The 287,714-nt window shown below is 45.8% G+C and overlaps 3 protein-coding genes across 6 annotated transcripts; all 3 read right to left on the bottom strand.

The window, feature by feature from the left end:
* Positions 1-48,335: 48,335 nt before the first annotated feature.
* On the bottom strand, positions 48,336-97,232 carry TLK2 (tousled like kinase 2). 4 transcript variants are annotated; one of them, XM_048517423.1, is made up of 22 exons: positions 96,805-97,232; positions 92,128-92,213; positions 87,951-88,022; positions 87,222-87,291; positions 85,362-85,408; positions 84,951-85,046; positions 79,160-79,327; positions 77,827-77,922; positions 76,673-76,765; positions 76,166-76,276; positions 75,077-75,213; positions 72,516-72,668; positions 71,636-71,702; positions 68,966-69,063; positions 65,584-65,665; positions 63,945-64,036; positions 62,723-62,812; positions 61,005-61,174; positions 56,589-56,727; positions 54,892-55,003; positions 54,047-54,154; positions 48,336-51,332 (listed from the first exon to the last, which is right to left on the bottom strand). In XM_048517423.1, exons 2-22 carry the CDS (start codon positions 92,206-92,208, stop codon positions 51,159-51,161), a joined length of 2,256 nt encoding a protein of 751 aa, XP_048373380.1. In that variant the 5' UTR covers positions 92,209-92,213; positions 96,805-97,232; the 3' UTR covers positions 48,336-51,158. The 4 variants fall into 4 exon arrangements, with proteins under 4 accessions (XP_048373380.1, XP_048373382.1, XP_048373381.1 ...); XM_048517425.1 differs by having other exon boundaries at positions 92,128-92,210; XM_048517424.1 differs by lacking the exon at positions 96,805-97,232 and adding an exon at positions 96,520-96,729.
* A 22,336-nt stretch (positions 97,233-119,568) lies between these two features.
* On the bottom strand, positions 119,569-170,094 carry EFCAB3 (EF-hand calcium binding domain 3). The gene is made up of 29 exons (XM_048517815.1): positions 170,016-170,094; positions 169,580-169,651; positions 168,031-168,135; positions 167,536-167,604; positions 166,684-166,788; positions 166,258-166,329; positions 165,386-165,490; positions 164,913-164,981; positions 163,798-163,902; positions 162,997-163,068; positions 160,963-161,067; positions 160,466-160,534; positions 157,074-157,166; positions 155,400-155,504; positions 154,428-154,487; positions 153,834-153,938; positions 152,260-152,322; positions 148,053-148,157; positions 145,265-145,336; positions 143,632-143,826; positions 138,147-138,222; positions 134,850-134,926; positions 132,007-132,150; positions 131,213-131,284; positions 128,612-128,729; positions 127,269-127,462; positions 125,212-125,396; positions 123,637-123,741; positions 119,569-119,996 (listed from the first exon to the last, which is right to left on the bottom strand). Exons 1-29 carry the CDS (start codon positions 170,074-170,076, stop codon positions 119,703-119,705), a joined length of 3,072 nt encoding a protein of 1,023 aa, XP_048373772.1. The 5' UTR covers positions 170,077-170,094; the 3' UTR covers positions 119,569-119,702.
* Positions 170,095-175,146: 5,052 nt separating this feature from the next.
* On the bottom strand, positions 175,147-224,563 carry EFCAB13 (EF-hand calcium binding domain 13). The gene is made up of 22 exons (XM_048517650.1): positions 224,435-224,563; positions 222,763-222,834; positions 221,843-221,986; positions 219,854-219,997; positions 215,652-215,723; positions 214,640-214,783; positions 210,825-210,896; positions 208,030-208,173; positions 205,502-205,573; positions 203,996-204,139; positions 201,873-201,944; positions 197,619-197,762; positions 196,164-196,235; positions 195,915-196,058; positions 193,060-193,131; positions 190,610-190,714; positions 188,806-188,877; positions 187,482-187,595; positions 177,421-177,492; positions 176,944-177,048; positions 176,206-176,273; positions 175,147-175,194 (listed from the first exon to the last, which is right to left on the bottom strand). The coding sequence occupies exons 1-22, from the start codon at positions 224,508-224,510 to the stop codon at positions 175,147-175,149; spliced, it is 2,172 nt and encodes a 723-aa protein (XP_048373607.1). The 5' UTR covers positions 224,511-224,563.
* Positions 224,564-287,714: the final 63,151 nt, after the last annotated feature.

Here is a 287,714-nt window from a genome sequence, read left to right as displayed (position 1 = left end):
CTCTTTCTCAATACCAGGGTTGAGATGGAACATGGAAAACCTGCAGATGAGCTGTGCCCGAGTCAATCCCTGCCTGGGTCTCTCTCTCTCTCTCTCTCTCTCTCTCTCACACACACACACACACACACACACACACACACCGTTCCTCCAAATCTTCTCCAGCCAACTGCACTTTCTAGAATTGACAGGCATCCATAACTCAAACCAGTACAACGTTCCAGATGTAGGTGTGCCATCTCCCCTAAATTCATCAGCTGTTTCTCGCCAGGCTGTGGCACTCCTCCCTACATCCACAATTTCTGCACCACTCCCCCTGCTCCAAAAAACATCCAATATTAGGTTTAAAATGACTCGTGTACATTAAATAATGTAACACAAATGGTTTTTCCCTCTCCTTACATGAATAAACAATTTTTGTTCTGGGGAATTTATCAAACACAAAAGAGAATTCACCCAAGACTTTAAATGTTTGTGGAACATTTTTAAAAAGCAAAGCTGTGCCTAGGCAGAAACATTCTAAATCTATCACCTTTTTCTTTCTGGATAAGTAAAGCAACACAGAGCATGGCTTGACAGTCTTGTGACAGCTAAGGTATGAGATCCATTAGAGCATCTGTAATTATTTATAGAGGAAGAAAACGTATTGCATTGATTTTAAAAAGAAATCACATTGCGCAGCAAAGGAACACTCCTAGTTTTCAGGGGAGGGAGGGGGGATGGAATTAATTACAACCACGAGCAGAATACTTCTTCGCTTCCTTGCTGGTGTACTTAATTGTACTTCAGTGCTGTTCAATAAACTCTGAAGTACTTAAAACAAAACCACCAAAATGTCAAATAAAGAAGAAGAGTTTGGACTTATACCCAGCCTTTCTTTCCTGTAAGGAATTTTAAAGTGGCTTACAAACTATTTCCCTTCCTCCCACCACAACAGACACCTTGTGAGGTAGGAGAGGCTGAGAGAGTTCTCAGAGAACTGTGACTAGCCCAAAGTCACAGGCTTTATGTGCAAGAGTGGGGAAACAAACCCCTTTCGCCAGATTAGGGTCTGCCACTCATGTGGAGGAGTGGGCAATCAAAACAGTTCTCCAGATTAAATTCCGCTGCTCTTAACCACACTAGCAATAAAAATCATTTGTAATACCTACTGCTAGCAGGGGAGCCAGATACCCTTTGGCTGTTGGCAGGGGGTGGGAGGGTAGAGTTGCCATTTCCAGGTTGGGAAAGTCCTGGAGATTTGGGATGGAGCCTGGGGAAGACAGGGACTTCAGTGGGGTAGAATGTCACAGAGTCTACTCTCCAAAGCAGCCATTTTCTTCAGGGGAATCGAACTCTGTAGTCTGGAGATCAATTGTAATTCCAGGTGATCCCCAGGTCCTACCTGGAGGCTGGCATCCCTGTGATCCCAGAAACCCCTCCCTCTTCAGTAACATGGAGAGTGGAGACCCCCACACTGCAGCCCACTAATCTCCATGAAACCAAGGAATGGCATGGGCGGGGGGGGGGGGGGAAGGGTCTGTAGTGGAATGGGGGAGTTGGTGAAAATCACCAGTTTAATCTGGGTCCAAAACAAGGAGGGCAGTTGGGATTGAGGGAAACTATAGCTTTAAATGAAAGACCGGGGGAGATGGCTTCCTGGTCTGATCTAGCAGCGCCCTTGCAGGATTCTTATGAAAATGATGCCCATCTGCAATGGACGCAGCCAAGACGAGGGATGTCCGAATCAACTTTGTATCAGTGGAACAATAGGAGGGAGAGAGAGCATGTGAGTCAACGTCCAGACAGCAGAAGCCTGGCAGGAGGAGAAAAGTGCTGGTCAAATAGACGATCCTTTGACAGGAGGATTTAGCAGTGAGTCTTTTAGGGCTCAGACCCTGCAGATGCAATTGTCCTGAAGAATCTGTGAACTTCTTTCTGCATACTATTATGTGGAGGCAGTGGAGAAATGTAAAATGTTTTAAAAGTGAGGACTGCAAGTTTGAAGGTAACAATGAAAAGCATGTGAGGATGCAAGTCCAAAGGACTCAGTTCGTAGAAGCAGGCATGAAGAGTTTTCTAGCAGTATTCTGAACTGAATGCAAAGGAGAATTATTGCTTCCCAGAACAAAGTACAGCCTGGGGTGCTGTGTGGTTTCCGGGCTGTATGGCCATATTCTAGTAGCATTTTCTCCTGACGTTTCGCCTGCACCTGAATGATGGCTGGCATCTTCAGAAGATATGATGGTAGTAAAGCAAGTGGAGCCACAGATGTAGGTGAAACATCAGGAGAAAATGCTACTAGAATATGGTCATACAGCCTGGAAACCACACAACACTCCAGTGATTCCGGCCATGAAAGTCTTTGACAATACAAAGTACAGCCTCCTCTCCTGCTGGCTCATTGCACACTCCCTTGTGAGATATCACATGCCATCTCCCTGGGTTGGCCTAGTTCTTTCACCAGCTCCATCTCTTCTCCTTGACATTCAATTAGCAACAATGTCATCTTGTTTTTGCTTTGCAGAATCTTCTGTTGATAACGAAACTCTTGCAGCATCCTGAATGGCAGGGGTCAGGCAGCCATTGCTGAAGGGGGCTGCAAGGCGAAGAGGGTTGCCAGTCACCAGGTGGCAGCTGGAGATCTCCCACTGTTGCAATTGATCTCCAGGTGACAAAGATCAGTTCTCCTGGTGAAAGTGGCCACTTTGGAAGGTGGAATCTATGGCATTATACCCCATTGAAATCCCTCCCCTCACTCCACCCTAATCAGGCTCCAGCTCCCAAATCTCCAGGTGTTTCCCAAGGCAGAATTAGCAACCCTAAATAAGGACTCCAAGGTTCACAAACAGGACCCCTTTCTTTGTACCCTTGGGGAAAGCAGAGGACCTGCTATGGAAATGTGAGAGGTGGCTGCCTGGAATTACCCCTCTCAGACTGTGGTCAGGGACATATCTAGGGGACCAGGAGGGTAGATGCCCTGGCACTCCTTGAGGGGTGGCACTAGGCAGCCCCAGCGGCATAGCACCAACGGGGCAGTGGGGGGTTTCCAGAGCATGGGTGTGCACCCCAGTGGGGGCTTTCCAGAGCATGGGCAGGGCGGGTGGGTGGGCTGTGGCAGGAGCGTAGGGCACACGTGTGCCCCAGGTGCAGTTCCCCCTTGCTCCAGGGTGGGGGGTGGATAGAGGAGGACCCACTATCAAGCTGCCTCCGCACCTTCAAAACTCCACATGGAGACTGAGGTGGGGAACATTGTTCAAGGCTGGGTTTGGCCAGGTCCCGATTTAAACTACGGCCCCCACCTTAAAGCCCAGTTTAAAGCTGGATCTGGCCAGGTGGAGGAATGTTGACCATCAAGGCCATGGCAGATTCCCCTACACCCCTGCCAAATAAAGCATATTTCTGGGTCAGAATTTTTAGATGGTGGCCAATAGCTTCTACAGATGTTGCTACCTGATGTTGAAGCTCCGTGGGGCCTTCCATTTTTCTCCCCACCCAAACTGAGTTAACCAGTGCCCATTCTTGGGAAAGACCCTCTGGGATGAGGCATTCTTGGAATTAGATGGGTGGCTATCATTCCATTTTTGGGCAAAGTGGTTGACCAGGTAGTGGCCGGCATTTTCAGGCAAACTTGGAGGAGACAGGTGGTCTAGATGTTTGCAAAGGGGGCTGTTGTGGCCCAAGCCCATCTGCTGCCAGTCAAGTAACCAGACATTTCTGGGCTTGGTCAGTAAACTCACATTGCTTAAAAAGCAAAATAAGAGTTTTACTGAGAAAATTAGAGACGTTTAAAATTGAACAGAATTACAGCTTGGCAAGAATAGGTATACAGAAAATAACTCTATAAAATAACTTACTGACGTCCTACTCAGCATAGCTTTTTTCTTGAGACGGTAGGTTTCAAAACATAAAGCCAAATTCTCTCTGGCAGCTAAAGGAGTGGGTGGGCGGGGGAATCCCAACTGTTCCATTGGAGACTCTTTATGGAAGATGCTGGCCATAGTCTCAACCAATCCTGAAGTTGCCCTCATCAAACCTTCCAGGCTCTCTCGAACTGCAAGTTTCTCAGCTGCATCAAATGTTCTAATTGGGGCTTGTCTGGGAACTTGTCCTTGAAGACTGGCAGTAACCAACAAACACTCTGTACCTGGCTGGGCTCGCGGCTAGCTAAACCTGACATGCATTCAGGGATATTTAAGGTGACAGTCTTGTTCCTTCAATCCTGCTACCAATGATCTCTAATGCTGTCTCTTCAAGGGCTGCTTTACACCTTTTAAAAAAGGGTACAACCTAACATTGTAATTTGCAAATGTGTCTTAATATATGCTTTCAGATGGGTGCTGCGCTCACAGGATCATGGTCAACTACTCCTTCTCTTAGTGACAAACCTGGATTAACTGCAACATAGTGTGTGAATTTTGCCGCCTCTGCTATTCAAGGTGGCTTTCTTTACATCTGGCAATTCCTTGGGCTCTGATAAAGTATATTCTTGGTGTACAAAAGACTTAAATAGCAGCTTATCAGTACTAGATGATCCCACCAGGTGTAGATGCAATTATTTGCAGATGTTAATTTTATTGTTTTAGGAGACTCCTGCCAAGATACAGGCTATTAAGCATGGTGTGGGTATATTTGGACAGCTTTCTTTAATTAGGTTCCAACTTGGTGAGGAGATTAAGAGGGGAGAACAGGACTGGAGTGGATATAGTAGTGGCACAAACAGAAGCAGAACTGAATGGAGAAGATTCCAAGCCCCAACGAGAGGTGGATTGATGCATTCCCCAATCTAGTCCTTTGGCAAGTCAATTCAGCATACTTTAAAAAGAAAGGGTGAGCGTGTGCATTTGCAGCCTGTTTTTCTAAACCATAAGGAGTCTCAAAGTGGCTCACAAACTCCTTCCCTTTCTCTCTCCACAACAGACAGCTTGTTAGGGAGGTGGGTCTGAGAGCGTTTGGAGAGAACTGTGACTAGTCCAAGGTCACCCAGCAGGCTTCATGTGGAGGAGTGGGGATGCCAACCTGATTCACCAGTTAAGAGTCTGCCCTAATGCGGAGGAGTGGGGAATCAAATCTGGTTCTCAAGACTAGAGTCCTAACCACTTCACTACTCTGGCTGTCAAAGGGCCTTTGATTCTCGAAAGCTTACTCCCCAAAAGTCTTGTTTGCTCCAATCTGTGTTGTTTGCATGCACCCTCAAAAAAGAGAAGTCAACAAGCAGAAGAACGACAACTACTTGTGAGGGACAATGCTGCTGTCCCTCCTGAAAATGCTCTCTCATAGTAGGGGCAGTGGCTACTGAGTTTCTGGAAATCTCGTTGTGTGCCCTGGCCCATTTATACCCCTGACGAAGGGCCTTGGATTTCGTCCTGCACTCCATGGCAGACCAGTTTTAGCCTGTTGCTGTCATCTCAGATGGGTTTTGCTCAAAAACCTTGATATTCCTATGCTTGCTGCCTAAAACTTCCCGTACCTGGGTGCTCTCCCCAAATTGCAAGGAGGTTGAGGGTCTTCCGCTCCCTCCAGAAAACTCCATGTACACTGGTTGCCTTGCAGGCGGTTGCCATGATGTTCAGGGGAAGGTGAGCAGTCGAGGAGAAATGCACTGGAGATTCTTGCTAGTGAAATGGCAGCAGCGAAGAACAGCACTGGGTATTCCTTGCAAAATTCCCACCTTCAGCCAGCTGACACCCCACAGAGTGCCCGCCCTCCAGGGAATGTCACCCCATTAGCTCGAGCAACCAGAGAGCCTCCAGATTGGTGGAGGGGGGTCCCCTTGAGGATTCTCAGTCGTGCTGTTTTCCCCCATTGGTCAGGGGTGTAGGGTGAAGGCGAGCAGTGACTTTTTGGTGTGAGGCATGCTGATGTGCCCCCAACATGGCATGAAACAATGGCCATTGCCCCTGCAGCCATAGAGTTGTCCTGTTTGGAATATCTATAGAGACACTAACTTGTCCCCAAAACTAAATGAGCAACATGCTACCCCCCATTTCTCTTTACAGAGCCCCCCTCCTTGTCACCTCTGCGGTGCATGGGGGGAATTCCCATGCACAAGCAGGGGAGTGAGTGCAGGGCTGACTACATTGGGTGTGTGGTGGGAAAAACAGACCTGGAGATCAAGCAAACCCCAAGCGATAAAAGGTTCGCTGTTATTTTAATATTGAAAGAACAATATGATTGATGCAGTTCAGTTAAGCTTGTGTGGTTGAATTTCTTTTTTGCCTTCCACTGGCTGGTTACCAAAAGCTGCCTTGCTTTGTGATGGGGAAAAAAAGAGATGGCTGTCTACCCAGTGACCACATAGAAGCCAACTTGAAGGGGGTCGGGGTGAGGGCAGTAAAAAGGCAGGGCAAAAGCAATCGGGCAGAATGAGGAGGAAGTAGGGAGGAGTCGGTCACAGGGAGGAGGGAGTGGGAGGGATGAAGGTAGGTAAGCTGGGGCTGGATGGGTGGGTAGCAGGTTCTCCAGATTAGAGTCTGCTGGTCTTAACCACTGTACCACGCTGGCTCCTAGTATATGTATACATCAGAGAGCTTCCAGAGCCAATGGTCCTTTATGCATGCAGAACTTACCCCAAGGCTGTTTGCTGTGCAGTGGGGTCTCCCTGTGTTCGTCATTTACATGCAGGGAAGAGCCCCGCTGATTCCTCCAAGACAAACCGCCATTTTGCCTGCCCCCACTTCTGGGTCAGGAAGTTGTTTGCCATCTTTTTAGGGGGGAGGGATGTTTTAATCATCTAGCACTCCTGCAATAAGTCCCAAGTGTTATTTTTTTTTTAAAAAAGAAGCCCCATTGATCTTCCAGAAATGCCCCCTAAGGATTGGACTCTTGTGTGGACAAGGAAGGCAGGGAGGAGTGAGAAACATTAAAGAAGCTGAACACATACTTGTCTGCTTTGCTTTCCCTGCTCAGGCAGGGGGAAAGTCACACTTTGCTCACTTTTATAGATTGCAAGGATTATCTGATCTGTGGCACTGTTAGTTCAAGAGGGGGGGAAATGAGTGCAAACAGAAATCTGACCTGAAGGGAACCATATGTTCATTGTGGGGCAGACCCTAAATACATAAATGGCCAGTATATAACTTCAGGCTATGCTTGGAAGGAGCTGCCTTATCCTTGCCAGTTCTAACTCCCAAGGTCATGGCCTGCCTACGCCCCCCCCCCCCCCAATCAGTTCTTGAAAGAAGCAGCAACCTCCCCCATCAGAATGTGGACCTTACCAACCGGCTCAAGACAGCTGCTTTCCTAGTTCTGCATCTGCTGCTAAGCCTCTAATTGCTTGTTGAGTCATATATTTTGCTGAAAGTTACAGCTGTCGGGGACTTAATAACCTCTGCAATTTCTGTAAAAATAGGAAAAGCTTTAAATCCATCACAATTTCAAATCTGGATTAACGGGGAGGGAGAGGGGAGAGCAATGGTAACGCCCATAAATTCGCAGGTAGATAAATTAGAGCACCTTGACTTATTTTGGTGCCCAAACAAACATTACCAAAAAGGGGGCCTCTGCTGGGCAGCATTTTTTCAGGGCTGTGAAGCAGAGGACGATTTGGTCACTGCTGGAAGGAGGGACAGTTTATCAATAGCTGGGTTTTAAAACCTGGTTTTATTACACGCACTCATGCATATACATGTTGTGTCTGACTCAAGAGGCTGATGGAACTTCATTTTCCATACTAGATGGTGGATAAAAAAATCTATACAGAAGTTTGTTACTCAATTAAAGAAACATGAATTAAACATGAACAGTGTAATAAAGGTATTTGTCAATTAAACCTGCAACACACACATTTACATGTGCACATAGTCATAGGTCTAAAGGAAAATAAAACATTGGGATACATGAGTCAGTTGTACACATGCCTTCTCCGGAAGGAGATTCTCTCCCTGAGAGAAAGGGAATGAAACGCCCCTCTTCTAAGACAGGGCCTGCCAACAGCAGTTGTTGAATTGAAATGCTTTAAATGCTTTAAATGCATGCTTTAAAAACTCTGGCTCATTCCGCACTTGCAGGATAATGCTTGGAAGGAGCTGCCTTATCCTTGCCAGTGCTTTCAGTGCTCTTTGAAACTGCTTTCAGTTCTCTTTGAAGCTGTGCGGAATGGCAAAATCAGAAACAGTTGTGAAAGTGGTTTGAAAACGCATTATTTTGCATGTGTGGAAGGGGCCTCTGTTTTCTAGTGAAGTCAGGGCGCTGTTTAAAAAGCTGATCAGTAAATGTTTAACTAATTGGCTTTTGTGAGTTTTTCAGGCTGTGTGGCCATGGTCTGATAGGTCCTAACGTTTCGCCCACATCTATGGCTGCCCTCTTCAGAGGCATGAGATGTGTTTCTCTCCATGGCACGGTGTGGAGTGGCTGCATGTTGTATTTTTTTTTTGTCCACCTCACAGGGGGGTGAGGCACATTTGTGTGTGTCTGAGCGGAATTCATTTACAGTTGTATTTGCTGTTGCATTTGAAATACCAATGAAGATGCCAGCCATAGATGTGGGTGAAACATTAGGAGCACCAACTACCAAACCGCAGACCCGAAAACCCAAAACAGTCAGTTGATTCAAGCCTTTACCAAAACCTTCAACTAATTAGTCAGTTAAATGTTGTTGTCTTATTGATACAGCATGCCATGCATCAAAAAAGAGGGAAGGATTTAATTGTGATGCCCCCCTCCCGAAATATCTGTAACTTTCAGTCTCTACACCAGGGGTCAGCAATCTTTCATAATTAAAGAGCCAAACTATATTGACAATCAGAGCAAGAGGTAAACAAAGAATCAGTTTACAAAAGCATAACTAAAAAAAGAAAAGTTAACATTAATGATATTTGACGTGCTGATCCATAAAGTTTTGGCATTCAAAATAAATGTGTAAATAGGTCTCAGAATAAGTAATAAATACACACAGGAGAACTCTGCATAATTGTTTTTGTGCCCTAGCACAGATCTATGCATGGTTTGCCTTTGGTTTAGCGGCAGCTGCTCACCACCATCACTTCTGGTTCTGGAAAGCATCTCCAAGATGCTCTTGATTCCCATTAAAATCTGCTTGCCATTCCCTTCACAGTCTGGTTATTTGAGCTCTTGGTCACCAATCTCTACAGGAAGCACCAGAAATAGTTGTTTCCATCAAAGGAGGACACTGGGTTGCAACTTCCCAATATTCTGTGATTGGACCTGTTATCCATGGCAGCCGTTTTGTGATGGTGCCTGCACTCCTTATTTTCAGAACTCCCAAGTGCCAAGATTGGGAACCAAGGCCTCAAGTTTAGAATGATACTTTGGGATTTTCTTGGTCTCTACGGCCAACAGAATTGCCAGTCCATCCTGAAAACCAGCCCAGGATGGTGGGATCGGTCTGGCAAATTCAGGTTAGGAAACACCTGGAGATTTGAGGATGCTGCTTGAGGACGAGGACCTCAGTGGAGTTCAACGCCATAGAGTCCACCCTTTTCTCCAGGGAAACCGATCTCTGTAGATGCCAGAGGATCCCCAGGAAGGCTGGCATCTCTGACCCAACAACCACAAAGAAAACAGAACTGGTCTCTCATTTTGACACATGGCATGGGGAATTTGTAGCAATCTCTAGAAATTCTTGTAAGACTTGCAAGAATTGTTCTCCTCTTAGAACCAGGGGCTCTTGAAGGGCCGTGGGTGCATGTTCTGCCTCTGCAGAGAGGCCATCAAGAGCACCTCCCTCTGGATAGTTAGATTTTGACATCTTTCCAGTTCCACCAGAGGCACGATGCAGAGGCCTGAGATAATACCCCAGGCCAAGCGCTGAGCTCCAAGGGGCCGTTGCCATTGGCAGCATGGCTCTGACTGAGCCCCTTTTGCTCTGCTGTTCTGTTCTCCACCTACACACGTTGGAGACAGGCCTGTTGCAGAGGCTCGCCCTGTCGCTCGAGTGGGCGTATGTTTTTGTGAAAGTGAATGCCGTCTCGCTGCTAAAGTGGTTGTCCCTGGAGAACAGGTTTTTGAGGCAGGTGATTTGCTGACAGCCTTTTTCTGCAGAGCAAGATTGGATCAAGATGCTGAGCGAATTCTTAACGACGAACATTTATTTACCCATGCAGCATCTCCAACATACATGACCACAGCAGGAGTGAGAAAGCCAGGCCTCTGCCTTGAGAAACTCCCAGATTACAGTTAAGTGGGGAGGGGCAGATAACAGGGAACATCAGAGAAGGTAGCATGGGAGGCAGGGCTGGTTCCAGGTTTGTGTGGGCCTTGGGCAACAGACAGGGTAGCCAACATCCAGGTGGTAGCTAGAGATCTTCCGTTGTTACAACTGATCTCCAGGTGATAGAGATCAGTTCTCTTGAAGAACATGGCTGCTTTGAAAGGTGGATGTTATAGCATTATACCCCATTGAAGTCCCTTCCCTCCCCAAAACCTGCCTTCCTTAGGCTCCACCCCCCAAATTTCCAGGTATTTCCTAATCTGGAGCTGGCAACTCTAGCAACAGAGTATAAGTATTTGGGTGCTGTGTGGTTTCCGGGCTGTATGGCCGTGTTCTAGCAGCATTCTCTCCTGACGTTTTGCCTGCATCTGTGGCTGGCATCTTCAGAGGATCTGATGTTGGGAAAGCAAGTGGAGTATATTTACCTGTTGGAGTGTCCAGGGTGGGTGAAGGAACATTGTCTGTGAGTAACAAAGAAGACAGCCAGGTCAATAGGTGAGGGCATCTGAATAGAAGTATGAGTAACAATGTTTGTGCGGAGCTGGTTCAAGGGAACCACTGATCGCATAGGAAAACTGATGAAGAAGCATAACCTACAAACAATCTACAGACCCACTAAGAAAATTCAACAGATGCTACGTTCAGCAAAGGATAAGAGGGGTCCTCTAGCTACTGCAGGAGTCTACTGCATACCATTCAGCTGTGGACAAGTCTACATAGGAACCACTAAACGCAGCGCTCAGACACGTATCAAAGAACACGAAAGGCACTGCAGACTATTTCAGCCAGAAAAATCAGCAATAGCGGAACACATGATAAACCAACCTGGACATAGAATATTATTTGAAAACACAGAAATTCTGGACCACTCTGACAACCACTTGACGGCCAGACTACACAGAGAAGCCATTGGAATCCACAAGCTAATACGGACAATTTTAACAGAAAGGAAGAAACCATGAAAATGAACAGAACTTGGCTGCCAGTGTTGAAAAATACTAGAGTCAAGACAATGTCTAACCAGCTCCACACAAACACAGGATGACTATTGACAAAGGAAACAAAGGCCAGGATACTTCTATTCAGACCTTGCTATCTCCATTGTTACTCCCATGCTATAGACTTCATTGTTACTCATACTTCAGATGCCCTCACTGATTGACCTGGCTGTCGTCTTTGTTACTCACAGACAATGTTCCTTCACCCACCCTGGACACTCCAACAGGTATATATACTCTACTTGCTTTCCCAACATCAGATCCTCTGAAGATGCCAGCCACAGATGCAGGCGAAACGTCAGGAGAGAATGCTGCTAGAACACGACCATACAGCCTGGAAACCACACAACACCCAAGTGATTCTGGCCGTGAAAGCCTTCGACATTACAGAGTATAAGTACCTCTTTGGTACATCCCCTTTGCCTCTGATCACATCCCTTACATTTGATCCCTAATCCTTCAGCTCTACCTTTCTTCTTTTATCTCTCCCCTTTTCATTTTAATTTGCTTACTCTGATCGTACAAACTTTTGATTTCTTAGTTGTTTTATTATTTTGGCTGATTCTGCACCGGCCAACAAACATTTTTTTTGGGGGGGGGGAGGTCTTCACACAGGTCCTACCTCCCAAACCAGTAGAACAGACTGCAGCAACACAAAATTCCAGTTGTGGGGACACTAAGGTACAATGGACGGCTGAGGAAAACCCCCCACACACACAATGGTTTTCACTTAGACACAAATATTAAGACACCAACAACTTTTCTATAATCCTGTTTTACATAATGCTTGCAGTCCCCTTTCCTGTTGTATCCACAGCATGCAGAAATTCCCGAAAACCCTCTTTGATGTCCTCTGATTTGCTGTTAACAAAGAGAGGAGGACGGTCATGTGCTATTAGAATGGGCAAATTGTCTCTTGGCACCATAGAATCCTTGTCTCATGGCACCATAAAGCAATAAAGCTGCCATGCTTCACTTTATTATGATGTGAAGTTTGTTGTGTGGAAAAAGCCCCACAGTTATTTCCAAGCAGGGGTGGATCTTGGCATGAGCCCAGATCCGATCACTGCTGATGCTGGTGCTTATGGGAGGAGTTGTCTGTACATATTGAGACATTGGCTTTTGCGTGGAAGAAAGGAGAAGAAGCTGAGCCAGTGCCGTCTGGAATAGCTGGACCTGCCCAAAATATTTAACCTTCCCATTTAGTCACTTCATGTGTAAGCAGCCAGGGACCCAAAGGAAGCAATTTACATTATTCTCCTTCCATTTTATCCTCACAACAATCCTGTGAGGTAGGTTAGGCCAAGAACCTGTGGCTGATTCAAGGTCCCCCAGCAAGTTTCCAGAGCACAGTGGAGATTCAAGCCTGGGTCACCCAGATTATTGTCCGAGGCAAGACTACACCACACTTCCAGAAAAACAGCCCTGGACCCCATCTCGCTGGCTAATATGTTGAAGCCGTCCCTCACCTCCTCTCCGCACAGGAAAATCCAGTTGCCAATTATTGCTGTGGGTGGATGCAGCCTAAGATGTAAACCAGAGGTAAGCTGGTTGTAGGGATGCCAGCCTCCAGGTGGAACCTGGAGATCCCCTGGAATTATAGCTCATCTCCAGACTGCAGAGATTAGTTCCCCTGGAGAAAACGGCTGCTCTGAAAGGTAGATAGATAACCTTTAATGGCATCAGTTACAGAGGTTAAAATGAAATACAGAGATTTAAAGGATAAAATACAGAGCAAAAATTAAGATTGTTTATGATCGTGCATAAAAACCTGGCCGTTTGCTCTAGAGCATCCCTGGATTCATTGTATAACAGGTAAACAGTCTTCTGGTCTGTCCAGCACTCTAAGCCCATCAATAAGGTTGAGAGGAGCTTCGTTCTGGCCCCATTATGAAGGGGGCAATAATACAGAACATGATGTGCAGCTTCTGCGGTTTTCAACGTGCAGATGCAGAAACATTCACTATGGGGCGTATTGGAACCTCTTCCATCCCTCAAAGTGGAAGGAAGCACATTGCATCTGGCCAAAGTGACGGCACGTCGGTGCTCTGAATTGGAAAGAGCAAACAGCTATACCTGACCGCGCCTAAGCAGCCATAAGAAGAGATACCAAGGGAGAGGGGAGAGCAGAACTTTTTTTCATGGGCCATCAATTCCTGATGTTCTAATTCAAAAAGTCTAGATTTTATAGTGGAGAACATCTCATTGGGGTGGGTGGGGGAGCATGGCTATATCATCTGGAGGGCAGAGTCTATGACCTTGCACCCCACTTAAGTCCCTGTCCCCGCCAGATTCCATCCCAAAATATTCAGGAGTTTTCTAACCTGGATCTGGCAATGCTACCCACCCCCATCCCCTGCTGGTGGGCAGGGGAAACCTGGCAACCCTAATTCATTGCATCAAACAAAAGTTAAAGGCATTTTTTTAAATTGCTGATTTAGTCTTGATGAGCACATCAACTTGATCTCTATTTTTGTTAATGGAAGGGCCACTGTTAGTTTCTTTTCCACTGCCCTCTATCTTAAAGAGCGCCTTCAATGTTCTGGAAAGTATTAAAGTAGATCTGAACCGCTCCTGGAGTGCCCATTGGTTCTTGACCCCCTTTAGCTTTGGTGCTTTTCTGCACTTGAACACAAACTAACAATCCCCAAACAGCTTCCTTAACAACTCCTCTGCCGGTGCCACCTTCTTTTTCATATCCTGCCTGCAGAAGCACTCTGTGAAACTCTAAACTTTTCTCGCTATTTTGTGACTTTGTTGCTCTTTGCAGTTTCCTTTGGTGGGCCAAACTAATTGTCTGCCATTTTTCTGTCCTTTTGGTAGCTGCTTTTATAGGGTGGTATTTTGGGGACAAAAGTTTCTTTGAGCCATTCTGTTTTTTTTAAAACACAGACGCTTTGCTGTGGGAACAGACCCTCCATACATACTCTGAGCCTGGGAAGCATCACTCTTCTACCTTCTCAGAGATGCTCTACCCACAGTGCTGGTATTTTGGATTGCACCCCACCAGCTCCCCAGAGGCCAGCTGACGATGCTGGGAGTGAAAATGATCAGCAAGCCCCCTGCAGAAGTGCCTGACATCTTTGCTGGACACAAAATCCTGTTTTCCTAGAGAGTTGGGAACAGTCTGTTGTTTTCATTGAAAGTCGTGAGGAGGACATTTCTCCAGGTCTGAGGGAGCTTGCTTGGAAATGGATGGCCCTGGAAGGAGATTTAGACAGGGGCAGATAATTTTCTCTTTTTTGAGGCATAAATGAGGCACGCTGAGTCAGAGATCTGCTTTTAGCAGTCCTAAAAGCCTCTGGAAAGTGACAACCACAGTTCAAAGAACAATCACCCCCACCCCACTTTGCATAATTTCCGTGGTCTCATGGATGACAGTCTGCTGGACAAAATGACCATTTGATGCACAGAAATTAGCTTTGAATAAGAGAGGAGATATCCTCTGCCCAACAGCGCAGACCGGAAGTATCAACACTGGAAAATAAAAAGTGCTGGAGCTCATGTTTTTCATCCAGAACCCCTTCTTCCTAAAGATGCAATAAAACAATGGTAGTTTCTCAGCAATAGGAAGAAAGGTAGATGTTCTGGAACCTCATTCTTTATTCTTAATTCATCTGAATTTAGATTTAAAGGCAAAGAAGGAAGAGCAAAAAATATGTCACCTCCACACAGAGGGATCTCTCAGATTCCACATGCAAAGGCAGCGTACAATAGTATTGTCATTAAAGAGTGATTTGGATAGCTTCTGTGCTTGCTAGTTGGTTGGGAACGTCCTCATTTTTTCATTAAAGGCAATGGTTGCATTCCACAGGTTTCCTTCTTGTTCTCCTGTCTTTTTCCCAGACATATGGTGATTTGTTTTTCCTTGAAATGCAATTGTATAGCCAGGCTGGTTTCCCAGAGTTAACTCTCTTTTAAAGGGTTACTCTTCCCTTTGGGTAATTATGTCCTGTCCCTTCACTGTCCCAGCCATCAACCCAGATATGGATTCTTGTATAACCATTCACAGGTCTAGCCTTCTTGTCCAGACAAAAGCCATATTCCCCACACCTAAATAGCTGCCAGTTACCACCTCGCCTGTCCATCTCTCCAAACAATTATTTGGTACTGTGTTTACTCACTATCTGCCTTTGTGTGGTATATTATTGAGGGCAGTGGGAGCCAGGAAAAGTGTCAGCTGGGTTTTAAAAAGGGAACAAAAGGGGGCGGGGGAAACACAAGCAGATTTGCCATATTTTTGGATATTTCCAAATAGGGTTGCCAGCTCTTCTTCTTCTTGGACTGTATTCCCCTTGAGGGGGTTAGACCGGCAAAAATCTGACCCCCACCTCCAACTGGTGCTGGCTGGAAAACCAACCAATGGGGGCAACGGTCTTCAGCGACAGGTGGTACGACACGCCGGCTGAAGTATTTACTGAAGTATTTACTGGTTGTATCAAATTAAACGTTGCATATCAATGCTGCAATTACATTATTTTATATATTTTATATATTGTGTGAACAATATATAACATTATTTTATGTATTGTGTGAACAATACACTCTATATAACAGTATCCTATATTACAACACAAGTGCAACAATGTAACATCAAAGCATACACAAGTGACAACAATACTCTACATTAAGATAATATCTTTGTTTCTCAACCAAGGTTCTTTACAATTGGTAGTAATCAAAATGTGTCTTTTTGTTACTCTGTAGATAGTCATTTTTTGAAATAGCCATCAGGGGAACGTTTTGCCATTGATTTGGAATATAGTCCCGTTTTGGCTAACTAATATATATATATATTAATATATATATATATATGGAGGATGTCTTCACTGAAGAAAAATTCTCAAAAGCACAAATAAACATGTGCTGCCTTTTGATATTTGAAATTGCCGTTTTCATCTTGCTAGCGATGGCATCGGACATTCCCAAAGAAGACCTCAGTTTCATGTGCAGCCAATTACATTTTGCGGTTGCAGTCGTCTGGAAGCCTTTAATTAGCCTCTTTGGCTTGAAACGTACATTCTTTTGAAACCTATTCATTTGGCCATTCATCTTTCTTTTGTAGTATCACACCTTTACTGGGTTCAAATTATTATTAACCTGGTTCTTTACCATCAACAGTCTATCTACAGAATAACAAAAAGACATATTTTGATTACTACCAATTGTAAAGAACCTTGGTTGAGAAACAAAGATATTATCTTAATGTAGAGTATTGCTGTCACTTGTGTATGCTTTGATGTTACATTGTTGCACTTGTGGTGTTGTAAGATAGGATACTGTCATATAAACGCCAATTAGACTCAATAGACTCAAAGGGTTGCTAGCTCTGAGTGGGGAAATACCTGGAGATTTTGGGGATGGAGTCTAGGGAGCAACCTCAGTAGGGTACAATGCCATGGAATCCATTCTCCAAAGCAGCCTATCATGAGCCAGCCCCTGGGTACTTACCAGGATACACTCTAATGCAGAACCTGACAACATGGTGAAACCAGAATTGACTGCTTCTGAGGAAGACCAGGCAGCAGAGCCAACTCCCAGCCCTTCCCTGCCTGATGACGTGCAGGTGGAGGAGCCTGCAGATCCTCCTAGGGAACACAGTAATGAGTCAGCTGTGCACAGGAGGCAGAAGCAGAGGCAGCTGCTGCAGAAGCAAAGGAGGAGTGCTCCTATTGCAGCAAGATATGGGAAGACAGAAGTGTCTGCAGTGGATGAGGATTAACTCTTTGCAGAATCCCAACCCCTTGGACAAGGCTCTCTATAAAGCCTTGATGTGAGCTTGCTTCTGCCTGAGTGCAACAAGTGTGTTACCTGTCGCTGCTGTGTGCCTGGTTCATCGCTGTTTATAGATTCTCCTGTACCATGACCTGTGGACTGTGATCTGACTATGTTTTGCCTGTCACCTGCCTTGGCGCATTGGCTTATTATTGGACTACGCTTTTGCCTGCCACCCGTTCAGCCCCGTTCGGCTGGACCTGACCACACCCTGCCTGCTGACAGCACACAGCCATTTCCTCAATCTGTCATCTGGAGATAAGTTGCAATGGCAGGGCATCTCCTGGGCCCCACCTGGAGCTTGGCAACCTTATTTCCAAAGTATTTTGCATCCCTCCTGCTACAAAGGTAAACTGGAAGCACATTCCTTTGTCAAACAAGTAAAGATAAATTACAAAAAGGGAAGCTGATCAGGGAAGCTTGATGTCGGGATGAAGCTGCCGCACCTCCCAATTATGGATGAAAGCTCACAGGCTGTGCAAAGACGGAACTCAAAATCTCCATTAATTATACATAACTTATCTACACTTCTCATTATCAAAATGAAAATTCTGGATAAGCTTTACATTTGGAAGAACACTGACTGTATAAATATTTATGCAAACACAGCCTCACTTATGCTATGTAGCGAGCCAGCAAAAGAACTGCCAGTTTGGTCTTCAGAGGGTTTCCCTAGGTTTAATTTTGCAAAGTCAGAACTGCAGGAGCATAAGTCTGCGCAATGCCCAATTCCTCCACAACAGCCAGATGAAGTGATGAAGAGTATAATTTCTGCATATCCTCAGGACCCTTCTTCAACCCGTTTGCGGGCAAAAATTAAAAATCTTTTTGATGAATACATTATTATACCATGGGAGACTCTGATTCCATGCCTGAGAATATTTTGATTTTCATCAGGGAAGTGGGGAAGCCCTACCTTGTCTAGGCTGGAAACTGGTTGGAGAACCGCACCCAAAGCATAATTGTCAATGACATGTCAATGACCAGCGGGTCATCACAGGGCACGTTTCTGGTACTTTTCAATATTGTCATAAATGATCTGGATGAGGGGGTGGAGGGATTATTCATTAGCCTTCTAGATCTGGGTAACAAAAACGTGAAGCATGAATATACTGGATGGGGAACACGCTTCTGAGTAACACTGTGTGTGGATAAGATCGAGGGGTATGGGTGGATTGTAAGCTGAATATGAGCAGCCAGTGGTGGATTATGTACAATCTGTTTGCAGCGTGGTGGGGGCAAATGTCTGTTGCAGCAAGATTTCTTATACGGATGTATTTAAGTCCCGCTTTCACTTTTCATTCTCCCTGTGCCAAGACCGCTTATAGCATGATTTTTAATTTTGCTTCACTGCTAGAGCGGAGAAATTTGTCCTGAGATCTTCTCTCCACCACAGGCAGTTGTTTTGCACCCCTTCTCCCTCGCCCCCTCTCCGTGCATCTGGCTCTTCCTGTTTCTCTAAGTGCTAATACTGAGAGATTAAACTCTTTTGCAATGTCCCCCACGCACAAGGGACTGAAACTTCTTCCCAAGCTTGGTTTTGCCAGCTCCAATACAAGACCCCCTTCACACACCCCCGCCTCCCAGCAGGAGAGCCAGACACTTTCCTGTCTACAGAGATAGTCTGGAAAAATGACTGCTTTGGAGAGTGGACTCTGTAGCATTGTTCCCCACTGAGATTTCTGCCCTCCCCAGGCTCTACCCCCATATCTCCAGGAGGTCTCAAATTGGAGGTGGCAACCAGAGCCAGTGAGACCTGGCAAGTCTAAGGTCTGCTCAGAAATAAGCTCACATTGATTCATGGACTTTACTCCCAGGCAAATGTTCTTAGGACTGCAGCAACGGTGTTCCAAGTGGGAGTGTCTGATAAACTTCTGTAATGGAATTGTGAGATGTACAGTATTCTTTTTTTCACACTGAACTAGCCTGTTTCACAGTGTTGTTCTCCCTTAGATTTCTGCTATGACTGCAAGATGTTTCCAGGGCAGATACAGTGAAGTTTGTTTTCAGGAGCCTTTATGTGAAGACATACCCTCTTGCATATCAGACCCATTCTGTTCAGTCTTGAGCACCAAATAATAGGTTTCTCACCCTCCAAGTGACACCTGAAGATCTCCCACTATTACAGTTGACTAAAGACATAGATTTATAAAATGCATCTGAGGTTCATCCTGGGCAGTGACCCCCCCCCCACAGCTGTGCCACAGCTGAGACCAGCTAGAAGTAGGGGTGGGGCTCACCCACCCTGATCTCCACATGGAACTTGGCTTACCGCGCTGCCTCAATTTTCACATGGAATTGGGAAGTGGGCCAACCAACTCACTCTGTCCCAATCTCCACGTGGAGTGTGGGCCACTTGATGCTGGCATCAGCTCACCCGGGGCCAACTTTAAACTTCAGGCTTCCACCCAGCAGTTCAAAGCTTGAGCCAAGCCTCACTGAGGCCAGGATCAAACTGAGTTTTGGGGACGGGCTGGCTGTAGCTTTATATTGGCTCTGCCCCCAAACTTCACCTCTGGTGGAGCTGGACCTTTGTGAGCTGAAGTCAGCATTAAACAGGCCCTGCTACTCCTGAGCTCCACCTGGACATGGGGGGAGGCAGGGTAAGCAGGCTGGCCCCACTTCTCATGTGGAGATAAGGGCAGGGGGAACCCCACTTGCCACCATTCAACTGTGCCCCTGCCCCAAATTCCATGGGGAGTTCAGGGCCAGGGCACAGTTGCGAGGGCATGTGGCCCTGCAATGCACCCCAAGATGAAATGGCACCCGGGGCTCCAGCCACCCCTGTGCTCCCTTGCTACGCCACTGCAATTGACCTCCAGGCAAAGGACCAAGATCAGTGTCAGGCTGGAGCCTGGCAACCAGTAGAGAGGCACCAGCAGGAGGGGGAGCTCCACATGTATCTATCTACCAATAAAGGCTTCTTAACCTTCCAGTTACAGAGTCTGATTTGGATCATAGGTGCAGGGTTCGACAATCAGTTGGAATAAATGGCTGCTTTGAAAAGGCAGGTGAAATGGCATTATTGTACCCTGCTGAGGTCCCCTTCTCCCACCCTCCTCAGGATTCGTCCCCCAAATCTCTAGGGATTTTTCTACCAACTGCTGGCCATTCTACCAAAGACAGATCTGTGTTGATGCAATTAGGATGTTGTAGAGTGGACTGCAGAGCAATTCATTCTCCCTAGGCTAAGAACACAGGGCACCCAGAAGTATACCCCTTATCCTACAAGTTGGGCCATGTGGTCAGAAAGCAAATGTCATATGTTTATTCAAAAGTCAACATTTCAGAATAAACGTTTTTTAAAATGCCATTGGTTGGTTGCTTTTGACATTCAGTTTTGTGTGGTTCTTAAAACTATATCTTAAACATAATGTATTGACTCCTAGGCATGTCTGAACGACAACAAACACATCCGTAATTTCTTATTGATTAAAATCTTCCCAACTCACCTTTCTCATCATGTCTCCAGACAGCTTGCAGACCACCACAACCTAATTACCCTGTTATGCAAACAGTCTACTAATTATGCAAATCAAGCACATTAATTATCCAGTTGTTTGGCATTGTTTCCTGTTAACAACCACAACAGAGTCATACAAACTGTCCCTCTCCCTGATCCTTTCTGGGGCTCTTCTCTGTTTTGCAGAACTTCTTCCCCCCTCCCCTATTTACAAGCAGGGAGAACAGGAAAATCCACTGTGGACAGATTTCCAGGCTCTCCTTCCAAAGCTCTCTGGCACCTTTTTCACCTCCTCAGCAAAAAAACCGTTATCAGGGAGATGCAGAGCAGAGAGGCAAGCTTAACGTCTCTCCCTGATACAATCGATAATGCCAAAAGACTTCATTACCACTGATCTCCATCCTCCCCTGTCCAATCTAATTCCAATCCTGCGTGCTACTAGCTGACTGCAAAGTAGGCAAGCCTGTTTATGGGTGAGCATTTCTTTCTTTGGACATTGCCTCATTTCAGATTTCTGTGACTTTAACAGAAGATCAGCTTCATGCAGATGCTTGCAAGAGTATGTTTAGAAAGCAGAGGAGAGATCTCCTACAGGTAAGCCTGTATTCACCTTGACCTGGATGACCCAGCCAGGCTAGCCCAATTTCTGAAGCTAAGCTGCATCAGCCCTGGATGGAAGATCACCAAGGAAGCTGGCATCACCATGCAGAGGCTAGCAACGTCAAGCCCTCTAGGAACATCTCTTGCTTAATCATGGCTTTCTGGTATATGACAGAGCCTGCAAGCTTTTCACAGGACACTTCATCAGACACAATATTTCAAGCACAGAATAGCAGCTCTTTGCATGCTCAGAAGTACCATCTGTGCTATTTATTGAGGCATTTTTGCCACTGTTCTCCCCAAAATAACCTCGAGTGGCAGACAGAAAAACTCTAAACAATAATTTAAGGTCTTGATCCACTGGACTTGCTAATACAGACCCCAGACTAAGAACTGAGAGAAGGGGAACCCATCGGCTCTTGCCCTTCAGCTCATATTTCTGGCTACAGCAGAGGAGAAACAAACTACAACCCTGATGTTACTTAGTGGCTGCTATCTATACTCTTTCTCACCAAAAGATGACAGGAGATTTGTGAATTCATCTGTCGTTTTCTGACTGTCTTTGTTCTAGAATGCTCCATTGGATTCTGGTGCCTACCTAATTCTGTCCCCAAGGCACTAGGAGCTGAGTGGAACATTCTAGAAGAGAGACGGTCCAGGAAATGGCGGATTAATTCACAAATCTCCTGTCATCTTTTGGTGAAAAAGAGTATAGCCAGCAGCATCTGGCTATGATTGGCTATCCTCCTTGCCAGTATATGATTTTGTCCTAAACATTCCAGGCCACAGCTCCAGTTTTAAAGCCAGTTTTGGGAACCGGGTCCTGGCTTGAGCCCCCACTTTGTGCCCGTGGCCCTATCCAACATCCGAATCATCCCTGCTTTCTATCTTTCTTTTATCTCTCAAGAATCAGGGGAAGCCAATCAAGTCGGCAGGAGAGTGCTAAGTTCTCCTGAAAACAGGATCTGAAAGCCATCTGGAAGTGCCCCCTACCCAATTTTCTGAATTGTATCCCCAACATATAAAGACAAAACTACAGGTGATGCTGGAGACTGGAACTCCAGATGTAATGTATTGTCGAAGGCTTTCACGGCCGGAATCACTTGGGTGCTGTGTGGTTTCCGGGCTGTATGGCCGTGTTCTAGCAGCATTCTCTCCTGACGTTTCGCCTGCATCTGTGGCTGGCATCTTCAGAGGATCTGATGTTGGGAAAGCAAGTGGAGTATATATACTCCACTTGCTTTCTATCGTCAACGCTGGCTTTAGCCCAGCATCAGCGGCTCCAGCACCTAATGAATGTTGGGTCCTCTCAAGTAGCTACAAGGTGTGTGTGTGGTTTAGGGCCACAGTTCTGCACAGATCCTCCCTTGTTTGTGGCCATGCCCACCATGATGGATCAGAATTCCAAAGATGCCTGCAGGCCAGTGGCGTAATGCCCAGGGGGGTCTTGCACTGGGAGCGCACCATGCAGCGGGGGGGGGGGGCATTCCTGGGTATTCCAGGGGGGGTAGGCGGTGGCGGTGAGGGGTATGACTTGGCGGTTGCAGGTACACACAGCACCCTGAAGCGCCAGTTCCCCCTTTTGCAGGCTCAAAAAGGTTGGGGAGCCCTGATTGTGAAGGAAAGAGTTAAAAGTCATACCCTTTTGCCAGCATCCACTGGTACATGGTTACAGTTTCCAACCTCCAGGTGCCACCTGGAAATCTCCCTCTATTACAACTGATCTCCAGACAACCAAGATCAGTTCCCCTGGAGATAATGGCTGCTTTGGAGGGTTAACTCTTTGGCATTATAGCCTGATGAAGTAGGTCTTTTCCCTCCCCAAATCTCACCCCCCAAATCTCCAGGTATTTCCCAAACCAGAGCCGCCAACCCTACGTGTGGTGAAAGGGGTTGTGGCCTGGAACCCTGAAAGCAGCAAACCACCTATACAAAGAGAAGGGGGGGCAAAATCCCAGTTGGCAGCAAACCGGTTATTCTGACAGCACCCGTTCCAGAGGCTTCTGTTTTCTTGCCTGCTCAGATCCACTGCTGGTAGGGCAAAACACAGCTCTCAATTTCCTGAAGGTTACCTCTGCCTTCAGGGCTCAGAAAACAAAAAGGGAAAAAAAGTCAGGCAGGGGTAATCCAATGACTGCTCCAGAAATAACTGTATACCCTGCAGAATAAACCTCATTTACTTTTACATTATAACTTTTAACATCCATGCATCAAAGACTTTCCCTTCATCCTTCTCAAGATGCTAAAATGGAAATCTAGGTGTTCCCTTGAAATGGGCAGGTCCAGGGAATGAGAAATCCTATGTGAGAAATTCTCTTAGATCACACGAAATTAAAAAGTGGGGGTTTGCACCTAACACTCCCCCCAACATCTGGCACTGTTGGCCAAGTTGGTCTGGTCTGTTCCTTTAATTGTTGGGGGGAATTAGCTGGAGACAGACATGCAATACCATACCACACAAGGTTCATTCTGAAAATGGGACTGGATGGTACCTGTTTGCCCATTATTTTACTAATTTTTTAAAAAAATAGTACTATTGTACAAGTTGAAGATGGTAGGTGAACCTTGGACTTTTCTGCATGCCAGGCAGATGCTCTACCACTGAGCTAGATCTCTTCCCCAGACCAGCAATACAAGAGGCGGGTAGGAGATCTCCACCTGTGTTCATAGAGATCTGTTCCACAAGAGAATCGCTGAAAACCAAGGTTGTAGTAAAAGAGACCACAATTTTATTATGAAATCAAAAATAATAAAGATACACATGCATACAGATGTAAAAAAAAAAGGGGTGAGCAGTAGTGGGAATAGGTGAGGGAATTGGGAGGGCCGTAGTTACAATTCCAGAAGTGAAGAGGCCGGAGGCAAGAGCCAAGGGCCAAGAGCCAGAGAAATACTGGATTTCTTACAGAAAGTGATGTCCAGCACAAGGAGAAATTCCATGTGGAAAGAACTATGGATTTTGCGGGCTCTAGTTATAAAAACAATTGACCCTCTGGACATGATAAGAGTGGTGTCCCCCAAGGATCCGTTTTGGGACCAGTGCTCTTTAACCTATTCATAAATGACCTACCTGGAAGTAAGGAGTTGGGTAGCGTGGTGTAGGATTTTGCAGATGATACCAAATTATGTAGGGTGGTGAGAACCACGAAGGATTGCGAAGAGCTCCAAGTGGACCTTGATAAATTAGGTGAGTGGGCTAAGAAATGGCAAATGCAGTTCAATGTAGCAAAATGTCACAGGGGCAAAAATCCAAACTTCACATACACGCTACAGGGGTCAGTGCTATCAGTCACAGACCAGGAAAGGAATTTAGGCGTCTTAGTTTATAGTTCCATGGGAGAATGTCAGCTCAATGCATGGCAGCTGTGAAAAAAAGGCAAACTCTATGCTGGGGATCGTTAGAAAGAATTGACAAATAAAACTGCAAAGATTGTCATGCCCTTATATAAAAGCAACAGTGGTGCTGACGCGCGGAGTACTGTGTCCAGTTCTGGTGCGCCCGCATCTCAAAATATTGAGGGGAATAGAAAAAAGTGCAGAAGGGCAACAAGGATGATTGAGGGACTGGAGCACCTCCCTATGAGGGGAGGCTGCAGCGTTTGGGACTTAGTTTTGGAGAGAGGCTGAGGGGGGATATGATTGAAGTCTACAAAATTATGCATGGGGTGAAAATGTTTGACAGAGAGGCGTTTTTCTCTTTCTCACAATACTAGAACAGGGACATTCGTGAAAATGCTGGAAGAGTAGGACTAATAAAAGGGAAACACTTCTTCCATAGCGATGTGGTGGTGTTTGGAATATGCTGCAGGGTGGTGATGGCCTAACCTTTATAGCTTTAAAAGGGGCTTGGACAGATTTATGGAGGAGAATCCGTTTATGGCTACCAATCTTGATCTCTTTGATCTGAGATTGCAATGCCTTAACAGACCAGGTGATGGGGGGCAGCAGCAGCAGGAGACATTGCTTTCACATCTACATGTGACTCCCAAAAGGCACCTGGTGAACCCTACGGTAACGCAGAAGCTGGACTAGATGGACTTTGGTCTGATCCAGCTGGCTTGTTCTTATGTTCTTATGTTCTTATGATGATTTCTTGGGACAATGCCCAATCATTCCCAAGCATGGACAATGCTGCTGAAAAAGATTGTAAGATGTTAAACCTGGGAGCGCCCCAGTCTTGATGAATTTTGAGCAGTGCTGAAGAAGTTAAAAGGAAGTTGAGGAGCAGGATGATCCTTAATAGCTGGCTAGGAGGTTTCTGTGATTCAGTTAATGTTGGGAGAAAAAGTACAGGGGAGCGTAGCGGGCTTGCTGATGAGTTTAGGATATGGACATTTGCAAGTTCATTGCAGAACTGGAGTTAGGTGTGCTTTCTCAAGGATAGGCTATTGTTAGCCAGATGTGAGTGCCTGTGCTCTTAGGAGGGGCGTTGTCTGAGGTTCTGCATTCCTAATTTGTGTGTCAGGTGGATCCTCTTGATCGCAGATCCTGGAATTAAGATTGGCACCCATCTTCCGCTTGCTCTGCTCCATGAAGTTGGGCTCTGAATGATGTCAAGGTTATTCTTGATAGGGCACTGTCGCTGATCCCAGCATAAACACCCCCCTCTCCACAATTTGACAATATGTCTGCCTGCTATCAGCCCAGTCTGACAGGTTTTTTTCTCTGATGAGCATAAAAGCTGAATTGTTTTAAAATGTTTTCCGTAGCCTTGCCACAAGCTTGAAGAAAACAATTTTCAGTCCCTTTAACAAAGACTCCCCCTGCCCTTTTCTTGCCATAGAGTCACAGCCCTGTAGGGTTTTCAAGGCAAGAGAGGTTCAGAGGTGGTTTGACATTGCCTGCCTTCATGTCAGGCTGCTGGTATCCCTTGGAGGCAGAGGTGGAGCAAGGAGAAACTGTGCCCGGGGTGCATGCGTGCCCTGCCCCCCTGCCACTGCACCACCCACCCTGGAATGCCCTGCCACACCCTCTCTGTGGCCCAGTCACGCCTCCACCGCAGCTCCGCCCAGGGCATCGCAACCACCCACCTATCCTGTGGCCGCTACGCCACTGCTTGGAGGTCTCCCATCTAAATACTTGCTAGGGCCAGGGCTGAGAGTGTCCCCTCAAGTTTTTACAGCAGAGTTGGGATTCCAACCTGGGTTTCTCAGATCCTAGTTCAAAACCTTAACCACTACAGTATGCTGGCTCTCTTAACAGATGCTTACCTGATTGCTATTTACTTCAATTTTGTGAAAAAAAAAACCCTTTACCTGCTATTTCTGTACACTTAGCCTCCATTAAAGACAGCACATTTTTTCTCCAAGTTGATGGCAACCCCAGGGAGCAGCAAAACTTGGGGGCCAGACATGGGAAGTTGGGGTAAATGAATCAAAATGCTGGCTCCACCCCTATAGCAAAGGTTTTTTTTAATTAAGTCAGAGGAAGAAACGTTAGTACAATACTGGGCAGGTAAGCATATTAACCCACCCATTGTCTTCATGGAATATGACGCCTTTTCCAGGGGGGGTGGGGAGGCGTGTCACTAGGCTGTGGGTGTTCTGGGGGGGGGGGGGCATGGCAGAGGTGGCAGAACGGCGTGTGTTCTATACGACCCTGGGGTCCAGAACCGGGGAACTATCTCCAGTGTGAAAGAAGCGGGGACGCAGCAATTCTCAGCTTACAAAATGATATCTGCGTGAATCACTGCCTTCGTGCAAAGAAAAACATAAGGTCTCAACTAATTTTACTGGAGACCCAAATATGAGGTTACAAGGGTAACTAGAGGGAACAACAACTACTTGAAAGATGACCAAGTCTGGCATACATGGTGCAAACTGCAACCACCAAGCTAGAATGGGTTAGGTCAGCGAAGAGAAACAGAAATGGTACCTTAAAGGTACAGTCACACTATTTTCAGCACAATTTTTACACCACGATTCAAAAGTCAAAGCAAATGTGACAGGGGATGCTACACATTTTGATTTCAAAACACACAGCACCAGGCGGTAGCTGTTCGTTGCGAAAGAAATATGCTCCTCACATCCTCAGAGGCAATCTGTTCCTGCTATTTATGTTATGGTCCACCAAAGAAAAAACGATATTTCATTGCAAAACCCCAACAAACGTTCAGGCCTGAAACATGCAAAAAGGAAGCAGGATGGGGCAACAGAGTTAAAGTCAGGTCACGGGGGGTGGGGGGGTGGGGTGGAGATGGATTCTATCCACCTGTGCTCCTGGGGCCCTTCTGGCTGACTGGCGCCACCGGCTCAGCTGAGATATTGCAGTGGGGGTCACCTTTGGTAGCCGGCTGCTGCGTACCCCATGCTCGGGTGACTGGGAACAGTATCTCATTTCTCCCTCAATTAGCTCCTGATTAGCGCCATCCCTCGGCCCTCGGCCAACCTCCATTTAATGCACCATTAATAATTCATTGGTCAGATTGCAGGAATCCAGGGAGAGAAGGGAACTGGCGAGGAACCCACTCCAGGGCCAGAACGAGAAAAGCACACGGTGCAGGGGAAAGGAAGGTTGCAGGGTGGGGGTGGTGCATGCCAGGGGAAAGGGGTGGTTCGATCCCACCACTAAACGCCCAGCTTCCAGTTTTGGAAAACCAGAGGAAGGGAGGTTTTTGGAGGATGGTTGTGACCTTGCCAAAGTCATGGAGGAAATTGGTGGCAGGTGGGATTGTCAGGTTGCCCCTGGCCACAAGCAAAGGATGCGGGGCAGGCAGGGTGACTAGATCCAGGTTGGGAAACAGCTGGAGATTTTGGGGTGAAACCTGGGAAGGACAGGGAGCTCAGTGGGGTACAGTCCCACAGAGTCCTCCCTGTTGTATTTCTTCTGTTGTTCACTGCTCTGAGCCCTTCGGGGGAGCGTGGTTTAAAAATTCAAAATATAAATAAATAAAAACATTCCTTTTCTCCAAGGGAACTGATCTCTATTATCTAAAGATGAAGTGTAAATCCACCTGGAAGTGGGCACTCCAGTGACAAAGATGGAAGGGACAGAGTGTGCCCATTTCCATTCAGCCACCACACAACTGGTGAGGCGCTCAGTTAGCAAACGTATGTTGGGATGGGGGCAATGCCAGCAACTCTTTTTTTAAATTTGGTTTTTATTATTCAGTACACAAATACATTGTTATAGATTAAGAATGAAATTACAGAAATCTTATAATTATTTTGACAAAAAAAGGAAAGGTTTTTTAGGAAAGTTAAGAGAGAACAATATTGGAAACGTGAATAAGAAGTAAAGAAGGAAGAAGAGGAGAAGGAAAGAAGGAAGGAAAGAAAAGGAGAGGAAAGCAGAGTATAGGGGAAGGAAGAAGGAATATAAATATAAGAGATGACCTTCTTAGCTTTGAAATTTAACAAATAAACCTTATTTCCTTAATTTGTATATTACTTTCATCTATCTATCAACATTGCAAATATGAAGACAATTTCATCATTTATATTCATCATTTACTTGTAGAAATTTGACTGGAAATGCCAGCAACTCACAGCCGACTTACGGCAACCCTGTAGGGTTTTCGAGGCAACAGACAAGATGAGTTGGTTTGCCTTTGCCTGCCTCTGGCTCATTCCGCACATACAGAATAATGCACTTTCAAACTGCTTTCGATGCTCTTTGAAGCTGTGCGGAATGGCAAAATCCACTTGCAAACAGTTGTGAATGTGGTTTGAAAACGCAATATTTTGCATGTGTGGAAGGGGCCAAGCTAGCAACCGTGGACTTCCTTGGTGCTCTCCCATCCAAAGTACTAACCAGGGAAAGTGCAGAATGCCACTTTGCTTCCTAGAGCTGATTAGATTTGGCCAGAGGTGTACCATCTATAGGGAAATGGGGTTGTTGCTTGGGTTGCTGCTTACTTTCTTCAGTCTTTTTAGATGGATAAGGAGTGTGGCTTACAAATTCCTTACCCTTCCTTTCCTCACAAGTCTGTTGTGTGAGGTAGGGGTGGGGCTTGAAGAGTTCAGGAGAAGAGGTGACTGGCAAGGTCTCCCACCAGGCTTCATGTGTGTGGTTGAGAACAAATCTCGGTTAGATCAGATTGAACACGGGTGATTGTGACTATGGCACTCAGATGTCTCATGGACCTCACAATTCCACCCTTGGCCATGCTGGCAGGGGCTGGATGGAGATTGTGGTCTATGAACATCTCCTGCCATAGCTCCAACTACGATCTGCACAAGAGTCTTCCGCGTCACGGAGGAGTGATCAAACCCAGTTCTCTACATTAGAGAACTGCTAGTTAAGCAGCTAAACTGTGGATCGGGAAATCCCACCCACCCTGTGAATCTCACTTCTGCCATGAATTCAAGCCCCTCCCTCTCTTTCTGCCTCTGGCTTTCTTGCATCTACGTCAGATGGACATTTTCACCCACCTTAAAGAAACTCTCTGAATAAATGCCAGATAAATGTGACTATTCACAAAGGAAGCTAACGAAAGTATACCACACTGTTATTTTGTTAGCAGAGGTGGGAGGTTTTGGAACTCGCTGTAAACTGTCTCACCTTGGAAACAGACAGCAATTTTGCATCACTGTAGGTAATAGTGAAAAAATGGACTTTGCTTTTTTAATGTAAAAGGGGTGTGTGGATGAATATACAACTATGCTTTTCACCATTCTGAATTATCTGACATCAGTTTTCAGCAAAAAACAACAACCCCTTTTTATGTGCAGCTGTCTGGAAGGCTTATATAAATGCACTAAATAAATGTGTTAAGTGACATCAAGTCACTACCAATTAACGCGTGACTGGTGTTTGGAATATGTTGCCACAGGAGGTGGTGATGGTCACTAACCTGGATAGCTTTAAAAGGGGCTTGGATAGATGTATGAAGTCGATCTTTGGCTACCAATCTTGATCCTCATTGATCTCAGACTGCAAATGCCTTAGCAGACCAGGTGCTCGGGAGCAACAGCAACAGAAGAACTGCTTTCACCTCCCTGCCATTGAGCTCCCTAAAGGCACTCCTTGGTGAACCCACTGCAGTGCAACACAACAACCTCCTTGTTTTCACTCTATCTGGATGATACTTTGGTGGTGAGGTTCGCCAAACTTGACGATCGCTTCTGTTTACCCCCCCAGTTCCAGATTATTTATGAACAAATTAAATAGTGCCAATCCCCACACCAGTCCTTGTTGGTCCCCACTGTTGCTTTCCCTCCATGGAGAGAACTGTCTATTTATTCTTACTCTTTGCTTCCTGACATTTAATTAATTTTTAATCCTCTCCTCATGTCCCTGGCTGGTAAGCCTATTCAGGAGTGTTTTGTGAGGGATTTTGTCAAAAGGAAATCAGAAGAGATGCATGTTGGAGTTTCTGGAATTAGATGTGAATAATGTTGGTTTACACCTGTTGTGCCCTGTGATTATAGCCTCAATTGAAAAACTCAAAATTGGAACATGAAATTCTTTATTGCAGATCTATAGCAGGATATTGGCATAGCAGGAAACCATAGACCAGGGGTGGCCAACCTATGGCACTCCAGATGTTCATGGACTACAATTCCCATCAGCCCCTGAATTGCAGTCCATGAACATCTGGAGTGCCATAGGTTGGCCACCCCTGCCATAGACAGATCTGAAAATGCATCACAAGCTAACCATTGCTGTACACATAAGAGCCCCCCCCTTCCCAGTTCCAGGTAGAACCAGTTCATGCAGACATTATAATATAATTGGATGTTTACATAGTGGCAAAGCTGGGTTCTCAGCGCAAAGCAAGCTGGGTTATCCTTACACCCAGCAAAAGGTATGTGACCAAACAGTTTCCCCACAAACAGGCCCAGAGTGAGATAAGGAGGTAAGAGTGCAAAAGAGCAGGCAAGCACACCGCACACCCCCTCCCCCACACACATAGATACCAAGACCCGTTCCCAAACTCCCGGCAGGAACATCAGCAGAGCAAAGATTCCCAGACCTCTGGTAGATGAGGAAAGCAGCAATATGGCAGGACCATCAGGGTCATGACAAAACCTTCCAGAAGACCGACGTGGCAGGAATTCTCTTTTCAGGTTTGTTTTGCATTTTATGGAATAGTTCCTACCATATCCCCCGGTTTTGATCAAAATATAAGAATTAACATTAACTTTTTAAACTCCATGGGGTGGGTTGGCCTCTTAATTTCCCTAATGTCCACACTGACTGTTCCTGAGCAAATGATGAGAGGAACTCCCCAAAAGACAGACAAGAAGTTCAGATTTGGGCATAATAAGTTCAAGATGAGACATCTGAGCAGAAATACCAGACCAGCAGTTGGCATTGTGGGGTTGGGGAGAGGGAGAAAGCTCTAGACCACAGAGGTAGGCCCAAGTTGTTTTTTTCAATTTTTAAGGTGGTACTGAAAGGTCTAAGAAGTGATGAGGTTGCCCAGGGACAGCATGTATATATACAAAACAGAATTAGGCACTAATCCCTCTGGGATGCTGAAGGAGAGCTTAGAAGCAGAGGAAGAACGTCTCCCTGTGGAAATGTTGAATGTGAGAATGCTAAGGCACAAAAAGAGCAAGTTAAAGGCAGAGGTGAAAACTAAGGGCATGAAGGAAGTTAAGCAAGACACAGGCCGGAGCCTGGGCACTTATGATTTCTAAACAGACAGCCCAGCTCAGTCTGCATGACCTGTAAAATGGAAATGAAGAAGGTTGAGCAAAACATAATGGCCTGTTACAGCACCTCAGCTCAGCGAGGAAAACAATTTTGTGTTCAAAGAACACAGACAATGAATCACTTCGGGCAAATGGTGCCCTTTCAAAGAGCACGTCTGTGTTGCAAATAGACTCCCCTTTTAACAGCCATAGTTTTCATACAAGAAAACTTGGGGATCAGAGTTCTCTGAACAGCAAGGGCTATCCAAAACACAATTCCCAGCGTCTTCCCAACATGGCTACAATTATCAAAGTAATTAAGGGGAAAGCATGAAGCATTAAAGATAGTACACCTGTGCTGGACACCCGTTTTGTTCCTCTCGTGACCCTCTTTCCCCACCTCTTGTCAAACAGGCACTACAAGTTTTTGAAGTACTACAAAAGCCTGCAAAACGCAATCAACAGGGATACATATCTTGCACCATGACCAGTGATGCCTACATCCTTCCCAACTCTGACTCAATGGAAGAAACCCCATGCAGGTCTCCAGACTAATCAGCCTCAATATGCTTCGCTTTCTGTACTGTGAGTGTGTGAGAGAGAGACAAACAGAGACAGACCACCAATCAGCCTGCTCTGTAATATTTCAGATCATCCCTTACTGTGCAACATCTGGTTCAACCTGTTTGTAAAAGAAGCATTTGCTATTAGAACATCTGGAAAGTAGATCTGTATGCAGGAAGCCTGCTTCCTCCCTTCTCTCTCCACTTTCACAGCCAGGAGGGGAAGAAAATGAACATAACATTCCCTGTTGCACTGACGGATCTGTCTCCTGGTTGACCTAATCCCTTGGCTTTTCTGCGTCTTACGTAACCTTTTCACGCAAGCTAAAGTGCTTTGCCATGCCAGGCGGTGCTCTGCATACCATATATTCCTGTGTTCCTTTCGATGAGCGGTCTGCCCTATCCCGACAGTGCCAGACAGGGGGATGCTATTCACTGAAAAGCACAGCCTTCCCCAGTTTCAGGGGATTTTTCTTGACAGGGTTGGTGGGGTTCCGGAGGTTGGGGTTGAGAGAGACTTGAATTCATGTTTTTAAAAGGACACATCGTACTGTCATTATGTTGATGGATGGGCAGAGGCAAAAAGAACATAGCTGGCCCAACACAGACAAATCCCCAGATTTGCAACGTATCTATTGTCTGTCTGTTCCTTAGGGTTGCCAAGTCCCCCTTGCCACAGGTGGGCAACGTGGGCTGCCAGATCCAGGTTGGGAAACTCCTAGAGATTTAGGGATGAAGCCTGGGGGACCTCAGTAGGGTCATACAGTTCGCCCTACAAAACATCAATTTTTTCTCCAGGAAACTGATCTCTGGAGGTTGGTATTTCTATGGGGGCTACAAGCATGAATGCCTTTAAAAACCACCTTGAACTGGACAAATAGGTTACCAGTGAGAGAAATATTAGGAGCAAGAAGGAGCCCAGCTCTACAGAAGAAGAAGGAAAAAAAACCCTGCTTTCGTTCTATTCATTGCCGTCCTCATTTCTTGCCACTCTGCTCAGCAAAGTTGGAATTGGAAGTTTTCCTTCAGGGGAAAAAAACTCACCCACCCCAAAAGTCAACAGGAAGCTGACAAAAATGGACTCGATCCAATCAAAAGCAACGTCCATGTCAGTCCTATGAGAAAAAAAAATTATGGGAAGAAATGGGAAATGAAGGGTTAGTTTCCCCCCACAGCTGTGAAGAGGTTAGATTTCGCTTCTGTTTCCTTCCTTAAAGTTATATGTTTTATTTGACTGCTTTTCCAAAGTCAACACATGTTGCTTAAAACGGTGCTACTGCTCAGACCCATCTAGCCTGCTTTTCCCCCAGCCTCTTTCTGCAGATATTTAACCTGAGAGGGGTGGAGCCAGTTCTGGGGTGGAGTCTGGAGAGGTCTTCATTAGGGTGCAATGCAATCATTTTCTCCAAGGAAAGTGATCTCGGTAGTTGTAAAAGCAGGTCTCCAGACCCCACCTGGAGGCTGGCAATCGCTGGGTGCCAGATACACTTGTCCTTAGGCAAGAGTTAAAGGGCTTTTGCACCTTCATCTGAGATCTGTGATAATCAGCTTGGTGGACCTGGATTTGAAGTTGGGGATTTTTTTTTTTCATTTTTGTAAGTTGCTTTGGGTACCTCTTGGGAGAAAAGTGGCATTAAAACATTTGTTAAACAAAGAAAGAATAAAACAAGCAAGCAATCACTTGCAAAGGAGCAGCAGTGGTGTAGGAGGTTAAGAGCTCGTGTATCTAATCTGGAGGAACCGGGTTTGATTCCCAGCTCTGCCGCCTGAGCTGTGGAGGCTTATCTGGGGAATTCAGATTAGCCTGTACACTCCCACACACGCCAGCTGGGTGACCTTGGGCCTAATCCCACAGCTTCTCGAGAGCCTCTCTCAGCCCCACCTACCTCACAGGGTGTTTGTTGTGAGGGGGGAAGGGCAAGGAGATTGTAAGCCCCTTTGAGTCTCCTGCAGGAGAGAAAGGGGGGATATAAATCCAAACTCCTCCTCCTCCTCCTCCTCCTTCTCTTCTTCTTCTTCTTCTTCTTCTTCTTCTTCTTCTTCTTCTTCTTCTTCTTCTTCTTCTTCTTCTTCTTCTTCATTTTGGTAGGGGAACCTGAGTTTACAACATCTGGTGACTCTATATCTACCTCTGAATTTTTTAAAGGAAAGGAGCCGCAGTTGCCAATGAGGGATGCCACCCTCCAGGTGGGACCTGGGGATCCTGCAGAATTATAGCTCTTGTCCAGACTACAAAGGGCTGCTTTGGAGGGTGGACTTAAGTAGCATTGTGCCTTGCTGAGGTTGGGTCCTCCCCCCATTCTCCCCCCAAATCTCCGGGAGTTTCCCAACCTAAAACATTGTTGGAAAAAAGCTTGGGAAAACAATGGAGGAGAAATGAAAGGAAAACATTTCTGGAACCAAATGGAGGAAAACATGTGTGAAATTAAAAGGAAAAATGTAGCATTTGGCGGCAAGATATACTGTAAACAACTCATGTGGAAAAGGCCCTAGATCTAGCAACCCTAGCCCCATTCTATGCCAGTGGCCAGGGTGGAACCCGGCAACCCTAAAGGGAGAGGAGGGCAGCACAGGCTGAAGGACACCCATTCCCCCTTCCACTCAATAATTTGTCCCAATGCCCTGTAAGTTTCCATCCTTTGCCCGTCCCCATTAAACGGCAGCAGCGAACGCTCGAGCGGTGCCCATGCAAAGTATGATTTCGAAGAATTTCACACTGCAGCAGCAGCAGCTCCCCAATCCTCTTGCACCGTCCCTGGCTGGCAGGCAGGCAGGATGCTGATTGCTTTGTGCCACCAGCCACTTAGCACCATGGCAACCCAATTGGGCAGGGTGGGGGGCTGACAGCACACAATGGAGAATTTTCAGCTGTACTCAAGTGCTGAGACCAGTCAGGCGAGAGCTGCCAAATATTGGTGAAAATGAAGTGGGAAGGGAAAAAAGGTGAGGGAGAGAGGGGGGAAATGGGGGCACAGAGGGTCCATGTTTCTGCCACCAGTAATCTCTCTGAAGAGCAGCACTCAAGCGCTGGAAGGAGGACGCAGGTTCTTGGGGCTATCGGCAAATGCCAGGGAGGGCACATGGGCTCAGCCAGCTAAAAGAGGTATTGACAAGCCTGACCATTTTTTTTAAAAAAGGATAATTTCAGTGTTCACCTCGCATGCCCCCATGCCTTACAGTAGCAAACCACCCAGTCCCAGCCAATGGCACAGCCTTTGTGGGCTGTTGGAAAAAGAAGGCATTTATGAGCCTTTCATAACAGCAAGGCTACTGACTACCTTTCAGTGCAAAGTACCAAGACATACAGGCGGGAAGGAAGCCATGCCCAACACCCCAACACAGCCACAAAGTCCATTCAGCACCAGCCGACCGCAAAAACTTTCCCTGGAGAGCGGACAGCTGCCCTGGTTGTTAAATTATTTGAATCCCACCACTGCCCCTATGTGACCTGGACAGGCTTGCTAGTAAACAGGCATGCCTGGTCTTTGTCCTAAGTGAAAGACTGGCGCTCTGCCTGAGCCACACCAGTGATTGTTTGGGGCAGCACAGTCGGGGGGCACTGAAGCCCCCAACCCTACTGGTCCGTGGCATTGGCAGCCCCTGGTAGATGTGCTTGTGCCTGCACCAGGGTTTGCCAACCTCTAGGAAAATCTCCAGCTATTACAGTTGATCTCCAGATGACCAAGTTCCGTTCCCCTGGAGATATTGGCAGCTTTGGAAAGGGGACCATATGGCATAATCACCTGCTAAGGCCCCTCCCCTTTCCAAACCCCATCCTCTCCAGGTTGTCCCCTCCCCCGCCCAAATCTCTAGATATTTCCCAACCCAGAGCTGGTGACCCTACCCTGAGCTGCTACTCCAGCTTCAAGAAGATGGGTCTGCAAGGGGACCTTGCTTGGAGTGACAAAATACCTTGAGTTGGTGGTGCCGTTCTTGGGCCAGCCAGATGTTTTGAGGGTAAATGAGGAATGGACACTCCTGGGTTTGTTTTGCAACTGGTTTAGGTGAAACTCTTGCTTGTATGTTCTGGACAGCTACAGCAAAGTCAGGACTGAGAGGACAGAACTTCGTGTCCGGGAGGGTAAGGATCAGGACCACCTCAGGGGTGAGAGGTGGTCACCAGCTCTGGGTTGGGAAACACCTAGAGATCATCTGCAGCTCCCAAAGCTAAATGGTCGACCCTGCGGTGGAAAAGCTGCCCAGAATCTGGTGTAATGCCCATTGGGCAAGGTGGGCAGCTGCCCAGGGCATCAGATCTATCTGCCAAAAGGGAAAAAAAAAAGAATCCACCACAAATTACAAATTAGCTGATTATAAATAATAAAAAGTGCGATTCATCCTCCAGGTGTCACTATTATTTAAAAGGGGGAGGGAGACAGAGAAGAAAATCAATGCACCAAATTGGCACATCATGTCCAACTAAGCTCTTAAATGGAAAAGAAGAAACGGAGAAATAAACCCCGTATGAGTCACGAGGCCAGTCAGTGGTCCAGCTTACACATCCCATTATCTTCTTTACAGATTATAAAATGCTGCACAGCACCTTGCACTTTGCTTGGGATTCTATAATAATAAACAGCATCAGTTTTGGTAATGGGAACTCTGCAGAGCCGGTCTGCCACAAATGTGGGAATTCAAGTCTACCAATTTCAATCAGTACCAGCACTTTCCCACTAATTCAGCTTTGTAAAGCTTCCGGCTAAGGGCATCTCAAGTATCCCAACTAGCCCTTACATAGAAACATAGAGTTGGACTGCACCTCAGAGGTCATCTGGTTGAACCTGCTGCACCATGCAGGGAATTTTCAACTACTTTCCCCCTCACATCCCCAAATGATCCCTGCTCTATGCCCAGAGGAAGGCAAAAAACCTCCAGGATCCCTGGCCAATCTGGAGGAGTGTTGTGAATTCCCTGTGTAGTTCAGGGGGTTGGTCTAGATGACCATTGAGGGCAAAGAAATATTTATGTTTCTATGGCTGATTGCCCACTGCAGCTGTTCCCCACCTTCGCCCCATTCTGGCACGAAAAGTCATGCCAGGAGTGCTCTCGCTTTCCACATGGAAAGCAAGAAGCACAAGCAGGCAAGAGGAAGCGCACTGGGGCAAGAAATCTTGCCCCAACGTGCCTCCTCCCATGATGCATTGCAAAGAGGAAGCACGCGGAGACAAGATTTTTGCCCCAATGCGCCTCCTCTTTGCGGAACATTTCTTGTCCCAGTGCGCTTCCTCTTGCCCCACATGTGCTTCTGGCTTTCCGCAGGGAAATCCCGCAGTGGATTACCTCCATGCTACGAAAAGCGTCAACTACCCAGTTCCACACATCAAGCCTCTAGTAAAAGAACAAGATAGAGTAGTTGTCCAAACTAGTCGGCAATGCTTTATATGTGGTCCTGTTATCTTCCGCCTCTTATCCTGTTTTCTCCACAAAGTGGAGTTCAGGATAACCTGAAAATTCCCCCTCCCCTGATCAAAGGTTGTTTCAATTATTCTGCAGTTTTGCTTTGCCAGGATCGCTATGAGAATAATCAGAGGCGGAGCTACAAGGGGGCCGAGGGGTGTGCATTGCACTGGGTGCGCACCTGGGGGGGGGGGCAGCAAAAATTTCAGGTTTGTTTTTTTGTATTTTTAGCATTTTTCAGTTTTTGGCCTGCAGAGGGCGCAGATTTTAGGCTAGCAGCATCAAAATTTCAGGGAGTTTTCAGGGGACTCTCCTGATGATACCATCCAAGTTAGGTGAGGTTTGGTTCAGGGGGTCCAAAGTTATGGAATCCCAAAGGGGGTGCCCCATCCGCATTGTTTCCAATAGAAGCTAGTAGATGGGGGCTACACCTTTGAGAGTCCATAACTTTGGACCCCCTGAACCAAACTTCACCAAACCTGACTGGCATTATCAGGATAGTCTCCTAAAGATATTTCGATGCTGCTAGCCTAAAAACTGTGCCCCCTGCAAGCCAAAAACTGAAAAAACCCCACTAAAATATACAAAAACCACAAACGAACATGGGGGGGGGGGCTGCAAAACTCAGGTTTTGCACCGGGCTCCATTTTCCCCAGCTACGCCTCTGAGAATAATTGCCTTTCAAAAAGCATTTCCTCCTTCGTGAACAAAGCAACCACATTTTCCTCTGTGGCTTGGATTCTGGCAGCGGATGGCTGGGGATGCTGCAACTGGCAACGGCATTAAACTGCAAAATAAAATATGAGTGGATATCTGATCTGCTGGGTTAGGCGAGGTGGATGATTTAATCACCACCTCAGAAACCAGCCAGCCTGCCGGAGACCAGAGTCCTGCGGTTCTCTCCAATCCAATCCAATCCAATCCAATCCAGTCCAAGACTTTTATTAGCATCTAGGTTATAAAGTATTACATAATATACAAAAATTTAAATATACAGAGATTTAAAATAGATAAAAGACATCATACATTGCGATTGCATGGGGTTACAAATGAAAGAGTTAATATAATTGGGAAAATCAGCACCCTTAATGGCTTCCTGCAGAAATTTAACTCCACTCTTGCGCCATTTTTAAGTTGGGGCTATTTCGTAGAAAGATCAGCTTGGAACTATCTGGAACCATCGACCCTCTGTCTTAAAATGGGGTCTATAAACTTGGCTTGAATTTCATTGTAGAACAGGCAATAGAAGACACTGTACTGTACAGTTTTGGGGCAGTCCTGCTTACAGGGGCAGAGTCTTTCTACAAAAGCAACATTTTGGAATCTTCCATAGAGGAGAGCAGATGGCCAGGCACTGAATCTGGCCAGGGAAAAGGCCCTTCGGTGACTTGGATTTTGAAGAAAGTAAAGATTGTAGGGATGCATCAGTAGGACCCAGTAGAGCCTCAGAAAGTGCACAGGAATGCCTGCGCCATCTGTGCCCTCCTGGGCTTCCACGTATGCACATCACAAGACCCCCATGACTCACAGGTCACAAGATGCCTGAGTCATGGGTCACAAGACCCCCAGATGTGGAATTGACCCAGACGGAGACATTTCTTCCTGCACGTACACTGCCCCTGCAGGCCATGAATTGCGCAACATTCTCCCGCTCTCCCGCCTCCCAACCCGCCTCCCAAAAACCCTAATAAAAGGTGCCAGGGACCAGAGTACGGCAGATTAGCCGCTGCCTTCTCTCCACCAGACCATGATATCGCAGTGTCTTGCCTATTCCTCGCGTCACACGTAACGACTTCAAAAGATAATAAGCTGTTTGACCAAGTTTAATTGGGATCCCCAAGCCCAATAGAGAACAGAATTTAAAACTGGGCATATCTCAATGGAACTCCTTCAAGCCATATGGGGTTGGCTTTGGGGTTGGGGTCTACTGCATACTTCCATCCTGCATGCGCAACAGCAAACAGTAATCCAGACACCTCCTGGAAGGTGGGAGGCTGGGTCTTCCTGTGCTTTCTTTCCCCCACAGACAACACGTCCTGGCTCAACAGCAGGCTGATGAGACAGCCACCTGGGGTGGAACCAAGTACAGGGGCACCTGTCTCAGCCAGCGTTGCCCAGTGGTTAGAGTGCTCAGCTAGGGCCTGAGAGACTCCGGTTCAAGTTCCCATTTTGCCACAAAGCTTGTTATGTGACTTTGGGTCAGTTATTGTCTCAGCCTACAGGAATGCAGTGAGGGCCAAGAGAACGGCAGATCAGCGTGCATTTCGCCCTGAGCTAGCTGGAGGCAGGGTGAGGTAACCATGGTGCTAGGAGTGCCAGCTCCAGACTGAGAAATTCCTGGAGATTTGGAGGTGCAATCTGGGGCGGGTGCAGTTTGGAGAGACCTCAGTGGAGTAAAATGCCACATAGTCTACCCTGCAAAGCAGGCATTTTTTCCAGGGGAAGTGATCTCTGCAGCCTGGAATTCTGGGAGATCTCAATCCCCATCCAGAGGTTGGTGCTCTTGATATATGAATACAAAATGATTGAAGAGGAAGTAATTCCTCCTCTGGTAGGAGAGATCCCAGAGGACATGTCTGGGGAGAGGGTCTCTGGCTGCCCAGGATTTGTATGTCTAAAGTGCAGTCCAGTTGCAGCCACCTTATGGTGATCCTGTAGGATTCTCAAGGCAAGAAACTTACAGAGGTGATTTCCCATTGCCTTCTTCTGCATAGCGACCCTGGTGTAGGCCCTATTGCAAAGGATAGGGAATCAAAAGGCAAATACTGAAAGATGAGGGATGCATGAGTATTTCCAATCAATGTCCCAGATGGCGTCTGGGAAGTTTGGTAGTAATACTAGTCTAGACTCACTAATGTGGACTACAATCATGTGACAGTCAAATTACCAGAGTTAAAAATAAAACATGAAGAACTCCAGCCAACGGCTGTGCACTTTTCATGCCCCGCTGTTCAAGAAATCACACACAAAAGAGGAAGAGGAGTTTAAACCTGCCAAGCAGCCAAAATCCTATGAGTGGGCAGTTACTCCTAAAGGGGTCCATGTTTAACCAAGCTGTCTCCCTGGTTTACTGGAGAGTCAGTGGTGATGAAGCAGGGAGGGCCACGGCTAGAGTGATGATGGTGGAAAACTTAGAGTGAGACTGATTGAATGCAGCATGAGAGCCTAGTCTGTGGCAGTGATGGTGCCCAAAAGATATTTCTCCACCACTGTTGTATTTGCTAGCGTTAGTGTGGTATATAGTGGTTATGAACGGCAGATGCTAATCTGGAGAATTGAGTTCAATGCCTCACTCCTTCCACATGAAGCCTGCTGGGGGACCTTGGGCAAGTCATTGTTCCTTTTGAACTCTCTTAACAAATAGTCTCTCTAATCACAGGCGCATCCATGGGGGAGGGGCAGGAGGTCATCTGACCAGGCGCCATGCTGTGATTGGAAAAGTCTTGCGCAGAGATGCAGTGTAGGGCTGCCAAATCAAAGCTGATCTGAGCACAATAACATATAATGGTTAATATTACTATAACTTGCTAATTATATAATTTTGCAAAAATGTTCTTAAAGACTATTTAAACAGACAATTCTTTTTTACCTAATTTGCAATAAATGCTTATAATCCTCAACAGCTTTGATAAATAGAAATTGATTGTTAAAACATGGGCCAAAACTCCTTAACCTTACTAACCAGGCATATATGCATTTGGTTGTGCTCCTTCTATTTTTTTTCTTTAGACCCATTTGGAAGTTGGCAACCCTAGGACAGAGGATCCCTTAAGAAAAAGTGATGAGTCCAACAACATCAAACTGATATTTATCCTTCTTATTAAGGGGAACACACTTCGTTCTGGTTGTAAGTCCTTCCTTAGAAATGATCTACCTGTAACTTGTGTTGCAGGGAATATGGCAGCCGGCAGCACTGGCAAGCAGATTTTGCTGAATCTTGAGTCACGTGGCGACCACAAGATGAACTGCTGCCCTGGCTCAGAACATTTTCAGGCCTATGTGGCCTATTCCAGCATCAGCTGGCACAGAAGTACTTTAAGCCCTTTCCAAAAAATAATCTATCTGGAGCAGGGTTGTCAGACTCTGGGTGGAGTCTGGAGAGCTGATCTCTGTAGTCTGGAGATGAATTGTAAATCCGGGAGACTGCCAGCCCCCACCTGGAAGGCATTCCCTTGAGGGGCTGGGGCAGCTAGAGCAGTAGTGGACCAACAGCTATGGCTGCCTGGGCCATGTGCAGTCTTGTCCTGTCCTGTTGGCATGGGGCTCAGAAAGGACCTCGTTGCACAAGATGCTCGGTGACTACTCATGGATGCAGAATCGGTTCTAGAGCCAAATCACCCAAGCCTGAGGTGGTACCGTGAAGATGGCACTGAAGAGCTTGCCAGGCTGTCAGCCAACAGAGGCACAGAAGATGTCTGGCATCCCTGTCTAGGCATGAGCTACCACCAAGCAAGATCAGGGGTTGCCACTGGTAGAGGATGAGGGGTCAGGTGGCCAGATCCAGGTTAGGAAATGCCTGGGGATTTGAGGGTGCAGCCAACAGAGGGCAGGGACCTCAGTTGACCATGAAGTCCACCCCACAAAAGTGTCTACTTTTTCCAAGGGAACTGATCTCAGTAGTCTGGAGATGAGCTTTAATTCCAGTGGATCCCCAGGTCCCACCTGGAGGCCCCCACTTGGAGGGATGCTCCGGCCTAGTGTTCAGGCCAAGTGTTGAGGCTGCAGTTTCAACCCAGCCAAATCCCACATAACTTTCCATTGGCCAAAACAACATTCACCTTTGATTGAAAACTACTTCACATACGTTTGACCAGTCTGTGGCTGGTCAGAAGGTCTCCCTTTACATCCCCTTGCTGTAAGCCATGGTTAAAAATGACATCTGGGCCTTGCAGGATCTTTCTGGATTTGGTAGAGCTTATAAGACAGAATCCTTCTGCCATACAATGCTGTTGAGGATGTCCGAGGCCAATTTTCTGTCTTATCAGCAGTGCTGCCTGACTTTGATAGCAGTCTGGTATGTAGGTAGCTGAATGCTAACCAGGGGCATATTGGCCACGGGGACATGGGGTATTCCATGTCCCCGGGCCCAGCCCATTCAGTCACGTGGAGGGCGCAAAATTGCCCCCACACCCCCTCCTTCCCCCAGCTGTGCCCAACCCCCCTGGCCCCAGCCCTCCTCCTGTGTGCTGCCTGCTGCCGAGGCCCCTGCATGCTGATGGCCATGGTCTCCTGTGGCCCCTGCCTCCCCTGCTGTCTTCCTGACCTCCCTCGGGCTGCACCGGGGTTCCCCTCAGGCAGCTGCGAGGCGCTGCGGCTGGGGAAGGGCCTTGGTGGGTGGGCGGCGGCCTGTGGGGTGGAGTGAGGTGATGACGGGGGACCCTCCTAGAGGCTGGCTGCTCCCTCAATGCTCGTTCCTTAGTGCCAGGATGAGAGGAGCTGCCAGAGCTGCCCGCTGCCGAGCCCTGCCCTCCCTGGCCTCCCCGCTGGCTGCTGTAAGTGGGGCGCAGTGGGGGGGGGGGTGCAGGGAGCCAGGCCGGGGGGTGTCACAGGGAGCCGGGGGGAGGGGAGCCAGTCATGCCCCGGGCACCATTTTAGCTTAGTACGCCTCTGATGCTGTTTAATTCAATGTTTATTGGGATTATCTTCTTAACTTGTATTTTAAAGACTTTGTATGTTTTTATCATTGTTTTTTAATGGTTTATTGAATTATTTTAAGCCACCCTGAGCCATCAGATCCAGGGGAATGGCAGGGTGCTAGTAATTAGCATTTGTGAAAAAAAATATTAGTGCAGGGGAATAACTGTATGGCGGCCCTATCTGGATCTTCTGTGGACAACAATAGTCATCCTACTAGAGTTTCATAGATGTGCAGACCAGCTGAAGCCAGTCCTATGAATGCCGGCATGGTGTGTGAGAAGAATGTCTTGCTGGGTGACCCTGGGCTGGTTGTATACTGTCAGCCAATCTTCCTCACAGGATTGTTGTTAGGATGGGATAGAGCAGGGGAGGCTGTGGTATTCTGCTTTGTTTCCCCCATAGAGGAAAAAGGCAGGATTTAAATGAAATTAGTGAGTTTCCTCTACGCAGTCACTTTACCTGTGGCCTCTCTGTGTGTTGTGCCATCAAGTTCCTTCCAATTCATGGCAACTGTATGAACCAGTATCCTCAAAAATATCCTGTTGTCAGCAGCCTTGTTTGGGTTTTGTAGACTGAGGGTTGTGGCTTCCTTTTCAGGGTCAATCCCTCTAATGTTGGATCTTCTTCTTTTTCTGCAGCCTTCAGATTTTTCTAGCGTTATTGTTTTTTCCAGTGACTCTGGTCTTCTCATAATGTGGCCAAAGTACAATAGCAGTTTAGCTTCTAGGGGGATGTCGAACCCATTTTATTTGTCTTATTGACAGACCACAGTATCCTTAAAACTCCCCTGCAACACCATATTTCAGAGGAATCAACTCTCTTCCTGTCAGCTTTCTTTCTTTCTTTCTTTCTTTCTTTCTTTCTTTCTTTCTTTCTTTCTTTCTTTCTTTCTTTCTTTCTTTCTTTCTTTCTTTCTTTCTTTCTTTCTTTCTTTCTTTCTTTCTTTCTTTCTTTCTTTCATTTTCTGTGCTGCCCTCCTCACAAGGGCTCAGAGCAGCTTACAGTAGTGAATAACATATACCAGTAGGTCCTTCAGAGGCCTGTCAATAACATATACCACGTTTCTCTGAAAATAAGACAGTGTCTTATATTAATTTTTGCTCCCCAAGATGCGCTATGTCTTACTTTCAGGGGGTGTCTTATTTTTCCGCTCCACAGTTGCATACTCTGGTGTTCTGTTCGACGGGGCGTGCTTCCAAACAAAAAATCTGCTACGTCTTACTTTCGGGGGTTGTTTTATATTTAGCACTTCAGCAAAACCTCTACTACGTCTTATTCTCAGGAGATGTCTTATTTTCGGAGAAACAGGGTAAAATTTGATTAAATAAACAATTAAAACATTTAAAACAATCAAAATTTAAAACAGTTACAGTAGTTAAAATCCAATCCAATCTACTTAAAGCAATTTAAAACAGTTATAATAGTTAAAATCCAATCTAATCTAGTTAAAATACATTTAAATTAAAATCAACTAAAAGCTCAATTTGAAATCAAGGAAGGGGGCGAGGGACAATTTTCACACCCTCAGGCACACCCCCGGTGCAACGTGCACCCCCACCACTGACTTACTCTGTTATAGGAACATACCAGAACCACAAAGAAAAAGCTAGAAAGCATGTCCTTAACTTTACCCCACTGAAGAAAATTTATTGATAAAAAATCAACCACTAGTGATCAATCTGTCACAATAAGTCATTATGGGTGTGATCCTGCCATGTCTCCCAGCCTGGGACATGGGATCCTTTCTCTCTTCTCTTCTCCCCTCCCTCTTAATTACTGTGGTTGGTTGTACTTTCTCACTTTTTGTACTTTTGCTTCCTGAGCAATACCTTATCAGCCCATTAAACACCGGCTATTGTGGTTCTGTCAGTAGTGTGGAATGTAGGTTGTTTTGACCCCAGGGGAGGGTGACTTGTCTCTGGACCATGAGACTGATGGGGTGCCCCGCCTTGGAAACGTGTAGTCAGGGGTGGTGTTGTGTGATGTGGGCATGACATGGAGTATAATGGAGGGTGTTTCGCTGCTTATGCTTTAGTTTGGCAACAGAAGTCTAAATTCTTATTCCCAATGCAGTTTCATAATAAAGAAATCATCTGAACACAGTCTTGTCATTGAACTGTCCAGCAGCATGACACAACCAAGCAACTTTGGCTGATTTATCACCCAGCTACACAAATGAAATATGCCTTTAACACTGCAGAAAGCTTACTTCATTGTTCTTTAATTTACTCCATGTAGTCTATCGCTGAAGAAATTTGCTGGGTGACCTCTGGCCCATCACACACTTTCAGGCTACTCTATCTTACAGGGTTGTTGTGAGGATAAAATGGAGGTGCAGAGAATTAAGTCAGTTTGGGGTCTTCTTTGGGGGGAAAAGGTAGGGTGTAAATGAAGTAAATAAAATGTGTTATGCTGGTCTTTGTTACATTGCTTCTGTAACTCTAATCTGCTTTAAGTCAAATGAGAAAGGCAGATGAAGTAAATAAATACGTGGAAATTATCCATCCAGTTTTAAACAAGTGATCAAGTGTTAGGGTAAAATCCTTTCATAATGTATTTTGTACTACAACATTTCCTATTACAGACACAGCTTGAAAGACAAGATAATCCGTATAAGCCAACACTCATGTTAATTACCCCAGCATGCCCTTGACTGTCCCTCAGCTAGAAGGGCAGGTGTTGAGAAGGTGTTTGTCTGGCCCCAGTGTGACCCAAGGAGGAACCAAATAGGTCTGGAAAAAAATTAGGAGGACGGGGAAGAGTTCTCCTTGACAGTGACAAATTCATCTGCCTGGCTTTTAATGGCAAATGAGAGAAGGGGTTAATTTAGAAAGCAATTTATCAGCCACTTAAAATAGCAAGACATGGAAGGGCTGTCAGCACCAAGAGAAGCCTGCTAGTGGGATTTGGGGAGGTCACCCATGCTCAGTTATCTATTTATACCACTTCAGCACCTTTCAGCTTCTCTCAGACTTTCACTTTCCAAGATCTCAAGCAAAGAAATGAGTTCTGGGGTCTTCATCAGTCTTCACTTGACATGGGGCTCACAGTTGACCATTTTTAGTTCTTGTTGCACATAAAATAAAATCTGGTTGCCAGTTAGCAGGCTGGAATGTATGTGCATTGCCTGATCCTTTCCAATCATGCCAGTTTGCAGAGCTCTCATGTGCAGCTTGCTTCTGCTCCAAGTGTTGGCAGTCACTTCAAATTCATGGCAACCAGCATCCTCCAAAACAGCCATGCTCAGGTCTTGCAGACTGAGACTTCCTTTATAGTCAGTTTATCTTATGTTAGGTCTTCCTGTTTCCTGCTGCCTTCCACTTTTCCTTGTGTTATTGTCTTTTCCAGTGACTCTTGTCTTTTCATGAAGTGAGCAAAGTGCAATAGCCCCAAAGTGCAATAACTCCTTAGTTATTTTGGTCTCTGGGGACAGTTCAGGCTTGATGTGACCTCAAACCTACTTGTCTTCTTGATGGTCCTCAGTATCCATAAGTTCCCCTCCAACAACACTGTCAGCTTTCTTCATTGTCCAACAGCAAAATGGTCAGGAATAAGATCTGTGTAAACATGACAGTGTGGTGCAGTGGTCAACGTGATGGACTAGGTTCTGGGAAACCCAGGTTCGAATCTCTGCTCTGCCATTGCAACTTGCTGGGTGGCTCTGGGCCAGTCACACACTCAGCCTTTACCTTGGCAAGTATTTGGATGGGAGACCTCCGAGGAATGCCATGGGCATGAAGTGGAGGCAGGCAAACCATCTCTGAATGTTTCTTGCCTTGAAAACCGTATGCCATTGCCACGAGCCAACTGTGACTTGAACCCCAAATAGCATTTACTTAGACTTCCAATAGCTGAGGCATCTTAGTCAAGGTCTCCTTCATCACTACTTTCTAAAAAATTTTTTTAATTATGTAAGAGAACTGCTTGCCCTCAGAGTATACCTTTCCCTGCACCTCTGGCCTCAGGGCGTATCTCTTTGCTGCCAAGTTCCATTGACTCATGCAGAGATAAAGGGCAGCCTCCTTTGAAGGTTGTGAATTCTCCTACATCTCTGTCAAGAATGATTCTCCAGTGCAGACATGGGGAAGAACTGCGTACCAGTAGCAGAAGAGACCAACAAATCATTCAGAGTTGCAATGGGCAGCCTCATGCCTAGGTGGGTAGCTGCAGTTCATTCAGAAACCTTTAAAATCCTTTCTTGCAGAACCACAGCACCCTGGGAGGACTTTTGTAATTACTTTTGTAATTACTGGCTTTGATATTAGTTTTGTAATTACTGGCCTTCATATTTATGCTTCGTCTGCCCTCTAGTGACGAATGAAAGAATCTTCACAAGGTACCCGTTCCACAAACTGCTCCTTAAATCCATGAGAAGTGATCCAAATTGCCAGTTTCCAGCCATTGCTACTGTTATCTGATTGTATGCCAGGGCTTTTAATTCACTTTTTCTTTTGAAAAAAAACCCCAGCCCAGTGGCATTTCAAAGATGCATCTGATGAAGCAGGCCCTGACTCACAGAAAGCTTCTGTTGGGATACATTTTGTTAAGTTTTTAAGGAGCTACTGGACTCTGTTTAATTTTTCTGCAACAAATTAACATGGCCACTCCTCTGACACTAACTTTTTAAAAAAGGCATCCAGACACCATCTCAATCAAGGCAGTTCTGCAACCTGTATAAATTATGCAAGTCTGCACAATTCCTGAGTTTTAAAAAATCATTTGGGGCCTGCTCTCTGGGTCAGATTTCACCAGGCAGTCTACATACACTTTCAAGCACAATTTGCAGCCTGAGAAGAACTACCTAAAAGAACAAGGTATAGTAGTAGATTTTGCCTAATATTGAACTTGCTGCTTGTAAAGCATTTACTGTGGCATATTCCATCCTACAATGTGAAGAACACCTGACTTTCATCCAGGTTTGCTTTCTTTTTGCCTCTTACCCTATTGAGTCCTCGGGTCACATTCCTGCATACAATCCCAGCTCAGACAATGAGAATTGCTGCCCAAACTATGGATCCATTTTGAATGGCTACTCCCACTAGCGAATAAGTGACACATGTCTTTCTTTCGCCCAAGCCATCTGCTTACGCCATCCCTCTAGGCTAAGCTGCTCCATGGACTACCTAGCATATGCATTCCTTTACCACTTAAATGTATAACAGACAAGTGAAGAGGTTCAGTATCTTAAAACTTGTTTAATATCCATATTTTCATCTGTTGGGCAAAGCCAAAACAGTCTGGCCTAGTTTCAAGTTACAAACCCATACTTTTCTTTTATTTCAGTAAAATGAATTGTGTGGCAATAAAAAGGATTATTTGAAATAAAAACCCATTTGAGCAACAGCTTTATTAAAAATAAAGGGGGAGGGAAGTTGCAATCTTGTTGTTTTTTTTTGCCCCAAGTGACGCATACACCTGTTTTGCTTGTCAGTGCTACAGAACACGGCCGAGGCTGGCTTAATGTGTCCTGCTGAGGCACCAGTGGGAACTTGGGAACTCTTTAAAGCCCTGATCCAGAGGGAGAAAAAGGCATGGTCAAAAGCTAGGTGGGGCATGGTTGGAAAATGTGAACTCCCAGGGTCACGGTTCTCAATAGATGATCGAGTCTAATGGATGCCCATTTGAACTTGTCCAAAGCAAAGATTTGCTTGTGGAGTGGTTTCTAAGGCAGGAAAGCCGAAGGTTTATGCTTGAATAAGGACGGGGTTGCACATCTTTAGATTGATGGTGGGGAAAAAAAAGAAAATGAACCCCGGCTTCAAGTTGGCTGAGGTAAAGGTATGGGAAGGGGGACTCACCCTTTACAACAGGACAGACACCAGCCTTTGCTTTCTGACAGTTCTCATGTGGTTCCAAGCTGCATTTTGGTGAACAATTGTGGTGAAATAAATCCCCCCCTCCACCAGAACAGGCGATGGTTTTCTTCCAAGTTAAGAATTGGAGGATGAGTGGGAAAAGGGGAAGCATCTAGTGGTATGCTCTCCCCGTCCATGTTCAAATCAACCCATGTGTCGATGGGCTGGGGAGAAAATGTCAGAAAAGTGAATGTGCTGTACCAGAAGGAAAGACAAATCTAGAAAATTCAGAATTATGGCCCTCGCTGGCCCAAAGTCAAATTTAGGCTCTCTAACCAGTAGAAAAGGTATGGGCATCAGAAATTCCTCTGGGAGAAGAACTGACAAACAGCCAAAAGATGGTACATTCATCCCCAATCCTCCCCTGGTTCCGAGGCATGAAATACCTTGGACTCACAAGGAGAACCTCCTGTCTCCAGGGTGCTCACAGCCCCTTTTCAGAGCAGGATTTAAACAATTACAACAAAGATACAGAAATCATGATCTCGCTCTTAGTGCCAGGAGTTGTACTGATGGCAAACTTCCTTGGGCAGATCTTATTCAATGCCCCCTGAAGAAGGGACTGCCTCGACAACTGGCCAAACAATATATGGGTTCTGGGCATTTATGTCTCCAGGTCTCCCTACTTGCTTTGCAAAAGTTGCCAGAGGTGAGTACATGCATGCACTGTGGTTGCTTCCTCGTGGTTCTCTTGCGCTCCTAGCTCCCCTTCAAGGGTTCGTGTGGGCTTAAGTGCCCCTTGGCCTGCCACTGCTGTTTCTAAGCACGCTGCTACCCATGGACAACTGAGGAGGGAAGATGGAGGCTGGATCAGGAGTGAGTACAGAACTGATGTCCTGGCCAGAGGGCAACAACATCCAGCAGTGTTGAATATTTTCAGGAGACAAAAAGATAGTGGCCATGTAGCATTCTGCCACAAGTTTCAAGAAACTGGCTTAGTCTTTGGTTTGAATGTTTTCTCTAGAAGGGAAGGAACCAGGAACCAGGTTGTTATGTTTAAAAACAAAACACATTTGAGGGATGAACATGCACACCCAACATTTCAGGAACAGAAAGCCAGCTTGTTCTTAAGTGATGGGATTCCTTCAGGTTATCAGCTGTAGCCGAAGCATCTGAGATGACAGAGAAACCAAAAACTGGGGGTGGGGGGAAAAGAAGGGAGGAGATTTAACTAGACAGCTTTATCCGAACCAGCATCCATGAGTGTTTAAGAGCCCATCCTTTCACATGAGGGAAATCAAATTAAGACACCCCCCCACCCCCACCCCCGTTTAAGTGACAGATTCACGCTGCTGAAGATGGGGAATAATTGTCAAATAGTCGCCAAGAAGCAAGTACAGGGAAGAGAAATCTACCTGCTCGCAGTTGCAGTACAACCTTGGCACTATGTCACAGCTCTCCTTCCCTGAATGAAGGCCAGACCGGGGGGGGGGGGGGGGGCTGCCACATTGACCTACTAGTTAGTTCACCTTATAACCAGTAAAAAGTGTTACTTGAAAAAAATTATTTGGGTAACACACTAATACTAGTGCTGCCAATAGGCTGGATCTTCAGCTCCCTTGCAAAGGGTACAGAGAGGCCTATGCCAGTACCCCAGTAGAATCTCACTGCATCACCTCTGTGGTTTCTTTCCCCTTCCCTTCAAGGGGACAGAGCCTAACATTTTATTTAAAAGAACATGTTTTTTTAAAATATTGACAGTGGACTGAGTTCAGCCTCTTCCCCCACCCTGCCCCCAAGTCCACAACTTGCCACACGAAGCGTGTGCTCTCGGCATTGTGGATCCACAACTTGGGCCCGCAGTGTTTAGAAGTTCACAGTCTGTGGAACCGCCTTTCCCTTCTACCGCCCCGAGCAGGTCATGCTTCTGTAGTTGCTCAGCAAAAGGTCAACCAACTGCCTCACCCTCGTGGGCTAAGTCGCCACAGATCCTTGCCAAGAACCGATGATGTCTTGCTTGATGGATGGAACAAGAACGCAAGAGGAAGGACAAAGCACTTGACCCCGGTTTCTCAAGGGCATCTGGTAGAATTGTCGCATCAATCCCAAGGCCGCTTTTCAAAATGTGTCTCTCTCGCTTTTCTTTCTGCAGTTCCGGATATCATTTTTCTTTTCTTTTTTTGGTCAGGCCTATTGTCTCTGCTCAGTTTGAAGAACTATTATTAGAGGATCCAGAGGTTGAGGCGACTGCAGCTCCGGCTGGGCTGCTCGTGGATACGGATTTGCGAATGTGAGGAAGCAAGTAGGGGTCGCATGCCAACTGCTGGACGTCTATCCGATCCTCTTTTCGGTATGCCAAGCAGCGCCTGATAAATGCCTGAAAAACAAAGCACAAGGCAGAGAAAGCCAGCATGAAAAGTCTCTGTTGGGAACCGCTATTGTGGAAGAGGGGCAGTGGTCAGTGCTTGTACAAAGACATCTGGCCTGCTCAACCAGCCGTGGTTGCCTATATCTTTGAAGGAGAAGGCAATGGACACTCCTTTGCAGAAAAACTGTCTTGCTCCCCGTCCCCAATTCTCCCACTCTTCAGCTGAAGGTCCAAAAAGGAAAGGCCAGCCAGGTTTTACTGCCACCCATTCCATCCATGGCCCTGTCCCCACCACCCCTGCTTGCTGTGTCAAGTAGGTCTCTTGAGGGTAGAGATAGGTGGAAAAAATTTTGCCTCTTCACTATCAAACAGCAAGATCCTCAGCCCCACACACAAGGTGATGGGCGGGATATAAATAAGGTTCTGTGCAAGAGGTGGCAACAGCCACGTAGGACTGCCAACCTCCAGGTGGCACCCTGGAAATTTCTCCCTATTAAATTAATCCCCAAACGAACAAGGTCAGCTCCGCTAGAGAAAATGGCTGCTCTGGAGGGTGGGCTCTATGGCATTATTCTCTGCTAAGGTCATTCCCCAAATCTTGCCTTTCCTAGTCCTGAGTATCCTGCCTTGAATAGAAGGAACCTTCACACTAAGGCCAGCATTCAATTTTTTTGCTTGGATTAAGGAGGGCATGCAGGAACATAAACAGATGGGATAGGACTGCATTTCCTCCTCTGTGTCATTTTCTGCAACACCCTCCTGAAGGAAGGTTTGGTTCTGTAGTGCCTAATAATGGCTGAGGGCAGTGTCCAGGTAGTGCCCTGAGGGAAACTCCAGCAGCAGAGAACTGGAAGAGAATGCTACCATGGAAAACGGTTCTGGAGTAGGCCAGAACATCTGCATAAGACATTCTTCTAGGATTGACAAGCAAGTCAAGGCAGGGTATAAATAAATTCATCATAATAAATTTTAATAAATAAAATCAAATAAATAATTAGTGAATTAACATACTATCTGAGGAAATTCCTTTATCTAAGTAAAGCACACTAAGCAGTACAGTGGAAGCTCGGTTTTCATTGGTAATCCGTCCAAAAAGAATCGATGAAAATCGAAACCGATGAAAACCGAGGCAAACTTTTCCATAGGAATCAATGTAAATCCAATTAATCCGTTCTAGGCACTCCAAAAAACATACCAAAACCACATTTTTTGGCAAATAAACATAGTGTTTAATGCTGAAAACAGTAACAGACAATAACACTAGGACCAGCTTCAGAGCCAGTGGACCAATGTCGCACCAGAAAGATGTCCAAAGAGGTCTGTTTCTGACGCCTCTTTAACATTTGTCTGAAATGGGGCAAGACATTTGTCATCAAAATTGCAGACACGGCCTGCAACAGCTTTGTCCGGGTGATTTTTCTCCACAAACCCCTGCACAAATTTACTGCAAATCGATGAAAACCGAGGCAAATCGATGAAAACCGAGACAAATTTTTCACTGAAAAAGTCAATGAAAACCGAAACCGATGAAAACGGAAGGCAATGAAAACCGAGGTTCCAACTGTATTAGCAGAATGAAAAATGTAGAGTTCCATCATGTCTAACAAATAGAGCCCTTAAGTCCAAGAAGCCACAGGAGTAAAAGTAAGGAACAAAAGCCTTGCGAGTAGGAAAGAAGGGAGGGAGGAAAACAGAGAGAAAGAGCAAGCAAGCAAGCCTTAAGGTCAACAGAAAGGGGAAAATAGGTGGACCACAATGGGAGGGCATAGTGAGCCCTATAAAAATTGTTTGACAAAGGGATGGCTGGTTTGGGAGGTGAAGTTTAGTTTCCTGGGAACAGAGGGGAAGAACTGATGCTTTTGAAAGAATTTCTCCCAGTTTCAAAAAACCCGCTCTGAATGATGCCTTGTGCCACTATACTTTGCAGTAACAAGATGATGAGTCTCCTGAGTTCTGAAGGATAACTGAGAGTTCCAATTGTGGTATATGGGCCTGTCTCCAGGGTCTGGTACTGCTGCTGTGAGACCTGGGAAACAAGCCCTCCTGTGCCAGCTTTATGACCTCTGCTGCCTTGGGTAAAATTTTCTGCTAAGCTGGCTGTTGTGGGTTCTGCGGACTGGGTGGTCACGGTCTGGTAGCTTTGCTAAACCGTGGAAATCAGGCAATATTGTAAATGAAGACTAACGGATTCATTAAGACTTCCACTGACTCTAGAAGCTGAGGACAGCTACCCCTGTTCTCAGAGGCGTTCGCCCTATAAGGACAAGAGGTCACCCATGTCCCCAGGCGCATGCCTTTTGGTCACGTGGGGGGGGGGGGAAGTGTGCCGAGTGCTCCCCAAATGACCAAAAGGCATGTGCCACAGCCACATGCCACTGAGCCCTGCCTCCCAGCAGGTTGGCTTAGGAGCCGGCCTGCAGGGAGGTGGGGGGAAGGGTTAGGGTTCGGAGATGGGCGGCTGTGGCGCCCACCTGGGCCGCCCGCCTGCCTTCATGCAGGCTTCCCCAGTGCCTGCATAGAGGCCAGAGGCGGGGCTTGGCGGCAGACGACCCTGCCCTGAGCCCTGCCCCTCAACCTCCGTAAAGGCCTCCCAGCCAGCATGGAGGCCAGGGGGTGGAGCTCGGCAGCAGGCAGCCCTGCCCCCTCGAGGCCCATTCCACGACCTCCGTATAGGCCTCCCCAGGCCCTGTCCAGTTCTGTGGTAGATTATGCCCTCCCTTTACCTTTGCTTCTGGTGTGACTCCAGGCTTTGGAGGAAACTGCACTTCTGTAGCTTTAAGGATTGTGTTCTCCTGCAGAATATCTTGTTGTGACTGGTTGTGTCCAAAAGGCTGCAAGGAAGGATTAAAAAAAATTATGTGTGTATACACACACAGACGCACCTGGTCAAATGCATGCTCATTAATCATGCCTCAAAAACAGAATCAGGAACAGGTTTTATTTTTAATTAAAAAGCAGAAGGTAAGCTGAAAAGAGGAACAAGAAGAGTTTGAACTTACACCCCGCCTTTCTCTCCTGTAAGGAGACTCGAGGAGGCTTACTAATGCCTTCCCCCTCCTCTCCCCACAACAGACACCTTGTGAGGTTGGTTGGGCTGAGAGAGTTCCGAAGAACTGTGACTGGCCCAAGGTCACCCAGCAGGGTGGGAAAACAAATCCAGTTCACCAGATAAGAGTCTGCTGCTCATGTGAAGGAGTGGAGAATCAGAGACAGTTCTCCAGTTTAGAGTCCACCTGCTCTTAACTTCGACACCACAGTGGCTCTCCAAGACTCTCAATTCTTTGTCATGCCCTACACAGGACTTCCTACTTCTTACAGCAGGAATTGATCACACAGCTTGCTGACTTCATATCCACCTCACCTTTCTCCACAGTGGAGACTCAAAGTGGTTTATGTCATTCCTCTTTCCCCACAATTTATCCTCACAACAATCCTGTGAGATTGATTAGGCTAATGGGTTTTACTGGCCCAAGGTCACCAGGCAAGCTTTCATGGTGGGAGTGGGGATTTAAACCCAAGTCTCCCCGGTCCACCTCTCTAACTGCTACAAGTTGCCAGCTCTCCTTACCTTTCTGCCATAGAGGCACTGGTAGAAGATTACTCCCACTGACCAGACGTCAACTTTATTTGAAATCTTTGGAGGCTCTTTTCCGACCACAAAGCACTCAGGTGGCAGATACCTGAAGAAGAAACTGCCATCTTTAGACAAACCATGTTAATTGTCTTCTCTGCTCACAGCATTTCATTGCATAGGACATTGAATAGGAATTGAATTCATAGTGTTAAGTATAAGATTCATGAAGCATATGGAAGATGTCTTGACAAAGCTATGTTCAGTGACACAGAAAATTATTTATGTTATGTAGTGAAGTATGTAGGAGCCCTATGGTTCCGAGTGGTAAGCTGCAGTATTGCAGGAAAAGTTCTGCTCATGATCTGAGTTTGAGGTTTCAGGAAGCTGGCTTATGGCTGACTCAGCCTTCCATCCTTCCAAGGTCAATTAAATGAGTATCCAGAAGTAAAATGTAGAAAGCAATGGCAAATCACCCTGTAAACATAGTCTAGTAAACCTAGGGATGTGACATCACCCCATGGGTCAGCTGAATTCTGGATTAGGTTCAAGATTTGGATGTCAATCTTTAAAGCTCTGAATGATCTGGAACCCTCGTATCTCCCAGCACCCCCCTCGAAGAGCACTGCGGTCTTCTGGAAACAACCTTCTGGAGGTACCTGGCCAGAGAGAAATTTTACTGGCCTCAACTAGGGCCAGAGCTTTTCAGACTCAAAAGCTTTGTTAGGCATAAACATATAATAAAAACTGAGTAACAGAATACAAATTCATTAATCAGGCATTCAATGCCCTTATTAAAAACTGTGCGACGCTTTGGAAAATCAAAGGATAGTCAGTATTAAAAATTTGGCCATAATTGCTCTTATATTATGAGTGGATTTAACCAACGAAGGACAACCCTCGCCAGAGCTTTTATTAGCCCTGGCCCTGACCTGGTGGGAACTCTCTGCCATCTGAGATCAGGGCCAGATGGTGGTATGCAGGACAGAGACGTTCTGCCAGGCATACGGTTGAGGCAGTCATGGTCTTACCAACTGCCTGGCCTCCCCTTTCCCCGGCTTCCTGTTACCTTCTCTCCATCTGCTGTTTTCTTCTTCACCCTCCTTTTACTGAACAAATTGGGATTAGAGGGTGAAGCGTCTCCTGAGGTTTGATCTAGCTAGATTTACTGAATTACTATCTCCCGTTGGAAAGGGAAACAGAAAGCAAAAAGATGCCAAATGTTGTATAATTTTGTAAATTTTAATTATCTATTGATGGATCAAATTAATTTAAATGGTTTTATCATATTATATATTGACTATATTCATATACTGAATTGTGACGTTATGGCTTTGGATGATTTTTCAATTTTTTAAATTTGTAAACCACTCGGAGTTCTGTTAGAAAGAAAAGCGGCTCTAATACAATGTTTTAAATAAATAAATAAGGCTACTTCTGCTGGAAGCTGTGACTCTCCCCACTGTGACTCACTCACTCCAGCCACCTCTTCTTCCCAACTGCTCCTTGCACTGCACAAATTTATTCAGGAATGCAGTTTTCATTCGTTCTTGATGTCTGGCTTTTCATTAAAGAATGATGCTCAATCTGCAAGCAGTCAAGGTGGTGAGGAGAAGAGGGCATGGCTTACAGCAACCTGTCAAAAGAGATATTGCATGATATTGTGTCTGAAAGAAACGCATCTGGGCACTTACCAGTAAGTGCCAGCCCCCTGAGACGTCAACTCCATGCCATCAACAGAGTTGTAGCTATCATCGTCCATGATCTTGGAGAGGCCGAAGTCAGTGATTTTGATCTCCCCACAAGCAGTACCGTTCACCAACAGGATGTTGCCTGAGGAAGGAAAAATACCTTAAGAGGGGGAAGATTCCTATTTGTCATTGGGAGGAAAGCAGCAGGCACCTCCAAAAGAGAATGCTGTAAGAGACCAACCATTTTCAAGCTTGCATGACTAGCCATAGCAAAAAAAGTCACCTTATAATACAGGTTCTGTATGCTTGATCCTTTATAGCAGGGGTCCCCAAACTACGGCCCGGGGGCCAAATGTGGCCCCCTGAAGGCTTTTATCTGGCCCGCCAGGCATGGCAGCGATGGCTCCATTCACATGCAGTGGGGGCTCAAGGGAGAGGAGGAATGGGCTCCTCTAGCGCAAGGGGCTCGCCCGCCCCACCACCAGCACGAAGGATCGGGGGAGCGAAGAGGGCGACTCCTCTTCAGTCGGTGGGGAGGGAAGCAAAGGGGGTGTGGATTTCCTGTCCCTGGATGCCCAGGACGGCCCTGAGGGTCGGGGTGGGGGAATGAGAACAAACGTGCTTTTGAGAGGACAGGTGACTGTTGAGCCCCAGTCGGGGCAGGCTTTCTATCTCAAGGCTGGGGCAACAGATGTCGCGCTCCCCAAAACACAGAGTCACCCACGACTGCTTGAGCGAACAGGGCACTGAATCCACCTGGATTCCCCAGCCCCGCAGCGCTTCCTGAGAACTGGCAGGGTCTCGCCATCTGCTTCTGCAGGGCTCGCATGGGAGGGTTTCCCACTGGGTTGTTGTGCTTGCAGTCGCTCGTCTGCCTTCAGGCCCCCCACAACCTGTGAATGGGGCCACACACCTCTGCTCAGTGCCCCTGCCAACAAGGCCAGCGGAAAGCAAGCAGGGCGATCCCCACCCTCCACCCTGCGGGAATGGCTGGTAGGCGGCGAACGGGTCTCTGGCTTTGACTGTTGGGTCTGCTGGGGGGAAAACAGGGCCCTGGAGATACCCGCGGCCTTCGGGGTCTGCCAGATCGGCTCCCTTGGGCCCCTGGAGTTGCTGCCTTCTAAACATTGCTGATCACAGGCAGGAGACATATTTGTGGATATTACCTCTATGTAAGAGTAACCAACCTCTAGGGGAGGCCTGGAGATGTCCCAGAATTACAGCTGGCCTCCAGGTGACAGAGATCAATTCCTAGAGAAAATGACTAATTTGGACGGTGGGCTCCCCACCCCAAACCCTGCCTTTCTCAGATTGCACCCCCAAATCTCCATGAATTTTCTGACCCAGAGTTGGAAACCTTACACGTGGCAACGCCTGCTCCGCCCTTCCCTCTCGGCTACTCCATATGTTGCTCTCAGGCTTTCTGTTCCGCCTCACTCCCATTGGCACCAGCCAGGCTGGCGAATCGCTCGCTGGCTGCTAGGGAGGAAAGAACCCAGGAAGACACCTGAACCTGGGTTAGATGGAATGCTTCATTGGGAAAGTTCTGCTTTTTTTTTTACAGGGGAAGGTATTCCCCAGCCTCCCCAACAATATTTGGAGCCCACCCTGTACTTGACATACCTTGGTCACTGTTCTAAAAATAGACCATGACAGAAAGGCTGAAAGGTGAAATCAAACATTTTACAATCATTTGTGCATAGGAATTTGTTCATATTTTTATTTAGTCCGGCCCTCCAACAGTCTGACCGACAGTGAACTGGCCCCCTGTTTAAAAAGTTTGGGGACCCCTGCTTTATAGAGTCAATCCATCTCATACCGGGTCTTCATTCTGCTGCTATCTGTTTTTCCTAGCACGATTTCTTTTCCTGTGACTCTTGCCTTCTCATAATGTGACCAAAATAAGATAGTTTCTGTTTAGTAACGTTAGGTTCTAGGAACAGTTCAGGCTTGATTTAACCTATAACCCACTTAACTGTCATCTTGGCCATCCATCATAGTTGCAACACTCAACTCAAAAATCACATTTCAAAGGAATCCACTTTCTTCCTGTCAGTTTTCTTCACTGTCTAAATTTCACACCCATACATTTTTATTTAATTAATTTATTTATTTATTAGGTTTCTAATAAAGAGCCCGAAGGGCTCTGGGCGGTGTACAGCATAAAAATTCATACAATGTTAATAATAGCTACAATACACATAGTAATAGGGAATACTGTAGCATGAATTAACTGGATCTTGGTCACTAGTGACACATCCTTACATTTAAGAATCTTTTCTATCTCATTCATGGCTGCCCTTCCCAGTCTCAATCACTTGATGATTTCTTGGTTGCTGTCTCCCTTTTGGTTGGAGCCAAGGGACAGAACGTCTTGAACAATTTCACTTTCCTCATCCACCTTGAAGTTGAATAATCTCCCAGAAGTCATTACTTTTGTCTTAAATTCAGCTGTAGTCCTGCTTTGGCACTTTCCCCTATAACTTTTAGCAGTAGTCATTTCACTATTTTCTGCCAGTAATGTGGTATCGTAGGTATATCCCAAATAGTTAATGTTCCTCCCGACTGCCTCAATTTTCACTTCATCCTTTAACTGAATCTAGTCCAGCAGTAGCCGCTGTCCAGTTGCATATCAAAACAATCACATGCTGTGGCAAACCTGTTTCCTTTAAAACCAGGCACAGCTTTTCATACCCACACAGTCATTAGCTTTGATGTAATCTAGAAAACACAACCTGATTTTCTTCAAAAATTCTCTCATATAACCAAGATACTTTGCAAAACGATCTCTAGTGCTCCTTCCTTTTCTAAATCCAGCTTGAACATTAGGCATTTCTCTTTCCGTATATGGTAACAGTCTTTGTTATAAGATTTGGAGCATCACTTTACTTGCATGAGAAATTAATATGATGGGCCAATAGTTGCTGCAGTCTTTTTTAAGGAACTGGAATGTAAATTGACTGTTTTGTTTTCCACATTTGTTTGCGTATTCCTGTCAAGATTTTGATGGACTCTGCTTCTGTGGTTTAGAATAGCTCTATTGATATCCCATCATTCCCTGGAGATTTGTCTCTTACAACTGCTCTTAGTGAAGTTTTCACTCCACTTTCTAAAACTGTAGGTTCTTCTTCAAAAGATTCTTCTTGGAAGGAGTCTGTGATCCTTTAATTTATTCTGCACAGTTCTTCAGTGTACTTTGTTCCCATCTTTTCTTTATTTTGTCCTGTTTGGTTAATGTATTGCTACGTTGCTCTTTCAGCCCCATGCTTTAAACTTCCCTTGGATTTCTTAGATTTTCTGGATGGATTGGCTCTGTAAAGGAAGCCATGGCCTTCAGTTTGCAAGACCTGAGAAAAGCTGTTGACAGCAGGATGTTTTGCAAGACAATTATGGCACTTAACACACACATGCCTAACTCCTGACCCCCACAATGGAGCAGTGTTCATGGTAAGATCTCATGGTATTCCACATGGTAAAGCATCCTCAGTTCTCCTGCCAGATGAGCAGTCCTGCCCCATGTTTAGTCTGGAAAAGAAGAGTTTGGGGGGGGGGGGGGGACATGATTCCTCTCTTTAAGTATTTGAGAGGCTGTCAGAGGAGGACAGGGAGCTGTATCTGCTGACAACAGAGGACAGGGCTTGTAATAATGGATGTACATTACCGGCAGGAAGGTACTGCTTGGACATTAGGAAGATTTTTTTTTCAGTAAAAGTAGTTCAGCAGTGGAATCGGCTGACTAGGAATGTGGCGAGCACCCCTTCACTGTCAGTCTTTTAACAGTAGCTGGAGAAAGACTTGTTAAGGATGCTCTAGGCCAGTGGTGGCGAACCTTTGGCACTCCAGATGTTATGGACTACAATTCCCATCAGCCCCTTCCAGCATGGCCAATTGGCCACCAAGGCTCTAGGCTGATCCTGCACTGAGCAATGGGCTGGGCTAGATGGCCTCTTCCAACTTTATGATTCTATGTGGGGGAAGCCCCTGCAAGAGCAGGCGCTTCCTCACACTCCTCCATCCAGATGACAGTAAGAAGGTCAGAGAGATTCTGTGGACATCAAGGGCTAGCAAGTCCAACTTCCTGCCTCAAGACAACCACCTCTGCCCATCAGTCCTGTCCGTTTCGCCACAACAGGAGTGTGTCACCAGCAAAATGCAAGGCCCACTCTCTGAACCTGTATAGGTGCCTCTTCCAGTCCACTGAAGTTACGCAACCAAGATGCAGAGGAAAGCAACAAAACAAATAAGGGCTGGTGGCTCGCATATGTTTAAAAAATTCAGCACTGAAAGTTCTTACATGTGACCACAAGAGATGAAAACTTGCTGGCCACATAATCCTTGAAAGGGGCACCTCTGTAACAATCTTGCTGGCACACAGAATGCCCTTCCCAGGCCACATTCCCAAACCCTCCATGAACGTACCTGGCTTGAGATCATAGTGAATAATGGGTGGCTTGATTTCATTTAAATATTTTAAAGCATTCACAATCTGCATGATTATAGAGCGGGCTTCCTTCTCAGTCATTAGCTTGTGCTGTTTCAGGTAGAAGTCCAGATCGTTCCCTTCACAATATTCTAACACCGTACAAAACCTAAAGAAAGAGAAACCAAATGCAATAGTTTAGAATTTTTGAAACACAGACTATGAAGTCTTCTTCCTTTCTCCAAGACTTTTCTGTCAGTGAAATATCACAGGATTAGTTACCCTAGCATAGCCCACCTATCTGGATCAGGGTTTTAAAATCAGAAATGAGTTGTTAAGAGATAAATAAGGGATACTTCAATTACCAGTTTCAACACTAAGTGTTATTTTTTAAATTTATATCTTGTCCTTCTGGCCAAACCAGGTCCTCACAGCAGCTTTCAATAAAAAGTGTACAAAAAAATTAAAATACACCTATTATAAATAAATAATAATCTATTATAAATAACGTTCAAGGAACATAGTCTCTTAAAAATAAAAACAGCAAGGCAGTGTACCAAACACAAATGATTAAACTTAACTGGAACCAATTTCTGTTCCGCCCTCATTGTTAACTGCTTTGGGGACTACGGCTTGAAAAGAATAGAAAAAAGAAAAATAAATAGGGTTGGTATGGACGGCTATATGGAAATTGTTACCAAAAACCTCCTTCCTGTTTACCTGGAAGTGGTCACAAGGACTTGCAGGCTCAGGAAGGGAAGAAGTGAGGGTCTAAAATGCTTTGACTTCTTTAACTAAGCAAACCACTACAAATGTGGTGCCCCTCACTGTACACATAGTCCTTGGTCTTTAAAGAGCAACCACCCAACTCTGGGCCAGACAAACACAGCTCAGCTGCATACATCCATGCCTTGAGGCTCCACATTAAGATATCTTCTTTTTAAAATTAAGATGTATGCTGATTTTCTCACTCTCCTGAGCAGTCCTCCTGAGATTTGCACACATCACCTTAAGAGGTACATCTTCAAGTATAATTGAGAGCAACCCCGGAGAGCTCTCTCTCACAAAAGCTTAACACAGCTTAAATTTCTCCCCAACATGTTTGATATTGAAACATGGCAGTTCATATGCTTCACGTTTTCTTTCAATTCCACACTGAAAAGAATTTCATCCCACATTAGTGACAGGGAACACAGAAGTGGGCGGGGAAGTTACACTGTATTAACATACTAGGAGCAGTATAACACAATAGGAGCAGTATGATAGGAGCAGTAGTAAAGCAGCAGTGGTGTAGTGGTTAAGAGCAGGTGCACTCTGATGTGGAGAACTGGGCTTGATTCTCCGCTCTGCCACTTGGGCAGTAGAGGCTTATCTGGGAAACTAGATTAGCCTGTGCACTCCAACACACACCAGCTGGGTGACCTTGGGCGAGGCACAGCTTTTCAGAGCTCTCTCAGCCCCACCCATCTCACAAGGTGTTTGGGGGGAGGGGGGGAAAAGAGATTGTAAGCTCCTTTGAGTCTCCTTAAAGGAGAGAAAGGGATATATAAATCCAAACGCCTCTTCTGTCTGATTTGCATACTTTGAGCCTCTATCCTCTCTTCTCCTCCTGAGGGAACGCTCCAAGGACTGCCTGAAAACTTCCCAAAGGCTTCAGCACAGGCACTGAGTGAAATAGCTCACTTCTCTGCACAACTATAAAAAGAGCAGCACTTACGAGTCAGTATCCAGAGAAAAGTAGTCATACAGCTTAACTATACGTGGATGATCCAGCTCTTTATGGATTCGGTATTCTCTACATGCATGTCTGTAAGAACAAGGAAGGAATTCTCATTCATGTTCTTCCCCAAACCCTCCCTTATCCCTCTACAACTTGCAGGTTGCGAGAAGGAAGAAAAAAACCCTAGTTGGCTTGAGTTAACATCGCAAACCCTTGGAACAATTCACCCCACACACTAAAAGCCAGGCCTCCCACAAGATAGCCTCCCTCTACATGGCTAGAAAAAGGCCAGGCTCACATCTGACAGAAGGGAGCCCAGGAGAGCACTGTCCTCCATCTGCTCACTCTGTAGCCTAAACTTGGTGCACCGGTGGGGGGGGGGGGGTAGTTCAGATGTCCTTCTTGCAGATACAGGAGGAGACAGCCTTTAAGGCATGTGAAGCATATGGCATCATCTTGGGGGAAGGGCGGTCTCCAATTAAGCTGTGCTAATCATTTTGTGGCTCCTCCTATGGTAGCAGTTTTCATGAAGAAGGCTGCACCCGGACCTCTAACCAGGAGACAATGCAGTGTGAGTACAAACAGGCTCTTCCAGGGACCATTCCCTGAAAAACCTCACCCCTTTTTCCCAGCAGAAGTTCCTGGTCTGTTCAAGTAAAATAATCTATTATGCTCAAACAACCAGCGATTAAACACTTTTGTTCACAACAAAGAGAAGCCTTCTGCTGTCCCCGAATAGAAGAGACAGGAGACAAATTTGGCATTTTTGTACCTTCATGATTCTACCTATGAAGGGAGACTTGGGGAGCTGGGGATGTATATAGAAGCGAGGGTTAAGGGGGGATATGATAGCTATGTTTAAATATTTGAAGGGATGCCATGTAGAAGAGGGAGCAAACTCAGAGACTAGGACACGGAATAATGGATTCAAGGTGAAGGAAAAGAGATTCCACCTAAATATTAGGAAGAACTTCCTGACAGTCAGGGCTGTTTGACAGTGTAATTCACTGCCTCAGAGAGTGGTGGAGTCTCCTTCTTTGGAGGTTTTTAAACAGAGGCTGGATGAAGATATGTCGGGAGTGCTGTGATTGTGTGTTGGTCTCTTGATGGTCTCTTCCAACTCTATGATTCTATGATTCCCCACAGCACGTTTCCATTCAGAGCCTTTAAAAACAAACAAACTACGCATCATGCAAAGCTAAGATCTAGAAGTACTTACTTGTGGTAGTTCTCTTTCTTTTCATCCCGCCAGTTCTTGTTCAACTGGTGAATTTTTACTGCTACATACCTCTGCTCCGTTAAATCGAATGCCTGAAAGAGGAGCACTGATCAGGAACTCCAAAATACAAGAAAGGACATCGCTACAGATGTGAAGGCACCAGTGGACAACCCCCCCCCCCCCAAAGAATTGGTCCTCCCACACAAGGTCCCCATCAAGTCAGTTGTTCTCAGTAGAACAACTGGACATTTAAAAAAGAAAGGTTCCAATTAAACATTTTACTTTTGGAATGAGCAAAATGCTTTTGGATTCAAAATTTTATTCACTAAAATGTACTGTATGAAGATTTTTATGTAAAATAATGTACACAGCTACAGAATAATTCTTGTGTATACTGAAGAAGTATGACACACATTTGTGAGCATATGCTTGCCTTTAACGGTAATTTATTTCATTCACAATTAAGAGAAAATGTACTACTGAAGAGTTCAGTGCTTTCAGCATCATAAAGTTTCACTCAATATTCAAATACACGGCTAATCCCATTGTTGACTGTATGAGACTGTTTCTGCCCAAAAAACATAGTGTTTATTATAAAAACTGTTCTCTATTTTCATCTTTTATTTTTGTAGCTCTCAGGTTGCAAACATTAAGACACATGTGTTAAAGTAGCATAGGGTATTGTAAGCTACATCTTTAATATTAGGGATATTTATAATTTTGCTTGTCAAAAACAAGGCATTCTTACATTTAAATGTCATAAACATCCCAACCAGTGCAATTTTATATGCCAAGTTAAAAATGTATTTAGTAAGATTAAAGCCATAAAATAAATTAGGTTTCAATTTCTCCCGCCCAAGAAAACAAAAGCTGCTGCCCCAGGCTTTACAATTTCCAGAAACATCCTCTCTAGACACAATAACTCTAACACAATCTCAAAAAATCTGGCTTCTTGGGAAAAAAAATCAAAGTTAAACCGATTTTAAACTACAAGTTGATGTTGGTGCAGGGAAAACTGCTGGATAACCATGCCCAGAAGTGCCAGTAGTTAAATTATAGAACAGTCACACACATTATCCCACTTATTCTCACAATCTCTATCTCCTGTGCTCTGCACTGCACTGCACTGCACTGCACTGTGCTCTGCAAATGACCAACTACAGAAGTTTCAGTGGCTGCAGTTTTCTAAGCAAAATGCTTCATTATACATGCTTATCAAAAAATATTCTACCTCTTGTGTGTCAAACTGGATGCAGTTTTTGCTAAACAGTTGTACTGCCCTGACAGTACGTCCCAATATCTATATTCTGCAACACATACTTGCAAATATGTCATGTGGAAAATGAAATGAACATGCAATATAGGGAGACTAAAGCAGGAAAACATGCAAGTCACACCAGCAGCCATGTAGCTTTGATTATGTGTTCCTGCATTGCAGGGGGTTGGACTTGATGACCCTAGGGGTCTCTTCCAGCTCTATGATTCTAACCACCTGTTCAGACAGCAATTCCCCCAAGGTCTTTCGCATAGTCTTGCTACCCAAGATACCCAATAGCCAACAGCATGAATTCTGCATTATTTTATCCATGAGGCAAAACTATAAAAAAAATAAGTAGTGTGGAAATAAGATACAACTCACTTTATAAACTTCACTAAAACCCCCTCTACCCAGAAGATGTAGCAACAGGTATCTGTCGTTTAGCGTTGGATGGTCTTTAAATCTGGAAGAAAGAGACAAGGAGAGGATTTTATCCACACAGAAGCTGTTAACATCCTGGGTCTTAACAACCATTTGGAATAGTGAATAGAATTCCTGACCAAGGTTCCCATCTCTGCCCTGAACTGGAAGAGATCTTCATGTCTAGATGATTCTGGGGATTTTTTTGGGGGGGGGCGGGGGGGGGAAGAAGCTAATCTGCACTTCAGTTTTATCCATCGGTTCCAAATAGCTATGAGCCTACACAAAGAGCTGTGTAATTAACCAACCATTTATTTAAAATCTTCTCTATCACATTTTACCATAACACAGGCTACAAGAAACCAGTTAAAAATAATCTAAGCATGACAGAAATCACTGTAAAAACCAAACAGACCATACAACCCAGATTTCAGTCCAGAGAAAAATCAGCAACTACTTTAAACTACCTTTAAACTTGAAAAGATACCCCCCTCCCAGTACCGTTTGGCTGTTTTAAGTGATAAAAAGAGGAAATATTCTGGACCTCTTCCAGACACTGTTCTATTGTAATGATGCCACGAGAGAGAAGAAATGGGTCCTCACTGCAAGACATACTTGGTAGATAAGTCTACTGGAAGTCTGTGGGACCATCTAAGCTGGCAAGGATGGAAATGTGGCTTTGTAAGTGTGTGTGTCCATGACAGCTTCCGAGGAAAGAATCAACACTTTGAGGATAGAGACACACAGGCAGCCAGTGAAGGTGTTTTATACTGGCATTTGGACAGCCTCTGAAGAGTGCATTACCTTGGCCTGGCTGAGAGGATACAGATGGTTGTGGTCAGGAGCAAATGAAAGGAGATAGTCTATATTCCATATGTGAGGGATAAAAGGCACCTCTGGCCACACATCAGCCTGTTCCTTTAAGAATCCAGCAAGATCAAGGAGTACCGATTATTTTTCCCATAATCAGGCAAGGGTAACTTTACAATGGATTATAGAAAATAAATCATATACCCCCCCCCCCAAAAAAAGGGGGGGGAACCATATAAGAATGCTTCATTTCAGATAACTCAACATTGTCAAATGATGATGTAGGTTTTCCAGGTTGTATGGCCGCATTCCATTCTGGGGCTGGCCTCTTCAGAGGATCTGGTGGTAGTAAAGCAAGTGGAGTATATATACCTGTGAAATGCCCAGGGTGGGAGAAAGAACCATTTGCACTGGTTAAAAGTGTTACGTGCAGTTTGCAAGTGTAATTTGTATGTGTTAAGTGGAATTTCCCCATTTTAGCATCTGTATGTAACACAGAAGTTGTATAATTAGTAAGGGCATTTGCACAGAAATTTGCCTGTGCATCTAGGTCCTCATTTATAATCCATTGTATTGCTTTCTGCAGAGATACATCCTGAGTCTGGGTGGTGTTCATTAATTCCAGTGTTTTTAAGTACTGGTAGCCAAATTTTGTTTACTTTCAGTTTCTTCCTTTCTGTTGAAACTGTCCACGTGCTTGTGGATTTTAGTGGCTTCTCTGTGTAGTCTGACGTAGTGGCTGTCAAGAGCGGTCCAGAATTCCTGTGTTTTCAAATAACATTCTGTGTCCAGTCTGGTTTATCACGTGTTCTACTACGGATTTTTCTGGCTGAATTAGTCTGCAATGCCTTTCATGTTCTTTGATTTGTGTTTGGATGCTGCATTTCATGGTCCCTATGTAGGCTTGTCCACAGCTGCAAGGTATGTAGTCAATTCCTGCAGAAGTTAGAGGATCCCTCTTTTCCCTTGCTAAACGTAGCATTTGTTGAATTTTCTTGGTGGGTCTGAAGATTGGAGGTTATGTTTCTTCATCAATTCAATCAGTGATTCCCTTGATGTATGGTAAAAACACCTTCCCTCTGGGTGGCTGTTTATTTTCATTCCTGTGGTTTGTTCTTTGTCATGAATCTCTTCTGATGTCTGCAGTAATCATTGGCCTGCAGAGCCCAGTTTAAGATTTGTGATTTGTAACTGTGCAGCCACCTCCTTCAAGACAAACTGAATCACCTAATCAGCCAGGAAAAAACTACTGGAAGATGGCCATACAACCCAAAAAACCCACAACAGCCTAGTGATTCCGGCTGTGAAAGCCTTCTAATGACTCTGTGATAAAAGGACTGTGGATTTTTGAAAATACTTTTGGACTGCTATGTTGGTTTTATAGCATTTACTATAGTAGTAATGGCTAGTTTCGTATGTGAAGTGGAATTTGTATTGTTTGTATTAGTGCAACATACCTTACCTTTCTAAACTGCATCACTTTTTTGTAGCTGGGTTATAGTTTTTTCCCTTAAGGATAACTTTACCCCATCCAACTTAGGCAAATCTAACCTCATCCCATAATTCTGCCTTCCCCATCAGCACTGCCTTCGCCTGGTCTCCATTCCATTTCAGCTTGCGCACTCTCATCCAAGTGATCACAGTGCCCAGACCCTGACTGGGGACAGAGTCCACAGTATTCCAAGGTCTTTTTAAAGAGATACAGAGTGGAGGGCTGTCAGCACAGTTGACTCACACTGCGTCTGATCTTGCTTATGGGCCTAACAACAACAGTGGAGGAAGAACAGGACTTTGCGACATTTTGCATCCCAGCTTCCAAGCTGATGAACCCATCTCCATGATGAAACCTTTCCACCATGTGATTAAAGAAGGACCAGAACCATTGCAGGACTGTGGCCAGAAGTCCAAATTCTCACTATTAATAGAACAATCAACTACATGGAAGGCTGAGGATGACCTGCATGCACTCCTGCTCTTGTTTTGCCTCCATTCTTCCTGCATGCCTTGCTTCAAGGGTACCTTGTTACCTCTTGTTTGAGTTAAGCACCTGGTGACTCAAGCTTTGCAAGGCTCTCAACGATGCCAAGGTCCAGGGTCTCTCTAGATAAGAAGGTCCAGAGGGTCTATATCTCTCTGTTTTGTTTTTTAAAAACCCCAGTGTTTGATTCTTTTAGAAGCTTTCTGGCACAAGGAGATGAAGGGACTGTGTTCTCACGTGGGCCGTAATCCAGCAGACATAAGATTTATGCATCTTCCAGTTCTCAAAGCAGCTTGAACTTCGGGGGAGGGGAGGAGGCTACATTAAGCAACAAGTAGTTAATACTTAAAGTCATCTAAGAACCCTATCTTGAGAAATTTTTTTTTTAAAATGCTGCAATTTCTAAAGACATAAAGGTTTATGGCTTTTAACACATCACTCTACCCTTTCAACCACTAGAGGTTCAGCCCATTCCGTTAGCAACAGCAAGGTCTTGGCAGTGCTTCAGCCTTTCTCCAGTTCTCAGTTTGCAGATTCTTCGTGCCTGATACTCACTGCGAGTTATCTTCATTGTGTATCCTTTTTAATTCCCTGATATGTAGATTTCTAACCCTCTCTAGCCGCTCCAATTCTGCCTGGATCTCTGCTTCTTCCTGCACCAAAAAGAAATATCACTTCAGCTACAATGCTGAATTCAAACTCTGACAGACAACTTAGTGGAAGGGGACCTATTTGGCTTCACTAAAGAAAGTTACAAAGAAATACAAGACTTTGCGTTTTGACAGATCCTAATATCCAGGAGATATACACTGCTGTTTTGGTTCCCAAGACTAAAGATTCTCCCCTTGACCTAGATAGCCCAGGTTAGCCTGATCTTATTGGATCTCAGAATCTAAGCACAGTTGACCCGCCAAGTATTTGGAGGGGAGACCTCCAAGGAATACCAGTGGCTTGCTGTGGAGGCAGGCAATGGCAAACTAGCTCTGAAGATCTCTTGCCTTGAAAACCCCACCACGGGTCGCCATAAGTCAGATATGACTTGGCAACAACAACAAAAAAAGTGGATGCGCATCTCCCCCCCACCCACCCAAAATAACATACATGTGCTTTTAACACCTGGTGCAGCCCTCAGGCTAAATGGTATGTCTCATTCAGGGAACCAGAAAATTATGGGGAGGATGTAACAACCAGCACAACATTGTTAGATTAGGATGACTTGGAGTACTGTGTTCAGTTCTGGTCGCCACATCTCAAAAAGGATTTTGAAGAGATAGAAAAAGTGCAGAGAAGGGCAACGAGGATGATTGAAGGATTGGAGCACCTTCCGTATGAGGAGAGGCTGCAGCATTTGGGACTCTTTAGTTTGGAGAGGAGACGTCTGAGGGGGGATATGATTGAAGTCTATAAAATTATGCATGGGGTAGAAAATGTTGACAGAGAGAAATTTTTCTCTCTTTCTCACAATACTGGAACCAGGGGGCATACATTGAAAATGCTGGGGGGAAGAATTAGGACTAATAAAAGGAAACACTTCTTCACGCAACGTGTGATTGGTGTTTGGAATATGCTGCCACAGGAGGGGGTGATGGCCACTAACCTGGATAGCTTTAAAAAGGGCTTGGACAGATTTATGGAGGAGAAGTCAATCTATGGCTACCAATCTTGATCCTCCTTGATCTCAGATTGCAATTGCCTTAGCAGACCAGGTGCTCAGGAGCAGCAGCAGCAGCAGCAGGCCATTGCTTTCACATCCTGCATGTGAGCTCCCAAAGGCACCTGGTGGGCCACTGCGAGTAGCAGAATGCTGGACTAGATGGACTCTGGTCTGATCCAGTAGGCTAGTTCTTATGTTCTTATTCTGTCTAAGCAACACAACAATTCCTACCCTCTAAAGAATGTATATCTGACTCTTATGACTAACAGGCCTTCCTGAAAGCAGCTAACAAAAATGATCATGAAACGGTATGAGGTCTTACAGAGAACTGGGACACAAAGTGAGGCTGAGCAGCAGGCCTTCACTTGGCCAATCATCCCTTGACTGACAGGTGCTGCTTCCCAGGCAGCGGCTCCTCGCTTAGCCAAGGGAGTGGGCAAAACAACCGGATCTCTTTCCCTGCCAATGGCCCAAGAACTGAGGCACTGCAAGCCACCCAACCATGCAACCCTAGGCAGAGTTATGTCAGCCTGTCCAGTGAAGTCCATGGGCTTAGACAGGTGTAATTGTGCAAAGGGCTACACTGTGTCATGGAAAGCTCTAACTCTTCCTTGGTTATTGTGAAGAACAATTTGACCTTGGTTACTGTGAAGAACAGAAGAACGAAACAGCTCATTTGACCCAGTGGCCTTGAGCACTATCACACTGTCAAAGTTAAAAACTTTCCGAATAGCCTGACTCCAGACTTGGGCTCATTTACTTATTTGTATTGTTACATCTTGCTATAACTTGAAGGAAAAAAATCTGTGACAGCAAAGAGTAGCCTTTTGTTTAATGCTTGCTAGAAGCCCTCTCAGGTTCTCTTATGTAGGTATATTTGCCTTCAATTGAAGAAGCAGCAAAATCCATAATTCTCTTACATCAGAGTGAAACACACATTCCAAAAGACAATCCTCCAATGTATCAGTTCATAATCTATCCAAACCATGAGGTTTCTAACAGCAACAGTTTATTTACATACCATTTTTCAAAGAAGTTCTGAGGAATCTTGGGATTCCTTGGAAACCTCCTCTGAGAGAAACAGCAATGGCAGAGGAGTCAAGAATAGGACTCTACAAGAGGGGTCATGTGAATTCACATGAGAGGAGTGTGACTCCATAAACTGACTAGCATTCCTCATTCAAACAGTATGTGCCTACAGCATGCCCCAGAATCCTTTATGATGTGTAGTGCTCTGTGGCAAACAAGATCTGTACAATATTTAAAAGCCATCAATTTAGATATGTATGCCAGCATGGGACAACAAGGCTAAAACAAACAATACTGTAGTCATTTCAAGGTATCCAGGAAGTCAGAAAGATGCTGAGTAGGCCAACACCAAAAGCATTTAACTAGGCAAAAATTCTGATATTCCCTGAAAACTGATGTTCTAAAGCTATTTTTCAATGGGGTCTGTTATTGTATAAGTTACTTGCATCCCACATTTCTACCATGTCAAAGCACTCAGGACCACACACAGGATAAAGAAAAAGATACAGCGCAGTATTAATGCCCCATTAAAAACCTTTTACCTTTTTCAGATGACCTAGCCGTAGCTTGAAGATTTCTTCTTGTTCGTGATATTCTGCTAGCGTTAATCTACAGGAACACAAGATAACTGGGTCAAAGATTAAACTGTCAAAATTGTGTGGGTGAGGGAGGCGCGCGCGCGCACACACACACACACGTTAACCCAGGTCTTTCCTCTGCCTTCTCATGGGGTGACTCCCATCTCTGCTGATCATGGTGGACACAAATGACTAACATCTCCAGATGCCAGGCATATGAAGGAGTCAAGCCATAACCAGTCCACCTGAGTCTGTCCCTGTTTACCCTCACTGACAGCAGAACTTCAAGTCATTTAGGCAGAGACCTTTCCAACTCCTGATACCAGGGATCTTTCAACCAGAGGTGTCAGAGGTTCAGAAGCCAGGACCTTCCAAGATCTTCCATCGAAATATCCTCCCCTCCCCCCCAGTCTCCCTGCCACTATTGAACCCAGACCATTTGCACACTGGCAACCAGAACTGCCTCTTCTCCCAACAAGCACTTGAAGGTTATCCACACACTTTCTCAAGAAGGGACAATGCCAATGGAATGGAGGAAAGGCAATCTTTTACTCAGAAAGCATTTTTGATTAAAATGTAAGATCTTTTTTGGGCAGTAAAGAGCTCTGCTCTGCGGACTGCAAGCAAGCATAGACAATTTACCCAATACAACCCCAAATTCCCTCTCTGAGCAGCCACCTGAACTCTGTTCCTCCAGCCAATTCTCTCTTATAAATTCTCTTTTAACAGAGAACAGGGTTTCAAATGAGACTGGCTGGGGCGGAGAGCTGGCAGGGGCGCAGTCTGAGAAGTGTAGCCCTAAATTATTCCTGGAAAATGCCTGGAAGGTTTCTGCAACACTCACGCCTCGTTTTCTGCTCCGTTGGTCTTGTTCTTGCGCTGCTTCTGCTCGTTGCTCGTTGGAGGGGCCTGCCCCATGGCAGGCGGCTTCCGCTTTGCTAACATCTTCCGTTGCCTTTCTATCTCTTCCCTTTGGGAATTTATCCTCTCCTGTTGCCTAAGCAGGAAAATACAGACACACAAAACAAGACAGTTAGGATAGAGTTTCTAACTGTTAAGCGCTTCAGTCCTCCACATCCCCAGAAGAGTAGATTTCTGGTCACTAGGCTCCGAAGAAGAAGAAGAAGAAGAAGAAGAAGAAGAAGAGGAGGAGGAGGAGGAGGAGGAGGAGGAGTTTGGATTTATATCCCCCCTTTCTCTCCTGCAGGAGACTCAAAGGGGCTTACAATCTCCTTGCCCTTCCCCCCTCACAACAAACACCCTGTGAGGTGGGTGGGGAATGAGAATACAGAGACTCTGGTAATCTGGTCAGCCGCCAAAATGCTAGGCAGTGCTGAATTCAGCTTCTGACAGTTGAGCACAATCCAGAGAACCCTAGAAGCAGGAGTGGTGATCCTTCACACCTTCAGAAAAATTGACAAGTTTCCAACTGGGAATTTCAGTGCCAGAGTGCTGCCTTAGGCATCCCAATCATGTCTGTGGGGCTCTCACACACACGATCCTATCAGATCCTACTACAGAAATACAAGTAAGCGACTCATGATCCATGTGCGATGGGGTATCCCCCCCCCCCCCCCCGCGTGGTGGCATGAGCTCCTGCTCTCCCACAGGCCTGTCTAACTTGGAGCATAGATACCACCTTCTTCAAAATGGTGGCCAGATCTCCTAACATAGCCTGGTGAGATATTGATGCCACCCCCAATATTAAGTTGGGGTGGGGTTTTTGAAGACAAAATAACAAAAAAAATAAATGAAAACCTGAAGTGGGGATGCCTCCAGATCTGTAAGATAAAAACTGCAGATCTGTACTTGACCCCCATTCTGTGGATTTTCTGATTGGCGCAAAGGCCAGATTCAGAGTCAATATATGATTGATTGATTGATTAATTATTTGTTTTATAGGCCACCCTTCCTCTTGATGGTCCCAGGGTGGCTGACAACTAGGATTTCATGGTCAAAATTGCCATAACAATCCTCATAAGACTTCCCAGTTGCACCATAGGAAAACTAGAAAACGTTTCTTTAAAGAACAGAACTGTAGAATATACAGAGGGTTAAGCTAATCAACTTCCACATTTATAGACATCTGGTAAAACATTAGGAAATTGCAATCCAGACCTCTCTTTATGTTCAAATCCCATAATGTGTTTGTGCAATCATTGAACCACAACAGTGCGATGAACTAGCCTCTTGAGTGCAACTATTTAGGACATGTAGATAACAAAGCAAGGGGTCGGGGGCAAACTCAGATTTTAGCTGGACAAGCCAGTTGTCTTTTGACCTAACTCTGAAGAAGAAGAGTTGGATTTATATCTCCCCTTTCTCTCCTGTAAGGAGACTCAAAGGGACCGACAATCTCCTTTCCCTCCCCGCCCCCCCACAACAAACACCCTGTGAGGTAGGTGGGGCTGAGAGAGTTCAGAAGAACTGTGACTGGCCCAAGGTCACCCAGCCGGTGTGTGTTAGAGTGCCAGGCTAATCTGAATTCCCCAGATAAGCCTCCACAGCTCAAGCAGCAGAGCGAGGAATCAAACCCGGTTCCTCCAGATTAGAGTGCACCTGTTCTTAACCATTACGCCACTTTGGAAACTATTCCCTTGTTCCTGGAAATAGGCATGATATTGGTCATCCAAATGTTTTAACTGGTCTTCCTGGAACAATTAGGATATTTATTTAGCCAAACATTGTATGGCTAATAGCCAATTAAGGGCTTATTCTAACCTTATAAAAATGCATGTTCTTGGGTTTACAATTTTACCACTGATTGCTTTATGTAATAACCTTCTTGCAGTAATTCCCAAGGGGCAGCTGTGTTAGTCTACTCCAGCAGAATTACACCCCAAAAATCTATTTCAGCCTGAGCTTGCATGAGTCAAAGCTCATCTTCAGATGTACAAGTTTGCAATCATATGCTGTCTTAAATACCCAGCCAGGGGGACATTGGGAAGACAGGCTGATGTAAAATGAGATCCCATCAGAGAAATCAGTTCAGCAGGAGTGGGAGTTAACTGATTTCTCTATTCACTGTATGTTGTTTTACATCAACCGCTCTTTGTAAAATTGTTCCCTACATTCCTTGGCTCAGTATCTAACCAAACCTATGGATATACACTTCCATGCACCTGAAGAAGTAAACTCTGACTGTAAAGAGCTAGTGCTGAAAATTTTTGTTGAGCTTTTAAGGTACTACCTGACTCCTGTGTAATCCTTATAATTAGAGTATCCTCTAAGTACCTGCTCTGGACGGTAAACAAAACCCACATCCACTGAGAATGTCCCCAATGTTACATTTACATGGACAGCAAGCTCAAATTACATGAGTTTCGTTGAGACTGTTTGAACAAGGAAACACCAGCTCATCTTTTCTGCCTGGAAATAAGGCAGCAGGATACTCGCAAGACTTACTTGATGAGGTTCTGGAAAGCGTAACCGTCCGTCCACTGCTCAGTGTAAGAGGCCCCATGCCGGACTGTGGCAAAGTGACCCAGCCGCAGCCGATCCTGCATGCTCTTATCTCGGCACGCCATCTTTTCTTGCTTTGACTGGGGAGGGAAGGGAACATTGCATCAGGACTCTCTCGATCTACCAAAGTGTTAGTCTGTTGGTGAATGTAAAATGTTGATTTGCCCAAGAAAGAAAACGAGAATGTAGAGCAGAAGCTGCTGTTTCAACTGGTGAACTGGTTCAGCTCACTAATGCAATTTAACCACTGGCTCAAGGTAGAGGTGGAAGAGGCCCACCCAAACTGACAACAGTGGTGCCAGGGCCCAATCTCAGGAAAGGTTTATAAGCCAAAATGGAGTGACTTGGGTCCTTTTGTAAATTAGCTTTTATTTTTCAGCATGTCCCCACTTTAGGACAGAAACGTATAATAGGTGATCCTGCAATAAACTCCCTGAGCAGCAATTCTAGCAAGGTACATTCTCAGTGGCTGTTCCACTAGGATGAATGACAAGAGTCCAAATTGCAAGGCAAAAGAGGCTGCTTTGGAGATTACAATGAATTCTCATTTTAATTTCTAACGCGACAAGTAACATCATGAATGCTACTTTTCCCCCAAGCCCCCAATGCTACATTTACATGGGGAGCATTTGTGAAGTACGCATCTTAACTACATTTAAAACAAGGGGTGAACTCTAGCTCCAAGGCAAAGAAGACCCCGAGTTCAACTGATTGTGCCATCCAAGAACTACCCCCGACCAGAATAAACTGTACTGGGTTGGCTGGGCAAGAGACATGACTCAGCATAAGGCAGCTTAATGAGCAAGAGATAACATAACACTCCTTCTTATGCCCAGTTAAGTCAGCTGCATCTATTTTGGGCTTTGTAATTTCAGTTGTTCTATTGATCAGCATCCAAGCAGACAGGTAGCTAGCTGGAAGACACCAATTCAAAGATACAGATTTGCACATAAATTTGAAGAAGATAAGGAAAGGGAAAGGCGTGGGCTGGATGGGAAGGAGATACAGGCAAAACAGAAAACCTAAACTCACCTTTTCTATAAGGAGCTTCTTGCTCATTGTTACACATCTATTCAACCGTTCTTTGTACTTCTCAAGCATTTTCTGTTGTTCATCTATCTGCCGCCTCAAGTCACAATTTGCCTGAGGATAAAACAATTTTATTAATTTAGAAAAAAATTATGCCCACAGATGCAATTATAAGTAGGCAGCAAAGGAGAAACTAGTCAAAATGTCACTGGGACACAGTCTGCTGGCATGTGTGCTGAGGCATCAGGAAATAACAGTTGAAGGCCCAGAACGGCATCCAAGTGTTGCAGGAATATTTGTGATATCCAACCTGGAGAGCTCTCAAATGACCCTGCAGGCACTAGAACAGCCTATTATGGCAAAAGTCAACTTCTCTCTCAACAAAATTCTCACTCATAATTATCTGATTGCTAAAACAAAATTATTTTTCTTTTTTAATTCAAAAAACCGTTGCAATAAAAGTTATCTCTGAAAAAAGGTGGAGCAAAATTCACACAGGTAAATACTTACTCTTAATAAGTCATCTATTCTTCCTTCTTTCTTTTCCAAATCAGAGTTTTTACTGTTTTCTAGCGCAGATATTTTCTCCACTGTGAGATCAGACTAGAGGGGGGAAAAATCCACAACTTGGCTAAACATTTTAGGGACAGAATAGCAGTAGGATATGTTTTTGTTTTTTGCCTTTTTTGTATCTCAACCAGATGTTTAGAATTCAGTTATCATAACCCCACCTGATTAAATCTGGCAAATTATGTAATTGGAACTGAAAGCTCTCAAACTCTGCCATGTAAACTTCACTTAAGCCAGGAGAGAAACTGCTTGAATGTCCCATGTGTGCCAGACAGGTAGGTCACAGAGAAAAGAAGCTGCATAATCTATGGCATGCTTCATGCTCCCTGGAGGAACAAGCCAAAAAAAAAAAAAACCCTGAAGAAAATGGCAAATTGAACCCACTGGACCTTTACCACTGCTGACCCTTAAAAGGCAGGTCATGGACAGCAGGCAAGATTCAACTGATCTGGGATGCAGGTAGTGCCCACAGCCTTTCATTAGATTCTGCCTGTGAATATTTTCTCATAGCCCAAGGGGCGCTTTATATTAAAACTGGGATTCAAATAATCAGCTTGCCAAAAAGACTCATTGGATGACACTGAGCAAGATACTTCTCTTTCGGAAACAACACCTCCTCTGGGGGTGTTCAAGTTTTTTTGTACTCCCACTGCCAAAAATATACTCCTGCCAACAAGGGCTAGAACATGTTACTAGAAATGAAACCCCCATGATGCTGACATCCAGCTAGCAGGTTATTCAGCAGTGACACCAGGACCAGATGCAGCTGTGCAAATTGCAGGGGCCAACTCCTATAAAAACTGTTTTAAAGTGGCGGATCTCATCAGTGCTGAGAAGGAACTCTGAACTAATTCAAGAGCTGTCATGTTCTAATTTGCTTTTGCAGCAGCACCAAAGAGGAAGGCAAGAAAGACAGCATTCTTCTGGAATCTGGGCACTTGAAGACAAGGCCATTCCCTCTGACAAGGCACACAACCCATGTCTAACCCCTCTCTAATGCACCAGTATGTCACCATTCCTTTGCCTTCTTTCTCTCTCTGCACTGTGCTTGACCGAAGCCTTATAACACATAATGCTGCTTATTAGCCTTTTACCTGCGTCTGTTTATGCTGGACGGAAATCTGCTTTTGGGAAGTGCAGGAATGCTCCGTGTTCCCTGAACTTGTTGAGGAAGGGCTGCCCTGCTGGGCCTGTAAGAAACAAAGAGTAAATATAGGTATGGCTGTGGATCAACAGGACAGCAAAGAATTATGTCCTCATCGCTGCAAATCATATTAGGCTGTCTACTTGTGTGTTCTTGACCTCAACGGGCAGCATGTCTCACACCCAGTTCCCTGGTAGTCAAAATGAGGATGCTAAACATAACATGCTCAAGACTCCTAAGTGAAAAGGACACCCTGTATCCTGACAGGGAATTCTGTCACCCCCTCCCCCAAACACACACTTAAGAACATAAGAACATAAGAATAACTTGAGATAATATGGGTTGTAGTTATTCTCATGAAAAAGCAGAATTTTCATTCTGAATTGTAAAAGTAATTACAATCTCATCACTTTCCACATTCCGTTTCCTATTAATGTATTTCACGCTTCTTTTTTTCTCTCCTTTCCTCTTTTAACTGGAAGAACCACAGAAAAGAGGGGTCAGGTAAGACCATAAGGAATGATCAATTTAAATCTGGGAGCCTTAGTCTTCTCAAAAACTCCAAAGGTGCAGGGCCATGTATCTTCCTAGAGGCAATCGTCCTGCCTCCTAGTCCAAGTGATCAGCACAAAACAAGTAGGCCTTCGGTACAAAAGACCAAACTTCACAGCTGCTGTATATGCATTTTAATTCCACATATTGATGTCACTTGAATGACATCCTCATGGCTGCGAGTGACACCAAACCACAGCTGATACAGAAATATCAATACAACCACCACCTTCTGAGACTGAAACCCTTTAAAAATGAGAAAGCTATGCAATCCTTTGGGGAAGAAAAGGAAGATCTTGGAAAACAGCCCTGGGAATTGGAGGACTGGAACACAATTGCAGAGAACCTTGGTTTTTTATTGTAGACTTTAAGCATTTGGAGTGGGAAACCATTTTGTCACCATCAAGGCAGGAATATGGTGCAGAGGAGAAAACTCAAGACCTAGTGTGAATGAAGGAGGCCCTCTGGCTAGGATAAATGAAGTTGGTTGAGAAGAGGAAGACTTTGGGGGCAATGATTCCAAAATGGTTAGCACCTTCAGCTCCTGCCATTTCGAACATTGTATCTTTACCAGCTGCAAAGCAACCAGGCCTAAGACCATTTGAGAGAGGACAGATTCTGACAAGGGGGCCCACACAAAGATGACTTTGTTTGGGGCACCTGCCTATTACCCACCCTGAATCAGACCCATTCCATCCCTTGCCGAGTTTGGCCATTAAGACCATGCTCACCGCAGTAAATGGGAAACAGAGGCTTACGCCCCTCTGAGCCAGCTGCTCGCCTTCTAGCCGCTGTTTCGCCAGCATCGCCGACACCAGCGTTGGCAGAGCAGAATGCTCCTCCTGCAGTTCCTTGGCTGCGCTGCTCTCTACCCCGTAAAGCGGCTGCTCCACTCGCCGCTGTAATACATTTAAAGAAAATGACAAGACACTTTTGAATAAGGAAAAAAATAAGGGAGAATAATACTGTTGACAGATGCAGGAAATTGACAGGTAGTTTGCAGAATTTGGGGCAGGGGTGTCCCATAACTACTGGAGATTGCCTCTTCCAGCATTTCCCAAACTTTTTCCCCCCATGGCCTAGTTATTTTAATTTGTGACCCACTAAAAAATGTATGGCCTATTTATTAGTAAAATAAAACAAATGTGAATGTCACCCAGTCCTGCGCCGGGCTGCATCTGCATGCGTTGTCATCAGGAAGGCTCCTTGGCGTGCTGCTTTTGCCCCCACCTCCCTCGCGGCACCAGTGTCTGCTGTGAGCTGCGGCTCCGTCCCCAGCTCATTTCTGGGTGATCGGGTGGCCAGGGTGAAGCCCCGAAGCCCCTGTATTGTTCCAGCTGGTCCAGCTCCAGGTGGGTGGTGCCCTCCGAGCAAGGACCGGGGTAGGGTGGTCAGCCCCAGCCCTGGACATTAGGTGACCCAGCATTTTGCTTTTGTGACCCGGTGCCAAGTCACAACCCACCATTTGGGAAATGCTGACCTATTCCATTTGCATTTAATCCAGAGCAATCATGATGCCTTTTGGGTATCAGTTCCTAGACAGCTGATGTTTTAAACTCATGGCTATACCTGTCTTACTCTGATCTCTCTCTCCCCTTCCATCAAGCAAATCCAAAATTTGTACCAAGAAAGGTGGATGACAACCAAGATACATTTAATTTGCTTGTTTGATTAATTTATTCTATTTCTGCTAGTCAGAAAGGGAACTATGCAGAATGCTGAGGCCTGCCCTAATGCCAGCAGTCTCACTCACGCCACAGTTTTCAAAATTACAAAGGCACTGGCCAAACACTTTTAACCCTTCCACTGTCAGAAGGACAAGAAACTTGCTTAACAATACAAAACTCAAGATGCTGAATTCTGCATGCAAAATCAGATTCCATGCACCTGTGTTACAGTCATTCAGACTGGGAAAGCAACCTCTGAAAACAGGCATGCTTTTATCAGAGCAAACAGAACTAGACTCATTCTCTTATATTTTGCTGTCTTCTTCATGTGATGTCCAAGCAGTTAAACCTCAACAGTAATTCAGCAATGTGACTAAAAGCAGTGTAATCAATAAATCTGGGCAATGCTCCCTCTGATGTCACAATCGAGGGATGGAAACTGAAGGCTGAACTGGCAGAAAGACAATGAAACAGTTCTGTCTTTCATCCTGAGGTAAGCAAACATGTGGACACCAGGAAAGTGAGTGGGGAGAGGAGAGCAGAGTCCCCAGACCGACAGAAGAGTCTTTTTTTAAAAAGAAATGCTCCAAGTCTAAAGCAAGCAGCTGGGTGTGAAACATCCAGGAATTCTCTGTTTCAGTAAATATCTGGATAACTTACAAATAATGCATTGTTTATTTAAAATATTTATAAGCTAGCTTGAGCCCTTCAGGACTCAGAACTTTTATTCAGAGTTCCTGAAATCTGTTTACCTAGACTGTTTTCCTACTTCCCTCTCCCACCACCTTCCACCCTTCCAACTTTGCCACCATTGCAGTCTTTACAAAGTGCAAATATACTTTTTCTGACCCATCAACCTGGGGAGTGGCAAAAGGAACCAATGATCCCATGCATCACCCACAATGTCAGCAGGACCTAGCCTCAAAAGGGTAGTCCCATCTACTATTAGCTCCTATTGGAAACAATGGGGGATGGGGGCACCCCTTTTGAGGGTCCATAACTTTGGACCCCCTGAACGAAACTTCACCAAACTTGGCTGGTATCATCAGGAGTGTCACCTGACAATAGCCTGAAATTTTGGTGCCGTTAGCCCCAAAACTGCGCCCCCTGCAGGCCAAAAACAAAAAACCACTTTAAATTGAAAAAACCCACAAACGGGGGGGGGGGGGGGGGGAGCTTCGGACATGTAATGGGGGAGTTGAACCCGAGAACCCCCCCCCCCTTACCTACGTTCCTGGGGATGAGTAAGAGTAACAACCTCAGCCTGGATTCCCTTCACCAGTGATAGAGAACAGGGGCCACAGCATGGACGTAGGTAAGGGGGGGGGTTCTCGGGTTTGAACCCCCCCATTCATGTCCGAAGCTCCGCCCCTCCGTTTGTGGGTTTTAAAACATTTTAGTGCTTTTTCGGTTTTTGGCCTGCAGGGGGCGCATTGTTTGCTAGCAGCACCAAACTTTCAGGGATTGTTTGGGGGACTCTTCTGATGATACTACCTGGGTTTGGTGAGGTTTGGTTCAGGGGGTCCAAAGTTATGGACTCCCAAAGGGGGTGCCCCATCCTCCATTGTGTCCAATGGGAGCTAATAGAAGATGGGGGCTACACTTTGAGGGTCCATAACTTTAGACCCCCTGAACCAAACTTCACTAAACCTGGGATGTATTATCAGGAGAGTCTCTTATTGATACCACCCAGGCTGTGTGAAGTTTGGTCCAGGGGGTCCAAAGCTATGGACTCCCAAAGTGAGTGCCCCATCCTCCATTGTTTCCAATGGGAGCTAATAGGAGATGGGGACTACACCTTTGAGGGTCCATAACTTTGGACCCCCTGAACCAAACTTCACCAAACCAGGGTGGTATCATTTGGAGACACTCCTAAAGATACCCTGAAAGTTTGGTGCTTCTAGCTTAACAATTGCACTTGCCCCTGATAGTGGTAATCTCCCAAATTTCCCCAGATTCTCCTTTTAAATCCACCTTTAGCATGGTTAAAGGAGGACCAAATCTTGAAGATCCTTCAGTTCAGAAGAAGAAGAAGAGTTTGGATTTATATCCCCCCCTTTCTCTCCTACAGGTGACTCAAAGGGGCTTACAATCTCCTTGCCCTTGCTCCCTCACAACAAACACCCTGTGAGGTGGGTGGGCTGAGAGAGCTCCGAAAAGCTGTGACTAGCCCAAGGTCACTCAGCTGGCGTGTGTGGGAGTGCACAGGCTAATCTGAATTCCCTAGATAAGCCTCCACAGCTCAAGTGGCAGAGCAGGGAATCAAACCCGGTTCCTCCAGATTAGAATGCACCTGCTCTTAACCACTATGCCACACTGAAAGTGATGCTGTTTCAGGGTGGGGGATAATCCACCCCCCTTCTAAAAGCAGCATCACTTTCAATGTTGTTGTTTAACTAGGGACCCCAGATTCTCCCTTTAAGGTGGATTTAAAAAAAAGAATTTGGGCTCTCTAGTTTAAACACCATTGAAAGTGATGCTGTTTGAGGGTGGATTCCAGCATCACAGCAGCTGACCGGAGTGTGTGTGCAAAACTCAGATTTTGCACCAGGCTCCATTTTTCCTCTATGCCTCTGCCCAGAGGGGAGGGGCAGGGGAGGGCAGGGCAGGGGAGTCTGCCATCCCCGGCCTCGGAGAGCTGCTTTAATAAGCGCTAGGTGGGGGGTGGAGCTTGGGTAGGCGTGGCCATGCCCTAGGGGTGGGGTGTGTGGCCCCCCCCAACACCCCCCCCCCATAAAAAATCTATACCTACGTCCCTGGGCCACAGCAGGCTGAATCAGAGAACAGGAAACTCCTGCAATACTTTCCAAAGACCTGGATATTTGTGGAACCAGATTTCTAGCACCCACTAGATGGGACAGCTAAAGTCTTGTGAGTATCAGCAATTGATCATGCATTTCATATAGTAATTCTCACCAGTGTTACAACAATCAAACACTTCTTAGCTATCTGCAAGTAGAGCTTAAATTGTTGCAAATGCTGGGAAGGATCTTAGAAGTCTATCTCTCAAGTCTATCCCGGGAAAAAGGTCCTCTGTGCTGGAGAATGACTTGGTGGAGGGAAGTGCCGTGCCAAATTAACCTATCTCCAATTCAACCATCCAGATATACTGTGCTGTTTTCACTATTCAGACTTCCTAAGTAAGCACTTCGGAATATTGTGTGGCCAAGCTGAGAAAGGCCTGGAGATTATGGTAAGACCAACTTTACAGTTAACTTCCCACCCAGAGGCAAGTACTGGTTCTTTATGATTCCAACCACTCTACAAGAGATAGATGCACTGACAAATTCTTGGCAAGGGGTCAAAAGCAGCAGTGCTGAAGCTGCTTCATGACCTTTAATGAAGAACACATGAGTCATGGTAAGTCCCACAACCTTCTTTTTTGGCCATCACACCTACAGCAGTATCATTCCTCCTGAATCTTCTCAGTCTAGCTGCAGCTACCTGCATGAAGGCCCTTGAGAAAACAGACCCTAACACTGAGCTACAGGTCATAAGTGTAGAACTTACTTTACTTTAAAAAAAAAAATCTTTACTTTACTGATCAGCTCTATTGGCCTAAAGATTATGAACTAAATCATAATAAAATCATCTAAGCTAAAATTAATCATTCATTTTTTATCCATCATTACTCTGGGAAAGTTTTTTGCAACTAATAAGGTTACACTAGTATGTAACCCAGTGAGCAAAAATTTTAGTCAGTTGCCTAAAGATGAATCAGTAACTTTTTGAAGACAGGGAGAAGCAAATTTCTTCCTTATGTGTGTGAGAAGGTTACATTTAAAAAGACATTGCTCCAATGTATTTTTCTGCCATGTGCAAAGGATATCCTATCAGAATAAGGTCTATTACTGTATTGGCTCTTTGAACAGCTGAGATTGCATTGTATTTTGCTGAGATAGCATAAAAGTTATTCTACAGTGTGAGACAGTTAGAAAGTATATACATGCAGGAGGGCATTTGGGGTACAAGTAAAGTAAGAAATAAGGGAACACACCCTTCACGCTCACATACATGAGCTAAATAGGTATAATTTAAGAAGTTGTCTGGAAACAACAGAACTGGCAAAGCACAGCCCTAAGGCTGTTAAATCTGTACACAGATAATTCAATAGTAAATCTTTCAGAGAAATAATAACAGTACATAATCTACCCACACAGGAATACCATACAATAACTGGGAAGCGATCTTGCTATTAAAAATAGCAGGGGTCACTGGAAGGTACTGACCACCAGATGTTAGAAAGTATTTCACAATTGCTTAAGACGAAATATCAGCCTTATTACGTGCTTTATCCAAATGGGGCTTCTATGACAAGCAAAACTCATTTACTTGTCCCAACAAACAGACATTAATATTGTATTGTCGAAGGCTTTAACGGCCGGAATCACTTGGGTGCTGTGTGGTTTCTGGGCTGTATGGCCGTGTTCTAGCAGCATTCTCTCCTGACGTTTCGCCTGCATCTGTGGCTGGCATCTTCATATTAATTTAATATTAATTCATATTAATTTAATTTAATTTTAATGGACTTGGAAAAACCATGGCTTTAGGCTTGTCACAGTTATTTGTGAGCCCCTCTTGCTGACAGTATGCTACAAAGGATTTTAGTAAATGTAAATGCAGAACGTAAGAATCCTGGGGGGAAAAAGCAGAATATGAGGAAGGATTCAAGTGTGAACACCTGCCCCATGAGAACCCTGTACCACCACCCCTGTCCCAACATGGCTTCTGAACCTACCACCATGTCAAGCTTCATTAAAAAAAAAAGTGAATGCCAGAACTCTTTGTTCAAGAGACACTCTGAGATGCTCCCAAAACAAGAGTTCATGCTCGCTCCCTTCAAGGGAATACTTACAGGTAAGGGATTTGATAAGGAATGCTGTGGAGATGATCGCGCAACAGGTGGCACGCTTCTCCCAGGGCTTGTTCCGGGACCGCTTCCCCCAGCAAACTAATAAGGAGCAGAGAAGAGAACAGATCAGCCACGTCAATAAGTAGACTTCAAGGGTGCATTGGGATTATGGTGCGATATGCACGAAACGCCAGGGACAACCAGAAACAAGACCCACATCTTCTATCCCAAAAGCCAGCTTTAAAGATGGAGAACATGGCTACTTAGAACAATTAGAACAATCACTGAATCAAAAGGAGCCCCAGCACCATGGAGCGTATGCAGAATTGTTGCCTCACAAAGGCAGCCATCAAAACATATTCCCACACACTCCGAAAGAACAGCACCTGATACTCGTGCACCCAACAGGCTTACCTCAAAATAATCACTAATTTTATGCCCTCTTGGAGTGACAACTTTGCCTACAAAGAAAACAAAAATGTTACCAATCAAGTGCGTATTCATTCTTTAAACCATCTCAAAAATATTATTTGGATTCAGGGTCAAATTATTCTCACCAAAACTGCCTTCCTATTGTGGAAGACAAGGAAGGTGAATGGCACTCTCCAGATATACATGCCAGCTGACCCTAAGGCATTTGCAGGCTCAGGGATCCACCTGCTGATGGAGTAACTTATGTGCACTTTGGGGGGCTACCTTCCCTTTTTTAAGTGCACGTTGGAGCATTCTCTTGCAAACAGCAGCAGCCTTTTCCAGGGACTACCCTCATGTTTCTGGTGGCTTGTCAAGTATTGGACTTGGAAGAGCTGACAGCTGCTCAGTTGGCAGCTAAGACATTTGTGGGGACCAAACTATATAGTCTAGAAAGGGCTGCTGATGGCAACCACTCCACCCTAACAAGCGCAACAGACCAAATCAAATATCTTGTCCAGCTTCTCAGCAAATCAAATATCTTGCCCAGCTTCTCAACTTTGGTACTGCGTGTAATTCAGAAGAGATCACTTAAGGCACAAGATTGCTGTCACAGATTCTTTTAGAGGCATCATGGGAGAAAATGAGAGAATCTGAAAATAGGAGGAAGCAGCAGCAGAAGCAAGCCTATGACAGCCCCGTCCAAGGGAACTGCAGGCCAAGAAGGGATTTGGGATGAGAGAAAAGGAGAACCTGATGTTGGGTGCAGCAACATGATGCTAGAAGAGGAAAGGGCATTAGTGAGAGGCATGGCTCCTGACCGAGGCTCTATGAGACTCCTGGAGGTTAGGAATTTCTGCCTGCTCTGTGGGCCACAATTAGTATGGATCTGTGCAAGAAATAAATATCAGAAGGGGATAGATACACCAAAGCTACTGCTCTAAGCTTAAAGAGTCTCACCCCCCAAAATGCCACCTTCCAGATAAGGTAGGAGTTGCCTCAAAATTTTTATTTTTGACTTGATTCATTCAAAAGTCCACCTTTCTCACTGACTGATCCTCCACTGCAACATCTAATAATCAACAGAATCAAACTAGAATTATTTACAAATTGACACAAAGTAAAATAGTACTACATGTGGTTTGTTAAAAAGTGCAGAAAATGGTAGTAGATAAGTAGAAGATAACACAGTGAGACGATACAGAAACTGGATAGTTTGTATTATACAGAGTGGTACAGTTCACAGTCCCATTCCTTTAATTAAAGTTCCCTCCAGAACCATCCTGTTATATTACAGCCCTTAACAAAAATGCCCTCCAGGACAATTCTGTTTTACATAGTCTTGCTGCATGCCAGAAATGTGGGTGCTTTCCTGACCACCTAAGGAAGACCATTCCACAAGGAAGGAGCCTCAACAGAGAATGCAGGTGTACAGGCAGCTGCTGACCTTCCCCACATGCAACATTTCCTATACAAGAGAACACTGGCACCCAAAGCAACTTGAAAACTGCACGTAATCAAAAACTGCATGACCACTGCACCTTACTGTTTGTGCATTTAAAGTGCTGGGAAGCTATGTTTATCTGTAGCATAGTGCATATATGAAAAAAGTGGTGAGAGTAAACCCCGGATTAAGATAGTGTAGGGCTAGAAATGTTTTTCGCATAACAGGGATAACAAATTGTCTCTGAAGGGAAGGTCTCGGCTCCAAAACCGGGATCATAACAAGCTGCCCAACCCCCACCCCCACCTCATTTCCCAGGAGCACATGCATTCTCCCCATGGACAGAAGAATTCTCTAACAACTGGCCTCATTACTGACTGTTTGCAAATCCTAATTAGTTTGCCTGGAACACAGGTTACCTTGACTGGTCTCAAATGGTTCTCCTTTCCTCTTCCTGTTGCGCTGGTCATTCTGCTTTTTTTCAGGAGTCTTGGGGGGGGGGGGGGGAGAAATACTCAAGTCAATTGCCACAGACCTTCCAGAATTTAAGTACATTAATATAGACCTAAAATGGATGCTTGTTCACAACACCTCATACACTTTTCATTTCACAAACAGATTAAACTCAACCTCTTCATGCTTCTGAGTCTAACTGTGCAGGGTTGCAAATTATTTGATAGTATACTTCCCTTCTAAAGCAAAGTATTGAGATAATAAGAGTTTTTTGGCCAACTCTGTATTTTTCGAGTTGAATCAATTATTTTTGAAACATTTGGTTGGTTGGTTGTTGTTTTTTGCTACAATGGGGAACCTAAACAGCAGAAAAGATGATGTATGGTTGCTGGAACCAATCCACACAACTATTTTCACTCTGGAAGTATGCAACCTGTGTGTAGCCTGGTCATCTTTAAACACTGGCTCTCGTAGGACTGTTTTAGAGATACAGAGTGCATTCATGCATCTGAGGTAACAATGTCTGTCGGAGGCAGGTTTAGTATGTAGTAAGTAACCTTTCATGTGATCATTCTTTTGTAAAACAACTGCATAGATCTGCCTACAGATGGCACGCTTGACCAGGAAATATCTGCTCCATGCTCCCAAAACAAGCTGAAGATTCAGGGTGTTGGAGAAGCATCAATCTCACTTACCTCCAATTCCTTATCACTTAGAGAGCCCACACTGCACAAACTCTGATTGGAAGATTCACTGTTTAATGGACCCTAGTGCAGAAGGAAAAAACCCGAAAAATATTCTCACTACCATGCAAGCCAACTCTTTTAAAGCAAAAGCATATTCATAAGCATTTAAGGATGACTGCATCCAACACACTTGTGCAGACTGGTTGCAATTCTCCTCAGCACAAGTCAGCTGACAAGCCACAGATGACAATAGCCTCATTTCAAAAGTCTAAACTGTTGCTGGACAGAACAGAACCAAAACACAGGTCAGTAAATTCTGCCAGGAATAAAGATTGTGAGGGCCCCTTCCCACATCCACTTCAAGCATGGGAAGCAAGCAAACTCACAGATATTTTCAGGAAATTTATAACACGCTCAGCAGGCTGCAAGTTCAAAATAAACACCATCTTGTATTATACTTAGCTAGGCCTGCCTAGCATTTGCAGAATCCCCAATGTAAATGCTTCTGAGAAACAGTGAAGACTCGAGAAACTCACATTTCTGTGCTGCATCAGATACAACTGCAATCTCTTTCTGTCACACAAGTATCTGTTGCTCTAAACAGACAACAGATGGTAAAGCAATGCATGTTCATCACAATGATGCTAAGCACAGAAACTGGGATGCCTTGTCTGCAACAGTTCCAGAAGGTGAGGAATCCCACTTGCTGCCCGACTATGATCATACAAGAAGTGCAAAGATACATGATATATGCAAAGAACCAACGCATCCAGTTGCAAAGAGAAAAACTAAAAAAGAGGACATGTATATACATTATGAGTTGAAGAAGTTTGGTTATAATATGATAACCTTTGTGGATTTTGGCAAAGGAAGCTTCTTGTCTCTTTTTTAAAGACCCCTGTGAGTTTCAAAGGCAGACTGCCAAGCAATGCAGTGTGCTTTCATTTGGCAGAAGAAAATTAAAAGTACAATTGTACCTATACAGCAACCACATTATCCCTGGATTGATGCCAGTGACCTCAATGTGAGGGGGAATTTAGACTGAATTTTCAAAATAAAGAGATGGGTTCTTCCTTTTGCAGAAATCTCAAGTCCTCTCAAGTTCTTCAATCTTCTACTTTCCTTCAGTCTGTGATAGAAGATCAACTGATAATGAACTTGCAGGATATAGCTGCAAGCAAGAAGAACAGAAATATGCAACAGGGAAGTCATTTGTACCTGAAGACCAAAATAATCTGTCTCAGAAAGACTGATCAAAAATATGTACACAAATGGGTGCTATACAACAATGAGAACTGAAAAGGGCCTTGACAACTTTTCTTTGGTTCTCCAAGCCAGCCCAAAATTCGAAGAGCCAGATTCATTTTTCAGTCTTCAAAGTTTTCCTGACCACATAAGTATTGTCCCCACAAAACCTCTTTACAATTTCTTGTAGTTTTCAATAAAGCTATGACAAAATTGTTGCAGTATGCAAGAAAATATAGGAATAACCCTGGTTGTCACAGCTACAACCAAAAGTTACCCTCTAAAAGCAGTATTCACTAAACAGAGCCAGTATAGAAAGTGACTGGCTGAATTCATCTATCACACCTGTTCATATATGAACAAGTGAAGAACTTAATGAACATGGATCTGTATGGCAAACAAACAAAAACATTCTGACACGTGATGGTAAGCCTTAGGCTGGATCTGGCCAGCTTTTCTCACTCACCCTTGGCCAACCCTCTTCTCTGTTCTAGCCCCTGTCTTACACTGGGTTTTGTCTATGCAGGACAGAGTTTGTGTGTACATTATGACTGCAATAAATCCAATAAATAAATAAAATGTACACACATGTGCAAAATGTTTATAATGGCACAGCATGCTGTTCAGAATTAAGGATGTGAGAACCTGCTCAGGCCCATTTTGAGAAAACAATAAGATCAGATGAGAAGGGATATAATCTTGAACTTTTTGTTCCAGATGAGTACTGTATATTACATGTTAAACCACAAGAAGAGGGAGAAACAGGGAACAGAAAAGTAAAACTGGCCTCCATAGTGTTAATGAGGAACAGTAATGAAAAGTTTCCCTCAACCTCCAAAAGGATATAAAAATATTTTAAAAACACAGAAATGGGCAAAAGACTGAACTTTGGCACACAGACAGAAACCAGCAAGAAAAACAAGGGGGAATATCAACAGCTGGCTAGGAAGAACAATAAGAGAAATAGATATTTAAAAGAAAGAACAGGCTCAGAAAATCCAAAACCAGCAAGAGAAACCAGAACAGTGATGTCTTGTAGCAAATTCAGAGAAAGCAGAAACAAGGACAAATGTGACTGCTTAATTTTTGGCCACAGAGAGCCCAAGCATATTTTTCAGCATCTGGGAGTCAGAGAACTTGCCACACTTCAACAGAGTTGTCTACATAATTTGAGAACTCCTGGAAAACAGGAGAAGTCCCAATGGACTGGAGGAGGAATAATGTTACCCCCATCTTAAAAAAGGAGGAACAGCAGAATCCTAATAATTTATTACATAATTTATTACATTACATTTATACTCTGCCTTTTTCTGGACGACTCAAGGCAGCTTGAGTCAGCCTCACATCAATACCTGGGAAGATTCTGGAGCAGATCATTAAAAAGACAGTCTGACAGCACTTAGAAGGGAATACTGTAATCACAAAAAGCAAGCATGGGTTTTGGAAAAACAAGTCATGCCAGACTAATCTTATCTCTATTTTTGACAGTGACAAGCTTGGTAGATGAAGGGAATGCTGTGGACATGGAATACCTTGATTTTAGTAAAGCTTTTGACAAGGTGCCCCTTGCAAGTAAGCTGGTGAAATTTGGACTAGACAATGCTAATATTAGATGGATTTGTATTTGTTTGACTGACCGAACTCAAAGGGTGCTTATCAATGGCTCATCTGGAGAGAAGTGACTAGTGAGGTGCCACAGGGTTCTGTCCTAAACTCAGTGCTATTCAATATTTTTATTAATTACTTAGATGATGGAATAGAGAGCATGCTAATCAAATTTGCAGATGACACCAAATTAGGAGGGGTAGCTAACACCCCAGACGACAGAGTCAGAATTCCAAATGACCTGGACAGATTAGAGAGCTGTGCAAAAACAAAATGAATTTCAATTGAGATAAATGTAAGATACTACACTTAGGCAGAAAAAATGAAATGCACAGATGTAGGATGGGTGACAGCTGGCTTGACAACAGTACATGTGAAAGGGATCTGGGAGTCTTAGTAGACCACAAACTAAACATGAGTCAGCAGTGTGGTGCGGCGGCGGCCAAGAAAGCCAATGCAATTTTGGCTTGTATCAATAAGACTATAGTGTCAAGATCAAGGGATGTAGTTGTAACTATCTATTCTGCATTGGTTAGACCTCACCTGGAATACTGTGTACAGTTCTGGGCTCCACAAGAAGGCTACTGACACGCCGGAACGGGTCCCCAGGAGGGCAACCAAAATGGTAAAAGATCTGGAATTTATGCCCTACGAGGAGAGACTTCGGGAGCTGGGTGTGTTTAGTTTGGTGAAAAGAAGGTTAAGAAGTGACATGATAGCCATGTTTAGATATTTTAAGGGATGCCATGTTGGTGAGGGAGCAAGCTTGTTTTCTACCGCTCCAGAGACTACAACCAGGAGTAATGGGTTCAAGGTGAAGGAGAAGAGGTTCCACCTAAACATCAGGAAAAACTTCCTGACAGTAAGGACTGCTCGAACGTGGAACTTCTCCACTACCTTGGATTGTGGAGGAGTTTCCTTCTTTGGAGGTGTCTAAAGAGAGGCTCGATGGCCATCTGTCAGGAGTGCTTTGATTGTGTGTTCCTGCATTGCAGGGGGTAGGACTTGATTGCTCTTGGGGTCTCTTCCAACTCTATGATTCGATGACAACCCACTTGCGCCAGCTCCCAGTTACCAAAAATCATGATATCGGCATGAAACAACCATGGCTAATTTTGGAGATCCTGAGATTATTTTTACACGACTTCCAGTTTTTGAATGTTGAGGTTAAAGACATTTTGTTCTGGTGATTTTTCTCATCTACAGTAAAAATTAAGACTTTAAAAAAGAAGCATCAAGGTTGATACCTGGAAGACCAACAGCCAACCCAAATACCCACCTGTGCATGAATTTTTTTAAAAAGAAGAATTCATAACACAGCTTAAGTTATACTGACCTTTGCCACGCCTGCTCCAGTGAACCTGGCCTCAAGCAGTTCCTGCCGTCGAGGGTCCAGGCTATGCAATTCTTCCATCATATCTACTAAAAACGTGCATAATACAAACAGTCAGCATTACTAAAAGCAAGAATTAAACAAGCACAAATCTAAAGTTGTGTTAACACCACTGACAGATCACATGTAAAAAGAGCTGTAGAACCATAACTATGTCAAATTAGGCAGTGTCTATTCATTTTACACCCTGCCCCCACCCCCACTCTGAACTCATCAAAGCCACATTCATATTTTTCCAGTGACAACTACTGGTCAGTTGAGCTCTACCTGATGCCCCAAACAAGCACTATTTGTTCATTATTTGCACTGACAAATCTAATTTAATTATCTCTGTCCATCTAGACTAACTGCAGCAACATTGAGTCTTTGTGGTTAGCCTCCATCTCTTTCAACCCAACAAAGGAGTGTGTGGGCCATAACAGATTATCTGCTTTGAATGCAGAACGACCCACATTCAGTTCCTGGAATCTTCTCTGCAAAGGTTCAGGCAGTAGGTGATATAAAACACCTGAACAGTGGAGACCTTTGAAAGTTGCTGCCAGTCACAGTAGACCTCAGTAGACTAATGGTCTGACTCTGTATGAGACTGATTCATTTGTTGGGGAATGCAGGTGTGTTTAAGGTCTGCAGGACACCATCTAACACAACAGAGAAACCACCAATAACAGAGAAACAAAGTAACAGGAAAGTGCAGACCAGAGCAGTGTAGCTACTGGTAGTGTATCCCATCAAAAACTACTGTGCTGGGAAGAGAAAGGCAAATGCCAACCAATTGAGAGGCTCCTACATTGCTTGGAGTTAAATGCACCTGGTTTTATTAAACAGTAAAAGATAACTTCAGCATGAGGAGAAACGGTATGTTCCTTTTTAAAAGACAATTCTGACCGACACATATTTTCTATCCCGAAAATGTTGGTGCCCCCCCATAGCTTCTTGCAAGAAACAAGGAAATAAGGATCCTGCATTTACAAACCTTTCTCCCTCCACGCATCTCTAAAGGACGGAAACAGCTTGCTCAGAAACCCCAACTACTTTAATTATTCCTCTACTTTCATCATTCATTAGTGTTGACAAGTCAGGTGTCATCCATCCTATATCTGTGCAAGTGACCTGAATCCCAGGTCTCCCACAAGCTATATCCTGAAGATTCTAAATCTAGGATCCCCAACCACTCTTGCCTGACCTCACTATTGGTTGAACGAGGCCCCACTTCCAATTTCACACTACTCAGAAAACCTTGCATCATTCTGCTCGTCACCTAGTTTGAGACACCCAAACTTCTGCAGTCACAACTGTACAGTCGGAAGGACAGGTCATGGCTTTTATCAATCACGACACTGTTATATAAGGGCCCCATGGGAAAAGTGGTAAACTGCAGTCAAAACTCTCCTCACAACCTCAGTTCAATTCCAACAAGTTGGTTTCAGGTAGCTGGCCCAAGGGTAACTCAGCCTTCCATCCTTCTGACGTCTGTAAAATAAGTACCAAACTTGCTAGGGGTACAGTATGGACAACTGGGAAAGGCAATGGAAAATCACCCTGTAAACAAAGTCTGCCTAGTAAATGTCATGATGTGGCATCACAACCTGGTGCTTGCAAAGGGACTACCTTTACCTTTATGCCCTTACATTACTAGTGGTAAAGTCTGGTAAAAAACAATGAGGCTACCATGGAAAACACTGACAACCCTCATTATTTTGCTCAGCTATCTATTCTGAGGAGCTGCATTTTATAGCGCACATGTCACTGTTATCAATTGATTTCATATGATATAAGAGATGGACCATACATGGATGGATCTGCATCCGTGACTACCTTGGCTGTTTTTCCTGTATGCACAAAAGGGCAATTTCCAGAGATATCTTCTCAAGTCAGTCTTTTAATAGAAGGCATCCCAGAATGACCCGTTCCTTAGGAAGTACACAATTTCAACATTCACAAACAGGCTACTGAAAACAGGTTCCCATCTGTGTTACCAGTTACATTACCATTTAGTGATGCAATTAGTTACAGTTACCAATATTTGATAGGATCATAAACTGTCCTTATGTGCTAAGAGGAAAAACAGACATACACACAAGGTTTAGACATTTGAACTAATCCATTGTTAACCTTCCCTCTGCAGTACAACTTTCTAATATTCAATGTATTAGAAATCAAACATGGGAAGCATATGCAATAAATGCACTATGTTTCAAAAAGCCTATAATCAAAATGAGCAATTGTGGGGCTGGTTAAACATTTCAAGCAGTCTTCTATTTTCCAAATCTCAGATGAAAAGAAATATGTAGGTATTCAGGGACAGTAAGCATTCTTCCATCACCACTTCATCCAACAATTTTTACATGCTACATTTTTAGTCAATTCCCTCAAATGCCACAAAGCTAAGATGCAATATAAACGAATAAAAAACAATAACAAAGTGAGACATTTCTTCTCTTTCTCCAACAAAGAATCCAAATGGCACCAAACAGACAATCAGAGACTCTCAAAATCCTACTACACCTAATGAATGGTTTCCACTAGTCCCTCAAACATACAATTTAACTGTAGAACAGCAAAACACATCTAGTCCAATGATTCACATCTTCTCCAAAACATTGTTTCTGAAAGTATCTGTTCTACTTTAATTCCTCTCCCACTAAAAGATAAAAGTACTGAATTGCTTTGCATAGAAGCACATGCTTCCAAGGAATGTTCCTGAAAGGCAACAAATGCCCTTTAAAAGATGGAGAAAAACAAAACCTCTGACATCACAACAATTGTTCTGTTCCTGTCCGTTATGTCCCTACGAGACCTGTTGTATATCAGTCATGTATTTAAAGTCCACTACATCCAGATGCATTCCCTGAAGAGCAAGGGTTTAGGCTTTCTTTAAAAATACACCCTGCACACAGCACTAACATGGCCACCTCTATGGTTTGCTGGTCCACCTCATGATTATGACTGTAACATTACAAACTTAACAGAACTTTGCTTGGAACTTAATGCCACTGTTAAGTGATGGGACTCACAGATATGTGCTATAAGGGTCACGATATCTATTAAGAGAGAAAAATTATTCTGAGAATATTTACACACACATACTTAAACTTCCCAGTAAGGTTGTTGAACTCAATAAACAATGGAAGCTAGAATGGAAGTTAACACTCAAACTATGATGTGGAATAAAGGAAAACTCCTGAATTAAGAACAAATTCACACAAAAATGGGCACACCACCTAACTACCAGACCCTGAACATCTTGTCTGGCATCTGAGAAAAGTTTGTATGTTTGAAAGAGACTTCAAATATCTCATACCTCCAAGGCACACTGAATTCCTTGATGATTTGAGAAACTAACGCTGAGACTGGGGTATGTCTCAGGGGAGTTAAACGCACAGAGCACAATTTAATTCACTGCTTTTTAATGGGATTAAGCAGGACACATAAACAGATTGTCTCCCCGCTACCACAACTGGGTTAAAATTCCACAGGTGGTTTCTTCTTCTCTAACAACACCTCCCCAAAACCTATGCAACTGTTTTGACACTAAAAAGCACCTTCCCACAGTACTCGCAAATCATTCCTCTTACTAAACACCCCCCCCCCCTCACAACCACTAACTCTTGCTTCCCAAAAGACCCTTCCGCATCCTAGGGAAATGTCAGAATGAAAATGAGACCATGTGCTGGGATCAACCCCACCTCACCACCAGAGTTTTCTAGAGTCAAAAGAATCTCAGTCTTAATAATCCCCACCCCACCCCGCCCCCCCACAAAAAATGCTTTGGGGAAGAAATATGCAATAGCACCTAGCATGAATCCTTTAGATTTTCCCTTCCTGAACAAAATTTACATACCCTACCCAAGTTCCATACCAAGGGAAAGGGGTTGGCGTTCTCCCCTGAACCCCTCCCCACAAAACATCCCTCCAGAATCCCTGACACGCCCAAGCCTCAGATCCCATATGGCCCCTTTGACTCCAAAGCTCCCCACCACAATAGCATCAGCATGCCACCCCCTGTCCCACCAGAGGCAGTTACCATAGAAACCTGGTTGTAACACCCCCCCCCCCATCTTCCAGGCCTTCAGGCGCGAGGGTGGCAGTGGCTCTTCCAACCCCCTTCCCACTTGCACCCTCACGCGACCCCCAACCCCTCTCACACCTTCCCAGTTCCTCACCCCAGGCCTGTCCGAGGCCTACCCGCGAAGAGAGCCGCCAGCCTGGTCGCCACAGGCGCCCCCCACCCCTGCGACAATAACCTCCCCCCGGACAGAACCCCTGCCCCCCTCCCATAAACCGAGGAACGGAACCCCCCTACCCAGGCGGGTGTGGGTCTCCCTACAATGTTACCATGGCAACCCAGGCCCCTCTGCCGAGGCCTACCGAGGGGGGGTCCGGCTCCCCGACCCGAGAGGTTCCCATAGCGACGGGGTGGGGTGTGAACCCCACCCCCGCTGAGGCCTACAGGTTTAAAAAGCACCCCCTTAAATTGGGGTGGAGATAAAGCAGGCCCTGACGCCGACCGACCCCCGAGGCCCAGGAGGCCAGGCCGCGGCCTTGAAGGGCGGCGGAAAGAAGGGGCGAGCCTCCGGGCCTCCCGCCCCGCGGCGTGGACAGCGCGGGGCTGGCTCTCACCTGGCGTGGCCGGCGGGCTCCGCTCCGACGCGGGGGAAGGAAGACGGGGGGGGGGGTGCGGCTGAGGGGAAGACGGGGGGGGGGGGGGGTAGAGGGGAGACCGCAGAAGCGGCGTCCGGCTCTGGTGTCGGAGACGCGCCTCCTCCTCCTCGAGCAGGGAGTGTAGGCCGTAAAATCCCCGGCCTCGCGTAGCAGCCGCGCCCGCCGAGGGTGGCCTAGTCTTCGGGCGGCTCCCCCAAGGGATGGAACACTGATGGGGGGTGTTCAAAGGGGGGGGTGCCCAAAAGCAACTCGGGGGGTCGCCAGGTGCAGTCAATGGGGGCGGGGCACCCCCTTTACTTTTCGCGCCCCCTCTTCTCTCTCTCCCTCCCCCGACCGGGCGACCCCCTCTCCCCCGCCCCCCTCTTCGCAGGGCTTTTTTTTTTTCAAGCCCCCGGATCGATTGGTGCAAAGTAAAAAAAAAACAGACACTTGTGAAAGCGCGGATTGTCTCGCGAGGTTTGCACGGGTGGGAGGGGGAACGGGGGGTGGCGAGAGGGAGGGGAGAGGTCAGCCCGAGGAGGGGCTAGAGGAGGGGGTGGGGCGAGGAGGGGGGCGTGGATTTGCATGGTGGGATCCACGTGGAGAGGGGGTTGGCGCGCCTCAGTGGGCAGATCATGAACGAGGGTGGGGGGGCGGACCTTTAGGATTTCCTGGGGTCGCCAAAGGGGGGGGGGTCTTGCGTGCATCCAGAGGCGGGCAGGAGGTTTGCAAGAGCCCCAGAGGTGGGCGGGGGTATAAAACGAGGGGCTCGCTACCTGGGAAAGGGCATCATCAGCGCGGCTGGCGCAGGGTGGGGTGAAAGACCGGGGGGGGGGGGCTTCAAGTGTGCGTGGGGGTCTGCCGGGTTCTTACTTAAAAACATCAGAAAGAGCCTGCTGGATCAGAGCAGAGTCCATCTACTCCAGCACTCTGCTACTCGCAGTGGCCCCACCAGGTGCCTTTGGGAGCTCACATGCAGGATGTGAAGGGGGAGGGGAGCTTTTGCTTGGAGGTGGTAGGCGGGCGGGGGCCTGCCAAGTTCATTCCACCACCACCACCACCACCCCCCGCCCGTGGTGGGATTCAAACAATTTAACAACTGGTTGTTTACAAGCACCATTTTAACAACCGGTTCTACCGAAGTGCGAACCTGCTGAATCCCACTACTGCCCCCACCCCCTAATATTTGTCAGTCAAAGATACAAAATTCAGTTTAATTCAAAGGACATCGGCTTCATTCACACATCAGTGTATTGTGAAAAGCGGTTTTGTGTCTAATTGCATGGAGGGGGGCTTTTTCGGTGCTCAGAGGGATAGTAACTTGGTGGTGGAAAGGGCTATCACCTCTGGGCTGATGTGTGGCGACCCCTGTAGGTTACAGTTGCCAACCTCCAGGTAGTGGCTAGCATTCTGTTGGAATTACAACTGATCTCCATACAACAGGTGTGTTCCTCTGGAGGAAATGGCAGGTTTGGAGGGTGGTTTTGTGGCATTACCCTCTGCTGAGGAGGTCCCTCAACAGATTGTAGCTTCTCCAGGCTCTACCCCCAAAACTCCAGGAATTTTCACAGCCAGAGCTGGCAACCTGACCTGTAGGGTTTTCAAAACAAGAGACAATCAGAAATGGTTTGCCATTGCCTGCCTTCCTTGGTGGTCTCCCATCCAAATTCCAGCAAAAGCCAACCAAGACCCATCAGATCTGGCCATCCAGGTCAGGGAACAGACAGAGGTGGTTTGCCATTGCCTGCCTCTGTGTTATGAGCCTAGTATTCCTTGGTGGTTGCCCATCCAGAGCAGGGCAATTTGGTGGGAGGAGGCAATATTGACAAAGTTAATGGGGCATCCAGCTGACTCAGGGAGTTGCATCAATGGGGGTTGCCATATGCCATCCCAGAGGTGATTGCCCTTTCCACCACCAAGTTCCCTTGAGCACTGAAAAAGCCCCCACCCTGTCAATGAAATTAGATACAAAACTGCTTTTCACAATACACTTTTCACAATACACTGATGCAGATTTCCTTTGAATTAAACCGAGTTCCCCTCCAAGAAGTATTGGTCTGACAAAATCAGCAAAGGGCTTCTTTCAGTGCAGGATAGGAGAAAAGAAGAAAATTCAAGAGCTTGATCAAGGGGAAAGTTATAAGAAAACTTTTTGGGGTGGGGAAAACTGGTTATAAAGGAAGTCATAGTTCTGAGAGGCAGGGCCCAGGGAATTTTTAAAAAAAGGGGCTTGAAAGGAAGATTCATCTGCATTGCTAATGAAACAAAGCTTTGGGTATGAATGCATTCATGCCCTGAAGTAAAACAGGATGTGGGGCAGACATAAGGGGGTGGGGTAGGGACCAGTGCACTGGGCGGGCGCTGGTGGGTCACATGGGGGTGAGAAATCAACTTAGGCCCCTTCCCCTTCCCAGCCAGGCCCACTGCCAGGTAAGTGGGGTGGGGGGGGCTGAGTATGGGGGGCAGCATGGGAGGGGCCAAGACCTCCCCACCACCCAAAAAGGCCAGCCAGGTCCACAGGTGCCATCCCTCCCCCCACCCCCCTTTCCATTTCCCTAGCCATCCTTTGCCACCTTCCCCCACCCCTTGCCACCCTCCCCCATCCCTTGCCACCCTCCCCCATCCCTAGCCACCTCCCCCACCCCCTTGCCACCCCTTACCATCCTCCCTCCACCCCTAGCCACCTTCCCCAGCCCCTAGCCACCCCTTCCCATCTCCCCCACCCCTACCCATGCCTTGCTACTTTCTCCAATCCCTACCCAACCCTTGCCTCCCTCCCGCCACCCCTAGTTCAGCTTGCATTTATCTGAGAGGTGGTGACTTCTGAGAGGTGGTGACTTCTGAGAGGTGGTGACTTCTGAGAGGTGGCAAAAATCATGAGGATCCACAAGGATCCATTTTCCTTCGCAAATTATGTCGGCTTCCCACAGAACTTCAAAGGGAGAGGGATGTCTGATGTGCATTCAGGAGTACCTTACAGACCAGCAAGAGTTTCTGGGTGTAAGCTTTCAGCAATCAAAGCTCCCTTCGTCAGATATCAAAGTTTATACCCCGAAACTCTTGTTAGTCTCTGGGGTTCTTCTGGACTCAAATCTAACTGTTCCACTCCAGCCCAACATGACTATCCTCTGAACTATCTTCCAAGGGGTGTAAAGCTCAGTTTTGTTCTACCTGACAGTCCACCCCCCACCCCCACCCCCACCCCGGCACCATCCTTTCTTTCTTTGTATCTAGCCGTGCTGCATGGTGTAGTGATTAAGAGCAGGTGGACTCTCATCTGAAGAACTGGATTTGAATCCCCACTCCTCCACAACATGAGTGGCAGACTCTTATCTGGTGGACTGGATTTCCCCCCCTTCTCTTCCACATGAAGCCTACTGGGCGACCTTGGGCTAGTCACGATTCTCTCAGAACTCTCAGCCATACCTATCTCACAAGGCGTCTGTTGTGGGATGAGAAAGGGAAAGGAGTTTGTAAGCCACTGTGAGTCTCCTTACAGGAGAGAAAGGAGGGTATTAATCCAAACTCTTTTTCTTCTCCTCCTTCAAGGATCAATGTTAAAAATTCAGGAGCTGACCCTTTTCATAGGTGCTTTCGGGATTCAGTAGCTACAGTATTTAAAGTCTAGGAAGTCGCTGTAAGCGCAGATTAGGAAAAAGGGAACAGCTTCAGAAAAAAGTGATAGTTTTATATAGTGTCATGTTTCCTGTTTGCACAGAAGTTGTCCCACCTGGTTCAGTTCACCTTGCACTGTAAGAAGAGCCCTTCTGTGTCAGACCAGTGGTCTGTCTAGTCCAGCATCCTGTTTCGCATAGCTGCTAACCAGTTGTCTTGGGGGACAATGATACAGAAGTCAAGGCACGCCTCCCCCCTTGACTTGAGTGATATTCAGTGGTTGATTGCCTCTGGATGTGGAGGCTCTCTTCAACCATTTTGGCTGGTAGCCGGTGATGAAACTCTAATCCCATTATAAAGCCATCTGTGCTGAGGACCATCACTACCTCCATTGGCAGTGAATTTCACAATTAATTACTTTTTAAGTGAAGTACTTCTTTCTGTCCATTTTTGAATCTGCTGCCCATCAACTTTATTGGGGGCTCCCAAGTTCTATTATTATAAAAGAAGGTGATAAAATTGTTTTTGCTTCTCTAGTCCCTGCATAGTCTTCTCAACTGTTATGTCCAGCTTAATCTTAGTATATTTTTATTCCATCCTTCTAGAGAGCTCAAGGGGAGTGCATATCAATCTCCCTGTAAGGATCTCAGTCGTTCTTGTTTCCCTTACAGCCAAACCTGGCCTTGACGGAGATTCTTTTGGGCGTCCGGCCAGGACCTGTACCAACCTTGTGAGAATGCTTATCTCGCTTTCGCATAGTAGAATTCCGTTCTCATGAGAACGGAGCCGGGGGGATGGGTTAGTCAGCATTATAACCTGTTGTTTGAGCGGGGTTGCTCATTCCTGCCATGTCGTGTGTGTGTGTGCTTTCCAGGATGTCTGAATAAACGGACTTATAATTAAAAAGCCTTTTTATTTCTGCTCTTTGGAATTCCTTACATTATGGCAGGAATCTAACTCATTTTTTCTCTTGAATGTGTTTGGATCTCTGGTGTCCTAACATGCAGAGATTGAGTACTCTTGACCATGTGGAAGGCACGATAGCCCCCATAGAGGGTTTCGAGCCTTCCCTTCCAAGCTCCTCGAGGATCCGGGGGGATGATCGATTTAAGCTGGTGACTCTCTCCCGACCTCGGTCCAGTTGAGTCTGCCTCTCTTCCCCTTGGGACGATCGGCGTGGTTCAGATGCGTTGTGGAGATGCATGAGAGTTTTGGAAGCTATCTATGGATCGAGCGCCTGTTGACCGGTTCCGATTTCCACACCCGACAACGTGTGGATTATAAACCCCCCAGATGCAGCCAGTCCCTGAGGAGTTCGGATTAACTACCATTCATGCTGACACCCAAGAATCCCATTGAAAGGTTCCTGGACAAATGTCGCCGATGATATTCCCAAAGATCAGCAATGGCATAGCACTTGCGGGCTTGCGTCCCAAAGTTACAGCGGAAGCAGGGGCGATGGCGAGAGGTTGGATGAATGATGATAATGTCGAGGAAGAAGGGTTCCACACCACCTCGAGCAGTTCCAAACCGAGGCCCGAGCGGCCGAATGGGTGAAAATCCGTGTATGGCGCAGTCGGAGGCATGGAGGAAAAAAAAAACCATCGGAGGAGGAACTGGATGCGATCCCGAATCGATTACCTATGCCCTCGAAGAAAGAATTGGGACGATCACGGTGGCCATGCTAGCGGGGCGTAAACTTGCCTGGGGCCGCGAGCACGAACTGTGTGGAAGAGGAGCGCCAAAGTCTGCAAGCAGGACCCGTGAAAGAGCAAGCGCAAGAGGAAATCCAAATGGAGTTGGACCGTGAAAGAGAAGCGTTAGCGTCAACGAAGGTATCCAACAGAGAATCCTGACGATTCATGACAAAGTACTAAGATCAGTCCAAACTGGATTTACAGCGCCAGCGCGAAAAGCATCAAAAGCCATCCAAACCCAGAATGAACTGACTTTTGTAGCCATTTCCAGCGAGGGCAGAAAGAGCCAAATTGTAGCGGATCGAGAGAGGGCAGCTTTGCATGCGCACCAAGATGCCTTAACACGCCAAGAGAGGGAATTGGCTGAGCGGGGAGCAAACTCTCACGACGGCTTAGCGTGAGGCGTTGGTTAAGAGCCCCAGTTGAGGTGCCTAGCACCTTCACCCCCGCACCCGGCGGCCCTCCCCCCTGCTGGAGGCGCCTCGTGGCCCGGTTCCAGCTTTTCAACTTAGGGCACCTCCTCAACCCCTGCTCCTCCAAGCGCCCCTACCTATCCAGTACAACAACCAGAGTTACATGCAGCAACTTTAACCCCAACCGCTTACCTAGAGCGATTGAAGAGGGTTCTACAGACCCCCCATCAGCTTCGTTTGATGGCACGCATCTAAACTTCCTTACTTTATCACCTGCAACTTCGATGCCCATATGCAAGAATTTCATACTTGATCTATATATGCGTTCTGAGCAGCGAAAAATACGAGACATTGGGTTACGGTGTTGGATGGGGTAGCCGCTGAGTACGGTTTGTTACTCTTTATGAATTGCAGGGGGACGATACCCGCACGGTAGCGAGGCTTCCTCCAAGCGTTAAGCGCATTCGGTTCCAAGATCCCAATGCTGAAAGCGATGCCATCCGTACAGTGAAAAACCATCCAACAGAGGCAACGCTCGCTTTGCTGATTTTTGCCCCGTGAATTCAGCGCAGCGGCTTCAGTAAACTTTCCACCCGGACTGGCCCGAGCGCGTGAGAATCGCGATGATATTTTTTAGAAGCTTTATGGATATTAAGCCGTGAAACAGTGATCCTTATTCGGTTATCCATAAGCGGCTTAGCGGATTGGATCGAGCTTTCGGCTCGACAGGTTGCTACCCGTCTTGCCTATGCCCGGCGCTGGAGGCCGCCCGCGCCCGAAACCAGCCAACTGCAACGCCGGCCGCCGGCCTAGAAAACCAAGCCGGTATGTAGCGGCCGAACCACGTCAGAACGCCGATGCGCCGTTTGGGATTGTGCCTTTACTGCGAGGAGGTCCTGGCCACCTGGCTGCCAACTGCCCGAAGAAGCAGAAGCCTCCCCTCCCGGGGGCCCGCACTCCTTCTGCCAAGCCTCCACGCAAATCAGCCTGCCAACTCAAGGATGGAGTCCAAAGCTACTTTTGATGAAAGGATGTCGAAGAGGAAGAAACTGCGCTTAGTCTTTCAGCGGCACCCGTGGATCTTAATCCTTCCCCTGATCCGGTGAGTGAAGGCAGCGCTCCCATTATTATTTTGACTTCCTTAGCCAACCCCTAGTAAACATACCGCGTATTTTGGCCTCTGCACTTGTGGACTCAGATTTTGCTCCCCACTGTCTTATGAGGGCCGCAAAATTGTGGCCGAGGAACTTCGGTTTAGACCGAGTTCCCTTAGTGAAAACCCATTCGCTCACCCAAATGGATGGTAGCCCACTGGGTGGTGAGGTTCCGGCCCGGTTCAAAACCCAACCGGTACTTCTCTGTTTACGATCATTGGGGAAAGGTGGTTTCATTCTTGCTCCAGTTGCAAAGCACTCCATTGTATTAGGTATGCCATGAGCTACTTTTACACGAACCAACCTGCGTTTGGAAGGAGCGAATCGCTCAATTCTCAGATCCCCCCTCGCGGAGATCCACGATGGATGGGGGGGAAGATCCATCGGTAGGGGAGGGGGAAGCAACGATCGCTACAGCTTTCAATGTACTGTCGGCTCCCCTTGCTGTAGAAATCCCAAAGGCGTATCAAGACCTATCCAGAGTTTTCCAAGAACAGGAGTGCGATCAACTTCCCCCCCATAGAGATACCGATTGCAAGATCCTGCTACAACCCGGAGCCCAATTACCTAAGGGTAGGATCTATCGCATGAGTCCCACCGAGGAAAAGGAGCTCCGCGCCTTCTTAGATAAAAATTTAGCCCGCGGATTCATACGGCGAGCCACAAAACACACCCATGCTGCCCCTGTTTTATTCGTGAAGAAAAAAGACGGTTCATTAAGACTTTGTACTGATTATCGTGGACTAAATGCTGTTTCCATCTCCAACAAATATCCTTTGCCCTTAATAAAGGACCTCTTGGATGCCCTAGGCAAAGGCCGGATTTTTACCAAATTGGATTTGCGGGAAGCTTATTATCGTGTCCGCATCGTGGAGGGGTACGAACATTTAACAGCATTTAATACCAAATTCGGGCAATATGAATATTTAATAATGCCCTTCGGATTAGCTGGGGCCCCAGGGGCCTTCATGGCCCTCATAAACGAAGTATTACATGATTTGTTGTACAAGGGGGTAGTCGTATATTTGGATGATGTTTTAATTTACTCACAGACCCTGGAAGAGCATGAGGCTTTAGTCCGGGAAGTTTTACAACGTTTACTTGATAACTCCCTCTTTGCCAAGTTGTCAAAGTGCTGTTTCCACCAATCCTCCATAGACTACCTGGGCTATCGAATATCCTCTGACGGTCTAGAAATGGACCCGGCTAAAGTGGCCGCAGTGGTTGACTGGCCTGCCCCTACCAATAGAAGGGAATTGCAATCTTTCTTAGGCTTTGCTAACTTCTATCGTGACTTCATTCCTCATTTTGCCAAACTTGCCTTACCGCTCACTGATCTTTTACGCACTAAAGGAAAGGACGCCCAAGCGGCCAAGCCCGGAGCCCCCCTCCCCTGGTCGCAGGAATGCCAATTAGCGTTCCAGCAGCTGAAAACAGCTTTCACAACTGAACCAATTCTGACACATCCCGACCCTGAGCTTCCTTTCATCGTTCACGTGGATGCTTCGGACAAGGCGCTGGGCGCTGCCCTCTTGCAGAAAAATAAAGACAATAAATTGGTACCGTGTGCTTATTTATCCAAGAAATTTTCTGGTCCCGAACTAAACTGGACTGTCGGAGATAAGGAAACCGCTGCCATCAAACTTGCGTTGAGCACTTGACGCCATTGGTTGGAAGGAGCCAAGCACCCCTTTCAAGTCTGGTCGGATCATAAAAATTTGGCTGCGCTTTCCACACCCCTCAAAATGTCCGCTAAACAATTACGTTGGGCTGATTTTTTCTCGCGCTTTTCCTTTACGGTCCATTTTTTCCCTGGTAAAAGCAATAAGCTGGCTGATGCGTTGTCCCGCCTCCCCGGGGAGGGGGGAGACGCATCCCTACGGGATATTCCACGCACCGTTCTCTCCCCTCCCAGCTGGGATTGGCTGTCACCCGCTCACAATCCTCTATGTCTCCCCCCCCTCACCCATCCCAGCCATCGCCTCCCCCTTCCTCCAGGAATTTAAGGAGGCGGGATTACGCGAGCTACCAACAGAGGAAAAAGATGCACAGCTACGCTGGGAGGATGGTGTCTGGAAAAGCGGGGGGTGTTGGTACGTTCCTCCTCCCCTTCGAAAGCAGGTTCTTCAAGCATGCCATGATGCTCGTCAGGCTGGGCACTTCGGGTTTGTGAAAACCCTTCATCTAGCCCGCCGCCAGTTTTGGTGGCGCTCTATGCGCAAGGACGTTGAGTCTTACATTAAAGGGTGTTCCATATGTGCGGAGGCCAAGTCAATACCGGGGAAGCCTCATGGATTACTGAAACCTCTCCCCATTGCCTCCCGACCCTGGCAGGTTATTTCAATGGATTTTATCACTGACTTGCCGGACAGTCACGGGAACACTGTTTTGTGGGTGGTGGTGGATCTCTTTTCCAAACAAGCGCATTTCATTCCTTGCACCACCATACCTTCAGCTCCCAAACTAGCCCGGTTGTTCATTCAACACATCTACCACCTGCATTCCTCTCCTGAGAAGGTGGTATCGGATCGTGGCCCCCAATTCATTTCTCGATTTTGGAAGGCTTTCCTGGAGTTATTGGGAACCACACCAGCAGTCGCCGCCCCCTACCACGTTCAAAGTGACGGGCAAAGTGAACGGACGAACAGAACACTAGAGCAATATTTACGTTGTTATACAAACTACCATCAGGACAACTGGTGTGAATTGCTTCCCTTCGCAGAGTATGCTTACAATAATGCAATTCATAGCAGTACGCAGAAAACCCCATTTGAAGTAGTCTCTGGTCGATCCTTCCCGCCGTTGCCCCAGCTGCCGGCGGAGGTATTGCAGCCACCAGAATTCAATCAATGGATTTTGTCACTAGCTGAAGGCTGGAAAACAGTTCAGTCTACCTTAAAACAGGCTCAAGAAGCCCAAAAGTTTCAGGCAGATAAACACCGCTCAGAATTTCCCTTACGTGTTGGGGCTTGGGTTTATTTGTCCACTAAAAACCTTCCAGACGTGCACAAATATTCAAAACTTGGCAAGAAATTTGTGGGTCCCTTTTGGATTACAAAAGTGATCAATGATGTTACTGCTCGCTTAGATCTGCCTAATTCACTAAGTAACATTCATCCCGTCTTTCATTCCAGCTTGCTCAAGGAGGCTCCCGCTTCAGATGCCTGGCACGACCCTCCGGAGACACCCCTGCCAGTTATAATTGATGGACACAAGCATTATGAAATAGATGCTATCCTGGACTCTCGCTTCTTTCGCAAACGTCTACAATATCTAGTGTCATGGGTTGGCTATTCTTTTTCCATAATCAATGGGTGTATAAAGAGAATATCGACGCCCACTCTTTAATTGCTGCATTTCACCAAGCTTTTCCGGACAAACCGGGGGAGGGGGAAGAGGGGGAGATTTCTTTTAGGAGAGGCAGAGTGTAAGGATCTCAGTCGTTCTTGTTTCCCTTACAGCCAAACCTGGCCTTGACGGAGATTCTTTTGGCCGGGCGTCCGGCCAGGACCTGTACCAACCTTGTGAGAATGCTTATCTCGCTTTCGCATAGTAGAATTCCGTTCTCATGAGAACGGAGCCGGGGGGATGAGTTAGTCAGCATTATAACCTGTTGTTTGAGCGGGGTTGCTCATTCCTGCCATGTCGTGTGTGTGTGCTTTCCAGGATGTCTGAATAAACGGACTTATAATTAAAAAGCCTTTTTATTTCTGCTCTTTGGAATTCCTTACACTCCCCGTCTCTCGGGGGGGGGGGGATGGCGCCCAGGGCAAAATGGTGTCCAGGCCCCCTCATGCAGCGCCCCCCACCCCCACTTTCCTGAGTTCAGCTAATTGCAAAGAGCTTCTGGCTGAAAAAGCAGCCTGGTGGGAACTACATTTCCCAGGAGACCTTGCGAGCCCCAACTCCTGCAGACGACTGAACTCAGGTAAGTGGGGGGGGGGGTGAGTGGGAACTACACTTTCCTGGAGGCCAGCCAACGGGCTTGGTCTGGGTGGCGTGCGCACATCATGCCAAGACCTAGCCACTTCCAGGAGCAGGAGGAACGTAGCTGGGCTTGGTGCATTCCCACGGGTGTCCCCAGATGTCCTTGTGGCAGCTACGCCACTGCCTTCTCTACTTTATCATCAATTATATAGGGTAGACTAGGCTGAAAGTGACTTACCCACAGTCACCTGGCCAAGTTAGTGACAGAATGAGAATTTGAACTGGGTCTACCTAGCCTGACATGCTAACAAAAAGCCCCTGTTGCGTTAGCCTTTGTTATAGGAAGCATGCTTCATCCTCTTAAATAAGCATGTTTAAGATTGTGAGCGTCATTACAGCATTTTTAATTCCAAAGGGTGTTTCGGGTGGCTCCCCTGTAATCTGCAAAGAATGCAAACTCTGTTGGTCATCTCATCCATTTTCACAGTAGATCCCCCATGTCTTGTTTTCAAACATAGTCACCCAGTATCACAGAAATGTGCTTCCTCATATATTTTAAACTGACCACCAATGCATCATGTATATGTTTTCTGAGAAGTCGCAGTGAGTCTAAATGTTCACAGGACTGTTATCCTGAAGCCTTTTCTCAGTTTCCGGTGATTAAGGGTATAGTCTCACACATGTTTATCTAGGAGTAAGTCCCCTTGAACTCACTGCAATACTTCCATGTAAATATGTCTACTTGTTTGCTGCATAAGAGGCTTGTGCCATTCCATGACTGACAAGTCCGCTAGTCAGGACACAATAGCTCATTGCTGTCTTTTTCATTTTCTGTTCAAGACCCTTTGAATGTTATCCCTCAACAGACAAGGAAGTGAGTTTCAAACAGGGAACAGACAGAGGTGGCTTGCCATTGCCCTCGAACTCCGTGATTTTGACCACTTCACAAGTTCACTCTGCCGCTGATTCGAAGACCCCTTCCTGGAGGAGAAGGCGGGAGCTAGGCTGCAACACCTCCATCAGGGATCCTGATTGGTAGCCAACTGTGGGGCCGAATTCCGCCAACTGGCTAGCTACCTGCGGAATTGGCCCAAGCGCATCTTCATCCACATGTTCAAAGATGGCTGGATCCGGAGGTCCTTCAGTGGACCCTCATGTCTGGGGATCCGGACACTCTGATAGGATGGCGATGTCTGGCTGGAGATGCAGAGGCCTGTCTGAAGGAGGTCCAACAAGCCGATCAGCGCCGTGGGACGAGTACCCCTCCAACCCAACCCAAGGAGTGCCGGCACCGGAGCCCGAGAGTGCCAGGGAAACAGGGTGACCGTCTATGCCCGCCGCTGCCACCTCAGGCTTTGCCTGCACTGTGGAGAAGCGGGGCACCTAATCCCCGAGTGCCCTGAGAAACGTGCCCAGAGAGCTCTGGCAGCCGCCAGGGCACCAACTGTGGGCCCGAAGAGCAAAGAGACGAATCTTCCCCAGTCTTCCCCAAAAGCCGCTGTGGCACTCTAGGAGGCACCTTCCACTGACAAGGAGAGCGCCCCGGACACCTCAGATACCAAGGAAAGAAGTGAGCCGTCAGGAAACAATTACGACCTGGCCTGAAGCGTGCCAATGGCCAGATTGACCCACAAGGTGCCAATCGTCGGGTGACTGAAACTTCTAAAGAACCTAAAACCTAAACTTCTAAGAACCTAAAAAAGGGGTTTCATCCTTTGATCTTGGGAGATGGTAAATGTCGACCTTCTTTGATCTTGGAGATGGTGATTGTCGACCTCTTTTGATCTTGGAGCTGGTGATTGTCGACCTCCTTTGATCTTGGAGATGATGAATATCTACCTACTTTATTCTTGGAGATCTTGAACCTGAAGCCTCAGATCATTGCCAGAGTTTACTGGCTCTGTGTCAGTGACACATATTTGCCATTAAAAAATTTGTAGAGGTTATATGCAGTGGTGGGATCCAAAAATTTTAGTAACAGGTTCCCATGATGGTGGGATTCAAACTGTGGTGTAGTGCCAATGGTGCTGGGCGGGGCACAACGGGGGCATGGCCGGGCATTCCAAGGGTGGGGCATTCCTGGGCAGGGCTGTGGCAAGGACACAGCTGCTGCGCTGGTCCTTGGGCAGGAAACAAATGCACGCAGGCGCAGGCTGCCACGCACGCCGGTGCACCTCCTGCTAGACTGCTTCAAGTTCTGTGCACTACTGCTGAGAGGAGGGGCATAACTAAGGCAAAAATCACGCGGGCAAACAAAATCACCAATTAGTAACCCCCTCTCGGCACACACAAATAATTAGTAACCTACTCTCGGGAACCTGTGAGAACCTGCTGGATCCCACCTCTGGTTATATGTATATCCTTATTGTTCCGTTAATATATATTTTATTTAGCTTGTCCATGACCATAATAAATGACTGATTGAAACCGAATGTCTTCTCTAGCTTGGACTTAACGGAAGAACAGAACAAAGCCAGATCAGACACTGAACACTGGCTGTGATTGTGTCCAGCATCAGGTGACTAGCTATAGCAGGAGCCAAGAGATGTGGTCAGTGGAGCCAAAGACAGCTAGGCCACTTTCCAAGGAGTTTAGGCCACCATACACGGAGCTCCTTTCCCTGTTTTGCCTTTGCAATAACCCTGTGAGGTAAACAGAGAGAGGGGAAAAAATGGGCTCACGGATTAAATCTCTCCCCCCTTCCCCACTGCAGGAGAAGGACGTCTATTCTCTTAAGGAACCACAAGGTGTCAGCCAAAGAGCAGACGCTGGAAGAATCAGGCATCTCCACAATTGCTTGAAACTTCAGCGGTTGCCTTGAGAGAAATCCTGCTAGGGGAAGGCAACATCCCCACCTCCCTACTTCTGTTCCTCCTCCCCATTATGCTCATGCAGGTCAGTAACCCTGAAGGAACAGTGATGAGGTCACATCAAGAGTTTGTAGTTGTAGGGGAGTGTGAAGAAAGTATAAATTTTGCCTTTAAGCTCACTGGAGATAACTCACCAGCAGGACATACCATTTTGCTTTTTGACGTGGCCTGGCTAGATCATAAACAACGAGACCTTTTGCCCCTTAGAAAAGCTATAAAACTGTGTTTATGATTCCACAGAGGAAATTAGATTTTCCAGGACCACATTTTAAAACCCAACCTGTCAGACCAGGAAGATGGATCTGACACCCCAAAGGGGACAAAGGTCATATAACTTCGTTCACAGAGTCAGGTCATTCTGATTCAGCCTTCAGGCGAGAAGGGGACTTTAAGAACATAAGAACAAGCCAGCTGGATCAGACCAGAGTCCATCTAGTCCAGCTCTCTGCTACTCGCAGTGGCCCACCAGGTGCCTTTGGGAGCTCACATGCAGGATGTGAAAGCAATGGCCTTCTGCTGCTGCTGCTCCCAAGCACCTGGACTGTAAAGGCATTTGCAATCTCAGATCAAAGAGGATCAAGATTGGTAGCCATAAATCGACTTCTCCTCCATAAATCTGTCCAAGCCCCTTGTGGCGAAACGGGCTTGCTTTTGGCTGGCAGGCCCTATTTCGCACTCTGCACACCCCCAGGAGTTACCGACTTTTCCTGGGGAGGGCTAACTTTCTCTTTGGGTATGCTGCCACCACCTGATCATTTGAGGACTGCCTGCTGGGAAGATCAGATTTCCCAGCTTCTTCCAAATCGTACTTCAGGGCCCTGCCTAGTTTCCCCCCTTTGGTTCCCTCTCCTGTGTTCCAAAGGGTAGACTGGAGATATTGGAAGAAAGTTGCCTCAGCCTTCCTCTACCTCCTGTTTAAATAGCGGTCCAAGACAGTAGGGCATAAGTGGTACAGAGAACTTTCTCCACAGCTAAGGTTTTAAAAGTATTTATTAAAAGAAAATGATTACCATATGTTTTGTGCTAACACACCAGATTTTAGTAAGGGTTACAAAAAATAAAAGGAGATAAAACGCAGAAATCCCTTCTTTTCCTATCACCAATACACATACCCTGGCTAAAGATGGTAGAAAGCAGGGTAGGTCCTTAGAGCTTTAAAAAATGCTGCCATTGGCAGTTATACATTACCTGGTTGAGCACATGGTCTTGTGCACGGATGCTGCTCCTTCCCAGTTCAGGCAAGAGCCTTGCTCCCTCCAGAGAGACCTGACAAGAGACCTCGGCCCCTCTCTTCCCCTCAATTTATCAGATCCCAGATCCACCCCTCCTTGACCAGGTCAGGCTGGGTCAAGATATCATTTCCTAGGTCAGGTAGCATTTCCTGATGTATCTCTGATTTCTTAGTCCTCCAAATCTCTGCGTACCTGGTTGGAGAAGGAGAGGATGAAAGAAAAAGGAAACAGAAGGGGGGGGAAGGACATTCACATCTCCCTCCTAAGATTCACGGAGGAGCACCCTTTACAGAAGGGCTTCTGCAGCAAATCCAAACAACGCCATTTGGCAGCCAGATACATTAGGATACATACAGACATTCGGCTTCATGAGTCCATGTCCTCCTGACAGGAACTACACCACATTGTTACTGGCCCAGCAATGTGTTCAATCTTCATGTTGAATTCCTGAATCCCTCCATGACCACCCTGCAGCTTAGTGTTTGAGTTCTTCTGGTCTGCAGCCATTGGAGGGATGAATGGTCTGTCAAGAGGGTACCTCTTGCCCCCACAAGTAAGGTTGCAGTTTGTCCAGTGCCCATACAATTGCCAAACATCTCTTCTTTTGCACTGAAGACAAGTTTTCTCCTGAGGGATCAGTTTCCTAAACATCCTCAAACCCAGTAACACTGACAGGTTTCTTCCTTTGTCTATTACCGCACACTTGCAGGCCACACCAGCAACTCCCACTGAACAGGTTCAGGAGAAGTGGCCAAACATCCACTAAGGTGTCATCTGGTTCCTCGCCTCCTCCCTCTCTCCTAGTCACATTCCACCACCATCCTCCTCTCAAGATATGGCTTCAGCATATTAACATGTACAACCTTGGTCTTTTTCCCAGACCTTTTCCAATGCCACTGCATGGGCAACACATCATCCAGCCTATCCACAATCACATGCAGTCCTTCCCTATGCATGTCAGCTTCTTCAGCTTGTCTGATGTAAGAGGCAGAAAACCATCACTTTGTCCCCTAACTCAAAAAAAAAAAGTAATGACCTTGCTGTCTTATCATACCAACTGCTCTGTGTGGCTTGGGCCTGGCTAGGTTCTCCTGAACAACACTCATCATATCTTTTGCCGCTTCCTTCTGAATGACAGAACATAATCAACCACTGGACTCTCTTTGCCTTAGGAATCTTCTCCTCCCACCTTCTTTTTACCAGATCTAGCGGCCTCTGACCTTTCTCCCAAACATGAGTTCAAAGGAGAAACCAGTAGACTTCCTTGTGGAACCTCCCTGTAGGCAAACAACAACAACTGTGGTAACTTCTCATCCCAGTCCTGGGTGAGAATCAACATATGTCCCTTGTGCATCCCTTTCAGGGTCCTATTGAATCTCTCTGTGAGTCCATTCGACTGGGGGGTGGTAAGTTGTAGTCTTAAGATGTTTCACCCCACAACACTTCCACAGACATTCCATCAACTCCTCGACAGGAAATTATTGTGCCCTGTCTGTCAAGATCTCTGTAGGAAAACCTAACTGACAAAAAAAGACCTGTCCAGAGCTCACACTGGGCACCGCGATGCCAGTGGTACTCCACCTCAGGGTACCCTAGTTGCATGGTCCACCAAAGTTAGAATGAACCTCTCCTCTCTGGGTAGGTTTTGGGAAAGCCCACCATGTCAATGCCTACCTCTCCTTGGAATGCCTCTCCCATGATAGGGAGGCTGTAACGTGCTCTCTTTGCCTTGCACTCCACTCTTGCCCACTCTCTGACAGATTGGACAGGAGCTAATATGCCCTCACATCCTGTGCTAACTTAGGCCAGTAGAAGTTCAACAGAAGCCTCTGTCTAGTCTTGTTGGGATACCTATGCCTGCATGGGATGTCATGTGCCAACCCATAAGTCTCCTCCTATACTTCCTGGCACTACTAGCTGCCTGATGGCATCCCTGTTACCTGTCTGCCCTGTGGCAACCAAAGCCCCCCCTGCTTCCAGACAACTTGCTCGTAGACAGGGCCTCAGAGTACTTCCACCTCTTTGATCTATAGCCACTCTCATGAAGTTGTTCCAGACTAGGATCACACTGAACCTCTCTTTTCAGAAACCCTGGTGCACCCAAACATTCGGGCTATCTGCTCCTCTGAGCCAAAGCCAGCCTCAGCTCTAGTTCTGTCTCCCTCAAACCCCAAGCTTCCTGTTGCACCTGGGGGAGCTGCCCTCTACCTGTTACCTCTGTCTGCTCACCACCAGAGCAAGACAGATACTCTTCCTTGCCAGAAAGATCCACAGCTCCTCCAGCTGTGTCGGGGAGAACTGCCCCTCTCACTGCTTTTGTGACACCCCCACCTCAGTTTCTGAGATGGGTTTGCCCTCCCTTCCTGGGTTATCTGGGCCCCCTTCCCCTGTAGCACCTGGGGTCCCAACCTCCCCTAGCAGGTGGAGTCCTGGTCTCCCTCAGAGACTTTTCCCCACCCACTCAGGGTCTACAAGTGGGTTACCACATTTACTGGGTACTGCCTCCCAGAAGGTCCCGCCAATCAACACAGGGTAGCTGGTCCTTCATAACCCCCCATTTCCTGCGGAGGCTCACCAACCTCTCTCTCCATTCCACAGGCATCCGTGCTACAGGAACAGCTCTGGGGCTCCCACCAATCCCCTGGATTTGAAATGATGTGTTGGGCAGAATATCAGACTCTGACACCAGATCAGCTCTCGCACTAGGCAACAGAGGAACCTGTGTCAGCATATCCCAGAACCAGCTGGTCCCTCAGCCGCATTGGCTCCACATAGTCACCCCAGGCTTCTGCAGGCTCCATTGTGGTAAAGAGCACTCATGGTTCACCTCACACACCCGCCCTTTACCTTGGGCTGGTTGGTGCTTTTGGAGGCGGTTTGGAGGTCTTTATTTGCAACTGTGGGCACACCCGGCCTCAGAAAATGGTCGGTGCCTCACAGATAAAAGCATTTCCTAACCTGAGGCCGGTTCCACTAGTCAATCTGGGGCTTTCTTAATCCCTCTGCCGAGCAGCAGCCCTTCCTGCTTTGGTTGAGACTCTGCCTTCCCACCCTCTGAACCTCCTTTTCCCTTCCCTTTCCCAACTGGGAAGTCCTCCAGTCCAACCTCCCTCCCTCTGTTCAGCACCAACTCATCCGGCACTTCTGAGGCCTCAGTAGCATTTTGGGGGCCTCTTTGTCCCACACAGACATTTCAGCTCCTGGGGAGTTTGGAATAGAGCTGGTCTAGCACCAGTAACTGGAATAATGATTCAAAGTCCCCTGCTTCTTGGCTTCTTCCCACCCATCTCTCCCCATCTCACTCATTTTCACCACACACTCAGAATACGTTTTGCATTGCTGGGGAGATAAGACCTGAAATTGCTTTCGAAAGTGGTCGGCCCCAGTTTGAACCTTTTAAGCACAGTAGCTTTGAAATCTTTTAAAAGTTACTTCCCCATCCCATTTGGCATGCTATGATAGATGGCAGCCAGCTCCCCCCAGTAAGAATGCTACAGAGGTAGACATGTACTGGGCCCTGCACTCCCCACTGCATAGCTGCTCTTTTCAAAAATTTGTAAGATATATGGAGGGGTCCTCCTCCCTGTATTGTGCAAAAGTCTTTGGGGGTACATTTATTTTCCGTTGCTTTCTTCCTGCAGACTTAACATCCGAGGTCATGCTTCCTCTGTTCCTGCTGCATCTTCTCCTTTCTCTCCAGCATCTTTCCTCCCACTCTCTCCTAAGTGGCTTCTCTGTCTTCCTGTCTTTGCACCTTCTTGCTGCTCCTCCTGGATTCTCAGCCTCTGAGTTCTATTCTTTTCTGCCTGCAGCCTCAACTTTTCCAGTTCTAACTCCTGGATCCTGACTGCATCACTGGCTGGGGCTTGTTTTAAGTAGTGAGAGCTGAAGCTGCCCCTGCTGCCATCAACTTCATTTAGCAGGAGAGCCTTCATCTCATCTACAGACTTGTTCTCACAGGATATATTCTGCTTCTGGCATTCCTCCCGAAGCTGCTACTGGCCACACCTCTCTACATGCCCTTTCTAGCCCATCCTAGCTTGCAAACTGTTCTGACCCTACCCAGAAGCTGACCTTAAAAAAGCCAAAACTCCGCTGCTCTCTCTGTGTGTGCTTGCCCAATCTCCAAATTCCCCGTTTGTTTTAACCACCAGTTCTCTGTTTGTTCTCCTTATTCCACCGCTGCCACCAAATTGTGGCTTAAACGTGGCTTGCTTTTGGCTGGCAGGCCCTATTTCTCAAGCATTCTGCACACCCCCAGGAGTTACCGACTTTCTCCTGGGAGGGCTAACTTTCTTTGGGTATGCTGCCATCACCTGATCATTTGAGGACTGACTGCTGGGGACGATCAGGATTTCCCAGCTCTTTTCCAGAACTGCACGAGGCCTTCCCTGCCTGCCTCCTTGGTTCTCTCTCCTGGGTTCCACAGGGTAGACTGGAGATCCTGGAGGAAAAGCTGCTCAGCCTTCCTCTACCTCCTGTTTAAATAGCGTGTCCAAGACAGTAGGGCATAAGTGGTACAGAGAACTTTCCTCCACATCCAAGGTTTTAAAAGTATTTATTAAAAAGAAAATGATTACCATATGTTTTAGCACACACCAGATTTAGCAAGGGTTTACAAAATAAAGGAGATAAAACGCAACCTTCTTTTTTTCCTATCACTAATACATACCCTGGCTAAAGATGGTAGGAAAGCAGGGCAGGTCCTTAGAGCTTAAAATGTTGCCATTGGCAAAGAGCCACATTACTTGGCTGAGCACATGGTCCAGAAAAATGGATGTCATTCCCAGTTCAGGCAAGAGCTCTGCTCCCCTCCAGAGAGACCTGAGCAAAAGAGACCTCGCCCCTCTCTTCCCCTCAATTTATCAGATCCCAGACCCCACCCTCCTTTGACCAGGTCAGGCTGGGTCAAGATATCATTTCCCCCTAGGTCAGGTAGCATTTCCTGATGTATCTCTGGGATTTCTTAGTCCTCCAAATCTCTGGTACCTGGTTGGAGAAGGAGAGGATGAAAGAAAAAGGAAACAGAAGGGGGGGGGGGAAGGAGCCATTTCTCCACACCCCTTTTAAAGCTATCCAGGTTAGTGGCCATCACCACCTCCTGTGGCAGCATATTCCAAACACCAATCACACGTTGCGTGAAGAAGTGTTTCCTTTTATTAGTCCTACTTCTTCCCCCCAGCATTTTCAATGAATGCCCCCTGGTTCTAGTATTGTGAGAAAGAGAGAAAAATGTCTCTCTGTCAACATTTTCTACCCCATGCATAATTTTATAGACTTCAATCATATCCCCCCTCAGACGTCTCCTCTCCAAACTAAAGGGTTCCAAATGCTGCAGCCTCTCCTTATAGGGAAGGTGCTCCAGTCCCTCAATCATCCTCGTTGCCCTTCTCTGCACTTTTTCTATCTCCTCAATATCCTTTTTGAGATGCGGCGACCAGAACTGGACACAGTACTCCAAGTGTGGTCGCACCACTGCTTTATGTAAGGGCATGACAATCTTTGCAGTTTTATTCTCAATTCCTTTCCTAATGATCCCCAGCATAGAGTTTGCCTTTTTCACAGCTGCCATGCATTGAGTTGACATTCCCATGGAACTATCAACTAAGACGCCCAAATCCCTTTCCTGGTCTGTGACTGATAGCACTGACCCTTTGTAGCTTGTATATGAAGTTTGGATTTTTTTTGCCCCTATGTGCATCCACTTTGCATTTTGCTACATTGAACTGTGCATTTGCCATTTCTTAGCCCACTTCACCTAATTTATCAAGGTCCGCTTGGAGCTCTTTGCAATCCTTTGTGGTTCTCACCACCCTACATAATTTGGTATCATCTGCAAACTTGGCCACCACGCTACCCACCCCTACTTCCAGGTCATTTATGAATAGGTTAAAGAGCACTGGTCCCAAAACGGATCCCTGGGGGACACCACTCCCTACATCTCTCCATTGTGAGAACTTCCCATTTACACCCACTCTTTGCTTCCCTGTTTCTTAACCATAGTTTTTTTTTAATCCATAGGAGGACTTCCCCTCTTATTCCTTGATTGCTGAGTTTTCTCAATAGTCTCTGGTGAGGAACTTTGTCAAAGCCTTTTGGAAATCCAAGTAGACAATGTCCACTGGTTCCCCCTTATCCACATGCCTGTTTACACCCTCAAAGAACTCTCTAGTAAAGTTTGTGGCAAGATGGCCAGGATTTTGTGCCTCTGCAAAAGCCATGCTGACTCTTTCTCAGCAGGTCTTGCTTTTCTACATGTTTAATAATTTTATCTTTAATGATAGATTCTACTAATTTACCAGGAACAGATGTCAAACTGACTGGCCTGTAATTTCCCGGGTCCACTCTGGATCCTTTCTTAAAAATTGCTGTGACATTGGCCATCTTCCAGTCTTCAGGGATAGAGCCTGATTTCAGGGATAAGTTGCACATTAAAGTGAGAAGATCAGCAATTTCATGCTTGAGCTCTTTAAGAACTCTTGGGTGAATGCGATCTGGGCCAGGGGATTTGGTAGCATTTAGTTTATCAATGGCTGCCAGAACTTCTTCCTTGTCTACCACTATCTTCGCTAGTTCCTCAGATTCGTCTCCCAAGAAGCATGGTTCAGGTGCAGGAATTTTCCTCTCCTCCTCTTGGGTGAAGACAGATGCAAAGAATTCATTCAGCTTCTCTGCAATCTCCCTGTCATCGTTTAGCACACCCTTTGCTCCTTTGTCATGAGCTTTGCTCATTTGCCCAAGTCTAATGCCTACCACTGGCTAGTTTAGCTTTATTTTGGGACTGGTGTTATTTTCCTTTATTTCCTTTCCTTTTAATAAAATCTTTAAAAACTCAGCAGTTTCAGAGTATCTGGAATTGAAGAACCCTGTTCTCTCGGTTACCTTACTGGAAAGAGAACAGCCCACTCCCGTCTTTCCTTCACAGGAAGAATTGGCAAAGGTCAGGCTAGCCTTGGGCAGGACACTTGGGTTATGAACATTCCACATTCTAGAAGGCCGCTGAAACAGAAAAATGTGTGTGGGCAATGTTCCTGGGCCAGAACAGAACTGAGTGGGGAAGAGTGGAGTGGCTGAGGACATCCACTGACCAAAGTGTAGGTTTCTATGCCCTGTGGTCTCCTCTTGATGAAGCAGAAATCAATTATGATTTTTTTTTGTCTTGCATGTCATTTTACTAAAATGTGGAAAGGAATTCTTTTTCTCATCACTGGACAGATGACTCCACTTACACACATAGACCTTTGGTGTGGGCATCCATCTGGGTACATGGCAATTGGTGGAGGAATTAATCAAAACAAGGGTATCTTTGCATTGGTTTCCTGATTCGAATCTTTTTGACTGACGAACTGTGCTTTATACAAAAGGCTCTGGCTGCAGAATTTCAAGTTCTTTCCCGTAGATGCTTGGGATACTGGGCTTTCCTCAAATTCAAGTCTGGTGAATTTTCAGAATGTAAAGCATCCTTTTTCACTTGTAAAAGCAGGGAAAAGAACAATAGCCTGAACCTCACAGAGGTGTTAGTGAGATGAAGACAGTGCATCCTAGAGTGATCAGGGCTTCCTCATAATACTCAGGTGGAACACTGGGCTATCCAGAATGCCGCACCCTATTGGGGTCTACTTTTTACAAGAAAGTGTACTTCCTTGGAATGCTGTAAAGCAGAGAATCCCTGTAAAGCAGAGAATCAACATGAGCAGGGGGTTAGTATGTTACTTAGACTTAAGTACCACTTTCCTGCTGTGTTTCCTCTTAGCCAGTCCATTGATATATTCAAGAGGGGGGCGGGGGAAGCACTCAAAATAACGAGAGATTTGCACCTTTTGTCTGGATTTTTTACTGTGTTAGCCAACGTACAGTGTAGTCCTGCACTTCACCCATTCAGGCTGTGCAATCTGGACACTAATCCAAGACTGTTCTGGGAATGCCCTTAAATCAAAGAAGAGGAAGCCAATGCCAACCACAGACGGGATTACTTCCTGTTTCCTCTTTGCTTCTCATTAGCTTTGATTGGCTTGTTCACCGGGGTGGCTAATTGGGAGAGACTGTGATACAGTCGGTTGTCATACTCCTGGAGTTCTCGGGGAGTCAGCAGCTCCTGGCAGATGTTCCATGACCATGAGTAAGTGGAAAAAGTCTGATAAAAGCTGGGATTCCCCCTTTCCAAGCCAATCTCCCCGCCGCGCAGCCGTCGCCACAGCTTCAGTGATTTGTTGCGCTCCTGGACAGCAACGTCCTTCTTGTAGGCATCTGTTGCTTTCTTCACCTAAAAAGGAGAGACAGAGACTTAAGTTGAAGATTAAATTGTCTGAGCAGTTATGACTGTGCGATAAGAAAGCTTATGTTTTGCAGCAATTTCATCAATACACAGAGACCGTAAGGATCTGATTTGCAATTAGGGTCGACTAACTGTGATCCTGGCCCTAGGCTGGGCTCCAGAATCCTCTTCTGGCAACAGACGGAGCCCCAGAGAAACCCACTTTCCCCCTCCCATGGTGTCTGCTCCCATAACTGCCCCACCACTGCCCCTGCCCAAGAAATTGTGGCCATGACCTCTTCTCCTGGTACCCTGAAAGATACTACTAACTACCAACATGTGCACTCAGCTAAGCACTTTCCCCACCTCCCTTTCATTGTCATTTTCGTTTTTCTTTTCATTTAGCCTTCTTGTCCTCCCCAACTCCCTGATGATAAGGATTATCTTGAGATGGCGAGATATACACTATGGGTTGAATATTGTAATTTTATTGCTCATCTGTAGGTAGAAATCTAGGTTTGAGTATTATCATTAATTTTTTTTTTGCAGAGTTATGGTATTATTTAACATTTTAAATGTAAGTCGCTTTGAGCCTGACTGCTGTTGGGAATGGGTGGAGTATAAATGCAATAAAATACTGCTGTTGGACTAAAGTTGCTGGATTGGGAGATTCCTGCAGATTTGGGGGCAGTGCCTGAGGAAGGGAAAGTCTACTCTCCAAAGATGTCATTTCCCCTGGGAGACCGATCTCGCTAGTCTTGCAGGAGATATCCAACCCAAACCTGGAGGTTGGAAACCTTAAGCAGGACACTGCCTCTTTAAGACTGGGCTGTAATAGGCCTTAGGGCAGCTAGGACACTGGGCAGGTGGTCATCGAGTGAGGCAGCTGTCAAAGCTTCAGGTTGTTCAGGGTGATGGGGGAACTGGAGATGCAAGAAGAAGAGTTTGCTTCCTCTAGTAGTGGATTCACTACAACACAAAATTAAGTCTAGCATAAAAACCCGCAGTTTAAATCTGGTAAATTCCAGCTATACCTACAATTGAAGAATGGTAAGGGAAGGTATTCAAGATGGCCATGTTAACTTTGCTATTTAAGGAATAGAACTTAATTAAGTTCATGGGCAATTGGAAACCTTAACTAAAAATGTGCCGGGGGGGGGGGGGGCAGAAAAACATAACAAAAGTGAAACTGCAAGAGGAAAAAAGAATCTGTCTTTAGGAATCCCAGGAACTAACCAACCCTGCCCCAGATCAAAAGACAGGGTTGCTTGGGAAGTGGAAGACTCCCTGTCTGTGGGAGGAGTCAGAAACTAACCCCATAGGGTGATCAAGGGAACTTCCTTGTTGTTGAGCTGCCCTCTGCAGATGGGGTAGAGAATGCAAGTCAGCAACAAGGCAATGAAGTCTCAGCATTTATCTGGCATGGGAGAATTCAGAGCCCTTCATATTCAACCTACAACAATCCAATGGGGCAGAACAATAACAAACTTTCTGGGGAGTTGGGGAATGTAATGTATTGTATGGTTTTAAGAGTCTGCAGCTGTTGCACTGTAATTGGTAATTAGTAAGTGTGTTATATTGAGCACAGCTGCAGAGTGATTTTAAGCTATGTGTGAGTAGCAGCTATGGAATAAAGTACTATGTTTTGTTCCTCCGACTCCTGTTTTCTTGAGACATGACAATTGGCGACGAGGATAAACTTATGACGAGTCTAGCAAGTTTTGTGAAGCAAGGACTGTGAGTAAATTATGGCCTTTCAAGGGCAGCTGGAACAGTTTAATTTGGAGTTTCCTTTGAAGTGGCAGACCGTGGTCAAGGGTACATATTGATTTTGCAGGGCCTTTCCAGGGCCAGGTGTTTCTCATTGTAGTGGATTCATATTCCAAATGGCTAGAGGTAGTGCCAGTAATGTCAATGACATCACAAACAGTAATTAGGGCACTGCGTAAGTTATTTGCAACCCATGGCCTCCCGGATACGGTGGTATCGGATAATGGGACAGCGTTTGTATCTAAGGAGTTTAGAGTATTCCTGGCTAATGGTGTTATTCGCCAGGTTACCTCGGCCCCTTTTCATCCCGACTACTTAATGGGCAGGCAGAAAGGATGGTGCCGTACAACAAAGGATGCATTGGCGGCCGAATAGTAGAGGGGATTGGCACCGTCGGTTGGCGAATTTTTTTTGTTAACACAGCACATAACACCGTGCACAGCCACCGGGAGGAGTCCTGCGGAGTTGCTAATGAATCGGAAACTTACGACGTTGCTGGACCGAATGCATCCCGATTCGGTTGATGATCGTCCGCGAAAAGAAGACCAAGTGTTGGAAAGCACCTCCCGGACATTTGATAGGGATGACACGGTGTATGTCCGAGAATTATGGAGCAGGGCCGTGTTGGGTCCCAGCTTGGTTGTGAGGCAGCCAACAGGGCCCTTGTCTTATAAGGGTGGAAACTGAAGAAGGGCAGGTGATCCGCAGACATGTTGACCAAGTAAGGAAGAGAGTGCCAGGTCCAACAGTAGATCAGGAACCCCAGGTCCTTGAGGAAGCTAGGGCGTTAAGGGGGCAGATGGAGCTGCAGGGTGAGGAAGCAGTAAATAGATCCAATTGTCCCCGAGGAACCTGGGGCGTTACAGGCAAACGGAGATGCAGGATAAAGGGAAAACAGCAAAGGGTCCAATTGTTTTTGCAGAACCAGGAACAAACACAGACTCAGGAGCCAGAGCGGGAGCTGAGACGATCGCAGCGAAAGAGAATCCCACCAGATTATTACAGGAGTTAGGGGGAAGGGGTGTAATGTATTGTATGGTTTTAAGAGTCTGCAGCTGTTGCACTGTAATTGGTAATTAGTAAGTGTGTTATATTGAGCACAGCTGCAGAGTGATTTTAAGCTATGTGTGAGTAGCAGCTATGGAATAAAGTACTATGTTTTGTTCCTCCGACTCCTGTTTTCTTGAGACATGACAGGGAATTTCCTTTCTTATAAGACTGTCAAAAGACAATCAAAGGCCTCCTCCGCACACACCAATGAACACGGGTGTAGGATGGTAAAAAACCTGTTTTTTGGGGGGGGAACTTCACACAGATCCCACCCCTAAAATGAGTCTGCCCCACTTTACTTCCCCCAAACTGGTTTTTTTGAGAATTGCATTATCCGTGAGTTTTCAAAAATCCCAGGTTGCAGCTGTTCGCGAGTGAACGGCCGGGCAGGAGGCACTTTATTTATGCAGATGGTTGTATCGTGAGACATCAGCATTGGGGGGGGGGGGGGGCATTTGTGAATGCCTGCATAGCTATGCACTGGTGGGAAGTAAATTAAAAAAATTAATGCGTCTCCGTGCGAAGATGCGACAGCAACCCAGATTGTTTCTGTGGGCTCAAATCGCTGCCTGCACAAATGCATGTGAACACGAAAACAGGAAAATGGGTTACTTTATCCCTACTGCAACCCATTATACATTTGCTGTGCGGAAAGAGCCAAAGATGCTTCAGGTGTAGGCAAGGAATTTCATCCTCTAGGATCTGCTGAGTCCTTCAACATAACTCTAGGGCCCTGCGAGAAGGCGGCATTGCATCCAGACACAGAATGCCAAATACACACAGAGACCTGCAGAAGCAATGAATGATGAGAGTCCTTCTAACTGCTTACTTCTCTGCGAATTTCATCAATGTTGTTCATAGTCAAACTGCGACCCCTGGATGTTAGTTCCGTAGGGAGGGTGAGGGTGGGCCTGGTGGTCTTGGAGGGTTTGCTCTGCATCGTAATTGAGACAAAAACAGAAACCACGTGTTTAACTATCAAGTCCAGGAAGATGGAGGAGGCAATAACAAATGGCACCACAAGAGTAGCTTTTCTCATGCAGTTTGCCCGCACAGAAATTGGTCAAAGCACAAGAACTCAGAGCTGGTATATCCCTGCAGATCTGGGATGTACTTGGCTCATCTGGTGAAATTTTGGCACGTAGCAATTTTAGGCACAAAGGCTATCAGAAATCAGTTGATTCAGGCTACCTTTGTAGCCTCAAAAGCCAGGAGGAGCTGACTGCATGGCAGAACTGAGTCACTGCTTGTCTGGAGAGCACTGAAATTGCTACAGATAAACTCTTCTTGCAGCTTCAAGGGCTAGAAGAAGAGGAAGAAAACAGCTGCATGAAAACGAGAAGCACAAGGAAGACTTGAGCTCAGTGCATGACTCAGGTCTACCTTCTAGAATCTCTTTGAAATGCAGAGTGATGTTTAGCATCATTAAGATGTCAGGATTTAAACATGCAATGCATCTGGAACCCAGGACCTAAAGCATCCCGAGTAGGAATTCAGCCACCTGGCTCCAGACAGAAGCAGAGCTCCAGGTTAAAAGATCAACCACATCAGCCAAAGGAGCTTCCATGCTCCAGCAGGCCAGTATGATGGGTTTTTTTGTTGGTTGTCAACTTGCGGCAAGGCAAGAGGCCTTTGGAAATGGTTTGCCATTGCCTGCCTTTGGGTCATGTCCCTGGTATTCCTTGGAGGGTTCCCATCCAAATACTTGCCAAGATTGAGGCTGAGTGAGAGTACATAGACTAGCCCAAGGTCACCCAGCAAACTTCCACGGCAGAGTGGGGATTTGAACTTAGGTTTCCCAGATCCTAGTCTGAGACCTTAACCTCCACACCACACTGGCTCTGTAAAAGGAACCAGGTCAGGTTTGCTTGCTGGTGTATGACTCCAACTTGCCGGCCACAGACTACCCTACCCTGCCTCCCATCCCCCTTGGCTATCCCTCTGTTTCCCAAAACTGGGGTGGGATGCTTCAGGAGGTTTGGGGCGAGTAGGGATCAGCAGCGGTGTGAAGGGATGAAGGGAGCATAGACTGCCACCCTTACACAATATTTGCAAGGTCAAAGGTTGCTTAGAAAATTTAAGTTCTACAGTCCCAAACTATAGGCTGGGGCACTTTATTATCTAGCCCAGACCTGGATAGCCCCAGATGAGCCAGATCTCATGAGATCTGAGGAGCTTAACAGAAACTTGTCCCTCGTTAAGATTTGGATGGACAACCTCCAAGGAATGCCAGGGTTGTGATTTGGAGGCAGGCAATGGAAAGCCATCTTTGAACACCTCTAGCCTTGAAAACCCCTCTAGGTTCACCATAAGTCATCTGTGATTTGATGGCAAATATTTACAGACATCATTATCCCAACATTATTATTCCTGGGACTAAAAACCAAACCGAGCCTTCTCTCACCACTGGTAGCTGCCTTCTTTTGTGGAAGAAATGGTCCTCAAAAGACGAGACAGGCTCTGATCTTCTTTGAGCCTCCAGTTTCTGGATATCCTTGCTTGGTTTTCCTGCCATTACACAGTCCTGGTTGGGGATCAAGGGGAAGACGGGCACCTGAGCATAGGGGCTGTCGGAAGGAAGAGTGGTCTCTGGCAAAAGGGAAGATGAAAAAAACCACATTGGATTTTGAGAGGATTCCAGCCGAGGACCCCGTTATCAGTGCTATAGCTCAGCTGCCAAACCTGTTACAATTGGGGTCATAGCAGGGCAAAAAGAAGCACAGGCAAGATCAGCTCTGTGTGTGTGTGTGGGGGGGGGGGAACTCAGACATGGCACTAGCCAATGGGAAAAAGGGCTGGCTGGAGAAGAAATGGAGGAGTCTGCCTGCAAGCAGTGGCTACTCATTGTCTCACTGATATTCTTTTCCTCCTCCTGCACTGGTATTTAAGGCCTGGGTGTGCCCAAAGGCATGAGCCAATGGTCTCCAGCTGGCAGGAAGATCAGTCAGGAGACAGAGGAAGACCTGCTCTGTGTTCAGATGCCTCCTTCTCCCTTTCCCTTCTTAATTGCTACTGTATGTTCTCTTTTGTGTTGTCAGCCACTTTTGAATCTCTGCTGAGGAGAAAATTGGTATATAAATAAACACATTTTTTTGGTTGGGCCAGATATTATATTCCACTGCATTCCTCAATCCCAAGCTCCTGCCTGCAGTTTTTGTAGAATTCTTTGTGTTTTACCTCCAAAACAGCTCTGTACGATAGGTATAAAATGTTGCACAAAAGGAAGGGGTGTTGTCTTTCACTGTACCCATTCTTAAGAGCAGAAAGGGAAAGCTGGTGTATGGTTCTTGGGCAACAAGAGCATGATTTCCATCCCCATTCCATTCCTAAAAAACAGAAGGCTCAAAAATAGTTGTCATCTGCTTTCATCTCACTGCTCTGTTCAGCCACAACCGAACCCTTCTCCTAGCCCAAGAAATCTTCCAGCAATGCAAATTCCTCTGTGTGCAGAATGTGTTATTCTATTATTATGTGCTCACCTTGATGTACATAAACTATTAGAATGTGTGGAATACCACATAAACGAAAGACTAGTCATAAATATGCAAAAATAAAAAATGGTGTTTGCTAAATCCTGGGGTCATTTTTCAACAAAATGTGAGTTGGACGGCCCTTTTGTTTAGTGCTATGGGAAAAGCTAGATTTCCCAGTAATACAGTTATTTGGTTTTGTTCTTTTAACATGAGTTGGCAATTACATACCAGGTGGTATTCAGGTTTTCAATGTTAAGATAGTATCCCAACTTTTGCATAGAACTGGGGTCTTGATATGATGAAATCTATTCCCTGACTCTAGCATCAACCAAAAGGAAGACTGCAACCGAGAAATCAAGAGATTGGGACTAGGAAGGGCACCCATGAAGGAGCTGGAAAAGAGTGTCAAGCGAAAGGAATGTTGCTAGGGACCAAGATAAAGATAATTCATACTGAAGTATTCCCCATTACTATTTATAGATGTGAACGTTGGTCAATGAAGAAAGCTGGCAGGAAGAAAGTAGATTCACCAATAAGACAAATAAATGGGTTGTAAATCAAATCCTAAACTCTCCCTAGAAGCTAATGTGACTAAACTGAAGTTATCGCATTTTGGTCACATTATGAAAAGGCAAAGAGTCACTGGAAAAGACACTGGGAAAAGTCGAAGGCAGCAGGAAAAAAAGGGAGACCCAAGATGGCATGAATTGACTCAATCAAGGAAGCCACAGCCCTCAGTTTGCAAGACCTGAGCAAGGCTGTTAACTATAGGTCAGTGGTGGCGAACCTTTGGCACTCCAGATGTTATGGACTACAATTCCCATCAGCCCCTTCCAGCATGGCCAATTGGCCACCACGGTTATAGGTGGTCATCTGTGTATCATAGCACCATTGTAGCTCAGAAGTTACTCACTCGCACTTAGCACACGCATGCATGACACGCAGCTTTGCTCTCAAACACCACTGTCCTCAACCACGCCATTCTTACCTTGGAGGTTTCTCACAAAGGCCTCTAGCTCTTTGTCTTTCATGACAACAATACGGCCAGCACCAGCGAAGGCAGCCAAAGAGCTGGAGTGCATTTTTTTCTCAGGACTTCTTTTCCGGCCCTGGCGGTGCTTTTTCTCATCGAGATTCCAGGCTTTCTTGCTAGTGGACTCCAGGAACTTCTGCCGATAATAACTAGACAAAAGCCAAACATGACCAGTCATGATGGCAAGGATGGCTAAGACATGGCACTTAAAAAAAACCTGAACGAAAACAAAGTTTAAAGGCATAACAACCAACAATATGGACAAAGAAGCACAAAGAAATATAATTGTTTGGGGGAAAATAAAGTTGCAGAAATTCATGGAGGTTTTGGGGGTGGAGTCTGAGAGGAGTGGGGTTTGAGGAGGAGAGGGACCTCAGTGGGGTATATTGCCACAGAATCAACCTTCCAAAGTGGCCATTTTCTCCAGATGAACTGATCTCGGGGAAATCTTCAATCACTACCTGGAGGTTGGAAACCTTGGTACTTGTCAAACCGTGGGCCAGGACTCCAAAGCAGGCTGCAACTCTCACTGATGGGTCACAAGGGCTGGAACACCAAGCTCTGGGAGACTCAGTGGCAAATTTCAGTCTGCTTCAGCAGCATGTGTGAAATGACCATAACATCAAGGTCAGTCACGCTATATATATAATAAATCTAATTCCTAACTGTGCCCCCTCATGACGGATACTTACATCTGCTGATGGGGGCCACACTCAAAACAGGTGTTTGTTCAGAAAAATCTACAAGCTAATAAATTATTAAAAAGAGTTTTTGAGTCCCTCCCCCCAATAAAAACATGTTCCCTGAACAGGATGCTGCTGGGTTCTGAGCCCAGAAGTTGCACTGGGCTCAATAGTGGCCTCATCAGCTCCCGGTGTGGGGCCTTGCTGCACCTGCACAGCTTGAGTAAGCTGCCAAGAGACGGAAAGGGTCCCCTCCCTTTACTCAAGCTTGGCAGATTAGCATCTGCAAACCAATGAGGTATAGTGGTTAAGAGCAGGTGGACTCTAATCTGGAGAACCGGGTTTGATTCTCCACTCCTCCACATGAGTGGAAGACTCTTATCTGGTGAACCAGATTTGTTTCCCCACTCCTACATTCCCTGCTGGGTGACCTTGGGTTAGTCATAGTGCTCTCAGAACTCTCTCAGACCCATCTATCTCACAAGGTTGTGGGGAGAGGAAGGGAGGGGAGAGAAAGGCGGGGTACAAATCCAAATTCTTTTTATTTCAATAGACTTTGCTGCAGAAGCATGCTGGAGAGTTTATCATGCCTCTCAGTATATGTCTGCTTCTCACCTGACAATAGCCATGGTGGTTTTCTTTGGCAAAACGGATGTTTCCACCAGCTTTGACAAGAGCTCAAAGAACAAGATCCCATGGGCATCAACAGTCTCCAAGCGGTCTTTCTTAGGTGCTGAGAGAAAGAACAGATGCAGAATCTATAGTATGAGGCCGGGGAATAAGGTCCCTCATTCGAAGAAAATGTTTTACCTCTAACATCTCCCCACACCTCCTTATGGGGAACTTCTGTAAGTACAACCTCCCCATAGCTTATAATGAACCCTGAATAATATTTTTGTTGAAACAGATTGGAATTCAAGAAAGCCATACAGTAATAATTACATTTAGATTTCACAAGAAGCTGCAATTAAATTACAGTTGGGCACTGTTGGTTCTCCTTCCTTCCTTCCTTCCTTCCTTCCTTCCTTCCTTCCTTCCTTCCTTCCTTCCTTCCTTCCTTCCTTCCTTCCTTCCTTCCTTCCTTCCTTCCTTCCTTCCTTCCTTCCTTCCTTCCTTCCTTCCTTCCTTCCTTCCTTCCTTCCTTCTTCCTTCCTTCCTTCCTTCCTTCCTGTCCTTCCTTCCTGTCTTGTGAAGGAGCTTAATTGAAAGCATTCAAGTTTGATGGCAGCAGTGGCGTAGATGCTAAGAGCAGTGGCTAAGAGCAGGTGCACTCTGATCTGGAGGAACCGGGTTTGATTCCCAGCTCTGCTGCTTGAGTTGTGGAGGCTTATCTGGGGAATTCAGATTAGCCTGTGCACTCCCACACATGCCAGCTGGGTGACCTTGGGCTAGTCACAGCTTTTTGGAGCGCTCTCAGCCCCACCCACCTCACAGGGTGTTTGTTGTGAGCGGGGAAGGGCAAGGAGATTGTACGCCCCTTTGAGTCTCCTACAGGAGAGAAAGGGGGGATATAAATCCAAACTCCTCCTCCTCCTCCTCCTCCTCCTCCTTCTTCTGCTTCTTCTGTAGGCAGCAATCCCGGTCCCTAAACTGGAATTTAACAGTGCTTTAGAATCATGGTTTTGGGGGCAAAATAAAATCCAGTTTTCAAAAGTGCCTGCATTCAAACATCTTGGCAAAGGATCAAGAGGAAAGAGAGAAGCAAACAAGGCCTGTGTGTGTCTTAAGTGTTGTCAAGTCTCTTCCAACTCACAGTGACCCCATGAATCAATGTCTTCCAATAGCTTTGCTCAGGTCTTGCAAACTTTGTGGCTTTGTTTATTAAGTCAATTCACCTCCTTTTGGGTCTTTCTGTTTTCTTGCTGCCTTCAACTTTTCCTAGCCTTATTGTCTTTTCCAGGGACTCTTTTCACGATGTGACCAAAGTATGATAAGCTAAGTTTGGTCATTTTAGCTTGATTTGATCTAGAACTCACTGTTTTGTCTTTTCGGTGGTTCACAGTATCCCTACCATCTGTAATGATGTCTCAATGCAGGCCTGAATTAGACTGAAAAACTGGAAGAAGTCAAAGATGAGGTTCTTGACTCCATGAAGGACCAGAAAAATTGATCCTTTTTGCTGCTAATAGGAAAGGAGAAAGTAGTGGGTTCGACTTTTGGGTTAGACATGGACATTTTTGGAAAAGCTGAAAAAGCAAAACTCCCATGCTAGGGTTTTGTTTTGTTTTCTGGCTTTTCTGAATTTTTTTGGCTTTTTAAAGCCAAATCTAAAAAACTCTGAGTTGCAGAGCTGAATGCTGCTTTCTCCCTTGCTGCTTCTGAAGCCCAAGCGAGTTTTGGAGGCAGCAGGGCAGGACTGAATGCCAGGATCAGCTTGATATTCAGCTGTTTGCTTTATTATACTACAAGGCTGGGCTCAGGGAGGCTTACAGTAATGTTAAAACATGACAGTAATAAAATAATTTAATATTTAATACTAAAACCATTGAATTTACCATTAAAATGATGGTGCTCCATTCAGTACAATCTAAGTGTAGAAATTCATTCTACTCCTCTCAATATAAATGTACTGATTTTTTGGAGGGGAGGGAGAGGGTGTGTGCAGTTGGACATGTGCAAAGTTTGGGAGACCAGCTTCACAGGTAGATTAGCTAGACTCATGAGTGGCCTTGACTGAAGGCCCGGTGGAACTGACGAAGGTCCTGCAGGGCCGTGGTGTCAGCCGTGTTCTACCAGGCTGGGGCCATAGTTGAAAAGGCCCTGGCCCAGTCGAAGCCAATTGAATGTCTTTGGAGCCAGGAATTGCTGTTAGAGCATTGAAGCTCTGTTGTGTCCCTAATTTTGTTGTTGTTGTTCAGTGGCAGCTGGGTCACATTGGCCTGAGAACTGCTGGGAAAATTTGGCATTTTGGGGGAATCTGCTTTTTAGCTCCCTTAAAACTGCTATTTTTCCAGCCAACCCTCTCCTCCCCCCAAAAAGAAGCTGTTTTGGCTTTTTTTCAGGATGCACAGCCATAAAATTAGAGCACATGTAAAAGACTTGTGAAAATCTATGCAGTAACCCCTGGAGTTGTTCCCATGTCTTCCAATACTTAGCCTTTTATTACTGTAGCCATTCTACAACTGTAGGAATTTTGCACAGGAAACTTAAGATCTTGTAAGTACAGAATCCTCAAACTAAACAAGTGATCAGTAACATCACATGTATCATTCTTACCTACAGCTTGAATAAAGCGCTTGCTGTCTGTAACGATGTTAAGAAAATCGGTGAAATTCACCTTTCCGTCTCCTACAAGGAAACCCCTCCCCAATGAAAAGGAAAAGGAAAAAAAATCAATGAGGCACCCCAATCAAGCTTTCTTCCAAATTTGTTAGAAAACTCCGCACTACTGAGAACCAAGTTGATTCACCGGCACACTTTGGCATCAGTTCTATGCATGCCAGAATATTGCAGTGTTACCACTTCTGGTTCACTAATTCCTGGTTTTGTAAACCAGCCATAGATAAATTGAATCATTGTATCTGAACTGAGTTGAGCCACTATTTGGGACAGATGTCTTGCGGGGGGGGGGGGCGGGTGGGTCTCTGCCAATTAGGAGCCCCATCCAAAGGGGGGGGGGATCAATTTCTGGGAGCAACATGCTGCTGCACTGGTAGACTTGCCCTCCCCAGGGCACTTAACCCCAGTGGAGACATGATCCTGCCAGTGTGCAGCACTGGAACATGATGTTGGACACTGTGCCAGCAGCCTAGGGCCCCTGCCACCAGCAGTGGCATAGTAACAGACCAGGGGCATGGCCAGGCGAGGAGCCAGCCTTAGTTGGCTCCCTCCTGACTTTTGCTGGTGATATGCCAGCAGGCCATGCTTTGGACGGCGAAGTCCATTGGGGTCCATAGTCTACCTGTGCTGCTGTGAAGCCTCTTTGTGGGCGGCAGTCAGGGGTGGTGGCAGCACAATGGCTGGGCCCCCTGATTGTGGATGGGGCTGCCCACTGAGAAGAGGGTGCTCACCATCTGTGTCAGCAAACACAAGCTCCTCAAAAGCTTCTTCCTCTGTTAAGCTAATCCCCAAGTTGTTAGCGGTGGTCTCCAGAGCTGGAAGATCAATCTTGCCATCATGATCCTTGCAGAAGGCATCATAAGCTTTGCGGAATGCTGTGCAAGGATACAAAGCAGGGGAAGAGGAAGTGACCGTCAAAAGTATATTTTATGACTTCCATTCATATATCCCATTACTCCAAAGATCTCAGGATTTTTATCTTCACAACGAGCCAGTTCCATAGATTAGTCCAAAGAGACAGCAACTGGAAGAAGGAAAGGAAGGAAGATAAAGAGAGTTGCTCCGAAAAACTTTTTGTTGAAACAGATTGGAATTCAAGAAAGCCATACAGTAATAATTACATTTAGATTTCACAAGAAGCTGCAATTAAATTACAGTTGGGCACTGTTGGTTCTCCTTCCTGCGATTGTTCCTCAGCTCTGAAAGAAATCACCATAAATCAGACCCAAAGACGATGGAAAAATAGGTTGTCAACTTGGATTTTCCATGAAAACGGAGTGAACAAATAATTGTAATTACAGATAAAAGGGATGGAAGAAAAGCATTCCCAGACAGAAGAAGAACTACCATTGGCCACCATTCACAGAATTGCATGACAACCCTTAAGATTTAATCAGCTGCACTGACATGCTTTGGAGAAGAGACTGCAGCCTCTTGCCGGCAGGTTTCACTTTAACTCCTCATTTTGGAGCGAGTAAGCTTTCTTGGAGGGATATAAATAAAAATTGGCTAAGCTTCTCTTTTCTAGATTTAACATCCAAACTGGTTATAGGGTAGAAAAAAGAACACTAAATGTCAGGTGGGAGCCTGGCATTGGGTGGCTGATGGATAATTACTTTCACTTCGCCTAGACAGCTACACAGAGGCACCTAGGGCCAGGTGCCATTATCTCAGTCTCTTGACCTTGAGCTATTTGCATTCTTTTCCCCTGTGCTTTCTGTAGTATGGGATAGAGCATGGGCGAAGGGGGCGGGGAGGAGAACAGGGGTGGATATATTGGGGGTGCTTAGTTATACAGCTAGAATTGGCTTTTTCCCTCTGGCCAACTGATGTCTGCCAACCAAGACTTCTAAACCATCAAGTTGCAGAGTCTGATTTGAGTAACAGATCTGGGGCTTGACACTAACAAAGAACAGAGAGATGGAAGACAGGAGACTGCCTTTGGAGACTTCCCAGGTCATTAGAATCCACTGATCTTGATGTTGTCAGGGAGGGGATCTAGACAGTCCTGCCCCTTACCATATTAGGGTCCCTTAATTCTTCATACAGGCTAAGTGGAGGTGAGAACTCACCCAACCCGGCTGTAAACAGTGGAGAATAGCAAGGAGGTGACTTCTAAGGCTTCTGAATCAAGGCATCTTCCCAGAATCATAGAACTACATGACAACTCTTGATAATTGCTGCAGATCAAACTGTTATTAAAGGGAAAGCTGACAGGACCATCTCTTGCATACCTCTTAACATAGGTTTCCATGTTGGTCCCCTGCCAATCAATGTCAATCATGCTGTATGGCTGTCAACTGAACTTAATGACTGGCTAACTTTTTCTGAACAGCATCAAGGGACTGATTTAACTGTCCTCCACCCTAGCAAGGAATTATGTGAGTACTTTTGAGAGGACAGTGACTCCCGCTGTTGCAAACACTAGATTGAGAGTATGCCCTGCTATATGGGTTGGTCCAGACACAAACCCCATGGTTGCCATACTAATCATGAGGTCTTGAGCTGGTCCATCACCACCTCTGAGACTGCCTCTGCCACCTCAGGCAAGGAGGCTGCTGGGCAGCGGGGTGAGCGGTACACCAGCAACAATCCCAACTTATCTCACTGGTCAAACACCAGATACAAACTCTCAACTCCGGGCACAAGATGAGAGGGGTGCCTGGTGAATGTAGATGACTCCTTGTGGACTATAGCTACGCGTCCACCCCGCTCCCCTAGTCTGGGCTGGTGCTGCGCTTGATAGCCTGGGGGCAAAGCTGGGTCAGTTCTAATGACCCCCCAGCTCGCCCACCCAAGTCTTGGTTACACAAGTCAGGTCAGCCCCCTCAACCAGAATCAAATCCTGGATGAGGGCTGTCTTATTCAGGGCCGACCTGGCATTCAAAAGCAACACCACCAGGCCAGTGGGCAGGACGACTGACCTCCCTGGATGGGGAGCAGAGCAGAAGGAGCAATGGCCTGAAGACATCCAGGGCCTCTTCTGCAAACCATTCTCCTCTGAACCCTAGCACCATAATGCCCCCTGCCCGTAAGCACTGGGATGGCCCTTCCCCTCACCCAGACACATTCCCCCAGGTGACCTTGCCCCCTATTAATCATCTAGGTCCCCTACTATGCCCTTGGGGGCATAGTGTGGGGGAGGGAGGTGGGGGCAGAAGACAAGGCAGGCCCCCTTCTTTGCCCAGACTTGCGGTCCTGGGCAAGGAAGGGGGAGGGGCTTGAAAATGCCAGCTTCACTCGCAAGCCTGGGCAAGGAAGGTGGGGGCAGAAGGGTGCGCACTGAGTCCAACAAGCAGGGCAGCCCCCCAATCTTCCTTGGCCAGACTTGTGAGGGGGGGGCAGAATGTGAGGGGGGGCTGTCCTGCCTGTTGGACAATGGCTAATGAGCATGCTGGATGCACAGGGCTTTGGTCCCTGTTGGCTAAGGGTTCATCGTCAGACGTTTGAACTAAGTATGTATTAAGATAAATGGTACTATGGGATAGAAGAATCTGCAGATATTTCAGCACGCAGCTTGCATGGCAATAAGAAGTTCAGACAGTTTCATGGTTCACCCAGAAGGGAAAGTTACCTTCAAGTTCTGAATTAGTCAAGATTTTTACTGCTCCAAATCTGGTCTTGTCAGTGGAAAACACTGAGGAGTGAACTCTATCAGGGAAAAAAAAAGAACATTCAGTCATGCTAATTGATTGATGCTTGTTGATCCCTCCCCCGCTCAGGGTGGTTTCATTACAATGGGAAGGGGCTGGAAGACTCATCCGTGTTGTATGTAGATTTAGGTTTCTATTGCTTTGCCTATGTACTCATATTCCATCTGCAATTCTTGACCTATGAGCCTCTGTCTTAAGTCAGACTTTTTTGCTAGCTGCATCAAAGCCTTTTATATGTTTCCAGGATTTATCTCTACTTAAGGAAAGATTGTTGCTTCCAGTAATACTATTATATTGGTGACAATTGGTTAAGCTGGTTGAGAAACTGGGGAAACAAGAGGGTCGAAAGTTTTCTTTAGGGAAAACTGCTTCTCTACTTTCAAACTAAAATGGCGATAAAAATGGTGGCCAATAAAATTGGACCCCCTAACCCAGACATTGCTAAACTTGGATATTCTTGTAAGGTGTCAGGGGTATGCTATCTGGGTGATTAAAGTGCATTCCTAATCCTACGTAGCCTGCTATATGTTGCCACTGCCATCTATGCATTCCTGCCTTGATGTTTGCTTTATGACTTTCACATGCTTTGTAGTAAACTAGATTTCCTTTGGCACCTCTGTCCCAGGGGCGTAATGCCCATTGGGCAAGGTGGGCAGCTGCCCAGGGCACCACCTTGTGGGGGGCATCAAAATGCAGGGTTCGTTTTTGGGTATTTTTAATGATTTTCCATTTTTGGCCTGCAGAGGGTGCAGTTTTTAAGCTAGCAGCACCAAAATTTCAGCGTATCATCAGGAGACTGTCCTTATGCTACCCCCAAAGTTTTGAGTTTGGTTCAGGAAGTCTAAAGTTATGGACTCCCAAAGGGGAGCCCCATCCCCCATTGTTTCCAATGGGAGTTAATAGGAGATGGGGGCTACCGTTTTGAGGGTCCATAACTTTGGCCCCCCTGAACCAAACTGCCCCAAACCTGGGAGGTATCATTAGGGCAGTTTCCTGATGAGAGCATGAAAATTTTGAGACTGTGCCTTCAGAAATGTCCCCCCCCCGCACAGCCTGCAACCCCCATTGGCAGCAATACAGAAAACTCAATGCAGAACAAAGATTCTTGGGCAAATTTCTGGGATGTTCCTGCAGGGGGTGCATTTTTGGACGTATCGGCACCTAAATTTCAGGGTATCATCTGGAGACTGTCATAATGGCACCCCCCAGGTTTGGTGCAGTTTGGTTCAGGGGGTCCAAAGTTATGGACCCTCAAAAGGGTAGCCCCCATCTACTTAGCAAAGAATGGGGGATGGGGCACCCCCTTTGAGGGTCCATAACTTTGGGCCTCCTGAACCAAACTGCACCAAACTTGGGGGGTCCCATCAGGATAGTTTCCACATGATGCCCTGACATTTTGGTGCTGATACATCCAAAAATGTGCCCCCTGCAGGAACATCACAGAAATTTGCCCAAGAATCTTTGTTCTGCATTGAGTTTTCTGTATTGCTGTCAATGGGGGTTGCAGGCTGGGCAGGGGGCACATTTCTAAAGTCACAGTCTCAAAACTTTCAGGGTCTCATCAGGAGACTGCCCTGATGATACCCCCCAGTTTGGTTCAGGGGGGCCAAAGTTATGGACCCTCAAAACTGTAGTCCCATCTCCTATTAGCTCCCATTGGGAGTCCATAACTTGAACCAAACCTCACCAAACTTGGGGGGTAGCATAAGGACAGTCTCCTGATGATACGCTGAAATATTGCTGATATGTCTAAAAATGCACCCCCTGCAGGCACCAATGTCCTGGTGCAAAAAAATTTTTTGGTCATGGTGGAGTGGCCACCCATGGGGGGGGGGGGGGGCGGCGGCGGCATCCAACTCAGGTTTTGCCCAGGGCTACAGTTTGCCTCGTTACGCCCATGCTCTGTCCCATGAGAAACTAATTACATCTCATTGGGGCAGGAAGCCAGGTGGCTTCTCAACTACTGCCAACCTTGGGACTGTCTTGGGACTGTCTTGGTTCCAAATACTCTATCTGGGAATTCTTGGGAAATCGGGAGGGGGGCTTTCTGCAGGGGACACAGCAGACCGAAAATGCCAGCTTCGTCAGAACTGGCTTTTGCCAAGTATGGTGCTGGTATGCCTCATCAATAAACGCTTTTGATTTGTATACCGCCCTTCGGGGATCGGGCGGTATACAAATTAAATAAATAATAATAATAATAATACTTCAGAGTCTGTTTATTGGCTTAAGGTTCCAAGACCTACCATAAGGAGAATCGCCAGCAGCTACCCTGCAGATTTGGCACCTCTACCTTTAAAAAGCTCCCCCCCCGCCCCCCACAAGAGCTCTTCAGAGATTCCCCACAGGGTACAATGGAACCAAACATTTACAAAATTCCTTCCAAAAATGTTGAAAAAAACTGATATGGGGATCGACTTTGTTCAGAAATCCTGCAAATGTTCAGGTTTAATATACCTGAATCTGGGGGGGATATTGGAGTGGGTGGGGGTGGTTTCATGACAGTCAAGTCATATTTTACCTGTGCATAGCCAAAAGTCATTACAAAATAAGTACAGTAAGAACAATAACACATTAAAGTTAAAACGAAAAAAATGAGCATTTCACAAAATGTTAAAAAGAGATAAAATACAAATTTACTAAAACACCCATACTAATAGATTCTCTAGACTTGCTCTCATTGAGATCTCATTAGCCCTTACTGTTTTTGCTGCACAAACAAAATTTTGGTGCACACTCCTAGTCTAGATAGCGGGCAACTGGAGGTGCAGAGCCTGTAACAAAATCCAACTACTATTTTTTACTATTTAGTTACTCTTGGTAATACCTGGACGATGCTGAGCCAGCTAGTTACCCACCAATGGGAAAATGTGGATTTCTAGATACTCCTTCATCACAATCTGTAGCCTACTTATCTCCTTTGTCTCAGGACTGACTGTCGAAGGGAGGACCTCTATAACCTCCACCAGTACTGAAACCCTTTTATAGATAATCAGGATGTGATATTGCTTAACAAAACAATTGTCAATGAGATTTCTGATTGTTCAGACTCCACCACTGCTGACACCTTTAGTGAATACTCTCCATCTGAGATGCTACTGACTTTCAAGACCAGGGAGACGACAGCCTGTTTCCTACTAAAGCAATAGAACGCAAAACTTTCAAGTTGTAAGAGTTCTTATCATGCAATAAATGTCTTATGCCACAACTTTACTTACCTGCCTAATGCTTGATTCTTTGTCACCTTGGGCAAAGTCAACATTTTTGCATCTGGCATTTGGCTCTGATATCTTGCTAAGGAGGACAGGAGAACATGAAAAAAGTCAATGACAGATGGTGACTCCCTCCCTCTTTCTTTAGTCCAATGGGACACCAAAGCTTTGTCCAAAATCCCAGGTCTTTCTTGACTTGGGGCCTGGACCAAGCCCTCCACCACAACTACTCAAGTGCATATTACTGCTGTAATAGGTCAATTACTGATAAAGTTTAACTGGAATAAAAAGACAAGAATTCTAGTAACTTCCCCATTAGTGTTGTAATGCACCATATCTGGGGATACCATTGAAAAGTTCTTAGAAATGGAAATAAGCCCAAAATGCTAAATTTCTGACTGAAGCAGGTTGGTTTGAGAACATTAGACTTCTGTTGTTGTGTTTTTGACTCTCAGTGTGTTCCTGGTCTCTAATTTAAGAAGATGGCATTGACCTTTAAAGCCCTAAATGGATTTCCTCCAAATTAGCCTTCTCTAGCATGACCTGACCTGAACACTGAGATCACCTGGAGGGGCCATCCTCAATGTTCCTTTGCCTGTGGTGGCAGAAAGTTACACAGAACAACAGAGTCTTCTCTGTGGAAGTCCTCCTATGGATTAAAAACTGGTTGAGGAACAGGAAGCAAAGGGTGGGAGTAAATAGGAAATTCTCGCAATGGAGAGATGTAGGGAGTGGTGTCCTCCAAGGATCCGTTTTGGGACCAGTGCTCTTTAACATATTCATAAATGACCTGGAAGTAGGGGTGGGTAGCGTGGTGGCCAAGTTTGTGGATGATACCAAAGGTAGGGTCGTTAGAACCGCAAAGGATTGCGAAGAGTTCCAAGTGGACCTTTATAAATTAGGTGAGTGGTATTACCATATCTCCTCTTTAATTCCATTCGAAGCCAAAAATATTAACACAAACCTACATGGGGGTGCAGGAAGATGGACAATATAGAAACTCAGGACAGCAATGGCTTGACAGCCATGTTGACTGGATTCTCTAAAGTAACTAAATCCACAAAAAAAACAAGTGTGGAATCAACCTATGAGAATGAATGTTTCTGTGAAGCCCCTCTAATACAAAAATTAGGACCAGCCTTCTTCTAAAAGTGGTATAAGCCCTGAATTACATACAATCCAGTCTCTAAAGGTGTGAGTCCAGGTGTGGCTTCTATTGGAATTCAGATAGCTATCTACTGCATTTGTATTCTGGACTTTCTCAAGAAGTGCGTTTTCACCCAACCACCCTGTGACTTAGAGTAGGCTCAGAGAGTGTAAATTGTTTAAGGCCACCTGATGAGCTATATGTACTGCCACCACCCATTTCCCATTAACATTGTCTCCTTCCACGTTACGGTAACTATGCAATCAGGACTGCATCAGAGCAGAGGCACATTCAACCTTGGTAGCTGTCACTTGGCCTGATGCCTGCTCATTCACTGCCCAATTTCTCATATATTCCAGCCCATTGGCATGGGGCCAGGGGGGGGGAGGGGGCTCTTGGATGGTCCATAAAGGCCGTGACTCACCAGAGGAAGTTGGACTCCTAAGCGCACCTGCTGTGAGTACAGGCATGTCTGTGGAAAGCCTAGTGTTTCCCCTCTACTTGTAGCATCTTCCTCTTCCCATCCTAGTTTCTTTCTAGCAGATCATAATGCCCTTCATATTTAGGAATGTGAAGGACATCATGAGGAAAAAACTCATAAAGGTCAGCAGACCAAGTTTTTAGTCCCAGACACAATTGTCCTTCAGCTCACCTGGCTTTAGACTGTATACTTGAAAACTTTTGCACACCTTCAGCTCATCTGGTTTTAGACTATATGCTTGAAAACTTTTGCACACCTCACTGAGGTCAGGCTATTGTGACCTGTAGTAAGCCTGGATAGTGTAGCTGGACAACCAGTAACTCCTGGTGACAGTAAGAAATGCAAGACAAGGAAGCCAGAAACCCCAACTGGGGGTGGGGGGATGGGACACTTTCATCAAAGACCTGACCCAGTTATCAGGCAGCAGCAATGCTGAGCCCTGGGCCCTGAACCAGTACTCAAAACTCAAAACAATTTTTTAATATTTTTTATTTAAAAGAATGGTTGTAAAACATAAGATTAAAAGGCACACAGTGAACACAAAACCATAAGGTGTGTTTCAGGTACACAATAAAAAAACAAAGAAATATAACTTAAGTACTAGAAATAATCCTTGCTGAAAAGTTACAATAGAAGTCCTCAGTACATCAACAAAGACAAAGAAAGGACAAAGAAGGAATCATTGGTAACACTGAGTAACTAGTTGATGCCCAGCTAGCCAAATCAGATGACTGCCAATAAACCAATCAAATTATGTATTGGTCTGAACTGATGGCAACCAGTTCACTCTCCCCCCCCCCCCCCCGCCAAAAAACAACAACAACTCCTGGAGCAGGCGCCATTACCCGAAGGAACTGAAACACATAGCATCACCCCACCCCCCAAGAATCATATATTCCAGCCAAATTTGACCTGCAGTAACATGATTATTATTGCAGAAGTCACCAATGACAGACAGAGGTTACTAACAGTACTCTTTTCAATAGCCCCAGCATCTCAGCATTCTATCGCTGATGCAATTGCCCTCAGCTTCAAAACCACTCTCTGTCCTAATGTTACAATGGTAGTTCAATAAGAAATTGACCATGCTAGTTTATATCTCTACTGAAAGTTAACATTGCAAGTTATATGTGAAACTGACAAAACTAATCCAATTGACCATGATGGTTTGTATCTCTAGCTCAATGTTACATTGCTAGATCAATACAATAAAGAGAAAAAAATTAAAATTCCTTTTGAAAATGGAGGAGGAGGGGGAGGAGAAAATGGTTGAAGGAGAGGTTGGGCAGCTACATGGGTAATAACAAAGGACAGCACAATAAATAAAATGGATTTTGCAAATCTACTCCTGTTGTTACCACACCTGAAGGAACAGAACAATATAGGTCTCCTCCCCAAAGAACCACATTTTCCAGCCAAATTACACAATTGTTACTGCAGCAGTCCCTTAACAATTTCCTTCTACAAAAGCAACTTCCCTTGTCAATTTCACTTGCTCCTAGTGAACATCACATAGCTAATTCAAGTTGAAATTGACAAAGCTGATATAATCAATCTGTGTTGTTACATCAGTGAATTACATCGTAAATGCAATATGATAAACATAATTTTTTGAAAAATCCTTTTGAAAGTGGAGGAGGGGGAAGAGAAAATGGCTGAAGGGTGAGTGAGGGGACTACACAGGGGTGTGTATAAGAAGTAGGTGTTTGATGGGGTGGAGAAATAAAGGCCGTTTTAACATAAGCACATGCTCAAGAAAATCTGTCTTGGGATTGGATTTTTAAAAACCAATTGCAGTAATTATGTTCAGGAAAACAAAGGAGAAAAAATGAAGGGAAAATTCCCAGAATTAAAAGGTGAATAAAAGTAATACTTGACAGCAAGATTCATTGTAAACTTGTGTAGAAAAGGCCTTTACCAAAGATTATATTATTATATGTTATGTAGACATACAACACAGATATAAGGATATTACTCTATCTTTTCAGTATTTGCAAATTATAAATTTCATACAGAGTAAGCAAAATCATTTTGATCCAGACCCACTTAATAGTTTCAAGTGATTCCTATTACATCTCAACAGACTGAGGTCGTTTCTGAACGGTCCAAATATCCTGGTTGAACAAGGGAAATATCCCAGTTTGGCCAAGAAGTTTGAATGGTTCTCAATCCTAAAGCGGGTTTGTCTCGCAATATTTCTGTCATCCTGTTTGTTTCTTTTTTCAAAAACCACCAGTTTCGTGATCCCTTTCAAAAATCCTGCATTGAACCTGCAAACGCCATGGGAGCAGAACAAGTTTATTTTTCCAGCCCAGCCGCCTGATCTCCCTGCCTTGCCGCCCTCCCCCCTGATATCTGCATTTGACGTCATGTCAGTTTTCAACTCTGCTGAGCTGCCGACCGTTGGCAGCCCGTCCTTCCGGAAACATTTCCCCAAGCATGTTTTTGCTTGGGTCAATCGGGAGTCCCAAAGAGTCCCATTTTCTTTTCTGTACATGTACTGGTTGCTCAGAGCGCATAGCTAGGGAGATGTACACTTTAGGCCAAATATTAGTTGGCATCTCATGTGGGGGGGGGGGGCGTCCCCCATTTTCCACAAAAATATGAGAACTTGAGTGGGAATGTGATGTGATGCTCTTCCCCACTGTTTTTTGATGCCGCTTGCCATTTTGAGGCCTGCCCCAACCCCTATCCAGAACTGGAAAAAGGGGGGAGGCTTCTTTTTCCTGCGCTCACTGTGGGTTGACCAATCAGAAGCGCAGCCTTTTTGTGAGGGTGGCAATGGCCTAAAACAGACCTTGGGCGGGAAACGGCCATTTTGAGTACAGTGTTAAGGAGGGGTCAGTAGCATCTGCTGGTGTGCTTCTGAGCAATTGGCGTGCACAGACAACAATGGCTGGCACAAGTGGTGATGCTGTTGTTGGGGTTTCCGGCAGGAAGCTCTGCCAAGGGACCAGGGAGAGAGTTGCCTTGGGGTCAGCAGTGCAGGAGGCAGACCCCGCTTCCGCATTCAGGCAGGCTTAAAGTCTGGGTCTCTCAGGTACCTGGCATGTGTGGAAACTTCCTGCACTGTGAGAGAGCTCTTCTGGGATTCCATGTTGTTAGGCTTCCATGCAGGTCCTTAAACAATCTGCCATGTTCACTTCTGCATTTTGTAGCACTTCTCTGTGACACCCAAGGTGGCCCTTAACGGACACATATTACAATTGCCTGTAACTGACATTCACTGAGGTCTTCTGTGCAAGCAAACATTGGGACTGTGCATGCCCAGACCTGCCACTGGGGAGTTTTTCAAAGCTCTACCATGAAGGGGAGCAGCAAGCCACTTGTCAGCTTCCTTTCCTGCCAAGTGGCCATGTGACCCAATGCTGCTGTGCCCCTCAACTCTTCCTGAAGAAGAAGAGTTTGGATTTATATCCTCCCTTTCTCTCCTGTAGGAGACTCAAAGGGGTTTACAAGCTCCTTGCCCTTCCCCCCTCACAACAAACACCCTGTGAGGTGGGTGGGGCTGAGAGAGCTCCGAAAAGCTGTGACTAGCCCAAGGTAACCCAGCTGGCGTGTGTGGGAGTGTACAGGCTAATCTGAATTCCCCAGATAAGCCTCCACAACTCATGTGGCAGAGCGGGGAATCAAACCCGGTTCCTCCAGATCAGAATGCACTTGCTCTTAGCCACTATGCCACTGCTGGAGCTCTGACTCAAACGGTTCAAAGACAACTCACAGCAGGGTTAGAGGGAGGGAATGTGTGCCTATATAGAAGGCATCAATAAACATCGATTACAGGTAAGTGCAGCCCTGTCTTCATTTTTGGTCTTCTGTACAGCCCCTCCCCCTCCCCCGTGCAATTGTAGCAAGCTCCTTACCAGGTGCTGAGTAGGAGGTCTCCTTACGCACTGACGAGAGAGTGGAGGATGGCCTGCCCCATGCTTGTCTGCTTTCTTGCTTGTAGTTCCAGTTCACAACATCTACTGAAGGGGTCCGGTGTCGACTACGTGGCATGTCTGCAAATTTCAAACTGTAGGACCCCATTGACGAATGCTGCCGAGGAGCCCTGTGCTCTAACAGAATGGGCACATAACACTAGTGGGCAAGGTAGATCAGCCAAATGATAACTCTGCCTGATGGCAAGGACCAATCTTCAGGATAAGGTTTGAGGGGATGCCTTTTTTCCTTCATTAGGGCATGTGATGGGGCAATGTTAGTGGCTCAAAGGATGTGCCCATTAATTCAGTCAAGACCATTGTTAGTGGCCACTGAGGAGCCATCAGTACCTTAGGAAGGTCCATGCTGAATAATCCCTTGAGAAAATATTTTGAAGTCTTGTGAGAGAGTACTGTAGACCCCTCACAATCCTTACGAAAAGCCACAATGGCTGCCAAATGTACCTTGCTAAAGGCGAGAACAACACAGACACCCTTAGACTTAGCAGATAATCAAATATATAGGACAATAGTATCTCTATGGGAGAAAACTCCCCCATTTCAACTTGTATGACCTCCTCAGGACTACATTAACATCTCCCTAACTTCCGCTGAAAACCCTTCCAAACCTAAATCCTCCACACCATGAGGTGGAGCTATTATATGTCTGGGTGAAATTTGTCCCCCCAAGTTAGGAGACGGGATACAACCAGAATCTCAAGGTACTGACCCTAAGCTAGGTCCATCAGAACTGGAAACCACACCTGTGTAGGTGTAAACAGAGCCACTAGGATCCAGCATACTCGCTCTCTTGTCCCCCTCCCCAACATCCTTGGTATGAAAGGTATAACAGAGCTTGGGAGAAAGGTATAACAGAGCTTTTCTCTCCAAGAAATTTGGAGCATGTCTTCCAAGGATCCTGCTCCTTCTCTGCTCTCAAGCAAAACAGCATGCTTTTTGTATTGGCTGCTGTTACAAGAAGGTCTGCATTTGGGGCCCCTCAATCCTTGAGCATCGGGTCACATGGCCGCTTGGTAAGTGCCTTTTGAGGGCATCTGACCATATATTCAACTTCCTTGAAAGGAAGCAATAGTTCACATAAACAAGCCAGCAGTGTGACACAGTGTGTAACACACTTCTCTCTGTGAGACACCTCTGAAGATGCTGGCCACAGATTGCAGGCAAAATGTTAAGAACAAGATCTACCAGACCATGGCCACACAGTCCGGAAAACCCACAACAACCAAGCCAGCAGTAATTTGGATCTTCCCCTAATGCTATTTGATCACAGAAAACTTGCAAAACCAAACAAAAAACCAGTTCAGCAATCCTCAAAACTGGAGATTAATATTGGGGACTGCATCGTGTAAAGGCATGTCATTCGCTTTCTTATGAGGCTTGGTTTGGCTGTAGGTGATATAGCAGAGGACAGCTTGAATAGTGGCCAGGGCCTGTGGTGGATTTCAGCAGCCCTACTCAGAGCACATCCCTAGCCTACCAAACCTGCAAGTTCTTACCATGGTTTTCCCCTTCCCAATATGTTGTGTACCTGTTTTCAGCCCAAAATGTGACTTACCCCGAGTGCTGGGGAGGGTTAAGGTAGCATTGCAAGCCCTTATGAAGTCACGCAAATTCACTGTCCTGTTGTCTGCAAAAGACAGAAAGATCAGATCGGAAGGGGAGTAAAAAAAGGCAAGTATATTTGACACCCCATTGCAGAGAAATGAGAGGACACTACAACAGGTGAGTACATTTCAGTTCACAAGCATAACTTATTCATTTAATACGTGTGGTGCTAGTACGGCCCAAGATTCTCTTGTATCACTTTACGGCAACAGTAAGCAGTAATGAAAAAGCAATTCATAACAGGATATACAAAACAATGCAATTAAAATCAAAAGTCACACCATTCAAAATCAAAATCAGCCTGTTTTTTAAATGGTGATTGTTTTAAAATAAAGAGGGAGAAGCAGAGCAGATGCTCCTTGGTCAGGGAAAAACGAACATGCAGCCTTACTCTCCAAAAGTATGTTTTTACCAGTATTTGGAAGGTAAGCTGGGTTAACAAGGAGTGGAGCTACAAGGGGACGGGGGGGGGGTGCGTGTTGCACCGGGTGTGTGTCTGGGAGGGTGGAAAATCACCCCTAACCCCCTCCCCATGACACCCTGCCCCCTGTGCCCCCTCACCCCTCGCACCCACCTCCCACTTACTTTAGTTCAGCCTGAAAAAAGTTCAGGGGGGGCGGTGCCCATGGGGGGCAGAAAACATACAGTCTACCCTGGGCACAGTTTGGCCCAGCTATGCCTCTGGGGTTAACAAGCCTCCTCGAGGAGGGAAACAAGTCACTGGTGAAAAGGCCCCATTTACTCTTTGAAGCTGAAGGCAGCACCAACTGAAACCTGTTTGGCCCGAATGCTCAGCTGTTACAGAAAACATAAAGCAAACCATCATTTCTAGTGGTTATGGGCAGATCTCCTGAAACGTGAACAGACTGAATGACTGGCAGGCCTAAAAGATGACGTTTGGTGTTGCAAAATTCTTGGAAATTTAAGTGGGGAGGGGGGAGACGAAGTAGGGCAGAGTTTGTGGTACAATGCCACCCTTCCAAGCAGCTGTTTTCCCCAGAGGAACTGATCTCTACAGTCTGGAGATGAATTGAAATTCTAGGAAATCTTTGGGCTCCACCTAGAGGCTGTCAGCCCTACAGAGCTGAATTTACATACAAGCTAAACAAGCTACAGTTTTAAGAGCCTTAGCAGATCAGGTGCTCAGGAGCAGCAGCAGCAGAAGGCCATTGCTTTCACATCCTGCACGTGAGCTCCCAAAGGCACCTGGTGGGCCACTGCGAGTAGCAGAGTGCTGGACTAGATGGACTCTGGTCTGATCCAGCAGGCTCTTTCTTATGTTCTTATGATCCTAAGATTATAAAGGAACCTTAAGTACTAAATACACCAACTATCAAAATGACAAAACTACCTCTTTACAAATAAGGAATGCCTTGTGACCTTCTAAATTGGACACAGACTAAGACCTCACTATGTCCTTTCCCAACCCTGTTAGGTCAATTCTGCACAGTACAACTATCCCAGGTTGAGCAAGGGAAAGATCCCCCTCCCCCCCCCACACACACAGCCAAGTGCACACAGACATAAGGTACACTTAGCAGAAGATTGCATTGGCAGGCTGCAAGGGTGGGTAGCAAGTGGAGCAGGCTGGATGCACACGAGAATCCACATACCTGTTCCACGTTATCCTTGAAACAGACCACCCTCCTGAAGAGCGCAACCCTCACATGTCTCCCCAAGGCAGAATTCATGCACGGCTTCTGCTACGGTTGCCAGGCTGACCTCAATCTGCTTTTTCACCACATGGAAACTGTTTGAGCTGTCCAGGTACCAGATAGCCATGCCAATTCTCTTCTCCCCAGGGGATGCAGTCCTCATGTTCGTGTCCTGGTGCTGCAGATGGCTGCCCACAATCCTCATGAAGGTCCTCCTGGTCATGTGGAAGTTCCTGAGCCATTCCTCATCATCTCATAAAACCATGACACTGTAGCCCCACCAGTCCCTGCTCCTGTGGGGATAAACCCAGTAGCAAGGATGCTGGGGTGTGGTCGCCAGGGCAAACCATGCTCACCTGCGGAGTCTCCTCAGTGCAACAGACCTTTAAGATGTCTGGCCCAATCTCTTCCTGCTAGTGGGCCCACAGGGCAAGAGCCCTGTGCATGAGGCTGAGGAGTTGCTCCGGCAGCACCAGAAACAAATCCAGCAGCTGCGCTACCTCTGGATTCATGTTCAATAAATTCAGTCAAGACTCTCCGGGATCAAAAACATGCTCCTATCTGAGAATCACAGAGCAGGTATAATGGCGGATGCTGGCAAATCAAAAAGCAGGGCAGAAATTAGCATTCAAGCTGCCAGCCAACAGCCAATCAGAATGCAGGACAACAGGGATCTTTGCGCATGTGCAGGTACGCTTGCGGTGTAAATACAAAAAAAAAAGGGCTTGTGCGAAACAAATTGGAATATTTCCTCCTCGTCCCAACTCAATTCCTTCATGGAAATGGGCAACCATGTGAAGGGAGAAACCGGGATAAAATAGATCTGGATTTTAAAATATTGAATGTAACCCAGTATAATTATGCTGTGCAGAACTGACCTTAGTGATAATTGGTTGGCCCTAAGTAAGATTGGATTTGCTGCATCCCACTGGATTGGTTGATGGATGGGCTACAAAAGGCATATCCAGGCTATGGCTTAAAAAGCTGGATTTCCCTGTAGTGATATATGGGTGCGAAGATTTCGGGAGGCAATCCATGGAACTTTTAGACACTTGAGTTAAGAAGGCCTGTATTACAACTCACTAGTAATTTTGGTCCGCTTGAGAGCTTCCTGCAGTTCCTCAGGTGTTAAACAGATCCCCAAAGCAGCCAGGACAGAATCAAGATTGCTGATCTCTACCGCTTTGTCTTAGACAGAAAATACATTTTTAGTAGGTGTGGTTTATCATCAATTATCATACAAGTTCCATTAAACCAGTTACCTCAGTTACCTCTTATTACAGATCAGGAAAACTGAGGTGGAGATCTGACAGCCCAGGTCCACCCAATGAGCCCATAGATTAAAGGTAAGTTTCAACCTAGCCCTCTTACACCATGGTTGCCACCTGCCTGGAGGAAAAAAGTCCTGCCCCTTTAATAGAGGTGTACTGTTATTTACCAGGTGATGTTATTTAGTTCTGCATGGTGAAAACCTTCAGTAGCCAGTTTCCACACATTAATCCTGTATCAAAGGGACAAGACTCCTGGCCTGCTGGCAACCCCATCTCATGTCTACATCTGATCATTTATCTTCAGCTCCTGCTCCTGGGTCTCCCCAAATCCATTACACCAGCATGCAGGCAGCTCACATCATATGCCACTTCCATGGTTTATCAGCAGCACTGGTTTTGTCCTCCCGCTGATTCAGATTTTATCCCACCCTACAGAGGCACATGATACTCACCACTTGAACATACAGCCCGTGTCCTCCTCTCCCACCACGGGAGTGTGTGAAAATAGAGGCAAAATTGTACTTTTTACAAGAGAAAATCAAGACCAAAACAATAGCAAAACAAAAAATTCCCTTAACAAGCATCATTAGTTCACCTTTCCTCACGATTTACAAAAAGTAAACTGAAATATGTGATACTGCATTTAAGACCGATCCTCTGCAGTCTTATTTAGAAGTAAGCCCTGCTAAGCTTCAAAGAAAAAGTCAATTTGGCTAGAGGCAAACCAGTTTGGTTATCAGCTCGACTTTCCAATGGAGGGGATTCTTTTCAAGGCTTTCTATTAATTTGGAGTTTGTTTGCAGATTAATCAACCCCTCTTCCTCCCTCCCTCCCTCCCTTTGGAGCTACGGCACCCTAAGGTCGTGAGCAGATAGCAAGAGAAAGCCACCTGGCTTCCTGCCCCACGAGATAATGAATCCAACATTGTTCCCATGGGCCAAGAGGGCCAGGGGAAGCCTAGTTGTCCACAAGCATGTGATGCCATAAAGCAATGATCAAGGAAAGAATGTGCAGATGGTAGTGGATACATATAGCAGGTTGGTTACATATATCTTAATAGCAGCAGCAATTTGTTATTTTAAGTAGTTACATGGTTCTGGGAATGTATCTCAATCACCAGATAACATTCCGCTGACAAGGGGGGTGGGAGGATTAACGGGGTAATGCAGTGCCTAGATATTATTTCCATAGTATATGGAACTATGGAGTCTAGCTTTTTATATAAGGTCTTTGGAGTTCCTCACTGTGTCTATGCTGCCCTCTGCCTTGAAGCAGGACAGCCTCTTCTGGAAGCCAGGGAATGGGCAACACATTTCAAATTTTGGGTGCGCCTCTGTTTTCTTTCTGATTCTCACAGCCTGGTCCAACTTGTGATGCGTGAACTGCAGACCTCTGACTGGAGGCTATTAATCGAGGCTAAGGTTTCCTCCTTGTGCCTTTCATGGGATTCCTTGCTCATTCTCACTGCCAACAAGATTTATCATCTGTGAACAATAAACTATTTGAGCAGGAATACCAATACCTTTTGAGCAAGGCTCAGAGTTTCTGCTCACCCTTGTACTTCGGATTATTCCCCAGAAACTCCGTGTTGCCCATTATCTGCACCAACTTTTTAATCACAAACTCAGATGGGCATTTTGAAGTGCAGGATGCAACTCCTTTCCATTGTCACCACTTCAAGGCTGGCTCTCACCCGTCCCTCGGCATGATCGAAATTGTTCTTTCTGCCCTTTTTACATCGACTTCCTTGAACACATCTTGCTCTTCTGTCCTAAGGACAACAGCTTTAGACCTTAACATACAACAGCTTCTCTGCCTTAACCCCGGTCGGGTTCTCAGACCTTTCTACCAATGCAAAGGCGTTTGGCCAGCCGGGATGATATCAACCGCGATAAAAAGCAAACATCTGGCCTCCCGTGGGTTCATAAAAGGGGGAATAGAATAGCTGATGCCATCTCTAGTTTAATATTTTATGTATTTTATGTATTTTAATTAACTTATATATATGATGTTTTAAATTTTTATTTTGTTGGAAACCGCCCTGAGCCTTCGGGGAGGGCGGTATACAAATACAATAAATAAAAAATAAATAAATAAATAAAAATGATTTTTTTTTGCTCAATAATCTTGAAGCTGAAATAACTGAAACTGTAGCCAAATTTCTACTGTGCGTTTTAGATTAGGTTCCCTTCATTTCTGTTCACATCACTCACACTGTTCTATACTGGATTTACCCCAGTTCTTTGTCCCTATGTTGTATATGCCTAACAAAGGTCTCTAAATTCTAAATATGGAATTATAAAAGTGCTAGTTAGTTCTTATGAATACATCCTTGTTTGTATGTGATTTTTACTTGAAAATGTACTGGGGCATTACTGAGACATAGTCCCTTCAATGTATATATTGTAGATTTAATCAACTCACAAATTATACAGTCTATAACTGCTAGCTATGGTGTGTGCAAATATTTGCTTGTTTGGTTATTGTAGTTGCACCCCACCCCCACCCCCAGTATTGTATACACTATCAATAACTATTTCCAGGCTAAATATCCAAAAATGACACCCCACATTGCATGATGCTTTAGGAATTTTCCCCATCTATACAGAAAAGCCCATAGCGATCAGGGAAATTCCTAGAATGTCATGTGACCTGGTGATGACAGTTCCAGGTACTCACTTGGAAGCAAAATCACAGTGTTGAGTGCAGTGGCGTAGCGCCAAGGGGATGTGTGGGGGTGCGCACAATGCACCGGGCGTGCACCCCTGCAGGGCCATGGCAAGGCATTCTGGAGCGGGGGCGGACGGGGGCATGGCAGGGGTGCAGGGCGCATGTATGCCCTGGGCGCAATTCCCCCTCGCTCTACCCCTGGTCGAGTGGCACTGATACTCCCCTTTGTTTTTGCTCCTTCTGCTTATTTGAGTAGCAGTGAGGGTTATAGGCTGGTGGCCGGTGGTTGCCTGCCAAAATCAGTAATGCGGCAACTTTGGTATCCACTGAGGAAAATCCCCTTCCTCCACTCCCTTCCAGTGTCCGCTATGAGCGATAGCTCGAATTTTTAAATTGACTGTGTAAGTGGTGATTGAAGGCTAAGTCCCACTTCTGTACTTATACTGAGAGTTATTTGATTTCTCTATTTGTATTGAGAGTTATTTGGTAAGGAGCTGTTGCTTCTATGTAGGAACAGTCCCATACAACTTCATATCATATTGACACTTTTGAGAATTGCTTGTGTATGTTGTATTTGTAAATATATTTAGTAGTTTTTTTTAAAGTTAACCAGTCTTGTGACTGCCAGCCTTTTCTTGAGCATACTGTTCTAGAGCTGTTCACGTCGCATAAACCCCCTAATATTGCTACATGGTGAAAATGAGCAATGCAGCTACTCTGCTACATTCGGAGGAAAATCTCCTTTTTCCCAGTGTCCACTATGAGCGAAAGCAACAACAGCAGAAAAATGTATTAATTATGAACAAGATTACATCCTATAAATATACATGGACATGAAAATCATGGTCAGCCTGAAAATGTGTACATATTCAGTTGCCATTTGTTTAAATGTTGGAGCTACCATAACCCATATTGTGATGTGCAATAACAGATGTTGGATTGTATCTAGTGATATTGATAAGATTCATTTTGGTAATTTATTAAGATGGTATTATAATTTTCATATTGTACATTATCAAGATGATAACAGGTCAACTGCTTTTCAGATGGTTCTATGAGTGCATTTTTTTATTTTTATGTTGCAAATAAGATGTATAAAGGAAGAAAAAAGAACTGGGGGTGGAGCTCTTGGGTAGATACTGGAGTCAAATTGGCTCTATCATGTGGCTATTTTATATGTTAAAACACTATATGCCATTAAAGGTTAAATTGAATTGAATTGAATATGTTAAAACACATAATGTCTCGTCCTGCTTGAGTTATGCAGCCTCCATGTCTTGGCTCAGCAGTCCTTCTATACCACAGCGCCCTCCCCCCCTCCCAATTTTCCCTTTGAGGCTAAAACTCACTCTGAATGCTGGGGATGGCTTGGGCAGCCCATAATAAGTCTTTCAGGTTCACTGTCCCATCCTCTGTGGAAAAAAAGAGAACAGTCTGTATGGAAAAGACTCTGACACCAGTGAATTCCCACTCATGCCCAAATGACTTTTCCCTCACTCTCAGTCAGTGGCGTAGCACCAAGGGGATGGGGGTGATGTGGGGGTGCACAACCACTGGGCGTGCACCCCTGCGGGGGTGTGGCGAGGGCATTCCGGGGGCATGGCAAGGTCGTTTCAGGGTGGGGGCAGATGGGGGCATGGCAGGGGTGCAGGGTGCACACGTGCCCCGGGTGCAGTTCCCCCTCACTCCACCCATGCTCTCAGTCACAGCTTTCCCATAGTTCTTCATGTCATTAGAAGATGCAAAGCTTCTACCTCTCACCAGACTGACCAGTGAATAGGGATAAACCGAAGTGAGAATTTTATTAATTAGACCCAAACTATACCAAAAGGCTCCAAATATAACAATTACTTTGATGCTTAAGAGAGGTCAGAAATTCTAACAATTCAGCAGATGTGTACTTGACAGGGAACTGTCCAACCCAAACAATTAGCAAAACTTTCAGCCAAATGTGAGCATTTCAATTGGATGTCCTCTGCATAGTATTGCCACCCTTTCTATTACAGCTGCACCATGTCATACTTTGGAAGGACTGTCTGATTCTGTAATAAGCAAGGGACTCTGGTCACATGTATTATTCTATTTTCTGGAGCTAACTTTGCTATGCAGGAGCACAAGTTCCACTTATATCCACTGGTACATAAGGCAGATGGGATGTGAGAGAAGCAAAGTTAATGGCTTTCCACCATGCAACAGCCACTGCAGGCAGTGGAAGGGGAATAAATAATCCTCCTCCTCCTCCTCCTCCTCCTCCTCCTCCTCCTCCCCCTCCTCCTCCTCCAAGGAAGGCATCAACAATGGGGCGGGGGATGATGAGGAAGGCTTGGAAAGACAGCGCAAGGGAGGGGGAGGGGTGAAGCTAGGAAGGCTGGCTGTGGGTGGAGGAAAGATGCACAGGGCAAACTGTGCTCATTGGCAAATCTGCCCCACTCTGGTTGTGAAGGACATTAAAGTTGTGCTACAAGTAGTCACGAATGCTGTGGGAAAATGGAGAGTGAAAGCGGGCATTGGGGAAATACATCCGTACAAGAAATCTTGCAGTGACGGACATTTGCTCTTAGTGCACAGTAGAGACTTTGTGCGTAATTGGCCAATGGTATACTGATATGACTATATTCTAGTGACAGTTTTTTAAAAGTTGCCCTGGGGTACCGGGTGCCCTGGTTGTTGTTGTTGTTGGGGATTGGGGAAGAGAAGAAACTGCACGGAAACCTGCCATGAGGAAGCCCTCTTGTGTCACATTTTAGTTGCAGCCATATCAGTAACAGGGAAAACACAAAACCCCACACTCTTGTGGAAGCTACCTTTGTGATCTGGCTCCAGAGACAATCTTTCACTTGAGCCTCAGGTATAAAGGATCATTAGCAGTGGAGGGGAAATGCCACACCCAACTACTGAGATGGGGCCAGGCAGGCACACTCACCATTCACCGTTGCCAGCTTGAGAATTTGCTGCACCTCCTCCTGAGTAAAATTGATTCCTACTTCAGCTAGAACAGAGTCCAGTTTGCTGACATCCACCCTTCTGTCTTTTTTTAAAAAAAAGTGGGGAGAAGAAACCTTGGTTAGGCATGGATTGAGAAGGGGTTAATGTTCATGTAGAATACTGTATAAAATGACCCAGGACCATTAGAGAAGGAATCAGGTATCCCTTTACGGCAAGTCCACTTGGGTCTCCACTTGTGTATTTATAATTACTAAGGATGTAACCTAAATATAAACTTGTTAGAATGTTAACTGTAGTGAGATTTCTGCATTTCTTAGGTTGGAAAAGGAAAGTTGCTTTGCACGTGTGTCCCAAAAGCTACATCAAGTTTAAAAATGGACCCTGCTTTAAAAAGTCGTACAACTTCTGCTCTAAATGGGAGGCCTTGAAATGCATATTTCTTTGGCTCTTGTAAGCGTAGTGCAAGAATGGAAGGATTCCAGTTTGTAAAACATCTGGCCTTAAATGCTTGGAGAACACTTTGCTGTTCCACATCCTGGTTTGTGCTTTAAGTGTCCAAGACTCCACTTACCAGCTTTCAGGACGGCTGTCACACCTCTCTTAAATGCTTCCAAGTCCACCTTCCCATCAGCTGCAAGGGAGCAACAGAAGTCAAATGATCTTTAAAGGGCTAAGTAGTGGAGAAGCTGGCGAGTAGAAATCTAGAGGTCAATTGGACTCGACCAAATTCCACAGCTGCTTTAGTACACTTCGAACTGAATGACATGAACTTGCCCTGAATCTGCACCCTTCCAAAAGGCACAGACTGATGATGCCACTGGTGTTAACACTGATCTGAATCAACCAAAACATCATTAGAATGGTCTACAGTTCAATCAGAAAACCACAGAGCCTCCTCTGCCACCTCTCCCAGGACAGGCCACAAAGGTATGCAATAGACATATCTGAGTTACCAGCTGGTCATTTGGTCCCTCTACCTGCTACTCAGTCCAGACTGAGAGTAATTCTCCAGGGGAACAAAGCCAGAAAAATGTTTTTTAAAAAAACTTTGTCATGATTTTTATGAAGACCAGGTTTTTCCGTAGAGCTGAACAGGGCTGCCAAGGGGAGGCTACTCAACATGCGCCTCTCAGGGTGACTTTATCCTCTCCTGAGCCATAATGGGTTTAAACAACAACTTTGAACAATAAAAAGCAACTGCTATGCACAGTGTTGCCAACTGCTAGATGAGGCCCTGGAGACCGCCTGGATTTATGAATCTCCAGACTACAGAGACAAGTTCCCCTGGAGAAAATGGCTGCTTTGTGAGATGAACTCTATGGCACCATATCCTACTGAGGTCCCTGTCCTCCCCAGGCTCCATCCTCACGTCTCCAGGAATTTCCCAGCCTGGATCTGACCCCCTTACCCACCCCCCCATCCCCCACTGGTGGTCAGGGGGACCTGGCAACACTATTGATAAGTTGGACCAAGGGTCATCCAGACCAGCATTCTGTTTCCAAGGATGTGGTGTTGCATAAAAGATCAAATAAAAACCACCAACCATCCATTGGTGCATATTTCAGTGCCTCGTACAGCTGCTTGTTCGTTAAGTGGATCCCCATTTCCAGCAAGACGGCATCCAAACTGTCTATGTGGACCCTTGATTCTGTGAGACAGAGAGAGAGAAATTTTGGCAACTGTCAGCTACTTGGTTAAACCTTTGGTAGCCAACATTCTGGGCCTTAAGATAACCTAGTGATCCAATGAAGTGGGAAGTCAGAAGGTAACATTACTAACCTCCAGGTGGTACCTGGAGATCTTCCAAAAGTACAACTGATCTCCAAACTAAAAGGGAGACTCCACAGCATCACTGAGCTCTCTTCCCTTCACAAGTGCCCCCCCCCTGCAAGTCTCCAGGAATTTCCCAAGCTGGAGTTGGCAACCCTAGAAGCACAGGGCCCTGGTACCTAGGGGCATCAAAATGAAAATGAAACAAGGCCTGCTTTGTGGCTAAGCAAAGCTAGGCTGCTGTTAGGCCCAGGTGCTTTTATACTCATTAATACCATCAAAGGAAACAGGAGAACAGCGTGGGAACACATCATAGGTCCAGGATTAAGGTTCAACTGAAAACTATCAATTCTATAACAAAATAATTCTATTATACAGTGTCCACAAAAAACGTTTGTTAAAAACATGAGGCTGAAATACAAGCCACACCTTAAAAAGTCAGTATGAACTGTTACAAATCTCTAACACTGTTGACGATACAAACATATAAGTGACCAATGAGGGACCATAAGCATTTCATGCTATTTGCTCTTCCGCAGTGGTCCTACATACAAACAAGATTATTAAATACAACACATCTGGAAATATACCTCACATGTATTTTTATCTAAAAATAAAAAAAGTTTCATATTCAGTGTGGCTCGATGTTGCATGCTAACACAAACACTGGTCCGTTATGAATGGCAGGCTTGCCGCAGTCCCAAATAGATTCACCACCGAGTCTTTTGTTTCGGGGCATGTTAGTTATTATTACCCACTGCCCCCTTTCTCCTGCGGTTTCTTGTCCTCTTTGCAGTGGGGGAATCTGGTGGGCTTAAGAGGGCGAGGGGATCTGCCATTCCAATGCACTTTGCAGCTGTGCAGAATAGCAAAATCCACTTGCAAACAATTGTGGAAGTGGATTGAAAGTGCATTATTCTGCATGTGCAGAAGGGGCCTTAGACAGGGGCTGCATCAAAGACCAAATGGGAGCCTCGTGCAAGTAGATGTAAGTTTTTAAAGGAACAGCAGGATATAAACACAACAACACATTGTTGTGAGAATAAAATCTGTAGCTCTGTGGAGGGAAAAAATTTGACAGGTAAATAACATTGAAGGAACCTCCTTTAGATGAATATCAAGGCTGACAGGCTACTTGATGAGTCTCCATTTATATACTTGTCTCCATTAAAATATGCCTTGTAAAAAAGAAAAGGAGGGACATAAAACATTTGTTTCCATCCCAGCATAAAACTGGAGTTGCCTTTTTGTATCTGTTTAAAAAGCATCGCCAGGTATAAGAGGTAAATCTGAGGCAAATCATTGCAAATTCTTCAGCAGTAGCAAGCAAAGATTCAGGGCACAGGGATTTTCCGCAAACCTAGATACAGGAATGGTTTTATTAAATTTTCTTTCTCAAGCTTGTTCTCCCCTAACTCTGCATTTTCACTTCAGTCTTGTTCAGTACCTCCTTTAATCCATCCATCTTTCTTTATGTGGGGCATCTTCAGGACCTCTCGTTTTACGCCATTCAGGCCACCCCAGCTCACCATACCTGCAGCTGAAGGAAAGAAACAACTTGTCAGGGAAAAAACAGATCTGATGTAGACTGCCATGCAGAGGCAATGAGGAACACACTCCTGGAACAGCTTTGATAAATCACCTAGAATATCTGATTAAGCTTTAATTAATCAGTCAAGGTAAAATTAGACATGTTCCTTTCCACACAAATCCCTGAAAACATTATGCAAATGTTTGCAAAACATTTTCAAATCCCACCATTTGTTTGCATTTAACCCCTTGAAAACACTTCTGGGCCACCATTTTGTGATTGTTCCTTTTATAAAACAGATTTGTAGATTTGATGCTACGAGGCTTCAAAGCCTTGTGCAGCAATTCCCTAGGGTTGTATCCAGGTAGCTAAGCAGACATGACTCCCCATTTTTTTTAATGCCAGTGCAAGCTCACAAAATCATGCCGATGAGGAAGTCCAGGGACTGCAGAGCAGCATGGGAAACATTTCAAAGAGATCTGCACAGCCAATAAAAATGGTTCCACAATAGAAACACTTCCAGAAAACTGTTTTCAAAAACGAATCACTTGGGAACAGCGTGCAAATCAGAGGCGCATTGGGGAGAAATGGCGCCCAGAGAACTCCTTCTCAGGGCACCCCCATGCCCCCCACCCCTGCAGCCCCTATGCTTGGGGGCAGGGCTCAGGGTGTGGCCGGCTTTTGAAAGCACGGAGGCCAGGGGCACCCCCCACATCCCTGTAGGTCGGCTCTTGCTCTCTCCAGGCCCTGGGGAGGGCAGAAGTCGGGCTGCAGGGAGTCCGGGAGGGTGGGGTGCCACCTGCCATGGAGCTCCCACCCACGTCCCTAGAGGCCAGCTCCTGCCTTCCCCAGGGCCTGCAGGGAGGCTGGGAGGGGGGCAGGGCGCTGCAGTGGGCAGTTTGGGCACACGCCATTTCGTCATGTGGGGTGCATCCAGAGCTCCCCCCCCCCCCCAGTGACCGAAAGACGTGTGCCCGGGGATATGGGTGTCCCCATGTCTCTAGGGTGGTATGCCCCTGGTGCAAATAAAACGTTTTCAGGCAGGGAATAAAACATGTAAAACTCCATGGAGGAAACATTTTATTTCCTTCCTCATAAAGTTTTATTTACTTTGTGCAGAAAGGGCCATGATGTGGACAGCCATGTTTCTTGTTCATGCATTTGAAGTGTGTGTGTGTGTGTGTTTATTTCAAAAGGTGCACACAGAAACACAGAGCTGGAAGAGACCTCAAAGGCCACCGCATCCAATCCTTTCCTCAACACAGGAATTCAGAACGACATCTCCCCCACCCTCCCCAGAGGCCCCTGTTCTACGCCCAGAGGAAGGGAAAAAAATCTCTAAGATCCCTGGCCAGTCTGGGCTGGAAGAAAATTTATTCCTAGCCCAAGTATAGTGATCAGCATTACCATGGGCATAGTTAAGAGACATTGAACCTATGATAGCCAACATGATGTAGTGGCTGAGAACAATTGAGGAAAGTAATCATATTACTTAAAGTATATTACATCTTGAGAGCCAGCATGCTATAGTCCCGTGGTGGCGAACCTTTGGCACTCCATATGTTATGGACTACAATTCCCATCAGTCCCTGCCAGCATGGCCAATTGGCAGGTGCTGATGGGAATTGTAGTCCATAACATATGGAGTGCCAAAGGTTCGCCACCACTGCAGTCGTTAAGAATAGTGGACTCTGATCAGGAGAACGGGGTTCAATCCCCTGCTTTTCCACATGAAGTCCGCTGGGTGATTTTGGGCCAATCACAGTTACCTCCGAATATAGTAGGTGAGCAGTTTTTAAAACGAGGGTTCCAGACTTGAAACTGATAAAGAGATTAATGAAACTGCAGAGGTTAAACCTAGAGATGTTTCAACTGAGGTATGCAGAATTGAATAAGGAGGTGAAATGCCAGGAGGGAGTCCCAATAGAAGGACCCCAGAATCACTAGGGATGACTATGTGACTTGGCATTAGCAGAACTTATTTTGGAGCCCCGCACTGAATTAAGCATGTAACATACTCATCAGCTAAAAAGAGATACCTGGGTAATCTTAAAGCTTTGAGCCCACGGCAAGTGTAGCATGGAAGCAAAGCAAACCCATGCATCTGTTTGTTATGATCCAACCCCTGTCGCAGGGCATTGTATGTAAAGATCCATCAAGTCACAGCCAACTTATGGCAACCCTGTAGGGTTTTCAAGACAAGAGACAGGAAGGAGGTGGCTTGCCATTGCCTGCCTCTGCATGAGTTGAGAGATGTCTGAGAGAAGTGTGACTGGGTCACCCAGAAGGCTTCATGTGGATGAGTGGGGAATCAAACCCAGTTTTTCAGGTTAGAGACAACTGCTTTTAAGCACTGCAACATACTGGCTCCACAAGGCATTGCAGCTGGCTTTCTATCTCATCAGTCCTGGGATCTCACTGAACGGCTCTGGTCCCCTTCATAAATCCTCCCAAGTTCACCTTCCTGTCCACTGAAAGGAAAATAACAGTTCTCATTAAGAAGGCGGGGGTGGGGTGCGGAATCCCACGAGACCAACATGAGACGGAGCCCAGTAGGCAGCAACATAGGGCAGGTTTCTGGGAAGGATTTAGGAGCAGCTGGTTCCATTTTATTTCATTGTAAGACTGCAACGATGAACTGTTGTGACCCATCCTCTTGTCAGACTCTCGAACGTGGAAATAACAGCGACCGTAGGAAAGTCCTAAAGCAGTTTATTTCTAACAATGCGTAGAGTAATAATAGAAAGCTGGATCTAAGCTAGAGAGCTTAGATCCAGAGATTATATCCTTCAACACCCCCCCCCATTTGCCCCACACCAAATGTTCCTTACAGTTTCTACAACATTTGCACTACAGAGCTTCAAAGAACCTGGGAACCGTTCGCACCTTCTTGCAAAAGAGCTGGTGCAGGGGGTTGCCAGGAAGGGAAGGGGGAAACAGGAAAGCAGTTACAGGAACACATTTGCAATTCTTACACAGCAAGACATCAGGGCACTGACAGGCTTGGTCCTGACACCTCTGTCACAGAGCATTGTATGTGTGTGTGTAAAGTACCAGCAAGTCGAAGTCAGCGTTTGGCAACTGTGTAGGATTTTCAAGGCAAGTGACTTTTGGGGGTGGTTTGTCATTGCTTGGCTCTGTGTGGGTTCAGAGAGTTCTGAGAGAGCTGTGACCAGCCCAAGGTCACCCAGCAGGCTTTATGTGGATGAGTGGGGAACAGAATCTCATTCTCCAGATTACAGCCCACCACTCTTAACCACTATACCACACGAGACCCACAAGGCATGGCCGCCAGCTTATTAACTCACCGGGCCTGAAATGTGGCCGAACTGCTCTGACCCCCTTCATAAATTCTCCCAAATTCACTTTTCCATCCCCTACAAAAAAGAGAGAGAAGAGTTCTCATTAAGAAGGGGGGAGGGAAGTCGCAGGAGACACCAACCTGAGACAGAAGCCAGTAGGGAGAAACATAGGGCAGGTTCCTGGGAAGGACTTAGTAACAGCTGGCTTTATTTCCCACCCCCAGCACCAGCATATCAGAGGGAAGGTGAGATAAAAAGCTGAAATGAATTTCTCAAGAATTTTTGGAGAAAACATTTAGAAGTACACTGAAAACCCTAATCAACAGGCTGTGAAATTCTCCCTGCAAGAAAAGGTGGCAGGCACACTCCGCAATGTGTTTTATACATTGTACATATATGTTGTATTCTTTGTATATTTGTACTTTGTTTCAAAATTGCAGCTTACCAAGAACGTGATGGAGAAAAGAATTCCTCCATATCCCTCCTTCCCCTACAATACTAACCATCCACAGGGGCATATTTGAATGCTTCCTGCAGCTCTTCAGGTGTGAGGGAGAATCCCATGCTGGCCAGGATGCCTTCCAGATTTTGAACATCAATCCTGTCTTCTACAGGGGAGAAAGAAAGCAGTGATAAGGTGGATGCAGATCCAACATACAGAGGAATGCCAACCTCCAGGTTGTGACTGGAGATCACCTATTAATAAAACTAACTGCCTCCTGGGAAACAGAGATCTGGCCACCTTAAAAAAACATAGCCACTTTGAAAGGTGGACTCTGGCATTATACCCCACAGAAGTCCCTCTCCTTTCCCACCCCCACCCTGCACAGGCTGCACCCTCACTGTGAGCTACTGTGCTTTTAAATTACTTTAAAATAGTGGCAGAGGTTGTCTCATGGTAACCACATACATGTCATCACATCTAGTTTGGCAGTTAGAAAAGGTTCTCATCAGACACACTGCAGAGTTTGGGGCCCAAAGAGATGAACTTATTCACTATCATGGGGCAGGGTGTGAAGGAGGCAGCAAAGCAGGCACAAGAGGTGGGCAGGACCTCCTGTTGGGCCAAGAATCATAGAATCATTGAGTTGGAAGAGACCCCAAGGGCCATCAAGTCCAACCCCCTGCCATGCAGGAACGCAGAAGAGGAAAGGGGAAGAAATGCACCGCTGATTCTGAAAAGAAATAACCTCTTGGGGGGAGGGAGCAGGAGCGACTCTGTTGAGAGGCATCAGGGGACAGAGTTAGGATTGGCTGGGAGGGAACATGGGAGCATGAATGGAAGGAAGGAAGATGCCAAGGAGGGGGGAAAGAGAGAAGAAGGGAGAGAAAGGGAGAAGGGGCGAAACAGGGACAGAACAGACCTCAGCGGAAGAATGAGAAGGAGAAAGCAAAGACAAGCAGAGGTGAAGACATCTATTAAGGGACATCTATTAGGGGAAGACATCTATTAGGCCAGCAGCCAAAGACCACAGCTCCCCACTCCACAGCTAAGCCTTGGCAGTGAGTGGAAATGAGGGAATAATCAATCAATCAATCAATCAATCAATCAATCAATCAATCAATCAATCAATCAATCAATCAATCAATCAATCAATCAATCAATCAATCAATCAATCAATCAATCAATCAATCAATCAGCCCAGCCCAGCCCAGCCCAGCCCAGCCCAGCCCAGCCCAGCCCAGCCCAGCCCAGCCCAGCCCAGCCCAGCCCAGCCCAGCCAGCCTGCCAGCCAGCCTGCCTGCCTGCCAGCCTGCCTGCCTGCCTGCCTATCGTTTAGTTTTATATACCGCCCTATCCCCGAAGGGCTCTGGGTGGTGCACAACAAAATTAAATCATAATACAACTAAACACAAGCAAGACTAAACAATTAAACTTCAATACATATAAATTACTAAATCCCTTTTAAAAACAGCGGTTAATACAGATTTAAAGTCAAATTCAAAAATTCAAAATTCAAAATTCAAAGGCGCCCAGCAAACCCATTGTTAAAACCCTCCCCAACGGGAGGGTGCATCACAGGTCCCCCCCCCCTTTAGAGTTAATACGCTGTGTGCATTAAGAGGCTAAAATATGTTGTGCAGCTCTATACTTTTTTTCCAGTTGGGGGCCAAAAATGGCTGTTTTGATAGCAAAGGTTGATGACGCAGACGACCCCTGAACTAATGCATCACCTAAAATCAATGAATAATATTATTCACATAGAAGCACTTTCTGCTCTCTACTTTTGCTGTTAGAAGGACATGTAACTAACCACCATTTTTGATATTTACAATCAGAGGCTGTAGTTGTCTCTCAGTCTTCCTTTCAGAAGGCAAAGGTGCAACTTCATCCCTGATTCACCCACTGCCTGATAGGTTGGCAAAGTATTCTATGCAGCATGCAGGACAAAGGCCTTTTTTGCTTTTGTCCTGTTTTAGCTTGTCCTCATGCTGTGGTTTGGGTTTCTGGATTTCTCTCTGGACCAGCATGGCATCCTTGAAAGTCCACCTACAATGGCGAAGGCATGCAGTCCCAGTCCCGCAGAGCTACTCACTTTCGAATGCAGAAGGCTGCCTTGTAGCCATGACGCTCTCGAGCACACTCTGCAAGTTCACTTTCCCTTCAGCTGCAAACAAAACAAAAGAGGCTGATCAGGTGGATGAGGGGCATTGAGGAAGGCATGGGAAGGGGGCATCAGCCTCAGTTGCGACACCACAAACCCACAGAGGTGGGGCGAGGGGAAACTGTGCCTGGGGTGAGCACTCACACTGTGCCCCTGCCACAGTGCCACCCACCCCAGAACACCCCTGGAATGCCCCCCCCACACCCCCACAATGGCCCGGCTATGCCTCCGCCGCAGCTTTGGTTGGGACATTGCGCCCCCCACCCCCATCCCATGGGTGCTACGCCACTGCCTTGGCTCTGAGGGGCAGTTTGGGTATTTGAAATGTCCTTTGGCTGTAGATATGACCCAGTGACTGCTGCTTTGGGCTTCTAAACCAGGAACATCTCTTCAGAAGAGGAGTCTCCAGTTTCATTAAGCCTGTCTTTTACCGGGATCTGTCTTGGAATAAACTACACATTTCTAATGGCAGCTTTGGAGACTGCTTATTCTTAGTGTGGATTGTGACCCACTGTATGCTAACAAGTGGTCAGCTTAACTCCCAAATGCTTAGTTCACACTTAATTTCTCACCATACGAAGTCCCACATTTATCAATTACACATGAAATATAGCCCCAGAATAGACATTATACTGTCAATTTCATTCCTGATGGATGTTTGAAAGCTGATGGGGAACTGTGCATTGCGCAACCCTCCGAATTGCATCCTAAGACTGATTCTTCACTACTCACCATCACGGGGGACGTGCTTCAAAACCTCCTCCATCTCCTCTTCTGTGAGGTGGAGGCCCATCTTGGCTAGAGTGGAACTCAAGTCATCGGCTGCAACCATCTTCCCTGAGATCAGTCAGGAAGAAATTAGTCAAATGTTACAAATAATATCTGCCTAGCAGGCATGAATTTGCTTCAAGTGACAAAGCAGGGCAATTTTACAAAAAAAAAAAGGTTTCTCCCATTTTTGGGGGGAGGATACTTGAAACTTCTGCAAGGCGACAGTTACTACTGGAGGCACAATTCTGCATTAAATGAAGTTGTGGTATAAGGAGCTCTATCGGGTAAATATTCACTGAATCCAAACAACATTCTAGGGGTTGCATCAAAAAACACAGAAATGGCACCACCTGTGCCCACATTTGGTTGGGTCAGTGGGTGTGTCCAGGTGAGGCTGGCCTGGAAACCTGGCTGCACCTAATACCACCAGCTTGTTAGAGGCATTTCTGAGTACACCTGTTGGAATGGTTGAACTCTGCCATCTCTCTTCGGCTTTGACAATTAAGTCTTATGCCAGGTCCCCAATATGATGTCTGGGGGTGGTGCGGGACCTACCCTTTCCCTGGTGCCCACTGAACTTTTAAAGAAAGGTAGTGGTGCCAGGTGGGGCTTTTGCCCACCAAGGCTTCTGATTGCTCATTGGAATTTTGACTTGCTGTGCAGATGTCAAAAATGTTGTTTGGACCACAGCTTGCATCACAGCACTAGAATCTTCACTGGTTTAATTGAAGGAAAGAGGTGGCAGCCATTTTATGGATGGCTATGCCTCCTGTGAGAGCCATTTTGTGACAGTCATTTTGCTGCTCTGCCCACCAGGCTATGTCAGGATTCCAAATGAATTCACCGACTCAAAAAGGTTGGGGGCCTTTGGCCCATCCACATGCTGAGCACTAAAGCCATTGGAAATATGGCACAGATGAGAAATATAGAACTTCCTGAGGTAACTATATATGTTCAGCCCGACACTTTCATTTTTCAAACTGTTCTCACTGTTCAGTGAGTGGATGGGCACGTATACTGTTTGGAAAAGAAGCGTACGGGCTCCACAAGGCATTGCAATTGGCTCACTAACTCACCAGTGCTGGGATGAGGCTGAACTGCTCTGGCCGCCTTCATGAATTCTCCCAAGTTCACCTTCCCGTCGGCTGCAAGGAGAAGAAGAGTTCACATTAAGAAGGGGGAGGGCAAGGGGGACACCACCCTGAGACGGAGGCCAGCAGGCAGAAACTGAGCCACATTTCTAGACCTGGGAAGAGCTGGTTCATCCCCACCTGCAGCTCCAGTGCATTGGAGGGAAGGTGAGACAAAAAGCTGAAAGTAATTTCCTCAGAATTTTTGGAGAACAAATTTAGAAATACACTGAAAACACCAATCAACAGGCTGCGTTACCCTCCCTGCAAGAAGCATGACTAGGCTCCCCAATCCGTTTCAGGCATGGTACATGCATGTACTTTGTTTCAAAGAATAGTTTCTGCATTTCAAAACTGCAGCTTACCATGAGGAAGCGATGGATAAAAGAATTCCTCTATATCCCCCTTTCAATACTAACCATCCATGGGGGCATACTGTAATGCTTCCTGCAGCTGTTCAGGTGTGAGGGAGATGCCCATGCTGGCCAGGATGCCTTCCAGATTTTGAACATCAGTCCTGTCTTCTACAGGGGAGAAAGAAATCAGTGATAAGGTGGATGCAGATCCAACATGCTCAGGGATGCCAACTTCCGGGTGGTTGCTGGAGACCTCCCACTATTAAAATCGGCCCCAAGGAAACAGAAATCAGTTCATTTGGAGAAAATGACCGCATTATATTCCACAGAAGTCCTTCCCCTCTCAACTCCTCCTCAGACTGGATCTGCAGATATTTCCTAACCCAGGTGCTTGCAAACCAAGCAGCTGGGGAAAGGGACGAATAAGTCACCCAGTAAACCCCGCGTGTGGCAGAAACTCCTGGATATAATTTGCTTGTTGTGCTGTGCCAGAATCCAGAGAGCATCTTTTGAAGTCACCACAGCATGCTCCCCGTAGGAGGTGCAATGATACAACATGTTCAGTGGCACATTATGGGATGCAGAGCCCCTAAGATATGTCCAGTTTAGGAGGCCTCAGAGAATTACAAAGTAAGAGAGATATAGTAACTGACGGACTCTGTGTACTGCTTGCTTTCCACATTGGACTCTTGCTGCCAAAGTGTCCACTAATATTAGTTACTTAAAAAGGGCAGCTAGCTGAAGCTGCAGTCTCCATGTCATGTATGATGATGCATTGCGACTGTTTTCATCATGAAGTATTGAAAATCTTCCTGAACGGTCAATTCCTCTGAGGAGGTGAAGTCCCATATAAATCACGTTAAACGTGGCAAAGCTCCTGAATGTCCATCTACAATGGCGGAGTCATCCCTGCCCAGTCCTGCAGAGCTACTCACTTTCGAATGCAGAAGGCTGCCTTGTAGCCATGACACTCTCGAGCACGCTCTGCAGGTTCACTTTCCCTTCAGCTGCAAACAAAAGAAATGATGCTGATCAGGTGGACGAGGGGCATGGAGACTCAACCGTTTCATGAAGCCTGGCTTCTACCAGGATCTGTTTAGGAATGAACTACAGATTCCCAGTGGCTATTTGGTATTATTGGTTATCCTCAGTGCAGATCATGATCCACTGTATGCCAACAAGGGGCCAGCTTAACTCCCAAACGTTTAGTTCTCACATTCATCAGCTGCACATTAAATGTAGCCCCAGAGCAGACATGAAAGGGTCGATTTCGTTCCTGATGGATGTTTGAAAGCTGATGGGGAACTGTGCATTGCGCAACCCTCCGGATTGCATCCTAAGACTGATTCTTCACTACTCACCATCATGGGGGACGTGCTTCAAAACCTCCTCCATCTCCTCTTCTGTAAGGTGGAGGCCCATCTTGGCTAGAGTGGAACTCAAGTCATCGGCTGCAACCATCTTCCCTGAGATCAGTCAGGAAGAAATTAGTCAAATGCTACAAATAATATCTGCTTACCTGGTCACTTCTAGCAGGCAGGAATTTGCTTCAAATGACAAAAAATCAACAACTGGTTTCCCCGGCTTTTTGGGGAGACAAATGCAGTAGGTGAGCAGTTTTTAAACTGATGAAGAGTGTGATAAAACTGTAGAGATGTTTTAATTGAAGTATATGGAATTGAGTAAAGAGGTGAAATGTCAGGTAGAAGTCCCAAAAACGACCCCTGAATCACTAGGGATGGTCATATGACTTGGTATTAGAAGAACTAATTTTGAGATGATGGAGCCCCTCACTTGATTACTAAACAATATATTATTCAGTAGAAGAGAGAGTTCTGGGTAACCTTAAAATTTTGAACCTATGGTAAATATACCATGAAAGCAAATCAAACCCACACATCTGTCTGTTATGATCCAGCTCCTCTCACAGGGCACTGAATGTATGTGTATGTAAAGTGCCATTAAGTCACAGTCAACTTATGGCAACGCTGCAGGGAATTCAAGAGCAGAGACAGGAAGGAGGTGGTTTGCCATTGACTGTCTCAGCATGAGCTGAGGGAGTTCTGAGAGACCTGTGACTAGCCAAGGTCACCCAGCAGGCTTCATGTGGATGAGTGGGGACTCAAACCCAGTTCTCCAGGTTAGAGAACACTGTTCTTAACCACTACAACGTACGGGCTCCACAAAGCTTTGTAGTTGGCTCACTAACTCACCAGTCCTGGGATGAGGCTGAATTGCTCTTGCCGCCTTCATAAATTCTCCCAAGTTCACCTTCCCGTCCACTGCAAGGAAAAGAAAAGTTCACATTAAGAAGGAGGAGGGCAAGGGGGAGATCAACCTGAGACTGGAAATCAAACTGACCCACATTTCCAGACTCGGGAAGAACAGGTTTAATTTCATCCAGTCATGCAGCTCAGTACATTGGAGGGAAGGTGAGACAAAAACCTGAAAGCAATTTCTTCAGAATTTTTGGAGAACAAATTTAGAAATACACTGAAAACACTAATCAACAGGCTGCGTTACCCTCCCTGCAAGAAGTATGACTAGGCTCCCCAATATGTCTTAGGCATTGTACATGCATGTCATATTCTTCATCTTTTTGGACTTTGTTTCAAAGAATATTTTCCGAGTTTCAAAACTCCAGCTTACTATGAACAAGCGATGCAGAAAAGAATTCCTCTATTTTCCCCTCCCCCTTCAATACTAACCATCCACGGGGGCATATTTTAATGCTTCTTGCAGCTGTTCAGGTGTGAGGGAGAATCCCATGCTGGCCAGGATGCCTTCCAGATTTTGAACATCAGTCCTGTCTTCTACAAGGGAGAAAGAAATCAGTGATAAAGTGGATGCAGATCCAACATGCCCAGGGATGCCAACGTCTGGGTTGGTGCTGGAGACTTCCTACTATTACAATCGAACCCAGGGAACAGAAATCAGTTCATTTGGAGAAGATGACCACTTTGGGAAGTATACTGTAGGCATTATATTTCACCGAAGTCCTTCCCCTCTCAACCCTGCTTCAGACTGGATCTGCAGATATTTCCTAAGCCAGGTGCTTGCAACCCAAGCAGGTGTGGAAAGGGACAAATAAGTCAGCCAGTAAACCTTGTGCATGGCAGAAACTCCTGCATATAATTTGCTTGTTGTGGGTCGATTCCCCACTTCAAAAAAGAAAGGAGATATGTACCGGTTTTGGTTTTCTTTGGGCCCTTTTGAGTGTGGTGTCATGGTCCCCACCGCAGCTTCTGCCCCCTTGGTCCAATATACGCGGCAGCCATGCAGCAGCCACGTAGGACTCTCCACTGTCGGATCTGCTCAGGGGCTGTCCTGATTGACTGCTGCGTTGTGCTGGGGTGGGATTTTTTTTATTTTCAAAAGGACGAATCAACGTCTCCATGAGCATGCACAGATTCACCAGCATACTATATAGGTTTGCCGATGAATCCACGTCTATTTGAGCAGACATCGATTTGTGGTGTTAAAAAAAAAACAACAGGCTGCGTGCGCATCGTGCACACTCTGCCATGGTCTGATTGGATGGAAGGCTCCACGTCACTATCAGCGACAGGAAACTCAAACCCGAACTCACCCCCCAGACTTCCCCACTGCCCTGCACTCAGTGCGTGGTTTTCAAAAAAAGTGCACTTCCGATCAGGATCTGAAATGACACGCGCTGGGGGGGTGGGAGAGCGACAGAATTGGGGTGGCTGCGTTGTCGCCAATGGTGTAGTAGGGAGTGCTGCAGGACCCCGGGTTATTTGCCGTGAGTAGCCTGCATCAAACGGTGAGTGGGGAATCGACCGTGCTGTGCCAGAATCCAGAGAGCATCTTTTGAAGTCACCACAGCATGCTCCCCGAAGGAGGTACAATGATACAACATGTTCAGTGGCACATTATGGGATGCAGAGCCCCTAAGATATGTCCAGTTTAGGAGATCTCAGAGAATTACAGAAAAAGAGAGATGTAATAACAGACGGACGCTGTATACTGCTTGCTTTCCACATTGGACACTTGCTGCCAAAGTGTCCACTAATATTAGTAACTTAAAAAGGGCAGCTAGCTGAAGCTGCGGTCCCCATGTCATGTGTGATGATACGTTGCGACTGTTTTCATCATGAAGTATTGAAAATCTTCCTGAATGGCCATTACCTCTGAGGAGGTGAAGTCCCATATAAATCAAGTTAAATGTGGCAAAACTCCCGAATGTCCATCTACAATGGCGGAGTCATCCCTGCCCAGTCCTGCAGAGCTACTCACTTTCGAATGCAGAAGGCTGCCTTGTAGCCATGACACTCTTGAGCACGCTCTGCAGGTTCACTTTCCCTTCAGCTGCAAACAAAAGAAATGATGCTGATCAGGTGGACGAGGGGCATGGAGACTCAAATCCGCTTTCATGAAGCCTGGCTTCTACCAGGATCTGGTTTAGGAATGAACTTACAGATTCCCAGTGGCTATTTGGTATTATTGGATTTATCCCTCAGTGCAGATCATGATCCCACTGTATGCCAACAAAGGGGCCAGCTTAACTCCCAAACGTTTAGTTCTCACATTCATCAGCTGCACATTAAATGTTGCCCCAGAGCAGACATGAAAGGGTCGATTTCGTTCCTGATGGATGTTTGAAAGCTGATGGGGAACTGTGCATTGCGCAACCCTCCGGATTGCATCCTAAGACTGATTCTTCACTACTCACCATCACAGGGGACGTGCTTCAAAACCTCCTCCATCTCCTCTTCTGTGAGGTGGAGGCCCATTCTTGGCTAGAGTGGAACTCAAGTCATCGGCTGCAACCATCTTCCCTGAGATCAGTCAGGAAGAAATTAGTCAAATGTTACAAATAATATCTGCCTAGCAGGCATGAATTTGCTTCAAGTGACAAAGTAGGGCAATTTTACAAAAAAAAAGAGGTTTCTCCCATTTTTGGGGGGAGGATACTTGAAACTTCTGCAAGGCGACAGTTACTACTGGAGGCACAATTCTGCATTAAATGAAGTTGTGGTATAAGGAGCTCTATCGGGTAAATATTCACTGAATCCAAACAACATTCTAGGGGTTGCATCAAAAAACACAGAAGTGGCACCACCTGTGCCCACATTTGGTTGGGTCAGTGGGTGTGTCCAGGTGAGGCTGGCCTGGAAACCTAGCTGCACCTAATACCACCTGTTTGTCAGAGGCATATCTGAGAGCACCTGTTGGAATGGTTGAACTCTGCCATCTCTCTTCGGCTTTGACAATTAAGTCTTATGCCAGGTCCCCAATATGATGTCTGGGGGTGGTAAAGGGACTCCTTACCCTTTCCCTGGTGCCCACTGAACTTTTTTAAAGAAAGGTAGTGGTGCCAGGTGGGGCTTTTGCCCACCAAGGCTTCTGTTGGATTGCTCTCATTGGAATTTTGACCTTGCATGTGCAGATGTCAAAAATGTTGTTTTGGACCACACAGCTTGCATCACAGCACTAGAATCTTCACTGGTTTAATTGAAGGAAAAGAGGTGGCAGCCATTTTATGGATGGCTATGCCTCCTGTGAGATTTCTCATTTTGTGACAGTCATTTTGTTGCTCTAGCTCCACCATTGTGGCTGAAGTGTCAGGATCTCCAAATGAATTCACCGACTAAAAGTGTTGGGGGCTCTTTGGCCCATCCACATGCTGAGCACTCAAAGCCATTGGAAATATGGCATCAGATGAGAAATATAGAACTTCCTGAGGGTAACTATATATATGTTCAGCCCGACACCTTTCATTTTTTCAAACTGTTCTCACTGTTCAGTGAGTGGATGGGCACTGTATACTGTTTGGAAAAAAGAAGCTGCACGTGGCTCCACAAGGCATTGCAATTGGCTCACTAACTCACCAGTGCTGGGATGAGGCTGAACTGCTCTGGTCCGCTTCTCTCATGAATTCCTCCCAAAGTTCACCCTCCCGTCGGGCTGCGAGGAGAAGAAGAGGTCACATTAAGAAGGGGGAGGGCAAGGGGGACACCACCCCTGGACCTGACGGAGGCCAGCAGGCAGAAACTGAGCCACATTTCTAGACCTGGGAAGAGCTGGTTCATCCCCACCTGCAGCTCCAGTGCATTGGAGGGAAGGTGAGACAAAAAGCTGAAAGTAATTTCCTCAGAATTTTTGGGAGAACCAAATTCTAGGAAATACACTGAAAAACACCAATCAACAGGCCAAGTGCAAGTATCTCCCTCCCTGCAAGAAGCATGACTAGGCTCCCCAATCCGTTTCAGGCATGGTACATGCATGTCATATTCTTCATCTTTTTGGACTTTGTTTCAAAGAATATTTTCTGAGTTTCAACCCCACAGCTTACCATGAGGAAGCGATGGATAAAAGAATTCCTCTATATCCCCCTTTCAATACTAACCATCCATGGGGGCATATTTTAATGCTTCCTGCAGCTGTTCAGGTGTGAGGGAGATGCCCATGCTGGCCAGGATGCCTTCCAGATTTTGAACATCAGTCCTGTCTTCTACGGGGGAGAAAGAAAGCAGTGATAAGGTGGATGCAGATCCAACATGCCCAGGGATGCCAACTTCCAGGTTGTTGCTGGAGACTTCCCACTATTACAATCGGCCCCCAGGAAATAGGTCAGTTAGTTTGGAGAAAATGACCACTTTGAAAAGTATACTGTAGGCATTATATTCGTTCCCCTATCAACCCCACCCTCCTTAGACTGGATCTACAGATATGTCCTAACCCAGCCAGGTGCTTGCAACCCAAGCAGGTGTGCGCATGGTTTACGCAGCCAGTAAACCCTGCGCATGGGAGAAACTCCTGGATAATTTGTTTGTTGCGTTGTGCCAGAATCCAGAGAGCATCTTTTGAAGTCACCACAGCATGCTCCCCGAAGGAGGTGCAATGATACAACATGTTCAGTGGCACATTATGGGATGCAGAGCCCCTAAGATATGGCCAGTTTAGGAGACCTCAGAGAATTACAAAGTAAGAGAGATATAGTAACCAACGGACGCTGTGTACTGCTTGCTTTCCACATTGGACTCTTGCTGCCAAAGTTTCCGCTAATATTAGTTAGTTAAAAAGGGCAGCTAGCTGAAGCTGCAGTCCCCGTGTCGTGTATGATGATGCATTGCAACTGTTTTCATCATGAAGTATTGAAAATCTTCCTGAATGGCCATTTCCTCTGAGGAGGTGAAGTCCCATATAAATAACGTTAAACGTGGCAAAGCTCCTGAATGTCCACCTACAATGGTGGCGGCATCCCTGCCCAGTCCCGCAGGGCTACTCACTTTCGAATGCGGAAGGCTGCCTTGTAGCCATGACACTTTCGAGAACACTCTGCAGGTTCACTTTGCCTTCAGCTGCAAACATAACAAAACAGGTTGATCAGGTGGATGAGGGCATGGAGGAAGGTGTAGGAAAAGGGCATCACAGCCTCAGTTTCCTCACCACAAACCCACAGGTAGAATATTCACTTCCTGGCGTTGACCTCAAGGCTCCGGAAGAGGCAGTTTGGATGTTTGGACTTGTCCTTGGCCGCAGATATGACCCAGCAACTACTGCTTTGGGCTTCTAAACCTGGAACGTCTCTGGTTCAGGACTCCCCAGTTTCATAAACCCTGGCTGAGAAGGAGGGTAACACTAACACAGGAGGGCTATCGAAAGGGACACAAATCTCCTGTCCTTGAGTCCTCCCTGCTTGAGCTCTTTATCAATCCTCCTTCTCCCCCAAATTTTTGATGGAAATGGAGATTTGCAGCTACTGCAGGCCAAATGATCATGTGTGGGATCGGGTTGTGTAAACGGCTCTGTTGCATCATTATTCTCAAATGGCTGCAGTTTTATTTTATATTGACTAGGATCCCAGCTAGCTTTTTCTTCCAAATTAAGAGGGGGATCAGGGACGTAGGTATAGATTTTTTATGGGGGGGTTCGGGGGTGGGGCCACACCCCCACCTGCCCCTAGGGCATGGCCACGCCTCCCCAAGCCCCGCCCATGGCCTAGTGCTTATAAAAGCAGCTCTCCGAGGTCGGGGATGGCAGACTCCCCTGCCCTGCCTTGCCCTGCCCTGCCCTGCCCCTCCCCTCTGGGCAGAGGCATAGAGGGAAAATTGAGCCTGGTGCAAAATCTGTTTTGTGCCCCTCCCCCTTGGGCAGCCGCTGTGATGCTGGAATCCACCCGCAAACAGCATCACTTTCAATGGTGTTTAAACGAGAGAGCCCAAATTCTCCTTTTAAATCCATCTTAAAGGGAGAATCTGGGGTCCCTAGTTAAACAACATTGAAAGTGATGCTGTTTTGGGGTGGATTATCCCCCACCCTGAAACAGCATCACTTTCAATGTGGCATAGTGGTTAAGAGCAGGTGCATTCTAATCTGGAGGAACCGGGTTTGATTCCCAGCTCTGCTGCCTGAGCTGTGGAGGCTTATCTGGGGAATTCAGATTAGCCTGTGCACTCCCACACACACCAGCTGGGTGACCTTGGGCTAGTCACAGCTTTTCGGAGCTCTCTCAGCCCCACCCACCTCACAGGGTGTTTGTTGTGAGGGAGCAAGGGCAAGGAGATTGTAAGCCCCTCTGAGTCTCCTACAGGAGAGAAAGGAGGGATATAAATCCAAACTCTTCTTCTTCTTCTTCTAAACTGAGGACCACAGATTCTCCCTTTAAATCCATTCCAAAGGGAGTGGATTTAAAAGGAGTATCTGGGGAAATTTGGGGGGGGGGGTGCCTGCTGTCAGGGGTGCAATTGTTAAGCTAGAAGCACCAAACTTTCAGGATATCTTTAGGAGTCTCTCCTAATGATACCACCCAGGTTTGGTGAAGTTTGGTTCAGGGGGTCCAAAGTTATGGACCCTCAAAGGTGTAGCCCCCATCTCCTATTAGCTCCCATTGGAAACAATGGGGGATGGGGGCACCACTTTGGGAGTTCATAGCTTTGGACTCCCTGGACCAAACTTTACAAAACCTGGGTGGTATCAATAAGAGACTCTCCTGATAATACATCCCAGGTTTGGTGAAGTTTGGTTCAGGGGGTTCATAGTTATGGACCCTCAAAAGTGTAGCCCCCATCTTCTATTAGCTCCCATTGGAAACAATGGAGGATGGGGCACCCCCTTTGGGAGTCCAAAACTTTGGACCCCCTGAACCAAACCTCGCCAAACCCGGGTAGTATCATCAGGAGAGTCCCCCAAACAATCCCTGAAAAGTTTGGTGCTGCTAGCCCAAACAATGCGCCCCCTGCAGGCCAAAAACCGAAAAAGCACTAAAATGTTTTAAAAACCCACAAACGGAGGCGCGGAGCTTCGGACATGAATTGGGGGGGGAGTCAAACCCGAGAACCCCCCCTTACCTACGTCCATGAGGGGGATTCACCCAGCAGGGAAATCCACCGTTGTTTCCCCAGGAGTCAAACCACCATGCCATGTGACACTAAAAATATACCATCTTTTTATGCTGTTCCAAACTAGCCCACCTCTCTGGGTACCAGTTAGTGCTAATCAGTCTCCTCACTTTGCTATTCTCTTACTTCAAAAGCATGGAAACCACCACACTTCAATCATCATCAGGGTGAAGCAGGGTGGTTAAAAAGTGTTGTAAAGTAAAATCCCAGAATATTTATTAGGTTTTGTGGATCCCATTGCTCACAAGAATGCCGAGGCATAGCTGGGCCAAACTGTGCCTGGGGTGGACTCTGTGTTTTCTGCCTCCCCATGGGCCCCGCCCCCACAGCGCCCCTCTGCGGCAACCCCCCCCCCTTACATTAGTTTAGCCTGAAAAGTTCAAGCTGAAAAGCTGCCTGTTTGGTTCAGGCTGAAAAAGCATCCTGGTGTAAACTACACTTCCCAGGAGACTTTGGGGCTCACAAGGTCTTTTGGGTAATGTAGTTCCTGAATTTTTTAAGGCTGAACTAGGGGGAAGGGGGAGGCGGCGTGAGTGGGGGTAGGGGGTGCTGGGGGGGGCGCCATGGGGGGAAGGAGGAGTGGTGATTTTCCACCCCCAGGCTTTTGCCCGTGGCGCAGCGCACCCCCTGTCCCCTTATAGCTTTGTCTCTGCAAGAATGTGGTTTTTAAAGATATTATCTTTAAATGAACCATTCTGTACAAAAATTTTGAATGCATTTTCTTAATTTAGTTGGCCTATCTTCCCTATGGGCATTCATAGCTGCCTACATCATTTTCCTCACCTTTATTTTATCCTTCCAACAATGCTGTAAGGTAAGGCTGAAAATGTGTGACTAGGCGAAGGTCGGAGTGGGGATTCAAACCTCTCTAATCCCACAAACACTCTAATCCCACAGGGGTGGCCAAGCTATGGCATTCCAGATGTTCATGGACTACAATTCCCATCAGCCCCTGCCAGCATGACCAATTGGGCTGGTGGGAATTGTAGTCCATGAACATCTGGAGCACCATAGCTTGGCCACCCCTGCGAGCCTACACCAGGAATTCACTCACAATGAATCATTAGGCACCACTATAATAGGGGCCCATCACCCTTATTGGTTTGCAGCCCCCCCCTCTGCTTTTTCACTGCAAATACTCCCTCTCTAGGCTACCTGATGATAGATGGAGGCAGCCCAGCCCAGCCCAGCCCAGCCCAGCCCAGCCCAGCCCAGCCCAGCCCAGCCCAGCCCAGCCCAGCCCAGCCCAGCCCAGCCCAGCCCAGCCCAGCCCAGCCCAGCCCAGCCCAGCCCAGCCCAGCCCAGCCCAGCCCCCTGTCTCCTTTCCTCCAGCAGGACACACTGTCAAGCGAAAGCAGGAACTTATTCAGTTTGCCCTGGAACTGATTTGTGTTCTTCAAGGTGCAGCTCATCCATGGGCCCTTCTACAGTCTGACAATCATGATGATGACAGCTCTGGCATATGAGCTTTGCTTGCACTGTGGCACCTGCAACCCCATACTGGCCATGGAGGCTCACCAACAGGCACTCCAGTGAGGAAGGCTGGCCTCTTTGACAGGGCACCAGCAACTGAGCCTCAGAAAGGGCTGGAAGGAAGGAGAGGCAGAGGGCAGTGCAGCATGCTGAGGACTGACAGAGGCCAGACAGCTGCTTTGGAAGATGAGTTCACTCACTCTGGGGTTGGGGGATCAGGGCTGCCTGGTGCCCCCAGGGCATCCGCTCCCCTGCACCCCACCCTAAGTACGCTAGTAATCATGATCCACTGTATGCCAATGAGGGGCAAACTGACTTCCAAAACACTTTATTTCTCACCATACAAAGTCCCATATTCACCAACTGCATATTAACTGTAGCCTTAGAACAGACATCAAAGGCCGTTTCCCCACTTTTAAAATGACGTCCATTTCGTCCATTAAAATGACGTCCAGGACCTTTTTAGCACGAGGGTTGTGTTCCCCAGGCTTCCCCACTGCCCCGCGCCCTGCGCGGGGTCATCAAAAGGCACCGTTTTGAGCAGCGCCAGAATGACCCGCGCTGAGGGGGCGCAAGAGCAGCAGAGTTGGGGCGGCTGCGTTGTAGCCGCCCCTGTAGTGGGGAGTGCAATTGGACCCCACGCTACTCGGCGAGAGTAGCGCGCAGCAAACAGTGAGTGGGGAAAGGGCCATTGTGTCAATTTCCTTCCTGAAAGCGTATGGGGGATTTTTACATTCCACTACCCTCCAAATTTAATTCAAAGAACTCTTCTTCACTACTCACCATCACGGGGGACGTGTTTCAAAACCTCCTCCATCTCCTGTTCTGTAAGATGGATGCCCATCTTGGCTAGAGTGGAACTCAAGTCTTCGGCTGAAATCATTTTCCCTGAGATCAGTCAGGAAGAATTAGTCTGACGCTGCAAATAATATCTCTTTGCCTAGGCCCTAGCCACTCTCAGCAGATAAGAATTCATTTCAGGTGAAAAAGAAGATCAGCTTTACTTTTAAAAATGGTTTCCCCCCACCCCTTTTGGTTCATGTGACCAAGAAAATTAGATGAAGGCAAGAGGGCCAGCAGTTGTGCAACATCAGTGTTTTTGCAGAAACACAACACATGTATCTTGGCAATTTATCTCATTTCCTTTCATATGAACTTCTTCATTGTTGATTTGCCCACGAGGCACAGATTCCATTCCCATCCCAAGTGCTGCCAGATGTTCTGAACAACTTCTTACACAGCTGATATGAACCCACTTACTTTCACTATGGGATTCTGTACGGGTTCGGAGCACACTATTCATCAGATTGTTCATGTTCACTTTTCCATTTTCTGCAAAGACAAAATGGCAATAAATTAAACAGACAGCAAAAATGTAGAGCTCATAAGCAGAAATTGACAGGTCTTCACATATGTATTGTTTCCTGTTGGCTTTGCACAAAAGCAGCATTGCAAAGGCATGGAAACTGTTTAATCACAGAGTTGGTAGAAGCTACAGAATCCTATAAGAGACTTAGCACCAGGCCTGGGCCTAAAGAAAATGGCTCCAACCCACCAAGCAGGGAGAACCCAAATTCTTTCAACTTCCTGTGAAGTCTCCCCTGAAAAGCCAGTAGAGGTACCCTTTTCTGATTAGTGAGTGGCATCAGGTTGGAGTGCTCCAGTGCAATGTTCTGTTGATCTCCCAATGAAACACATTCAGTGAACAAGGAATTCCATTTATTGATTAGAGTATCAAAGGAATTACCCTACTAGAATAGGCTTTATTAAGCCTGAAGTTTAGGCTTGAAATATCCCCTGTAAAAATACATCAACTCCTCCTCCTTCCCCTGCAACACCAGGCAACAGCTCTTCTCAGCCTTGCTCTCCCCGCGCCCTGTGCATATGATTCAGATAACAATTTTTTAAAGTCCCTGTTTCCCAAGCTCACCGTAACACAAGCAAGCAGCAAAGCAAAGCAAAGACGGGCACACAATAAAAATGAAATTAGGCAGACAGATCTCCCTCAGATGCCACATCTCCTGCTTTCCCTGGAAACTCGTGGCAAGACCAAACCATCAAGTCTTGACATCAAACCAGAAGGCCACCCCCTCTCCGCTTCACTGAGAAGTAAGCCTTGGGAAGGAGGTTTAGTCCTTACACCAAGGACTCACAATCCGTACACTCCTCAGAGGCAAATTGTCTGTATGGCCTCTTGGGCAGCATTTCCTTTTTCTATCTCCAGATCTTTGAAGGGCGAACTAGATGTTCAGTCTGGCAGGTCTACTGCTGACTTTTGAAAGGTAGACCAAAGAAGAGCTCCAAATTTAAGCATGAGTAGGCCAATGGGAGTACAACCTGACCCTACAGGCCAATCTCCAGGTGGGGCCTGTAGATTTGAAATTACAACTGATTCTCCAGACAACAGAGACCAGTTACTGTTGCTGGAAGAAAGCAGGGCCTTGAGTAGTTAGCTACCTGCATTAATGAAGTTGTTTACTGATTAATTTTGGTTAATCAGTAAGGCAAAGCAAGTGGAATGCTCTCATTCCAAATATGTGCACGCCTGGCATGTGAGGTTGAGCCACGGAAATCTTCAATCTGGCACTGAAGACTGCAATCAGATGAATATAATCAGATGAAGGATTGCTGAGAAATATAGATCAAAGCAAAGGACGCTGCACCTAGCTACAAAAGAAATCAGACTGCGCACAATGAGGAGTTGTTACAGCAGGTGCATTCAGATCAAATTGGCCCTTTTAGTCCAATTGGAGGAAACAAATATGTTCTGACTTTTATGGAAGTTGGCAGCCCATCTATATTTATCAGATCCAAGGATGAGGTGCATGAGAGATTCAATTCTTATGGGGTTGCTGTAAAAAACAAGCTCCATAAAGCTCCATAGGTTTTCATGTATTGTCGAAGGCTTTCACAGCCAGAATCACTGGGGTGCTGTGTGGTTTCCGGGCTGTATGGCCGTGTTCTAGCAGCATTCTCTCCTGACGTTTCACCTGCATCTGTGGCTGGCATCTTCAGAGGAGGTCTATGTGGTACAGAGAACTTCTACTAGCATTCAATGTTAAAGAATATTTACTAAAAAAAGAAAATGTTTATGAGCATACTTGCAGCACACCATCAGATTTAGGGATTTGAAAGAAACGAGAGATAAATGCAATTCCTCTGTCCCTCCCTTTATACATGCTGTATCAGTCACTACAATACAAGGCCGGCCCTTAAGTTTAGAATATTACAGACTTCACAGAGTTCCTGTTACCTAGAAGACTGTGCCAGCTCTGTGGGATATCATGTGGCCAAGATGGCTGCCTCTTCCCAGACTTCCAGCAACAGCTCTGTCCCCTTTGAAGGCCCTAGCCAGAAGACAGCTCCCTCCTTGCTCCCAAGTTGAGTCCACAGTGCAGACCAGCCATGAAGCTGGAGGAATCTCTTTTATTGATATGGCTGGATTACTACCTGCCAGGAATGCCAGGAATGGAGTTGCCCTTTACATCAAAGAGAGCATAGTATCACATAAAATAGACAATGCAAGGGGAGCTGGTTCCCCTACAGAATCACTGTGGATATCAATACCAGGTGTGAAGGACAGTTTAATATTAGGAATATATTATCATCCCCCTGACCAAAGTGCACAAGAGGATTCTGAGATGGAAAAAGAAATTAGAGAGGCCAACAAAAACAAAAATGTAGTGGTAATGGGTGATTTTAACTATCCCCATATAAACTGGAAAAATGCATGTTCAGGTCATAGTAAGGAGAGAGCATTCCTGGATATGCTAAATGACTGTGGCTTAGAGCAGATATTGTGGAACCAAACCAGGGGAGAGGGCATCCCAGATCTAATTCTATGTGGGACCCAGGACCTGGTGCAGGAAGTCAGTGTTGTTGGAGTCGATAGGGAACAGCCACCACAATGCTGTCAGATCCAGTATCTCAAAGACAAGCGAACAAGCGGCAACTACTAATGTAGTTACATTCACTTCAGAAAGGGAAATTTCTCAAAGATGAGGGGGATAGTGCGCAGGAAGCTGAAAGGGAAAATCAAGAGAGTCAAAACCGTCCAGGATGCTTGGAGGTTATTTAAACACACAGTAATAAAAGCTCAGTTGGAAATGTATTCCACAGGTTGGGAAAACAAGGTAGCACTCAGTCCAAAAGAAAAGCCAACCATGGTTAACAAGTAGAGGTTGAGGAAATTATCAGAAAAAACAAAATGTCTTTTAGAAAATGGAAGTCCAGTTTGGCTGATGAAGAATATGAGAGGGAACACAAATGGTGGCAAAAGAGAAGCAAGTTAGCTGTAAGGTGAGGCAAAAAAAGGATTATGAGGGAACGCATGGTTGCTAACATCATCAAGACCAGCAAACAAACAGTTCTTCAAGCACATCAAAAGCAGGAAGCTGTGCAAGGGAAGCCGGTAGGTCCGTTAGATTTATCAAAGGAACAAAGGTTGTGCTAAAAGATGGTGGTGGAGATTGCAGAGAAGCTGAATGAATTCTTTGCATCTGTCTTCACCCAAGAGGAGGTGAGGGAAAATTCCTGCACCCGAACCAAGCTTCTTTAGAGGCGTAACCGGTGGAACTTAGCTTAAGATAGTGGTAGACAAGGAAGAAGTTCTGGCAGCCATTGATAACCTAAATGTTACCCAAATCCCTTGGCCCAGATTGCATTCACCCAAGAGTTCTTAAAGAGCTTCCTGCCACAAATTGTTGATCTTCAATTCACTTTAATATGCAACTTATCCCCTGAAATCAGGCTCCATCCCCTGAAGACTGGAAGATGGTCAATAAACACACCAATCTTTAAGAAAGGGATCCAGAGTGGACCTCGAAATTACAGGCCAGTCAGTTTGACATCTGTTCCTGGTAAACAGTGGTGAATCTACTTTCATTAAAGATAAAATTATAAAACATGTAGAAAAGCAAGACCTGCTGAGAAAAGAGTCAGCATGGCTTTTTTGCAGAGGCAAATCCCTGTCTTACAAACTTACTAGAAGTTCTTTGAGGGGTGTAAACAGGCATGTGGATAAGGGGGAACCAGTGGACATTTCGTCTACTTGGATTGTCCAAAAGGCTTTTTGACAAAAGTTCCCTCACCAGAGACTGTTGAGAAAAACTCAGCAATGAAGGAATAAGAGAGGGGAAGTCCCTCCTATGGATTAAAAAACTGGTTGAGAAACAGGGAAACAAAGAGTGGGTGTAAATGAGAGGAAGTTCTCACAATGGAGATGTCGGGAGGTGAATTGTCCCCCAAGCTGATCCGTTTGGGACCAGTGCTCTTTAACCTATTCATAAATGACCTGGAAGTAGGGGTGGGTAAGCGTGGTGGCCAAGTTTGCAGATGATACCAAAATTATGTAGGGCGGATTGGTGAGGAACCACAAAGGGATTCTTGAGAGCTCCAAGCGGGACCTTGATAAATTATTAGGTAAGTGGGCTCCAGAAGTGGCAAATGCAGTTCAATGTAGCAAAATGCAAAGTGATGCACATAGGGGCAAAAAATCCAAAACTTCACATACACAATAACGCCATACAGGGGTCCAGGGCTATCGAGTCACAAGACCAAGGAAGAAGAAAGAGAGGATTTAAAAGCGTCTTAAGTTGATAGTTCCATGGGAATATCAACTCAATGCATAACGTAGCTGTGAAAAAGGCAAACTCTATGCTGGGGATCATTAGGAAAAGTTAAATTGAGAATCAAACTGCAAAGATTGTCATGCCCTTATATAAATCAGTGGTATGCGACCGCACTTGGAGTAACTGTGTCCAGTTCTTGGTCACGCGCATCTCCAAAAAAGGATATTGAGGAGATAGAAAAAAAAGTGCAGAGAAGGGCAACAAGGATGATTGAGGGACTGGGAACACCTTCCCTATGAGGAGAGGCTGCAGCGTTTGGGACTCTTTAGTTTGGAGAGGAGGCGGCTGAGGGGGGATATGATTGAAGTCTACAAAATTATGCATGGGGTAGAAAATGTTGACAGAGAGAAATTTCTCTCTCTTTCTCACAATACTAGAACCAGGGGGCATTCATTGAAAATGCTGGGGGGAAGAATTAGGACTAATAAAAGGAAACACTTCTTCACGCAACGTGTGATTGGTGTTTCGAATATGCTGCCACAGGAGGTGGTGATGGCCACTAACCTGGATAGCTTTAAAAGGGGCTTGGACAGATTTATGGAGGAGAAGTCGATTTATGGCTATCAATCTTGATCCTCCTTGATCTGAGATTGCAAATGCCTTTACAGTCCAGGTGATCGGGAGCAACAGCCGCAGAAGGCCATTGCTTTCACATCCTGCATGTGAGTTCTCAAAGGCACCTGGTGGGCCACTGCGAGTAGCAGAGAGCTGGACTAGATGGACTTTGGTCTGATCCAGCTGGCTTGTTCTTATGTTCTTATGTTCTTAATGTTGTTCAATGTAAGACCCTCCAATCAGAAGAGGAGGCAGGAGAGGCTTGGCCAGAGAAGAGAGTGCTAAGAAGACATGGGATAAGGGAATACAATCAAAGAGATTTTCCTTTTCTGCACATGTGCAACATGTACATGAACCCTCAAGTGGGGAAGAAACAACTGAACTGCCTGCAGATAACGGAGACAAAACTGCAATGGACTTGTCTGAAAATGTTGCTCCTGTAGCCAAGCACACCTCCACATAGCTCTTTTGAGTTTAGAAGCATCGAAAGAGATGTATGTTGGACATGTGGATATCAGAACAGCATTCCTCAATGACAAGGCCTCAAGGCCTAAACATTCTGCCACAACACTGAGTGATACTCCTACAATATCAAAGTTTCTAACAAGGAAAAGAGGAACAAGAGAAAGAAGGACAGCCAATACCAATATGTGCTGACTTTGGAGGATGATTTATTGTTGTGCTGTCAAGCAAAAATGATTCAAAGGGAATTGCTCAAGGCTGGAACTACATATTGGAAGTGAAACAGTTGGGAAGCAAGAACCATCATCTTGGAATACAAACTGAAAGATCTTCCAAAGATGGATGTTTTCTCTTGAACCAGAAACACAGAATTGTGGGCCATGTCGAGTCTATAGGTTTAAACACTCCCCTTGAACCAGCCTTCCTCAAACTTGAGGATGGTACATTTCTTGAGAACAATCAACAAAACAGAAAGGTAACTGTCACTGACAGACTTCTGTGCCTGAGGACAGCGACAGGGCCTGGAATTCCTGCTGCTGTTGGAATCTTGAGCAGAAAGATTAATTCATCCAGTCACCATGATAGGAAAGCTGTAAAGAGGTTGTCTGGATACATCATACAAAGCTGATTTGAAACTAAAGATCTCATCTTATGACAACCCACAATTGGTTGGGTACATGGACTGAAGACAAAACTAGCTACACCTATTCTATGGAGACAGTCTGATCAGCTGAAGTAGTAATAAAAAATAAATCACAAGCTAACCAACAACAACTGAGGCTGAATAGATATCTGCTGCAAATGAATGCAGTGAGCTTAGGTGGATCATACTAAAGGACTTTGGCATAGATGAACCTAAACCAATAACATTGGGCCTTTCCCCACTTACCTTAAGCCGCGTGCTACTCTCTTCAAGGGGCGGCGACAGTGCAGCCACCCTGAAGCTGCCGCTGTCACGCCCCCTCAGCGTGCGGCATCCCTGGCACTGGAGAAAACTGCGCCTTTTGATGAGCGCGGGGTCGTGGGGACGCCCGGGCGCGCACCAGGGATGCCGCACGCTGAGAGCAGCGCGCGGCATAGGGGGGATAGGGGAGAGTGGGGAAACGCCCATTGTTTGACAACAACCAGTCACGCTTTGCTTTATCAAAGGATGATTACCCATTGGTGCTGTGACCCACAGTGGGACCAGAAGTGCATTGGGGCAAAAACTTTTGTCCTGATGCACTTCCTCTTGCCCCACACATGCTTTTCCAAGGGGAAAGCAAGAGCACTTCTGGTGCAGCTTTTCACGGCAGAGTGGGGCAAGGGTGGGGAACAGCTGCAGTAGGTGATTGGCCAAACAGTGAAAACATCAAGCATGTTTTGTCAAGTATTATTCGGTGAGAGATATGTGTAGGAAGAATTAATTGATCTCCAGTACTGTCCTTCAGAAGAGATGGTTGCTGACATACTCACCTAGCTGCTGACCAGAGGAAAGGTCAAAAACCTATGCAAGAGACTGAATCTTCATGACTTCAGTGGCTGATACTTAAGAAGGGTTGTTGGTGTATGTCAGCTCTTCAGTAGTGAAAGAGTTAAGCATGCTTTTCATGGGTAAACAGAGCAGCTTAACCAATGGGACCTTGAGTAGTTAGTTACCTGCATTAATGAGGTGGTTTAATGATTTTCATTGGCTGATCAATATATTGTCATAGAGGATGTGAAACAAGTCACATAGACTTGCTGAGAGGAAGTGGTAAAAGTGACTTTCCCTCTTTGTTCTTCTCAGTCATGCTTGGTACTGTCTAGAAGCAACATGTAGCTCAGCAGAGAGAGAGGACTGTTTATTGTTTTCTATCCATGCACTCCTCCCAAATTTTCTTAGTAAACTTTATTATAATCTAACAGCGGTATCTGTGATTATTTTACTCTGTTTAGCACACATATTTTTACCCAACAGTTATCTGGGAGAAAATGGCTAGATTGGCGGGGTGGTAGTGGAGGATTTTATGACATGAAGATGTCCCACTATTACAACTGATCTCCAGGAAACAGAAATCAGGTCACGTGGAGAAAATGGCTGCTTTAGAAGGTGGTCTCTATGACGCTCCTCCTCTCCACAAACTTCACCAGGCTCCACCCTTAAAATATGAAGGTATTTTACAACCCTACATTATGGTCCCTCCCCTCCAGGCTCCACTTCCAAATCTTGAAAGACAAAAGCTGACCATCCTATTTTTAATTTTTTTTATTAAACTTCAATGAAATTAATACAAAAGTATGTTAAAATCAAATGATTGTTACAAAGTATAAAAAGTGACAATAATTGATATTAACAAGTATAGAACAAATAATAAAATCAACATTTTCAAGAACATGATGCAATTTCTTTCCATCGTCACTTCTTCAAGGCCGGTTCTCAAACCAGCCAGGCTGCTTTTTCAGCCGACTGAAAAGACCAGCCACCTGAAGTAAGGTAAGTGGGGGGCGGGGCCTGGGTACCATTTGCCCCCCCCCCCCATGCCACTGGCTTCTAGAAGCATATTTATTTAATTAATTAATTGGATTTGTATCCCACCCTTTCCCCTCAGGGCAGATCACAGCTTAAAATTAGAATCACAGAATCATAGAGTTGGAAGAGACCATAAGGGCAATCAAATTTAACCCCCTGCAATGCAGGAACACACAATCAAAGCACTCCCGACATATGCTTATTCAGCCTCTGTTTAAAAACCTCCAAAAAAGGAGACTCCACCACTCTCCAAGGCAGTGAATTCCGAACAGCCCTAATAGACAGGAAGTTCTTCCTAATGTTTAGGTGAAATCTCTTTTCCTGCACCTTGAATCCATTACTCCTGGTCCTAGTCTTTGGAGCAGCAGAAAACAAGCTTGCTCCCTCACCAACATGACATCCCTTCAAACATCTAAACATGGCTATCATGTCCCCTCTTAACCTTTGCTTCTCCAGACTAAACATCCCCAGCTCCCCAAAGCTCTCTTTGTAGGGCAAGGACTCCAGACCTTTTACCATTTTTGTTGCCCTCCTCTGGACCTGTTCCAGCTTGTCAATATCCTTCTTGAATCAGAACTGTATACAATATTCTGCGTGAGGTCTAACCAATGCAGACTAGAGAGATACAATTACATCCCTCGATCTTGACACTATACTCCTATTGATTACCAGATAAAGCTTTTTTGGGGCTGTATTTTATCAGGCTGTGAAGGAATGTGAGATGTGTTTGGTGTTTCCCATGTGTATTATGTTTGCTGTGTCTAAAAAAATGTCCAAGAAAAGCCTGGCCAAAAAACTTTCTCCTTGGGTGAAGTTTTTATGTGTGCAGAGAGGTAGGGACCCTTTCTGCACAAGTCACCTAAACTGTTTGCAGACTGTTTGCAAAATGGTTTAAACATTTCATTTCCTGTCTGAAAATGTTTTTAAAGGTTTGTGAGGAAAGGGCTGTCCAAACATTATAGATAGATAAAATCATATAATTAGAGGCCCTTTCCCCACTTACCTTAATTCCCCCTATGCCAGCGCGCAATGCATCCCTGGGGTGTGCCCGGGCGTCCCAATGACCCTGCGCTCTGCGTGGGGTCATCACAAGGTGCCGTTTAAAAGAGTGCCAGGGATGCCACGCGCTGAGGGGGCGCGACAGCGGCAGCGTCGGGGCGGCTGCGCTGTTGCCGCCCCTGCCGTGGGGAGTGCCGGGGGACCCCGCGCTACCTTCGGAGAGTAGCGCGGGGCTTAAGGTGAGTGGGGAAAGGCCCAGAGAGTCTTGTGGCGCAGAATGGTCAGCCACAGCAAAAGCTCTGCTCACAACCTGAGTTCAGTTCTGATGGAAGTCAGTTTCAAATATACCCTCTCCCACTGAAGGATTTCAGTAGAATTGTGAATTCATCTGCCCATGTCACTTCCTGGACCTTCTTCCTTGTAGAATGCTTCCCAGGCCCAAACCACCAAGCTGTGCTCGGCCACAGCCTCCCCACTCTCCCCTCTCACTGCTATAAACACCAAGCTGGGACCACCTCCTCCCCCTCACTGGTTACTTGCTGCCTGCTTATAGTCCTTCGGGACTATTTTCTACTGTGGAAACGCACACTTCTGCTGCACCACTACTGACCACACATATCTTTCTACGGGATGTTTCAAGATTGACTCAGCCTTCCATTCTTCCAGGGTCAGTAAAATGAGTACCCAGCTTGCTGGTGGTAAAGGGTAGATGGCTGGTGAAGGCCATGGCAAACCACCTCACATACATAGTCTGTCTAGCATACATTGTGATGTGACATTATTGGGTCAATAATGACCTGGTGCTTGCGCAGGGGACAATCTTTACTTTTTAAAAAGAGTAATTATTCACTGACAGTTCATGTAGGTCAACATAATTTATTCTACCATTTAAAAGAATTGTTGACTATATATGGATATATAATAATATGTATATAATATATGGGAAACATCATTTTGAACTTCTACACCTTCAAAAAATGTAGATTTGTTCAGGGTGGCGGTGGCGGCTGCTAATCCCTGCAGAGTTTCAGAGAACAGTGAACTTAACTGAAACATTCCTCTAAAATGGCTTATCTCTTGATAGTGTGGTTGAACTACAACCACGACAACGTGTGTTTTTTTGGGGGGTGGGGGGTGGGGGGAATCTGGAAGACCAAAATATCAGAAAGTTTTCTCTTGCTCACCATCCACACTCATCTGCTCCAGTGCCTCTTCAAGTTCCTCTCTGGTTAGGTAGATCCCCATGCTGGATAGAAAGGAATTTACATCTTCCACAGCAATGGAACTTCCTTGGTCTCCTAGATGGGAATGAGGTGGGGAATTGGCAAGAAAGCAGATATTATAAAGTGGAGGAGAAATTAATTAGCAGGAGATGTGATCTCTGTAGCTTAACTTCCAAGAAGCACTTGACACTGAACAGAGAATGTCATTAAAAGAGGACAGCTAACTACTCAAGAGGGAAATGCAACAATCCCCTGATCATGGCTGCAGTACAGGGCTGGTTCACTCCCAACCCCCAAAAATTGCTGCTTGGAGCCCCACCATTCAGCTGAAGGCAACACTTGGAAGGAAGTGATGAGAATGGCTTGTGTCTTGTCTCCTCCCAGGCCCATGCGGTGGCTACTAGATTCATAGGGTCTGTCAAACAAGTCAATACCAGGGGGAGGTGGCGGAGGAGAAGGCATCCCAAGACAGGCTGCAAAATGCTTCTTAGATGGGTAGGGAAAGATGTCTGACATAGCAAGATGTGTTGAACTGGCCTTGTTGGAGTAGAAGTTCCTCAGGACACTACGTTTTTACCCATAACTGTTCAAGTGATGTGAAAATATAACAACTCTTGCAAATTATGTTTTGCAGGGATATGCTTGGCATTGGGGCCCAGCTCCAGTTTCAGCCAATTCTCAGAACAACAAGAAAAGCAAGACTAATGTTCATAGTAAGGTTCACAATTGTCTGGAGAAAAATGTCTGGTCTGATTACTTCTGTAGCCTCTCCAATGGTTTCCAGAGAAGTAATAGGATATGATGAGAGCCAGCGTGGTGTAGTGGTTAAGAGCAGGTGCACTCTAATCTGGAGAACATGGTTTGATTCCCCGCTTTGCCAGTTGAGCTATGGAAGCTTATCTGGCGAACTAGATTAGACTGTGAACTCCAACACATGCCAGCTGGCTGATCTTGGGCTAGTCACAGTTCTTTGGAGCTCTCTCAGCCCCACCAACCTCACAGCGTGTTTGTTGTGAGGGAGGAAGGGAAAGGAGATTGTAAGAGTACAAGGGGGAATGTAAATACAACTCTTCTTCCTCTTCCTCTTCCTCTTCCTCCTCCTTCCCCCCTCCCCCAATTATGTTAGTTGTCCTCATGGAAAACATCAGTGGCCTACTTTCACACATGAAGCCCCCATTAAAGGAACAGGACATTTTTCTCCAAGCACCTGAATCATGCTGGTTAGGTAGGCAAACTTAGCAGTATACATTCATTGCACCTTTTTTGCACCTGAATTTCCACATACCTGCAGCACTGGACAGCTGTTTCAAGCACTTTACAGTCTTGATGAGTGAATTCAAGTTTACTGTCCCATCCTCTGTGAGGAAGCAAAAATGTGGAGTGACAACAAAAGGTAAGGGTGCTAATTAGCATTGTCATCTTGCTCCTCTAGCTTTCCCTTTAATACCAATCTGACCTGCAGCAATTATCCAGTGTTATTCAGCATCATGCCAAATAAAATTTCAACTGCCCATTTCAGAATATTAAACATCTATTAAAGGGACAGGACATTTTTTTCATGGCCAGTGGCAACCACCCCAGTGCAATTGTGGAGTCATTTAAAAGTAAACACAGGCTGGATCTACATTGCAAGGATTCATTGTCCAGTATTTGTTACCCCTTGAATATTGTCTCCCTTCCTCCCCCATATAACTCAGTTTAAAGCCCTCCTGATGAGGTTTGTAAGCCCCCTAGCAAAAATGTTCCTCCCTACAGCTGTGAGATGCAACCCATCCCTTGACAGAGTACAAATGTCATTAGATTGGAGCATGGCATCATGTGAATGCTAAAAAGGGGTGCTTCAATTTGCAAGCTGAAACAGAAAACCTCAATGTGGAAGCACCCATATTAAGACCCAGAATTAGAAAATAAATAAATAAAGGGGGAATCTTGAAAAGAGAAAAAGTGGTAGCTCTGAAGTTTTAAGATGAAGAGGTGTGAATGGCCAGGGGAATCTCCACTGTCCTCAGGGCTGTGATGCAGGAATGGGTCTATGCAGGAGGAAGGGAATAGAGACAGGAGCCTGAGAAGGAGCAAACACAGCCATGGGTGAAGTAGGTCACTGTGTTCATCCAGGAACCAATCCTAGATGAGAGAAGAAGCAGAAAACCAGCTCTGTGACATTTAGCAAGGAACAGTCTGCTCAGGAGTTTTTACTCACAAGCAAGGGCTTAATTAGGAACAGGAAGGTGGGGAAAGAACAGGGAAAGATTTGAGAGGAAGCAGGGAAGCAAGAAAGAGACGCTAGCTTCTTTGCTCCAAGGAAATAAGGTCTTGCTGTTGTGGGTTTTCCAGGCTGTGTGGTTGTGGTCTGGTAGTTTTTGTTCCCAATGTTTTGTCCACATTTATGGCTAGCATTTTCAGAGGCATGATGGCAAGATGTGTGTCTCACACAGTGAAATGCCTCTGAAGATGAGAGGCATAGACGCGGGTGAAAAGCTAGGAACAAAAACTACCAGACCACAGTCACATAGCCTGAAAAACCCACAACAGCCAGTTGATTCCAGTCATGAAAGCCTTCAGAAATAAGGTCTGCTTATGGCCTCTGGTGACTCCAGACCCAATTTTTGGCTGATGTTGTTCCTCTTCCACTTGCTCCAGCTTGACCTAAGAATGGAAAACAGCTGAGCAAAGACCATTACTTCTACAATCTCTCCAGTGGTTTCCAGCATCTATTAGGTCCCAGTGCAGAAAAGCAAAGGTCAGGTGGTACTTGGTGGGAATCCAAGGGTGTGTTCTAAATCTTTCTGGGTGTTTTGAGGCCAAGGCAGTGGTGCAATTGAGAGAGACAGGTTGAACAGGAAGTTTCATTTGACGGTCACGCTCACACCAAGTCAAGTATTTATTGTTTGAGCCATTGGTCCATCAAGTCATCTTGATGGACTTCAGGCATGTCCTGTCTGAGGTTCCTCTGCCCTCCCAGAGTGCCTTCTTTAGTTTTCAGTTTAGAACCTAAACAGGGTTTACAAATGCATGTCCCTGTCCCATTCCCTGTGTCCCTCCTTTCCCCAGGCTTTAAAACCTCAAAACTATTAGCCCTAAATTCTCACCATCCACTGTAATGAGCTTCAGAGCCTGCTCCATCTCTTCTTGACTTAAGCTGAGGTCCATGCCTTCCAGAATGGTGTCCAAGTTTTTGACAGCAACTCTGTCCCCTTAGTTATGGCAAGAGGAAAAGCAAAATGAGAACCTGAAAATATTTGAACCCTTTTAATTATCAGACTGTTGAAATCCCTTTTGTAACTCAAGACTTGCTCTAAGTTAAGTTTAGAAGAAAGACAGACCCAAAGGATCAGATGTCACATAGGCAAACCAGGGATGAGATTTTTACATTTCCTGAGCTGGGCTTTTTCTCTACTTCTCTGCTGTGAACTTTCCCCAGTCTTTTGATTAATCTTGACATGATGGTGTGCACAGTTAAATCAAGATTCTTTTTTCATAATTATTATTTATTTTTATCCTGTCTTTCCTCCAAAATACACAGGGAAGCAAACTTACTGTCCCACACTCCCTAGTTTTTATTTTCAAAGCAATTCTGTGAGGTATGCTAGGCTAATCCCAGTGAGTTCCAGATCAGAGTAGGGATCTGAAATTGGAATTCAGTAAACCTAGGCCAACACTAACCTCTTTGCCATACTAGCTTTTTGCGCAGTGCATAGAGCCTTCTTTGTATTAGTAACAATGATAGACACCCCACAAAATGTGACAAGTACTTCATGCTCCAGTTCTGAAATGTAGACATTTCCAATTTTGAAGTGGAAGGAGGTATTATGGGACACAAAATGGGGCACAAACGATCTATGGTGGGGTCAGAATAATTCATGCAGACTTCAGTCCTCTATAGTTTCTGTGTTGCTGCCTTGACAGAACTATCAACAACCACTGTAACTGTCTATCACAGACATTTTGTTCAGACAGATCCTACCCAGTTGTCATGCTCTAGTGTCTTAGTGTGGGTCCTGCCATATTTTTGTCTACTAAATCCTTACTGCCATATCTCTGTCTACTGAATGCTTACTGCTTAAGCACGCCCTTGAATGTTTCCCTGTACCCGGCTGCTCATATCTCTGAAGCTGCAGAGGGTGGTGGTGGAAGCTGCATTGTTTTCATCTCAGTTGGCACCAACTGAGGAATGTGTGTGAGTGTGAAGCAGTAGAGGGGGTTGTGGGCCTGACATATTTGTGATGGGGGATATAATGCTTTGTCTGTTTTAACACACTCATTTCTGACGATATAAGTCACCAGCTTTCCTGTGCTTGCCCTCAATACATGAGAATTCTGCTTTTGAAGTATCAATTCCTTCACTGATCAAGTTTGCAGTTGTGACACCAGTCTGCACTACTTCAGAATAAATTACCCTGCCAACTTCACAGGGGCTCCTTCCTTCATTATTAAGTTACCACCCATCTGTATATAATTGGGAACTCTGTGAGGTTCAGATTTAGGAGAGCAGCAATCCACATTTTGCAAGGCAGTTCAAGTTGGGAGGATTTGTTTGCGGCTCTAAGCCTGCTGTATTTCTTAAGGAACCATAAATGCTTGGTACATGCTGGGTACATAGACCTCCAGTTGTGCTGGGGCACATCTTCACACAGATGGAAAGTGATCTTTTCTGCACAGCAGAAACAAAATATCTTGAGAACATTTTAAAAACTGTTTTGGGGAAGAGGTTCACACAGCTCTCTCTTCCAAAATGTCTTCTAAAGGCAATAAAGCAGAATGCTCTCAATCTGGTTTTTTTTTTTTTAAAAAAAACTGCTAGTAATCCTTCTCTCCCAAACTGGGCTGAAGATGTTTCCTGCCTGCTAAGCAAACAAAAGCAGGCAGGAAATGCTTTACTTGTCCTGCCCAAACCTCTTACTTTTATTTTCATTATTTGCACTCACCATTTTGTGTGCTGCAGCTGATTCTCCATGAAGGTTTTCCATGGAGGTTTCTTCTGCTTGCAGCTCATCTGCACATTACTTCTGTGTAAAAAGTAGATGAATAAAATTTATTTGGCTCACTTGTCATTTTTCCTTTTTTCATTTTGAGAGGTATGTCTGTGAAACTACAACGTTGTGATTAGAAAAGCTGCAATATGTGCATATTTGTATCATTGTAGCTTCACATACCTCTCAAAACAAAAAAGAAGAAACGACAGGTGAGTAGGATTGCAAGGCAAAACAAACTTTATTCATTTGCTTTTTACATGGACATTGTGAGCAGATGCTGCAAGCAGAAGAAACCTCCGTGGAAAACCTTCACCAAATGCCGGAATTGCAGCACACAAAGTGGTGGGCGCAACTCTGACATTAACCACAGCACCGTCAGCCGACAGTTTTAGCTGGCAATGCTTGTGTTCTCTGTGCTGTGGGAATACAAAAATCTAAAATGGATCTTTTTAAAACATCTGCAGGGCATTGTATTTCTGCTGTGTGGAAAGGACCAGTGAGACCTAAAGATGTATTCACATGAAGCAGGATGACTTATAGCCCCAACCTATCCTCTTTCCACTTACTTTCAGCTTGGGAAGACCTGTAAGTCTTGGTCAATTCAGACATGAAGTTTTTCAGACTAGCTGTCCCATCATCTGCAATCAAGGAATCAGTCTGCTTTTAATTGGAAAAGAAGTGGCAAGAAACCAAGGAGGCTTGTTGAATAAATGTGAATAATGGTTCTTTTCTGAATATTGTAAACAACAACAACATTCAAATTTAGTGAATGATACCTATCGTTCATTCCTAGAAAAGTCTATTAACCAGGTCACCCCATTAACCAGGTAATCATTGTTGGTTCACTGCAGGAGCCACTCTATTGGCTGAACCTTCTATCACTTGCACATTCTCCAAGGCCTTACTCTGTTGCTCTTGTGCCTGTTCCTTATCCTCACTGACAAGGGAGAGAACTTCAAATCTATTCTGTAGCTTCAAGGTCACCAAATGCTCCCTCAACTTCTATCGGTCACATTCCTCCAAATGCCCACCTCCTGTGTTTGAGAGCTGCCCTCCTCCTCAGAAAACTCCTCAGTGTGTTCTCCACCCAGTACCATTTGCTTTGCTCTGTTTAGGGAACCCCCATTCTTCTTAATGGGCTGAAGAGAGGATACTTGCACCTCAAGCTCCTGGACCTTCTCTTCCAGGAGAGTAACCAACTTCCACTTGCTGCAGGTAAAGCTACCTACACCCTCTGGCAGAAAAACAAGCATACCATGGCAGCTGCAGATGACTGAAGCAACCCCCTGATATTTATTGGTCTTAAACAGTGGTCTTAAATAGGCCTCCCTTTCAAAAAGTTTCCCCATTAAACGCTTCCACAAAATGAGTGTTAGCCAGCCTGTCAGTCAAGCTCCTGCTCGCTGAGCTCCAAGGTCTGAGACCATGTGGCTGAAGCCTCTGCTCCCAATCAAGCCTCCAATTTACCTTCTACTCTCTCCCAAAAGATTGGTTATGACTGATTTCAGGACAACTCCCCCCAAAACAGAGCTCACCTTTTGCTGTCTGTTCTGCTCCCTTGGGCTGCCTGTCAGAGATTACGGTATGCACCACTGCCTCTCAGAGATTGCTCAAAAGAACAGGATGGCAGTTAACTAGAGCTGATCACTCACCTGAAGCCCTGCCTCTCAGAAACCTGAGGCAAGCACATGGCCAAAAACAACCCCCACACAAACAAAAGCCCTCCCAAACCCTAAAACACACACATACAAGCCTTCTAAAAACACAACTACAAGACCTCAAAAACACACTCACACAGTTAAAGACTTGCATTTAAAGATTTAAGGACAACCCCGCAAAAAAGGAGAGCTCACCTTTTGCTCTCTGCTCTGCTCCCTTCTGCTGCCTCTAAAAGATTATGGCATGTGCCACTGCCTTTTAGAGATTGCTCAAAGATGAATGTAAGCCTTGCCTCTTTAGCCAAAGCCCTTGTTCACTGAGCTCCAGGGATTGAGACCTAGTGGCTAAAGCTTCTACCCCAATCAAGTCTCTAATTTACCTTCTACTCTCCCCTGAAAGATTGTTTCTTATTGATAAAACTGCATGCACTTCTAGGTACGCACTGCTGCCTCCCAGAGATTGCTCAAAAGAAGTGGGTGGCAGTTAAATAGAGCTGATGACTCACCAGAAGCCCCACCTCTCAGAAGCCTGAGGCAAGCATGAGGCCAAAAACAAAGAAACCCCCCTGCACAAACAAAAGCCCTTTCAAGCCCTCAAAACACAAACAAGGCCTCAAACACACTCACAGTAAGTTTTAAGGATCAACCCCCCCATACAGTACATTTTTTGCTCTCTGTTCAACTCTGTTCAACTCCCTTTTGCTACCTCTTAGTCTATATTTAATTAGTGCTATGGGCCTCAACTACGTAATTATTTAGAATCATAGAATCATTGAGTTGGAAGGGGTCATACAGGCCATCTAGTCCAACTGTCTACTTAATGCAGGATTTCTTAGATGGATTGTTGGCTAATAGTTCAAGATGATTGGTTGAAGTTTCATCAAGGGAACTAATGAAAGACATCCATCTCTTTTTTTTTTGCCATCATGTTGCAGCCCACAGGATTTTCAAACCAAGAGGTAAACAGGGGTGATTTGCCATTGCCTGCCTATATGAAGCAACCCTGGACTTCATTGGTGGCCTCCCATTCAAGAACAAACCAGGGCTGCCACTGCGTAACTTCTGAGATCCGACGAGGTCAAGGCTAGCCTGGGCTACCCAGGTTAGGGGGTTCTCCTGATAGAAATTACCAACTGTCCCTCTGGCTTTTGAAATGTGATAGCCACAAGAACTTGGAGAAGATGAAACAAGTTCAGCCAAGCGGGGAGGTAAAGAGAGAGCTAAAAACAGTTGAGAGAGCCAGTATACAGGAGACAAAGGTGGAGTATAAATATAAACTCAATTTAAAATTGCAAGAGAATGAGAGAAGATTCTGGGGGGTAGGGGGAGGTAAAGCACAGTGGGAAGCATGTTTTCTTTCTCTGAAGATTTGCTACCTGCTGCAGGAGTACTTGTATATGTTCATATTTTGCTTGTATATTGCAAACATTACAAAGACACTATTCCCAGTGCTTTTTCATCTTCACTGTTTGGAAGAGTTGATATGGAATACTATTTTCATTGTTATATTAACATACCCACCATGCAAAACAAAACAACCTTCAAAGTTAATCTAGGGGATACTTGCATCCTCTCCAACTAAATTTTGCCTTTAGTTCCTCAGTGTGTTGGCTGATTGATCTTTAATAGCTTGTAGCCATTAAAAATAATAACTGAGTGCTGAACCTCTCTGATTTCTGATTTGATAGGTACATTTTAACCCGCTGCTAGTTTTGGCATATTGAAGTTGTTTGTCCGAGGCCAATTCCACCAAGAAATCTTACAATTCTTAGGAACATTCTTCAATGTTTGCTGGATCTCTGATGGTGACAAGTGGATGCCCATCTTAGACATGATGGACTTCATCTGTTTCGCATTCATCTTATCTTGCTTGATCTGTTTCATTGCTTCTATAGCTTCTTCTATATCTGCAAAGGGGAGATATAACACAATGATGCTTTGCATAGGGAAGATTCACAACAAACCATGAAGCACACCTCTGGTTGGGTGGAAGTACTACACTGTTGACTTGCCTGCGAGTTTTGAAAATCGCCGGGTGGTAGACAATCCACTCATGAATTTCTTGAGAGCCACCTTTCCATCACCTGCAAGACCAGCAGAGAAGAGGGCAGTGAGAAAGCAGTCGAAGCAAAAGGAGCTGGGCTCTGAAGGAGGTTAGGAGGTTAGGCCAGGAGGTTCGGCTGTTTAAACGGTTTAGAGAATATGGTGGTGGATTAAAATTGATGACAGTCACCACTGTCATAGTTCAAAAGGTTTTATATTTCCAGATGTGAACTTCTCTATTGTATAGCAGTCCAGCCCCTGCTGTTTGCATGAGTGCCTCTTGACTTGAACCTGGGCTGTTTCTGCACGGTCAAAATATTCTGGCTTGAGCAAGGAAAATATCCCTGTGCAGCTGAGAATTCCATATGGTTCTCAGTGCTAAAGCAGACCTGCCCTGGTGTTGCCCCATGATATTTCCCTTGCCCTGGGATTTTAAAAAATTGCCAGTTTGGAGGTTCTTTTAAAAAATCCCAGTATGACCCTGCTTGTGTCTGCTACCGTGCAAAAACCAACCAGTAGCAGGACTGGTTCATTTTTCCCGCCCAGTCACCTGATCTCCCCACCTGATGTTCATTCAAGCTGCCCCTCAAAAAACAACAGCCAATCAGAATGCAGGACACAAAGCATGCTGAGAGATGCTTGCAGCTGCCACTCAAAAACAACAGCCAATCAAAATGTGAGACACTGGGCATGCTCAGTTATGCTTCTGAAGTAAACTCAGAACGTCCCAGGGTCGTGCAAAAACAAGCTGCAATATTTCCTTTCTGTTTTCAATGGATTGCTTCAAAAAGCAGGCAGCCATGTGGATGGACAGCCCGGGATAAAATAGACCCAGGATATTTTAATGATATTTTATGATATGCCACCTCTTCAAAACCCTGCTGAAGGTTCTTATAATTAGCATCGCAACATTAAGAAAAAGCCATTGGACATAAGCAACAAAACTATTCACAAAATAGTTCTCCATTAAAAAGCTGATGAAAAGATGTGTTTTGACCTGGCCTACAAAAAAAGAGAGATAAAAATCCTGTGTGATACAAAGCAAAGATCTGGTGTAATACGATGAAAGTCCACGAAGCTAGCTGGAACTCGGATGCGTATCTGGTCTTGTACAAGCTTCAAGGCTAGTTGAACATAAATTTCATACGTTTGTGTTTCCAAAATATAAATAGTTTATATGAATGGCAATGATTTGAAATTGTACAACTTGAAGCTTGTACAAGACCAGATACACATCCGAGTTCCAGTTAGCTTAATGGACTTTCATCGTATTACAGTTACACCAAATCTTTGCTTTGTAATACACAGAGGCGGAGTGGGGAGCCAGGGTGCGATACAAATGTGAAAAAAGTCATGCAGTCCTGAAAGTCTTGTTCCATGGGCAATTTCTGCACATTTTAGTTTGCTCCGTTAGTTTTTCTTACTGTCCACTGCCACATGGGCCAGCGCCTCCCTCATGTCCTCATTGGTTAGCGTGATATCGATGGCCCCCAAGGCTTCAACCAGTTCAGAAATCTCGATTTTATCATCTTGCACTTTGCTGAGGACACCATAGGCATGAAGAATGGCTGCAAAGTGGAAAGTGAATTTGTGGGTCAACTTTTGCCTCTGGTTTGCATTCAATTTGTGCCCAAATTAAGGGATTAGAATGGCGGCATAATGGACTAGTACGAAAGGTCCTTTCTACAAGGAATACTAATATGCTCTATTATAAATGTGTATAAATCTCCGTACTCCTACATTCCTCCGCCAGTGTATTTCCATACTCCTACATTCCTGCTGGGTGACCTTGGGCTAGTCACAGCTTCTCGGAGCTCTCTCAGCCCCACCTACCTCACAAGGTGTCTGTTGTGGGGAGAGGAAGGGAAAGGAGCTTGTAAGCCACCTTGAGTCTCCTTACACGAGAGAAAGGTATCCCACTCTTCTTCTTCTTCAAATCACAATTGACTTACAGGGTGTGGGGGGAGCTTGCAAGGGACAGCTGGCATGTCGCAAAACATTAAGTCCACTCCACTATTGCCTTCTGATTTTCACAAACACTATGCAGGAAATGCAGAGATCAGAATCCTGCATTTTCTTTATCACACAGTTCTGGTCATAGTTAGCATATTTTTTTAGAAGAAGAAGAAGAGGAGGAGGAGGAGGAGGAGGAGGAGGAGGAGGAGGAGAAGGAGAAGGAGAAGGAGAAGGAGAAGGAGAAGGAGAAGAAGAAGAAGAAGAAGAAGAAGAAGAAGAAGAAGAAGAAAGAGTTGGATTTATATCCCCTTTCTCTCCCATAAGGAGACTCAAAGGGGCTTATAAACTCCTTTCCCTTCCCCACTCACAACAAACACATAGCTCAGAAGAACTATGACTAGCCCAAGGTCACCCAGCTGGTATGCGTTGGAGTGTACAGGCTAATCTGAATTCCCCAGATAAGCCTCCACAGCTCAAGCGGCAGAGTGGGGAATCAAACCCGGTTCCTCCAGATTAGGGTACACCTGCTCTTAACCACTATGCCACTGCTGATCTCTGAGGAAGGATGCAACTCTCCTCAATGATCAAAATTGAGCTATATTATCTATATTGAGCTATATTATCTATAGCTGCCAACTTTTGGTTGGAGACTTGCTGACGTTTTGGAGGTGGAACCTAGGGAGGGCAATGGTACCACAGTTTTGGGTAGCAGGGCTATGCTTGACACTAGATTACCTGCAATAAACCATGCCAAAGGTATAAGGTTTAATTGTTTATTTGACAGCTGCCAACTAGGCTCCAACCACAAATAGCAGAAGCTCTGGAACCATGCAGAGTCCCATATTTCTACATTCTATTACATCATGTTTTCATTAAATAGTTACTGACATCGCTATTGGTCTACCTCTTACACATCTCTGCATGTTTGCCTCTTACATACCTGCCCATGTGACATATGTGAGTGTGGTTACAGTTAAACTTCTCGAAGGGGTGTGAAATTTAAAATGCTAATGAGACCTAAGTTACTCTCTTCCACGACTTAGAATGCTTGGCGATTGTCAGTACCAACTCCCCTTGCTGGGCAGGGGTGTGTCTCCACAAATTTGTGCCTCGGGCAACCACTGAAATCCCCCCCCCCCATGACTGACCTAAAGTGGAATTAGGGAGAGAGTGCCCAGGTTTTTTTTGGGGGGGGGGAGCTTTGCCACTGAGGGCACCCAGGGCAAGCGGCGGGAGGGGGCTGTCAGGATGCCATTGCTGGGAGCGGGGAATAGCCGGGGAGAGCTTTAGCGCTCGCAGGTGCTGCTTATCTGTTTCCCTGGCTTGAAGCTCTGCACTGGGACAAGATTTCAGGCTGGACTGTTTCTACTGTATTGCTTCACATGTGGGGGGTTGGGAATTGCTCCATCATATTATCCACTGTTCTGGCGCCAATTCGCCAGAACAGTCTTCTGCTGTCTTTCTCATGTCTTCAATAAAATCCTTGAACCCATCAAGCGAGTTATTGTCTGAATGGGGAAACCGACAAGGGCTCACTAGATGAAGCTGTCTGCATTTAAATTTCCATCACATTGCAAGGAGCAGGCAAAGGTATCCTACAGTCACACAGATTTAAAAGCCGAAGATGTGTGTGCAACTTAGACTTGAAGGGAAACAAAAAGTTTTTTTCCCTCTGAAATCTTTTCATTCTTCAAACAAAGCACCCAACCAGTAAGTTAAAAAAAAAGCACAGTTCAGACATGAAAGAATTAAATGTTCATGCTAATTAGTTAGTGAGGTCAGAATGTTTGTCACCAGTCTACTGACTAGCTATTGGAGATCTTACCTCATGTTTTTGTAGGAGATAGCAGCAGGAGCAGCATATAGCAATAGCAATAGTGATTGTCATTGTTAGAGTAATGTGAGATTAGAGCACAGGTGTCAAACTCGCGGCCCTCCAGATGTTATGGACTACAGTTTTCATCATCCCCTGCCAGCATGATGCTGGCAGGGGATGATGGGAACTGTAGTCCATAGCATCTGGAGGGCCGCGAGTTTGACACCTATGGATTAGAGTAAGCTAGCTCAGTTATCATAAATAGAAAGCAGTTTCTTGTTTTTCCTCCCAAAATAACCTTTTTCTCCCTTTCTACTGAGTAAAGTTTTTTTTTTCTGAAAACAGCAACTGACTTTGCATTCTTTTTTGCAACTCTGCAAATCTACATCAAAATGACATAGCAAACATTGGACTTCTTTTGGCAAGATATGGATGCCTGGAAAAGCAATTTTGCCTGCTTGCTTAGGAACGGAGCAGGATTTGAAGGCGAATTCAAATTTGAAGGCTTTGAAGGCCCCCAGCTCCCACCCTAGCTGTGGTTCTTTTCCTCTGCTCAGAACAAGAGGGAAAAGTTGCCTCTGAGCCTGCTGCCCACCAGTCCATGCACGCTCCCTCTGCACCAGCTCCCTCTGCTCGGGCTTCTGCTGCAGCTGCCTGCCTACTTGTCTCTCCTCCAAGCCTCCGAGATTGGGGAAGAGGTGGGCAGCCAGCAGAGGCAGATTGCAGAAGAACAAGGCACAGGCTTGCAGCCGAGGCTCAGACTGGTTGGTGGGGAAGAGGCAGCAGGTGGATGGCTGAGAGAGGTGGGCAGCAAGGTGGCAGAAATATGGGGTGTGGGAAGTGGAGGCTGAGATGGGCGGAGGTGCAAGAGGAGAAGGTGGCATTGGCACAGCATGGAGCCCAATGCTGCTCCTTGCCCCTGGGATGGAGGGAGCAGCCCAATGTGTGCCTCCCATGTGACATTTGAAAGTGGTGCCTGGGGCATCTGCCCCCCCTGCCCTCCCAAGACATGACATTATGACCAGGTTCTCCTCTTCACATTCTCAGACAATTACTCCCCAGCTTCTCTGTTCCTGCTTAATTCAAGGAACTTTATTTGTCCTAGTCCTTCAGGAGGGTTTGGTGGGCTCTCAGTAGGGTATAATACCAGAGAGTCCATTCTCTAAGGCTGCCACTTTTTCCAGGAGCTGATCTCTGTAGTCTATGGGCCTTTCCCCACTTTTCCTGCGCCCGTGCCATGCGCAGCTGCTCTCAGCCTTGGCATCCCTTGTAGCGTCAGAAGTCCCCGACCCCACGGCCTGTCGCGGGGGGTCATCCAAGAGCGCCCGTTTTTCACCAAGCGCCAGGGATGCTTGCAGCGCTGAGAAGCAGCGTCGAGGCGGCTTTCTTGCTGTTGCCGCCCCTGGCAGAAGGAGTGCAGTGGGACCCAGCTTCACCTACTTGGAGTAGTAGCGAGGCTTAAACAAGTGGGGAAAGGGCCTATAATTCTAGAAAATGTCTGGGCACCTCCTGGAGGTTGGCAGTATCACTTATCCTGGACATGGTTCCAGAAAGAAAGACCTGATGTAGCCATATATCCTTAATTAGAGAAAGGAAGCCTGATCCATGTTAGTTCTGTCTGAGAGGACAAGATGCAAAATGAGGCTTACAAGTTTGGTAAGCAGCAAATCCTCATCAAGCCAGAAACCCATTATTTAGTCTTGGGCCAGTCATACCTTCTCAGCCAAACCTACCTCACAGAGCTGGGAAAATAAAATAAGAGAACTTCCTGCACAATTCTGAGCCCCTCAGAGGAAAGTCAGAATGCAAAAACACTACAGACATGTAAATTTGTGAAACTAGCACGATTCATGAGACTGCTCTTTCATCTCCAATTTGAGACTGAAGGCAAAAAGGTTTCACTTACCTGCAGGTTCAGAGAAGCACTCATTCTCAATTACATGGTTCAGAAATTCCTTGAAATTCACCATCCCGTTTTCTGCAAAGTCCACATTTTATAAGGTTGGCAAGGGTGCCTGTGAAGCTATATTTAGTTCACCCAAACCATTATATCACCACATTCCCTATTGCAACAGATCAACCAAAATAATACAGGACACAAAAACAAGATTGGCGCCGGGGTGGGGGTGGGGATACAAAGCAGAACCAGATGATCTAGGCAAGGGAACAAAACCTCAACATGCCTCAGTTTCAAAAGGCATCCCTATATCAATACATTACAATGTCATAGACCTCTGGGTGAGGCTTGAATTGTAATGAAAGGTCAACTGCCAGCTAAAGAATTGGCAGTTGTGATATCAAACAACAACAACAATAGAAGAACAAGAGTTTAGATTTATACCCCACCTTTCTCTCCTATAAGGAGTCTTAAAGTTGTTTACAAACTTCTTCCCTTCCTCTCCTCCCCAAACCGTGCCCTCCCCAATTCCCACTCCCAAAGCATACAGGTATTTCCCAATCCAGAACTGGCAAGCCTTTTTTTTTTTTACTGGGGTGGTGTGTGGTTTCCGGGCTGTATGATCCTCTGAAGATGCCAGCCACAGATGCAGGCGAAACGTCAGGAGAGAATGCTGCTAGAACACGGCCATACAGCCCGGAAACCACACAGCACCCCAGGGATTCCGGCCGTGAAAGCCTTTGACAATACTTTTTTTTTTTTTTGGAGTCAAGTTACAGAGGACCTCTGGTGACTCTATGGAATTTTCAGGACAAGAGATGTTCCGAAGTGGTTTGCCACTGCCTGCCTCTGTGCCAAGTCCTTGATATTCCTTGGAGGTGTCCCTCCAAATACTTGCCAGGGTCAACGGTGAGACTGTGTGACTGACCTAAGGTCACCAAGCAAGCTCCAATGGCATGACTGAGAATATGACCTGGATGTCATGGCCCTGTAGTATGTTAGCCAGGGCCCTGCCATTTCATTTGGGTTGTCCGGGCGCGGCCCTGTCCCCAGCGCCTGGACTCAGCACAGCAGGCAGGGCAAGGGCTGGCAAAGGGAGAGACAGCAGCATAACAGCAGACAGAGTAAAAGCCAGCAGAGTGAGTGTTGGCAGGAGGGCCTCTCACAGCTGAACCGGCTGTGAGAGAGAGTGATGAGCTGCAGCTGGGCCAAGAGGAGGAGTAGATAAAAGGAGAAGGGAAATGGGCCTCTGCAGCTGCCGCTGCAGCAGGGACTGGGGAGGGCATTGGCAGGGGGGAAGTGGGTAAGAGAGACAAGGAGCTTAGAGGGGTGGCTGCCCAGCACCGTGGGGGGAAACAGGCTGAGTGAGCCCCGAACCACCAGCTGCTCCTCCACCCACCTCTGTGAAGCATAACAGGGTGGGGCAAAGGAGGCTCGGGGAAGGGGAGAAGCAATCAGAGGGCTCTCTTCTGTGAGGGCAACCGAGAGAGTGAGAGGAGAGGGGCAGAGCGGGTGGCTCTGGCAGAGCGGCGCCCGGGACTAGGCCAGAATGGGAGAGGGTACAAAGGCGTGGCCTAGCATAGGAAGCCCTGTGGGCAAGAACTGTTCCTTGGCCCTCAGGGCCAGGCTAAGATAACATCGTCTGGGGAGTCCAACCCCAGGTCAGGGGAAGGTGGGTCGGTACAGCCACTTGCGGGGCGAGGCAACTAGGGGAAACGCATACATGGGTCACTCTTAAAAGGGCAGCCTTGGGAATTGTTTCCTCTGATTCCAGCTTCTACCAGCCTGTCTCTTATCCTGCTTGTTAATGGTTTCTGCAGTTGGGAATGGGGAAGGGATTGAATGCCTCTTTCTTACTGTCCAAGGAATGTGAGTGAGTGTCTCTTCCCACCCAAAGGTGGAGCAGAGGGTGTATGGGAATGACATTGCCATTGTAGGGGATATAATGCTTTGCCTGTTTTGTATTCAGACTCATGGCAACCCAGTAGGGTTTTCAAGACAAGAGATGTTCAGAGGTGGTTTGTCATTGCCTGCCTAGCTATTCCATATGCCATGCTGGTTCTAACACTGAGCAACTGCTCCAAGCAATCCGTCTTCCAAGAGGAACAAAGAAAGACACCTGAAGCACTCACCATCTACAGTGATGCGTTGTAAGGCCTCCTTGAACGCTGCGCTGCTGAGTGAAACGCCCAGTGACTCCATGATGGATTCTAACTTATTGACTTTCAGTTTCTCACCCTTGATCCTGTTGAAGGCTTCAGTAGCACTGTGGAGTGCTGTGAACAGAGAGAGACATAACAGCAGAATTATTCTGGACACAGTCTGAAATGGGTATTTCACAAAGGGCTGAGACTATGGGTGGTGATTCGGAGTAGCCTGGGAACCAATAAAGCTAAATATGATTGGGCTTTATCAGCTGACAGAGGACCCTTCCACACATGCAGAATAATACACTTTCAATCCATTTCCACAATTGTTTGCAAGTGGATTTTGCTATTCCGCACAGTAAAATCCAGCTGCAAAGTGCATTGAAAGTGCATTATTCTGCAAGTGTGGAAGGGGCCTCCATCTCTCCACTTTTCTTTACACTATCCCTTCCCCCAACTTTCACCCCTAAATAAATATGTATGACTTAAATATTCTTTGCCTCCTTCCATGTCTGGGAACATGGTGCTAGGATTGACCCATTTATACACTGTCATATTTCATGGGGGTGGGGAGTCTATGTTTCGTGTGAATTATTGTACTTGCTGGTAGCCAGGTGCCTTATGTAGCTGTTTCTAGTGCTGGCCTCATGAAGGCCAAATACTTTCGGTTCTCATAACTTTGTCTATGTTTCCATAGGAGGGGGAAGGGAGTCTGTCCTTCTGCCTGCAATAAAAGGAACAGGCATAGTACATGCAGACAGGCATGCACCCCCTTCACGTCCCTCTCTAGACTCAAGGAACAGGAATACAAAGTTATCACCCTTTCCCTGGAGGCAGTGGGAAGCAAAATCAAGAACTAAGCACCGTGTGCTCCAGAAGTAGTAAGGGAACTTGCATTAGATCCCTTACCATGGAATCAACTCTACGTGGAGCCCAGGGACTCCTGAGACCACGGGTCCAAAGCAAAAAAGAAGGGCTCTGTGGCGGCATCACAACCCTGTAGCCCCTTTCAAACAACAACAACAACAACCTTTATTAGGTTGTTAGTGGGAGTGGGGTATATACTGGACAGTCAGGGAGCCAGCGAAGTAAAACAATTATAAAAGCGTGTTTTCGTTGTGGCTCTCTACAACTTATTGCAAGTTATTCTAAGTGTCCTGCAAAAGGAGCACAATGCACCATATTATCACTTCCAGTTTCCCTGACATGATAGTGCCCCTCCATGTCCCTGCTTCTCCAATCTCCTGCTGGGGGCTAGCCACGAGCTAGCCTATGTCATTTACATTTGGAAACACACAACATCTCTGTCCAAAATAGTTAATTTAGAGTTCACACACATGAAGGCAACCAGTCAATGTATCTATCATGGTCTCAGGTGAAGAACATTCAACTCACCCGTACTAAATACTTTGCACCAGAGATGCCAGGGACTTTTAGTATTCATGGCAGATGCTCTGCCACTGAGTTATAACCCATTATTTAAAAACTCACCCTGAGATTCTGAGAAGCGCCGCATCTTGCCAAGGGACATTAAGAAGTTTTTCATGTCTACAGTTTCATCATCTGGAAGGAAGAGATGGGGGGAAAGGTTGACGTAATAGAGATACAAGCATAACAGAAACAATAGAAAGATGGATTGCCAGGGATGGAACTTCATCTCCCCCTGGATCAGGCAGACACAATAGGCCAGGAAGATCATGTTCACAGTAACTGATTTCTCTCTGTGCTTGGGGTATCTTCCTGCTTTTGAGGCATAGGTTACTGAACCTGTCCTCCTTTCACAGAATAGTTACCTATTTGACCTGCTTGAAATTCTGACACAAGGTGGTGAGTGTGGCTACATGAAATTCTGATCGTAGCTCCTCAACATTTCAAGCAGAAGCTTGGTTAGTAGGATGTATATATTGTTTGAAACTATTTTCTTGCATGCTCATGGCTTACTTTCAGCCATCCAAGGTGATGCTTGTGCTGTAGTGGCAGCTGCTGCAAATGCAACATTTTAAAAAGTCAGCACAGCCAATCATATCTCTGGGGCTCAAGCACCTATCTTCTTTCAGAAAACACTTGGTGAGCACCAGGAAAAGTATAGGCCAGTGCCAAGGTGCCCCAAGGCACCATGCTCCAGATCCCATGCTCCAGATCCCAGGGTTTATCTATCCGTTGTATACTTGTTTATTTAGTTGATCATATTTTTAAAGGAACATCTCCTAAACCCACCTCCCAGTGTTGCTGTTATGAATGCACTAATTATTAAATAACATTTCAATTTCTTTTGGAGGACAGTTTCTTCGGTCAGTGAAAGATTTGAGAAGGAAGACCATTCTTGGCTTCTTTTGGAGGTTTGTCCAGTTGCAGCACTTTCTCTCCTGAAGCAGAGCATGCAACCATTGAAGAATGCCTGGCTGTGCCAGGTCTCTTGTTAAAGTGGGAGATGTCCCACCACCACCACCACTGCTTAGCAGCAGGGGAAGAAATAAGGGGAAAAAATCACAATGCATTGATGACATGAGCTCATTCCTGAGATGAACCCAGAAGGTAAGCCAACATGTTAAAGGTGGTGGACTCTAATTTGAAGAACCAGGTTTGAATCCCCACTCCTTCACATGAGCAGTGGACTCCTAACTGGTGAACTGGATTTGTTTCCCTGCTCCTACATATGCAGCCTTGGGCTAGCCGCAGTTCTCTCAGAACTCTCAGCCCTACCTACTTCACAGGATGTCTGTTATGGGGAGAGGAAGGGAAGGAGTATGTAAATGGCTTTGAGAGCCGTTTGAGAGGAGCAGCAGTGGCGTAGGAGGTTAAGAGCTTGTGTATCTAATCTGGAGGAACAGGGTTTGATTCTCTGCTCTGCTGCCTGAGCTGTGTAGGCTTATCTGGAGAATTCAGATTAGCCTGTACACTCCCACACACGCCAGCTGGGTGACCTTGGGCTAGTTATAGTTCTTCTGAGCTCTCTCAGCCCCCCCTACCTCACAGGGTGTTTGTTGTGAGGGGGGAAGGGCAAGGAGATTGTAAGCCCCTTTGAGCCTCCTACAGAAGAGAAAGGGGGGATATATCCAAACTCCTCCTCCTCCTCCTCCTCTTCTTCTTCTTCTTGATTGAGAAAGGCACGGCATAGAGCAAAATTGTTCTATGTCTCTTCTGATATACTGCTCGATGGTGCAGCCGAAATTTTATGGTCCTTTCAGCACAACTCAAATAAAACATCATAAGATCGGCAGAATTTTTGTACATCTTTTTGCTCAAAATATTTGGCAAACATTTTATTTTCCCTCCAAAGGTTTTATTCCAAAAACACTAGCCTTGGTGTTTTTCTCTGAAACCATTTTTACGTTTTCTGCTTGATGCACAGAAAGCAGGGAACATTTTATTTTTCCTATCCAACTTCTAAAGATCTTGTTTTTGCTTTCTCTGTGGCTTGTGCCAGTCATTTTCTGCCACTACTGTTTGATTCTCTGTGCCACCCGCCCTTTTCTGAGTGTTTCTCACAAAAGCTCCCTCTGTTGGCATCATGGCTGGCCCCCATTTCAGTGACTGAAGTACACAAATGAACTCAGTTTTGCCTGCCAATTTTGGCAACATGTCATTTTCCTTTAAAAAAATTTTTTGGTGAGGTTTCAGAGCCATGGAGACTTGGTATGAGAATCTGCAAGTATGTGCTCATATCAGGTCTCTGTGCCTTCAAAGACACCTCACTGACAATTTTAAGAAGGGAAATGGTGGACATAAGAACTATTTCCCCTTCAAATATGTTATTTTTCTGCGGTATGCCAACAAACAAAAAAGCCAAAACAGTTATTTTTTAAAAGTTCCCCAAACATTTTAAATGGTCTGTGTAGAAAAGGCCTATGGAAGTTTCTGCTGAATCCTAGAGCAGCATGACTTTGCTTCTGGGTTCACAACCGAGATGACGTCACACCATCAACGCAATGATGCCCTCATGTCCCTGCTTTCTAGTCTCCTACTGAGCACCAGCTGGCAACTCCAGGCATACAGTCAGTTCCCCCTGATCAACTTACCAGCCACTGGGAAGTTATGCAGAGCTTCCTGGAACTCTCCCTGTTTAAAATGGATGCCCACATCACCTAGGGTAGACTCCAGGTCATCCAAATGCAGGCGTCTGCCGTGTGATACATCCATCATAATACTGGCCCTTTGCAAGGCTGGAAGGAGGGAGCAACACGAAATATCCTGTTTCTATTTCAGTGCCAACGCTAGAAGCCTGTATACTTGAATAGGGTTATCTGTTAACCCACATTTCTCCAACACTTCTGCAGTTTCTCCAGGGGACTATGGAGAACTAGCACGTTCTAGGGAGACAGATTCAGGTGTTAAGTCTGAAGCAGCAGAAAAAAAGTTTGCATCCAGTGGCACCTTTAAGACCAGCAGTTTTATTCTTGGTATAAGCTTTCGTGTACATGCAAGAATACCAAGAATAAAACTTTGCTGATCTTAAAGGTGGCACTGGACTCAAACTGTTTTTAAATTTGAGGGAGGCAGCCATTTCACACTGCTGGGTCAAATAATTTGGTATCTTGAATACAAACAGGTACCATGTCAACAGTTTTTATGAGACATAACCTGCTTGGTCACATGTACAGCAAAATATCTAGATTTGTCCAAACATTTAACTCTTTGGGGTTCCAAAGTATAAGTGACACCATTCCCTAAGCAAGACTAGAGATTACTTGTAATCACACATCACATGAAAACAAGCAGCTATTTTACCCAATGGCAACCACCTTTGGTGAGTATAAATGTGTCATCGCCAAGGACTTTGACTCCCCCATTATCAAGAAAAGTCTAACATGGAAGATAGGGAGAAATGGGGGCATGGATCCTCTCAGGAGACAGCAATTGATTCTGTTAGAAACTGCCATGGGGAAAGAAAATGGTACTGACACCCTCAATGTCTGTAAAGGTACGCCTGCCTCATCCAAGGATTCATCATCAGAAGGAGAACGTGCAGGTTGGAAACACTGTCCTCCACTACTCTGGCACATGGGCAAGGCATTCCATTCCTGCCAAAACTCCTACCTTGGTAATTTTGCAAGTTCTAATACATTTTGGCCATGAACTGGATGGCCAAGGCTAGCCTGATCTTGTCAGGTCTCAGAAGCAACGCAGGGTCAGTTCTGACTAGAACTTGTACGGGAGACCACCAAGGAATACTGGAGGCGCTCTGCAGAGAAGGCAATGGCAAACCACCTCTGTTAGTCTCTTGCCTTGAAAACCCCATAAAGGGTCACCATAAGTCGGCTATGATTCGATGGAACTTGACATGCAACAATAAATTCTGAGCCCTCCATGGAGGTGGGAATTAAGACACACCATTTTGTAAGCAGGTTTCCCATGTTGTAAACTTGAGTGTGGTTATTCAGTATTGGTCTGTCCTATTAGCTTGACCTAAAGAATGTTACTTTAGGGGAAACCAAAGCCTATGGTAAAAGGATGGCATCATTTATTAAAATTACTAGCAGCAAAGCCCATTGTAGGGAAGATACAATGGGCCCTAGCAAAGGGTCGAAGATGAAGCAGCTCCCCCTGCAATGGGCTTTACTGGGGCTGTAGCAGCCTCCACCCCACCCTTCCAAGTGGTGCACCACTTACCTGGGTCTGGTTCTGTGGCTTGGGGGTGGGAGAGATGTGGGGTAGGTGGGAAGGGGTGGATAAGGGGAGGGTGGAGAGGGCTGACGTGGTAGAGGGAGGGCGACAAAGTGAGGGTGGGGGAGGGTGAGGGTGGAGAAGAATGGTTTGGGTGGGGGAGGGTGGCAATTGTTGCCCCAAGGATGGGCCAATAACCTGGTCATGGCATGGAGCAGCCAGGCACTGCCCAGGAAGGCCTTGGCCTGCCCCTTGGGCAGTGGCTGAGCCAGCCGACAGCCCGAGAAGCCTGCCTGGGTGATGCCTGGCTGCTCCAGGCTGTGGCCACGTCATCTGCTGCCTGAAGGGCGGGCCAATGACCAGGCCACAGTGTGGAGCAGCCTGGTGCCACCCAGGCAGACCTTGGCCCACCCCTTGGGCAGTGGCCGAGCCAACCAAAGTGCCGAGAGGCCTGCCTGGGTGGCGCCTGGGTGCTCCACGCCACAGCTGGGTTGTCTGCTGCCTGACGGGTGGGCCGAGGCCTGCCTCTCGGCCCTAAGTGTGGGGGTGATTTTCCATCCCCCCATGTGACTCAACGGGGCATTTGTCCCGTTTTCCATCCCCCCATGTGACTCCCAGGGCATTTGTCCTCGGATGTCACCATTGCAACTACGCAACTGGTTTTAAATATATAGATCCCATCTTTCCTACAAGGTATCATATAATTCAAATGCAAATTATATAAAGATAATACAAAGACTCACAACACTGAACTACAGGTTCCACAACATAATGACCAATAGAAATGCATCGCCTATTAGGGAAAGTTAAATTATTTCCCCTTTGGGAAGGAGGCCAGTTGGAACAAAATGGCTTGGCAAAGAGGGACAGGCCAATTGGACTGGTACCTTCTTTTTATGATTTATCAGTTACTTTGATGAAAAATTGTTCTATATCATAACAACCTAACTTTTCCTACTCCTGTCTTGGTCATGCAGCTGTTAACCCTTCTCCAATTGGAGGCTTTCACAGCCTATGGAAAATAAGAAGATAAACAGGTAAGAGGCTAGAAATAAGATGTAGGAAATATAGGAGGATTCAGGTAAGACTTTGGAGTGGTTTGAGAGGAATGACATATGAGTGCAGACTATCAGTTTTCCAGGAATATATCATTTACTTAGTCTTTAGCTAAATAATATCAGAAAGGAGATTCAGATCAATTGTAATTTACCTTCCAGTTCCATGAACTCTGGAGTTTCACCCAATGCTACCAAGAAATCTTTGAAATTGATTTCGCCATTCTCTGTAAAAACATATATTTTTTCCTTTAAACATTTGATGAGAGTTAATGTCTTTTCTCGTGTGCATCGAGGAATGCTGCTGTAAATTTTGTTGTGCGTGCACAATGACAATAAAATGCTTATGCTTATGCTTATGCTTGTTACATCTACACCAAAACACAGAAACTAAAGGAACATACCAAGATGGTAATATTAAATTTCCTCCTGCTTGTTTTGTTGCCTGTTAATAGACAGAGGATTTGGTAGAGATGAATACAACATAGAGTGTTTATGCTGGATTAGATAAAACTGAATTAGGATGTTCCATTTTCTCAGCTAAATGAAAAGCAAAGCAAAGAGTAAACCGATGAGGAAGATGCTCAGTCTGGCATCCTGCAACTGTTGTGCCAGTACACCTTCAAAAATGCTTCCTTCAATCTTAAAATCATTTCTGCAATATGAACAGGATATCCCTAATATTTTTTTAATCTCTCTTCTTACGAATTTAAATATCAATGGAGGAAGCAATAGTTTTACTGTGTATATACTTACTTCGCCATGACACTAAACAACACAACACAAACCAATAATAGATGTGCTAACGTAACAAGTGTTCATAAAGTAAATTGAACTGGGAGTGTAATAACTGAATGAACATTTTAATCCACTGTAAACCTAAATGGCATACAAGAAGAAAAGCTGGATTTATATCCCCCCTTTCTCTCCTGGAACGAGACTCAAAGGGGTTTACAAACTCCTTTCCCTCCCCCCCCCCACAACAAACACCCTGTGAGGTAGGTGGGACTGAAGAACTGTGACTAGCCCAAGGTCACCCAGCTGCCTTGTGTTGGAGTGCACAGGCTAATCTGAATTCCCCAGATAAGCCTCCACAGCTCAAGCAGCAGAGCGGGGAATCAAACCTGGTTCCTCCAGATTAGAGTACACCTGCTCTTAATCACTATGCCACTGCTGCTCACAAGACAACATACAAAAAACAGAAATGACCATCCAGAAAGATGATGGTCCATAAAAAATACTGGACAGATGGATATTGTTCATTCGATCTATAAGTCGTCTGGCTACAGATTAATTAGAAAGTATGATGAATAAATCATCTACATATAGTTTAAAGAATATGATGTTATCCCAAAAGAGGTTGGATGACAGGATTATGCAGAGCTACCCTTAACCACCCAACACAAATGAGAGTCTTGCCTTTCCAAGCAAAGACAAGAGAGAGTGAGTATTGAGTGGCAATACTCAAGCTGGTGGGTAAAGTAATTAAAATTAATGTTTGGTGTTTAGCTTTAAAGGACTATGCCAGGGAGTGACTCAATCATGGCTGAAGAACAACGAGAATGTAAATAAGGTGGTCCTTGAAGAGAATTTAGTCAGAGGCAGAAGTTTGAGATTAGTGTATTATTGGCCTAAACCAGGGGTAGGGAACCTGCGGCTCGAGAGCCGCATGCGGCTCTTCTGCCTTGCACTGCGGCTCCACAAGCTGAGCCGCCGGCCCCATCCTTGCCTGCCCTGCAGCTGCACTGTGGGCTTCCCCTCTCCCCGCCCCATTGGAGCGGGGCGGGTGTTTTCCTGGTGGCCGGTGAGGCCGAACCGCCGGCTTCATCCTTGCCTGCCCTGCAGGCTGCAGGGCAGGCGCACCAATTGCCCACGGCTGGCTGGGCCACACTGTGGGCTTCTCCTCTTGCCCGCCCAGTTGGAGTGGGGCGGGCGCTTTCCCGGCGGCCAGCAAGGCCGAGCTGCTGGCCCCATCCTTGCCCACCCTGCAGGCAGCAGGGCGGACGCATCCATGCGCTTCTCAGAATGAGCGGAGTAAAAGGTAAAACAACCAAATATATACAGTGTTATCTTTATTTTAAAAATCAAAAATTATTTGCGGCTCCAAGTGTTTTCCTTTCCCATGGAAAACGGGTCCAAATGGCTCTTTGAGTGTTAAAGGTTCCCTACCCCTGGCCTAAACACTTGGGGCAATCATATTAGCATGTGCCTTGTCTCTGTGAGGGCATAAAGTCCAGGGCTTAAGATGGCAAGTGGGAAGAGAGTGGTAGGCTATTTTGCAAGGCAGATATCGGCTAGGGCATGTCCAGACAAGATTTACAGTCCATGTACTAGCCAATGCAGAGAAGGGACTCCCCATTTTGGCTTCGCATTACTAGACAATGCAAAGTTTGGCAGGAAGGGTACAGCTGGAAAGCAGGGCTCCCACAACCAACCAGGTGGTTCCACCATGTTGCAGTACTGAAGGGTTAGTGCAACGAAAGCCAAACTAAAGCAATTTGCATTAATAAACACTGGAGATCTCTCGCTAGTACAGTGATGGTGAACCTATGGCACGCGTGCCAGAGATGGCACTCAGAGCTCTCTCTTTGGGCACACGCACACAGAGTTTGTCATGTAGGGGGAGCGGCAATTACTCCCCCCCACACTCACATCTAGACTGGCCTTACTTCTGAGTAAACCCTCCTAGGGTCGTGATTCACCCATTTGAAGCGTTGCACGGTTGCTTCACTAAGCTTACTCCCGAGTAACGCGTGCCTAGGAACAAATCGTTTTTTCTAAACTAAAACTTCAGTATTCATGTTAAATTGCCATATTAGCACTTTGCGATAAATAAGTGGGTTTCGGGTTGCAATTTAGGCACTCGGCCTCGAAAAGATTCACCATCACTGCACTACTACAACTGATCTCATAGAATCATACAATCATAGAGTTGGAACGGGTCCAGAGGAGAGCCATCGTCCAATCCCCTGCCATTCAGAAACAGACAATCAAAGCACCCCTGACAGATGGCCATCCAGCCTCTAAAAACCTCCAAACCTCTGTTTAAAAACCTTCAGACCTCAACTACGCTCCAAGGAAGTGTATTCCACTGTCGAACAGTCCTAACTGTCAAGAAGTTCCTCCTAATGTTTAGATGGAATCTCTTTTCCTGCACCTTGAACGCATTACTCCTGGTCCTAGTCTCTGGAGCAGCAGAAAACAAGCTTGCTCCCTCTTCAACATGACAGCCCTTCAAATATTAAAATATGACTATCATGTCACCCCTTAATCTTCTCTTTCCCAAATGAAACATACCCAACTCCCTAAGTCTCTCCTCATAGGGCATGGATTCCAGACCTTTTATGATTTTGGTCGCCCTCCTTTGTACCTGTTTCAGCTTGTCAATATCCTTCTTGAATTGAGGTGCCCAGAACTGAACACAGTATTGATCTAGACACTATACTCCTATTGGTGCATAGAAAAGTCACAGGAAAAGATAATAATGCTAGGAAAAGTTGAAGGCAGCAGGAAAACTTCCAGCATGAGATGGATTGACTTTATGAAAGAAGCCACAGACCTCAGTTTGCCAGATCTTAGCAAGGCAATTAAGGATCACAGGATGTTCTGGAGGACATTAATTCATAGGGTCACCATTAGTCAGAAGCGGCTTCATGGAACTTAAAACATGCACATGTACGTTAATGATCTTGAATTAACTGAAAATATCTTGTATAATAGATGACACAGCTGCCACCCTGGCCAATAGAATCTGGCTATGTGTTAACCATATTTTGTATTTTGGTATCATTAGAAACAGATTTCAGTCCAGCAGTGCAAATAGAGGGGTGACATGAAATTGTGGAAATAGCAGAACGTGCTGATTGTTCATCCTCAAATTGTAAGGGCCTCTGGCTAAACAAAAATAAAGATTTGTTTGCAAATAACAGAGCTCAAGATCCAACCTTTGTGTGACCCAGAGGATACTCACCATCAACTTTGACTTGGTTGACTAATGCCTGAAAAGTTGAACTAGTTAAGTGTATCCCCATGTCCTGTAGGGTTTCCTTCAGCTGTGGTAGGGTCATGTTCTTGTATTTGATGTTATCGACAACCTTTATAGCATCCTTCAAGGCTGGAAAATAAGAATTAGGAGAGACGGAAGACAGGCATTACACAGGATTAACCTTGGTTATATTTTGTACAGTACTGTATCTGAAGAGAGAATACAATTGTTTCAAAAAATTGTATAGGGGTAGACTTCTTACTGGAAACTGGCCACAAAAACTTGAATAGACTGTTCTCTACAACATTTTATCTTTTTTGAAAGGATTACACAATTGAATTTGAGTGTGTGTTGGTACATATATGTGTATTTGTGTGTGTGATCTTTGGATCCCAGGGCCAGGGAGGGTTGCTGGGATGGGGGGGAGGGCTCATTTGCCCAGGGATCTTTGGATCCCTAGGCCAGGGAAGGATGCTGAGTGGGGGAGGGGGCGGGAAGGCCTGTGCTGGGCCTCCTTGGGCCTGGGTCGCGCACCCCCTGTGCCCCACCTTAGGCAACAGCAGTCCCAGAAGCCTGGTGGGGCGGGGCCGAGGGCCACCCTGCCAGGCTGCTCCTTCAGCTGGTGGAGGCTCCACTGGGTGAAGGAGAAGTCTGGCAGGGCAGGCCAAGGAGGAAGGAGGACTGTGGGAGGACTGTGTATCTGGTAGACCTTCTGACATCCAGTATACACAGGCAATGTCTGGCAGGAGTGGGCACCTGTTGTGTATAGTGGCATTAGGGATGCTTACTGCCCTGGAAAGGAGGGAAGAGACTGAGAAGCCAGGTGAGTCAAGCTTCCATTGCTTATGAAGAAGACAGAGACAGCCAACCTGCTCCTCCCTGCCCCATTCTTTTCACACTTGCCTATCACCTGCCCTTCCAGTATAAGGCAGCCATGGGGGGTGGAGCTGAGCAGAACTGCACCCAAAATAACTCCTCTAACTACTTAAGCACATACCAACAAATTCAGTAAAACGTGGGGCATCCACCAACATCGTCAGCAATTCTGTCCCATCCAGCATTCCTGATTCTGCAAAGAAGAAGAAAGAAGAAGAAATGCAAGAGGGATATGATGAGAAAGGAATAATTTGATTGGCACTAACCAAAGAAACAGAGTCCTTCATTTACTTAGTGGCTCACGGAATTTTAACTTAAAATGATGTGTTAAATGACCAATCCTTCAGAGATAAGTTCAACAAGAATAAGAACAATTAAAATGTGCTTAAGATTTTAACATGCATAAACAGGAAATACAGTACCATGGCACTGAAAAGAACATCACCTTCCCAGTCCCAGGAAAGCATGCAACGCCCCCACCCTCCACCACAATCAGCAGAAAAGCAGTAGCTGCTGAAAATGTGGGTCAGTTCTTGTACTGGGGAAAAAACCCTAACCCACCAATAGCATGCATACAAAAGGCAGGACCTCTTACAACATTTGTTTCATACTTGAGAATGCAGAGCATGAAAAAGTCAGCAGATTTTCTATTCATTCTGTTTATAATGGTCAAGGAAAGAGAAACGAGTGTCTTGTTTTTCAAAGTCATGGGGCCTTGGAATTTTATTGTGGCACTCAATATTTTCAGCAATGATTTTATTACAACTAGGGATGCTAGACTCCAGAATTACAGCTCCTCTCTAGACTACAAAGATCAGTTCCGCTGGAGAAAATGGCTGCTTAGGAGGGCGGATTCTACGGCATTCTACCCAACTGAGATCCCTGTTCTTCCCAGGCTCCACCCCCAAACCTCCAGGATTTCCCAGCCTGGATCTTGTAACCCTAATCCCTCATTCCCTGCTGGCAACCCTTATGATGGTTACCCCCATATTTATTTATATGCCTAAATGTTTTTGTCATATCAAGAAGAAGAAAAAGAAGAAGAGTTGGATTTATATCCCCCTTTCTCTCCTGTAAGAAGACTCAAAGGGGGTTACAAACTCCTTTTCCTTCCCCCCTCACAACAAACACCCTGTGAGGTAGGGGGGGCTGAGAGAGCTCCGAAGAATTGTGACTAGCCCAAGGTCACCCAGCTGGTGTGTGTTGGAGTGCACAGGCTAATCGAGTTCCCCAGATAAGCCTCCACAGCTCAAGTGGCAGAGTGGGGAATCAAACCCAGTTCTCTAGATTAGGGTGCACCTGCTCTTAACCACTACCCCACTGCTGCTTAAAGCTTGAATAAAACTACAAGAAACTGAAAGGTGTTAATTAGGTTTTGTAGTAGCAACTATTAGAAAATAGTTATTAAAATACAAAACCCTGAAGGCTGAAAAATAAGTATGATGCCTACATTTTTGGGCTAAATCCTAGAATGAAAGAAAATTTGTCAAGGTCTGTAGTACTGTAGCAAACCCTTCTTTGTCAAAATTGAAAACAAAACAAAACATTTTTTACAATGAAAAGCCAGTCAATGTTGTAGCATTCTTCAAGACAAAATAGATTAAAATTGTGCCTTCTGGTGAAAGGTATTTTCCCTCCAGAGTAATCTCTTTTTAATCATGGTGATTTTTGCCATAGAAAAAGGGAGATGCTCAACCAAAAATCAATTGTAAAGGCTAAGAGGATGAGCTAAATAGAAACTGAAAGGATGATTAAAAACTAAGGGTCTGAAAAATAGGCTTCATTAAAATAATTGAAGCCCTAAGTCTTGCTGAGATAAAAAACAATATCATACAAAGATGATGAAACTAGAACTGCTCAATAAACCAAAAAAGTCCAGCCACGTTTCAGCCACTTGGGCCTTCTTCAGCGGTCACCAGTAAAAGAGCTTAAAACCCACGTCCCAATAACATTTTGGACTTTTCTGCTCAAACCTTCCAAAATGTTTTGAGGCTTCTCTGAACTTCTTCCCTGGCACCATTTTCTGAGCTCACTCAGTTTCTCCTTGCCAGTTTGTTTGCAGCTTTTCTCTGTTCTTTTATTTTTGAGGGGTCAATCTTCGAAGCATTGAGGATATGAGGAGTATAGAATGCAGCACCAGGCTGTGAGGCATTGAAGCATCAATTCAACACAAAACTAAACAAGATGGAAAAAATTACATAATAGCGTCCAGGAATTGTTTCGAGGGGATGAGTGCAGACATACATGTTGGTAGGGGCAGAGGGAATTGAAAACATTTTAGAAAAGTTTTAGGGTTTTGCGTGGAAAGGACCACTATTGGAAATGAAGGACTCTGCACTCTCTCTCACTCCAGACTTCAGATAGAGCCTTGACTAGAGAGTCAGAGAGATAGAGGGTCAAGACACAGGATATTCTTTCTCTACTGCCCTTTGAGGTGTAGATCTCCTTCCTTCCTTCCTTCCTTCCTTCCTTCCTTCCTTCCTTCCTTCCTTCCTTCCTTCCTTCCTTCCTTCCTTCCTTCCTTCCTTCCTTCCTTCCTTCCTTCCTTCCTTCCTTCCTTCCTTCCTTCCTTCCTTCCTTCCTTCCTTCCTTCCTTCCTTCCTTCTCCATAGGCTCTCCATCTTGCCACCATGAGAGCAGGACCAAGTCCAGTATCTCCCTCCATCCTATTTAGCTAGACTAGATTAAGAAACTACATTTATTCTATTCTATCCTATCCTAAAATGGACTTCCTACAATAAAACTCTGCATAATTTTGTTCTTAACACACAGAGACAGATGGGCTTTGCTACACACAATAGCCTTTGTGCACTGTGCTAAATTTCAGATTTTGCACACGAACTCTAACATTTTTAAAGAATCCTGTCCAGGTGGTTGTTCATTTCCTATTATTTGTGGCTTAGTATCGATTTCAAAGAGAAACCGTGGATCTTGTATTTCATATCGATACACAAATAGTGCTGTGTTTTATGTATTCTGGGTTTCACAATTCTGCTGGGTTTTACAATGTGGGGTCATCAACCAGAAAACTTTCAGAGTACTTTGAAAGTATGACATCACATACTAGAAGAATTGTTGGCCAAGGTTTTATAGGCCTAGTCAGGCTCTCTGTTGTTGTAAGCAGACTGGTCATAGTTGAAGTCCAGGTCACTGTAAGATAGGACTTGCTTATGAGGATCTGAAAGGCCTTGACTGGAACTGAGGGGATGGCATATGGATTCTACTACACAGGTAAGGGGATTGAACAACATAAGACAAAAATCCACTGTATCCAACAGACAAAAAGCATCCAAATGGTCAGTGGACATATTCAGCTAATGAGAAGAGATAGGCAGTTCCAACTCTTATACCTCACCTTCTGCCACAGAGTGAAATGAGTATGGAGAATGACCTGAAGGGGAGGAAGTTCTCAAAGCAGAGGCTGCCTCTTTTACCCATTCAAGGGTTGGTCTGTGAGGAGCCGAGTCCTTTGGATGGGAATGGGTTTGACCAAACTTTTGTGCTCATCACTGAAACTTCTTCAGCAGTGGTTCTGAGAAGGTGTGCTGCAGAAATGCTGGGGCAGAACTGGGAACATTGCCTGTGGTCTTGGGTGGAATGAAGGTGGTGAGGTTCACTATCAAAACTGTCAGAACACAGGATGATCGAATCTGTCTGTCAGTAGTAAGCAGAGGTGTTGTGTTCAGATCGTTTCCTTCAGCAGTGCTGGAGAGAACCTTGTCTCGGAGTGCTGCTTTAAGGCAGGAAATGATCATGCTTTGCTCTGGGCATAAATTGCCAGTATATTGAACAGTGTGAAACGTCTTCACAGTAAGCTTTTCTCATGGTTGTCTGTACAGGGAATTTTCAACCCACAGGAGGACCCACATTTTTTAAATACAGCTCTTTGTGCCATTGTCTAGGTGCCAAGCTCTACAAAGATAGCCATGAGGCTGAATTATTGTAGTTGATAGTTTGACAATAAGGGGGGGGGGCATAACTTTGAAAAACCAACCACTCTCAGCAGTAGCAGAGAGGGAAGGGTGCTCCACCCCTTCTTTATTACACTGCAGAAAGCAGCAAAGCAGCATGAGGGAGGAGGACAGAGCACCCTCAGGCCTTTTTGAGGGTCAAAAATATCTCCATGGTAGGTCTACATGTGTACAGTACCCTTGTGGAACAAGGGCCACAGTGGCAAACTAGTTATTTCACAGACATCTAAACAGACAAGGAAAAAACTCACGGATGTCAATGGTACATCTTGGATATTTTATGGATACCGTTGGCTGTTTTGCTGGGGAAAGCAAAAGTTTCACTTCTAAAATAGATGATTGAAACTCTCACCATCAATGGCAGCAGATGTCAAAACTACCTGAAGTTCCTCAGAGGACAGGCAAATGCCCAGGTCTGCAAGGGCAGCCGGCAGGTCCTCCATTTTAATTTTCTCCTTGCAGATCTTGCTGATTGCACCGAAAGTACTCTGAACAGCTGCAGGGGTCAACAGAATTGCCATTTGGTTATTGCTCACTCATAGTTTAATAGTCACAGCCCTTAGGTGATGGTATAGTGAATTTTAGGAGGTGCAAAGTTGATTAGAATGCACTTTCACAAGACTGACATTTGCACACATAAAGGTCTCTTATACCAGGTTAGACTTTTGGTCCTTGTATGTCCAGTACTGTTTACTTTGGTTGGCTCTCCAAGGTCTCAGAAGGAGTATGGTCTTTCTCAAACTAGGGCCGGGAGGTGCCAGAGATTGAACTGGGGACCTTCCGTATGCAAAGTATGTGCCTTACCACTACACCACAGGCACTTAGGATTTACCATATCAGAGAAAGTCAGTGGTTGCAGATGGCACGGGGGCAACATGCCAGCAGATTACTTCAGTGGTGACAGTTCCTTGCAGCATCTTTTAAGAAGGGTGGGAACAGTATCAGGTTACCACCATTGAGCACCACTGAAGAGGAAAGATTATGTGGGTCCTTTTATTGGAGTCACTGGGAAGAAGCAACAGGGGGCTCCTTACACTCCCTGCTCAGAGTCCAACTCTTCTTTAGCATTGGTCATTGGCAGTAGCTAAAGCTGACCCACAACCCACTAATTCACTACAAACTGCTGCATTTCCAATCTGTCCTAAAAGATGTCGCCAGATCACAGAGGTGTAGCAAGGGGGGAAAGCGCCCGGTGCACTGGTGTGTCCTCTGCCCCCCACCCTGCCCCTGGAATGCCCTAGTCACACCCCCACTGGGGCGAGCCCCCGGTGCATCACAAGCCCCCCCCTGGAGCTACGCCTCTGCCAGACCAGCTGGATCACAAGCCATGGAAGATTTATTTCTGTGTTCTTACCATTAAATTCTGCAAATGACTGGGTACCAGTCAACTTCATCACAACATCTTGAAAGTCCAATGTCCCATCTCCTGTAAGAAACAGTATGGCACAGTATTGAAGGAGGAAGGCAGGCAACAGTTAGAAAGCCTTTTTGACCACAATGGAACTTACTTTTGATTAATTATATAATGAACTAGAAATAAAGCCCATTGTATGAACAAACACAATGGACACTAGAAAACTAGTGGCACCTACCGAGGGGGCCAACCCCTCCTGCCTTTCCTCCCCGCTTGGCCCCACACTTTACCACAGATAGCAAAAACCTAACCTAATTATTCAATGAACAAAAAAGCTTTAGAGATCCCCTTCCCCTTACACACACACACACAGAGACAGGCTCCCCTAACTTTGCAAATGGGCTCTTTTAGCTCTTTTCCCAGAGGGACCTAGTCCTGGAGGGAAGAAGCACAGCATGGGGGAGAGGGCAGAGTATGGCCTCCACCCTGCATTTCCCCCCTTTTTCAAGGCTCACTGCTGCCAGGGAGAAGCACACCGTGGGGGAAGGACAGGAGTATAGCTTCCTACAGCAAGGGCTGCTGGGAAGTGTAGTCCTTGCCCCTCCAGGAGGAGCTGAAAGCTGGGCTCTCCTGCAGTGGTGGGATTCAGCAGGTTCGCACCACTTCAGCAGAACTGATTGTTAAAATGGTGCTTGTAATCAACCAGTTAAATTATTTTGAATCCCACTACTGCTCTCCTGGATGGATGAGGACTATATTTTCCAGCACCCCTCACTCTTTCTGGTTTGTTGTTGGGAACATGATGCTCAATTATATAGTAGGATCGGGTTATACCAGGTGTGTTTATCTGTGGAGATGGTGGGATAGGAAGGAACAAGTTTCTTGAATGTTTATTCTACATGTCTCCTTTGAAGTCTGTTTTTCCATCTCATCCCCCTTAAAATTCCTCTTGAGTATTGGGGCCCAAAGAATGGCTTTAAATCTCACCGGAAACCGTCACTGAGCTCTGCAGTTCCTGGACCTCTTGCGGTGTCAAGTGGATACCCAAGTTTGCCAAGGTTCCGTGCAATTCATCCACATGGATGCGGTTATCTTTGATATTATTCATAGCACTCAACGTTTCCTTCAGCACTGCCAAGGACAGGTGATATGTCAGTTAGGCAAATCTGGCTACCTTTTAATCTGTCTGTGACCAAAGCTCAGACTGCACGGGCTGCTTAGGTGTATGACTCTTCTCCTAGGTGTGGTCCTAGCATCCCCCCTCCCCCCCTCCAAAGGGCCAAGGCTGGAAAGACTGTGGAAGATATAGATTTTTTTGAGGAAAGAGATCACAGTAAAGGAAAGGTTTAAACAGTCCTTTTCACACACACACCCAACCACTGTTCTACGGCTTATCTTCACAGTAAAGCATCATGAAGCCTTGGCCAGCTTGGTCATGAGGCAAAGCAAAGCAGTGGCTTTCAGGGGTGGAGTTTGGTGGAGCTTTCAGTGGTGCAGCTGATACTGACACTACTGGCCACTGCTAACTTGGGCAAGTTCAGAAACAGCAGCATTTCAGGTTGTCTTTAAAGACAGTGGGGAATGGTGAACCAAAGAACCACTAAAACCCCTCAACTAGGGGTAGGGGTGGTGGGAGATTCTGGGCTGAGTGGGCAGTGAGAGGTGGTGGGGTGAGATGGATGGATGGTACAATGTAGATAGCAGCTGCAGGGCAGGTAGATGGTAGGGATTTCAGGTGGCACTTTTTATTGACCTTTACCTCCCTGTGGCAGTTTTAATTTTTTTTATAAACCTGCATATAGCTTGTATCAAGGTAGATGCTGGTGATGGAACTTAATAGTACACATCAGACCCTGCAGCTAAGAAATAGGTCCCTGAGACAAATTAATTTCCTTGTTCATCCTTACCTGATTCTTGGGGGAACTTTGGTAGGAGCAGGGAAATCCTAATGAATTCCTTGAAATTCACATTGCCTTGTTCTGCCAAGCAAAATATAGATCCAACAGAGAAAGAGCAACTCACCCTCTGACATGGCTGTGCCAGCCCCGCAAAATATACATAAACTAATATCTCATTGAACGAATCTGTTGTTTTTAGGGAGAAAGTTTTTAGTCCTAACCCCAGTTAAAGGCCTCCCCCCCCACCCCCAATTCTAGAAGCCCTTTTAAAAGTTAACCTACAAGCCTGGTTTTGATCAGTTTTTACATATGGATTTTTAAACTTTTCCCCTGAATTTTAAATCGTCGTAAGTTCGGAGTGGGATTTTTTTTGGTAAAAATTGACATAAAATTTTGGCAAACAAGGAACCCCTGCTTACCTAAGGAAGAAAAGGAAAAGGTTGTGTCTCCTGCAGCGGCTTCAGAAAGCTATGTTTTATCCCTGCCTCCTACGTCATTAGGAGGAGTCACTCATCACTCAGGTATAAGCGAGAAGAGTGAGCTTGTATTTTAAGGCAAATTAAGGCTCATTCCGCACATGCAGAATAATGCACTTTCAAACTGCTTTAAGTGCTCTTTGAAGCTGTGCGGAATGGCAAAATCCACTTGCAAACAGTTGTAAAAGTGGTTTGAAAACGCATTATTTTGCGTGTGCGGAAGGGGCCTAAGTTTAAGTGAGCTTGCATTTTAAGGCAAATTAAGTTTCCTTTACTTGCATCACAAGCAAATAAAACTGATAAGAACATCACCCCAGATAAAATTAACCAATAAGACCAGCAGCATATAAGCAGAATAACAATACAGCATAAGATCCAACACAGCAGCTCACACCAACACCTGATGTGATTGCAACCTTATGAGCTTATGACGTGGTATAAAAACTTGGTCACTATTTCGGTTATATCTGGGTTGCCATTATTTAAGAGAAAGGATACTTTTTGGAGATCCAAAAGTCCCTTCCTTTTAGCCATATGTAGTGACCATCCAGCTGTACCACTCTTCCTCACTTCTTACCCCTCCCAGAGTCCAGAAAATCACTCTACTAAGCTACTGTTAGGAGGCATGGGTGACTGTAGGAAACTGAATGACACCTTCGAGATCAGACAAGGAAATAGTTTCATACTTGCTTAGTGACCATCACCCCCACACTACTGAATCAGTTGCCAGGTTTTTAACAAAGGCACTTGGATCAAGGGTGAAACCTTTGTGTAAATTTTAGTCAATTGGTTTTAACATAATTTGTATTTTACCACTTTTTATATGGGACACGGCACCCCACCCCCACCCTGTGGCAGAAACACCACTGATATAGGCTCAACCTGGTAATAAGAACATCAATGTGGACTTCTAACCTGAATGAACCCTGTTCAACCTAGAAATGTGCATCAAGGGACAATGAGGCATGCTTTCAGTTAGCAATGCTCTACTGCCTCTTCATTCCACACCAGCCACAGTTCCATTCCATAGAGCCAGTTAACGACTCTCGTAAGGGTTGAGAGAGACCTGGAGCCAGGCTTTGCCCTCTTACCTGGCGTGGAATACTGGGCATATATCTACCAATCATTTAGAAAAATGCCTAGAAACTCACCTGGAAAGAGAAATGTCCCCCTGCCCTCAATCCCATAATACGTGGAATTCTTACGGTCAACTTTTGCTGTCTTCATCACTTCTTGCAATTGAACGTTAACTTTGGCCTCCACAGGAGAGTGGCTGCACATGAATTGTCCAGGAATTTGGCTACTCAAGAGCCCTTAAGATCAAAATGTTCATCGCCAACAGGCTTACTTTGAGGACCAAGCAGGTGAGCTGCAGTTCTATAGAGAATGCAATGGCAGAAAGCTGGCATAAGACTGTACTGCAGCAAGTAAATAAATAATGAAGAGGCAACAAGACACAGAAGCTCAATTCACTGTAATGGACATCAAACTGTTCCATAGTGAATCAGACCTCAGTCCATCAAGATCTGTATTGACTTTTCAGTTAGAAGAAGAGTAAGAAGAGTTTGGATTTATAGCCCAACTTTCTCTCCTGTAAGGAGTCTCAAAGCAACTAACATGATCTGATTTTTAATCCTGGGAGGTGGCAGGTGGGATCCCCTGTCTGGACCTGCTGTCTCTTGCTTGCTCATTAGTTTAGGAATGGGCTAATCTGCTTGTTAGATACTTACTGGTGTCTACACTTCAATGGGTTGGGAGTATTGTCTGTTTTGTCTTGGTGAAGGCTGTGCTATGAGAATGGAAGGGTGCTGTTCCCTCCCCTGGCAGCGAAAAATGGTGTTCAGTTACGTAGAAGTGGGGAAGAGAATAATGGAGTGAGAGTATAAAGGAAGCTGTTCTGGCGCCCATGTCTTTGTTCTGTCAATGGAAGACTAAATGCTATTTTCATTAAAGGAAATTGTTTGAACATGAAGTTTCGTTATTGAACAGGGCATGACAGAAGCTTACAAACTCCTTCCCTTCCTCTCCTCACAACAAACAGTTTGTGTGGTAGGTGGGACTGCAAGAGTTTGGAGAGAATGGTGACAAGCCCAAGGTCACCCAGCAGGCTTCATGCACAGGAGCAGGGAAACAAATCCAGTTCACCGGATAAGACTCAGCCACTCATGTGGAGGAGTGGAGAATCAAACCCAGTTCCCCAGATTAGAGACCACCTGCTCTTAACCACTACACTGTGCTGGCGGTAGCTCTCCAGGGTCTCAGATAGAGAAGTCCTTCATATTGCCCATCATTTGATCCTCATAACTGGAGATACCGGAGACTTGACAGCTAAAAAATGGAACATCCAATGACAAGGATTGCTCAGAGGTTCCATGTGCACCGATCACAGTAATATCAGAGGCCCTTTCTGCATGGACCAATAAAAGCATGAACCCACACTTGCCCCAGCCAGTTCCCACAGCTGGCTATCCTGTGGCACATCGCGAAGGCACATCCCCCCCGCCCCCCCGGCATGGCTCCACAGAGCTTCCCCTGCATGACTCCACGGAGCTTCGCAAGCAGCTAGGTCCAACCCCCTGGTCCATGATATGGCCCGTTTCCCCTGCATGGCTCCACAGATGGGAGACGAGGAAGAGTTTTTCAAGAATTGCTTGGCTGTGGCTGTGAGGTGCATTAAAACAAAAGACTCACAAAAATCGCAGTTCTTGAAAACCCCGGGGTGGGGGTGGGGGGAAATGCAGGGCAGACCCGGTTTAGGGGTGGGAACCATGCAAAGTCCCCCCCCACACACACACACACCGGGTTTAACCTGTTGTTGTCCCAGGTATATTGACCCATGTGGAAAGGGCCTAAGTACATACTTGATGGTCCCATGACCTGTCAATAAATCAGTGCAACAGGATCATTTGTTTCTGCCAATCTGGGACTTCCCAGGCATGTAGAACAATATTCATTTGTAAATTTAAAAATAAAAGGATGCTTTGTAAAAACCCAGCGGGAATGAGCTTGATCAATGCCCCCCACAAACTTACACTGAGAGCAGCTGAATACAAGACAAGGGACAGGGGAGAAAAGAGAACAAGGCAGAGGTGGGAAACTGGTCTGATCAAAGCCTTAATATACTATCCCAAATGAGGGTGAGGACCAGATTTTGGATGTGTATATCACAAGCGTTCATCTGGTTTTCACCATCCCTGATGGTGTTTCCTTGACCAACTTATGAGAGCTGGCCAAGGGAACACCACCAAGGATGGTGGAAACCCTAGTTCACCTTATGTCCTTCCTTTAATGCCTGCCATACATCCCCGCTATTTATTTTATTTACTTCATTTACATTATTTGTAGTTGGCCTTTCTCACTTGGACTCCAGAAAGGTTACACAGACGGAGTCAATACAATTGACTGGATGGGATATTCAATGAACAATGCAATAGGATTAGAGAGGTAGAACCAACTTGCAGTCTATAAACAGAACAGAAACAAAGCATGACATATGAAACACATAAGCAACCCCAGCCAAAGCCTTTCATGGTGAGATGCCGTGCCACAGTAGCACTGTAGCACAGCCTTGCTGCCTCCAAGAGGGATTTTTGGTGACACAGAGAACAAAACCTGCAAACCCTGCCCCCCAAACAAACAACAAAAAAAGCAAAAACAGAAAGCCCTCCATAAGGCTTAAAGGGCTTATGACAGCCAAAGGGTGGCATAAGTCCAAAAGCCTGGGAGCCTCACTCCTGGCCCTAAACCCAGGTGGAAGTTGACTAACATAATCTCCAGTTCCAGTAACATCCAGGTCCACCTCACCCAGGGGCATAACTGCAATGGGGACATCCAGGGCGGCATGTCCGGGTGCCACCACTGCAGTCACGTGGGGAGATGGGGGCGTGTTGGGGGCAAGGCGTGTCGGGGGCGGGGAGGGCGCACACGGACAGTTCATGCCCCGGGCGCAGTTCTCCCTCCCTTTGTCACTGACCTCACCCATTATGCTGGTGTCCAACCAGAGTACCAGCACAGCCCTGCTGCAGCCTGGACTTTGCAGGGCCTAGGGGTGGGTGGTTGCCAAAGCAGCTGCCTCTTCCACCAGGGTAAGTGTCCTGGGGAGGACAAGTGTGCTGGAGTAAGGCCATGCCACCCCCTCAAGCCCTTTTGGGTCTCCCTTGGATGGGGCTGTAAGTGATGCAAAATTCTATAGCAGATTCCTAAAGTTTTAACAAGCTATTCATAATTATACACACCACAGTCCCAATAATTTATCTAAGTAACTTTGTGAATCTTTTAGTACAGTGCAAGTCTATTTCTTGTGTAGACCACTTTTCCTCTCTGACATTTAATATCTGAAGTTAGGAAGAAGATTCTACACAACTGAGAGAGTGATTCCTTTTTTTTAACTTATTTTCAAGAAAATCAGTTTCTGACTGATCTTCTTGAAGCTACGAGTTACACAGGCCACTCTCACCACTTGAGGACAGAGTCTTCACTTACCTGGAGATACAAGGAAAGTACTGGTATGGGTCACCCCCTTGATGAACTCCTTCAGATTCACCTTCTGGTTGTCTAAAAGAAAAAAAAGGGAAGAATTGGGGAAATAATCATAATTACGTTATGTATATTGCACTTGAGAGCTAACGTGGTGTAGTGGTTGAAAGGTGTAGATTCTAATATGAAGAACTGGGTTCTACTCCCACTTGTCCGCATCAGGTTTGATAGATGACTTTGGACCAGTCACAGTTCTCTCAGAACTCTCTCAGCCAATGTGGAGGCAGGCAATGGCCTTGAAAACACTACAAGGCCACCATACGACAGTTGTGGCTTGACAGCACACACACATTACATCTTCCCTTCCTTCCTCCAAACAGTGCTTGGATTTTTTTCCATAGAGAAAATACAATAAGCCACAAATCTGTTGGCAAATGATTTTTTTATCAGCTAAAGTGTTGCTTTTAGTTAGAGCCCATAAAGAAGTGTGAAACTGGTGCTTTTATTTACCAAAATGATTTTTTATTTTTAAAAACACTGTTTGAGTACATGCATTTGCAGCAGTGAGGCAGACGAAGACATTCTGCGTTATGTTTTGGAGTCCCCTCTTTATGATGACATAAGGACCAAATATATTAAAGGACTTCTCCCAATTGTAGGGGATATTGACAACAATGGGAAATTGATTTGTCTATTGTCTGATGGAGATCCATACATTTCCAACCGAGTAGCACTTTTTGCTCATGCCACAAGAAGAATTAGGTTACTTATGGTGTAATGATGATATGTTTTATTATTTGACAGGGATATTTGTATCAGTACTAATTAAGTTCTTTTTAGCTATATTGGTATATATGGAGTGTTTTTTGTGTTGGTTTTAATATTACTGTTTGTGTATGAGTTGTGAAAGTCTATGGCCCAGACAATAAACTTACTACTACTACTACTACTACTACTACTACTACTACTACTACTACTACTACTACTACTACTACTACTACTAGAAAATCAAATAGCAAGAGAGCATACTTGCTAATTTCTATGCTCTTGCTGTTGCCTAACTATTAGTGCACCAATCCACTTTGGTACATTGCATGCCTGGAAACCTGCAAATCCCAAGCTACACAGGGAATCACCATGCACAAATATGTATGATTGGTTTTCTTTTCGCATTCAATACTTGGGATAGAGTATGTGGGGCTTTTTCCCAAAGGGAAAAGTTCAGTTATTCAGGAAAGGGAGAAGAGGAGAGTGGAATTAGTTTCTTCCCTGCTTTCTGTTTTTCTTAATCAAAATAACGGCCCTTTCTGCACAGACAACACAAACAGGTTAAATGAACCCGTGTTACCTGTCTTGCTAATTGCCCAGCAGCCACAGGGGCCATCCGGGGTCGCTGGGATCCCAATGTCAGGATGCAGCACGATTCGCACAGGAAACTCTGGGTTTCCCTAAGAACCAGGCATCTGGGAATCCCCCCTACCCGAGAATCCCCCCCACACAATTACTGGCACAAAATGGAAGCTGCCTAGAGAATCCACTCTAATGGTGGCCACCTGGACAATCCACAGTACCGGTGGACGGGAAGGGAGGAAAATAGAGCACTTCCTGCTTGCCATGCTTCACACATTTGAAACCCAGGTTAAAGGGGGAAAGTAGCTAATTTAGGGCCTTTCCCCACTTACCGTAAGCCCCGCGCTACTTGAGGAGAGTAGCGCGGGGTTCCTCCTCCCTCCCCACGGCAGGGGCGGCCACAGCGCAGCCGCCCCGACGCTGGCCTTTGCATGTCAGCCCCCTTAGCCTTGCCCAGCATCCCAGAGCAGCTCTTCAAACTGCGCCTTTTCATGCTGCGCATGCACAGCGCCAGGGTCGTTAGGGGACACCTAGGCGCTTAGCGCCTGGGATGCATGGCCTTTGGCTGAGAGCAGCTGACTCGGCATAGGGGGGATGGAAGGGAGTGGGGAAAGGCCCTTAGTGACTTTCATTTAACCCAGGTACAGCCAAATATAACAGGTTGGAAGTATTTGGGGGCAAGTTCTGTGGGAACTTCTCACACATAATGCTTTTTTCATGGCCCCAAACCCATTATATTTGGCCTTTGCAGAATCACCCAATGAATCACAGCATTTTTACATTTTTGAAAAGTCCTAATACATGCAAGTGTTCTTGCTCTTTTGAATTAATAGGACTACGCTTAGTTTCTTCTTTAGTGGATACCCAGTTGTTAAATTGGCTCCTTCACATTGGGATAATTGTCACAGGAGAAGCAGTGGCATAGTGGTTAAGAGCAGGTGTACTCTAATCTGGAAGAACTGGGTTTGATTCCCCGCTCTGCCACCTGAGCTGTGGAGGCTTATCTGGGGAATTCAGATTAGCCTGCACACTCCAGCACGTGCCAGCTGGGTGACTTTGGGCTAGTCACAGTTTTTATGAGCTCTCTCAGTCCCACCTACCTTACAGGGTGTTTGTTGTGAGGGGGGAAAGGGAAAGGAGTTTGTAAGCCCCTGTGAGTCTCCTACAAGAGAGAAAGGGGGGATATAAATCCAACTCCTCCTCCTCCTCCTGCTATCTGCTATTTATTGGTGCATTTTATGAAAAATTGCGTTTTTGTGGGTTTTTAATGACACATTTCATGTCATCTGGATCACTATATCTTGTAGAAACTGTCTTTCACACAAATAAATAATAAAATAAAACCATAAAAAGCTACTAACCACAAGACCTCAATGTAACCTTCATATATAAGAACATAAGAACAAGCCTGCTGGATCAGACCAGAGTCCATCTAGCCCAGCACTCTGCTACTCGCAGTGGCCCACCAGGTGCCTTTGGGAGCTCACATGCAGGATGTGAAAGCAATGGTCTGCTGCTGCTGCTGCTGCTCCCGAGCACCTGGTCTGCTAAGGCATTTGCAATCTCAGATCAAGGAGGATTGAGACTGGTAGCCATAGATGGACTTCTCCTCCATAAATCTGTCCAAGCCCCTTTTAAAGCTATCCAGGTTAGTGGCCATCACCACCTCCTGTGGCAGCATGTTCCAAAAACTGATCATGCGTTGCATGAAAAAATGTTTCCTTTTATTAGTCCTAATTCTTCCCCCCAGCATTTTCAATGTATGCCCCCTGGTTCTAGTATTGTGAGAAAGGGAGAAAATTTTCTCTCTGTCAACATTTTCTACCTCGTGCATAATTTTATAGTCTTCAATCATATCCCCCCTCAGATGTCTCCTCTCCAAACTAAAGAGTCCCAAACGCTGCAGCCTCTCCTCATAAGGAAGGTGCTCCAATCCCTCAATCATCCCTGTTGTCCTTCTCTGCACTTTTTCTATCTCTTTGATATCCTTTTTGAGATGTGGTGACCAGAACTGAACACAGTACTCCAAGTGCGGTCACACCACGGCTTTATATAAGGGCATGACAATCCTTGCAGTTTTATTATCAATTCCTTTCCTAACTATCCCCAGCATAGAGTTTGCCTTTTTCAAAGCTGCCATGCATTGAGTTGACATTCCCATTGAACTATCAACTAAGAGACCCAAATCCCTTTCCTGGTCTGTGACTGATAGCACTGACCCCTGTAGCGTGTATATGAAGTTTGGATTCTTTGCCCCTATGTGTACTTTTTCTATCTCTTCGATATCCTTTTTGAGATGTGGCGACCAGAACTGAACACAGTACTCTTGAGGTATGGGGTTGACTGCTTGTTGCAAGGGTGACTTGCTAAATAACCCCCTTTTTCTTTCTATATGCAAGAGAAGGAAAAAATATTTGAAAAGGGATCCGAAGCAACCAGGCAACCTGATTTGCAAAACCTGCACGAGGCAAGGCAACTGCTCAATTTGCCTGAGTCTCGGCCCAGCATCAATTTTTGCCTGGCTCACCGTGACTCTGCCATTCATGCCCCCAGCAAAGAACCCCACAGCCTTTGAAGCCATCCAGACTGTTCAGAACCTGCCCCATCTGTGCCTGCTCCTGGCCTGCTTGACTTCCAGGGCTTGAGCCTGCATGGTTCTGGAGGGGGGTGGAAGCCATGCCCATCCAAGCTAGAGTGCTGCCTATGCTCATGATCCTAATCTCCTCTCCCTTGCTGATATTGCTTATGCAACCAAACGGGAAGGAAGATGGTCACTGGCAGTGGAGGCAAAACCTCATCTTCATCACTGGTCTCCTCATTGTCCTCAGCGCCAGTGCCAGCCCTGCTAGAGGTGATGCTGGAGAGGCAGGGTGGGCAAGCAGGGATGGTGCCCTCCTTCAAGTGACACCCAGAGTACATGCCATACCTGCCATACTTTAGATACACCTCTGTCAAGTTTGAATTACCTCCTTGTGAGGCTGCCTAGCTGCCCTGCCCAATGAGTTTCAAATTCCATTAACTAGCTGCTGCTACACAATAAAACCAGAAGCCATGAAAGGAACATCTCCTGGGACCTTGAAATGCTTCAGTGGCAGCACTCTAGTACCAAAGGACACTACCAGGAATCAGAAGAAAACTACATCTCCCAGAATCCTATAGTCTGGGACAATTTCAGCACCTTCACTATAAAACCTCTTCTGTCTGGTCAATCATACAGAGACAATTTGCAGTCACTGGAGGCAATCAGATGAGTGGCTTTTTAACAAGCCTATTGTAAGGTCTTGGAACCTTAAACCAATAAACAGATTCCGAAGTATTGATCAGTAACATTTATTGATGAGGTATCGAAGCACCATACTTGGCAAAGCCAGTTCTGGCAAAACTGGCATTCACAGCCCCCTTTATCCCTCACTGAAAGCCCCCTCCCGGTTTCCCAAGAATTTGTGAAAAGCAGTCTTTGGAGCCAAGGCATCCCAAGGTTGGCGCCAGATAGTGAGAGAGCCACCTGACTTCCTGCCCCTATGAGATAATGGATGTAATTATTTTCTCATGGGACAGAGGTGCCAGGGGAAACCTAGTTTCCTACAAAGCGTGTGAAGCCATAAAGTAAAGATCAAGGAAAGAATGCACAGATGGCAGCTGGTTACATATAGAAGGCTGGTTACATATACGTCTTGAGCAGTATTGGTTTGTTATTTAAATAAGTTATGTAGGGTTAGGAATGCATCTCAATCACCCAGATAACATCCCGCGACACCTATCTTAAAGGCATGCTCATTTTAAAAAATCCAAAAGATAACATTAACAATTACCCAAGGGATTCTGTGTGAGAGACGCCTTTCTAACCTGGTCCCTTAAAAATGTGTTAATATTTTTGGATATGTGTTAATATGTTTTGATGTAGTGCTGCTGTTATAGTTATTAGCAAACTATTAGACTTGATATGTTTAAATCGCCATCTGTAATGTGATCTTTATGCTTTGTTTTATGTATTTTATCAGTATTTTTTGTTATAAGGAACACTGCTTTTGTTATGTTGTTAGCCACCCTGAGTCCTGCGAGGATAGGTCGGGGTACAAATTGATTTTTTTAAAAAAAGTACTGAGTTGCCAACTCTAGAATGAGAAAATCCTCGTGTTGCCAGGTTCCTTGCCACCTTTGGGGGAAGAAGGGAGGGAGGTAGGGTTTCCAGATTCAGTTGAGAAACTCCTGAAGATTTGGGGATGGAGGTTGGGGAAGACAGGGACCTCAGTAGGGTACAATGTCATAGAGTCCACACTCAAAAGCACTCATTTTCTCCAGGGGAACTGATCTCTGTAGTTTGGAGATGAACTGTAATTCCAGGGGATCCCGAAGTCTCACCTGTAATTTAGAGTTTCTAGAAATTCCTGGAGACTTGGGGATGGAGACTTGAGAAGGGCAGAGTTTGGGGAGGGATATCATTGGGGTATAATGTTATTTATGCTCCAAAGTAGCCATTTTCTCCTGGGTAACTGAACTTTGCAGCCTGGACATCAGTTTCTAATTCCAGGAGATCTCCGGGCTAAGTACTTACCATCAATTGGGCAAAAGGCCATTGCCTCTGACACCTCTTCTGGAGGAAGGTCAATGTCGAAGTTCTTCATGACTACTTTCAAGTCCTCCACACCAATCCTGCCATTTTCCACCTTCTTGAGAATGGCAAAAGCATCTAACAAGTCTAGCGGTGTAGGGAGGGGCACAAGTGGAAGAGAAGGGGTTGCAAAAATCACAAGTCACCAAAAAGAGTTAAACAGGATAACAGTGCAGCAACTATAGAGCACATCTATCTGCATGGTTGCCAGCCTCCAGGTGAAGCCTGAAGATCTCTTGGAAGTACAACTGATTTCCAGATGACACAGCTCAGTTTCCCTGGAGAAAACGGCTGCTTTGGAGGGTGAACTCTATGGTGCTATAATAACCATCTAAAGTAAACCTGCCAGGCCTCCCACTTTGGCAACCCCAGAAATGTCCAAACCCAGAGCTGACAATGCTATGCAGCCACGCCAAACAGTCAGCTCCTGAAAACATCAAGGCAGTTTCAAAGCTCCTTGTAATGGTCAAGGCCTTGCCTCCTTCCTCTTCTTCTCTGCCAAGGAACAAGGGAATGGGTAGGGTTGCCAGCCTCCCAGTGGGGCCTGGAGATCTCTCGCTTTCACAACTGATCTCCAGACTACAGCGATCAGTTCCCCTTAGTGTTGACAGTTCTGGATTGGGAAATACCTGGAGATTTGGAGGACACAGTCTTACTAGGGTGGGATTTTAGAAGAAGAGGGACCTTAGCAAGGTACAATGGCATAGAGGTAGCCTCCAAATTAGCCATTTTCTCCAGGGGAACTGATCTTGATCATCTGGAGTTCAACTGGAATAGCAGGAAATCTCTAGGTGTCACTTGGAGATGGGCAGCAGTAGTTCCCCTGGTGGAAATGGCTGTTTTGGAGGGGGGGGGGGCTCTATGGCACTGTACCATGCTGAGGTCCCTCCATCCCCAAACCCAGACCTCTCCAGAATCCATCCTAAAATCTCGAGGTCTTTTCCAACCTAGAGCTGGAAACTTTAAAAGACCTAGGATTGCGAAATCTGAGTTGGGAAATACATGGAGATTGGGGATGGGGGGAATGGAGCCTAGGGAGGGTGCGGTTAGGTTGTCCTGTTGTTTTATTTTTTTCAGATGATCACAATTGGACTTTCAGTATGTTGTTGCATACAAAATGTCCCCTATTTTATTTTTTATTGTGCCTCTTTATTTACCCAGCAAAGAGCCCAAGACTTTGAACCTGGAACCTATTTTTGTTTTAGAAACAGCAGGTGTCGATAAAATTGAAAATGGTGATCGTTTATAGATATAAATTTAATTAGTTGCTGAAAGAATTCTTTTGATTTAAATCATTGAGAAAAAAAATTGTGACCCAAAAGTGACTGCAATAACCCAGAGCACATTACAACAGAGCTGTTTTTTCTTACCTGTAGATATCTGAAATTTTTCATTCCTTGTCAAAGTCCTCAAGAAGTCATTGAATTTCACCTGCCCAGCACCTGCAAGTTAAACATGTTGGGGAGAGCACCATTAGAAACAAAGCTGCGCAAAGCCAGTTATTTTGAATCAATGATGTTTAAATATATTAAAATATCATCCAAATTTCAAAAGAACAATTACTTTAAAAAGTAAATTTTTACCAGCAGCAGGTCTACTCAGATCAAGTCCAATGTTAATTTTTTTGTATAAATTTTTAATTGATATTCTGGATCATTTTACTTTTCAAATTTCAACATTATAGTACATCCATGATATCATTTTACCCCTTTTTCCCAACCATTCCTGGCAAATTTCTTCTTCTTTCCTTTAAATATGCCCTGAAGGTCTGGGTGGACTTGCCATGCCAACCTTGTCTTGGCGACGGGCTGATTTATGCCCGCCCACAGACACTTATGGATCCTATGGGATTCCTGAATGCTCTGTGGGATCCTGAACCTGCTGGCACCCTCGATGAGCAGGTGGAGGACTGGAATTCCAGGCTTTCCGATGCCATTGAGGTGATTGCTCCCCGGCGCCCTCTGTGTTGCCGCTCCCAGCTAGCTCCATGGTATACTGAGGAGCTACGCTGTATGAAGCGGGAGCTCAGACAGCTAGAGCGAGTGTGGAGGAAGTCTCGTGACGAAGCTGCGTGAACATCTTAAAGGACGTTTATGAAGGCCTATGAGATGGCTACAAAGAGGACAAAGAGAGATTATTTCTCATCTTCTCTCGCATCTGCAAGCTCTCACACAGCCCAATTGTTTCGTATTATTCGGTCTCTGACCTCATTAAACGAGGGCTCTAAAACCCCACAATTGGCTCTTGGCTGTGAGGCATTTATGAGCTTCTCTGTGGGTAAAGTCTCGTCGCTCCGCCATAACCTCCCTGCCACCTTTGATACAATTAGTGAACTGGAGGCTCTGTGGCCGTCTTCAGGTCCTTGTTTGGACCAGTTTTCCCTGCTCGCCGAGGCCGATGTTGTCAGGGTCCTGGCTGCTGTTAGACCTACTACCTGTCCTCTGGATCTGTGCCCCTCTTGGCTGATTAAAACTTGCCATGAGGAGTTGTGACCCCACCTGTTGAAAATGATCAACTGCTCCCTTGAGCAAGGAGTGTTTCCTGGTGGGTTGAAGGAGGCAGTGGTTCGCCCACTCTTGAAAAGACCATCCTTAGATCCTAGTGATCTGGCCAATTACTGCCCTGTTTCGCACCTTTCGTCTCTGGGGAAGGTAATTGAGAGAGTGGTGTTGGAGCAACTTCAGGGCTTCCTGGAGGACACATCGGTGCTCGATCCCTTCCAGTCCGGCTACTGTGCTGGGCATGGGATGGAGACCATCCTTGTCACCGTCACAGATACACTCCGCATGCAGCTTGACTGAGGCGGATCGGCGCTGCTAGTATTATTGGACCTTACCACAGCGTTTGATGTGGTTGACCACGACCTTTTGACTCACCGCCTGGCTGCTGCCGGGGCACTGTCTTTCAGTGGCTTGCCTTGTTCCTCTGGGAACAGAGTCAGCAAGTGTGGTGTGGGGATCAGGCCTCTCAGCGGTGTCCACTTTTTTGTGGTGTGCCTCAGGGAGCTCTGTTGTCCCCGCTGTTATTTAACATCTGCATGCGACTCCTTGCTCAGCTGGGTGTCCACCTGGACTAGTCTCTTTCAATGGAGACCCAGGTGGCACATGTAACTCGGGTGGTTATTTTCCATCTTCACCAGGCCCGGCAGCTGGCCCCCTATCTCTCCCAGGTTGACCTGGCCACAGTGATCCATGCAGCGGTCACCTCCAGACTGGATTATTGTAACTCGCTCTACACGGGCCTTCCCTTGCGGCTGATCTGGAAATTGAAGCTGGTCCAGAATGCAGCGGCCCGTCTTCTCATGGGTGGTTTATTTATTTTATTTTATTTTATTTATTATTTATTTATTTATTAGATTTTTTTAGATTTGTAGACCGCTTCATCCCCGAGGGGCTCTGTCTTTCAGTTAGAGATAATATTACCCCTGTGTTGTGTCGCCTGCATTGGCTCCCAGTGGAGTTCCAGATTATCTTCAAGTTCCGGATTATCTTCAAGGTGTTGGTATTGACCTATAAGCCCCTTTACGGCCTGGGGCCCTCATACCTGCGAGACCGCCTTAACCCATATGTCCCAAGTCGCTCTCTCTGTTTGGCAGAGGCGAATTTACTGGTGATCCCTTGTCCCTCTATGATGCGGCTAGCCTCTACCAGGGCCAGGGCTTTTACAGCCCTGGCCCCTGCCTGGTGGAACGCTCTTCCTCCAGCTGTTAGGGCCCTGCAGGACCTTGGGGAGTTCCACAGGGCCTGTAAAACCGAGCTGTTCCACCAGGCTTTGGGGGAGGCTGGCCGCTGAGTCCGCCCTTCTTTGTTGCCCTATGTGTCATCGGCTTATCTGAAAATCTGCCAGTCCCCTCCCGGGGTTTTACCGGACGTCATCTACCTAATTTATTAATAATGGAAGGTTACTGCTGCTACTGTTTTTATTGTATTTATTGTTTCAATTGGGATTATTCGATTGTTTTAGTTGCAATGTATTGTGTCTGGTTGCCTGTAAACGGCACCCAATTCATATAGCTGGTGGTATAGTGGTTAGAGTCTGACTTAGATGTGAGAGATCCAGGTTCAAATCCCTACACTGCCTTGAAAGTCACTGACTATCACAGGGCTACCTGATCTCACAGTTTGATCTATCTTACAAGGCTGTAATGCAGAAGGGAAACTCATGGAAGCTCCTCATGAGCTCCTTGGAAGAAGTGACGAGGAAAGGGAATAAAAAGATAGTTGATTACTTGATAGATAGAAAAGCTGTCTGGCAGAAGGGAAGACATTGCTCCTCTGAAGTCTGTTAGGGTAAAATAATACAGATTTCAGAAAGTCTGCACCATGCTCAATAGGTTCAACAGAGAAGCTCCCAGCTCACAAAATGTGTTCCTATCTGAGAATCACAGAGCAGGTATAAAGGTGGGTGCCAGCAATTCAAAAGGCAGGTCAGAGATAATCATTCAAGCTGCTGCCCAAAAAGAACAACCAATCAGAATGCAGGACACCAGGGATGTCCATTCATGTGTGGGTACGCTTGTAGTATAAATACAAAAAACTTGGGGTCGTGCAAAACAAACTGGAGTATTTCCTCCCAGTTTTAACTCGAGTGCTTCACAGAAATGAGCACCCATGCAAAAGAGAGAAACTGGGATGAAAATTTGATACTGTTAGCTTAAACACTGCTACCCTGACAGGCACCCTCAAATTTTCCCCAGGTTCTCTCTTTAAATCCACCCCTTTTGGAGTGGATTTAAAGGGAGAATCTGGGCTCCCTAGATTTAAAAAAACATTGAAAGTATTGTTGAAGGTTTTCATGCCCAGATTCAACTGGTTGTTGTGGGTTTTACAGGCTGTGTGGCTGTGGTCTGGTAGATGGTGTTCCTAACGTTTCGCCTGCATCTGTGGCTGGCATCTTCAGAGGTGTATGACAGAGAGAAGTCTGGACACAGTATATAACAGACTTCTATCTGTGATACACCTCTGAAGATACCAGCCACAGATGCAGGTGAAACATTAGGAACAAGATCTACCAGACCATGGCCACGCAGCCCGGAAAACCCACAACAACCAATATTGAAAATGATGCTGTTTGGGGGGCGGGCAGGGAATCTACCCTGAAACAGCGTCACTTTCAATGTTGTTTAAACTAGAGAGGCCAGAGTATCCCTTTAAGGTGGATTTAAAAGGAGAATATGGGTTCTCTAGTTTAAACAACATTAAAAGTGATGCTGTTTCAGGGTGGATTTCCCCCTTCAAAAATAGCATCACTTTTAATGTTGTTTAAACTAGGGAGCCCTGGGTGTGTTCAGATTTATGCATTGGGGCATGTTCTATAATGTGATGGTGACTTTGAGATGACCTGGTGCAAAAAAATGTTGTTTGGTCATGGGGGCTCCCCCACAAAACTCAGATTTTTTCCCGGGCTCCATTTTTCCTAGCCATGCCTCTGCTCCCCAGCCAATTCTCTTGGAAATTGCAGGAACCTCACTGCGCGTAATCAGCCTATAAGAGGTATTTCAAATATATTTCTATAATTACCATGAAGTTAGAACTGCAGCCTCTCAACAGTTGTAATCTTCCCTCCAACCACTCCTCTTAAACAAAAATATTCAGCACATTATCTGCCGAGTTATCAGGGTTCTGCCATAGCTATTCATGCCATAACTATTCAGCCTAGCCACTCACCAGTCACATGTGCTGACTTCAGGACGTGGGTAATCACTTGGTTGGCCATGCGGAGTCCCATGGTATTCAAGGTGGCCGCTCTTTGTTTCAGTTTCATCTCTTTGCATTCTTTGACAAGCTTGAGGGACCGGATGGTATCGTGCACCGCTTCAGAGGAGAACATTAACGAGGGGTTGATGTAAAAAGGTTGGGTATGCAGGTTAGGTAATTACTGTTCTAGTGTGAATTCCTGTTTTAAAATGATTTACTATATTTAATGTGTTTTCATTTCCCATGTAAGCTGCTTTCTGTCTGTCACAGGAATGGGGGGGGGGGTGAGTAAAAACTACTTCTTTCAGGCCTCTTCTGTACATGCAGAATAATCCACTTTCAATCCACTTTTAATGCACTTCGAAATGGATTTTACTGTGCGAAATAGAAAAAAACCACTGGCAAACAATTGTGACAGTGGATTAAAAGTGCATTATTCTGCATGTGCAGAAGGGGCCTCAATCACACTAATGATTTGTGACTCTACCTTGCATGTCCATATATCTTCCTTTGTAAATCAGTTAAACCCTTCATGGAATGTCAGGTAAAATGGCTAAATCTGTTCAGAATACCATACAACTTGTGTTTGGGATGCCTGCAGTGACTATTGACCAGTCGCCTCATTGGCACTGTTGTAATCAGCCTCTGAGCTTTACCAGTTTTTGCACTTAGAGATTTAGCACATCAGACAGAAAGCAGGACTAGAAACTTTCTGCATGAGAAACTAGGTGAAGTGGATTTTGCTTTGTGGAAGATCTGTCAGTGATGTGAGATTCTGAAGAAGGAAAAGGATTCCCACCCTATGAAGAAGAACACAACCATTGGTAAGACAGTTTGAGTGAAGTCTTCCACATAGGTTTGTTTTGGTCCATAAAAAGTCTTACCCATACAGTTTTCAAACCGCTTGGCTCCCTTTACAGCTGACATCAGTTCCTTTACATCTACGGTCCCTTCAGCTGCAAGAGAAACAGAACAATACATTTCCCCTGATGTTACAAAAAACCTTGACCAACTTTTTGTCCTGACTCAAAGAGCCTACATCATCCATTGTCCTTAAGAGGTATCTAGCAAATTGTGGGAGGAAATCACGAGAGGAAAAATCTCCCATATCCCAGGACTCGAAGGCAATGAATATTCCCCAGTTCTCTTAGGATTGACTAAGATTACTTCTATGAATGTTCCCTAATTCTGCTACTTGTTTTCTGTTGCCTCACAGACTAAGGCCGTTTCCTCACTTTAAAAAAAAAGCAGAGGAAAACGTTTTGTAAGCTTCGGGTGTTTTTGAGCGCGCAGTCACGCTCCCCACTGCAGGAAGTCGCGTGGGGTTTCCCAAAAGGCGTTGTTCCGAACAGGAACAGAAATGACTCGTGCTGAGGGGTCGCAAGGGTGGCAGAATCGGGGCGGCTGTGTTCTCGCCGCTCCAGTAGTTGGGAGTGCCGCTGGACCCCACGTTAATTGGCGAGAGTAGCGCTCAACAAAAGGTGAGTGGGGAAACGGCCTAGGACATGGAGAAATGGATTCAAGGTGCAGGAAAAGAGATTCCACCTAAACATTAGGAAGATCTTTCTGACTGTCAGGGCTGTTCGACAGTGGAATTCACTGCCTTGGAGAGTAAGGGAGTCTCCTTCTTTGGGGATTTTTTAAAACAGAAGCTGGATGATCATATATCAGGAGTGCTTTGTTTGTATGTTCCTGAATGGCAGGGGGTTGGACTTAATGGCCCATGTGGTCTCTTCCAACTCTATGATTCTATCCTGTTCAGAGAAGCCATTTTTTCTCGGTCCATTTGGAATATAGGAATGACAACACTAGTCAATGTTGAGGTTTAATTGAGAAACCATATGTAAAACTGTGACATGTAATTTCCACATATTACATTAATTGATCCTTCCAGTTCTGTGATTCTAGTTGGGATCTTGATATTTGGCGGGGATTTCTTTTTTAACACTCCTTCATGAGACCTGATTCACAGGTCCTAGTTCAGAGGTATACTGCTCCTGAACATGGAATTTCTATTCCATGGGTAATCATGGGTAATAACAGGTAATAATAGTGATCATACCCTCTGATAATTTGTCTTGCTGTTATCTGTGTATGTTAATGGACCTTTCTGTTTCAACCACCACTCTTTGCAACATAGTGAAGTAGGCCTCCCTGGTTCCTGCCCCACCCCCCCACCCCCCAGCCCTGATTGAGTCTATTGCTTGTTGTTGAAACTTGGGACATGTAACAATGCTGACTTCACCTCACTCTTCTGCTATTCCCTTTATTATGGGAATAGGTGGGAGGGGGAACTCCAAAGTAGGAAAGTTGGAGATAAATGTAGCTGCAGAAGCCGGGGCCTTTAGCTCTGGCTTCCAGCAGCAAGGATCCTGACACAGTTCAATAAAACTCTTGAACCATTCTTGAGTCTCAATTATTGACTGAAGTAACAGAGCCTTACATTAAGCCAACAGATATCACCATGTTTTATGCTGGCGAACTCCATACAAAAGCCAATTATGTAATGTAAAGTGTAAAGAAGCACTTCCTTTGGTTTGTCCTAAATGTAGTGCTAGTTTTTTGGGTTCTAATGGTACCAGCAAAAAGAGAAAAATAGCTTTGTCCATACCATGCACAATTTTAAAAAATCCAGGAGTTGTAAAAAATATTTATGGGAGACAATACTCACGGGAAAACTGCAAAGACTTTGTAGCCTCTGCTAATTCTGCTTCTGTGAAATGAACCCCAATGTTACTGAGGCAGGCCTTCACATCCGAAAGCTTCACTTTGTCCTCCTTGAACTGGCAAAAGGCCTTGATGGCATTGGTTAGAACTAGAGGAAAGAGAAAGAACAAGAAGGACAACTCTTTTTGTTTTAAACTCACTCTCCTACAAAGATCTAGGCCTGGCAGACTCTTCTATCAGAGTGGTAGTGTGTAGCAAGTTAGTATATCTTTTTGCACAACCAAAATAAACTGTTTTGAGGCAGGAAATAAAACATTTCCTTTGGGGACTTTCACATGTTTTTTTCTCCAAAATGTTTTATTTTCAGCCTTAAAACATTTTAAATGGACCCTCTTCTTTAGTGATTCTTTTGTAGGACCCTTCTCATTTGCTGTGCAGATCTCTTGAAAACGTTTTTCACATCTCAGCAGTCCCCAACTTCCTCCTCGGTGCCATTTTCTAAGCTTGCTGCATTGGTGCACCTGCTTATTTTCATCATTTAAAAAAATTATTGGGGGGAGTCCTTGATTCGTGTACACAACCTATGAGAATCACACAATGAGGCTTTGAAGCAATGTAGCATCAAATCCACAGAGAATTTTAAAAACCGTAAATGATCACTAAATAGCATCAAGGAATCGTTTTAAACTGGCGAGTACAGAAAAATGGGAGGAAGGATATAAAAGGTTTTGCAAACGTTTTTGGGATGTGTGCAGAAATGGTCACTGGACTAGGTTCTCATTTGAAACCCTGCTCTGCTACAAAGTGTATGAGATGGCCACACTTTCTTTCAACATCACCAACCACACAGGAATGCTGGGAGAATAAATAACCAAGTGCAAAATCAAGTCCTTTGGGAAAAGGGCAAAATAACAATGGGATGACGGACAGACAGACAGACAGACAGACAGACAGACAGACAGACAGACAGACAGACAGACAGACAGACAGACAGACAGACAGACAGACAGACAGACAGACAGACAGACAGACGTGTATGAGTGTGTGCTGTCAAGTCATAGCTGACGTATGGAAACGCAGTAGGAGTTTCAAGGCAAGAGGACAAGAGATGTTCAGAAGTGTTTGCCATTGCCTGCCTTTGCATTGGCTAAGAGAGCTCTGAGGGAGCTAAGCCTGGCCCAAAGTTACCCAGTAGGCTTCATATAGAAGAATGGGGAATCAAACATGGTCCTCCAGATTAGAATCTACCACTCTTAATCACTACACCATGTCGGCTGTCAAAAAGCATGTTCTCTCTCTCTCTCTCTCTCTCTCTCTCTCTCTCTCTCTCTCTCTCTTTCTGTATGTTTGTGTGTGTGTGTGAGTGAGTGTGTGTGTGTGTGTGGTCAAGTCATAGCTGACTTATGGCTAGTCTGTGGGAATTTCAAGGCCAGAGACATTGGGAGGTAGTTTACTATTGCCTGCTCCTGCATTGGCTGAGAGAGTTCTGAGATAACTGTGTCTGACCCAGTTCAAGTTCAAGAAGACAACAGTGGGAGGGAAAAAACCTTAAAGAAGCAGCCAGAGGAAATGCACCATGGCCTTTGATGTCTCTAAACCAATGCACAGAGTATTTATTTATTTATTTTATTTATAATGAGATTTATAAGCCGCCTCACCGCCGAAGGGCTTGAGGCGGCTCACAGAATGGCTGCACATTCAATAACAATCAATAAAACCTATCAAGTACAAGAGTGCAGCTTAATTCATTAAAACGTAAAACTTTAAAACTTAAAAGCGATTTCAATTTGGGGAATGAACAAGATGAACTTGAACTCTTAACACAACAAAACAAATATTATAGGCATAACTGAAACCTGGTGGGATGAGTCTCATGATTGGAACATAAGAATTGAAGGGTATAACCTATTTCAGAAAAACAGGTCAAGCAGGAAAGGAGGAGGAGTAGCATTGTACGTAAAAGATTATTACAGCTGTGAGCAGGTCCATGACTTAAATCTTGCAAGCCAGGTTGAAAGCATTTGATTAAAAATTAAGGGGGAGAGAAACAACACTGATCTCATTGTGGGGTCTATTATAGTCTCCCATGCCAGTCTGAAAAGATGGATGATACATTCTTGGAACAGATGACCAAACTTGCACAAAGAAGAAAAATAGTACTAATGGGAGATTTCAATTATCCATGACAATCAGGTTCAACAAATTTCTGACTAGCCTTGTAGATAGTTTCATGGTCCAGAAGGTGGAAGAAGCAACAAGGGGAACGGCTATTTTAGATCTGCTCCTAACCAATAATGATGACCTGATTAGTGGAATTGAAGTGGTAGGATCATCATGCTCTCCTGGAGTTTGTTATACAGTGGAAAAGGGATGCTAAGCATAGTCATACACACATTCTAGATTTTAAGAAAGCAGATTTCCGTAAGTTTAGGAGTCTACTGGGTCAACCCATGGTCAAAAATACTAAATGAGAAAGGAGTGTGTGATGGCTGGGAGTTTCTTAAAAGTGAGATCTTGAGGATACGATTTTCAAACAGTTCCAGTGAGGAGGAAAAATGGGAGGTGTTTGAGGAAACCAGTTTGGCTGTCTAAAGAACTGGTGAGGTTGTCTGCCACCTTTTCCCACTGTCACCTTTGGTCAAGTGTTAGTTTGCTAGACCATGTCTTGTCAGTGTGAAAAAAAGTATGCCCTTCTGATCCTTCTGAAATGGCAGCCCAAAGTGTGGCTTTAAAAAGGAAATGTACAGGAAATGGAAAAAGGCAGAAATCACCAAAGAGGAATTTAAACAAATGAGCAGGATGTGTAGGGAGAAAGTCAGAAAAGCTAAAGCTCACAATTGAGCTGAGGCTTGCCAGAGAGGTTAAAAACAACAACAACAAAGGCTTTTTTGGTTATGTCCATAGCAAAAGGAAGAAAAATGATAGGATAGAGTCACTGCATGGAGGAGATGGCAAAATACTAACAGGGGATGGAGAAAAGACAGAACTACTCAACACCTTTTTTGCCTCAGTCTTTTCCTAAAAGGGAAACAATGGTCATCCAGGAGAAAATAGAAAATACAGTAGGAGAAATTCAGCACAAAATAAATAAAGAGGTAGTGCAGGAATACCTGGCTACTTTAAATGAATTCAAATCTCCTGGGCCTGATGATCTACTTCCCAGGATATTAAAAGAACTGGCAGAAATAATCTCAGAATCACTTGCTAAAATCTTTGAGAACTCCTGGGCCCCTTCTGCACATGCAGAATAATGCACTTTCACTCCACTTTCAATGCATTTTGCAGCTGTGCGGAATAGCAAAATCCACTTGAAACAGTTGTGAAAGTGGATTGAAAGTGCATTATTCTGCATGTGCGGAAGGGGCCCTGGAGAACAGGAGAAGTCCCAGTGGACTGGAGGAGGACTAATGTTATCCCCATCTTCAAAAAGGGGGGAAAGGAGGACAGTAATAATTACCATCCAGTCAGCCTGACATCAATACCAGGGAGGATTCTGGAGCAGATCATTAGACAGACAATCTGCCAGCACTCAGAAGGGAATACTGTGATCACAAAAAGTCAGCATGGGTTTCTGAAAAACAAGTCATGCCAGACCAATCTTATCTCTTTTTTTGATAGAGTGACAAGCTTGGTAGATGAAGAGAATGCTGTGGATGTAGCATACCTTGATTTTAGCAAAGTTTTTGACAAGGTGCCCCATAATATTCTTGCAAGTAAGCTAGTGAAATGTGGACTAGACAATGCTACTATTAGATGGATTTGTAATTAGTTGACTGATCAAACTCAAAGGGTGCTCATTAATAGCTCATCTTCATCCTGGAAAGAAATGATTAGTGGGGTGCCACAGGGTTCCGTCCTGGGCCCAGTGCTATTCAATATTTTTATCAATGACTTGGATGATGGAATAGAGGGCATGCTAATCAGATTTGCAGATGACACCAAATAAGAAGGGGTAGCTAATACCCCAGGGGACAGAGTCAGAATTCAAAATGACCTGGACAGATTAGAGAGCTGGACCAAAATAAACAAAATGAATTTCAACAGAGATAAATGTAAGATACTACACTTAGGCAGAAAAAATGAAATGCCCAGATATAGGATGGGTGACACCTGGTTTGACAACACTGCCCCCCACATGACTAAATGGCCTCCGCCTGGGGACACTTGACCCCATATGTCCCCCTGGATGGTACACTGCTGGTGAAGGCTGTCCTAGAGAGGTAAGATTTGATTGCATAACTCACAGCTTCAAGAAGAGAAGTCATAAACTGATTTCCTGATTCTGAGAGAACTATGACTGGACCAAGGTCACCCAGCAGGCTGCATGTGAAAGAGTGGGGAAGCAAACCCAATTCTCTAGATTAGTCTGCCACTCTTAACCACTATACCATGCTGGCTCTCAGATAGATAATCTGTACAAAAAATGAAAATAAAATTCTGCACTCAGGCAATTTTTATTCTGTATTAAGGAATGCTGAATTCTGTGACCGCTGCAAAAGAAGCAGTTTGAATGGAGGTGATGCATTTTTGCATAATATATATGTATATAATGCCTAGTTAGTTGTAAGACTCTCCAAATTGATCATTTTGTTCCTAGGCCAAATCTGTGAGTGTTAACCCCCCCCCCCCACGCCGCCCACACACACACACACACGGATTGAAAGTACAATTCAACCTAATACAATTCAACCTAATACTCTGTTCATTTCTCTCAGGGTTTCTGCTCCTGCAAAGTGTATTTCTAGCCTACGCCCCACTTCACTCACCTTCCATATCACTGAATCGTTGTGTTTTTGATATTTGGTTCATGACTTGTCCTATATCAAGTTTCCCGTCTTCTGCAGAACAAACAAACAAACAGAGACAGACTTTCAGGGTCTGGGATGGGAAGGGTGTTCCCACTGGACTCTTTGATGGTCATGGCCTTCCATACACTCTACAAAAGTGTCACGTGGGGTCTCACCTTGTTGCTGGCAATGAGGCCTCCCAAAATACTCACTGTCAGTGGGGACAATCTGAATTATTTCCTCATATTCCAGCATGGTTAAATGGATGCCCATTTTTGTCAGGGTGGGTTTGAGGTTCTTTAATAAGATCTTTTCTCCTTGAATACAGCTGACAGCTTTAATGATATCCTTTAGCACTGGAGATTTAAACAAACAGTTCAGTTTGGCTCATAGGAATTAGTTTGTGTATCTCAGGTCCTTGAATGAAAACATTACAAATAGAGCCCCCATCTCATATCAGGATTCCTCCCTAAGAGGAGTGGAAACGCAATATTCTCTAAACTGTGTGATTATGGTAAATGAGTATGCTACAAGAGAGAATGGCAAATTTGCCAGGAGAAATAATTTTTGAAGGCTCAGTTGAAGACAAAATACCATGTACAAAACAGGAAGACCCTCATCTTCAGCTTCTCTTTGTCTACGCATTTGATGTGACGGCAACATTCAACTTTTATAGAAGATGTAGAGATGCAGCAAAATTAACTGTTCTCAAAAGAGAACAGTTGACTGCTGTATCCCCACATGTAAAACCACTCTGAAAAAAATGAAACTTTGCAAGTATAAAACTGAAGGCTACACCTAGTCTCTTCAGAGGTATGTCACAGTGAGATGGGAGCAAAAACTACCAGATCATGGCCACACAGCCTGGAAAATCCGCAACAGCCATTGATTCCAGTCATAAAAGCCTTTGACAATAAGGAAGCATACACACAAAAAGGAAGCATACACACAAAAATGTGTCTATCAGGTGTCAGAAACCGACTTAATCAGTTCAATACTCATATTAGCAGCACAAATTTTAAGTAGTTTTTTTTTTCCGAACAGGTTTACCAATCATGATTTCCCCAGCAAACTCTAGCTGCTATGGTTTATATGAAAATTCTTCCTCAGAGATACCTTGCCACTAGAGAAAGCTACAGTTCAGTACAGTATTTTTTCATCCAAAAGCTTAGTTCACGCAAGTTCTGCGTTTTCATGATTCACAGACAATGAACACGAAGCATCCAGTATCAGTTTATTCATCCCACCTGGTGACCAAGGTAAGAGCCAGTCAACAAGGGGTCATGAAAAGGGTGGCAAATAATATTTTGATTTGCCTTTCCCAACTTCTCATGATATATGGTGCCACTCACAGTATGGTACCCCCAAAGGTTTAACTTCTGAAGAGCCAGAAAAAATTAGATTGAAACCTCACGAAATCCAGGAAATCATTCTAAGGGAAAGAAGTAATGGAATGTAAGTGCTTTCTTGTACTTGCTCACCCAAAAGCAAAATAACAACTGAAGCACATTAGTGATGACAGCTACCAGAAAATAGAAGTTGAAGAATGGGCAGCTATATATCCTATTATATGATCTAATATGTTGGTTCTCCAGAGGAACTGGTTGGCCACTGTGTGAGACAGAATTCTGGACTAGATAGATGGACCAACTAGTCTGACCCAACAGGGCTCTTCTTATGTTCTTCCTAAACATTTTGATAACTCAAAAATTTCAAGGATTCCTGGTGTTTAAACAAGGCTGACTTTTTTCCTAGCCAAAAGTAGTTTTCCACACATAGCAAAAATTACTGTATTTGTTTTGCGTCATCAGGTATTGGGAAGTATCACTCTACTGAAGATATTAGTCTCAAATCCAACCACATCCCACCAGCCAGCCCAGGAAAGGTCTCAGCAGCAGCTACCAAACTTTCTTACCTAACAAATCCGCGAAATGTGGAACTTCAGTGAGAACTTTCATGAAGTCTTTCACAACTACTTTTCCACTACCTGCAAATCAAGAACAACAGTCCTTTGTGCTTTTAAACAGTAATGAGAGAGGGGAAGAGGCTGGAATTGGGACAGCAGAAGTATCCAGTACATCCTGTGTGTTCTTGTTGTACTGCAATGAATTACCAGAGTAAATATTAGGGCAGAGTTGTGAGTGAATTGTTTTGTAGAACTTTATAGATAAATGAATTTACACTAAATATAGGAACAGTATCTATGCAAGTGCTCAGTCTGGGTGCTGTGCAATCTATAAGTGCCTGTACACCTCTCTCTCCTCATTTGCTGGAAGAAGAAAGGAGAGATATTTTCAGAAGCTCATGTGATTCTAGTCATGTGATTTCAGTAGTTTACTCTTGCTTGACTCACGAAGCCGGCACTTTTAAAATCCCAACTGTTCCTTATAGCTTGACATTGGTGTTATGAACTGTTGTCAAGAGATTATTTCAGGTTAGGAAGGTTCTTGCTGTGTTTCAAGATGAACCATCAACAGTTGCCAAACTAGACACTTCCAAGACAAGATATTCTAGTGAGACTAATTACCAAGAAGGCATGTCCTCGTGTACTCACCATCCACAGTGACCTTTTTCAAGGCTTGCTGGAACTCTTGGTCAGACAGATGGATCCCCATCTTCCTCATAAAAGCAGGGAGTTCACGGACCAAGACTTTGTCTCCTTCAATTCTGTTGATAGCGTCAATGGCATTTTTCAACACTGCAAAATTGCATACCAGAGTCAGCTTTGGTTAAGTCTTTAGAACTTTATCCGGGGAGGGGGGGGGGGGGGATGGCATTTGCACACCAGCAAGAGCTTTCAACTGACCTAGCCAGATTTTATTCCCTTCAGCCACTCCCCAGTCCAGTTAGGTTTAAAACATATTGCATAGACACCATTTGCATTATTTCTGTCTATAAAATTATTATTGTATAATCCCCCTTTCTCTCCTATAGGAATCTCCAAGGGGCTTACAAACTCCTTTCCCTTCCCCCTTCACAACAAACACCCTGTGAGGTAGGTGGGGCTGAGAGAGCTCAGAAGAACTGTGACTAGTCCAAAGTCACCCAGCTGGCATGTGTTGGAGTGTACAGGCTAATCTGAATTCCCCAGATAAGCCTCCACAGCTCAGATGGCAGAGCGGGGAATCAAACCCAGTTCCTCCAGATCAGAGTACACCTGCTCTTAACCACTACGCTACTGCTGCTCCTGAGAAATGAGACTATTGTACACATGCTGAAATAGTCTTTCCTAACATTGAGATTGTTCACAGTTGCCTCAAAGTTTCTACAAGGAAGGACTGGCTGCTTATCTGACAGGAAAATATCCCAGTGGACCAGGGTCCTAGAGCAGTGGTGTAACTAGGCCAACTGGAGCCCTGGGCAAAACCTGAGTTTGATGCCCCCCCAGGCGCATGCCCGGTGCAATGCGCACCCCCCGGCTCCCTTGTAGCTATGCCCAGTGGCATATCTAGGCAAACTGGAGTTTGGCACCCCCACCCATGGGCAGCCACCCTCCCCCACTGTGACGAAGTAATTTTTTTTACACCAGGTCGTTTCAAAGTCACTATCACGTTATAGTACATGCCCCAACTCACAAATCTGAACACAGCAATAGGCCCCTCCTCTTCCCTCCCTTGCATGCCACCCCTCCCTCCCTCCCCTTCCTTGCATGCCACCCCTCCCTCCCTCCCCCTCCCTCCGCTAGGGTGGGTGGGCCCTGCCCAGATGCCGGGTCCCCTCCCCTTGCCTCCCTTGCATGCCACCCCTCACTCCCTCCCTCCCTTGCATGCCACCCCTCCCGCCCTCCTCCTCCCTCCGCTAGGGTGGGTGGGCCATGCCCAGATGCCGGGTCCCCTCCCCTTCCCTCCCTTGCATGCCACTCCTCACTCCCTCCCCTCCCTTGCATGCCACCCCTCACTCCCTCCCCTCCCCTCCCTCCGCTAGGGTGGGTGGGCCATGTCCAGATGCCGGGTCCCCTTCCCTCCCCTCCCTTGCATGCCACCCCTCCCTCCCTCCCCTCCCTTGCATGCCACCCCTCCCTCCCCTCCCCTCCCTCCGCTAGGGTGGGTGGGCCATGTCCAGATGCCGGGTCCCCTTCCCTTCCCTCCCCTCCCTTGCATGCCACCCTCACTCCCTCCCTAACCCTAACCCTAACCCTTCCCTCCCCTCCCCTCCCTCCGCTAGGGTGGGTGGGCCATGTCCAGATGCCGGGTCCCCTTCCCTTCCCTCCCCTCCCTTGCATGCCACCCTCACTCCCTCCCTAACCCTCCCTTGCATGCCACCCTCACTCCCTCCCCCCTCCCTTGCATGCCACCCTCCCTCCCTCCCTCCTCCGCTAGGGTGGGTGGGCCATGCCCAGATGCCGGGTCCCCTCCCCTTCCACTCCCTTTGCATGCCACACTCCTCCCTCCCTCCCTCCTCCCTCCGCTAGGTGGGTGGGGGACATGCCCAGATGCTGGGTCTCCTCCCACTCCCTTTGCATGCCACACCCCTCACTCCCTCCTCTCCCCTTGCATGCCACCTCACTCCCTCCCCTTCCCTCCGCTAGGGTGGGTGGGCCATGCCCAGATGCTGGGTCTCCTCCCCTTCCCTCCCTTGCATGCCACCTCTCACTCACTCCCCTCCTATGCATGCCACCCCTCCCTCCCTCCCCTTCCCCCTCCGCTTCAGGGTGTGGTGGAGCTATGCCTCCCAGATGCCGGGTCCCTCTCCCCCTTCCCTCCCTTGCATGCCACCCCTCACTCCCTTTCCTGCCTTGCATGCCACCCCTCACTCCCTCCCCTTCCCTCCGCTAGGGTGGGTGGGCCATGCCCAGATGCCGGGTCCCCTCCCCTTCCCTCCCTTGCATGCCACCCCTCACTCCCTCCCCTCCCTTGCATGCCACCCCTCCCTCCTTACCAAGTAGAATCCCCAGCCTTTCCAGTTACAGAACCATTGTGGTGCAGTGCTTAGGATTAGGGAAACTGACATCAATCAATATAAAGACTTTTGGAAATAAAACTGATGCAGATGGGTCCCTAAAGGAGCATCCACATCACAATGTTTAACTGTTGCACGGAAACAACAAACAAGTGGTGGGTGAACAAAATGGTATATTGGCTACAGGCGCACTACAGACACACAGTAGGAAAATCCCTGTGCAAACACATGAAAAGATGGGGAAAGCCCACTGCAAAACAAACAGCCATGGGATAAGAGGTGCATGCATAAATGACCTATGGGCATGTACTGCAATAACAGGAGGGAATATAGTGAAGTAACCAGACAAACAGCTTTTAGTTGGCCAATAAACAGACAGTCCATTGCAATACCAGCTCCCTGTGTGATGAGCAAACAAACTTTAAAAAAAAAACCATTTCCAAAATGCTTTCCAAATGTTTTATTACTACTATGAAAACATTTTATGGTGTTGTATCCAGTCCCCCCAATTGGGGGAAACAGCACCACATGTTATTTAAACTGGGAACCCCTTTAAGATGGATTTAAAAGGAGAACTTGGGCTCCCTAGTTTAAACAAGTGATGCTGGAATCCACCCCTAAACAGCATCATTTTCAATGGTGTTTAAACTAGGGAGCCCAGATTCTCCTTTTAAATCCACCTTAAAGGGAAAATCTGGGGTTCCCAGTTTAAACAACCTTGAAAGTGATGCTATTTTGGGGTTGATTCTCCCCCACCCTGGAACAGCATCACTTTCAATGTTTAAACTGGGGACCTCAGATTCTCCCTTTAAGTCCATGCCAAAGGGGGATTTAAAGAGGATTTAAAAGGAAAATCTGGGGAAATTTGGAGGGTGCCTGCTGTCAGGGGAGCAATTGTTAAGCTAGCAGCACCAAACTTTCAGGGTATCTTTAGAAGACTCTCCTAATGATGCCACCCAGGTTTAGTGAAGTTTGGGTCAGGGGGTCCAAAGTTATGGACCCGCAAATGTGTAGTCTCCATCTTCTATTAGCTTCCATTGGAAACCATGGGGGATGGGGGCACCCCCTTTGGGAGTCCATAGCTTTGGACCCCCTGGACCAAACTTCACAAAACCTGGGTGGTATCGGTAAGAGACTCTCCTGATGATACCTCCCAGGTTTGGTGAAGTTTGGTTCAGGGGATCCAAAGTTATTGACCCTCAAAGGTTATCAATCCTCAAAGTTATCGACCCTCAAAGTTATCGACCCCCACTGGAAACAATGGGAAATGGGGCACCCCCTTTGGGAGTCCATAACTTTGGACTCCTTGAACCAAACCTCACCAAACCTGGGTGATAGCATCAGGAGAGTCTCTCGAAACATACTTGAAATTTTGCTGCTGCTAGCCTTAAAACTGTGCCCCCTGCAGGCCAAAAATGGAAAACCCACTAAAATACCAAAAAACCCACAAACGAACCCTGCATTGTTGGCGCCCACCACAAGGGGGCGCCCTGGGCAACTGCACACTTTGCCCAATGGGCATTACGCCCCTGCCCTAGAGGGCCACTGGTGGCCAGGAACAAGACAGCAACTCTACCAGAGCCTTGGGAGCCACTAGACTCAGGCCTTTTAACAGCAATGGTAACTGTCACCAGTTCCCAGTGGTCTGTTCCCACACTGCCAGCAGTTTTCGAGAGGAAGCAACAGATAAGCTTATCTTCACTGTTTGCACTACTGAGCTGAATGGCTCCTGAAGTGTTGGCATGCAAGTATGGTTGCTACCTCTGGCTTGTGAAATACCTGCAGATTTTGGGGATGGAGCCTGGGGAAGGTTTGGTGAGGGGTTATAATGCCATAGAGCTGTGGTGGCGAACCTATGGCACTCCAGATGTTCATGGACTACAATTCCCATCAACCTCTACCAGCATGGCCAATTGACCTAATTTCTGTTGCCTGAAGGTCAGTTGTAATCCTGGGAGATCTCCAGCCCCCACCTGGAGGTTGGCAACATGACATTTAGCATCACATGGGCCACTCAGATTAGCTTTCTTCAGGGCTATTTTCACTTTTCAGTTCTCTCCTGAACAACCAACAATGTGTGCATATACAGTGGAACCTCGGTTTTCGTTGTCGGTTTTCGTTGGTTTTGGTTTTCATTGCTCCTTTCCCTGAAAATTTTGTCTCCGTTTTCATCATTTGCTTCGGTTTTCATCAGCGCACGTGTGCTAATTTTGTGACAGCAAACAGCGACCCATGCATTTCCATTGCTTTACAGTGTTTGCCTCGGTTTTCGTCAGTTTTGGATTTCTCCGAGGTTTACCAGACGGATTACCAATGAAAACTGATGTTCCACTGTAGTTCAAGATTTACAGACTAGCACAATCCGCTTACCTGCTAATTCGGTGAAAGGAAACATTTTGCTTAATGCAGCCATGAAGTTGTTGAAGTTCACAGTCCCTCCTTCTGCAACACAGAGATTTAGTGATAATTAGTGTTTATAGTATATTAGTATTTATAACCTCTTAGGACCCAAAACTGACATTAATATTTTCTTGAGACATTGAATTTGGCAAAACTGTGAACTATGGCTTTGATATTACAGATTAATCAAATTATCTTTACGATGCTAATTTGTGGAGGGGTGTCTCCGGTGCAAGTTGCCCACTTCAGCTCAGGAAATTCCTGGAGGTTGGGGAACAGATTTTGGGGAAGGGAGGAAGTTCAGTGGGGGGGTGCCATACATACAGACCACCCTTGAAAGATGCCAATTCTTCCAGGGAAGTCGATCTCTGCAGTTTGAAGATCAATTGTAATTCCTGAAGTGCTCCAGCTTTTACTTTAAGATTGCTAACCCTATAGCAGGAAGCCCTGGTGTGTGCCTTTGTGGATATACTATGTCTAAGGATGTCAGCCTCCCAGTGGTAACTGGGGATTCCTTGAATTACGGCTCATCTCCAGACTACAGCGATCAATTCCGCCCCACCCCCATGGCCCTGCCCCCTTGCGGTGCCTCCAGCACCCTGCCACTTTTCACACTTACCTTAGTTCAGCCTGAAAAAATTCAGGCTGGAAAAGCGGCCTGTTCACTTTAGGCTGAAAAACAGCCTGGTGGAAACTACACTTCCCAGGAGACCTTGGGGCTAGCAAGGTCTCATGGGAAATGTAGTTTCCACCAAGACATTTTTCAGCCTGAAGTGAACAGGCCACTTTTCCAGCCTGAACTTTTCAGGCTAAACTAATGTAAGGAGAGGTGCGGGGGGAAGGGTGTGGGGGGGAGGGGTCAGAGGCAATTTCTGCCCCCCAAGCGCATGCCCAATGCATGGTGCACCCCCAATCCCTTGCAGCTCCGCCACTGCTTTGGAAGGTGGGCTCTGTGTCATTGTGTCATACTGAGGTTGCTGTCCTCCCCAATTCTCAAGAAGTTTCCCAACCTGGATCTGGCAGCTTTATTGCATATTCCCTGCTGGAGGCTTTGGGGTGGGGGGTGGGAGTCAGAAACATTAGCTTATGCAGACTGGGTCCCTGACCCCAGTTCCATACAACGCCAGTGTTTAGGATGACTGACAGGCTTTGCCCCTTCTCAGCTGTGTCCCATACACCAGTTTGTTTGGTCTTAGGAAGAGAGTCACTGAAGACTGATCTGGGTAGATTTGTGTCAGGAGGACTGCATCTAGATCAGAGGTCGGCAACCTTTACCACACAAAGAGTCATTTGGACCCGTTTTCCATGGCCCCGAAGATCTACCGAGCCGGAAAGCCGCCTCCGCTTTGGCCCCTCCACTCACCTTTCCTTCCAGCGCTGCTCCGGAGGGGTGGAGGGATACACCCACGCTACCCTCCGATCTCCAGGCCATGTGGAGCCGCAGTATAAGGCTGAAAGAACCGCATGCGGCTCCGAAGCCGTGGGTTGCAGACCCCTGATCTAGATGTATTCCTAACTCAATGTAATTGCTACAAGATATATGTAAACAGTCTGCTATATCTTATCATTGCCGTCTTGGGACACTCTTTCATTGATGGCTTCACACTCTGAGTAGATAACTAGGCTTTCCCCAACACTTCAGTCTCACGGGAACCGGGCTTGTTTCCGTTATCCTGTGGGAGTAGGATGCCAGTTGTCTCTCTGTCTCTTTCTATTGCCAACTTTGGGGAACCTTGGTTCCAAACTAACTCTTTGTCACGTTTCTTGGGAAACTGGAGGGGGGATTGCTAACAGGATAAAGGGGATTGCAAAAGCCAGGTTCGTTAGAACTGGCTTTGTCCAACTGGGTGCTTCAAAGCGTATCAATAAATGCTGCTGATCAATTTATTGTTTTAAGGTCTGAGACCTAACATGTTGCCATATCCCCACTGGCCACCAGTGGAGGATGGGGGAGGTTAGGAAACTCCAGGAGATTTGTGGAGCTTGGGGACCTCTGTGGGATACAATGCCATAGACTCCACCCTCCAAAGCACCCATTTTCTCCAGTGGAACTGATCTCTGTAGTCTGGAGATGAGCTGTAATGCCACGGACCCCCTGGTCCCACCTGGAGGTTGGCATCCCTAGTTTCAGGTTGTAAAGTCTCTGAAAGCTGAGCTCTTCAGCTGTAAGTTTGGAAACCTTATGGTAGGGGCTGCAGAAGATATGTGCCCAGATAAATCAAGAGCTGGCTGCATCTGGCATTTCAGAGGTAGAATTTGATAGACATAGTTGGGGAGGGGAGCTGCAAAAGCAGCAAACCATGTATTCCTGGGCTTCTAGCCTTCATCATGACATTTTATTTCTTTTCCTAGAAGGCCCAATAAAAAGGCTAAAAGCCTGATTTGGGTGATAGTAACAGTGCTGACATTATGGTGACTGTCCTTTAAGCCAAGCAGTTCTCAGCAACAGAGACATATGCATGCTCAAGTATGCAGATGATTCATAGGGAAACAGAAAACTTAGAAGAAGAAGAAGAAGAAGAAGAAGAAGAAGAAGAAGAAGAAGAAGAAGAAGAAGAAGAAGAAGAAGAAGAAGAAGAAGAAGAAGAAGAAGAAGAAGAAGAGAAGAAGAAGAAGAAGAAGAAGAAGAAGAAGAAGAAGAAGAAGAAGAAGAAGAGGAGGAGGAGGAGTTTGGATTTATATCCCCCCTTTCTCTCCTGTAGGAGACTCAAAGGGGCTGACAATCTCCTTGCCCTTCCCCCCTCACAACAAACACCCTGTGAGGTAGGGGGGGCTGAGAGAGCTCCAAGAAGCTGTGACTAGCCCAAGGTCACCCAGCTGGCGTGCGTGGGAGTGTACAGGCTAATCTGAATCCCCAGAGAAGCCTACACAGCTCTGGCGGCAGAGTGGAGAATCAAACCTGGTTCCTCCAGAATAGATACACGAGCTCTTAACCTCCTACGCCACTGCTGCTCCTTAGGAAGGCTGTCCCCCCACAACCCCCACCTCAACATTCAGCAAAACTCATACAATGGAATTGTTCAGAAGGGCATTTTTATAAAATGAATAAAGGTATAATAAATGTCTCTGAAATATTGGGCAATTTTCACTCTACCCTTTTTAATGCCTCATTCTGTAATTCAGAAATCCAGCTTTGTTGCATAAAATGTAATGTCTTACTGCGCGGTTCTCCCATCTGGTGATCCTGCTGCATTGCAGTTATAATACTGTATTTTTAGGATATTTTTCTCTAATTTTGTTGGTTGTCTGCATTAGGCTGTTTTTATTGCACTGGTGTTTTTTTAAATTTTGTAATCCGCCTTGAGTCTCCAAGAGAAGGACAGACTATAAAGTAAGTAAATAAATGGGAGGGCAGATGGCATGGTGTAGCCCGATCTTGTTGGATCTCAGAAGCTGAGCAGATTCAGTATGTGGAAATGAGGCTACTGAGGAAGGCTCCACAGAGGAAGGCAATGGCAAACCACCTTTGCTTCTCACTTGCCTTGAAAGCGTCTTGCTGGAGTCATCATAAGTCAGGTGTGACTTGACTTGATTTCACTCATACATACACCCACTGAAAATACATCCAGAATCCCCAGAAGCCTGGAATGACTACAACATCTCTCAAAGTTACTCAGAGGTGAAGGCAAAACCCAGGCAGAGGTCCCTTCTGCACAGGCAACACAAATGGGTTAAATGAACCCACGTTGAATGTCTCACCATTTGCACGGTGAATGCAGGAGCCATCTGGGATCGCTGGGAGCCTGGCAACAGGATGCAAAATGTTTCACACAGGAAATGTTTTGTTTCCCAGAGAAATGCACATCCAACAACGCCCCCCCCCCCCCAACATACAATGGCGGATGCCTAGAGTATCCACTCTAATGGCAGCTGCCTACAAAATCCACCATAATGGTGGATGGGAGGGGGACAGAACGCTTCCTGTTTGCTGTAGTTCACACAGGCAAGCAGGAAGCATGTGAAAACTGGGTTAAAGGGGAAAAGTCGCTAATTTATTGACTTCCATTTAACCCAGGTTCAGCAAAATAAAATGGGTTAGAAGCATTTGGTGTGTGTGTGTGTGTGTGTGTGTGTGTGTGTGTGTGTGTGTGTGTGTGTGTGTGTGTGTGTGTGCAAGCATGTGTGTGAATTCTGTGGGAACTTCTCTCCATAATGCTTTTTTTCACACCCTTTAATCTGTTATTTTTTGCCTGTGTGGAATCTCCCGTTTGAGACTCACTGGTCACGCCTGCCTTCAGTAGCACTTCTTGGAACTCCTTGTCATCCAAATTCACTCCCATTTGGTTCAGGATGGAGCGCAGGTCATCGGTTTGGATGTCATCTTCTTTGAGCTGATTGACAACATTGGAAGCAACTTCTAAGGCTGAAAGAAACCAAACGGGGCAAACTGGATGTCACACACCAAAGCATTTTTCAAAGATGTCTTTCATGGTGAAATTGCTCCTTTGGTTAGCATGGGAAATGCCCCGATGCAATTGAGAGTTCTTCACGTCCCCCATTGCTGCAGCATGTCTGCCATGCTGTTGCCCCGGTGCCGCCCCGGAGTATTGGCTTTGCTCCACTGCTTTCCAGAACTGCCAAAATGGAGGTTATTTTTGAATGCCCTCGTGTTGCTCCAGGAGCTTCCCTGCCATGAAGAACTCCACAGCACCAGCACCAATTTTCCTGCCTTGCTGCTCTGGTCTTCCCCATCAAACAAGAGAATCCCCCTCCCCCCATGCGCGAGGAGTTTGCAGAGGGGGGAGCTGGTGATTCTCTCACACACGTGAGGAGTTGGGACAGGGGCAGCGATTCTCTCGTATAAGCAAGGATTTTAGACGGGGGGGGGGGGCGCTAGGGCGTCAATTCTCAGCACCTGCCTGAATTCTGATTTAAAAGTTTTAAAAAAATACTGAAAGTGAGTGTGGGGAATAGGGCAAGATTCAGCCAATCAGAATGCAGGAAATGGAGGCTGCCCGTGCATGCATGGAAGAGACTGCAGAAGAGCTTGTGGTGCTTATGAAAAAGCCCTGGGTTCATGGGGGACCAGCTGGGGCTTCCCGCACTGGCCCTGACTTGAGTCAAGGAAAGAGCCGGGCAGCTGTGGGGGGCTACAAGCAGGGTGAGAAGCCCCACAGCAGGTATGCTCTCGGATACGCCACGGGGCATTTTGACAGTGAAAAAACGGCCCTAGAGAGCTAAAGGTGGAGGAAACTTTGAATAGAAAAGATCCAAGAAGGAGGAATGTTTTCTCTTTTCTCCACTGCTCTTTTCTGCTCTAGATGCCCCCCTCCACAATTTACTTCCTTCCAAGAGGATCCAAGTGCATGTTTGATATCTACCTTTAAAAACAAAAACCCTGCTCTTTTGCACTGTCAGGGAACTGAAGTGGAGTAAGAGACAGGGTGTGGGGAAAAGCGAGTATCCACATATACCACCATTCACCCACCTGTCAGGCCTGATGGTTGGGGGTTGGCGGGCATTTGTGAAGGGAACTGCAGATGTCCGGTTATCACACTCTCCTCTGCCTGCAGCCTTGGAAGCCCAGAAGAGCTGTTCTTATCATGTGTTTGAAATGTTCCCAGCCCTGTAGTGCTTTGTAGTGGGAATAGAGTGAATTGTTTGGTAACAAGGGGGCGGGGAGTTCTGTGGGATATAGGCTATTAGTTTGCATGGGATCCCCAGAATTGTCTTTGCTGATGTTTACCTTTCACTTCGAGATAAAGACTTTAGAGCAAATCTACCATTTCTATTATGTTTGGATCTGGGGTCTGACACCACCAAATAAAGACATTAGTGAGATACACAGAGAGATGTGTGGCATCCAGGGCTGCTGATCTCAAGATGAGACATGGAGTTTTCCTGAATTTATGACTAATCTCTAGCATAGAGAGATCCAGCACAGAGAAAATGGTTGAACTGAAGCCTACCCTTCATATTCCCATTGAGCTTTCCCCTGACAGATTCCCATTGAGCTTTCCCCTGAAAGAACTAGCTCCACCCCCAAATCTCTAGGAACTTCCCAAGCCAGCTAGCTCCACCCACAAAATCCTTTTAGCCTTTGGCATTCATGTTTTTTAGCCAAGTATGCTGATATAAGCTGAACAGTAGAGTTGCCAACTCCAGGTTGGAAAATTTCTGGAGATTGAATGGAGGAGCCTGGGGAGGGAAGGGTATAATGCCATAGAGTCCACCCTCCAGTGCATTCATTTCCTCGTAAACTGGAGTGCCAATGTAATTCTGGGATATCTCCAGGACCCACCTGGAAGTTGGCAACCACATGAACTGGTCATGTAACAGTCACTCACTGTTCACCCCCTTCCTGCTAATTCCACATCAGCCTGATGCCTGAAAATGAAGGAGGAGAGTCTTTCCTCATCACTCCATGCTGGGAAAAGTTTCACCAGCTAGATTTTCCACATGTCAGGCTGTTGTTGAAAGGCATTGGAAGCAGCTGTACCAGTAGAGAAAACAACATGTTTCATGCCTGCTACACCTCAGCCAATTCCATTGCAAAGCAAAGGGTCCTGAGCCCTGCAGGGGTAGGGCAGGATAGAAGTCAAAAGCAAGCAAATGAAGCTTGCTTGCTTCCTGGTCACTTGCTATGCTGGGCAAAAAGCTGATCAGATCCTTTGGCTCTTTGCACAGCAGATAGTCGTGGCTGCCTTTTACATACCCTGCTCAGAGGGCTGTTGTGCTAGCCACAGGCTCAAAATGGTTGAGGGAAAAGAGCCCACATCAGTTTTTAGGTGGTATGCAAAATACCCACTTGGAAGGGCCCATTTCCAAAATTGCCTTGTGGGACACACCAGTCAGCAGATCCTATGGAGGAAAGCTCATTTTCATGTCTTTTCTTCATCCTACTGTGAGGAAATTTACACTCAGCACAAAACTAATGTGTCTCTCTGGGACATCTTTCCAAAGGCAGGGCTTGTTTCCTCATAACTGTACAAAACCATCCCACAGGGACCCAAAAAGTGGAAAGGAATAACCTCACCCATAAACTTAGGTCTGGTCCCCACCAAATTCTGCTGAGACTGAGTACTTCTATCTACTGGAGCTCTCGTAGCTTTTTTCACAGGCATCTTAAGAACTGAGTGTTTCTCCCAAGCCCACCAAGAAAGCCAATCCTGGATAGTTATAAAGGCCTCCTGAAATTATGAGGCAAATTCCACCCTTGGTGAGGTCAGCAGAATTCCAGACAACAGAGCTCCATTCTGTTGTCTATAGTGACCACTTGCCAAGGGACTGCTAGGAAATTTCTGCTCACTTTAGGATTGCCAATGGCCTGAAGAATGGATTAAGTCTTTACTAGAGTATTGTTCAAGGTTCTCATGGCCAGAGTCATTGTAGGTTTTCCAGGCTGTGTGGCTGTGTCTGGTAATTTTTGCTCTTAATGTCTCACCTGCATCTTTAATAGAGGCTTATTCAGATGTCATTTACCAGGTGATGGGATTCATGCCATGAAAAGTTTCAGTTCTCTACTTCCACACATTAAACATCTATTAAAAGATCAAAAAAAGAACCCCAACTCAGATATCACGAGGTTGGCAGTGGCATAGTGGTTAAGAGCTGATGTACTCTAATCTGAAGGAACCAGGTTTGATTCCCCACTCTGCCGCTGGAACTGTGGAGGCTTATCTGGGGATTAGCCTGTACACTGCAACACACACCAGCTGGGTGACCTTGGGCTAGTCACAGTCCTTCAGAGCTCTCAGCCCCACCTACCTCACAGGGTGTTTGTTGTGAGCGGGGAAGGGAAAGGAGTTTGTAAGCCCCCTTGAGTCTCTTACAGGAGAGGAAGGGGGATATAAATTCAACTCTTCTTCATATCTCAGAAGCTAAGCAGGGCTGGCTCTGATTAGTATTTGGAAGGAGACCTCCCAGGAATATCAGGGGAACAATGTGGAAGCAGGCAGTGGCAAACCAGCACTAAACATCTTTTGTTTTGAAAACCCTACTGGGTTGCCATGAGTCAGCTGTGACTTAATGGCAAAAAAGAAAAAGGAACGGGCCATTTTCCTCCAGGTGTGTTGGCAACCCTTTTAGGGATAGGGGACTCTGAGGGTCCGTTTCAGTACTGCAAGTAGCAGAGGAATAGCAGAGAAAGCCAACAGGCAAAAAATGAGAAAAAGTTGTCAGCCTGAGGGTTGTGGTGAAACAAATGAGCCCCCCCCCCCCCGTATCTTACACACACGCTCAATGTATATCATTAACTTTTTAAAATGATAGAACAAATCATGTATTGTCGAAGGCTTTCACAGCCGGAATCACCGGGGTGTTGTGCGGTTTCCGGGCTGTATGGCTGTGTTCTAGTAGCATTTTCTCCTCACGTTTCGCCTGCATCTGTGGCTGGCATCTTCAGACGGTTTGAGGATAACCATACTATTATTTTTTCTTGTTCTTCAGTACGTGACCTATCTTCTTGCACCAGTTTTCTAGCTACATTGATTACAAGTAGAACCAAAGGGAGGCCAGAATTGCGCAGAAAGACCAAAGTGCATGCCCTGAACGGACTTGTCCGGTTCCTCCTGCAGGGCGCCCACTGGAGGCCCTGTTGCCTTCCCTCCGTTCCTCACCCGGGTGTTGACACCCCCGGTCGTAGGGGAGTGGGTCCCTAATGACAGCCGTTTGAGCCACTGGCTGGCTAAGGGGGTTGCTTTGCAGGGCACTCGGCGCTCCTATCTCCTTCCCCTGCCAACCCTCTGAGTTCTTCTCCCTCCCGGCCCCCTATCCGTCTCCCTTCGCTTTCCCCCTTCCTCTTCCCCACTCTTCCCTCGCGCTCCCCACCCTCCTCCTCTCCAGAGCGCGCGCGCGCGCCTCTCTCTCTCTCTCTCTCCAACCACCCGCTTCCGCTTCCGCCCTCCTCCTTAAACTCCCCCACCCTTGCTATTGGCTCCGATCTCTTCTGCCGGCCGCGGCCCCGCCCCTCTTTCCCCAGTCTAGCCCGGCCCCCTCTCCTCCCGGCTCCGCCCCCAGCCTCGTCGCACCTCTTCCTACCGGCCGTTCCCGGCGGCTTGGCGAAGGGGTCCTCCCAGCTAGCCCCCACCCTCCGTCCAGCCCTTCGGCCAGGGCCATGCCGCCGGCGGGGAGTGCATCGCCGGCCTTGCCGCTGACCAAGGGGGTCGCTCCCATCGCGGGGTCTCCCCCGGGGGCGGCGGAGTCGCTTCCGTTATTCGGGGAAGCTGGCGATGTGTTGCCTCCCCTTCTTCTGCCGCCGCCCGGGTGAGTTTGGGACGGCTGCGGCGGGGTTTGCGGGAGTCGGGGCGGGGGGGCGTCTCGGCTCCACCCCCGGACAGGTCCCATTTCCCCCTTCGCAGATGGCAAGGTCACCCATTCAGGAAGCGGTAGCAAACTCTGCAGCTCCTTCGTGCAGGAATGCTTTTTTCCCCTTCACAGGATGCACGTGTAGGAGGCCTCTGAGAACCTCTGTGGCCACACAGAAAAAAGGAAGAAAAAGTAACTCCCTTCCAAACTCACACTTGGGACCTTTGAATGGTGGACAGCAAGAGATTCCCCACCCCACCACAACCGAGAATCTCTCCCCTCCCCCCTCTCAACGTGTCAGCGGCCATTTGAGTGGATTCTCTAGAGAACGGAAGCGGGGAGATTGGATACCGTAGTTCGCACAGGCAAGCAGGAAGTGTTTGAAACCCGGGATTTTGCAAAAAGATCACTAGTTTAGTGATTCCAGTAAAACTCGGATTGAAATAAATATAAAAAGCAGCAAGGCTGGCCAGGAGGGGGACAGTGGAAGGGGGGAGCTGTGAGGCTGCTTCTGCAGGGCGGAGGCAAGAGAGCCCAGTCAGGTCTCACCTGGGGGATGCTGCGAAGGCGATGACATCAGAAGGGGCGAGGTGGGTACTTTATAAGGCGTGGACGAGCCCCTTGCCCCTCTTTGTTCCAGCAGCCAGTAACGAGCTTCCCACCCACCTCTCCCTCAAGACAGTTGGACACTGTTAATGCATGAGTTCTTAGTCATAGCCGGGTTACACATGGGAACTGATCTGTGGGTGAGGGGAGCAGGGAGCTATCCCTCTTTGAGGAACCTCCGTAAGAGGTTTTTGGGGTGGAGCAAGCTGCGTGGCGGAACACCCAGGAGGGGGCGTCCAAGGCTTACGCCTCTAGGCAGTAAAAGGATGTTCGTCATGTGGCTGTCGGCCTAGCTGAGTCCCGAAGAGATCCAGCAAGTGGCCGTCTTGCCCTGCTGAGTTACAAAAAGGGGATATCTTCCTCCAACAGGCAGGTTGGAGGAAAGGCTCACCAGGGGGCAGCAGTCGGGCTGCCCAGTGTACAGATCAGATCCTATGCTGCGCCTTAACGCTTCTTTTGCATGTGTGTTAATAAATGGTTTTTGCTATGGCTGAAATTTCATCCCACAGTTATGAATGTTGAGTGTTTTGTATCTAAAGGGTGGGGCCCCCCAGGAGCAAGAACATTCCCATCCTCAGGTGGCAACAGGCTGAGCACGTTTGGGGGAAGAGACCTGTGCAAAGTTCTTCACCAAAATGGGATATTTTCCTTCCTCAGCCCATTATATTTGTGCTTTGCGGAATCCACATAAGTGGCTCACACAAGGGGGAATCCAACAAAAGGCTGGAGTACCCATTCCAGAGGTCAGGATGTTGGTGTGCAGAAAAGAAAATTGAGAGTCTGAAAGGCAAAGCCCAGCTAGCTGTTACCTGAGGAAAAACCTGGCCGTGAAACATTTAAACTCGGGGAGTGGGATCATGGGGTGTGCTGTTGGACCTGTATCAATTTCTCCCTACCCCCAAGACCCTCAAAGCAATGCAACTCAGCAATTTGGAGAAATATGCTTTTAAAAAGCCTACAAATTCCAGAATGCTTCCAGTGTCCATTGGATGAGGAATGCCTTATTTATTGAAACAGCCACATAAATCAGTTTGCCGGACCAGAAATGTGCCAGCTCCACTGCACTTTGTGCAGGTGTTGACTTTCAAGACTTGCCCTCAGCATCACTGGAGGGTTGCTTCACTGATGTCTTCTGCACTGACCTTGACTTCAATTTCCAACGGAGTGGAATTTGAGACTCTGCTATCTTCTGTGGAACACCTCTTTGGGAGCTCATAGTAGAAGGACAGCTTCTTCTTTGTCTGGCCATCTTTGGTGCTGATGTTTGACTGAGAAAGCAAAGAGGAAGGATCTTCACAGCTCTGGTTCTCTGTCTCTGCCTGCTGGATGGGGACACTCTCTGTTGCTTTTGAGCGCAGGGTGGATTTTAGTGGGAACAAAGTGTCCTGACTTGTATAGCCAAAGCTTGGACGGACCTTGGGCCATTTGATGGTGTCTTTCTTCTTGCTCTCCTCTTCAGGACAGATAGGAGATGTAGTGCTGGGTCTCTTTAAGTACACAGGTCTCTGGGGTTTATTTTTCTGCTTCTGAAATTCTGTGAAAGCAATTGCTTCCTCTGCGCTACAGAATGTGATCATGGCGGTTTGGTGAGCTGGTATATCCCTGTCCGATGAACATGTTCTTCTCCATCTAAATTCTGAATAGCCATTCACATCTCCAAAAGACCTCCAGTTCAATGCTGGGTATTCATCCAGATATGCTGCAGATAAAAGCAAAGAGGTCAAACCTGCAAGTCAAACCAAGGGGAGGGGGGTGGAATAATCGATACCCCCAAATACCCCCAGCTTCTTATAAAAATATTGCATAACCAGAAAGTTGTCTTGGATACTAATGTGGATACTAATGACAAATATCACATCTGTGGTAGCACTGCCCAATATAATAACTGGGGATAATGTTTCTTGTAGAACAGCACTCAGGCCACTGGTATATTTACTGGGATCTGCAATGCTATTCTAAGGGCTCTTTAAGAAGCAGTAAATAAACTTGCTGCATTTAAGTTGAAAAAGCAGACTCAATCACCTAAAATCTTGGCTGGCTGGCAGTGAAATCCAGAAAAGGAGCCAGCTGCACCGCAGGCAAGAACAGCATAGGAACATTGCAGCCGAACTGCTTCCTAAGTGGGTTGCTGTGTGGCACCCAGCAAAAAAATTGCAGGGGGAAATAGATGGCGCAGGAGTGCCAGTGTGGAGCAAGCAGATGTGGGGCCTTAGCTGATAGGTTTGCTGATAGCCAGCAGGGGGAAGAAAGATGGGGGAGGAGTAAGAAGACAAGGAAGGGCAGGGGAGGGGGCAGGGTGAGGAAAAGCAACTGAGGGCTGAGGAAGGGGGCAGTAGAAGGATCCCTGTCCAACGACTGTGGTGATGACCTCCCAGTGCCGCTGAAGCCACATTCGTGGCTTCTGCAGCCACATTTATCTCAAACTTTTTCCTGCTCGTCCGTCCCCCTTGTAGATGCAGGCCGCTCACACTGAGCCCCTCCTGTTGCACTATCTCGCACTATTCTCCAGCACTGGCATTTCTGCACTTACATTGGTGCCAGTGTCATGCCACTTCCGGAATGCTTTTGTTCCCCTGCCCTTGTGGACTGCGCTGCTAAACAAATTTTAAAAACGTTCTAACCATTATTCAAAATGAATGATGTATGATTTTGACATTTTGCTCATATTTTATATTCCAATACTGTATGAATTAATTCCAACCCATAATAGAAGATCTAATATCCTAGCCTCCTTTCCTTCCTTCCTTAATTCTCACAAAAGGCATAATCGTATCTGGTGTTTTATTATCAGTTGGACCTTATTTGTTATAACATAAAAATATGACAGGAATACTGAAATTTTACATCTTCAGTGTTTTCTTTGTCTTCTGAATGTCAACTTAACTCAGATAATTAGAACAATTTTGTTTGATTCATTATGCAAGCTATATTAATATATCCACGTATATATCTGTATCGAGATCTCTGTTGCTGTCTCTCTATCCATGCAGGGCTGGTTCTACAACCAAGACATCTGAGCGACTGCTTGTGTGCTGACACTCCATGGGGGATTTGTTTGCCCTCAGCCACCAGGAACACAGGAGATACTGATCCACCTTGTGCAAGGATAGTCACAAGGGATTGATTTGGACCTGGTCTAAGGGCAGCATTAGCCTAGGAGAAGATGGGTGGACTGCCAAAAATGCCTTGATCTGTGCTGTAGTTCATGTGAATGGAAGCTGTTTCTGAATGGAAAATCCACACATCACCCAATTCACACATGATGGGATTAGTGCATTGTGGAGACCTTTGTTCCCCCCCCCCCCATACATGAGAATAGTGAGTACCACCATAACATCGGTAGAACACCACCATAACATCTGCAGATGCCTAATATATGTGACAAATATGATATTATATATTAGTATATATGCAGTTAATCTCATGGTCTTAAGGAATCCATGGATTCATTTGAATTAGTCCTCTTTTTTCTGAGTTTGCCCTGATCTGGCTAGCTGAAACTGGCCCAGTGTTGTGAGATCTTGGAAGCCAAGCAGGGTCAACCTGATTAGTATTTTCATGGGAGACCACCGAGGAAATGCAGGCTAGATATGCAGAGACAGGCAATGACAAACCACCCCCTGAACAATTCTTGTCTTAAAAACCTTAAGGAATTGCTATAAGCTGGCTATGGCTTTTTGAGCTACCTGATTCCCTCCACCCTTTCTTTCATGGAATAACCTTCGTATATATCTAGATCGCTCTGCCCTCCACAAGGAACCCTACAGTCCTAGTGAAACCCTGCCAGATAGACTACAGTCTAGTTAGCAAGCAACACACACTTACCCTTTTTATCACAGCAACTTTGCAGTCCTCTCACAGTTGACAGGAAGTTTGAGATGTTCAGTTTCCCATCCCCTGCCACAGATAGAACAGAATCCAAGTTCTGTTAACCTTAGCAACTGCTTTCCTCTATGTATAAGTCCATCTGCTGTGGTGGCCCTTGTTAGGAGGTCCTCCTTAGAGGAGATAAAATGGACAAGTGTATGGAGGATGACTCTCCCAGCTACAGCTAGAGTTCAGCAGAACCATCTCACCAAAGGGATCCACTCAGTATTGGCTGTCTTCCAGAAGACCATCAAACTGCTGAGAATTTGAGGAGTTGGTGCCAACGATTTGCAAGTGTAATTCTTGTTTAGTCTGTGACTATCTTAATTTTTTAGACTATGACATCAGCTTGAGTGCAGCATGCATGTTTTTATACGTTATGTCAGTAACGTAGATTATTTTTCAAACATCAACCCTTTTTGCAAAAACCTTTAAAAATATGTTGAGGCAGGAAATAAAATGTTTTCTTCATGAAATTACACATTGCTTTTACCCCTTTGGTTGCCAGAATGTTTTATTTGCAGCCTCAAAATGTTTTAAATGAATGTCCTTTTAAAACAATACTTTGGTGGAAACATTTTTAAAACATGTTCAGTTGTGTGTGCAACCTCTTTAAGACGTTTCCCATGTCTCTGTGGTGTTCCTCCTCGGCACCATTTTCTGAGCCCCCCCCCCCACCTGTTTATTGAGAGCCAGCATGGTTTGAGACGGATGGATTCTAATCTGGAGAACCAGGTTTGATTCCCCACTCCTCCACTTGAGTGGTAGAGGCTCATCTGGTGAACCAGATGTGTTTCCTAACTCCTACATTCCTGCTGGGTGACCTTGGGCTAGTCACAGTTCTCAGAACTCTCTCAGCCCCACCTACCTCATAAGGTGTCTGTGGTGGGGAGAGGAAGGGAAAGGAGCTTGTAAGCCACCTTGAGTCTCCTTAATCCAAACTATTATTATTATTTTTCACATTTCTGTTTGTTTTCTTATTTTTGGGGGGCCAATTTTCAAAACACCGATTCTATACAAGTATACTATAAAAGTATAGAATCTCAGCAGGAGGCTCTGAAGCACTGAAGCATCGATTCAATACAGAACTCAGGGGAATCACGTAAAGGCAGCCATTGATTGTTTTGAGGGGGTGAGTGCTGACATACATCATTGAAAACGGGTGGGGATTGAAAATATATTCAAAACATAAGTGTTTTGCGAGGAAAGGACCATCTTATAAAAATTAAATAATTATGTTAAATTCTATGACTCCCTTTACAGTTGCAAATTATTTTGTAGACATTTTAATTTTTCCGGCAAGATGTAAATCACTCCCAACTGAATACAGAGGAACATTTAAATCCTGGACTGAAAGAAACTGTTCTTGTGCACCTAGAACCATGTGCTATTACACTGTTTTCTACTTACAGAAGCTAGATATATATTTGGATCTCTTATTAACTTTGCTTTCTTGTTCTCCAGTAATTATGTGATCTTGAAATTGTTATTTTTGAACAATGTGGGCTGGTTAAAAGCGATAGCCAGATTTCTTGCATATGTTTAAAAATGATCTTGTATTGTATTCCCTAATTTTTGCTTTGTTTATAATCCTACCAACCTTTGAAGATGAAATATTTTTTGAATTTGAAATATGTTATTCCAACATTCTTCACAGGAGGGAATATGGGCTAAAAAGTCCAAGGGCAACTTTCAGATCAGAGAACTCAACAGAATTTAAGAATAGCTGTGTCATGCAGTCAGTTGCCTCTTCTGACAATGTCCGAACTATAACCTTATGGTCTAGCACCACAGCTGATGTTCTCTCCCTTGTACCAAAGAACCCCATCTTCTAAGGATACTCACAGGTAATCTGAATGCGCCTGAGTGCCTTTTCTATTATCGTGGGGCTCAGGGTAACCTCCAGGGATGCCAGCACTGACTCCAAATCTTCAACAGACACCATATCCTTCTTGAGCTTTCTGAAAACCTGCCGAGCCTTCTGAAGAGCTGTTGAAAATGCAAGGACCCAGGAAGTTGAGGAGCAACAAAGACACCATTCATTCCCACAGATTCCAGAGAGAGGACATGGGCATGTGGAAGGCTGCAAGTTAAAATGTCTTCAGCCTAAAGCTCCTTACCAAGGAACAGTTAAAGAAATGACAACTTTGGAAGTTGTAATATACACAGTATTGTGCTTTATGCAGTGATATGCATGGCAGTGGTTGGTGGGGACAGAAACCCATTAAGGGATGCCATGATATCCACAGACTCACAGCTAGAGGGGAAAGGATGTGACTCACCACCCTCAAGAAGTCTTGACAAGGAAAAAGCTGTGCTATAGGTAGGTACTTGACAGCTTAGGTGTGTTGCCTTCAAAATCAGAGATGCATAGACATATGCCAGATGCTTGTGCTTTGCACCTTCTGCCCACACTGTAACTATGTTTGGAATGGGTTAGCCTAACGGCACTAGGGATCCTAAGGGCACTAGGGAAATTCTAAATTAAGATAAAGCTGGCCCTTTAATTATTCCATACAATGCTTTTGACTCTGATTATTCCACACCCACCTGCAAAGAACCAGCCCAATTTAACATGATACTCTAAGGCACAGGTGTCAAACTCGTGACCCTCCAGATGTTATGGATGACAGTTCCCATCATCCCCTGCCAGCATGAGCAATTAGCCATGCTGTCGGGATGATGGGAACTGTAGTCCATAACATCTGGAGGGCCGCAAGTTTGACACCTGTGCTCTAAGGGACTGAAATAATAGAAAAACTCTTTGGATAGAATGAAGAGCAGTAATTTTGAAGGGCAAAGAGACCATAGGGATAGGTTAACCGGCTGCCTAATAAGTTATTTTGAAACTAGACCTTTTGTAAAATGTGCAAATTATAGCCTAGCTAGGCATTTTGGACAAAAATTCTGAAAGATGTCCCACCAACAGATACAGGAGGCTGGGGAGAGGCATTCTGGTTTTGGTTTTCTGACCATTGTGGGTTTTCTGGGCTGCGTGGCTGAGGTCCACTAGACCATGGCCAAACTGCCCAGGAAACCCACAACAGTCAGTTGATTCTGACTGCAAGCTTTTGCAGCACATTGATGGTTTTCTGTCAGTTGCTTCTCTCCTTAAACTATATATTTAGTGGCTAATTTTCATTTGACTTGGGAAGATTTAAGCAGGGAATATTAACTTTTAGGGTGAGACATGTGGGTACATACAGAAGTGAAGGAGAAACACATTTGATAGCTCCTCTTTTTTGGTGAGAAAATCTTTCAGAATGTTTAACTGGCAGAATGTTTAATCTGCTGGAGGGGAGAATGCATGGTTTAGCACAGGGCGTTTGCACCAAAATGAAGACAAATAACTCAACAAGAACCTCACAGGCTTCTGTACCCAAAGCAAACCAAAACTGAAGGCAAGGGGGAGGGAGAGGTGTCTTTTGTGGTCAGCAGCTATCTCCTGGCCTCCATTTCTCTTCCCGTACCCATGGTTCCAGAGATTGGTGTAGTGAGAGAGACAATGTTCAGGAATTCAAGGAAATTCAGGTTTCCTCGCTCTGTGTGAAGAAGACACAAAGGTGAGTTAGTACGAGCCCTGGTGGGGCATGTTGACAATCCAGCCAAATGTGGCATGTCCGTAGCATCTCTTCTAACATCAGGTTCAGATCGTACAATCTAATTCATATTCTAAAAGGCAGCAACAACAATGTCCAAATATACATGGTATTGCCAACCACCTGGTGGTGGCTGGTGATCTGGATTTAAACTTTATCTCCAGACAACCAAGATCAGTTCTGGAGAAAATGGCTGCTTTGGAGGCTGGGATTGCAGCCTGCTGAGATCCCTCCCTTTCTTGAACCCTGGTCTCTCCAGGCTCCACCCTCAAAATATCCAGGTATTTCCCAACCCAAAACTGATAACCCTACTTACAACATGTTTAGCAATTCAGTCATTTACCAGGGTTTGGTCTTCTTTTGGCCACATAGGCCACATTCCCAGCCTTTTGCAGGGTGTTTCATTGTACATCTCTGCCCTTTGCTCAGGGAGCTGGTGGGAAGAGGAAAGCCCTCCATGATTGTTCAGTTGTGCATCCTGTTCTAATATCTGCACCCCCCTCCCTTTCCTTGATGCTCCTCTCAGCCACCTCCCAACTAGGGGCATATCTACTAAAAATAATTCCTAGGGCAAGTACTGCCCAGTGTTGAAATCCAAGGTCAGGTGCACAGTTGAAGACTGGGCTTGGCCAGATCTAGCTTTAAATTGTGGGCCCCACCTCCGAAATTCCACCTCTGAAGTCGCATGGATTTTGGAAGTGGAGCCAGCAGTATAAAGCTGGACCTAGCCAGGCTGGGCGTGGAGTTTGTGGCTGGACTCCACTGACCGGGTCCTCCTTTAAACCATGGGCTTTGAGGTGGAGTCCACAGTTTAAAGCTGGATCCAGTTGAACCCAGTCTTGAACTGAACTTTCTGGAGGTGCACAGTTCAAACGTGTGCTTCTCACCTTCCATGGAAAAAGTGAGAGTACTTCTGGTGTGAATGTTCATGCCAGAGCAGGGCAAGGGCAGGGAACAGCCTGAGTGGGTAATCAGCTGCTCTGAAGTATTTGAATGGCTGTCACTTAGAGAAGTGACAGAGAACTGTTCCTGTTGCCTGAAGAGGGGAGGACTCACAGTAATGGGCTTGATTTACGGGTGTAAATGTGCTGGCTGGATTTTAGGGGAAAATGTTTAATCATGAGAGCAGTTCAAGAGTGGAATCAGCTGCGTAGGGAGGAAGTGGTAGTCTTCAAGTAGCAGCTGAACAAACACTTGTCAGGGTGGCTTTAGCCCCGTGGTGGCAAACCTTTGGCACTCCAGATGTTATGGACTACAATTCCCATCAGCCCCTGCTGGCAGGGGCTGATGGGAATTGTAGTCCATAGCATCTGGAATGCCAAAGGTTCGCCACCACTGCTTTAGCCTGATTCTTCATTGAGCAGGGGGTTGGACTAGATGGCCTGTCTGGACCCTTCTGATTCTATAATTCTATGAATTGTTCCTTGAAGGGTGGGGTTCTGCTTTACGGATCCTAAATAAATAACATTGCATGACATGGGAGAGGGGGGAAATGAGTGGAAACTGCCAATTTGGACCCAATCAAGTGTTTTTAATTGGGGAGGGGTACTATTGTGAGAATTTTTTTATCTGTTGGGTGTATCCCTTACGTTTTAGATATGAAATTGATGTAATTATTAGATCTTTCTAATTTCAAAAATGTGCAAACCAAAATGGGAAATTCCAGATTTTGAAAAAGAAACCCTCCAGCTTTGATTTTGTTCCTTGCAAAGGCCTGAGTATTTTTTGTCTTATGTCCCTAATTTTGTGGGGAATGAGAAGCTTCCTCAGTTTTCATCCACTTGCTTCCCAAAGCCGTGTAAAGCAGTTGTCAATGAGTCTGCCAGAGTTTCTCCCGCACCATCCACAGCGGTGTACTTCAGAGCCTGGTGCATGTCCGCTCTGGCCATTAGGATTCCCAGAGTGTGTAGGGTTAGGAGGAGGTTGCTGACATTAATCCTTCCTTTCTTCAGGGCACTGAAAATGGTGCAAGCCCTGGAGAGCCCTGAAGCTGTTGGAGATCCTGGAAAGCAAAGGGAATATTTTAGACACAGATTGACTTTGCGGATCTCCACCAAACCCAAGCCAAAATCTGCTTTAGGGGTGGGGGGGAGATAACAATGAAAAAACTGATTTTTTTCAAGATTTTCTGTTTCTTGGCTCCATTATCAACCAAAGGGAGACTGCAACTAAGAAATCAGAAATAGATTGACACTGGGAAAGGCAGTGTCGGAGGAGAGTTTTATGGATAACGTGGATGGCCAAAATGACAAATAAATGGGTTGTAGATCAAATGAAGCCTGAACTCTCCCTAGAAGCTAAAATGACTAAACAGAGGCTATTGTACTTTGGCCACGAGAGACACTGGAAAAGACAATCATGCTAGGAAGCACTGAAGGCAGCAGAAAAAGAGAAAGGCCCTTTCCGCACAGCGGAAAGGGTGCCTCTCCACCAGCAGAAATTATGCCGGTGGAGGGGTGGGGGCCATTAGCACGGGCCATTCACGAGCGGCCCCACAGAAGCCGGCACAGAAGAGGTGGCTTCGCACGGATCCGCCTCTTCTGTGTCCCCCCCCCCCCACTCACCTCGTCCTCCAGCGTCGTTCTGGAGGCCATCAGGGACCCGCCCCTGGAGGTCGGAGGGCAGCGTGGGCAGGGCCCTGACAGCCTCCAGAGCACGCTGGAGAACGAGGTGAGTGGAGGGGACGGGGAAAATGCCGTCTTCCCAGCGGTGCGGTTTGCACCGCGCCGATGGGAAGATGGTGTCTTAGAATAACCTCGCTCAACGAGCGAGGTTATTAGGAGCAGCTTCACGCTTTTTGCCGTCCCTGGGCCACTGTAAATGGCCCATGTGGAAAGGGCCATAGATTTAAAAAGATGGGGTGAAGCTGAAGGATCTGGATGTACAAGTTGTCATTTCATCTCTACTCCCAGTTGAAAGACATGGCCCATGGAGAGAAAGAAGAATAATGGAGGTGAACAACTGGCTTCGCAAGTGGTGCTGCCAGAAACGATTTGGGTTCTTGGACCGTGGTCTGTGGTTTCATGAAGAGGGACTGCTGGCAAGGGATGGGTTGCACTTCATGCCTGTAGGAAGAAACATCTTTTCCAGGAGGGTCACAAACCTGATTAGAAGGGCTTAAAAGTTATGTGGGAGGGAGACAGTATTCAGATGGATAGGAGTTCAACAAACGATAGTGATGGTAGTCTGTAGAGAGAACAGAGCAAATAGGTCAAGAAGGCAACAGTGGGAGGGAAAAAACATTAAAGAAGCGGCCAGAGGAAATGCACCATGGCCTTCGATGTTTCTACACCAATGCACAGAGTATGAGAAATAAACAAGATGAACTCGAATTAGCACAGCAAAACAAATATGATATTACAGGCATCACTGAAACTGGTGGGATGAATCTCATGACTGGAACATAAGAATTGAAGGGTATAACCTATTTCAGAGAAACAGATCAAATAGGAAAGGAGGAGGAGTAGCATTATATGTAAAAGATTATTACAGCTGTGAGGAGGTTCATGTCTTAAATCCTGCAAGTCAGGTTGAGAGCATCTGGATAAAAATTAAGGGGGAGAGAAACAACACTGATCTCATTAGTATAGACCCCCATGCCAGTCTGACGAGATGGATGATGCATTCTTGGAACAGATGACCAAACTTGCACAAAGAAGAAAAATAGTACTAATGGGAGATTTCAATTATCCATGACAATCAGGTTCAACAAATTTCTGACTAGCCTTGTAGATAGTTTCATGGTCCAGAAGGTGGAAGAAGCAACAAGGGGAATGGCTATTTTAGATCTGCTCCTAACCAATAATGATGACCTGATTAGTGGAATAGAAGTGGTAGGATCCTTAGGTGGATCATGCTCTCCTGGAGTTTGTTATACAGTGGAAAAGGGATCTTAAGCATAGTCATTCATGCAATCCAGATTTTAAGAAAGCAGATTTCAGTAAGCTACTGGATACGATTCCGTGGTCAAAAATACTAAAAGAGAAAGGAGTGCGTGATGGCTGGGAGTTTCTCAAAAGTGAGATCTTGAGGGCACGATTTCAAACAGTTCCAATGAGGAGGAAAAATGGGAGGTGTTTGAGGAAACCAGGTTGGCTGTCTAAAGAACTGGTGAGGTTGTCTGCCACCTTTTCCCCAACACTTTGGTCAAGTGTTAGTTTGCTAGACCATGTCTTGTCAGTGTGAAAAAAAGAATGCCCTTCTGATCCTTCTGAAATGGTAGCCCAGAGTGTGGGGAGAACTGCTTTGGTGTGAGCAGGGGATGGTGGTGAGGAGCACAAAAACTGAAGAAAGCGACACCTTCACTTTCTCTGCAAAGGGAGAGGAAAAGTTGTACATTCAGAGCTGTTGAAAACCATTGGAACTCTCTGATCTGAAGGTGGGGTGACTACTGAAGAAGGGGAAATGTATGCATAACTGAAAATCAAATGCAAACGGGGCCACAAGTGGGGAAATGTGAAGGGGGCCACAAATTCGGAAATGTCCTCAGGCAGAAGCATAGATCCAATCCCTGATGCCTAAAGAACCCAAACTTAGTAACATTGCTGATGCAAGTAAATATGCAAGTTTTAGGAATAGCAGAATTCTTCATCTCAGCAGGCAGGACAATCTAGTTAATTACCTTCTGTTCTCTGGAGAAAACCTGGGTCAGCTTCTTCTTTGTTGTCTTCATCGCAGAAGGTTGTATAAAGATTGTGCAAAGCTTTGCTTCTCCTGCCGAGACATGTGTATAAAATTCATCAGTACAATCATTTTTGTCCTAGGGTTTAACCCCAAGGATGCCAGAGTTCATACCCATCAGATATTGTGATGGAGACTTTGGACAGTTTGTGATGTGAAAAAACAAGCAAGAATAAAAACTTCCCACATATTTTCTTATGATTTAGGTTCTGTTCATGTCTGGTGTGACACAGTGTCTTTCACTCTCAGACAGCACAGGTTGTTAATCTAGCTCAGGGGTAGGGAACCTGCGGCTCTCCAGATGTTCAGGAACTACAATTCCCATCAGCCCCTACCAGCATGGCCAATTGGCCATGCTGGTAGAACCCGATATGGTGAAACTCCCTGTTTATCAGGCGTCCCTGATCTAGCTGCAGAAGTGCCTCCACATGAAGGAATACATTCAGGCTGCAAACAGGCCACAACTTTAAGTAAAACTGAATGAGCCTTATTTAGAAGACATCTTATTTAGAGATCTTAGATAGGGTGGCTCTTTTTTTGCTGATATTAGTAGTCTGGATAAGAGCTATAATTCTGGGGGATTCCCAGATCCCACCTGGAGGCTGGCATCCTACTTAAGAGCACTCCTTGGCTTCTGATATGATCTGAAAATGACAACTCAGTCCTTGACCCCTCAGAGATACGTTTAGCCTCAACACTTCCCTGGCACCTATGTGGTGGAATGCATCAGCACCTGCTATTAGGGCCTTGCGGGACCTGTCTGAGTTCCGCAGGGCCTGTAAAACCACTCTTTCCCACCAGGCTTTCAGTAGAGACTAACCCTTCACCTTTTGACGAGTCACCTGCTTGAATTTCAGCCCAGGCTCTTCGAATGATTAGGAGCAGGAGGTATAGTTTGCCGGTCGCTTGTTAGTTTATTAGCTAGTTGTTTGCTGTTTCAATCAATGTGCATTTTAGTATGATTTTGATTGTCGTATGTATATAACTATGTTGTTTGCTTTATTGTGAGCCACTCTGAGCCCATGTGGGAGAGCGACATATAAATCTAAGTGATAAATAAACTGTTTGAAGTGGGCAGCTCATTCCTCTCAAGAATGCTGGGGGGGCGGGGTTTGCCCAACATCACTTCTGTATTCTCTGGATCCAGTCTGAGTTTGTTTCCCCACATCCACTTCACAGTTTCCAAACATTGGCTTAGGTCAAAGTTGGCTGCATCAGAGGCTTACAGAACTAGTATAGCTGGATATATTGGTGATGCCCAGATTTAATCTACTGATGATTGGAACCAGTGGTCTCCTAAAATTATTCAAAGGAAAATAACGGGGCTCCTTGTTAGAGATATTTGTCAAATTGCATCAGAAATTCCAACCTGCCCAGGTAACTCCCATTTCCTTCGCATGAGCCAGTTGTATGATGCCAGGCCTGGAAGGACCGCTTGGATTCTTTCTTCCTCTTTATGCCCACAGGAATTCTCTGTTTCTGTATCTTCTCAGAGGGGGAGATGAGAGCCAGAAAATTTTTAGTCAGGTGTACAAGAAAGATTTTGCAGAAGGGAGATGGAAAACACAGAAATGGACCTGTGGGAGTAAACATGCAGGGTTTACTCCAGTTCATGGGAGAGGCATGGTGGATAATATAGATGGACCATGTCCCCTGTTCTTAAATTACACCAGCAGCCACCTACATTACTTGAAAGGGAGAATGTACAGATTTGGAATACCTATAACACTCCCCTGGGAGCCTGAGAATATTGGTAGCAGTGGGCAAAGTGTATTTCAGAGAGAATATAAGAATGGCTCTGCAGGACCACACCAGAGGTCCATCTAGGCCAGCATCCTGTTTCATTCATTGACCAACCAGTAGCCCTGGAGGGCCAAAAACAGGTAGGGTTGCCAACCTCTAGGTGGAGGCTGGAGATCTGGAATTACAACTGATCTCCTACACTACATTGATCCCTTATTTATGATTTATTAAAAACCTTTATTCCACTTCTCCTGGAGAAAATGGCTGCTTTGGAAAGTTGACTGCATGGCATTATACCCTACCAAAGTCCCTCCTATCCCTAAACCCTACCCTAGCAGGCTCCACCCTCAACTATTCAGGTATTTCCAAACCTGGGGTTCCCAACTCTACCAACAGGCCATGGAGACCAAGGTCTTCCCCTCATGCTTCATCCTAGGACAGGAATCCATAAGTTGAGTGTCTCTGAATATGGAGGTTTGCTTTAGTTGTCATGGCTGGCAGTTGTACACAAATCTCTCCTCCACAAATCTGTTTCATCCCCCTTTGAAGCTATCTATGCTCAGGGTCATCAATACATCACTGGCAGTGAATCCTACAATCCAATTACTCATTTAGTAAAGTAGTACTTTCCCTCAACCCTTCTGATTCCATGCTCGTCAATTTCATTGTGTGTACCTTAGTATATTGGATGAGGGAGAAAAGCTCTCTTTCTACTGAAAAATAAAATTCAGGGATCCATAAAATAGAGTCCAAAATCCATGACTCCAGGGGATCATTTCCAGACCTGAGTATTTTCCAGAGATGATCTCTCACCTTACTTCCTTTGAGATTTGGGGCTCGCGGTTCCTGCACGAAACCTCTCAGATATGATGACTTTGTAAGTGTCAAGGGACTGTGCTTGATTGCCTGTCTGTGGAAAACAGGGATGGGAACATATGAGGGATTTGTTTCTAGGCTATTCCTTAGGCTATTCCTTAGGCTATGTCCTGAAAAGCAAAGGGGCAGACCCCAGATGGGCCGATACAGCCACAGTGGTAACCCTCACCAGGAAAACACTTCATGAGTGGGTTTGTAGATGGACAATGAGGCACATATTAAATGCTGCCAAAAGTCATTTCAGCTTTTCAATGGTTGAGTGACTAGGGGGTGGGGTATGTGGCAGACTTCAACAAGGCGTAGGCTGAAGGCTGGGGGAAACAAAAATGAAAGTAAATACCCCTCACTGTGAAGGAACCAGAGACGTATTCTTGGCATGGTACAAAGCAAGGAACAGGTGGGAGCTTGGGAATCCTGGATGTAAAGTGCAGACTTTGCTTACTCAATCACACTTTTACAACAGCATCTGTGAAAAGAAGGCTTCTGCTTTGGGATAGGATGACCAGGTCGTTCAAACTTCCATTTTGTCCTTGTCTCAGTCCATAAGGACACAGGAAGTGCCTCATATTCTGACAGTTCGGGTATCTTCAGTGAGATTTCACTCCAACCCAGGTCTTGGATGTCGTCAAGTCTGCTACTGGAAAAACAAGCTTAGTTTCAGACCTTAGTGACAATTTAGAGTTCCTAGTTCCAAAACACTTGGAGATTCTAGGGGATGGAATTTACAAGTTTGGGGTGGGAAGGGTCTCCAACAGGGCATAGTGCCATAGAGTTTGCCCTGCAATGCAATCGTTTTCTCCAGGGGAACTGATCTATGTTTCCTGGAGTTGTAATCCCAGGAGATCTCCAGATACCACTTGGATGTTGGCAACCAGATGGACAACAGCATTACAAAATAACCACCTGAGTTTGATATTTTGGCAAGGTAGAATTAGAAGTGAAACAAAATGGAGGCTCATGCAGTAGTGGGATTCTAATCAGTTAACTACTGGTTCACCTCCCCCACTGCGCCCCCCCTGCCCACTTACCTGGCTGCTGTGTGTGCCCCCTTTTTGATGCTGGGCTGGGGGAGATGAGGGAAGGCGGTGGCTGTAACTTGGCCTGTGTGCCACTGGGCCGGGCTTCTGGCCACCAAAGGGCAGTGGGAGGCAGCCGTGGGAGGCAGCCGGCAATGGAATAGGCCATGCGCCTGGGGGCTGGCTGCATGGCTTGGGGGCCCTTTCTCTAGCATTGGCTGGGAGACCTGGGGGACAGCAGCCATTGGAGGCCCCTATGGGGGGCTGGCCAGCTGCAGATCGGGCCATGCACCTGGCCCAGCTGTGTGGCCTGCCAGGGTGGCCTTCCTGAGCTGGGGCATGCCTCCTGGAGGTCCCTGCAGGAGGGCGGCAGGCTGCCAATCAGCCCGCATGCCTCTGGACTGGTGGCACCACCTTTGGGGAAGGCCTGCTTGCATCTGGCTGCTCCGGGGCTCTGAAAGCCCCTTCGCTCCCCCTCCCCTGGGAGTGGGAAGGATGGGGCTTTTAGTGCCTTAGAGCAGCTGGCTGCCCTGGAGCTCTGAAAGCCCCCTCACTCCCCCTCCCCTGGAAGAGGGAAGGGCGGGGCTTTTAGCACCTTCGAGCAGCTGGCTGCTTTTAGCAACCAGTTTGCCTGAACCTGTGCAAACTGGCTAAATCCCACCACTGGGCTCAGGACCGTTGGGGTAAGATACAATTTGGAAGCCCTGCACCACCCAAAATTTTTGTCTCTGAGACTCTGGTCCTTTCCACATAAATCTTTTAAAATGTTTTCAGGCAGGAAACAAAAAATTCCCTACATGGAGTTCCACATTGTTTTTACCCCCTTTGGTTCCCAAAATGTTTTATCTGCAGCCTGAAAATGTTTGAAATGAATTAGCTACAGGTTCTAGTGAACCAGTGCGAACCGGTTGAATCCCACCACTTGAATGAACCCATTTCTCCCTCTCCCCCTTCGCACATAGGAGCTCATCCATTTAAGAAGTGGCAGCAAATGCTGTGACTCGTTCACACAGGGATGCTTCCCCCCCACCCCTTCCCAGGATGCATGTAGCTACAGTAGCCTCTAAGGGACCTCTGTAGTCACGCAGTGCCCAGGCAAGTGCTTGGGGCTTTGGAATGCCGGGTGACCAGAAATTCCGCTCCCCCCCCCACACACACACTTCCGAGAATCTCCCCGCTATAACTGAGAATCTTCCCCCCTCTGAACATGGTGGCCACCATTTGAGTGGATTCTATAGAGAATCCACTCAAATGCTATATGGAAGGGGGGAGATTGGATGCTTCCTGCTTTCATAGTTCGCAAGGGCAAGCAGGAAGCATTTGAAACCCAGGTTACAGGTAAAAGATTGCTTGTTTAGTGATCTTCATTTAAGTTGGGTTGGGCTCACTAAAACAGATCTGACCCATTTTGGGGGAGTGTTCTGTGTGAACATCTGTCCCCAAAATGGTTTTTTTTAACCTCCTTATCCTGTTTTAGATTGGTTGTGCAGAATCTCCCTGAGTGGAAGTGCAGTGTGGAGAAGAAGCAGGATGGAAGGTGATTTCCCTGTAATCCAATTCCAATTCCAAAGCCTTTATTGGCATTATAAACTACAGAGTTAGTAGAAAAGTAGAAAAGAGGCATTTATCTACTAACTGAGACATTAAAACATTAAAATGCATTAAAACATTAAATACATTAAATACATTAAAACAATGTTAAACGTTCACAACCACGCCTTGTAAACCGCACACATATAAATTAATTAGTAACCATTTACTACTATGTAGACAATGATTTGCGCCCTGACATTAAATAGTTGCCTCAAAAAACTTGCAACATTCTCCACATACAAGGATCACAGGACCCCATTGAGTAGAAAGTTGCATCACAGACTGGTAACCTGATGACAGCGTTTGAAGCTCTCTACCAATGGACAAAGATGTACATGGAAGCCATTATAGACTAGTTATATTGGACACTCAATGAGTACATGTTGAACCGTCTCAACAAGCGGCCATGTTACATTGACACTTAACCTGTTCTCATATGGAGTGTTATTATACCTGCCAAGAGTCATAAGCGTTAGGTAGAGCATTAAAAAGAAAGCGAGCCAAAGTGTACACTCACTGGCGTTGTTTTGGGGTTGCACAGAATGTACAGATAGTTGGCACAGTAATCTGATCGGACAATTCCCAAGGCCTGTGGGGAGCAGCTTTTCCCCCCCTCCTGCAACATTCTCAGTTTCTCTCGTTCAACTAAAACAGATTTAATTTCATTATGAATTCTGATGGCAGACATAGTTTGGAACTGGTCAGCTGTTAAGCCCATGTTGTTAAGTTTCTTATCTATGTCAGCCAACCATTTCACAGATGTAGATTCTGATAAGAGTTGATGTATAAAACTATTGGGTCTGGGCTCAAAATGAATTTGGGTCCAGTACTTAAGTACTCTTGTCCATGCCATCAGTTCCATACTATTTTGTCCAGTTTCTCTGCATAGGGTGTCATATGGGACACACCTTGGTGACCCTAAAATTCTTCGCAAAAAGTATCCCTGTACTGACTCATAAGGTGATTTAATTTCGGGGAACCATATTGGGGCTCCATATAATAGTTGAGGGATTTCCCTGTAATCTACACATAAAAGGGATGGTGTCAGTCAGAGCAGCAGAGAAAGGATGCCGAGTGTCTTGACCCTTCTACCTCTCTGACTTCTACCTCAACTGCCCCTCTGTCCTTGAGGCAGGAGGCAGCATTAAGTCCTTCACTTCCATCCGTTATAAGTAAGCATTTGGCAAGTATCCCAACAAGTAGGTGATGAATTGTAGCTTCCAGTGGGGAATGCATGCCCAGACAGGTTGCCCTTTATTCTAAAACTGTTTTCTCTTACATTTCTGAGCTGAGGAAGTTGTCTTGGGAGGACCTGCTCAGTTCAGGGACAAGAAAGCTGGATGTGTCATCCACAGAGTCAGTGTTGGTCTTTCCCCATGAACCAGAAACAGAAATCATGGAGTTCTCCTGCTCTTCCCACGACTGAGGCCCTGATGTCTCCTGACGTATCTGAATCCCATCTTCGCTCTGCTCATTTGGGTCTTGGGATCTGCTGTCTTCTTTCTGCTCAGTTGGGTCTGTCAGTTTGCTGTCTTCAGCTGGCTCATCGCTTACATCTTCGGGTTTGCTGCCTTCAGCTGGCTCATCGCTTACATCTTCGGGTTTGCTGCCTTCAGCTGGCTCATCGCTTACATCTTCGGGTTTGCTGCCTTCAGCTGGCTCATCGCTTACATCTTCGGGTTTGCTGCCTTCAGCTGGCTCATCGCTTACATCTTCGGGTTTGCTGTCCTCAACCAGCTCATTGAGGGGTTGACTGTGAGAGAATTAAAAATAAGCATATATCACAAGATGAGGGTGAATACAGGGGTGTTTCTTGGCTATTAAAGTTTGCAGGAAACTACCTTCAACATGCAACAGTGGGGGTGGGGAGGAATCTTATGCTCATCAAGACAACTTTTGGAATGGAAATTTGGACTCTAAAAAAATGTGATTTGTATAAAAATGCCATATTTCATTTCAACTCTGGACAGCACATTGCTCCAGGTCTTGGAAAATATGGATTTTGGAACTTTTTAATAAAATGGGGGAAATCAATTTATACATCATAATAAACTCAAATAATTGTTAATGGAGATTTGACAAAACCATATAAGAGATGGAAAGGAACAACACAAGGTTGCCCACTATCTCCTCCCCTGTTTATATAAGTTATTGAAATACGGAATAGAGATATAAGAGTCAAATGAGAGGATTGGGGGTATAAAAATTAAATCAAGATAATTCGTTGATTCATTTTGTACTGGTTTTAGACAACTCTTTAAAGGCAGCTGAATTCTTAATGTTGAAATTGAGAGAATTTGGTGCATTAGCAGGTTTAACATTAATGAACAGAAAGCAAATGTTTCCATAGGAAATATGAAATTACAAGATTGAAAGGATCTAATGAGTAAAACAGGTTTTAAAGCTGAAAAAAGGTGAAGTATCTGGATATGAAGTCGACAAATATGAATTGGATGTTAATTCAAAATAACTATGTCCAAACATGGAATGAAGTTAAAAAAGATTTGTCCAGGGGGAACAATCATCATTTATCATTGCTGGGGAGAACTGCTGTGAGTAAGATGAACGTATTACCAAAAATGCTACGTGTTTCAAACAATACCTGTGTTGGCAACTGATACCCTATTTAAATAATGGCAGTAAAATATATCAAATTTTGTCTAGCAAGGGGAAAAGCCTTGGATTAAATATAAAATCTTACAAGATGCAAAGGAAAAAAGCGGTCTAGGTTTACCTGATCTGAAATTATACTTCACTGTTTGGTTTACTTTAGAGGAAATAATGGATTAAACTGAGAAATAGAAGATTGCTTGATTTAGGGGGACATGATTTGAGATCTGGTTGGCATGCTTATCTATGGTATGAAAAATTTAAACTCAATAAGGATTTTAATAATCATGCCATTCTGAGAATACGGGATAAGTTTAAACCTAGACTATGTCAAAAACACATGTGGCTGTCACCATACAAAACCTTATTCAGATGAGAAAATATTTGAAAATAGATGGATAACATATTGTGATATTTTAGAGGATCTCACAGGGGGAATTTAAAATGAAATTAAGAATATCAGAAGCAAATTTATTCTTTTATGCATTTTGTTAGATTTAAAACAGATAGAAGACTGAAGTAGAATTGTGGTTGAATGTTGATTAGGTTCTTGCCAAAATGTAGAAGCTTTTGTAGAAATTTGAAACAGAAGAACCACAATGAAAGATTAATTTTGGATGCAATATACAAATGGAATAATGGGAGAGTATGTGGCTAAAGCAGAGGTCTGCAATCTGTGGCTCTCCAGATGTTCATGGACTACAATTCCCATCAGCCCCTGCCAGCATGGCCAATTGTAGTCTATGAACATCTGGAAAGCCACAGGTTGCAGACCCCTGGGCTAAAGGGTCTCAAATTTACTAGTCTTAAAGAGAACTTTATAAAATGATATATCAGTGGTATTTGTCACTGGAGAAATTGACAAAAGCATATAAGAATCTCCTGAACGCATGTTGGAAATGTGAACATCAGGAAGGGTCTTTTTATCATTTATGGTGGACTTGTAATAAAGCTAAAAAATTGGATACAAATACATTCAACAATTCAGAAGACTTTAAAGACTAATATACAAATAAAACCAGAGGTTTTTTCTTTGGGGTCTTATGAACAGACTGCTTGAAAACTTTGTTTTTATATATGACATCAGCAGAAAGAATATCATATGTGCAAGAATGGAAAGCTTCATCTATACCTACAACAAAAGAATGGCATAAAGTTGTTGAAATTGGTAGAAATGGCTAAACTGACTTCTTTGATCAGAGAAAAGAGTTTATCTAATTTAATTGATAACGGGAAACCCCTCATAGACTTCCCTTTCCCCTTGTATTGTGATTTTTATGTACTTTTTATGTTTGTTTGGGTTTTCTTTTCTTTGTATGTGAGCGCTGTCCCTCTCCACCATTCTTGCAAGGTAGGCTCAGACCCTTGTGACCAGTCAGCATGATGACAGAAGGTGAAGACCACAGGGTGTGTTGCTAAGCAGCCTTTATTGCTGCTTCCAACAATTATAATATTGTTCTCCCCTCTCCACCTCTGTCCTACCAACCACCCTGTGCTCCTCCATCTGCCCTCCTTTTATCCCTCTCAAAAGGTTTCCCTCTCCTATGGATCTTCCTGGCTGTTAATGGCCAATGGACTGTATAGCCCTGCCAGCTTGTGATTGGCCCTCCAGTGCTCTTGCCCCGCCCAATTGCTGCTTGGTTGGGGAGGGGGGGGATTCGCAGGGCCCTGCCTTACTCTGAGGAAAGGCTGGCACCTGCTTCTTGTAGCTTGGCCTCAGCTGTGCCTGCCCTGCTCGGAGGAACTGCTGAGGCTGGCTTCTGCTGCCAGGCCTTCCTGCCAGCTCCCTGCAGCTTCTTCTGGCTTACCCAAAGTGTTTTCATTCACTGCTAAGTTTCCAGCTGCTGGGTGTCCTTCTGTTTGTGGGTGTGCATCCATGAAAGGTTGTGAGGAGGACTTCTGGGTGCTGAAGGCAGCCCCATCTCTGGACACTGTATGTCTTTAAAGTCTTAATTTAAAACAAAAAGTTCCCTGGAGAAAAACTAATTACCTGTCAGCACTGCTGAGAATATTCTCCATTCTTCTGGGATGGAAAGGTTTTCTCTTTCCACATTAGTGGGGATATCCAGTGAACTCTAACATAATTGAAGGCACAATAAAACGATGAGAAAAGCCTCCAAAGTGTACCTGCAGGCTAAAAATAAGTCATTTATTCACTTCTGCTAACAAACCGCAACCCATACCACCAACAACAATAACAACAGCAATCGTAATAGTGTGCATCAAGTTACAACTTAGACCTCAGAGCTCCAGGTCAGACATTTTCAAGTACGGTTGCCAGATCCAGGTTGGGAAATACCTGGAAATTTTACGAGTGGATCCTGGGGAGACGAGGGTTTAGGGGAGAGGAGGGTCCTTAATGGGGTGTAGTTCCATGTAGCTCACCTTCCAAAGCAGCCATTTTCTCCAGGTAAACTGATCTATGTTGCCCGAAGATCAGTTATATTCCAGAAAATCTCCAGCCACCACCTGGAGGTTGCCAATTAGGTTGCCTGAGGAAAATGGCTTGCTTTGGAGGGTGGGCTCTAGGATTGCAGGTCTTCCCTGGTGACAGACCCCAGGTCCGAAAATAATAAAAACTGAAGATTTGCTCTAAAGTCTTTATTTCGAGGCAAAAGGTAAACATCAGCAAAGACGAATCTGAAGATCCTGCTCAAAACTACTGGCCTATATTGCCCAAATATCCCCACCCCCCCTGTAGCCAAACAGTTCACTCTATTCCCACTACAAAGCACTACAAGACTGGGAACATTTCACACATTATAAGATCGGCTCTTCTGGGCTGCCAAGGTGAAGGGCAGTGTGAGAGCCGGGCACATGCAGATAATAAAGCAACACAGTTCCCTGCCACCCCTCAACCGTCAGGCACAGGCCTGACACCTGGCCAGCAGTGGCGAATGTGAGGTAGAGTTGCCAGATCCTGATTGGGAAATTCCTATTTTCAAGGTAAGAGATCAGCAGAAGTGGTTTGCTATTACTGGCCTTTTCCTTGCTGGTTTAGCTGTGGCCAACTCTGCTTAGCTTCCAGGCTCAGAGAAGATCAAGTGAGTCACGGTTATTCTGTTAGAACAGGGGTAGGGAACCTGCGGCTCTCCAGATGTTCAGGAACTACAATTCCCATCAGCCCCTACCAGCATGGCCAATTGGCCATGCTGACAGGAGGCTCTCAGATGTTCAGGAACTTGCTGATTCCCATCAGCCCCCCCCCAGCATGGCCAGTGAGCACATGCTTTGGAGAGGCGATGGGGTACTGATTCCCTGAATGTCACAATTAGAACCACAGCCTGGTTAAAATACTTACAGGGAAATGCCTCCCTTTCCAACCACTAGCTAAAGAGTTGAAGGGATTAGTAGCCCAGTTGGTAACGTTCAAGGGCCCAGAATGGAACCAGCAGGGAGAGGCCAAGGTGGGACCATGAGTGTGAGCAAGGAGAAGTTCTTGAATTACTGGTCTTCCAGAAGCACCATCAAAGAGTTCTCCAGTTCGGTGCCAAGAAGGTGATGGGAGGAACCAACAGTGATTGGTGGGTGGATCTCTGGAGATGGTTGTAGAGGCCTTCCCATGGCAGGCTTTCCCCAGCCTGGTAGATGTCACATGGGGAATTCCAAAGTAATGATGTCATAGAGTGGAAGGTGACCCACACAGTGGAAAAATACACTCTCAATGAAGAGGCATGGGAAGACTTTCAAGCACTTTAATGTTACCCTTGGGACTGCAACTGTTGGTGCCCTGCGTTCCGAGATTAGGTGGCTGGCAACCCC

Source organism: Sphaerodactylus townsendi, linkage group LG15 (assembly GCF_021028975.2).
Source record: "Sphaerodactylus townsendi isolate TG3544 linkage group LG15, MPM_Stown_v2.3, whole genome shotgun sequence".
Classification (NCBI taxonomy): Eukaryota; Metazoa; Chordata; class Lepidosauria; order Squamata; family Sphaerodactylidae; genus Sphaerodactylus; species Sphaerodactylus townsendi.
The sequence above is the reverse complement of the archived record's forward strand: the minus strand, read 5'-3'. Positions and strand labels throughout refer to the sequence as shown.

What these genes read in the sequence shown, in the direction of transcription:
- EFCAB3 (XM_048517815.1), bottom strand. Translation starts at nt 170,076, where the DNA reads ATGGGCCTCCACCTCACAGAAGAGGAGATGGAGGAGGTTTTGAAGCAC. An exon ending in ACAGTATGCCCCCATGGATG is followed by an intron (nt 164,982 to 165,385) that starts GTTAGTATTGAA and finishes TTCTCCTTGCAG; the next exon opens with CCGACGGGAAGGTGAACTTG. An exon ending in AACCCTCCCCAGCACTCGGG is followed by an intron (nt 143,827 to 145,264) that starts GTAAGTCACATT and finishes CCATTCTGTTAG; the next exon opens with AGCACAGGGCTCCTCGGCAG.
- EFCAB13 (XM_048517650.1), bottom strand. Translation starts at nt 224,510, where the DNA reads ATGTGCAGCCACTCTCCTGTGGAGGCCAAAGTTAACGTTCAATTGCAA. An exon ending in GGCCCATGTGGCAGTGGACA is followed by an intron (nt 196,236 to 197,618) that starts GTAAGAAAAACT and finishes CTGGTCTTGCAG; the next exon opens with GTGATGGAAAGGTGGCTCTC. An exon ending in CAGGTCTTCCCAAGCTGAAA is followed by an intron (nt 190,715 to 193,059) that starts GTAAGTGGAAAG and finishes GCCATAACTAAG; the next exon opens with GGGACAGAGTTGCTGTCAAA.
- TLK2 (XM_048517423.1), bottom strand. Translation starts at nt 92,208, where the DNA reads ATGATGGAAGAATTGCATAGCCTGGACCCTCGACGGCAGGAACTGCTT. An exon ending in TCACTATGATCTCAAGCCAG is followed by an intron (nt 56,728 to 61,004) that starts GTACGTTCATGG and finishes TTCCTTCCTCAG; the next exon opens with GCAACATCCTGTTGGTGAAC. An exon ending in GAGTCACACCAGAAGCAAAG is followed by an intron (nt 51,333 to 54,046) that starts GTAAAGGGAGGG and finishes TTTGTTTTTCAG; the next exon opens with GCATTTATCAGGCGCTGCTT.